This window comes from Eubalaena glacialis, chromosome 4 (assembly GCF_028564815.1).
Source record: "Eubalaena glacialis isolate mEubGla1 chromosome 4, mEubGla1.1.hap2.+ XY, whole genome shotgun sequence".
In the NCBI taxonomy this organism is placed as follows: Eukaryota; Metazoa; Chordata; class Mammalia; order Artiodactyla; family Balaenidae; genus Eubalaena; species Eubalaena glacialis.
Window position 1 is genome coordinate 182,122,139 of NC_083719.1, and position 272,784 is coordinate 182,394,922.

The window sequence follows — 272,784 nt, forward strand, 5'->3', positions numbered from 1 at the left end:
GCTAAAATAGAAGCGTTGGTCTAAAGTAAATTCCCAAAAGAGATATCAGCTGTGCTCCCCATCAGGGTGGAAACGCAGCCGTTTTGGGTTTTTTGGTTTTTTTTTTTTCCTCTAGACAGCGGAAATGGCAGCGTTTCTGGTGGGAGGAATGCAGCTGATGGTAGAAGAATCACGCCAAAAGCATGTGTTAAACAAATGTGTGAACTTGAATGCAGGATTTGAAACTTTCCCACCTTGACCCTCGCCCCCCACTCAGCAGCCAAGATCTGAAAGATGGGGATGGTGGGATCCTTTCTCTGAGGAATCTGACCAACCAGGAAGATAGATATAAAGATACTGAGGCCAAAAAGCCCTCCCCAGATACCATTGCTCTGTCAAGAAGCTCACAGGCCACAGGCCAATCTGTTTATTATTAAGCCCTACCCCACAGCAATGTCACAGACAAGGGTTGTCTGAGCTGACAAAAAGAGGAATTCAGAGGACTCCCAGTCAACATCTCGGACAACCCAAATGAAAAGTGTCTCTCTCTCGGGCCCTGGTTACATCACCCCGTGACATTACCTTACTAGCAGTTTCCACCACGTGAGATATTCTTGTTCATTTGTTTGCTCACTCATGGCTGTTTCCCCCATGAAACTGTTATCTCCCAAAGAGGAGCATCTTCACCTGCCTTGTTTCCAACCTAGAAAATTGCAGGCCTCGATCGTATTGACTGATTGATTTCATGAATAAATGAATGCAGTATAGCATAACAGTTACCAGCATGCGCTCTAGAAGGTGGACAAACTGCAGTCCGACACCGAATGTTTTGTTTGATTATTTTCATTTTGAAGCACCTGGGAAAAGTCAAAAGAAGACTCTTTCCTGACGTGCAAATCATGTGAAATTCAAATTTCAGTGTCCACAAATAAAATTGTATTGACACACAGCCACCCTCATTTGTTTCCATATTGTCTGTGGTGATTTTTGCAATATTATGGCAGAGTGGAGTAGTTACAACAGAGATTGTCTGGCCCACAAAGCCCCAAATATTTACTCTCTCTGGTCCCTTTCAGAGGAAAATTTGCTGCCCCTGTCTCGAGTCTTGAATTTTAGCCGTCAAATTTCTTGCTGTGTGATTTTGGGCAAGCTGCTTCACCTCTCTGAGCCTCACTTTTCACATCTGCTAAATGGGAATAAGAGTAGGTCTCAAAGCATAGCTGAGAGCTTGCTGTGAGCAGTGCCAGGCACATGGCAAATGCTCATTCCAGGTGAGCTGGGTCACTGACTCTTTTCTACAATTCCAATATGTGGATGTAAAAAAACTAAGACTCCAAAAGTTGAAGTCATCGAGCCAAGGACTGACAGTGACTGTTCTGAACTCTCTCGATGCCGAGGGGCTTAGCAGAGTTCTGTACACCCCCTCCAGAGCGGTGAAACAATGCCTGGCAGGGGAAGGCTCAGGCCGCAGCCTGGGGAAGGCTCAGGCCGCAGCCAGGGAGCCCCATGACGTATTGTTGTGGTCGGTACATCTGAGATAGGCAGCCCCGCCCACTATGGAGCTCTCAGCATCAGCTGCCTAGCACCCCACGGTTTAGTACAGTTGCACCTCTGTGCTCAGCTGTCTCCCTGAGGTGAGCGTGGGCCCTGGTTTTCCTCACCTCTAGGGGAAAGGCCTGAATTCTCACTGTCGCCATCATAGGGCTCAAGGGAGGGATTGGGCAGGAAGCAGTTGGAGGGGGGAGCACCCTTCTTCCCCCTTGGAGGCCCAGCGAACAGGCACCTCCTGCAGGAAGTATGCCTTGATTTTTCCTAGCAAACTCACCTCCTTCTCTCTGGGCTCCCGACTGCCCCCCATCCCGTATGTGGCCTCCCCCAGGGTCAACTTTCCACTGGCGTGGATCTTCCACGTCCCCCAGGGGAAAGGCAAAGCCTGAAAGAGACCCTTAGTGATTGCCGGGTAAGTGCACAGTGAGAGGGTACGGGACCCCATGGGGGGCTGTGAACCAAGAAGAGAAGAAAAAAGAGAAGGGAAGGGTTGAGTGAGGTTGGTCTCGAGCCGAGGGGGTATCCACATGTGTTGAAGGAGGAAATTGATGCAGAGAGGGGAACGGTGTTCTCCAAGTTAGTCAGGTCTCTGGAAAAGCTGGATCCAAGTCTCCTCAGCCCTGGATAGGCCAGGGAAACACAGACCTGGCACAAGAGTGCACCTGTGATATTGTGTAAACACGACAAGGCATGATGGCATAATTAGGCTTTGTGGATTTGGGGTGCCTATCCAGCTACTCTGGAATTGTGTGTTTCCAGTGTGATGTGTGTTCAGGGATCAGGAAAGGGGATGGGGGGGTCCCACGCGTGCACCAGTGTGCTTCTGGTTGAGGAACAACAATAGCACAAGATCCAAACCACTTAACTTCAAATCCCAGCTCTACCTCTTGCTAGTTGTATGATCTTGAGCAAATGCCTTCACCTCTCTGCCTTGAGGTTCCCATCTGACAAGTATAGCTAACACAGGGACCACCTCCTAGGATTACTGTCCAGAATCGGGAGCCAGAACAGCACCTGGCATACAGTAGGTGCTCTCCAGGACTAGTCATCATTGCTGCCAGTGGGGCTGACCGTCTGGTGCCTCTGTGCGACTGTAGGCAGGGGTTTGATCTTGTGGATGAAGCACCAGGGTCCAGAAACAAGTGTGGACATCTGAGCCAAAAACAGGCAGGAAATATTCTGAACGGAAATAGCTGAAAGAGTCATTGAAAGAGAAATGGTCAGATTATCACTCATAGAATCAGTTCAGTAATCAAGCTGTGGAGGAGGTTGAGTCATCTCTTTGGGGCTCATTAGAGATCTCTAAGGGCTAAGAAAACAAAGAATGCGGATTTGGTTTCAGAGCAAAGATACATTTGCATAGCACATATCTGGAAGGTATATTAAAAAGCTAGGGGGACTTAGGAGAATGATCTGAAAAAGAGATCATGGACCTTTCACTGTATAAGCTTCTGCCCACTTGCATTTTCCATGTTTGCTTTCTTTTGGTTTTTGTGTGTGTGTTACATACAGAATGGTGGTCAGGTGTGAGCACACAAAGAAAAAAACCAGTGGCCACATACACAAAAATTTTTTAAAGCGAAAAAAATAAGCAGAGAAAGAAAGAAACCGGTGGCCTTAGCTGTTTGGAGGAAGGGAAAATTTAACATCAGTGACATCAAAGGCAGGAAATGGTGTTTCCCTGCTAATGGCAGTGGAAGGACACAGGGATGGGGAAGACCCAGGCAAACCAGGGCGGGCCCTGGGTACCCCTCAGAGGGGCCCCGTCTGTGAAAAACCAGCTCATTCAGCTGGGAAACTAGCCAGCCTGCCCCAGGAAGGAAGCCCCAGCAGGGCTACCACCTGGAAGGGACTCTCCAACTGGCCCAGAGGGGCAGCCACCAGACAGACACCAGTATACAAAAGACACCCCCATTCAGGCGGTACACAATCACACAAACCGAGACAGACACACAAATACACCACACAGACATACACACACTCACACACACACACACACTGAGACACATAATCATAGATACGCAAGAGCAGCCACCAAAGCTGGCCACAGACACACACAGAGACACAAGAGATACATATTCAGAGCATATACACCAAGAATAGAAGGACACACAATCGCAGACCTACAATCACACACATACCAAAACAGTGGTGGAGATACACCACACAGGCACATGCTAAGACATGCCCAGAGGTGCAGTCATAGATACACAAGATCAGCTGCCCAAGCTAGCCACAAGCACACAAAAGGACACATCCGTGCCCATGATCACACATACCCACTAACACATAGCCTGAAAGAGTCTCAAAGGCTCTGGGGTATGCATTCAGAGACAGACAATATCAGATGCCCAGAGACCACCAAAGGCACTCAAGTCACACACTGACACAGGCTGACCTGGAGAGACTGGCAGAGACACGAAGTACAAGAAACCCCGGCCCCGCCCCCAGTGAAGATCCAGGTCCCACCCTTCGAGCCACCCAAGATCCACCCCCCACAGAGGGGACCCAGGCCCTCCTTCTGGGGGCCTAGCCCTCCCTCCCTTAAGGAACCTCTGGGTCCCTTTCCTTGGAAGCGACACCCAGTGTAGGCCGCGGGCGACCCCTGGTGGACCGGGCGCCTCAGTCCAGGGCTGCACTGAATGGGTCGGTGGGAGGGGGGCGTCTAGGCTGAAAGGAAGGAAAGGTGCTTCGGCATCGACTGCAAAGCCCGGAGGAAGGTGCGTGGCAACGGGGTAGCGGGGACACGGGCGGCCGGAGCGGGATCAGACGGCCTTGGACACGGGAACAGAGCGTGGGAAGCAGGAGTGGGATGGAAGACCCTCACCCGTCCCCACTCGGTGCGATCCCGGGTCCCCGCGGGGAGGGTGCTGCTCCGGGGACTGTGGAAGACGCAATAAGCCCGGCGGCGAATTCCCATTGGTCCGCGCCCGACCAATGAGGAACGGCGAGGACTCCCGGCGGGGCGGGGCAAGACAGGGCAACCGCTGATAGAGATGGAAGGGACCCGCCTACCCAGCCTGGCTCTCAGCCCGAAAATGACCACCAGGGAATCGCCCAAGGTCTGCAATGCCCAGCACGGAGACCGCTGGCCCAGGAGGACTCTCGTCAACTCCGATATGACTTTGACCCGCGGAACCCTGAAAAAGGTGGGCTTGCCCCTCCCAGAGTTGATCCCAATCTCCCAAGCCTTGCCCTCTCATCAGCCCCTCCCACTTCCATGTCATTCTCCCAGGCCCCGCCCACTTCTTAGCCATCATTGTCTCAAGCCTTGCCCACCCCCAGTCTCGCCCACTTCCCCATCATTCTCCCTAGGCTCCGCCCACTTCTCAGACAGCAACGTTCCAGGCCTTGCCCACTTTCCTACCCCACCCACTTTTCTACTTTTCTTCGTCCTGCACCATCCTCTCCCCCAGCTCTGCCCTTCTATTGTCTCCTATCTGAAATCCTCGGCCCTGCCCTGGGTTACACTTTTCCAGAACTCCCTGCCCCCTTCCCAGTCCAGACCTTCGAACCATCCCCATCCCTAGTCTGAACTTCCCTGGGGACACCACAGCCTGCGGGTCTCTAAGCATTTTGTCTGAGCATTTAGGCCCCGCCCATTTTGTTCCTCTCTCTACCTTCTTCCAGACCTCACCCACGCTTTCAAGACCTTACCCCACTTCAGACTATATTACAAAGCTACAGTAATCAAGACAGTTTGGTACTGGCACAAAAACAGAAACATAGATCAATAGAACAGGATAGAAAGCCCAGAGATAAACCCACGCACATATGGTCACCTTATCTTTGATAAAAGAGGCAAGCATATACAGTGGAGAAAAGACAGCCTCTTCAATAAGTGGTGCTGGGAAAACTGGACAGCTACATGTCAAAGTATGAAATTAGAACACTCCCTAACACCATACACAAAAATAAACTCAAAATGGATTAAAGACCTAAATGTAAGGCCAGACACTATCTAACTCTTAGAGGAAAACATAGGCAGAACACTCTATGATATAAATCACAGCAAGATCCTTTTTGACCCAACTCCTAGAGAAATGGAAATAAAAACACAAATAAACAAATGGGACCTAATGAAACTTAAAAGCTTTTGCACAGCAAAGGAAACCATAAACAAGACCAAAAGACAACCCTCAGAATGGGAGAAAATATTTGCAAATGAAGCAACTGACAAAGGATTAATCTCCAAGATTTACAAGCAGCTCATGCAGCTCAATAACAAAAAAACAAACACTAGGTGTCCATCATCGGATGAATGGATAAAGAAGATGTGGCACATATATACAATGGAATATTACTCAGCCATAAAAAGAAATGAAATGGAGGTGTTTGTAATGAGGTGGATGGAGTTAGAGTCTGTCATACAGAGTGAAGTAAGCCAGAAAGAGAAAAAGAAATACAGTATGCTAACACATATATATGGAATCTAAGGGAAAAAAAAAAAAAAGGTCATGAAGAACCTAGTGGCAAGATGGGAATAAAGACACAGACCTACTAGAGAATGGACTTGAGGATATGGGGAGGGGGAGGGGTGAGATGTGACAGGGTGAGAGAGTGTCATGGACATATATACACTACCAAATGTAAAATAGATAGCTAGTGGGAAGCAGCTGCATAGCACAGGGAGATCAGCTTGGTGCTTTGTGACCACCTAGAGGGGTGGGATAGGGAGGGTGGGAGGGAGGGAGATGCAAGAGGGAAGAGATATGGGAACATATGTATATGTATAACTGATTCACTTTGTTATAAAGCAGAAGCTAACACACCATTGTAAAGCAATTATACTTCAATAAAGATGTTTAAAAAAACAACAACAACAACGAAAAAAAAAACAAACAGCCCAATCCAAAAATGGGCAGAAGACCTAAATAGACATTTCTCCAAAGAAGATATACAGATTGCCAACAGACACATGAAAGGATGCTCAACATCATTAATCATTAGAGAAATGCAAATCAAAACTACAATGAGATATCATCTCACACCAGTCAGAATGGCCATCATCAAAAAATCTAGAAACAATAAATGCTGGAGAGGGTGTGGAGAAAAGGGAACACTCTTGCACTGTTGGTGGGAATGTAAATTGATACAGCCACTATGGAGAACAGTATGGAGGTTCCTTAAAAAACTAAAACTAGAACTACCGTACGACCCAGCAATCCCACTACTGGGCATATACCCTGAGAAAACCATAATTCAAAAAGAGTCATGTACCAAAATGTTCATTGCAGCTCTATTTACAATAGCCAGGACATGGAAGCAACCTAAGTGTTCATCATCGGATGAATGGATAAAGAAGATGTGGCACATATATACAATGGGGTATTACTCAGCCATAAAAAGGAACGAAATGGAGGTATTTGTAGTGAGGTGGATGGAGTTAGAGTCTGTCATACAGAGTGAAGTAAGTCAGAAAGAGAAAAACAAATACAGTATGCTAACACATATATATGGAATCTAAGAAGAAAAAAAAAGGTCATGAAGAACCTAGTGGCAAGACGGGAATAAAGACACAGACCTACTAGAGAATGGACTTGGGGATATGGGGAGGGGGAAGGGTAAGATGTGACAGGGTGAGAGAGTGGCATGGACATAGATGAACTACTAAATGTAAAATAGATAGCTAGTGGGAAGCAGTCGCATAGCACAGGGAGATCAGCTCGGTGCTTTGTGACCACCTAGAGGGGTGGGATAGGGAGGGTGGGAGGGAGGGAGACACAAGAGGGAAGAGATATGGGAACATATGTATATGTATAACTGATTCAGTTTGTTATAAAGCAGAAACTAACACACCATTGTAAAGCAATTATACTCCAATAAAGATGTTAAAAAAAAAAAGAGGGTACACAAACACCCCCTTCTCAGGTAGAACCATAAGAAGAAATGTACTAGTTCTTAGCGTTAAGCAAGGGACATGTTCTATTGACAAGAGGACAGAATGCCAAAAGATCAAATTAATTGGAGAGCTGGGTCTTATCCTCCTCAAGTTACTCCCCCTGCAGTTTTCATTCTGCGTGTTTATCTGCAAGAAAAACTATTTGTTTTGTATTTACTTTGTTCTTTAATAAACAACCTGTAGATTTTCTTAGGATTTAATTAAGGTAGTCAAGTCACTCACAAATTAAGACACAACAAATTTCATATAAAAAAGAAATAATTTTTTGTGAAGCAGTCTGATTTTAATTCAGCAATACAAAAAGCATTTATTTCTTTTGCCAAGCCATCATCAAAGTACAAATCAAATGTTTTGGATGAAATGTCACACCTTGGTTTAAGAAGTTCTTATTACAGTATCTGTAGGCTCGTTCTGTTTCCTTGACTTTGAGAAATATTTAATGATGACTTTTATTGCTAAGGCAACTCTAATGAAAAGGGTATTGACTTTAATTTGAACCAATATTAATATTGCCCTAAATCTATACTGCTGACAGAAAATGCTTCCTTTACTAATATCACCCCTCGAAAGTTGCAATAAAAGCCTTGATGTTAAAAAAAAAAAAAAAAAAAAAAAGACCTTACCCCATATCAGTCAAGTTCCTGTATGGGATGGGGGCTCCCAGCTAACGCAGTCAGAGAGGCATCAGTTTCCCCGGCCCCGGGGCCGTCCTCGGGAAGGCCACGCCCCCTTGGCCATCTAATTACTGCCCTTCAATGGGACCCCGCCCCTGCCCACCTAGGTCTTCACCATTCAGGCCAGCCTCTCCCCGCTGTGTCCCGCCCGACTCTCGAGCTCTAATCCCAGTCTGGGTGGGCGTGCCCACCCCTTCGCCCCCCACAGTCGATAAGCTTACCACATACTGTCTTGGCCTTGCCCGAGCTGGTGGTCCGGTACCAGTGCCTGTGGCCGGGGGACCCGCGGAGAACACCCCCGTCCCATCTGCTGCCACACTGCTGGACCGCCAAGCTGTTGGTGGCTTTGGACTTGTTTTGTCTGCTGCTAGGTGAGCCCCCTCCCCAGCGTCCTTGAGCGCCCCGCACCACCACCATGCGTACACCCAAGGGGCCGTGGAGGGGTCTGTCTTCCTGTCTTTATCTGAGGGTCGCTAGACTGGGGGCTGGCTGCCTGCCCTGGTGTGTGTACTTGGGCTGTGTGTCTTCACGTCGGTGTGTTCATCAACATATTTCTGGGATGTCTGGGTCAATGTGTGTCCGTGTGAATGGGGAAGATAGGGACTCTCCACAAGTGTGACTTTGTGTGTTTACCTGTCTTCCTGGGTCTGGGTGCTGGGTGAGCACCTGGCTGTGCATCTTTTTTTTTTTTTTCAGTCTTTCATATGATTTTATTTGCTGCATGTCTCTTTGAGTTGTGGATCTGAGTCTATGTGTCTGTAGTGGGGGAGGTATGTCTGTATTGTGTATCTCTGTGTATGTTTGACTGTGTGTATGTTGTGTGCAAGCCCCTGGGTCTATCCGTATGTCTGGGGCTGGTCTGTGTTGAACTTATATCCATGTGAATGAGTATGATTCTGTGTGTGTATGCTCATGCACACGTGTGTGTGCGTGTGTATGTGTGTGTCCCTTCGGGTCTCTGGGTTGCATGTTGTGTTGCTGTGTTGTGTGTTGTATTGGTTTTCGGGGGTGTGTGTTCATTGTGGGTGACTCCTATGCATGCACTTGATCTATGGGAGCCCGTGACTATGCATCTGGGCTGGGGGCGGATCCAATGGTATTTGTGTAGTCAGGTGTGTGTGTGGGTCTATATGGGCCTATGTGTATTGTGGGTATATTGTTGCATTATATGTCTGTGTGTGTACATCTGAATCTGGGTGTCTGCGTCAGACTGTGTGGTTGTATTGTATAATTGTGCATGTCAGACCCTGCGTGTTTGGGAATCTGCGTGGCCTGAGCTTGCTTGGGGTCTAGATGTGTGGCTGGCATATACCAGGGCCCCTCCCCCATTCCCCGGTGGGCAGAGCTAGTGACCAAAACCTCCTCACTGGGGAGGGGAGGCCAGGCTGGGATACTAGCTTTGCCCTCCCTGCCCAGTAAGGGAGCTGGGGACTGTGGGAGGCTGGGTTCCAGCTGCCTGGCTCCACTAAACTTCAGTGGGTGACAGAATGACAGGGTCAAGACAGGGGAGGGAGGCCTGGGTGTAGGCTTTGAGGATGAGTGGGCCAGACACAGAGCCTGGCACCTGTTGGAGACAGGCCCCTTGGTCTGTCTGACTTCAGGATGGCGGTGTCAGGTGAGGGGCCCTGGACACTGCTCACACACGACTTTGCCACCAGTATCTCCCCTCCCAGCTCAATCAGCCACAGAGCCATGGATATAGACATGAACACATACACAGATCCCAGATACAAGCACACACACACACACCAACACAACCCGCACATCCATGGACACAATGCATAATCGCTCTCTCTCTCTCTCTCTCTCTCTCACACACACACACACACACACACACACATCGCAGAGAGGAGCACACACACTCAGACATGTACCCATGTATACCACAAACACCTATTCACACCACATATGCATGTCATAGACATAGATACCCATCAGCACACACACACACATTCACACACAAAGACATGCAGAGCCATAATCATACACACATACCTCAGGACACACACACATACAGAAAGAGCGAGCCCTTCCACGCTTATCCCCTCCTTATTCTAACCCCTCACCCACCTCATTCACAGGACCCCACCTGTGAATGGGTCCCTGGGGCTCTGGCCTCCTCTGGCCTCCTGGCCATACTGTCCTCTCTGCCCATGTCCCCATGTCCAGGCTGTGGAGATGCCAGGAGGACAGACTGGCCGGAAGGCCTAAGGAGGGTAAACCTCAGTTGACCCATCCATGAATGGGGTCGTCTCCACCCCCTGCAGTCAGTCTCCCCATCGTGCTGAGTGAGACCAGTTTGCTGGTACCCCACATCCAGGGCTTCTTTTGCAATGACACCACCATCCAATACCCCCGAGTGGCCCATTACATCATCGAAGACTCGGCACTCATAAAGATGGGCTTCTTCATCTCCATCTTCACGGTAAGAGGGTGGCCACTTTCACCTCAGGCTGTGGTGACACACCATGGGGAAGTTCGCCTGTTTTTCTGGCAAAGTGGAAACCCCCACCCATTATAGATCTAAAGCAGGAGGAAGTACCACCTCTTTTCCTACTGAAATGCGAAATCTCACTGCTCAATGGCATAAAACTCCTTTCCTTGAGGAAAAGGTTAGCCCCCCACTTTTGACATAATATAGAGGAAACACCCACCTCTCTGCCTTAGGTATGGAACAAGAAGTTCAGCCCCTGCCCCCCAGTGGACAGGGAAGCCCCATCCCTTATATGCAGAAGGCAGGAAGCAGTCCTGCCCCTTTTCTGGGGATCTGGGAAATCTCCCCCTTTCAAACATAGAACATCCTGCCTCTTTCTCCCAGTGACAAGGGAAGTTCCATCATTTTCAGGGATTTGGGAGGAAGTCTATCCTTTTTTCCTGGTATAACAGGAAGTCCCGCCCCTTTCAGATATGGGACAGGAAATCCTACCTATGTCTGACATAAACTAGGGAGATGCCCCGCCTCTTTTCCTGGTATAACAGGAAGTCCCGCCCATTTCAGTTGTGGGACACCCCCCCCCCCTTTTCTTGATGATATGGGAAACCTTATCCCTTGGCTTAGGAAGTCCTGCCCATTTCAGGCACAAGGGTGGGAGAAGTCACCCATTTGTGTGTGTGTGGGATGGAATGAGAAGCCCCACCCTTTTGCCTGGTTTACTGGGAAAGAACAGCCTCCCTTCCATATGAACCTGAGACAAAGGGTTGGGGATTTTCCACTCTTGTTGCGCCCTCCGCCCTCAGCAGTGACCCCTCACCCCTCTGACACGGCCCCACAGGTCAGCCTGGGAGAGTTGATTCGTGTCAAGCGCCTGCAGCTGAGCTCGCCAGCCTTCATGAGCGGCACTTACACGGCCATGATCTACAAGCAGCTGGGCACCTTCATTTTTGGCGGCCTGGCCAGCTGCTCCCCGACCAGCATTGCCAAGATGACCACAGGTCACCTGCGGCCCCACTTCCTGGCCGCGTGCCTGCCTGACCCAGACTCCTTCGACTGCGAGAGCGGCTACGTCACCAACTACACCTGCACAGGGCACCCCGAAGACGTCCTTGATGCCAGACGAGTGGGCGGTCAGGGAGGGGAACCCAGGAAGCATCCCCACCCCACCCCAGCCCCAGCTGATGTCCACCCTGCCCCTGCCCGTCCCCCAGGAAATCCTTCTATTCTGTGGACGCCTCCATCGGGATGTACTCCATGGTGTATTTGGTGGTGAGTGTTGGCCGGAGGTGGGCTGCACACCCGGCAAGGCCAGAAAATACTCCATTGTCCCCCCGCCCGCCCCCCACCCCGTGCTTGGTGCCAGCAGTGCCAGGCACAGCTTCCATAGAGCTTGTGTGTTCCCCCAGAGTCAGGAGGGCAAGAACGGGGAGGGCCCATCTTCTCTTAAGACTCATTCAGCATCCCTGTCCCAGAACAGCAACTTCCAGAACCCTCTGTCTCCCCCTCCCTGCAGCTGGAGAGGGCCCATGCCAGGCTGGGTCCATGCCCAGGGCTGGGCTCCGCCAAGGGCAGGGGGAAGGGAAATCAGACCCAACTGAGGTGTAGCTCTAAGGTTTGGGTAATAAAGTGGCAGAAGGAGCAGGGCGGGGGGTGGGGGAACCCCTGGGAAGGAACCGATGACCCACGGGCATAGACTCGGCTGGCAGAAGCGGATCGCACACATTGGAGCCAGCCCAGAGCACCCGGGCACCGTGGTGGGCAGACACAACGACACAGAAGCCCTGGCTACAGTGCACGTGATGCTACATGGCTGCCTTCACACCAGCAACGGTTTCTTCCTGAAAGGCAGCCCATCCGACTGCCAGCCGGCCCCCCTTTTTTTTAAAGACAAAGTAACAAAGTAACTACAGCTTCCTGTAGTGATAGCAGGGCTTTGGAGCTGGAATGTACATGCTCTAGTCCCAGCCTCAACTGTGTGTGACATTGGGTGAGACACTCACTGTCCTTGGGCCTCCATTTCCTCATCTGTAAAATGGGTGTGGAAATAGCACTTGCCTCCTAGGGTTGTGGTTTCATGAGTTAACACATAAATGAGCTGACACGCTCAAAGTATTTAGAACAGGATCTGCCCTAAAGGTCACTATTATCATTAATAGCAGGCAAAACAGACTCCCTCCGTCCCGGGGGAGTGGGGGTGGTTTGGGGGCTGGGTGCATGCCAACAATGCCAGGAGGTGCACAGACCGATCACACACAGCTAGGAGTCAGGCCTTCCCCTGATTTTATGGACCGAATGGTCAATTTTGTGAACAGAATGTTCTGGGTCTCGGGGAATTCCCCCACCTCACGTGCCCATGTCTGATTTCTCCCTAAAGCACACAAAAGCCACTGTCCCGTTCTTCCTGCTCATCAATTTCACCTGATATTTAAAGAGGGGATTTTTTTTTTCTGTTTTCCATTTCAAAATCAAGAGCCCAAACTCTGCTTTTTGAGGGCCCCCTGATGAGGCCAACCTGCTTCGATTAGAGATCTGACACTGGCAGAAAGTGGCAGTGCCGGGTCACAGTATGAGCCTATCTGGAGGGTCTCACCTGACTCTTGGGAAATCATTCACCATCTAACAATTCTCCCAATATTAATAGCATGAAGTTCTCTTACAATGATGGTTTCGGGGGCCACAGCCCCTACCCTCTTTAGAGGCTGAAATCCATTTCCATATAAAACTGGCAGGCTCAGACAGGCCGGTGGGCACAAAAACGCAGCCGCAGGGTGGATTCCCTCCGGATACCTGCTCCCAGGGTTTCAAGGCGCTGCCCATCCGCCTTCCAGCTCTATGTACAGGCCAGGTCCTGGGGACAGAAAATCTGGCTCTTACGGCCCACCATCCAGCTCCTTTTCTTGTCCCTGGCTCTGTTCACTGGCTACATCCGGGTCTTGGACCATTGGCACCACCCCTATGATGCCATCTTCGGATTCTTGCAGGGAGCTTTGATGGCTTTCTGGGTGGTAAGTGATGCCGTGGGACACCTGGGTACCAGGGAGGCTCTGCTTGCCTGAGAGCCATTGGGTACACCTGGCACTCCACATCTTCCAGGAAGGGAGCCCAGGAGAGGCCAGACTAAAGAGGGAGCAGCCTTGGGGTGTAGGTGACGTCAGCCCACCCCAACCCCTCCCCACTTCATCCTTGCAGGCTTTCTACATCTTGGGCAATGCCGGGTCCCAGAAGCTCCAGGTGCTAGAAGACCACCCATCCCCTGCTCGCCACTTTCCTCCTCATTTCCCCTCCGTATTCCTCCCCTGAGGGCCCTCAGGGAACCCAAGGGATGCCCCGATGCAGAGGAAGATAGAGGGCACCCATTGCTCACCAGAGCCTGTGCTCTCCAGGGGGCTATCCCTTCCAAGGTGGGCTAATCCAGGAAGCCCCACCTCCCTGGAGCTCAGCCCTGACCCCAAATCAGCCCTGCCCTGGTGGGATGACACAGGAAGCCCCATTTTTCTGGGGCTGAACCCCAAATCAGCCCCTCCCAGCAGGGCCACTTGTACTTTTATGTTTTGATGATTCTTGATATATTAAATAATAAAATGCCAACACAGGGTTTATGAATTTTTGACAGATATTAACATGGGTTGATGGACTTCCTATTTCAATCCGGGAACCGGGTCTCAGGGATCAACTGTAACAACATTTGATAACCTCAGAAGTTTCAATCAGGTTTCTCGACCTTGGCTATTGCCATTGGCATTTGGAGCCAGATTATCCTTTGCTGCCGAGGCCGTCCGTGTACAGTGTAGGACACTGAGCAGCCTCCCTAGGCTCCACCCACTGGATGCCAATAACAGCCCCAAGTTGTAAAGATCAAAAATGACTCCAGACATTGTCAAGTTTCCCCTGTGTCTTGGGTGGCGGGGGCGGGGGGGGGGAGAATCACCCCCAGCTGAGAATTTCTGGCTTAGGGGATTCTGCTGACCCCCAGGAGACTGTGCTCCATAATCATCTAACCTACTGAAGTCCCAGGATGCTGTACACGTTTAAATCACAAACAGAGAGAGTAAGTAATTCACAGATGCTGGGGGGAGGGAGAGGGGGGTCACCCTCGTTTGTACTGTCTGATCCAGCAGGAGTTTATTCTGGTGTCTAGTGTGAGCCTAAAGATCTAATTCAGTTGTTTTTTGTTTGTTTGTTTGTTTTTCTCAAATAATTAACAGGGTTTCTCAACCTTGAGCACTATTGACATTTGGACCAGATAATTCTTTGGGGGGAGGGGGAGACTGTCCTGTGCACCCTAGAATGTTTAGCAGCATCCACTCACTAGATGCCAGTAACACACACACACACCCCCATACAGGCGTAACAACCAAAAACATCTCCAGACATTGCTAAGTGTCCCTGCGGGGCAGAATCTCTCCCTGTTGAGAACCACAAAATGGGAAGCCACTGGTGAGAGCGTGAGGTCCCAGCCCTTCAGCCGACCTGGCTAATCCCATCCCGCAGTAGCCAAAAGCCATGGAGGAGGAGGGAGAGGCTTCCAGGGATGGCAGAGCTGGAGGCTGCCAGCAGAAAGTGGCCCCAAGAAGTCTGGCCTTCGCTTGTGGGGCAGCACAGGAAGTCTTGCCCAGCATTACAATAATAATTGTAATACTAATAGCTACAATTTATCGTTTACTCTGCGAGGGGAAACCGGGGCCATCTTGTTAACTGGGCCATCTTTGGACCCTCCCAACCGCCTAGAGGGCAGGCATTCCTGCCAGCCCCATCTTGCAGGAAATTCAGCCAGAGGGAAGCCAAGTGGCCTGTGCAAGGTTATATACTAATAAATGCAAAGGCAGGGCGATGGATTGGAATAAATTATAACAATGGAGCAGAGAGGTGCCGATCTGGGGGGAGCAAGGCAGCCCGCCGGGAGCCCTCTATCCCCGCAGTATGTAATCCAGCTATAAGTCTTAATCTTTGATGTTCGACCCCAGGCAAGGCTGAGGGTGACCCCACCTGCGACAGACCCAAAGCCCAACCGAGGTGTCCAGGGGGAGCGCACAGTCCCCCCCAAACCTCCATCAGCTTCCAAAAGCATCCGCAGTCAAACATGGAAGGGAAATCGTGGTTCTACTTACTACGCAGCTTCAAGACAAGTCCTGCAGAAACCGACCGCCCCCTCCTCCCAAAACTGTCGGCTACTCCGGAGCGGCCAGCTCGGCCCCACTAGGAGCCCTCCCGGTTAATGCAAGGGTTCTGGCGAACGAGAACTAAACGGAATGGGGAGGGAGGCTTGGGACGGAGAAACTGAGGCAGGGTCGTTCGGGGCGAGAGCGGGGAGAGGCAGAATCTCCCGGCTGCTTGTTTACCGGGCGCTCTCCCTCCCCCCGCCCAATCCCTGCAAAACCCGGGTCGCCAGGCCTGGCTGGGGGCGGGAGGGGTGGGACGGAGGAAGATGGTACTGTTGGTGCCCGAGAGGCCTCACCCTCCACGGCCCGGGGTGGGGGGCGCACGGAGCCCCGGCTCGCCCCAGCCCCTGCCCCCAGAGGTCTCCAGGCGGCAGGGGAGGGGTATCCGTCCATCCACGCACCCTCCGTCCCGGGGCGGGACCGGGGGGCGGAGCGGGCCGGTGACCTGCAGTGACGCGAGCCCCGCCCGCTCATATAGAGGCGCCCCAGGAGCGCAGGGACCGTGCTTCGCCGCCGCCGCAGTTCCCAGCAACAGCACCAGCGCCGCCGCCATGCGGGAGATCGTGCACCTGCAGGCCGGCCAGTGCGGCAACCAGATCGGAGCCAAGGTACGCGAGAGACCGGGCCCGGGGAGGCGGTCGAGAGATGCGGAGTGCGGTCCACCGAGCTCCGCAGAGCTCCTCCACCATGGGCCTTTTGGGGGACGGGGCTCCCCAGGAGGCCAGCACCCCAGGGACGGTGGGGGAGGGCGCGGGGGGCAGGGCCAAGCTGGGAACAAAGAGACCCATGGGGGTGGGGCCCAGGCTTCTGTCCGCTTGCCACAGCTGGCCTCACAGCTGGCCCACTGTCCCCTCCACACGCACAAAGAGACCCCGCCCCTCCCCACGGCAGCAGCCAGGGAGCGCTGACCCCAGCCCGCTGGGCTGCGGTGGGGCGTCTGCTCCACCCCGCCCCCACCGCTCCCTTCTTGCTGCCTCATCCTCGCCCGCCCACTCTGCCTCTAGGTTCCACACTCACCTTGCCTGGGGGACAGGTGGCAGCTAGGGAGGTGAGTGGGGGTCCTGAGCCCAGAAGATGGAGGTGGGGCAGACCTGGCCACCGGCTCCACCTTCTTGGTCCTTACCACCGCCCTCCCCCCCCAGTTTTGGGAGGTGATCAGTGATGAGCACGGCATCGACCCCACTGGCACATACCATGGGGACAGTGACCTGCAGCTGGAGAGAATCAACGTGTACTACAATGAGGCCACAGGTAAGGGGCAGGGGACACCTGCCAGAGTGGGGGTGGGGAGGGCCTGGGAGGGGACAGGATGCTGGCTCCTGGCGCTGACCAAGCTGCTCTCCATCTGCTTCTCTGCAGGAGGAAATTACGTCCCCAGAGCTGTGCTGGTGGACCTCGAGCCGGGCACCATGGACTCTGTCCGCTCAGGCCCCTTCGGCCAGATCTTTCGTCCTGACAACTTTGTGTTTGGTGAGTCACCGTCATGAGACACAGGCAGGGAAGCCCCCCCCTCCCCAGATTCTTTCACTTCCACATGCTTGGTGAAAATTCTTTTTAAAATTCTTCACCGAGCATCTAAACTCAGGAACCCAGAGCCCAGCAAGGAAAGCGGATACACAGGCCACTGTGGGAATCCAGGGGAGGCATCTGATACAACCAGGGGAGGTGCAGGGTAGGGAAGGCTTCCCGGAGGAGGTGGCATTTTAATTTAACAGTATGGACCTGAGCCAGACTGCGGTGTTCAAATCCCAGTTCTGCCACTTCATGCAGTCGACAAATACTTATTAGCACCTACTGCATACCAGGCCCTACTGTACTCCCTGGGAATATAGCCAAGAATAAAACAAATAAAGCTCTCTGCCCCCACCCCCGAGCTGACATCCTGGTGGAGGGAGCTGGGAAGATAAATAAATGGGAAGAGAAGAGAAATAAGTCAAACTCAGCCACTGATGGAGTCATCTTGGTGATTTTGGACAGGCCCTTCAATCTCTCTGTGCCCGTCTCCTCATCTTTAAAACAGGGATTGTACAAAAACTTACTTTTCAGGATTGTGAGATTTAAAGCCACTAACATCTATAAAGAACTTAGAACAATGCCTAGCACAGAGAAAAAGATAACTAAGCATTTGATGTTTTGTTGTCATTTTTATTATCATTATCACTATTAATGTCTGCAGCCTAAAAGGTGAATAGGACTCGGGCTGACCAAAGGGCAATGAAGGGAGGAAAGGTGTGTAAGACAGAGGGAACAGCATGTGTGAAGACAGTGGGCACATTTGCAGCACTCAGACTGAAGGGGCCTGCACACTAACAACTGTGTAGGAAGCATTTCCTAGTACCTCTAGGTCAAGCTAAATGCACATCCCCACCTGACCTCAGGCCCCAGGCTCCCCCTCCCCCAGCGCCTCTCCTCCTAGTACACAGTAGTTTAGTCTGGAGTCTAGGGATTGACGGGACAAGCTATGTGACCTTGGACGAGTGACTTCCCCTCTCTGGTCTGTGCAAAGATTCAGGAAGATAATGATGATCATGTGTGGTTATGGTGCACAATAGGTCCTCAGGAAGTGGCTGCGGAAAGACTAAATGAGGTTGACCAAAAGATGTGAGGGATTCTAGGATGATTATGGGTGGCTCCAGTCGGGCCAAAAGATTCTGTGGCCTCTAGTAGGTGAGGCAGGGGAGGTGGTAGAAAAGTGTGGACTCAGGAGCCAGACCACCCAATTCAAATCCTATTTTCTCAGAGGAGGTGACATTGACCAGAGACCTGAAGAGTCAGTCAGGGGAGTACCTGGGGGTAGAGCATTCCAGGCAGAGGGCACAGCATGTGCAAAGGCCCTGGGGCAGGACCAGGCCTGGTGTGTTGGAGGAACAGTGAGGAGGCCCATGTGGCTGGAGCAGAGTGAGGGAAGGGGAGAGAGGGAGGAGTGGAGGGCAGGGAGGGAATGGGGGCAGGTTGTGCAGGGCCTTGTAGGCTGTAGGGAAGATTTGGGCTTTTATCCCGGGGAGGTAGGAGTCCTGGAGGGCTGTGGACGGAGAAGGGACAGGACCTGACTCAGGTGCTCACGAGGTGCCCTCTGGCTGCTGCAAGGAGAACAGACTGGGGGGAGGCTGTGGGAGGACCAAGGCAGAAGCGACTGTACTGATCCAGATGGGCAATGAGGGGGCCAGACCAGGATGGAAGCAGAGGAGGGGGCAAGAAGAAATGTTACTTGTTCACAAAAATACCAGCCAATATTCTAATCCTAATCCTTGTCCTCTGGAGCTTGCATTCCCCTGTGAAATTACAGACAATAAACATGATTAATTTAAAAAAACAGGTTTATCACTTCTGCGGAGGGTAACAAAGTCCTAAAGAAGGGGAAAGAGGGAACCATGTAGGTATCTGAGGGAACAGCATTCCAGGCAGAGGGAACAGCATATGCAAAGGCCCTGAGGCAGGACTGTGCCGGGTGTGTGGCAGGGACAGCAAGGAGGCCTGTGTGCTTGGGGCAGAGTGAGCGAGGGGGAGAGAGGGAGGAGGGGAGGGCAGGGAGGGGATGGGGCAGGCTGTTCAGGGCCTTGTGGGCCAAAGGGAGGACTTAGGCTTTTACTGAAAGATGGAAGAACTGGGGTGATTTTGAGCTAAGGCAGAACATGATTTAGGTTTTATCAGAATCCTTCTGGCTGCTGGGTGAAGGGAAGCAAGGATGGAACCCGAGAGAACAATTCATCATAATAGTAATAACAATAATAATAATATAATGATTTTGTTATTATTATTCAACTACTAGGATGGCTGGGAGTGGGGTGGAGAGTGGGCTTTCCCCATATCAGCCTGGGTGTCCCCTCCCCTTCCCTCTTCAGGCCAGTCTGGAGCCGGCAACAACTGGGCCAAGGGCCACTACACAGAGGGTGCCGAGCTGGTGGACGCGGTCCTGGACGTGGTCCGGAAGGAGGCGGAGAGCTGTGACTGCCTGCAAGGCTTCCAGCTGACCCACTCGCTGGGCGGGGGCACGGGGTCCGGGATGGGGACCCTCCTCATCAGCAAGATCCGCGAGGAGTTCCCGGACCGCATCATGAACACCTTCAGCGTGGTGCCGTCACCCAAGGTGTCGGACACGGTGGTGGAGCCCTACAACGCCACGCTGTCCGTGCACCAGCTCGTGGAGAACACGGACGAGACCTACTGCATCGACAACGAGGCGCTGTACGACATCTGCTTCCGCACCCTGAAACTGACCACGCCCACCTACGGGGACCTCAACCACCTGGTGTCGGCCACCATGAGCGGGGTCACCACGTGCCTGCGCTTCCCGGGCCAGCTCAACGCCGACCTGCGCAAGCTGGCCGTGAACATGGTGCCCTTCCCGCGCCTGCACTTCTTCATGCCCGGCTTCGCGCCGCTGACCAGCCGGGGCAGCCAGCAGTACCGGGCGCTGACGGTGCCCGAGCTCACCCAGCAGATGTTCGACGCCAAGAACATGATGGCGGCCTGTGACCCCCGCCACGGCCGCTACCTGACCGTGGCCGCTGTGTTCCGGGGCCGCATGTCTATGAAGGAGGTGGATGAGCAGATGCTGAGCGTTCAGAGCAAAAACAGCAGCTACTTCGTGGAGTGGATCCCCAACAACGTGAAGACGGCCGTGTGCGACATCCCGCCCCGCGGCCTGAAGATGGCCGCCACCTTCATCGGCAACAGCACAGCCATCCAGGAGCTGTTCAAGCGCATCTCGGAGCAGTTCACGGCCATGTTCCGGCGCAAGGCCTTCCTGCACTGGTACACGGGCGAGGGCATGGATGAGATGGAGTTCACCGAGGCCGAGAGCAACATGAACGACCTGGTGTCCGAGTACCAACAGTACCAGGACGCCACGGCCGAGGAGGGGGAGTTTGAGGAGGAGGCCGAGGAGGAGGTGGCCTAGGGCCGCCTCCATCCCTTCAAATCAGCGCCCTGCTAGGATGCTGACCTTTGACCCCCCAAGAACCCCCTGCTTCACCTCCCAGCCTGACTCCCCTCTGACCCTACAACCTTGCACCTCTTCCCCCGCCAACCTTTGACCCTTGAGCCCCACTTTCTCTCTGACCCTCCTTGAACTCTCCCACCTTGGACACCCCCATGAGCCCTGCTTCACTTCTGACCCTACAAGCCCCACCTTTAACTCCATGATCCCTCCTTCACCCCTGACCTCTCCACCCTTGACCTCCCTACGAGCCCCATTGCACCCCCCAGACCTATAAGCCCTGGTTTACTTCAACCCCCCCCTCTGAGTCTCTCCCTTCATCTCTGAACTTGCCTCACCTTTGACCCCACAAGTCCCACCCACCCTCCAAACTGACCACCTTTCTGGCTTCCGTGACCCCCCATTTCCTTCCTGAATTCACTCCCGTCAGCTCCCTCCGACCTTGGTTTTCCAGGGGTGCTGCTGGGGGAGAAAGAAGCCCTGGAGCATGTGGGCAAGAGAGGCTGCTCCCCGACCCTCCCCGCTGCCTCACCCTCAATAAATTAATTGTTGTCCTGCTGTGTTTCTGCCGAGTGTGCTTTTCATCGTCCTGTGGGACGGTCACGTGAGGGCTCCTCCCTATGGGATGGAGGTGGTTGCTGAAGGAACTTCTAATCGGGGGGTGGGGAGAGGGCAGGGATTTCAGAGTCAGACAGACCAGGCTACACCACTAACTCACCCTCCGGTGTTGAGCAAGATGCTGGCCCACTCTGAGCCTCGATTGGCTCACCTGTAAAATGGGCTCATATGTTTTCCCCCCATGTCCCACCTCAAGGATGTTTGTAAGGACTCAAGGGCACAGTACCTGGCACTGGGTGGGTTCTTAGTGATGGAGATGCTGCCACTCTCTGTGGGGCATCTTGCAAGAATGGAAAGCTGGAGGGGGGAGTCTCTAGGGAAGGAAGCTGGGGAGATGGCAGCCGGGGGTAGTGCCCAAGGGGCAGTCCTGCCAGAGTCACTGACATGTGTGAAGCACTTTGATGGCCTGGCACATGCCTTATCTCATAACCCTCACACCAACCCTGTAAGATCTGAACTTTTAGGGGATTCCCTGGCGGTCCAGTGGTTAGGACTCCTCGCTTTCACTGCAGAGGGCGCAGGTTCGATCCCCGGTTGGGGAACTAAGATCCCACAATCTGCACGGCGCGGCCAAAGAAAAAAAGATCTGAGCTTTTAGAGAGACAAAGTATATAAGTTAGCTCTTGCTGAGTAACAAACTACCCACCCCCCAAAAAATGTAGGGGCTTAAAACAACAGCAGTTATTTATTTTGCTCCCAACTCTGCAATTTGGGCAGGGCTTGGCAAGGCAGCTCATCGGTGCTCCCTGTGGCATCAGCTAGAGAATCCTGCTGGAGGCTGAGGGATCTCCTTTCAAGGTGGCTCACTCACATGACTGCCAAGTTGATGCCTCGGGGCTCAGCAGGGGCAGGTAGAAGGAGGGTGTCAGTACCTCTCCATAGTCTGCTTGGGCTTCCTCACAGCATGGTGGCTGGGTTCTCCAAGAGCAAACATCCTAGGAGAGCAAGGCAGAATTCATTGCATTTTTCTGACAACTTTAGAGGTTGCTTGGTGTCCTGAGGACTCCTAATTGAGGTGTTCACAAAGGTCTGTTTGGGTTCAAGGGGATGGACTACAGACCGCACCTCTTGAGGGTAGAGTGGTAAGATTCTAGAAGAGCATGTGGAATGGAAGATACAGCTATGGCCAGCTTTGGAAATTACGATTTGCCACACAAAGCATCTTGTTCATGGTCCCATGGCTATGAAGCGGCGACCTGGTATTCAAACGCTGACAGTTTAAGTCTAGAACTCTGATTGTATTTTATCAGCCAGGGTTCAGTGCAGGGACCATTCTACGCATATCAAGCAGAAAGGGATTGGATACAAGGATTTAGGAGCTTACAACATCGTTGGAGGGGCTGAGAGAGGGGGCTATATATAGGCCAGTGCTTAAACTTTAGTGTGCAAAAGAGTCACCAGGACAGCTTTGCAAGAACACAGCTTCCTGAGTTCCACCGTATAGTTTCTGATTCAATTTTGGGGTGGGGGGGGAGACTTTGCATTTTTAACAAGCTCCCAGGTGATGCTGATAATGCTGCCTATGAGACCACCTTTTGAGTAGCCCTGGAATAAGTTGGAACACCACCCTGGGAGCTGCTTCTCTGCACAGTGGAGAATCAGGAGGCTGCCACCAGAACTGCTGAGTTCAGAAACACTGCCCAACACCCACAAAGCCACAGAGATAGGTCCCCTAGAGTGCTGAACAAAAATTAATTAAAATGAATTTAAAATAATTTTAAATAATTAAACACACACACAGAGTTCTGCCTCACTTCTACCTTCCAAATCTCTCATGAGCGTTTCTCATTGGTCGAACCTAATCTGCATCCAGAACCAGAGCTGCAAAGAAGTCTGGGAAATGTAGTTCCCCCCTCCCCCAGCTTCCGGTACAGAGGCCAACAAGGAGCGAGAGAGGGAGAGAGAGAGAGAGAGAGGGAAGGAGGGATGCTGAGAGCCAATTAACTTTTTCCACCAGGCTCTTTGCTGGACCACCAGCCCTGGATGGGGCCCCAGCCCCCTCCCTGGGTCCCACTGCAGCCAGGAGGAAGGAGAAGCATGGGAAAGGCAACCTGCGAAATCCAGCCTGCAGCCACCGTCATCTCAGCAGGCCCAGCCCAGCACTGGGCGGTGGAGCAGAAAGACGACGAACTAGGCAGTGAGCTTGGCTGTCTTTATTATCCCAAACCTAATGTGGCCCCAGAAGAACTCCCTATTCTGCCCAACTAAATCCCCTTCGCCAAGAAATGGCACCACCTGTGTGCTCAAATCCTGCCTCTGGAAGTCAGCCTTGACTCATTGTTTTCTAGACCCAACACATTCTTCTTATCTTTTGCTGAATCTGATACCGACCAGGGTTCTTGGCCTTCCCCAATCAATAGAAATTGACTAGAGCCCAGACAAGAAATTCAGGCAAGGCTTTACTGGTGCCCCTGCTGCAGCAGGAGGGAGCGAGAACAAACATCAGTTTCCTTTGCTTGCTCACTTGCTGAGCAGGGGTGCGGGGGGGCGAGCTGGTTCTTTACATGGGGTGAGGGTAGCGGGGTGTGTCCAGGGGCTCGGGTTGGAGGGATGGCTTAGGTGGCTTGCCCACCCCTTTGGTGGTGTTGAGTGCAGGGGGCATGCCCAGTACCCTGCTTTTGCTCCCAACACCCTGTTTTTGCTCCAGGCTTTTCAAAAGTGGCAGTTGGGTTTTCTTGGTCTCTTTGTATCTTTTGGGTCCAGAATTTGCCCCAACTGCACATGCACTCAGTTATTTTTAGTCCCATATAGTTTCCTTGTATTTTGTTGCTCAAGGAGAGGTGTATCCAGGGGCAAGCACTGCAGCAAAGGGTCCCAGGTCCCAGCCTGTCTCAAGTCGAGTTGTCTCTGTCTCCAAAATGTATCCTGGGGACTTCCCTGGTGGTCCAGTGGTAAAGAATCCGCCCTCCAAGGCAGGGGATGCGGGTTCAATCCCTCGTTAGGGAACTAAGATCCCACATACCACAGGGCAACTAAGCCTGCAAGCCACAACAATTGAGCCCGCGTGCCTCAACTAGAGACCCTGCGTGCCGCAAACTGCAGAGCCCATGTGCCCTGGAGCCTGCGTGCCACAACTAGAGAGAAGCCCGTGTGCCACAAGGAAGAGCCTGCGCACCGCAACGAAAGATCCCGCGTGCCCGCAACTAAGACCCTATGCAGCCAAAAATAAATTAAATAAATAATAAAATAAATCTTAAAAAAAAAATCTATCCTGAATTTGACCCCCTCCTCTCCAGCCATCTATACTCTGGTCTATGCCACCATTGTTGCTCACCCAGGCAATTCCCCCTCATCACTTCCCTGGGCTCCCTGATGCCACCCCTGCCCTCTGCAGTGTGCAGCGTCCTCCTTCTACAGCAGCCAGAGAGGAACCTTTATATGCAAATCACAACCCTCCCTCCCGCAGCTCCCATGCTACTCAGACTGAAACCCAAACTTCTCACCTTGGTCTCCACTCGCTGATGACTGATGATGACAACCTCATCCCCCTCCCCCTCCCTCCCTAAGCTGAAACTACAGTGGCCTTTATGCGCTTGATCATATCAAGTTCAATCCAACCTCAGGGCCTTTGCACATGCCGTTCCTGCTCCTTCTTTCCCCCGAGGTGCACATGACCGGCCCCTTCTCATCCACAGGTTTCAGTTCAAAGGACACCGCCTCAGAGCAGCCTTCCCTGGCAACTCTAAATTGTACCCAGTCACTCTGCCTCTTTTATCTTGTTCTGTTTCCCTGAGAGCACCTACCAGTAACTCAAATTACCTCGTCCATTTGTAGACTTGTTTCTTTTATCTGTCCCCTGCCCTACCCACCGGAATGTAAGCTTCAAGGAAACTTATCTACCTTGCTCACCATGTGCGTAGAACAGTTTACACCACACAGATACTCAGTAATTCTTTGCTGAATGAACGAGCAAGTGAATCCATGCGTTGTGAGGTGTATTGTTTTCCTCCTTTTTTTATTTGATAAAGATGTATGACGTTTATTTATTTATTTATTTATTTATTTATTTATTGTCTGTGTGGCAAGGCTTGCGGGATCTTAGCTCCCTGACCAGGGATCGAACCCAGGCCCTTGGCAATGAAAGCCACTGGACCGCCAGGGAAGTCCCTGTTTTCCTCCTCTTAAAGTGAGAAAACATGGGAATTCCCTGGCGGTCCAGGGATTAGGACTCCTAGTTTTCACTGCTGAGGGCCTGGGTTCTATCCTTGGTTGGGGAACTAAGATCCCACAAGCCACGCAGTGTGGCCAAAAAATTTTAAAAATAAAAAAAATTTTTTTTAACTAAAGCAAGAAAACAAAGACACAGGGAGGTGGGAGGTGGTTTCTAAGACGGCCTTCAATGATGCCCGTCTTCCCCATTCATGTTGAATTCATGTTGTGCTTGTGTGATTCCCTCCCCTTGAGCGTGGGCTGGACCTGAAGATTGCTTCTGACCAACAGATGTAATATGGCACCAATATGGCAAAGGCGATGGGATACTACTTCCAAGCCTGGGTTACAAAAACCTGTGACTTCTGTCTTGGTGAACTCTCTATTGACTTCTCAGCTTGCTTGCTAGGGGGAAGCAAGAAGCAGGTTGGTAAGGTCCACATGGCAAAAAACTGAGGGTAGCCTCTGACCAACAGCAAGCAAGGAGCTGAGGTCCTCTGTCCACAATAAAATGAATCCTGCCAACGGCCACATCGTGAGTGTGGAAGTAGATCCTTTTTCAGTTGAGCCGTCAGATGAGACCACAGCCCAATGGACACCTTATTACAGCTGAGAGACCCTGCAGCACAGGACCCGACTAAGCTGTGTCCAGAATCTGAGCCCCCAGAGAAACTGTCAGATAATAAATGTGTGTTCTTTTAAGCCACTAACTTTAGGGTGATAGGTCACACAGCAATAGATAACTAATACAGAGAGGTCAAATGACTTGCCTAAGGTCACACAGACGTTAAAGAACTAAGTCAGGTCTTGAACCCAAGTCTCTCTGACTCCAAAATCATTCTCTAACCACTTCACTGACCCATCTCCCATAATCATGAGAGAACATATCAAAAGCTCGGTTCAGGCTTGACCACATACTAAATATTTCATGTGAATTCTCTCATTGAACCTTCACAGGATCTCTGAGGCAGGCACCATACTTACTTGTTACAGATGCAGAAACAGGGGGACTTCCCTGGTGGTCCAGTGGTTAAGACTCCACACTTCCACTGCAGGGGGCTCAGGTTCAATCCCTGGTTGGGGAACTAAGATCCCGCATGCTGCACAGCACAGCCAAAAAGAAAAAAAAAGATGCAGAGGGGGTCCCACTTTCACTCAGGGATGTGAACTCTTCCTTTATCCTCATCCCATGGGTTTGCCGTTGGATTGAATTGGAGTAAATTTCAGAAATGAAGAAGGCTTGGGGATATCTCCGCAAATGCTATGCCTGTCTTAGTCCGTTCAGGCTGCTAACAGAATACCATAGACTGGGTGGCTTATAAACAACAGACATTTATTTCTCACAGTTCTGGAAGCTGGAATTTCAAGATCAAGGCACCGGAAGATTTGGTACCTGGTGAGAGCCTGCTTCCTGGTTCATAGATGGCTGTCTTCTTGCTGTGTCCTCATATGGTGGAAAGATGAGGGAATCTCTCTGACGTCTCCTTTATGAGGACACTAATCCCATTCATGGCCTTCACCCTCATGATGTAATGATGTTCCAAAGACCCCCACCTCTTAATACCATGACCTTGGGGGTTAAGATTTAGCACCAGGAGTTCCCTGGTGGTCCGGTGGTTAGGACTCTGCACTTTGACTGCCGTAGTCCCGGGTTCAATCACTGGTTGGGGAGCTAAGAACCTGCAAGCTCCGCAGTGCAGCCCAAAAAATAAAAAAATTTAAAAAAAGACGTAGCATGTAAATTCGGGGGTGGGGGAGGAACACAAACATTCATTCTATAGCAAGGCCCGAGAGTGTGAGAAGGGTAGAAGGATGCCCTGGGTACTCTGCACCCCTGATCCCCAGCCCTGGCTGAGATCCAGCTCCCCTTGGAGAGAAAGGTGGCACTGAGCTGTGTTCAGCCTCATCCACCTATGTCTTGGCTGGAAGGTTTGGAGGTGTGTGTGTGTGTGTGTGTGTGTATGTTCACATGCTGGTGCATCTGTTCACCTCCTCCTCCTCAGCATGAAAATACCCTTGCACCCACAGTCATGTGGACATGCACAGAATGAGAATCCCCAGTCATCCACATCCTCACTCAGCCTGATGGACTAGACACAAATTCCTAGGCACACAGACAGCGCATTCACCCCCAGATAGCCCAGGACACGGCAGGCCACATGTGGACTCATGCAGATGCACGCCTATATCCACACAGATATTCTCAGTATCTTGCAGGAGACCAAGGAGTCTTGCAGACTCCTCTGCATTTTGACTCTCTGAGTCTGTCTGTGGGATTTTCCGTGAATGTACATGACCATGAGTACCTGTGTTGTGTCCTGCCTTTGTGCCTGTGAGTGTGTCTATGTATCTTTGTTTTTCAACATGACATCTGTCTGCCTGTGTGTCTGTCTGTTTCTGAGTCTGCAACATTGCTTGGGTTTGTCTGGCTGTGTATCTCTCTCTGTGTTGTGACTATGTCTGGATATGAATCTGACTTGTGGCTGTGCCCTGACTGCATCTGTCCCTTTGTTACTGCTCTACGTCTGTGCTCTATGCGTTTCTCTCTGTTGTCTGGGTCTGCTTCTCTGTTATTCCGTTTGCATTGACAGCCGTGGTCCCTGCAAGTGTATCTGCTGTCTCTGTCTGGAACTGTTTGCTGGCTGTGCCTGTGTGTTATCTCCCTGCACCTATCATCTGGATGGACAAGGACTTCTTTATGTGTGTGCTGTCCCGCTGTACTTGTTGGTTTGTGTCTGTGACTTTGTGCTGCCTGTATACCTTGGTATCTCTCCGTGTCTGTCTGCTGTCTGTGACTGTTCTGGCCTGTTTGTGTTGGTCACTCCCTGGCCATATGTGTGCTGTCTGTTTGTCTGTGCCTGTGTTCTGTCTGCTGTCTGTCTACCTTCCTTGTACCTCCGTGTCCACTCTCCAGCCTGGCTCCCTCTGGTGGTCCTGCGGGGAATGGCCAGCGCAGAGGGATCAAAGGAAAAAAGAGTTGAGGGAAGAGGAAGCATTTTAGGCAAACTGTGAGTCCTTGGCTGCCACGGAGAAGGGAAGGCTTGGGTGTGATGGCAGAAACCAGATGCAACCCTCCTGGCAGGATGGGGCTGGGGGTCTGGCCTCTGAGCTTGCACACCTCTTGCCCACCCATCCTGTAGAAGTCTAGAAGGCAGGACGCCTGGGTCTCTCACAGTGGGTGGGGGCAGGGGCCTTCCTCTGGGGACGTCACCCGTTAAACTTCCTCTCTCAGCCACACAGGAAGCTCAGCCGGCTCAGGGCCCAGCCCTGAGAAAGCACAGGCCCCCCCAGCACCCCTGAGGAAAGGGCCCCGCCGGGCCAGCCCTGCAGGGACCATGGGATCCACAGCTGAGTAAGAGCTGCCCCCTCTCCCATCTTCTGGACCAAGATTCCCAGACCGGGCCTGGGCTGGGGCCAAGGAGAACGAGGCTGGGGCAGGCCCGGGAGGGACCGGGAGCCACAGGGGCAGGTGGCTGGAATTAGGGCAGGACACTCAGCTGGCCTACAGTATGGACTCCGCTCTCAGGCACACTCGGGCCACTCTGGGACCTTCCAATCTCTCTCTCTCTCTCTCTTTCTCTCTCTCTGTCTCCCCTGCTCTCCGCCGGCTCTGTATGACTAAGTTTGTAACTCTGAGCCTGTGCCTTTTGATGTATCTCAGTGATGGGGGCCTGGCTTCCGGGGTCAGCGGGGGGGAGGGGAGGGCTCTGTGTGTCCATGTGCAGGAGTGATTGATTGTGTGGGACTTGTGTCAGCGTGAGGATGAAGCTCAGTGTGAGGGGGGTCCCAATCTCAGGGACAATGTGTCTGCACTCACTCCCCGTTCTCTTCCTCTGTCTCTCTCCCTGAGCCCAAGTCCCGACATCCTCTGCAAGGTGGATAGAGGGTTGGGGGCCAGGGGAGGTAGGCAGAGATTGCAGGGTTCCCAGAAGGACCAGGGCACGCTGCCCTCTTTCCTCTGATAAAAAATCATGAAGCCCCAGGGCCCCATGAAGTCACGTACACAGAGACACTTGGGCAGAGCCTCACACATATACCCAGGGACCCTCAGGGCCACCCAAGAAAACGGGGATGTTATTCACCCTCACACTGGCTCAGCCACACATACGCACAGTCCTACCTGACACATGCCCTGGACAGTCTGATCCATTCAGGCAGACACAGAATAGAATTGCAGACACACACACACACATACACACACACACACACACACAATCACACACAGGTGCAGACACACACACACAGAAGCAAAGCCCTGGACACACTAAACCCTTTCCTGCCCTGCAGAAGGGGTCTCCCTGCCCTGTTTGATTGGTTCTTCGAAGCGGCCTACCCACCCTCCCTGCAAGAGGGTGAGTCAGGGGCATCATTGGGGATGGGGGTTGAGATGGAGGGTGGGCCCGGGACCCTGAACTTAGGAGCCTGCTCTCTGTGCAGATCCCCCCATCCTGCGGCAGTTCCCCCCAGACTTCAGGGACCAGGTATGCAGGCTGGCTCCTTGCTCCCCAGGGGCCAGGGCCTGTCCCCCTGGGGGAGGGGACCCTGTGTCTCAGACCACTGGGAGCTTAGGGGTGGGGCCCAACCTGAGTGGCCAAGCAGTGTGTGCTTCTCTCCACCCCCAGGAGGCCATGCAGATGGTGCCTAAATTCTGCTTCCCTTTTGATGTGGAAAGGTATGGAAGGAAGCAGACACCCAAGGACCCAGGGACCCAGACCTCTCATGGACCCCCAGGATTCAAACACCCAGAGACTCAGACAACAGAGACCATATACCCAGGGCCCCTGAGATTCAGAGACCCAGGGACTCAGAAACCCGGGGACCCAGACAAATAGTGACCTATACACAAAGGGACTCACTTACCCAGGGTCTCAGGGACCCAGGGCCTCAGAGAACCAGAGACGCTGACAACTAGGGACCTATACACCCAGGGCCCCAGACTGGTGGACGCAGTACTAGCAGCGTTGTCAGGGGTGTGTAGGGGAGGGGGGTTCACGGGGGTGGGATGCCCAGGTCTCTCTGAGAGCTTTTCCTGCCCCCAGGGAGTCCCCCAGCACCGCCGTACAGCATTTCACCTTTGCCCTCACGGACCTGACCGGGACCCGCAGATTTGGTTTCTGCCGCCTCCGGGCTGGTGCCCACAGCTGTCTCTGCATTCTCAGGTGTGGGATATGGGGGTCTGGGCGGGGGGAACGGCCTCTGCCTACAGGCACTGCATGAAAACTGTGTCCGCTCTCCGCAGCCACCTGCCTTGGTTTGAAGTGTTCTACAAACTGCTGAACACAGTGGGGGACCTCCTGGCACAGGATCAGGTGAGACCAGCTCTCCCTGCCATTCCTGCAGGAGTCCTAGTCCCACCCCCGCCAAGGCCCCAGCCTGGCTCTGAATTCCCAGGCCTGACCGGGCCCCTTTGGCTCCTCCCAGACCACCCAGCCTGAGTCAAGACCCTCAAGAGTCCCCAGCCCGCATTCTGGCTCAGGCATCCCACCCCTACCCAGGTCTCAGAGGTCGACGAACTTCTTCTACATCTGCTGCAGCAGCCCCTTCCCGGGACCCAGGACTCAGTGGGGCTGGAGCTGGTGAGTACCCCCTCCCCCCTGGGCGTCGGACCTCAGGTGGCTGGAGAGGCTGCACCCCGGCCCTGAGGACCACACACCACATCTCCCCCAGGGCAGCGGAGTGATGATCTCCAGTGCGCAAGGCATCCCGCCCCCTGGCCCCGGGAAGAGCATGCCGGTGAGCAGAGCTGGAGACCCTGGAAGGTTGGGCACCCACGTGAGGCTAACCCCTTGACTGATCAGTCCCCCTATTAATCCCCCGCCAGCTTTCCTGCTTCGTGGCCCCCGACTCCGGCCGCCTGCCATCCATTCCTGAGAACGTGAGTGGAGACCTGAGAGGGGACTCTGGGAGGTGGGAAGAGGTCCGGAAACCCGGAGAGGGCTCTCAGATCCTGTGGTCCCTCGCGTCCAGCGTTCCTCTCTGTTCTTCAGAGGAACCTAACGGAGCTGGTGGTGGCGGTGACCGACGACAACATCGTGGGGCTATTCGCTGCGCTCCTGGCAGAGCGAAGGGTCCTGCTCACCTCCAGAAAGCTGAGCACGGTGAGGCGGGACCGCCGGGCCGGGGAGGGGCCGAGGCCTGGCTTGGCCCCTGGGGGCGGGACAATCGGGGCGGATTCCTAGCTCTAATCCCACTGGGCGAGACTCGAGGGCAAAGTCCTGGCTCAGCCCCTTTGAAGGTCAGGGTTGAGTTGAATCCTGGCTCCACCTTTATGGGGGAAATCAGAGGGGGCTGCGCTGTAACCCCTCCCCCCGCTTCAGGAGCGCTGAGTCCAGGCTCCACCCACTATGGGCCAGAACAAGACTGGCTCCGCCCTTCTGGAGGGTGAGATCAGAGAGGGCTAAATTCTAGCTCCGCCCCTAGGGGGGAAGGACGGGGTAGGGGTGGAGCTAGCATTCAGCCTCTACCCCTAGGGGCGAGACTTGGCGGGGGGACTGAATTCTAGCTCCGCCTCTCTAGGGGCGGGGTCAGTGGGCTGAGTCGCTGTCCTACCCCTAAGGAGAGAGATTCCGGAGGGTTGAATATTAGCTTCAACCCCAGAGAGAGGGACTAGCACGTGCTGAGTCCTGGCGCCACCAGTTCCAAGCGCTGTAATTTGCGGAATTCTTGGCCTTCACAAGAAAGGGATTTGAGTTGTCACCTCTTACCCAGTAGCGGGTGGGGAAGGGAGTTGGAGGGAGACAGGAGACTGGGGACACGGGATATGAAGCCGGGAGAGCCACCGTCCAGAGAGGGTCCTTGAAGCTGGGGTCCAGGCCCTGACTCCACGGTCCCCCCACCCGTCCCCAGCTGACGTCGTGCGTCCACGCGTCCTGCGCTCTCCTGTACCCCATGCGCTGGGAGCACGTGCTGATTCCCACGCTGCCGCCGCATCTGCTGGACTACTGCTGGTGAGGGGCAGGGGCTGGAGAGGGGCAGGGCTTGGGGAAGAGGCCTAGGGTCCTGGGGACCCGGGGGGAGGCGCCTGCATGACCGGCCCCCTCGGCCTTCCGCAGCGCGCCCATGCCCTACCTCATCGGAGTGCACGCCAGTCTCGCCGAGGTAAGTGGGAACGGACCTGGATGGCAGGGGTGGGTGGAGTGCCCCCCTGCATCCCCAGGTATCCTCCCCTGTCGGGGATCCTCGGGCTCTGAGCGGCCATCGCCCCTACGACTCCCTAACGCAGAGAGTGCGGGAGAAATCCCTGGAGGACGTCGTGATGATGAACGTAGACTCCAATACCTTGGAGACGCCCTTCGACGACGTGCAGGCACTGCCCCCAGATGTGGTCAGTGACACCCCCTTCCACCCTCCTGCCGCATCCGGGAGACGAGGCTCCGCACCCGCCTGCTCAGCGCTGCCCCCTTGTCCTCCAGGTGTCTCTGCTGAGGCTGCGGCTAAGGAAGGTCGCGCTGGCCCCCGGGGAAGGGGTGTCCCGTCTCTTCCTCAAAGCCCAGGCCCTGCTCTTCGGGGGGTACCGCGATGCGCTAGTCTGCGGCCCGGTGAGCTTCGGGGACGCAGAGGGAGAGACCCCGTGGGTCCCTGAAGGATTCAGAATAATAGTACCTAGCGTTTATGGACTGCTTACTCTGTGCCTCCGTTTGCTCATCTGTAAAATGGGATCCCAACAGTACCCACCCAAAAGGATCGCGTGAGTCTGTGAATGGACATAAGCAAAATGCTCGGTTAGTGCCTGGCACATCGCAATGGATAAATGATAGGTTTTACTGCTGCGATTATTATTTCACTTAATGCTCACAACAGTATTATGAGACGGATACTCTTATGGTCCCATTCTACATATGAGGAAACCAAGGCTTGGAGAAGGCCCACAGCGGGTGAGTGTTGAAGCCAGGACTCTGATCTGCTGACTTTCAACCCTGACATCCCCTCCTCCCCAGTTTTTCACAACTATTCTATAAAAACGTGGTCAGGGAGTTCTATTATTTGAGAATCTGACGTTGCTTTCGACTCTGCCCTGAACACAGCCAGAAGCTGTCCATTTCTCCCCCTCCTCTGTCTCCACCCCGGCTTGGTCCCCATCGTTGTTTGCCTGGATCAGCGCGCTCACCCGTCACCATGAGTCCCCTCTCGCGGGCTCCCACCCTCCGCGCTCCGTAGTCTGACCTCCCTGCAGCCGCCAGAGGTCACCTGGGAGCATCTGAGTCAGGTCCCGTCCGCCTCTGCCCACCGCCTTCCCAGGGCTCCTACCTCCCTCGGGGTAAAAGCCCAAGTCCTCCCTGCAGCCCACGAAGCCCTGCACGACATCAGGCACACAGAGGCGCTCCATCAATGTTTGCTACACAGATGTAAGGTAGAATATGGGAAGCAGAATAAGGGATCCTGGAGAGCCACGGAGAGCTTAGAATCCGAGTCCTTCTTCCAGGGCCAGCCTGTAACCTTCAGTGAAGAAGCCTTCCTGGCCCAGAAACCCGGGGCGCCGCTGCAGGCCTTCCACCGGCGGGCTGTGCACCTGCAGCTGTTCAAACAGGTGCGCCAGAGTCCGGAGGGCGGGGCTGGGGCCGGAGGGGCGAGGCTAGGGGCGCAGAAGCCTGGATCCCGGAGGCCGAAGCCGGGGCTGGAGGGGCGGACGCCTGGGCCCAATGGGCGGGGCGAGAGTTGGCCCGGCCGGATCCCCCACTCCAGGGTCTCCGGGGTGGGAGAGACAGGACTGAACTCTTGGGTCCCTAAAAATGGGATCCCCTGACCTGAGTTCCCAGGGATAAGATCTACCTCTAGGTCCCTGAGGAGGTTGGGATGGAACGAAATTATTGAGTCCCTAAGGCGGGAACCTCCTGGGTCGAGGGTGGAGGGAGAGGAGGCTGGACTCTTGGATTCTAGGGACGTAGTGGGGGAGGTGGAACCGGACTCCTGGGTTCTTGGAAGAACGTGGGATGAACTTCAGGGTCCTTCAGTGCGGGCTGGCTTCCAGGGTCCCTGGAGGTGGGGTCGACCTCTTCCAAGGTCACTGAGAGGAGGGGGGCCTCTCTGGAGTGGCAGAGTCCTACTCTTCCAACCCTGTGAGGAGCGGGGTCTGGTCCCTGAAGACAGATCCTGACTTGGGGTGGGGACGGGCGGGGAGAGGGTGGACCTCTGGCTTCCTGAGGTGGGCTCCAGACTCCTGGGACCTAAGGTTGGGTTTCTGGAGGGGCCAGGGATGGCTTCTGCGTCTTGAGGGCGAGTGGATCCCCAGTCCTCGCATTCAGATGTTTGGGGCAGCCCGATTCTCTGACCCTTTGCCCCACCCCCAGTTCATCGAAGGCCGACTGGAGAAGCTGAACATGGGAGAAGGCTTCTCAGACCTCTTTGAGCAGGAGATCACCTGTAGCGGGGCCTCCTCGGGTGAGCTCTGCACCTGGCCCCGGAGCGCCCCCCCCCCCACCTGTGGCCCAGTCTGAGCCTACCCACCTTGGCAATGCTCTCTCCTCTCTCCAGGGACCCTTCGCTCCTACCAGCTCTGGGCAGACAACCTAAAGGTAGTAACACCGAACACTTTAGTGTTTATTGTGGGATTAAATCAAACCTACAACCGTCCCCACTATGCTCATTTATAGATAGAGGTGAAGAAATCAAGACTCAGAGAGGGAGAGGGGATTCTCCAGTAACACACAGCCCGGGTGGGCAGGTGGGGTCTGGGATAACCCCACGTGCCCAAGCCTCTCTCCCTTGGCTTTCTCTCCCCAGAAAGGTGGTGGTGCCCTCCTGCATTCCGTCAAGGCCAAGACCCAACCAGCCGTCAGAAACATGTACCGCTCGGTGAGGCTGGGCTGGACAGGCCACTTACCAGGGTGACAAAGGCAGAGGACAGTTTAACCCCACGTTTAGAGCGCAAACAATTTATCAGAACTAAACCAGCAGTTAAACCATTTACAATGTTTCCTACTTTTATTTTCCATTGACTGTGTTCATTCATTTTTGTCACATCAGGTCTTTCCTATTTAAAAATGACAACCAAGGTTCTTTGGCAAACATCTTTTGTCCTTCTGAGACACCACAATCCCAGCTTCTGCCCTTGTGGTTTGTTTTTCTCCCAAGCCCAAAATTTTCCTGGGACCAACTTCCACAGCTCGCAGTTGTCTGCTGGATTTTATTCTTTGCTCGGCTTTTGAACACTGACTCATTTTTACGATGTTCTAGTTTTGCCATTTCCTGTTTCATTTGGTGGTTATCTCCTCCAGTAATATTCCTTCTGTGTTAGTCAAAGGGGCAAGTTTGTATTGACTTCTTAGGTGGTACCGGGGGAACTTGAATATATTTTGAGACATACATGAGCAGATGGGAAGACAAAACTGTCCTCGGGGATGGAGGGCCGAGTTCTCAAATGTCCAGGGTCAAATCGCTCTGGATTCTCAGTCTCTTTTGGCTCCTCCGTAGGCGAAGAGTGGCTTGAAGGGTGTGCAGAGCCTTCTGATGTACAAGGTAAAGCCAGTAGCCAACGCCGTGGGGCAGCGGGGGGAGGGGCTCCTGGCTCACCCACCCTCTTCCTAGGATGGGGACTCTGGCCTGCAGAGGGGGGGCTCCCTGAGGGCCCCTTCCCTCACCAGCCGCTCAGATTGTCTGCAGCAGCGCTTGCCTATCACCCAACACTTTGGACAGGTAAGAGCCCTGCCCCCGCGCCAACGCACGTACCTGGAATTATCACCAAGTCCTTCTCCCATCCCGTCTCCAGCCAGACATCTCGACTACCCCAAAAATGGGGTGCCCACTCCCCCTTCACAGAACCCCCTGATTCTGTAGCTCCTGAGGCCCCAGCCCCCAAATCTGTCCTTTGCAGAACCGGCCCCTTCGCCCCAGCAGGAGACTCCGGCGGGAAGAGAGACCTTCTGAGTCCCTGGGGGAGGGGTAAGACTCCAAGGCAGAGGGAGGGAGCAATGTTGGAAGTGGGGGGCCGGGACTCATGGGGAAGTGGGCCCCAAAACTCCAGACCCTTCAGAGCAGCCGGTCTGGGGCAGATATCTGAGGCTGCCCATCCTCACCCAGGACACCCTCTCTGAGCCCTGAGGATGCCCAGGAACCGTTGGCAGAGGAAGCTCTGGATGGCAGCTTCCTTGGGTCCGGAGAAGAACTGGATTTGCTGAGCGAGATTCTGGATAGTCTGAGCATGAGAGCCATCCGGAACAGCAGCCTGCGGCCAAGCCAGAGTTTGGACTGCTGCCACAGAGGGGACCTGGACAGCTGCCTCAGCCTGGTGAGAGCCCCCCAGCCCTTCCCCATTTGCTCATCCAACCTGCCAGCCCCTCCTTCATTTAAAGGCCAGCAACGTGCCCATCTCCCCATCCCCACCCAGCCCGACATACCAGGAAGATCAAGATGGCAAGCAGATGACGAGAAACCACCAGGGCCCCAGCCCCTGTCCCTTTCTGTCGGCCTGCCGCCTCTGCACACCCCCCAGCCTTCAGATGCCACGAGCTCCTCGAAGCACCCCACTTCCCAGCTGCCCTCAGAGGCCAGCCCAGAAATCATTTCCCCGTCCCAGTCTTCGACAGCTTCTGCAGACCCAAGCAGCAAAGGGGACCCCAGCTCCTCTCTCACAGAGCCCCAGCCTCTATGCCTCTCCCCTCCCCACGAGGCAACCGAGGATCCCACAGCCCAGGAGAGCCCCTGCTCCCAGCTCTCCACAGCACCCAGCCCTCGAGAAAGCCGCCAACTTCTGACCCCCACAAAGCCCAACTCGGATATTACCTGGGCATCCCAAGTCCTTGATTCTTTCTCGGATCCCGGTTCCCCAGAGAGCCCCAGAGCCCAGCCTTTGGAGGTCCTGCTCCCAGAGCGAACGCACCTCCAGCCCCAGGAGGAGCCGGGAGCCCCCAGGCCCCCTGATCCTCCTGCTAGCAACTGGGAGGAGCTCCAGGCCAGGAGCCGGCCCAGGGTTGCTGAGCTTAAAAAGTGTTTTGAAGGTTAACAATCAGGGGTCTGGAGGAGACTCTGGCCCCTCAATAAAGCTGCAAGAGCCCAAAGCTTGTTTTTCCTGGTGGGTTTACCTGGGAGCCCTGTTTCTGCTCAGAAACCCACCCCACTCCCCACCTTCCCTCCCGAGGAAGCCTCCGGCTGGCTCTTAGGTGCAGCTAAAAGCCTTTCCCTTCCAGGAAGCCCTCCCAGCCCCTAGGACCCTCGAGACCTTACAATTCATCTCTCAACAGCCTATGTGTCTCCTCCATCTAGGCTACCTCCTGCCCCCACCAGCCCACAGAAAGGTTTTATTACATCACACTACCCATTGTATAGATATATATAAAGTAAGCAGCCTCAGTCTCCCTTGCCCTCAAGGGCAGAGTCTTTGAAGCACCTTCTTCCCTTCTATTCTTAAGCGCTGGGTGTGTTTGATTGCCCAGAGAGGGCTCTGCCTTCCCCCAAGGTCACACAGCCAGGAAGGGTGATGGGTAGAGGAAGGGGACCTAGATGGGCAGGCAGCCCCGCACCGTCTCCTTGGAGTCCTGGGGAGCCTGGGCCTCGGCTGCATGGGAGAACTGAAAGGAAAGGAGAGGGGGGGGAGTGTCGGGCCTGTGTGGCAGGCAGACAGATGGCTGATGGTGCAGCAAGCGGGGAGGCAGGTCCCCAGCCCCGGCACCCCAACCGCAGGCAGAGTCAAGCAGAGGCGGCATGCTTCGCAGAGCCCGCCCGGCAGGTGCCCCGTGGCCCCCCCAAGTCCTCCGGAGCCATCAGAGGCTGGTGTCTCGGTGGCAGCTGCTGTGTGCAACTGAGCGCCGGGCAGTCCTGGGCAGTGGAGGCAGCTGTGGCCAGCCCCAGCATTCAGATGAGCCGCTCCTCAGGCGGCAGCTTGAGGTTGGGAGGCGGTGGAGCTCGGGCACCCACCTGCTCCTCACTGCTGGGCCGGTAGGTGCCCTCCGTCTGCCGCTTCTCCCGAAGCTTCTGCACCAGAAGTACCAGGCCCACGGCCAGGAGCACGGCGGCCAGAAGGGAGAAGACCACGATGATGGCAATGGTGGCCTCCTGCGACTGTTGGTGGAGGGGACAGGTGTGACCCACCTGAACTTGGGCATCCCGTCCACCCCCTCCTGAGAATTATCTGGGGATGCTAATCCCCTCCCCCCCCCGCACCCGCCACTTTTGGTGACTGGCTTCCTCCACTCAGGGTTCCTGATCCCCATCATATCACATCTGGGGTTCCCAGGCTCCCCCACCTGCCATGTCTGGGGTCCTTCTCCCAAGCGCCTGCCGCATCTAGGCTCCTAGATCCCTCCTCCCCCTGCCTGAGAGGCATAGGGGGCTCCTGGACCCCCTACACTTGCCAAGCATGGTATTCTTTTTTTGTGTGTGTGTGTGTGTCTTAGTTCCCCAACCAGGGATCCAACCTGTGCCCCCTACATTGGAAGCGCGGAGTCTTAACCACTGGACCGCCAGGGAAGTCCCACCAGGCATGGTATTCTTGCCCATCCCCTTCCTGGGGTTCTCGGTCTCCCCATTTGCCATGTTGCTATTCTGGTCTCTCCCACTTAGGGTTCTCCAATGCCTCCCCCACTGTCCAGCCTGCTGCCTCTGGGAATCTAGGTCCTCCCACCTGCTACACGGGGGACTCCCGAATAAAATCCCTGCCGCTCTTCTCCCACATATACCCCAACTCACCAGGGCCCCATTGGAGCCAGGGCTGGGGCCAGAGGGTGTAATGGTGCTGTTCCCACTTACAGTGGGGTCCGGTGCTGCAGGGCAGTGGTAGAGAAGATAAATGAATCCCCATCTATTCCTTCCCATCTGGAAGCATCTGCATCTTCCTTGGTCATTTCCCCTCGTTAGAACTCTGCCCTTTTGAGTCTTTCATTCTGTGAGCGGCCTCCACACAGGCGCTGGCCCCACTGATTTTGCTCCACAGGGCACCCCTTACCCAGGGGAGCCCAGCGCTGAGTAATCAGCCAACAGTGGTCTGCAGTTGGCGCAGAGTTGGGGGCTATTATAATGCATGGTGTGGGGAAGCTCAACCCTCCCCCCCAACCCCAGCCTCACCTCTCCGGCCCTCCCTCTGCCCTTAAGGATCTGGGCGGATCCTGCATTTCCCCGGAGTGTCTGACTCACACCTCCCCCCAGGCTCCCGAAACTGGAATAGAGGGGCTGAAAGGCTGCATCCCCACCTACGGTCAGCCGGCTCCACCCGGGCTTGGAGCCCCAGGCAGGCCTCCTCCTGGCTTCCATTTCCCCCACACTGCTCAACCCTACTGAGACTCCGGCCCGCAGGCCTCTTCTCCCAGCAGCTCACAATTCCGCCCAACTCAGGAATTCTCCCAGACCGACTCCAACCGTCCAAGGAAGGACACAGGAATTCTACGCCCCCAGCCCTACCCCAGACTCTGTAGACTCCTGCTCCCAAGGCATCGCATGCCCGCTCCTGGGTTCTTGCCCTCTCAGCGTCCCAGGCACCCAGCGCTTCTAAGCCCGGACCCCCAGTGCCCCCGACCGGTACCTACTTTGCCCCCAGACCCGGCCCCAGCGGGTCAGCAGCAGCGGCAGGCCGAGCGCCAAGAGCAGCCCCAGGCCGGGGCTCGCCATGGGCCGGGTGACGGGCTGGTGGCACCGGGGACGGGGCTTGTCGCGCGCGCCGCTCCTACCGCATCTCGGGCGGGGTGGGGGGGGGTACCTTCGACCCCACACCTGGGGGCTGGAAAGGAGAAAGGCCGGAGCGTGGGGGAGGGGGCCGGACCCGAGCGCAGGCCCCTGGGAGGGGCGACCCGCGCCGGCCACCCAGGAGTCCCGCCCCGCCCCCCGCCGCCAGAGGTCAGAGATTAAAGATTAACTCGGGGCGGCGCGTTCCTGGGCTGGGGAAAGGGGAAGGGAAGGGGGGAGGGGTGACAGGCCCAGCCGCGCGACCTGCCTCCCTACCTGGCCCGGGCGTCTTCGACCGCCGCTCAGGGTCTCGATCCCGGTTCCTCGCTCGAACCCTCGATCCGTCGGTCAGTAGCTCGGTCGGACTCTTCCAGCTCCGCCGGCTCACGTGACCCGGAAAGTTTAGTCACTCACCTTGGAGGTGAGCGCACTTCCGGCTTGTGCACCTGAGCCTAGGTGAAAGGGCGGGGCCAAGCGGGGGCGGGTCCGCGCCGCGGACGCACCTGTAACGGGAACGCAATCCCATAATCGGGAGGAGTGAAAAGGAGCGGAAGCGCGCAGGTGTAAAAGGGGCCTCTCACCTGCACTGCAGGTACATCTGTAGAATCGTCCAGGTGTGGAGACACACGGGGCATAGAGTCACCGATGTGTGAGGCACTCCTGTCTGGGGCAGACCGGGATGGGGAGCCTCTAATGAAAAAACACTGGTGTGGGACACACCTGCATGGGAACAAACGTGTAAAGAAATCTGCACGGATGTGTAAGAACACCCATGGGAGACATCTGCTTTGAATCACATCTCTTTGGAGTATAGCTGAATGGAAGCCTACCTGTGTGGAAAACAGCTGTATAGAACACACCTGCATGGTTACAAACACCTGGCTGAGGCACTTTGGCGCGGGGTGCATCTGTTTGGGGAATGCATCTGCATGGCCCACCTATGAAATGAACAAAACTTGCAGAAGGAATTCCTGTGTGTAAAGGTATTGGAAACACCTGTACGAGACATACCTGCATTTAAGTACACCTGTAGGGGACCCAGTTATATGGAAAGAGCCCTGTATGGGTGAATGATTAAATGGAACACACGTATGGCGGGGGAGGCTCTATAACGCATTCCTGGGTGGAGGAACACCTGTTGAGAAACATACCTGTGCGGTGAAGGAAACAGCTGCATTGAATTGAGCTCACACGAGAGGAAGACCTGAGCACGGCTGCATGGGGGCACACTCACACTGAAGCACATCGGGGGGAGGGGCTCATGTGTATTGAGGTCCACCTGTCAAGGATGCATCTGTGAGAAAACATTTGTTTGGGGCATCTCCGTGGGAAAATATCTGTACGGCACCTGCAAGGGCGACCTGTGAATGAAAACGTCTGTGAGGGGACCCTCTACAAGAGGCTCGTTTGAGCACACCTGTCTGGGCAGAAGCTGAGTGGGAACCATGTGTGCCCTCACGATCGTCCTTTGGATAAAGGGTGATGATAATAAGACGACCCCCTCCTGGGGACTCTAGAGAGAAGAGTAATGGTTAAGGGAAAATTCATCCCTTCTAGGGCATAGAGCGATGTTGGGTAAGAATCCCAGGTCTAGTTAAATCTCTGCTTTGCCCCTTCCTGGGCATGTGGACTGGGGTGAGCGGCTTAACCTCCTGTTTCGTCATCTGTGAAGTGGGAAAGCCAGTCCCACTTACCTTATAGGGTTTTAGCGAGGACGACGCGAGGGGTGAGTAAAAGGCCAACCAAGGCTTGTGCAAAGCAATGAATCAACGTTAGCTGTTATGATTATTCGCTGTCAAAAGATCTGGGCGCCCCTCCCCCTAATGGCGAATCGAGAAACTGCGCCCGAAACTAGTGGGAGGGGCATTCGGCAGGTGCCGCGAGCGCGACAGGCTGGGGCCCCGCCTCCAGCTACGCGGTCCTTATCCCCAGCCGCGCCTGGGACTCTGAGATCCCCCCACTAGGCCGGTCCGGAGAAAGCAGTCTGCTCGGCGTCTGGATCCGGCAGAGGCCCCTTTAAGACTGCGAGGCGAGCCGGGGGCCGCGGGGCCCAAGGCAGCGTGAGGTCAGTGGGGAGGCCCCGCCTAGGTGGGTGAGCAAGGCGGGACCGCAGGGCACAGCTCCTGCGGCTCTGACCAATAGGAAACCGACTATGCAGCCGCGCCGCGCGTTGATCTTCTGTTTCCCAGTCTGAGTGGGACCGAGAAAGGAGGCGCGCGGGCGGGAAGAAAACACGGAGGGAGAGCAAGGCGACTTGATTTTCTGCTTCTGTGGCCGCTTAGGCAATGTGAAATGAGCGGGCGGGCTGTTACAGGGCTGGATGGCACAGAGTTGGTTCTGAGTACGTCTAGGGAAACCGAGAACTTCAGTTTCTGAGGAGGATTAGTAGAGGAGGGAGGTCAAGTAGAAAGGGATTACGTAACCCAATCCCTGACATCTCCCTACCTCGTCCCCTTGGAGAGAGGGTAAACTGAGGCACGCAGAAACGGAACTCGGAAACCAGACCTGAGATCATTGATCTCTCGAACCCCCCTTCCCAGAATGAACGTGATGCTCCCTAGATTGTGCTAATACCAGAGCATCCCTGACACGCCCCCCCCAGCTCCGCCCCCATCCCCCTCCCCCCCAATGCGGAGGAGACGCAAGTTCTGGCGCGGGCGGCGACGGCTAGCAGTCACCGCCTCCTACAAGTGCCAGAGCCGGGCAGGCAGCGCGGAGGCTGCGGTGGCAGTGGCCGCGGAGCTGGCCCTGCGGGGCCCCTGGGGGGAGGGGGAGCCGTCAAGCCCCCGCTGAGGCCGCCGCTGCCGGGCCTCCCCTCCCCCCGGGGCGGGCGCCATGCGGGGGGGCCCGGGCGATGCGGAGCGGCGTCAGCGCTGGGGTCGCCTCTTCGAGGAGCTGGACAGTAACAAGGATGGTCGCGTGGACGTCCACGAGTTGCGCCAGGGACTGGCCCGGCTGGGCGGGGGCAAGCCGGACCGCGGAGCCCAACAGGTACCCTCGCCGGGACCCCCTCCTGGCTCGTGGCGCGGGAGCCCAGCCCGCGCAGGGTAACCCGAGCCGCTGAATGGAGTGCCGGGAGCAGCCCGGGACTGCCTGTGGCTGGACTCCTGGACCTGTTCCTAGCTTGGGCGTCCTTGTCCCCTTCCCCCTGCCCGCCCGTGTCCGGGCCTAACGGGCTCGCTCAAGACAGGACCACCGAGGCCCCAGGCCTGCAGGTTCGGCTGCCAAACCCGTCCCCCTCCTCCCTCGGGGTGAGGGATGTCTGCCTGGGAATGGGGCCGCGTGCGCTTTCCTGCCCACTGCCCGGGACACACCCTCCTCTGAACTCTTTGCACAACCCGAGACACAAGGCCTGCACCCACCTCCAGGAGACACACCCTCCCCAGCCTCTGTGTTTACATTCCCTTCCCTGTCCTTTCCTGGGCTTGGCTCTATGCCCCAGGCTGTCCCAGCCAAGGACCCAATCCTATCCGAGGCCACGCTCAGCTGGGGATGCACCTGTCAAAGCAGGAACTTGACCCCAAGCCCGTGCATGTGTCCCCCCACACCTGGAGGCCCAGATGCCACTGGACTGTCTCCATAGCACCCTGAGACCTCCAGTCAACCTCCCACTTCACAGATGGGAAAACAGAGGCCCTGCAGATGTTCAGTGTGGATGTGTCATTGCCCCACATTGCCCAGTGCTGTCTCCAAGGAGAGCTCTTGAAACTGCCACGTGGACAAGTTCATATAAGAGACAGCTGGAAGGACAGGCTTTCAGAGACAAGAGCCCAAGTCCACCTACCCACTTCCCAGCTCTGTAACCTTGAACAAGTGACTTGACCTTGGAGAGCCTCGTTTTGCTCACCAGGAAAACTGGAGTTGACCTTGGAGAGCCTCGTTTTGCTCACCAGGAAAACTGGACAACCGCTGTCCACCTCACAGACCTACCTTGGCCTTGGGTATCTTGTTGAGGAAAGAGATGATCAAGGGAGGGGGTGACTTCCCCGCCCTGGTCCTCTAGGTGCAGGACTGCGGGAAGGGGGGACCTGGGTTCCTGGGGCAGAAGCTTGTCTTGCCTCCTCCAGATTGGGGGAGCAGCTTCCCAGAACTCCTTCTGGCCCTTCCCCCCTGCCAGGGCGTCTCCCCTGAGGGTGATGCTGACTCAGATGGCGGCCTTGACCTGGAGGAGTTTATCCTCTACCTGCAGGAGCGGGAGCAGCGCCTGCTACTTCTGTTCCACAGTCTGGACCGGAATCAGGATGGTGAGGCCCAGGGATGGGGCTGTGGGGGCCCTGGAGATGCCAACGGGGTTAGAAATGGCAGCGCTAGGAGGAGGAGGGAGGGCCACTTCTCCCTGATGACTCACACGCTATTTTGGGAGCTCTCCTCACCCCCAGCTAGGTGGTTCGGGGCCCAGCCGGCCTATCCCACCTCCTTTTCCTTCTGGGGTGGGACACTATTATTTATTAGTCTTATTTTTCCGTGGGACATATTGCTCCTGGATTCCCTGTGAGACAGAGACACCCCCCATCGCTTTTTCTGGGTGTCCAATATTGCCTCTCAACCCCCTGTGGCATAGGGACCCCCATAATTATCCCTGGATTCAATCCTTCATTCATTCATCAAACAGAAGACCCCCCCCCAATATGGCCCAGTTCTACCCCTCTGATCCCAGTGGGTCAAGGACCCCCCCAACCCTGCCACAAAGCTCACCTTGGGTTCCTGGATCCGCTGGTCTTCTTCAATATGCCCATCCAAGCTGTCCTGGTCCTCCATCTCAGGGTCCCTACACACACACTTCCCCACCTCGGGCCCCCTCCCCAGGTCATATCGACATCTCTGAGATCCAGCAGAGTTTCCGAGCTCTGGGCATTTCCATCTCGCTGGAGCAGGCAGAGAAAATCCTGCACAGGTGAGTAGCGGGGTGTCCAGAATCCCAGGTAACTCAGGTCCCCAAGACCCCTCAGCCACCTTGAGCCTCTGAGCCTCAGACCCAATCCCAAGGCAGTGGAGCTAAGATCTTGGCCCAGTTGCTTCCCCTCTCTGAACCTCAGTTTCCCCCTCCGTAAAATGGGGAGCTCCCAGTGTCAAGGAGCTCAGTCTACCCCCCAAATCCACGAGAACCTCACTCAACTCACCCCTGGACCCAGGCACTGATTCTGTCCCACCTGTACCCCTCCCCCCGCAGCATGGACCGTGATGGCACCATGACCATTGACTGGCAGGAATGGCGTGACCACTTCCTGTTGCATTCGCTGGAGAATGTGGAAGACGTGCTGTATTTCTGGAAGCATTCCACGGTGAGGTGGGGGGGCGGCTGTCCCAGCCTGGTGGTCGGGCCCTCTTCCCCAGGGCATGGGGGGAGGGGCTGGCTCAGGACTCTAGAAGGAGGAGCCACTGGGAGCAGTCGAGGGATGAGGCTCTGCTCTCCTCTTCCTCCATCTGGGGCTCCCGGGACCCATCTGGTGAGGTCTCTGCCGGCTGATGGGGACCCTTCAGACTTACTGTGGGGCCTCTGGGGGTTCAGGGAAGAAAGGGCTCACCAGATGGGGCATCTGGTCTCCCACCCTCAACCACATGGCTCTCTTTCTGCTGGTTTCTGTTCCCCTCAGTCAAGGATTCTGCTGCTGAGAAGACAAGTTAGGAAGCCACTGTCTTCAGAGGGTCTCACGGGATCTACTGGAAGGTGGGAGGGAGGAAGTGCTCTGGATTGCCATTTGCAGGGTGGGAATCCCTGAGTGATGCATCTGGTAGGATCTGATGGCGTCTGGAGGGGTCCATCCATGGGATCTGCTGAGATCCTCTTGGGAGATCCAGAGATTCCCACCCTGGGGGACCCACGAGGGGCTTGGTTAAGAAGTCTGCAGGTGAAGGATGCTAGAGGGGGGATGATCTCTGTGGGGGAGACCCCTGGGGATCTGGTGAGACCCCCAGGAGGGATCTGCTGGGCTCCATGTATAGGAAGTCCCTGGTAGGATCTTGTGTGGCCCTGGAGGTATCTTCTGGAATTCTTACGTGGGAGACCCTTGGGTGGGATCCATCGGAGGGATCTGATTGGCTCTGGAGGGATCTTTATGGGGCAGGGGCTTGTTTGTTTTGTTGTTGTTGTTTGGGTTTTTTTGTTGTTTTGTTTTGTTTTTTTGGCCGTGCTGCACGGCATGCAGGATCTTAGTTCCCTGATCAGGGATCGAACCTGTGCCCCCTGCAGTGGAAGCGCAGAGCCCTCACCACTGGACCGCCAGGGAAGTCCCATAATATATATATATTCTTATATGTTCTCTTTTATTTATTTATTTTTGGCCACACCACGCGGCATGTGGGATCTTAGTTCCCCAACCGGGGATCGAACCCATGCCCCCTGCAGTGGAAGCGTGGAGTCTTAACCACTGGACCACCAGGGAAGTCCCCTGTGGGGTAGAGACTTGAATAGGATGCTTTGATGGGATTTGGTGGAGATCCCCAGGAAGGATGTTGTTATCTTTTGTGGAGACCGCGGGGCTGGATCTGGTAGGGATCCAAGAGGGATCTCTTGGGCTCTCCAAGTGAGATTCACTGGTGGAGTGGGATTCATTGGTGGGCACCCTGGGAGTCATGGGGGAGACGCCCCAGTTTAGGGCAGAGTTGCATCCCCCCAGCCCCACTGGGGCATGACACCCCCAGCCTCTGCATCCCCAGGTCCTGGACATTGGCGAGTGCCTGACTGTCCCGGATGAGTTCTCAGAGCAGGAGAAGCTGACTGGCATGTGGTGGAAACAGCTGGTGGCGGGTGCGATGGCGGGTGCCGTGTCCCGGACGGGCACAGCCCCCCTGGACCGCCTCAAGGTCTTCATGCAGGTGAGGGGCCCTGGAGATACCCACCCCCTTCCCTAGGCCTGGACCCCTGGAGGGGTCCCCAAAGCCACCCGGTCTTCCCACCCAGGTCCACGCCTCCAAGACCAACCGGCTGAACATCCTGGGAGGCCTACGGAGCATGATCCAAGAGGGGGGCGTGCGCTCCCTGTGGCGTGGCAACGGGATTAACGTGCTCAAGATTGCACCTGAGTCGGCAATCAAGTTCATGGCCTATGAGCAGGTGGGGGCAGGCATGGGGAGGCGTGGGCTACAGACATGAGGATTTGCAGGATTGGCCTGTGGGTGGGGGATGTCTGCAGGTCCCCAGGAGTGGGCATCTGCTCCCCTTCGGGATGCGCCCAGGAGGAGGACAGCAGAGGGAAGGTCCAAGTGCACTGAAGGCCCAACCCCTGAGGTCCCGCCACCTCTGTGTCTCCCTCTCAGATCAAGCGGGCCATCTGGGGGCAGCAGGAGACACTGCATGTGCAGGAGCGCTTTGTGGCTGGCTCCCTGGCTGGTGCCACAGCCCAAACCATCATTTACCCCATGGAGGTGAGAAGGAGGGGCCCTAGCAGAGGCTCCATTGCAGGGCTGGGGGCGGGCCTGCAATAACCATTTCACTCCAAGGTGGGATAAGCATTGGGATTATAACTTTGCTTCTTCTTGATTCAGACTGTAGCTCATTAGAACAATGCTCCTTCATGTGTAGCTGGTCTGGGTATCACGGTTTGAGATGTGACTTCTGGGGACAGTAGTGTTGGTTTAGCTGTTTAGATAACAGTTGTGGGGTCCAGCCATTTATGGATATGACTCGTCTAAGGATACTGGTTTCCAGGATGCTTGTCCCCAAGGGAATCATTTCTAGGTGAAACCATTTTTGGAGAAATCATTTCAAGTTTCAGATTGTGCCAGGCATCACTTAGGATTCTGAGTGACGGAAAACTCAAATCACATAAATGAAGTCCGGAGGTGAGCAGTTCAGGGATGGTCTGGTGGCTTCAGAGTGTTAGAGACCCAGGTTCTTTCCCTCTATCTTGTTCTACCACCTCAGCATGTGACACCCACCTCATGGCCTAAAATGACTGCTTGTGCTCCAGTCGCAGCATCCACGCTCCAGCCAAGAAGGAGGAACAGAGGAAGGAACACCTCCCTGCCTTTAAGGATGCTTTCTGACAGCCTTGCCTACCTCTTCACCTTCTGTTTCATCAGCTAGGACTCAGTCACATGGCCACACGCCTAGGGAAGCTGAGAAATGTAATCTTTATTTCTAGAGGCTGCGTTCTTGCTGAAAATAGCAGTTTCTATTGACAAGGGAGAAGGTAACAAGATATTGGGAGACAGCAGTGGGTGCCACGTGCAACTCTGATAGGCGTAACCAGTTTGTAGGTATAGAGTTTGGGGGTAGAAGAAGATTCTAGGACAAGTGTTTCTTTTATTTATTTATATTTTTATTTATTTATTTATTTTTTTGGCCACACCAAGCAGCATGCAGGATCTTAATTCCCCGACCAGTGATCGAACCCGTGCCCCCTGCAAGGGAAGTGCAGGGTCCTAGCTATTGGACCACCAGGGAAGTCCTACAAGTGGTTCTTTTAATTCAGTTATTCTCAGGGTATCTCCATCTAGGAGGTACAATTTCTAAGCGTCTTCATTCCTGGATGTAGTGATTCCGAAGGCAGCTTTTCCAGGGATAACCGGCTTCTCCCCAGGTACTGAAGACACGGCTGACCCTTCGCCGGACGGGCCAGTATAAGGGGCTGCTTGACTGTGCGTGGCAGATCCTGGAGCGAGAAGGGCCCCAAGCCTTCTACCGCGGCTACCTGCCCAACGTGCTGGGCATCATCCCCTACGCGGGCATCGACCTGGCCGTCTACGAGGTCTGTGGTCCTCCCTTCTCTGGGATCTGCCCTTCCTGTGGGGCTGGCTCAGTCGACCTCCCTAGCTAGGGGTGGAGAAGCAAAGCACCATGGGCCTTGGGATCCCGGGGAACTCCTTCAGGCATTGGACCTCCCCCGCTGCCCCACCACTCTTCCACTTCCCACCGCAAGAACCTTCCATCTGTACTTTGGCCTTCCCGGGTCTCAGGACATGTGAAAGTCGGGGACCACTCTAGCTCACAGAATTGTGGGAGCAGGCGAAGATGAGCTTCAAAGATGCCCATCCCCCCAAAAACGTGGGTCAGACGCACCTCCACCTCCAGGCCAATATCTTCTTCAAGGCCATTTCAGTAATTGCCGCCGCCATAAAATCCATACCCCATGACCAGCATCTCGGGGCCTTTATCAGGAGAAGCAGGAGCTGGGAGTTTTTGCTGTTTCTCTTCCAGGGACCTCATCCATTGCTTTTCCCTTCTCCTGGTGGGATCACCAGGTTCTCCCAATTAGCACAGCCTCAGAAGTTCCCAGGCATCCCCCCAATCTTTGTATCCAGCCCAGCTTCATGGGCAGGCAACCTGTAGAGTCACCAACTCAGAAGGGTTCCACACTTAGTTGAATGCTTTGCTGTCACCCTCTTGAAATTCTTAATAATCTTTGAACAAGGAACCTCCCATATTTTTATTTCGCACTGGGCCCCGCAAATGACATAGCTGGTCCTGATCTAAGATCCCCAGTACCTGCCATCCATACCTGCCCTACCAGCACCCAGCGTCTACGGAGCCAAGTGAGACAAGGCTTCATTCATTCGTTCGTTCATTTATTCATTCATTCACTCATTCACCCGTTCACTTAGCAACTATGTCCTAAGCATCCATGTGTTCTGGGTACTGTGCTGGCTGCTGCATTCAGGGAGTAAAACATAATTCTTGTCCTCCCGGGACACCCCTCCAATGAACAAAGAAGTCAGTCAACCAGCAAATAAGTAATTTCAGATCCTGAAATGTTCTCAGAAGATAATAAACAGGACGTGCAATCGAAAGTAGCCATGGGCAGGAGGGGTGTGTGTCTAGGAATGTCTCTGAGAAGTGGTGTTGGAGTGATGAGTTGAATATATATCAGGAGGGAGTGTGAACAAGGGCACAGCCAATGCCAAGGTCCAGAAGCAGGAATGAATATGGCCTATTGGAGGAGTGGAAGTCTTTTTTTTTTTTTCATTATGGTTAATTACAAGACGTTGAGTATAGTTCCTGTGCCATACAGTAGGACCTTGTTGTTTATCTATTTTATATATAGTGGTATATATCAGCTGATCCCAAACTCCCAATTTATCCCTCCCTACCCCAACCTTTCCCCTTTGGTAACCATAAGTCTGTTCTCTATGTCTGTGAGTCTGTTTCTGTTTTGTAGATAAGTTCATTTGTACCATCTTTTAGATTCCACATATAAGTGCTGTCTTATGGTATTTGTCTTCCTCTGACTTACTTCACTTAGTATGATAATTCTAGTTGCATCCGTGTTGCTGCAAGTGGCAATGTTTCATGCTTTTTTATGGCTGAGTAATATTCCATTGTATATATGTACCACATCTTCTTTATCCATTCATCTGGCAATGGACATTTAGGTTGTTTCTATGTCTTGGCTATTGTAAATAGTGCTGCTATGAACATAAGGGTGCATGTATCTTTTTGAATTATAGTTTTATCCAGATATATGCCCAGGAATGGGATTGCTGGATCATATGACAACTCTATTTTTAGTTTTTTAAGGAACCTCCATACTGTTTTCCATAGTGGCTGCACCAATTTACATTCCCTTCAACAGTGTAGGGGGGTTCCCTTTACTCCACACCCTCTCCAGCATTTATTATTTGTAGACTTTTTAATGATGGCCATTCTGACCAGTGTGAGGTGATACCTCATTGCAGTTTTGATTTACATTTCTCTAATAATTAGTGACACAGAGCATCTTTTTACATGCCTGTGGACCATCTTAAATGTCTTCTTTGGAGAAATGTCTATTTAGGTCTTCTGCCCATTTTTTGATGAGATTGTTTTGTTGTTGAGGAGTGGAAGTCTTGAGTGGCTGGAGGGAGCTGAAGAGTCAGCAAGGACTCAATTGATCATGAGTTTGGGTTTCTCCTAAATGTGATAGGAAGCCATTCAGAGTCATGAGCAGAAATAAGACCTTATTCTGCAACCTTATTTCATTCATTCTTCACCCCAAAAGGGAGTTCGGAGGTCTAAGAAGTTTGAAAAGCCCTGTGCCCTCTTGGCATTTCAAGATCTAAATTAGTCCCTTAAAGGCTCTGAGAAGTCCTGCAGAAAAGTGATTTACCTTTTTTTTTTTTAAGCCCAGTGTTAGCCATACTTTTCCAGTCATCAGAACCTCTTTTTAACAGAACTGCTCTTAAAAACACCTATTTGGCAAATGCAGCTCCAGTCCCATAAAGGCGGCTATTAAAATTGCAAAGGCAGTAATGGTAAACGATTCTCATTTGCCCCTTCCATGCCCAGGCCAGACATCACCAATCCATCACAGCACTGAGTCCCTCTCAACACAGTTCCAGGCAGCCATTACCAATGCACTGGAGTTGACTTAGGAAATGAAACCTATGAGCAATTCCAGTCCCAAGGCCAAAAAGAAGATCCTGGATTTACAGAGGCCTCACAGAAGGCTTCAGAAGGGATTGGCCAAGGGCACAGCTCTGGACTTGGGGGTGGCTCTGAATGTTGATTGTCACCTTTATCTTGTGGCTTTGGGCAAGTAACTTCTGTTGATCCTCAGTTTCTCATCAATAAAATGGGGATCGTAATGGTACTTGTCTTAGTTGGAGGTCTTCCAGAAACAGGGATGGGGGGGCAAGTTGTTTTGGGGGGAAGTAGTAAGACAGGGAAGGGAAGGCAACCGAAAAGTATCATGCTTTAGTATTAGTTTCCTAGGGCTGCCCTCACAAAGTGCCACAAGCTGGGTGACTTAAAACAAAAGAAATTTATTGTCACAGTTCTGGAGGCTAGAAGTCAAAAATCAAGGTGTCAACAGGGCCATGCTTCCTCTGAAATCTGTAGGGGGTATCCTTCCTTGCCTCTTCCCAGCTTCTGGCCTTTGCCAGCAGTCCTTGGCGTTCCTTGGCTTGTGGACGCATCACTCCAGTCTCTGCCTCTGTTGCCATGACTGTCTTCTCCCCTATGGGTCCTTTTTCTTCTTCTCCTCTTCTTATACGGACACCAATCATATTGGGGTAAGGGCCCACCCTACTCCAGTATGACCTCATCTTAATTCATTATGTCTGCAAAGACCCTATTTCCAAATAAGGTCATATTCTAAGGTTAAGACCCCAACACATCCTTTTTTTTTTTTTTTTTTTTGGTGGGGGATGCATTTAAACCCGTAACGGTGCATTATCAAGCAAGATACCACAGCAGACAGGTGGAGCTCAATCCTGGTGGGGACCTCCGGGAGAAAGCGTAGAACATGCCCCCATCAGAGAGGCAAGGGAGCTGGGGTATTGATACACCAAGTCAGTCATCATCTGAAGGTTGCTTCTGGGGGTGCTAATTTCCCAGCACTGCCCACCTGTTCCTATGTGCTCAGAGCAGCCTTGCCTGGGACCAGATAAAATCCTCAGGCTGAGCCATGGATGCTTGGCCATTGGAGTCGGCAGGTTTGAGCTGAAGTAGTAAGGGATAAGGGCGGGGTGGCCACCTTGGAGATTGTATGAGTTTCCAATGGCTGCTGTAACAAATGACCACAAACTGTGGTTTAAAACATCACAAACTTATTATCTCACAGTTATGAAGGTCAGAAGTCCAAAATGCGTCTTACTGGGCTAAAATCAAGGTGTCAGCAGGCTGCTTTCCTTTTGGAGGCTCTACGGGAGAATCTGTTTCCTTACATTTTCCAGTTTCTAGTGGTGCCCACGTTCCTTGGCTAATGGCCCCTTCTCCATCTTCAAGACCAACAGCATAGCATCTGCCCCCCCACCGCAAGATCTCTCTCTCTGTCTCTCTCTGATCTCTGTTTCTGTCATCACATCTCCTTCTCTGACTCTTACAAGGAGACTTGTGATGACATTGGACCCCCCTGGATATCCTGGGATAATCTCCCATCTCCAGATCCTTAACTTAATCCCATCTGCAAAGTCCCTTTTGCCACGGAAGGTACCATATTCACAGATTCCAGGGATTAAGGCAGGAACAGTAGGGGGGCTGTTATTCCATATACCAGAGAGGGTCTAGGTGAGGTTTGAGTGAGAGCATGCAAGTAAAATGCTTGGCTAACACCAGCCATCACGGGATACAGAAGCCAGCCAGCAGGACCTCTGAAGCCAGGGTCCTGGTGTCACCCACCTCCAACCCACCCTCCTCCCTTTTCCACCCCTGCCAGACCCTGAAGAACCGGTGGCTCCAGCAGTATAGCCACGACTCGGCCGACCCGGGCATCCTCGTGCTCCTGGCCTGCGGCACCATTTCCAGCACGTGTGGCCAGATAGCCAGTTACCCCCTGGCCCTGGTCCGGACCCGCATGCAGGCCCAAGGTGAGGCCTGGGTGGGAGGAGGAGGTAGGGAAGGTCTCACGACTTGGGTCCACCTTCCCATCCCCAGCTCCTCCCCGTGAGAAAGCAGAGTCCCGGGCTGGGATCCTCCTGGATTTTGATGGCCTTGACTAAAGTCCCTACTTTTCTCTGGGCCTCAGTTTACCCTTTTGTGACATTGGGATGGGAGCCCTTTACCCTAAGTAGGAGAACAGATACAGCCAGTGCCAGAAGATCATCCTAGCCATCTCAGCTGGGAGGCAGCTTTCCGGGCTGGTAACTTGAGTTCTAATTTGCAAGGCTGGGATATAGTGAGGTCAAGGAGGAGCAGGGCCAGGCTACAATTGTTTTACTGTATTTCTCTGTATTGCTCTTTTGAGGTTCTTTTTTCTTTTCTTTTCCCGCTACTATCCCTGAATCTTTTTTGAGAATTTCCTCGGGGATTTTAGCATTTGTGTTTTGTGATTTTTGCCGGGGGTCATCCGTGCATAAGACAGATGTGGTCCTCCACCCTCAAAGAGCTCCCAAGTTGGAGAGGAAGGAAGATGGTGAATAAATCATTCCACAATGAAGTGTGGATTTAGGGTTGAATAAAAGGGAGAAGGAAAAGCTGGACTTAGACAGGGGTGCCAAGGAGGGCTCCCCTGAAGAGCTGGTTTGGAATGGAGGTTGGAAGGTTGAGTAAGAGTTAGCTGGGAAAAGGGAGAAGGAATTGAGTTCCAGGAAGAGGAAATTTCTGTGCCCTCTCCCACCTCCCCCTCCGCACATAGCTGCTCTGTTTCTAGTCATCCCCAAACTTGGGGCCTCCAGATTGGGGTGAAGAGATGAGCAGCCAATTCCAAGGCCAGTAGAAGTCCCGACTCTGAGTGGTAGGTCCCACTGTTAGTCTAACCCTCCTCCCTCACGCTGCAGTGGCCACCTGGCCCAGCCCTGGGGGGGAGTGGGGGGGAGGGGGAAGTGAGAGGGGGACCTTTGGCCTTACCTGGCCTCCCCACCCCCTACCAGCCTCCATCGAGGGAGCCCCCCAGCTGTCCATGCTGGGTCTGCTCCGTCACATCCTGTCCCAGGAGGGCGTGCGGGGCCTCTACCGGGGCATTGCCCCCAACTTCATGAAGGTTATCCCAGCCGTGAGCATCTCCTACGTGGTCTACGAGAACATGAAGCAGGCCCTGGGGGTCACGTCCAGGTGAGGGACCCAGTGCCCACCCCTCCCCCAGATCCCTCACCTCCATCATGACATCCCCCACACCTCGGCCACTGGAGACTGAGGGCCCAGCCAGTGGATCCCAGGTCCCCCCCCCACGCATTCAAACCACAGGATCCCCACACTTCATCCACTGGGTCCTGCATCCCCACATCCCAGCCACTGGATCCCACGTTTCCCTCTCCCCCAACACGTACTGAGTCCTGGACCTCCACGTCGTAACCACTGGATCCCCCGCAACCCAGCTAATGGATCCTGATACCCCGACCACAGCAGCACATACCCTGTATCTAAACCCCTAGACCCCAGCTGCCTCAGGCACCAGATCCAGTGTCCTCAGGCAGTACTGGATCCTAGATCCACTGGCAGATCCTAGATCCCCATGCTTCAAGTCCTGGATCTCCAAGCTCAGCCACTGGATTCTGGATATCAAGAAACCTCAGCGCACCGGACCCTGACAGTGCAATGCCTAGGTCCCGGGGCCCCGACCCCCTCCCTCCAGCCACTGGATTCCTGAATCCCTTTACCTTGACACTGGGTCCTGGATCCCTCTGCTTCGACTCCCGGATCCCCACATTTCAACCATTATACCCTCAACCACCGGATCCCAGATTTCCAAGCCCCGACCCACCAGATCCTCACTCCTCAAACCACAGTCGCGAGAGCCCAGTGGCAGAGGAGAGGGTGCTGGTGACTGCAGCTGTTGGACCCCAGATCCCTTCACCGCAGGCACTGGGTACTAAAACTTCATCCATAAGAGGCAGACCCTACCACCTCCAGGCACTGGATGCCAACCCCTTAACCCCTGGTTTCTGACCCGAGTCCTCCCAAGCACTGGATCTTGAACGCTCAGACCCCCCAGTCTAGCTCCCAATAGGCCAATCGGTATCCTGGATCCCACGCGCCCCCGTCCCAGACACACACCAGAGCCCGGAGACCTCCCCCCATGGCACAAACCCCATAGTCTACGGAGCCTCCAGGAAACCCAGGTCCTGGCCTCCCAGCTTGAAAACCCACGGGACTTGTCCACTGTCCTGACACGTCTCATGCCGGCCGCAAGGGGAGGAGATGCCTCTCCCAGGCCCTGCACAGACACTGGACCCCCTACCTCCCCAGCAAAGCCTGGACTGCAGGGAAACTTCTCTCTCAAATACTCCCCCAGCAGGGCCATGTCTCACACCCCCTTCCCACTGTCTAGGCTGATAACAACCCCCAGAGCCTGGGTCCCTCTGGAGGATCCAGTCGCTCTTTCTTAGGGGCTGGCAAGGAGGCAATACAAGGCTGGGGACACATTAAGGGGACCGCGCACATCCCCCAGCACTGCCAGCCCCTCCCCAGACTTCAGAGTTGGAAGCCAGGAGCAGCTTCCCTAAACCCAAGCAACCAAGGATGCAAAACAAACCCCAAACTCCCCAGTCCCCCACATTCATTCCAGGTCTATTTTTCTACTGGAGAGGAGCAGACATCCCATCCGCCCTAATTCCCAGTACCCCCACCCTGTATATTCTGCACTTTATATTTGGATTCTGAGCTTAGGCTTATTGGGGGACCCCTCCATTCCTTCCAAGTCCTTGGGGAACCCCATTAAAGGACTGTAAAAGAAGAACTTGGATTTGGGGGGACGGGACGACCCCCCCTCAATGCTTCCACCTCCCCCACCTACACCACTCCCCACCTCCCTGCCTGTGTGTGTTATTTCAAAGGAAAAGAACAAAGGAATACATTTTTCTAAGCTCTTTCATTGTGGTTTTTACTGAAAGGGGGTGGGTGAATGTGGGACCACCTCATACCACCCACAGGGAAAGGACATGGGCCGACTTCCATTCTACATTGTTGCGGGAGACCAGGAAATGACTCTGTGAGCCTCAGTTTCCACATCTGTAAAGTGGGTGTGGGGGAAGGTCCACATTCAGGAGCACTCCTAATTTTTCCTGTATTTTTTGTAATTACACAAGTGTGTCCTTTTCCTTGGGCTGCTTAAAAAGTTACCACAAACAAGGGGCTTAAAACAAAATTTTTAAAAATATTTTTCTATTGTGGTAAAATACACGTTACGTAAGATTTACCATTTTAACCAATTTTAAGTGTACAGTTTTGTGGCATTAAGTCCATTCACATTGTCTTGCAACCATCCCCACCATCCACCTCCAGGACTTCCTCATCTCCCCAAACTGAAACTCTGCCCCATTAAACACTGACTACCCATCCCCTCCCCCAGCCCCTGGCCCCCACCATCTACCTGCTGTCGCTATGGATGTGACTCCTCAAGGGACCTCTTAGAACTGGAATCATGCAGTATTTGCCCTTTTGTGTCTGGCTTATTTCACTGAGCATGATGTCCCCAAGTTTCCTCCATGTTGTAGCAGGTGTCAGAATCTCCTTCATTTTTAAGGCTGAATAATATTCTATTTTATGTAGGGACCGTATTTTGTTTATCCATTCATCCGTTGATGGACACTGGGGTTGTTTCCACCTTTTGGCTATCATAAATAAAAGACAACAGAAATTTATTCTCTAACAGTTATGGGGGGTTGAAGTCAAAAACCAAGGTGTTGGCAGGGCCATTTTCCCTCTGAAGACTCCAGGCAAGGATCTGTCCGTGCCTGTTCCTAGCTTCTGGTGGCTGCCCACACCCCTTGGTGTTCTTGGATGTTAGACCCATCACTCCAATTTCTGCCTGTCTTCACATGATCAAACTTTTTCCTATGTGGACCGTGAGAGTCATTCTCTAAGATGTCCCCCTATGATCTTTGACTCTTGGTGTTCACATTCTTGTGTAATCTCCTCTGTCATTGTACCAAGGCAGGTCTGTATGACCAAGGGAATACAGCAGAAGCGATGGTATATTACCTCCAAAATTAGGTTATAAAAGACATTGAAGCTATCATCTTGTTCATGTTTTAAGCTGCTATGTTTGGGGAGGGGAGGTGATTTGTTATGCAGCAGTAGCTAACTGATACATATACACATATATAGATATGATTTTTCACACGCCCAGATAAGGGATCAAGCCTTGTTAACTATTTTGTATTTTTACTTCCTTTGAATTAATGATCAATGCCCAGAAGTGGGATTTCTGGGTCAAAGGATATGACTATCTCAGGGTCATGTCACTGGAAAAATTGTATGCAATATACACAGCTACCAGCAAGGAATTAGCATTACCAGTTTTAATGCAGCCATGTCAGCATTGAGTATTACCACTTCATTTTATTTAATTGTGCCTGTTAACATTCATTTTCTTGTCCACATTCTTTTTTTTTTCTTCCAGTTTTGTTGAGATATAATTGACATACAGCACTGTAAAAGTCTAAGGTGTACAACATAATGATTTGATTTACATGCATAATGAAGTGATTATCACAATAAGTTTAGTGAATATCCATTATCTCATATTAAAAATTATCTCATTAAAAATTAAAGAAATAGGGCTTCCCTGGTGGCGCAGTGGTTGAGAATCCGCCTGCCAATGCAGGGGACACGGGTTCGAACCCTTGTCTGGGAAGATCCCACAAGCTGCGGAGCGGCTGGGCCCGTGAGCCATAATACTGAGCCTGCGCGTCTGGAGCCTGTGCTCCGCAACAAGGGAGGCCGCGATAGTGAGAGGCACGCGCACCGCGATGAAGAGTGGCCCCCGCTTGCCACAACTAGAGAAAGCCCTCGCACAGAAACGAAGACCCAACACAGCCATAAATAAATAAATAAAAATTTAAAAAAAAAATTACAGAAATAGAAAAAAATTTTTCTTGAGAACTCAGGATTTACTCTCTTTCATATATAGCATACAGCTGTGTTAACTATATTTATCATGTGTACATTACATCCTTCATACTTATTTATCTTATAACTGGAAGTTTGTACCTTTTGACCACGTTCATCCAGTTCCCACTCTTCCCACTCCCTGCCTCTGGTAACCAGGAATCTGATCTCTTTTTCTATGCATTTGTTTGTTTTTGCAGTGTAATTGACCTAAACATTATGTTAGTTGCTGTTATACATTGTCCACATTCTTTTAAACCGTTACACTGTGTTTGGGATTTAGGAGGCTCTGCTGACATGCAGTGTGACATCAGACAGGCTGCTTTCTCCTTTCTAAGCCTCAGTTTCCCCACCCACACTTTAAAGATGTCCACTGACATCTTTAAAGGGAAAAGAACTTACATTTATTAAGCAAGTACTATGTACCCTCACTCTGTGCTAAGCCCCCCTTAATGTATACATGTGTTGAACACTTACTTTATGCCAGACCCAGTTCTGGACATAGGATACAGAAGTGAATGAAACAGACAAAGATCTCTGCTCTCATAGACCCTATATTCCAGTGGGGAGAGATGAACAAGAAGTAACACAAGTGAGTGAATATGTAGCAGCGTAGATAGTAAAAGTGTTATGGAGAAAAACAAAGGAGGGAAGGGGGATGAGAAATACTGCAGGGCTGAGTTTAAATTTTAAGTAGGGTGGTCAGAGAAGGCATCAGGGAGAAGGTGATGCTTGAATAAAGAAGTAAAGATGGTTTTAAAAAAAAAAGATTTGGGAATTCCCTGGTGGTCCAGTGGTTAGGAGTCGGTGCTTTCACTGCCGTGGCCCGGGTTGGGGAACTAAGATCCTGCAATCCACGCAGCATGGCCAAAAAAAAAAAAAAAAGGAGCCATGGGGATGTCTAGGGAAACAGCATGCAAGACAGAGTAAACAGCCAGTGTAAAGGTCCTGGGGTAGTACCATGCCTGGGTGTGTTGGAGGAACAACAAGGAGGCCCATGAGGCCAGCGTGAGTGATGGGGAGAGAGGGAGGAGGTGAGGGCAGAGAGAGAACAGGGCAGGTCCTGCAGGGCCTTGTGGGCCAAGGGGAGAACTGGGGCTTTTACCCACGGGAGGTGGAGCCTACAGGGCTGTGGGCAGAGGAGGGCGGGACCTGACTCAGGTGCTCACAGGCGCCCTCTGATGGCTGCTGAGGGGAGGACAGACTGTGAAGGGCGAGGGCAGGAGCTGGGGGAACTGGGGTGATGGCCACTGCACTGGTCCATGTGAGCGACGATGGGGCTGGACCAAGGTGGTGGCCACGTACATGGTAAGAAGCAGCCAAATTCTGGATATACTTTGAAGGTTAAGCCCACAGGATTTAGTGACAGACTGTGTGTAAGAGAGAAAGGGAGGAATCAAGGATGACATCGAGGGTTTTGATCAAACAACTTTGAGGATGGAGATGCTCCCAACAAAGACTCTCATTGGATCCTATGACAACGCTATTTGGTAGAGTTACTCATTACTTCCAATTTCCAGCTGGGGAAACTGAAGCTCAGAGAAGTAAAGCAGGTACCCCAAGGTCACACATCAAGAGGTGTCTGAGATGGGATTCAAACTCAGGTCCATCTGACTCCAAACCTATGCCTGTCTTACTTCGGGGACTAACTGTGTCTCTCTCTCCCAGAGCTCCAGAGCCTTCCCATTCTCCCCCACTTCCATCTCCTCTTGCCATGACAACGAAACATAGTGTGTTAGTTTCCTATGGCTGCTGTAACAAAGGACCACAAACTTGGTGGCTTAAAATATTATCGTGGAGGTCAGAAGCCTGACACAGATCTCACTGGGCTAAAATCTAGCTGTCAGCAGGGCTGGCTCCTTCTGGAAGCTCCAGGGGAGAATCTGATAACTGGCCTTTTCCAGCTTCTAAAGGCCACCTGCATTCCATGGCTCGTGGCCCCCTCCTCCATCCTCAAAGCCAGCAGTGGCCAGTGGAATCTTTCTCACAACCAGTCCCTCTAACACTTATGGTTCTGCCTCCCTCTTCCCTGTTGAAGGACTCGTGAGATTACATTGAGACCCTGTGGTTAATCCAGAACAATCTTTCCATCTCCCCATCAGCTGGTTAGGAACCTGAATTCTATCTGCAAATTTAATCCACCCCCTACCCCTTGCCGTGTAACGTAACACGTTCACATGTTTAGAGGGATTGGGATGTGGACCTTTGGTGGGCGGGGAGACACTCACTCTGTCTCATATGCAGTGAGCTCACAAGGGCCTCTGTGACCTCATCATCCCCTGGGACCCAAATTTACAAGATGCCCCTCCCACATGGTTGCTGGATGGGCAAACTTCTCACCAAGGATTTGAACCTAAGTGTCCTGACCCTCCAGCTGCCATGGGAGCCCAACCTGAGGAAGGTCAGAAGCCTTGCTCGAGGGTCCAGACCCTGTTTAAGAGGGTCAAGTCCTTACTCACCAAAACCCACCCCACTCCTTGAACCTGGGCTGTACCCATGTATATGGGTACATGTTTGGGCATGTGCCTGAAAGCAAACTGGAGCATCTCCCAACACAGCAGCTGAGTTTGGGCACCATGGGCCTCCCAGCACCTCCAGCCAGGACTGCAGGGGGAGAAGGCCACGCCGCCCACCCCCCTTGCATGGCCCGCTCCTCTCCCAGCAGACCTGGATGGAATGCCGCCTTGAAGCAGTGGGGACCGGGTAGGCCTTGGACTGGGAGGGGGTTCTGGAGATGTGTCTGGGGACGGAGCTCCAGCCTGGCTGAGTGGGGGCAGGAGCCGAGTCTGTCCTGCAGGTGCTGCACACTGGAGAGCAGCTGATGGTCCCCATGGCTGTCCTGGAGGTAGATAATGAGGGAGCCTTGTGGAAGTTTCTCCTCTCGGGAGCCATGGCTGGGGCGGTGTCTCACACGGGCACGGCCCTTCTGGACTGTGCCAAGGTATACATGCGGGTGCATGGGGAACATGGCGTTGGAGCTGTTGGGATGGGGATGGGCGGAAGTGGAGCTGATGGTGTTCAGGATGGGGGTGAGGGTGTAACCGGAAACAGGTACGAGGGTGGGGTGGGGACAGGGGTTGGAGTTGAGAGGATGGTACCAGGGACAAGGATGGGGTGGGGATCAGAGAACTGGGGATGGGGTCTTTGAAGACAAAATAGGACTGGAGAGGAGGAGAAGATGAGGGTTGAGATGGGAATGTGAGTAGGTGTTGGGTTTGGGTCTGGGTCGTTTTAGAGAATTCTATGACTAGTGAAGGAAGGCATTGAAGAAGGAATGGGGATGGGAGGGGGTAGGTTTGGAGTTGGGCAGCTGGAGACAGGAGAGGTTGAGCTCCAGGCTGGGATGGGGATGGAGATGGGGTGGAGGGCTCCTCAGAGGGCCAGGGGCCTCCGTATCCCCAGGTCTACTCCTCCAAGACAAATTTCATGAATTTGCTGGGAGGTATACGGAGCATGGTCCAGGAGGGGGGTGTCTGCTTGCTATGGAGGGGCAATGGTATCAACGTACTCAAGATCGCCCCAGAGTATGCCATCAAGTTCTCTGTCTTTGAACAGGTGGGGGGATGGTCTGCTTTTCCCAGCCCCACCCTCAAGCCCTCACCTCTCCTGTACCCACGACCCCCAAAGCCCAGATCCTTATCCAAGACATACGTTCATCCTCCAGGTCCCCGACCTCTTCCCCTGGATGAGTTTCAGGAAGGAAGGAAGGTTAGTTATTCTCACTTTTCTCTCTCCTGTCCCAGTGTAAGAATTACTTCTGCGAGTGCACGAGTCCCCACCCTTTCAGGAACAACTCCTTGCCAGCTCCCTGGCTGTGGCCACTTCCCAGATGCTCATCAACCCCATGGAGGTAAGAAAATATCTGTCCCATAGAAGATGAAACATGATTAGGTGGCAGCTGCTACTTCTTCCTCCTTCCCCTCCCCCTCCTCCTCCACCTCTTCCTCCTCTCCCTCTTCATGTAAGATATGTATCAAACTTGTATTCCGGATGGCTACCTGGTGACCTCAACACTATTTACTGAATGGGTCCTCTCCTTTCCCCCAGCAATGACCCAAGATGCCACCATTGTAATTTACTAAATTGGGTAAATTACCTATATTTGTATATATTTGGGTTTATTTCTGACCTTTCTCTTCTTGTCGCTCTGTGGTCTCTTCATGCACTATCTTTTAATTTTTTTTTTAATGAATAGACTTTATTTTGTAGCACAGTTTTAGGTTTACAGAAAAATTGAGAAAGTACAGAGTGTTTCCATATACCTCTCGCACATATACAAAGTTTCCGCTATCATTGACATCTTGCATTTTGGTGGTACTTTGGTTACAATTGATGAGCCAATATTGATACATTATTATTAACCAAAGCCCAGAGTTGACATCAGGGTTCGCCCTTTGTGTTGTACTTGCTATGGGTTTTGACGACAAGTAGCCACCATAATAGCATCATACAGAATAATTTCACTGCCGTAAAAAGTCTCTGTACTACACCTATTAACCCCTCCCTCCTTCCCCCAGCCCTTGGGGACCACTGATCATGTTACTGTCTATGTAGTTTTGCCCCACCAATTTTTCTTTTTTTGGCCGCACCACGTGGCATGTGGGATCTTAGTTCCCCGACCAGGGATTGAACCCGCAACCACTGCACTGGAAGCGTGGAGTCTTAACCACTGGACCATCAGGGAAGTCCCAGCCCCGTATTTAATTTTTGAGGCTTGATATTATGTCTTATTATTTTCCATCCCTTCTCTTCTTTATCAGTTTTCCAAGCTATTCTCTGTTGAGCTTCTCCATTCAAACTTCAGAAGCAATGCACCTCGTTCAGAACACAAAATCACCTACTGGTATTTGTTTTTTACTGGGATAATGTTCAATTCATAGTTGAGTTTCCAGATTATTGCCATCCATATGATATCGGTTCTGCATATCCGAGAACATTTCCATTTGTTCAAGTCTCCTTTTTTGCCCTTTAATGGTCTTTTAAAGTTTTCTCCACATAATTCTTGCCCTTGTCTGGTTGTTTCTTTTTTTTTTTTTTTTTTTTGGCTGCTTTGGGTCTTCATTGCTGAGCATGGGCTTTCTCTAGTTGTGGCGAGAGGGGGCTACTCTTCGTTGCGGTGCATGGGCTTCTCATTGCGGTGGCTTCTCTTGTTACAGAGCATGGGCTCTAGGCATGTGGGCTTCAGTAGTTGTGGTGTGTGGGCTCAGTAGTTGTGGCACACAGGCTTAGTTGCTCCGCAGCATGTGGGATCTTCCTGGACCAGGGATCGAACCCGTGTCCCCTGCATTGGCAGGCGGTTTCTTAACCACTGCGCCACCAGGGAAGTCCCCATTCTTTTTTATATATATATTCTTTTCCATTATGGTTTATCACAGGACATTGAATATAGTTCCCTGTGCTATATACAGCAGGACCTTACTGTTTATCCATTCTGTATACAATAGTTTGCATCTGTGAAGTGTTTTTGTTTTTGATTGTTGCATAACAAATTACTGCACTCAGTAGCTTAAAATGATACAGATTTATTATCTCATTGTTTCTGTGGGTCACGTCTGGGCACTGGCTAGTCAGGTCCTCTGCTCAGGGTTTGATCAGGTGGAAATCAAGGTGTCAGCTGGGCTACCAATGAACCCATCTGAGGCTTGCGGTCCTCTGCGAAACTCCCTGGTTGGTGGCAGGATTCATTTTCTTATGATTGTAGGACCGAGGTCCTCAGCTCCTGGAGGCCACCCACTGTTTCCTGCCATGTGATCCTCTCCATAACAGTTTGCTTGTTTGAGACCAACCCGAGGGAATTCCCTGATGGTCCAGTGGTTAGAACTCTGCACTTTCACTGCCAAGGGCCAGGTTCGATCCCTGGAACTAAGATCCTGCACGCCGAGGCACGGCATAAAAAAAAAACAAAAGAAAATAAACAACCCGAGAGTGTTTTTGATGCTTCCAATCTCTCTGACGCCTTCTGTCTCTGGCAACAGACTCTCTTTTAAAGGGCTCTCCTGATTGGGTCAGGCCCACCCAGGACGATTTCTCTTGATTAACTTAACTGGTTAGGGGCTTTACTACATCTGCAAAATCCCTTCACCTTTGTCATATCGTGTAACCTGACCGAGGGGAGTGACAGCCCATCACATTCACAGGTCTCTAGGCATGCGGGCTTCAGTAGCTCAAGGGCAGGAGGGAGGCCATTAAATAGATCATGCTATCAGGGGGATGGAAATCTTGGGGACCACCTTAGAATTTTGCCTACCGCACTTGGTGTGCTGTCTTTTGCACAATTGTAGAGCTGCCAATATTTTGATATTGGGGCATTTCATAAAAATTCCAGTAACTGGCTTCTTTCAGAAAATTGGCAGATCTGGCTACCTGGGGTCCACACTTGCACGGCACTACATTTGGCTGGCGTTAGGGCAGAGCTGCGGCAGACCCCACCCGGCTCACATCTCTTCCCTCACTCTTTTTTTTTTTTTTTAATTTTTTGGCCACGCCACGCGGCCTGCAGGATCTTAGTTCCCCGACCAGGGATCGAACCCGCGTCCCCTGCAGTGGAAGTGCGGAAGCTTAACCACTGGACCGCCAGGGAAGTCCCTCCCTCACCCTCTTGGGCTGAGAGCACATACAGGCTGAGGCATCTGAGTTTGAAACTCAGCTCTGTGCGCTCCTGAGCAGTTTCCTCCTGTGTAGATGAGGACAGTGGCCATGGTTGGGGGTCACTGAGAGGATTAGATCAAACAAGCCACCTCACTCCTCATCCTCCCCAGGTGCTGAAGACACGACTGACTCTGTGCCAGACTGGCCAGTACAAGGGGCTGCTGGACTGCACCAGGCATATCGTGGAGCAGGAGGGCACCCGCGTCCTTTACCGCGGCTACCTGCCCAACATGCTTGGCATCATTCCCTACGCCTGCACCGACCTGGCTGTCTACGAGGTGTGGGTCCCGCAGCGGGGGGTGTCAGGGGCGGCGTGAACCCAGGCCTGTAGAGAGCTTCCTCCTGGCCTTTCTTTTTTTTTGGCCACGTGGCATGTGGGACCTTAGTTCCCCGACCAGGGATCGAACCCGTGCCCCCTGCAGTGGAAGTATGGGGTCCTAACCACTGGCCCACCAGGGAAGTCCCTCTCCTGTCCTTTTTCTCTTGTAGATGCTCAGGTGTCTCTGGCTGAAGTCAGGCAGGGACATGGAGGACCCCAGTGGCCTGGTCTGTCGTCCGTGACACTGTCCACAACCTGTGGCCAGAGGGCCAGTTACCCACTGACTTCGGTGCGCACCAGGATGCAACCCCAAGGTCAGCCTGGCCCTAGAGGCGACCTCGCATGCCCCTCCCTACCTTGCCTCTGCTCTCTGAACTTTCTCATCCCCCCCAAACTGACTCCTAAACTCTCCATATCTGATCCTGGCCACCTCTGCTGACCCCTGAACCCACCAAAACTTACACTCACCCCCAAATCTGATCCCAGCCCTTCAATTAACCCTGCACATCACTAAAACGAACATCCAGCTCCCAAATGACTCCCACAAACCTCCTTGAATGTGACTCAGGCCCCCATACTGACCTCAAGACATATAGTCCCCAAATGACCTCCCAACTTCTCCACATCGGACCCAGCCCTCAGTTGACTCCAGAAGTCAAACCGTTTCTAAATTTGCCAAATCTGACTCTGAGACATCCCCAAACTCATAACCACCTGCTGCACTATCCTGGGAACTCCCCAAATGTGACCATCCCCCAAAGGGGCTCTCAAACCCCTAAACAAATCCTCAAACATCCAAACAGGTCCTTAGCCCACCACCCTGATCTTGAAAATGTCCCCAAACTACGCCTTAGCACAATCCCCAAATCTCTAGCAGATCTTAGAAGTTGGAATGTTTTCTAAGATGTTCCCTACAACAAATCCTGAAAATTCCTGCCCCTCACTCTCCCCAAACTGACCAATTTCCTCTAAAAGTCTTCCAAACTTCTTTCCAAATGACACCCAGACCCCTTGCTCCTGGCTTCACTGCCCCCCACAACTTTCCAGCCCACGCCCCCCTCCAGGATGCCCAGTCATCTCTGGCCCAGGCTCTGAGCTTGCCTCTATCCCCGCAGACACCGTGGAGGGTTCGAACCTCACCATGCGTGGAGTCTTCCGGCGGATCCTGGCCCAGCAGCGCTGCCCGGGGCTGTACCGAGGCATGACCTCCACGTTACTGAAGGTGTTGCCAGCAGGTGGCATCAGCTACGTGGTGTACGAAGCCATGAAGAAGACCCTGGGCGTATAAGCAGTGAACTAGGCATACCCTGGGCAGAAATGGACAGGAGGATCGTGTCCCCTGGCCCCAAAGAACCCTCCAGGCTTGGGACCCAGGGTGGTTTTTGTCCGAAGCAGGCTGGGGGCCTCGGTCAGAAGATTCCTGGAGGGACTTCCCTGGTGGCTCAGAGTTTAAGAATCCATCTGCCAGTGCAGGGGACATGGGTTCAATCCCTGGTCCAGGAAGATCCCACATGCCACGGAGCAACTAAGCCCATGTGCCACGACTACTGAGCCTGTGCTCTAGAACCCACGAGCCACAACTACAGAGCCCGTGTGCCACAACTACTGAAGCCCGCGTGCCTAGAGCCCGTGCTCTGCAACAAGAGAACCCACCGCAATGAGAAGCCCGTGCACCACAGCGAAGAGTAGGCCCCGCTCGCCGCAACTAGAGAAAACCTGTGTGCAGCAACGAAGACCCAACGCAGCCAATAAATTAAATAAGTAACTTTAAAAAAAAAAAAAAAAAAGAAGAAGATTCCTGGAGCCTCCTCCCCAGGGTGCAGCCTGGGACTACTTTGGACTCCAGTCTGACTCGCTGTGACTTGTCCTTGTTCCAGGGCAAAAGGGTGAATGTGGAGACAACCAGGAATAAAGCGATGGTTTCTGCTGGACGTGTCTGGGATACCTGGGTCCAGGAGGGCAACTGGGGATCTGTTATACCTGGGTCCAAGAGAGGAGCTGGTTATCTGGAATCTCTGGGTCTAGGACAGAACTAGGACTCCCTGGGTCCAGCAAGAAAGCTAGGGACCTGGAATCCTTGGTTCCAGGAAGTGAGCTAGGGACCTGGAATCCTGGGTCTAGGATGAGAGCTGGGGACCCGGTATACCTGGGTCCAGTGAGTAAGCTGGGAACCTGGAATACCCTGGGTCTAAGAAGGAGCTGGGTATCTGGATCCCTGAGTCCTGGAGCGGGGATGGGTACCTTGGGCCCCTCAGTCCTGAATGGGAATTGGAAGCTTGGAAGATGCCTAGGTCTAGGAGAGAAATTGAGGGCCTAGGATCAGAGCTTGGAGCTCGGATCCAAAGACCTTATGTGAAGCGGGTGTGGGGTGTGGAATTAAGAGTCTGGGATCCCTCGGTCCTGGGAGGAAACCAAAGGCCCTAGACCCTTGAGTTCGGGAGGAGAGCTGGTTCCGTGAGTGCTGGAAGAGAAGTGGGGGCTCTAGATCCCTGGGTGGAGAGAGGAGAGCGGGTACAGAGGATCCCTCGGTTTCCTCTTGCTTTGGGGCCACCCCACCCCCGGAAGCACCCGTCTCCAAGGCCTCAAGCAGGCCACGTGCATGGCCTACCCAGCCAGGTTCCTGGAGCGCTAACCCAGACGTCAGGCCTGAATTCCGGCAGCCGGTCGCCAATGCCCACGTCGGCTGCCATTCACTCCGGCTACGGCTAATCCCCTCCCGCCGTCTGGTGGCCGGCTCCGCCCCAATGCAGCTGCGCTTCCACTGGCTCCCACCAAAACGAAGCACCTTTATTTCCTTCATTGCCATTTGTCCGGAGAGGTGTCAGTCACCTTACACCCGCCCCCGCCACTCAACCATTGGCTTAGAAGACAGGACTAGAAAAGGATTCTGGTTAAGACCGAAAGTAATTCAGTCCAAACGCAAGCGCATCACACAGATCTCGTCAGAGACTGGATACGTTGATTGCCAATCTCTATAAAAACCTCCTTCCATGTGTACTCATTGGCTTGCGTAGACGACTATCTCGCCGGACGCCCGCCCAGCCGTTCAAAGAAGCCTTTCGCCAGATCCCTCCTTCCTGTCCACTTGACTCTTCGGAGCCATCAATCCGGTTCTGAAGCCGCCCACCGATTCTGGAACTCCCGCTTCATTGGGCCTCGGGTCTTCTCGGATCTCCTCGATTTGCCCTCCCAGCGCCGGCAGCCCGCAGCCCACTGCCTCCGAAAGCTGTCGATCTCGCGGCGCCTCCCGCCCACTGCCCCTCGCGGCACTCCGATTGGCCGCTCGCCTCCAGAGCCCGTGATTGGTGTCCCGGGAGCAGCAGCAGCCTTCCATTGGCCCGGCGGCGCCGTCCGTCAAGCCGGCGTCGGGAGGGGGCGTCCCTCTCCCCCCTCGTCGTCTTTCCAGCCGCTGGGTTCCCAGAGTGCTCCGCGGCCGTGTGGAGCGAGGCCTTGTTCCCGCGTTGAGCCGCTGCTGCCGCCGCCGCCTCCTCAGCTTCAGCCTCCGCGCCAGGCCCGGCCCCGCCGCGCCATGTCGGACTACAGCACGGGAGGACCCCCGCCCGGGCCGCCGCCACCCGCCGGAGGGGGCGGGGGGTCCGGAGGAGCCGGGGGTGCCGGGGGAGGCCCGCCGCCGGGCCCGCCGGGCGCGGGGGACCGGGGCGGCGGCGGTCCAGGCGGCGGCGGCCCGGGCGGAGGGTCAGCCGGGGGCCCCTCGCAGCCGCCCGGCGGGGGTGGCCCGGGAATCCGCAAGGACGCCTTCGCAGACGCAGTGCAGCGGGCCCGCCAGGTGAGGAGGCCGCGGGCCTGAGGGGCGCGCGCGCGCGGGCGGGGGAGGGGGCGGGGTCACGTGCGCGCGCGGGGTCGCCGGGGGGCGGGGCCGCCGCGGGGTCACGTGGGGGCGGTGGGTGGGGGCCTGGGCCTCCCCAGACACCTGGAGTGGGGCCCCCCCCGGGAGTGACCCCCTGCAGGGGGAAGGGTCGTCCGGGGTTCACCCAAGAGCGGCCCCTGCGTGTGCAGGGTACCTGGAGCGCGGGGACTTACTTTGGGGACTTCCCTCCCCCGTTAGGACATCCTCCACTCCTGGAAGCAGGGGGTCCGCCTTCCCAGGGAAGTCTTGCTGTGCCCCCACCTCCCCATCAGGGCAAAGAGCAATTTGCCCCCAACCCGGTCCCATTTCTGCCTGCTGCCTAGGAAGGAGGGACTAAGGGGGGGGGGGAAGAAAAGTCCTCTTGAGCCTGGAAAGTGGAAAGGGGACCCTTTGGCTGCCAGGCAGTGGCCAAGCACTTAGTTGAAATGGGGAGGGTGGGCCTAGGGACTGGCTCTTTTTGATGCTTCTGGTGACTTGAAAGCGTGGTCTGTCTCTTTTGGGGAGAGAAGGGAAGGGTCCCACCACTGTGTTTTGGGGCATGATGACTACGTGGAGGTGTCACATGCTGGTGTGTGACATCCCGGGCTCCATTCTCGGCCTCCCCACGGCCTGAGGGGAGGAGGCCCATAGAAAGCGAGAACTTTGTTGCTCTTTCAAAAGGAAGCTGACCCGGCTCAGGGCATTGAGTGCTTTCTCACTCAGGATTGTCCCAAAACCTCCAGGACACAGTGGGAGGTCCCGTTAGGGGAATGCCCTCTTCCCCTCCCAGCGTGGTCTGTGGCTTTCACCCCTGGGGTGGGACAGGGTTCTAAGCTGCACTTGATCTGGTTGCCCCCAAACTGTCTTGAGTGAGAAGCAACTCTAACAAGGGGAGTTGGTGTTGTCAGTTGGGGTGGGATAAGGCCCCATCTAGGCATCCCAAGAGCTTTGGCTCAAAGTGTTTTTAAAAAGAAAAAAGAAAAAGTTTTAGAGGTGAAAAGATAGATCCTCAGCTCATGGTTTGTGTTTCTTTGGAAAACTTGTAATGATTCTACCAGCAGACTCCGGTCTTAAATTTGTTGGGTTGGAGTTTATTTGACGTTGCTGTTCATGTGTCTAAAATGTAATATGTGTTCCGAGAAAGGTCTTCTGTTTTGGTCAAAATGAGAGTTTCAGATGCCTTGAAGCAAAAACTTTTCTAAGATTTGTTGAACAAATGCAAAGATTTTGAGGGTGAGGGAGATAAAGGAAAGTTGTGCTCTTCAGCATCCCAGAGGACCAGGAGCTTGGGCAAGGGAGTGTCTGAAAGTTCTCTCTGGAGGAGGGGCCCTGAGGACCTTCCCTGGCACCTGAACTTCTGTTCCTTTCGCCCCTAGAACAAGTCAGTGTGGATTACACTCTGGCCACAAACAATTTAGGCACAAATCTCAGAGAGAAAAGAGAGTTTTGAAATTCCTGAATAACTCTTGAACTCTGAGGCCTTGGGTAAAAACTTTTTCTAGAAGGTCTTAACCCACAGGCTCTTCCCCAAATCTGGGGGAAGCCACTCCCAAGCCAGACAGCAAGACCTGTTGGGTTTAATGAACCAGAGAAGTCGATCTGAGCACCATGGAGGGAGATTTTGGGTGGTAATTTTTCTCTGCTTACAACTTTATTTCTAGATCGCAGCCAAAATTGGAGGTGATGCCGCTACAACAGTGAATAACAGCACTCCTGATTTTGGTTTTGGAGGCCAAAAGAGGCAGTTAGAAGATGGAGGTAACTACCTGCTGGAGGGGTAGGGGGGAGAGAGTGAGGTGCCTTTGTTTGAATGTGGTTCAAAGTGGGGGGAGCCCGCTGCCATTTTGGTCTTTTAAAATCTTAGCAATCCCAGGTTTATTGTCTCTTTTTGTTCGGGCTGCCATCCTGAGGTATCAGGTGGCTGAGTGGAGGGGAGATTGATTGTGACCAGGTCCAAGTTGTAAGTTCTCAAGACTGTTCCTCCCCTCCTGCCAAGCTAGGGAAGTGTTGGCAGTTCTCTCGAGGCCCCACATCAGTGCAGTGTGGCTGGCCCGGGGGCATGCAGTGTGATCCAGAGCAGCCCAGAGTATCAACTCAGTGATCAGCCTGACTTCCCCAAGGCAGGTTTGGTCCTAAGCCGGAAGGACTCGGGTGCCACCGTAATTTTCCCCCTGTTACAAAGGGCTTCTTATCCCTGAGTGCCAGTGGGGGGGATTGATGAAGTCTGGCCCTCCTCAGGGGTTGATCTCTGCTACTCCCCTGTCCTGGCTCTGATGTGGGGGCTGGGGGACAGGACGACTGTCTGCCAGGACATGCGGCACCAGCATCAGATTTGCGGCAGCTGTGGGTGGGTGGGTGGGTGCTGCATCTGACATCCTCTTCTTTTCACAGACCAACCGGAGAGCAAGAAACTGGCTTCCCAGGGAGACTGTAAGTCCACTGGGTGACACAGGCAGAGGGCAGCTTCAGGATCTTAGGAGGTTTCTAGCAGTGGGGAGCTGGAAGTACTGAGCAGACAGCACCTCTCCTTCATGGAGGCTCTTGGTGTTCCTCTGGGGTCCATGAGCTTTGGAGAAGCCGGAGCCTGGGAATTGAGGCAGAAACCTCAGAGCGTGTGTGGTTGTGAGGCGGGCTCCATCGCGTTCACTCGGGAAGGCTCGGAAGCATGGTGATAAGTGCTAGGTGCCCCTCGTGCAGGCAGGAATGCCTGGGGCCGGCAGTGTTTGGGGTCCCAAAGAGGAGCCAGGCCAATCTTTCCTTTGGCTTTTCTCTCTGCAGCCATCAGTGCTCAGCTAGGACCCATCCATCCTCCCCCCAGGTAAGTTGTGATTTGGAGAACATGTCATTCTTTTTCTCGCTATCTCTGGCCTTTTGTACTGACTTGAGGGAGAGCTCTGTCTGAGGCCACATCGTTTAGGGCTTTGTCTCCCTTGCTGGTCGACCAGGGAAGGGAATGAAAAGCAGAAGGAGCTTCATTTGTCCCTTGTACTTACTGTCTGTGGGGCTGTAGAGAGCACAGGGCTGTGGCTGTTAGCTGTAATGAGGAAGGGGGAGCTCTGCACCCTCTTGCTTCCTTTGTTTGGAGTGGGGACAGTCAGAAGCACAGCTATCCCTCCTCCTAGAAAAAGCTGGGGACTGACCTTGGCCTTCTCATCTGTCTTCCGTAGATTCTTGTTCCCTGAGAGCTGGAGGAGCCAGGGGGTCGGGGTGGGGGGAGGGTCTTTCTTACTTTTTTGCCCCAGAATGACCTCAGTGAATCTGACGTAGAATCCTTTGTGAAGGACCCTGTTCTTTTTCTTTTTCTCAATTGGCTAAAGTTTTGTGAAATGCAGTAAAAACAACTTACTAGGAAAATGAAATGAAAAAGATACAAAGTGAGTTTTTTTTTTTTTTAATTAAAATCTGTAGACATCAGATGATACCATCAGATTTCTGTGAAAGTGTCCCAAGTTCTCTCAGCACTGGTCCAGGGGTTCACGCCACCCCAGACCAAGCCTCTCGTGGCCCAGAAAGGGAAACTGAGGCCCCGAGAGGTTGGGTGATCTGCTGTGGGCCGGGGGAGCCCCCGAGCCGTTATCAGACTCTGCTTGGGCCTGTGGGGGCTTGGTCCCTATGTCATAGAAGGCAGGGCCTGTGGCTTTGGGGGTCTTTCCCCAGGAGGCCCTCTGGCTCTTCCATCCCCCCTGCTTCGCTCCTACTTGAGGCTGACTCTCGTCGTCTCTCTTTGCAGGACTTCAATGACAGAAGAGTACAGGGTCCCAGACGGCATGGTGGGACTAAGTGAGTGTGGGTCAGCCATGATCAGGGATGCCCGTTATCCCCCCCGTCTCTGGGATAGTCTCCCAGGAGCCCCCGGCAGCCCAGGAACCTCTGGTCTGAAAGGGCCCATTTCATGCTCTCTCTGTTCCCATCCTCTTTGGCCGGTGGGGCGGCGGAGCTCTCAACTTGGCTGCTCCACCCCCACCCCCCGAACATCAGCGGGGCCGGGACCCCCTCCACACAGTTCTCAGCGCCCGGCTCCCCGCCTCAATCTCTGCTTTTGTTCTTTTGTTCCACCTAGTCATTGGCAGAGGAGGCGAACAGATTAACAAAATCCAGCAGGATTCGGGCTGCAAAGTGCAGATCTCTCCAGGTATGGGAAGCCAGATCTGGGCCAGGACAGGCGCTGGGCTGGGCTGAGCTGAGCGGGGCTGGGCAGGGTGTGAGGGGGGTGCTCTTGGGCTTTCTATCATAATCCTCTGACTGCCGTGATTGCATAGAGGTGAAACGGGCTGGTGTTCATTGAGCACGTTTTATGTGCTAGGCTCTAGCACGGCGCCTCGAGGTGTAGCTACAACTCTTTATTTTCTTCAGTTTTCTGGTGAGCGGGGAGGGCTGGAATCCAGTACAGGGAGCTGCAACCCAGACCCTGCTCTGACCATGTTGCCACCTGAGCTAAACACCTGGTGGAAAACAGGCGGGAATGTGTGAGGCAGGGGAGCTCATTAGGAAGAAGAGCTGAGGTCAGGCCTGGGTTCAAGTCCGGTTCTGCCTGCTCCTCGGCAAGTGCCTGCTTTGCAGGGCTTTCTGAGGGCTCGCCCTGCCTAACCCGTGCCCTTCATTGACTGGAAGCTGCTTGTCATCAGTGGTGATGGACAGGGCCCAGGTTTGGGACTTTCTGGAATCTGCCTTACTTTCCATCTCATCTTTTTTCCTAAAAGTTTTGCCTCCCTTACTGGATTGTAAGCTTCCTGACCTTGGTCTTGTGTAGAGCAGCCTCCCAAGTGTTTGGGGAGGTAAATTGATCTGTCAGGCTGCCACACGGTGGCAGAAGTAGCCACTGATTGTTCTGGAGGTCTCCTCATCTCCATGGAAAGTCCTCCTGGTGTCTGCAGACCCAAGAAGGCGTTGACCCTGTCTTCTCTTCTCTCCAGACAGCGGTGGCCTACCCGAGCGCAGTGTGTCCTTGACAGGAGCCCCGGAGTCTGTGCAGTAAGTCCCTGGCTGGGCCTGTCACTGTGACGAAGAGAGTGGGCAGAAGCTCTCTGGATCCCTTTGAAGTTGAGGGTGACTCCCACACCATGTCTCTCAAGCCTTGTCCTCTCCAGGGGGGCTGTCCTGACACTTACGATTCCCCTGAATCCTGAGATCTGGGGAACCTGGGCCTGAATAGCCCCAGCCCCGAGGACAGGACCATTTGTCATCTGTCAGGCCATGTGGGTTGGAATCGCCTTCCCTGGGACCTGGGTGGAGCTGCCAGGCCAGTCCTCTCTCAGGTGATGACACCCATTCTTCCCCTTCCCAGGAAAGCAAAGATGATGCTGGATGACATCGTGTCTCGGGGTCGTGGGGGCCCCCCAGGACAGTTCCACGACAACGCCAATGGGGGCCAGAATGGCACGGTGCAGGAGATCATGATCCCCGCAGGGAAGGCCGGCCTGGTCATCGGCAAAGGTGGAGAGACGATTAAGCAGCTGCAGGTAAGGGAGTAGACCCCTCCCCTCCCAAGAAAGTTTCCTCCCTGGGGCTGTGCGTCTGCACACCACTGCCCCCAGCCGCTTTGCCAGGGTCCTTCATCCTTTTTGATCACACCCGGCCCCCCACATGCCCCAGAAAGTCCTTTGAGAGCTCAGCACTGACTCTTAACCTTGGCTGTAAAGGAACGGGCTGGAGTGAAGATGATTTTAATCCAAGATGGATCCCAGAACACGAACGTGGACAAACCGCTCCGGATCATCGGAGACCCTTACAAAGTACAGGTGACCGCACCCCGGGGGCTAGCGAGGGGTTCTGGGGCAGAGAGAGGGCAGGCAGATGAGCTGGAGATTCATATGCAAGTGGAGAGGTTTTCAAGAGCGCTAGCTTTGAAGTCAGCCCAGGACTTGTTCTCTGCTGAACTCTGCCCCCCGGCCGTTTGTACATGAGCAGGTGGCCTAAACTCCAGAAAATGGGGGTGCTCACCACGTCTGCCTCTTAGGGCGGCGGATAAAGAGCTCGGCACACGTGCGTTGGTCCTTAGCTTAGGCCCGTGACCCCTGGGCACGCGGTGGGGCGGCGGTGCTTATGTGAGCACTGCTTCGTGTGTTTGTAGCAAGCCTGCGAGATGGTGATGGACATCCTTCGGGAGCGTGACCAGGGTGGCTTTGGGGACCGGAATGAGTATGGATCCCGGATCGGCGGGGGCATTGATGTGAGTGCAGGCTTCCCCAGGTGGATGGAGTGCCAGGATAGGCGGGGCGGGGGGGGGGGGCGGGGGGGCTGGCCAGCGGGCAGCAGAGGGCCGCAGGCTGGGGACAGAGCCCAGCTGACTCTCCTGCGTCCCGCCCGCCCTCAGGTGCCAGTGCCTAGGCATTCTGTGGGGGTGGTCATCGGCCGGAGCGGAGAGATGATTAAGAAGATCCAGAATGACGCGGGTGTTCGGATACAGTTTAAACAAGGTCAGGGGCCAGCCGGGGGTCCGCTGGGCACGTGGACATGTTGACCAGGTCTGTCCGCTGAGGAGCACTCTTGGGGTCCCCTGCGGGCAGCTTGGCACCAGGGTTAGCCTGTTGGGCCTCTGCGGTGCCTCATTACTCCTAGACCGGCAGGACATGCCTCATCACCTCCCCCCCGGTGGGACAGCCCTGTGAGAAAGTGGGTGACAGGCGGCTTTCCAAGTCCAAGGGGGGAGTGTGTTTTTCTCTCCTGTCAGATCCTCTTTTTTCCTCTCCCCGCCCAAGGGCTCTCCTGACCACGCCACCGGGGACCCTGGGCTGCATTAGTTTGCACGGCCCCAGCTCTGGGCTCCTGCCAACCACAGTGAGAGGGTCTGTGGGGAGGAGGGACTCCTCTGTGCTTTTGAGAGATTTGTTGTCAGTTCTTAGTTCTGTCAAGTGCATCCGTTAGTTCTGGGGGATACCCGATGCAGAAAGAAGCCTCATCCGCCACCCTGCCTTAGCTGGTTGGTTTCCTTCTCTGGCACCGTGGGCCCGCCGGCCTTTCTCGGCCCCTGAATACGTGGAGGGCGGCGAGCAGCACTTTGAGGCTGAGATATTTCAGACACCTAGCCTGGCCCAGCTTCTGCCCTGAAGAGGCGGTGTTAACGGGGGTTTGGAGTTGTGCTTCTCTTGTAATTGCGTTTTTGTTCTCTGGGTGTTGCCTCAGATGATGGGACGGGTCCCGAGAAGATAGCTCACATAATGGGGCCCCCAGACCGGTGTGAGCACGCCGCGAGGATCATCAATGATCTCCTCCAGAGCCTCAGGGTGGGTGGCGTCGGCTGTGCTGAGAAGGGCTGGTGGGGACAGAGGGGCCAGGCTGGGTTCCTTTGTTAACCCTCCGTCTCCTCCCTGCCCTGCAGAGTGGTCCCCCGGGCCCTCCAGGGGGTCCTGGCATGCCCCCAGGGGGCCGAGGTCGAGGAAGAGGCCAAGGCAACTGGGGCCCTCCCGGTGGGGAGATGACCTTCTCCATTCCCACTCACAAGTGCGGGCTGGTCATCGGCCGAGGTGAGTAGCCCTTCCACGGGCCCCCTCCCTCCCCCGCTCTCCTCCCACCCTCCCTTCACAGCCTGTGGCTCCCGCAGGTGGCGAGAACGTGAAAGCCATAAACCAGCAGACGGGCGCCTTTGTAGAGATCTCCCGGCAGCTGCCACCCAACGGGGACCCCAACTTCAAATTGTTCATCATCCGGGGCTCGCCCCAGCAGATTGACCACGCCAAGCAGCTCATCGAGGAGAAGATCGAGGTGGGCTGGGGAGGGGCTCTGGGAGCCTGGGCCCGGCTCCTTCTCCCACTCCACTGACTTGTCCGATTCTCTTTCCTCCAGGGTCCCCTCTGCCCAGTGGGACCAGGCCCTGGGGGCCCAGGCCCTGCCGGCCCCATGGGACCCTTCAACCCCGGGCCCTTCAATCAGGGGCCACCCGGGGCTCCCCCTCAGTGAGTATCCCTGCCGGCTCCCTGGGGTTTGGGGTGGGGTGGGGCTGTGCTGGCAGGGAGACTGGCGGACCCTGTGTCTGTCCCCTCCAATGAGATGGCCAGCCCCGCCTCGTGGAAGTGCTGAGCATTTGGTCCCAGACGTGATCCCGGCCAGCCCCCTGTTTTACAGACACATTCTTAAAAGATGCCACAGGTGTTGCCCTTGGTCTCCACCCATGTGTAGATCCGTGCATGGTGCGCTCGGGGACTTGCACTTACTTGAGTCAACACAGCCTGTGGCGTTTGCATCGGTCATCTCATGCCCTTCCCTGGGCCAGGAACCCGCAGCGCCACTCAAGGGGTGCTCTGGGTCCCCGTCCGAGCTGCGGCCATCCTCTGTGGGGACCCAGGAGCAGCCTGGCTCACGTGTTCCCCGTTCTCGTCCTGCAGTGCTGGAGGCCCCCCTCCTCACCAGTACCCACCCCAGGGCTGGGGCAATACCTACCCTCAGTGGCAGCCGCCTGCTCCTCACGACCCGAGTAAGTGTAAGGACCCGACCAGGGCAGGCGGAGAGGGGGCCGGCTTTCTGGGCCACCGCTCAGCCCACACGTCCTCCTCCCGCAGATAAAGCCGCGGCTGCCGCCGCAGACCCCAACGCCGCCTGGGCCGCCTACTACTCACACTACTACCAGCAGCCCCCAGGCCCCGTGCCAGGCCCAGCACCGGCCCCCGCGGCCCCGCCCACCCAGGGCGAGCCCCCTCAGCCTCCACCTGCCGGCCAGTCGGACTACACTAAGGCCTGGGAGGAGTACTACAAGAAGATCGGTGAGTGCCTGGGCCACGGGGCTCGGGTCAGCCAGCGAGCAGTGGGCGGGTGGGTGGCCGTGTCCCCAGCCTGGGCTCTGACCTCGGAGCCTGTGTCCACAGGCCAGCAGCCCCAGCAGCCCGGCGCACCCCCGCAGCAGGACTACACGAAGGCCTGGGAGGAGTACTATAAGAAGCAGGGTGAGCCGGCGGGGCCGCGGGGGGCAGGACCGGGCTCGCCCTCGTGCCGGCCACACTCACCCGCCCTCTGCTCCCCCACAGCTCAAGTGGCCACGGGAGGGGGTCCGGGAGCACCCCCAGGCTCCCAGCCGGACTACAGTGCCGCCTGGGCCGAATATTACAGACAGCAAGCCGCTTACTACGGACAGACTCCAGGTCCTGGCGGCCCCCAGCCTCCACCCACACAGCAGGGACAGCAGCAGGCAAGTGGGAATTGCCACCCTCCTCCTCCTCCTTTCTCCTTCCAACCCCCAGCTACCGTCCATCCTGCCTTAGTGGGTAGCGCCGGAAATCCCTTCCCCTGCGGGGTGTGTCCTTGATGCCTGCAGCGGGGGCCGCGTGGCCAGAGGTCTCCGGGAGTCCCCACGCGCCGGGGGAAGTGTGTGCTGGGTCCAGAGGTTAAACGAAGAGGCCTCCCTCCGCCGGCCCGCTTGTTCCTGTGTAACGCTGTCATGATGCTGGGGGAGAGCGCGCGAAACAAATAAAAGGAGGAACTGTTGAACTGGTGGGTAGTCCTGGGGGTGGGGGGCAGGCCGTCCGCTCAGATGCTGGTCGCCATCCTGGCTGCTAACTCACTCACTCAAAATCTGGCCACTTGGGAAGAAAACGGATATTTTTTCCCCTCTCTGCATTACTTTCATGGTTTTTGTTCTTTTGATTCTTTTATTTTTGAAACCACGATCTCTCCCCGCGTGTCCAAGTGACTGTGTGTGCTGCAAGCGGCCCCGTGTGGCCCGGCCGTGGCTCCTCCCGTGGCTCCTCCCGTGGGCTGTGGGGAGGTGCCGAAGGGCCTGGGCCCTCCCGCTCCGCCCAGGCTCGGCCTCTCTGCTCCCGCGCCCGCCTTGTGTCCTGGTCTTGTCTGTGAAGTGGGCATGACGATCGCTGCCACCTTCCAACCTACCTCACAGGGGTGTTGTGGGGACACCGTGATCTCTGACTGTCATGTTGTGATGCGCCGGGGCAGCCCGCCCTCCTTCCTAAAGACAGGGCCCCCTCTTCCCTCCCCTCCCCTCCCCCGCTCCCAGCCCTGAGCGCTTCTCGCCCTCCCTCCTTCCCTCCCTCCCTCTCTCTCTCTCTCTCTCTCTCTCTCTCTCTCTCTCTCTCTCTTTCTCTCTCTCTCTCTCCCTCCCTCCCTCCCTCCCTCCCTCCCTCCCTCCCTCTCTCCCTGCTTTTTCTCCTTCCTTTGTGTCACTCTCTCCTCCATCAGGGAGCCAGTCTGACTTCAGCCAAGCCCCGGAGCACTGACTAGACAGCTACAGACACATCCTTCGGCCTGCGCTCGCCACAGGCTCGGGAGAGGGGCTTCCTGGCCCCCTCCTCGCCCCCGTCCCCCAGTCTCCCGCCTCCCCTCCCGTAGTGACCAATTCCTATCTCTTCCCTCTCCGCAGGCTCAATGAATCGAATGAATGTGAACTTCTTCATCTGTGAAAATCTTTTATTATTTTTTTTCCATTTTGTTCTGTTTGGGGGCTTTTTGTTTGTTTTTCTTCCGTTTGTTTGTCGAGAGAGCGATGGCTGCCAAGTGGGGGGTGCCTGGGGAGCCCTCGCTGCGAGTGGCTTGGAGGTCGCAGCACAGGCGGTGCCGGGCTCTCGCTCTCTCGCTCTCTTGCTCATTCTGTGTGTCTCACATGCTTTTTTTCTTTCAAAATTGGGATCTTTCATGTTGAGCCAGCCATAGAAGATAGCGAGAACTAAATCTCTGCAAAAAAAAAAAAAAAAAAAAGATTAAAAATTAAAAAGCAAAACAAAACCTATAAAATTATATATATATATATTAAAAAATCTCTATCATCCCCCCGCCCCACCCCAGCGTTCCTGACACTGCCTCTTTCAGGAGAAAGCAATTCATTGACTCCTTACTACCACCCTTGGCCCTCTTCATGTTTTTAAAATAAACTTTTAAAAAGGAAAAAAAGTCACTCTTGCTATTTGTTTTTTTTAGTTAGAGTTGGAACATTCCTTGGACCAGGTATTGGTATTGCAGGAAAGCCCGCCCCCCCCCCCCACGTCAGGCAACCCCTCGCTCAGCCTCTCTGCTCCTCCTCTCGCTCCTCCCCCCGCCCCAGCTCAGCTCCCCCGCCGCCCACCCCTCCCGCCCCCCGCCCCCCGCCCCCAGGACTGCTCTGTCGTGTTTCATCGGTTCAAGAGGACATTGAAACGGAAAACAGTTGAGAACAAAACAAAAAAAAAATTGTATGGCAGTTTTTACTTTTTATCGCTCGTTTTTAACTTCACAAATAAATGATAACAAAACCTCCCCGTGTCTGCCGGGTGCCGTCTCTCTCTTTCTCTCCCCGTAGAGTTTTGAAGCAGATGTTTGTTCTTTATAGATGTTGTAAAAGCCTGATAACGGTGATTGGAAATTACAAGCTTTGTGTTGTGTTGGTTTTTTTTTTTTTTTTTAACCGGAATTATAAGAAAAGATAGTTTTCTGCAGGCGCATTGTGCTTTCCTAACTCTGCCCCCCACCCCTTTTTTGGTTAAATAAAGTGCTTTTTGTCTAAAACGGCGTGCTGGCCGCAGTGGTGTTTGCAGAGGAAACAAGCTGAAGAGGAACTTGGCCCATGAGAGTGGGGTGTGGGCCCCCCAAAGACTGGCCGCTTGGTCTTGTAGGAAGGGAGAAGCAGGCAGAGCCCCAGCAGTGCAGTCCTCCCCCAGCGTTCCTGCCTCTGGGAATGTGGGGAGCAAGGCCCCCAGGAGGGTCCCCAGGGACAGGTGTTCCCATGGATACAGCCTGCCACCACAGCAAACCCATGGCCGGCCATGCCTTGCGGGACTCCAGTGGCATGCCTAGCTGTGGCCTGTTTTGCTAGCGAGCCCTGAGGTGGAAACCTGGCCTGTTGAAAGGAAGGGCGTCCGTTCCAGTGGTTTGTGGCAGTCTAAGGACGAGGGCAGGAGATGGGAGGGTGGTCTGAGAGGCCACTTGAGCTGTCGGGCCCAGGGGTGATCATGTGGAGGCATGCTGTTTGCCTGGGGTGTTCCTCTGGAATTTGGGGTTGAAATACCAGCACTGAAAAACTCAGAGGAGTCCCACTCAGAATCTGGATGTCTGGGCCCACAGGCAACAGCTGCCGCCTCTAGGTGGGGCTGTTCACGGCCCCCATGACCTTTCAGGTTTATTAGGGACCTGCCCCAGTGGGAGTGGCCCCCAGTCAGCCCACTTGTGGGGCAGCGGGCCCAGGAAAGGGGGAGGCTGTCGATCTGGGGTCATGTGGGGAGTCAGATTGGAACCCCAGGCTCCCCTCACCAGGCGTCTCACCTCAGGCCAGTGCACCCGCTCTGAGCTCTGGGGCGAGGGGAAAGCGGAGCCCCCGGCCCTCTCCTGACTCACTGCAGACTTCGATGACAGAGCAGCACTTGGCAAAAATGTTTTCTGGAGCTGCTTCTGCCAAGATCTAGAGAAGGGGAGCAAAGGGGGGGTCAGTTCTGAGTATCGCAGGGTCACTGCCCTCCACCCCCTGACGGAGGGGGTGACAGGTTCGCAGGCCCCTTTTAGTTGCTGGTAAAGAATCGAGAGGTGCAGCCCCAGGGCCGTGTGGACGAGGGGAGACGGAAATGGGTCAGGAGGGCTGCCCTGCAAGGCTACGCGTTACTAACAGCTGGGCACAAACTGTGCGGGGATGCTGTCCCTGGGAACAGGCCATAGGACCAGGGTTGTGCCAGGCTAGCTCACCCCCTTCCCATCCCATCCTTGGTGGTTGAGGCTAGTTTCTCTCACTCTTGCTCTTATCTTTGGTTGCGGGAGGGGAACAGGAATGACACCAAAGTTCTCTGTCTTCACAGCAGTGAAAGTACAGGAGTTGCATGGGTCACTTTAAGATTAAGATATCCCTGCTTTCTACCTTGAGAACACATGGCTGGCTTTGAGTTGAGCTGTGGTTGACCAGTTGTCCTAATCTTAACGTGTGTGTGTGTGTGTGTGTGTGTGTGTGTGTGTGTGTGTGTGTGTGTGTGTGTGTGTGTGTGTGTTGTAGATACGTTCTAAAATGTATTTAATTTTGCAGTTTTGGAGCCAGTCATTCTGTTTAGACCTTCAGTGTCATACCTGGGAGGCCACAGCCTGCACCCATTCTGCCTAATGGAAGAAATGGGACTCAGCATGTATACTGGGGAAACTGAGGCCCGGAGTTCTGCTGGTAGAAGGCCAGGATGGGCTGACACAGGGTGTAGTGCACCTCCAGGCACTGGCGGATGGCCAGCTTGCAGTCATCGGCCCGGCACTCCACCTGGCCCCGGCGCAGCTCTCTCTGGACCATTGCTTCCACGGAGCAGTCAAACACAATGACGAGGTTGGGGGCCCGGCCCACCTAGGCACACGTGAAGGGGGCTGGGTGAGGAAGAGGCTGGGCGCACTGGCCCCCTGTGCACCCCCGCCCCAGAGATCAGGAATCTAGGGTGGTGCGGCCCAGTAAAGAATAACCAGGCCCCTGGGTCCGTTTTACTTTTGGAGTTCCAAGTTTTTGTTTTATGTGTTTATTTTTTTGGACAGGTAGGACATTGGTGGAGCTCATAAACCAAACAACACCACTGGGAAAGGGCGAAGAGTCTCCTTGCTGTCCCCAGGCACCCAGTTTCACCCTCCCTGGAGGCAACCAAGTTCTCTATTTCTTGCGTCTCCTTCCAGAACTGTTTTAGGCACGTGCCAGGCAGATCTGGTTCTGATGTTCTTTTTCCTCCTTTTTCATACAGATGGTAAAGACATTGATTTTCCCTTGATTTTATTCACTTAGTAAGCTGGAGATGGTTGCACATTGGCACACGAGGAAGTTCCCAATCCTTTTTAATCACTATATAGTATGCTGTTGTGTGGATGTGTTATGATTTACTTAACTGGTTCCTCGATGGGTATTTAGATTGAAATATCCCTTTTAAGATGGATTTAAGCAGTTTCTCCTTGCCTTCCTCTTGCCTAGACACTTTCACTGGGGAAAGTACGAGAGTTGCCAGCTCACCACTGTGCTGCCTCCCACTGCAGGGAGACCTCCCCGGGTCTCCGAGGCCGCCCACTGTGAGCCCCACCTCCTCCTACTTCCTCCAGAATTTCCTTGCAAAATAGAATCTGTCAGCACTTTAAAACAACAACAAAAACACAACCAAGTGGGATTCACTCCAGGAAAGCAAGGATGGTTCGATACAGTTGTGTTAATATCTTAAGTAAAGAAAAAGTCATGTGAGAATTCTCAGAAACACAGAAAGAACAATTAGACAAAATTTACGCATTCCTGATTTAAAAAAAAAAAAAAAAAACACTCGAAATTGGTAAATATATCCTCAGCCAGCATCTTATTTAATGGGAACTTGCTCTCCCGCTGAAGTTGGGAATAAGATAAAATTGCCCACTCTTATTTCCCTGGTGGCACAGTGGTTAAGAATCCACCTGCCAATGCAGAGGATATGGGTTTGAGCCCTGGTCTGGGAAGATCCCACATGCCGTGGAGCAACTAAGCCCGCGCACCACAACTACTGAGCCTGTGCTCTAGAGCCCGTGAGCCACAACTACTGAAGCCCACGTAACTAGAGCCCTGCTCCGCAACAAGAGAAGCCACCGCAAAAAGAAGCCCGTACACCACAACGAAGAGTAGCCCCTGCTCGCCGCAACTAGAGAAAGCCTGCACGCAGCAATGAAGACCCAATGCAGCCAAAAATTAATTAATTAATTAATTTTTTAAAAATTGCCCACTCGACGTCACGACTTAGTAAGATATGAGAGGATTAGCTAAAGCAATGAGATAAAAGAAAACAATGGGAGAAACCCGAATTGGAAAGGAGGAGATAAAATCATGCCTGTTTGCAGATGGTGTGATTCTATTTCTGGAAAACTCATGAAAATCAACAAACTAGTACAGACTTGAGAGAATTTGATAAAGTAACCGGATGTAGTATTAACATACAGAAGCTTACACGTATATGAAAATCACCAGTTAGAAATAAGAAAGAAAGCCCCGTTTACAATAACGTTACAAGCAACAACAAAAAATATATATATGAAACAGTCAGGCAAAACTTTTCCCAAAACTGTGCACTGTCTTTAAAGGAAGATCTTTAAGGAAAACTTAGGTAAAATATTCCTAAGTGACTCGAAAGGAGACTGGAACAAAAGGAAGAGATACATGTTCTTGGGTAGGAAGACTCAACGTTACAAAGCAGTCAGGCTGTTTCTAAATGAGTCTATAATCTTAATGTGATCCAAATGTGATGATATTTTTTAAGTGGAGATGGGTTGATTCTAACATTCGTCTACAAAAATAAGCAGGACTATCCAGGAAAAACAAGGCAAAGAAAAGCAATGGGCGGTGGAGGTGGGGAAGGGGGCATCCAACCTACCAGATATCAAAACATGGTAAAGCCGCCATCCTGGAACAGAATAGCAAGTCCAGAAATGGACTCGGGTGAATATGGAAAGTTGGTATATGGCTGGGGTGCCACCTCAAGTCAATGGAGAAAGGACAGACTTTTAAATAAATGGTGTGGGGACAACTGGATTCACCATTTGGAATCCTTACCAAATTTCCCCAACTAGGATATGTTCCAAATGGATCAGAGACATAAATGTAAGAAATAAAACTATACAAGTACTAAAGAAACCATGGATGAATTAATTACCTTATAACCTGGGATTGAGAAAAAGAACGTCTCAAAATTCAGGAGAAATAACAGAAAATATTGATAAGTTTGACGAAAGTTTTTAAAATAACTTCTGCATGTCAAAGAGGCACAATAGGGAGTTCCCTGGCAGTCCAGTGGTTAGGACTCAGAGCTTTCACTGCCATAGCCCTGGGTTAAATCCCTGGTCAGAGAACTAAGATCTCACAAGCTGTGCCATGTGGCAAAAAAAAAAAAAAAAAAAACGCAATAAATCAAAAGTCAAAAAATAATTGACAAACTGGACTGGGGGGAAAATTTGCAAACCATATCACAAACAGCTAATATACAAAGAGTTCCTAAAAATCAAGAAGAAAAAGACCAACAATCCACTGGGGGGGGGGGATGTGAGCAAAAGATGTAAAGAGCGCACCGAAGAAGAAGTGAAAATGGCCCTAGAACTTTGGAAAAGATGCCCAGCCTCATTCATTATAAGAGAAATGCCCATTTAAAACCACCGAAATAACCATTTCACACCTAAGCAGGTTGACAAATGGCTGGTGGCAATGCGGAACAAAAAGGAGAGTGATGCCATCAATCAAAATCATCGACACATTTCTCTTTAACCCCGCAATTCCACTCCTGAGAACCCATCATAAAGACGCTAGCAAAAATACGAAACGCCACACAAAGGTGATTGAGTGGGGCATCGTTGGTAGTGGGAAAAGATCGCAAATGGCTTGCTGTCTGTGGGCTGTCAGAGGAATAAACAGTGGTGCTGCCACACAGCGGAATTCTGGTTGTAAAATGGGGCAAGGAAGAGGAGGACTTCTTGACACTGATATGACATCTTCAGGGTATATCTGAACATTAAAAAAAGGAAGACTGCTACATGTGGAATGCTACTTTCTGTGTGCAGAGGGACACACACAAGCGCACACACGGTTTATATTTGCAAAAAGAAGGACAATCCAAAAATTAATGAAAACGGTTGCCTACAGGGAAAGGAGGGCACAGTTTGGGGTGGGGGTGGATCTACCTTTTTATGTGACTTTGACTTTGGAATCGTTACGTGTGGTACAAATTCAAATTTTTAATTTAAAAAAGCAATCCCTGGGACTTCCCTGGTGGCGCATTGTTTAAGAATTCACCTGCCAATGCAGGGTACATGGGTTCGATCCCTGCTCCAGGAAGATCCCACATGTCGCAGAGCAACTAAGCCTGTGCGCCACAACTACTGAGCCTGCGTGCTACAACTCCTGAAGCCCGCGCACGTAGAGCCTGTGCTCTGCAACAAGAGAAGCCACCGCAATGAGAAGCACGTGCACCGCAACGAAGAGTAGCCCCCTGCTCGCCACTACTAGAGAAAGGCCACGTGCAGCAACGAAGACCCAACATAGCCAAAATAAATTAATTAATTAAAAAAAAAACAATCCCTAAACATCGAAAGCCAAGGTGAAATGAACGAACCCATGTGTCAATGTCACGCCGCAACTACACACAGAAAATAATTATCTCAAGGGACCCAGTGTTTTTGTGGTATGTCCACAGTGAGACCTATTGTAAAGGAAAACCAGAGCTGCAAACAAATCTTAAACTTCCTTTGGTAGTTTTATTCTCAGTAGTTAAAATCGGTATGTTATTTGGAAACTGTTTTGCATCTAATGGAATAATGCAAATGACAATGTCAGTGGTTTTAGGAACCAGATTTTTTAGGGAAAAGAGAAAAGAGAAGTAAAACACTGTGACATTAAGTGTGAGCTGGAAATAACAGTAGAACTTGTGATTTTTTTTTCCTTTCAAAAGTCTCTGTTTCCTAGCTCTGTCCACTGGAAAGGCCTGGAAACGATGACCACCCGGTAGCAATGAGTACCCCTGGCACCCAGATGGGACACCACTGAAAAAAGGCCTTCATGGAGAAATGGCCAATTCCAGAGCTGGACCGGAAATGTGAAGGGGAGGGCGGGTGTGAAGTCTTGTGCAGAAAGAAAGCAAGAGGATGAGTGTGAAATGGGGCTGTGTCCAGAGGACGCTATGCAATGTGAGAGGGCTGCTTTTGGCCAAAGATGGGACAGCTTGAGCAACAACAAAAAAGAAGACTGGGGCTTCCCGGATGGGACAGTGGTTAAGAATCTGCCTGCCAATGCAGAGGACACGGGTTTGAGCCCTGGTCCGGGAAGATCCCACATGCCGCGGGGCAACTAAACCCATGCAGCCACAACTACTGAGCGCAGGCTCTAGAGCCCATGAGCCACAACTATTGAGCCCGCGTGCCACAACTACTGAAGCCCACGTGCCTAGAGCCCGTGCTCCACAACAAGAGAAGCCACCGAAATGAGAAGCCCATGTACCGCAACGAAGTTTCCCCCGCTCACCGCAACTAGAGAAAGCCCTGGTGCAGCAACGAAAACCCAACACAGCAAGCAAGCAATCAATCAATCAATAAATAAATAAATAAATAAAATCGATTACAAAAAAGGAAGACTGATTATGGCCATCATCAAAAAGACTACAAACAATAAATGCTAGAGAAGGTATGGAGAAAAATGAACCCTCCTACACCATTGGTGGGAATGTAAATTGGTGCAGCCGGTATGGAAAACAGTATGGAGGTTCCTTAAAAAACTAAAAATAGAGTTACCATATGATCTAGCAATCCCACTCCTGGGCATATATCTGGAGAAAACCATAATTTGAAAAGATACATGCACCCCAATGTTCATAGCAGGACTATTACGTAGCAACCAAGACATGGAAGCAACCTAAGTGTCCATCAACAGAGGAGTAGATGAAGAAAATGTGGTACATATATATACAATAGACTATGACTCAGCCATAAAAAAGAACAAAATAATGCCATTTGCAGCAACATGGATGGACCTAGAGATTGTCATACTAAGTGAAGTAAGTCAGACAGAGAAAGACAAATATCATATGATACCACTCATGTGGAATCTAATTTTTTTTAAATGACAGAAATGAACTTACTTACAAAACAGAAACAGACTTACAGATATCGAAAACAAACTTATGGTTACCAAAGGGGAAACATGGCAGGGAGGGATAAATCAGGAGCTTGGGATGAACATACACTACTATATATAAGATGGATAACAAACAAGGGCCTACCGTGTAGCACAGGGAGCTCTACTCAATATTCTGTAACAACCTATATGAGAAAAAAATCTGAAAAAAAAAATGAATATATGTATGGGTATAACTGAATCACTTTGCTGTACACCTGAAACTAACACAACATTGTAAATCAGCTATACTTCAATAAAATTTTTTTTAAAAAGACTAATTGAAGCACTTTAAATACACAAAGATGCTTGAGTTGGTAAGGATGAGAGAGAGAGAACAAAACGAAAGAAGACCAAATAACGAACCTCACGGTCACCATCGGAGGCGAGTAGTACACCCAACCTCAGTCTGAAAATGGGCCCTGGTAGGGGAGAAGATAAGCATGTATCCCAGCTGTCTGGTAGGAACTATATTTCAGGATAACCAAACAGCCCTGGTTGAGGAAGGACATTTCTTCTTTAGGGAAGAATTCCAACTAATTGATGTGGGGGGAAAATGACTAAAAGAGAAACGTACAGCTTTGGAATTGATTCAGAATACTCAGAATATGAAGTAATTGATGCCAACAACGAATGAAACTGTAAGATAAGAGGCCGACGGGGCATGTTACAGCAGCCCCTAGCTGACCCTGTATCAGTTTGCGAGGGCTGCCACACCAAGTACCAGAGACCGGGTGACTCCAACCACAGAAATTCCATGTCCTCACAGTCCTGGAGGCTGGACATCTGAGATGGAGGTGCTGGCAGGATGGATTCCTCCGGCGGCCTCTCCTTGGCTTGTAGATGGCCGTTTTCTCCCTGTGTCCTCACACAGTCACTCCTTTGTCAGTGTCCGAATCTCCTCTTCTTATAGGGACACCAGTCGTATTGGGTTAGGACTGATCTTGAGGACTTTTTAATGTAATCACCTCTTTAAAGACCCATCTCCAAATCCAATCTGAGGTCCTGGGAGTTAGGGCCTCAACATATGGATTTGGGGGGGGACACAGTTCAGCCCATAAGAGATGACTTACTAAGAGCAGGGCAACCGGGCATGAAGGAGCCTCCTGAAAGACGCAGTACAGAAAAGGTATTGAACCACAGTGCTCTACACCAAATTCACACCAAATTGGACAGAAAAAGAACAAGCACAACACGAATTCTGTTTTCCCCACTTTCCCAAGTTCACTGCCTGGGCTCTGGTGAACATTCAAAGACCTGGGTCCTCTTAAATAACACATTGAAACACATGGGGAAAAAACAACAACGACTATGGCAAAGAGACAGCTAAACGTTGTGTGCTATCCGATAGGAGTTCCCATCACCACCTATGAAGTGCACTTGAAAAAATGGAATCTAAGTCCCGAGCCAGACTCTAGACACACTACCAATTCACAGGACACATAGAGGAGAGGGGAGCATGATAAAAAAACAAAACACTCTGCAATCAGCAAAATCCTTGCTGTGCGAAATAAAGAGAACCGAAGACTAGGTTTCTTCAATAAATAAAAACAGACAGGGGACTTCCCTGGTGGTCCAGCGGTTAAGACTCCACACTCCCATTGCAGGGGACCCGGGTTCCATCCCTGGTCAGGGAACTAGATCCTGCACGCATGCCACAACTAAAGAAAAAGATCCCGCATGCTGCAGCTAAGACCTGGCACAGCCAAACAAACAAACAAATAAAATTTATTTTTGAAAATAGGTTTTAAAAATAAATGAAAAGAGACAGAGATGGAAGGAGCATAAAGCACGTTTACTCTACACTGTAGTCTATTAATAAATAATTTTTTTAAACTAATTTATTTATTTATTTATTGCTGTGTTGGGTCTTCGTTTCTCTGCGAGGGCTTTCTCTAGTTGCGGCAAGCGGGGGCCACTCTTTATCGCGGTGCTCGGGCCTCTCACTATCGCGGCCTCTCTTGTTGCGGAGCACAGGCTCCAGACGCGCAGGCTCAGTAATTGTGGCTCACGGGCCCAGCTGCTCCGCGGCATGTGGGATCTTCCCAGACCAGGGCTCGAACCCGTGTCCCCTGCATTGGCAGGCAGATTCTCAACCACTGCGCCACCAGGGAAGCCCTAAATAAATATTTTTGAAAATAAGTTTCAAAAAATAAAAAGAGAGATGGAAGGAGTATAAAGCACGTTTACGCTACGCTGTAGTCTGTTAGGTGTGCCATAGCATTATGTCTTTTAAACATGTACATACCTTCATTTAAAAATACATTCTTGCTAAAAAAATGCTAATCATCTTCTGCGCCTTCAGCGAGCCGTAATCTTTTTGCTCGTGGAGGGTTTGGCCTCTATGGCTGCTGACTGATCAGGGTGATGGTTGCTGAAGGCTGGGGTGGCTGCCGTGATTTCTTTTTTTTTTTTTTTTAATTTTATTTATTTATTTATTTATTTATGGCTGTGTTAGGTCTTCATTTCTGTGCGAGGGCTTTCTCTAGTTGTGGCAAGTGGGGGCCACGCTTCATCGCGGTGCGCGGGCCTCTCACTATTGCGGCCTCTCTTGTTGCGGAGCACAGGCTCCAGATGCGCAGGCTCAGTAATTGTGGCTCACGGGCCTAGTTGCTCCGCGGCATGTGGGATCTTCCCAGACCAGGGCCCGAACCCGTGTCCCCTGCATTGGCAGGCAGATTCTCAACCACTGCGCCACCAGGGAAGCCCGTGATTTCTTAAAATAAGACAACAGTGAACTTTGCTGCATCAATTGACTCTTCCTTTTATGAACGATTTCTCCGTAGTGTGCTGTGCTATTTGACAGCATTTTACCCGCAGCAGAACTTCTTTCAAAACTGAAGTCAGTCCTCTCAAACCCTGCCGCTGCTTTATCAACTAAGTTTCTGTCATATCCTAAATCCTTTGTTGTCATTTCAACAGTCATCACAGTGTCTACACCAGGGTTAGCTTCCATCTCCAGAAACCACTCTCTTTGCTCATCCATGAGAAGCAACTCCCCATCTGTGAAAGTTTTATCCTGAGATTTCAGCAGTTGTCCCATCTTCAGGCTCCACTTCCAATTCTAGTTCTCTTGCTATTTCCACAGCATCTGCAGTGACTTCCTCCACTGAAGTTTTGAACCCCTCAAAGTCATCCATAAGGGTTGGAATCAACTTCTCCCAAATTCCTGTTAGTGTTGATATTTGACCTCTTCCCACAAATCATGAATTTTCTTTTTTTTTTTTTTGGCTGTGTCTTGAGGTATGTGGAACTTCCCCAACCGGGGATCGAACCCATGCCCCCTGCAGTGGAAGTGCGGAGTCTTAACCACTGGGCCACCAGGGAAGTCCTCATGAATGTTCTTAATGGCATCTAGAATGGTGAATCCTTTCCAGAAGGTTTCCAATTGACTTTGCCCAAATCCATCAGAGGAATCACTATCTATGGCAGCTATAGCCTTACAAAATGTATTTCTTAAAGAATGAGACTTGAAAGTTGAAATGATTCCTTGATCCATGGGCTGCAAAATGGATGTTGTGTTAGCAGGCATGGAAACAACAGGAATCTCCTTGTCCTTCGCCATCAGAGCTCTTGGTTGACCAGGTGTATTGTCAATGAGCAGTAATATTTTGAAAGGAACCTTTTTTTCCAAGCAGTAGGTCTCAACAGTGGGCTTAAAATACCCAGTAAATCGTGTTTTCAACAGATGTGCTGTCATCCAGGCTTTGTTGTTCCATTTATAGAGCACAGGTAGAGTAGATTGAGCATAATTCCGAAGGGCCCTAGGATTTGGGGAATGGTAAATGAGCATTGGCTTCAACTGAAAGTCACCTGCTGCATCTTGTTAGCTGACATCCCTAACAAGAGAGTCAGCCTGACCTTTGAAGCTTGGAAGCCAGGCATTGACTTCTCCTCTCTAGCTATGAAAGTCCTAGATGTCATCTTCTTCCAGTCGTAGAAGGCTGATGGGAATTCCCTGGCAGTACAGTGGTTAGGACTCCGTGCTTCCACTGCAGTGGGCACGGGTTCCATCCCTGGTCAGGGAACTAAGATTCCGCATGCCGTGCAGCATGGCCAAAAAAAAAATAGAAGGCTGTTTCATCTACATTGACAATCTGTTTAGTGTAGCCACCTTCCTGAATGATCTTAACTAGATCTTCTGGAGAACTTGATGCAGCTTCTACATCAGCACTTGCTGCTTCGCCTTGTACCTTCCTGTTATAGAGATGGCTTCTTTCCTTCATCCTCATGAACCCACCTCGACTGGCCTCACACTTTTCTTCTGCAGCTTCCTCACCTCTCTCAGCTTTCATAGAACTGAAGAGAGCTAGGGCCTTGCGCTGGATGAGGCTTTGACTTAACGGAATGTTCTGGCTGGTTTGATCTTCTATCCAGACCACGAAAACTTCCTCCATATTAGCCATGAGGCTGTTTCACCTTCGTATCATTCACGTATTCACTGGAGTCGCATTCTTAATCTCCTTCAAGGACTTGTCCTTTGCATTCACAACTTGGCTAACTGTTTGGCACGAGAGGCCCAGCTTTCAGCTTATCTCAGCCTTTGACATGCCTTCCTCACTACGCTTCATCATTTCTAGCTTTTGATTTAAAGTAAAGGACATACAACTCTTCCCTTCACTTGAACACTTGGAGGCCATTGTAAGGTTACTAACCAATCTGATTTCAATACTGTTGTGTCTCAGGGAATAGGGAGGGCAGAGGAGAGGGAGAGAGATGGGGGGATGGCCAGTCGGTGGAGGAGTCAGAACACACACAACATTCATTGATTAAGTTCGCCGTCTTATATGGGTGCAGTTCACGGCTCCCCAAAGCAATTACAATAGTAACATCAAAGATCACTGACCACAGCTCATCATAACAAATATAATTATAATGAAAAAGTTTGAAATATTGTGAGAATTACCAAAACGTGACACAGAGATACGAGGTGAGCAAAAGTTGTTGTGAAAATGGTGCCGATAGACTTGCCCAACGCAGGGTTGCCACAGACCTTCGATCTGTGAAAAATGTAATAAAGCAAAGTGCATCAAACTGAGGTCTGCCTGTAGATGAAAAGGACAGAGACAAGGCAACCAATCGCAGTGGGCCAACCTTACTTAAATCCCGATGAAAACAAGATGTGAAAAGAAAAAGATTTTGAGGTGTTCACGGGAATTTGCATAATGATTGGTTATTTGATGACACGAAGGATATTAAGGTGTAATAACAGAAGCGTGATACAATTTTACAAAAGTCTTTATCTTTTAGGAAATATATACTAGAATATTCATGGATTAAAACGAAAAGCACATGGGATTGACATATATACACTAATATGTATAAAATAGATAACTAATAAGAACCTGCTGTATAAAAAATAAATAAAAATTTTTTAAAAAAAGCACAAAACGGATGGAACCTGAATCTATTGTAAGAACTCCTGTAGTTAACTTTCAGTGTACAGGGCCAATGAGGAATGGAAGGAGACAAATAATGCACATGGAACAATCCCAAGGATGAGATTTTGTACAAGACAAATGACCCAGAGTCTTCAACGAGTCAAGGGCAGGAGGGAAGCAGGGAGGGAGGACTGTCCACCTTGGATTAGGAGACGCCTGGTGAGGACCTCGTTTACTCATAAATCTGACCAGCTGGGAATCAAAGAGACATTTTTCAGCTGTGGGGGAGATGCAGATGTGGATGCGGCATCGAATAGTCTCAAGGGATTCACATTAATCATCTGAGATGCTGTTGAGTGAGGAAACGCTCATAATGGGATTCGGGATGGGCTTCAGAACACATACGCGGCAATCTTGACAAGACGTTTTGGCACCGATAAAGTAAGTGTGGCCAAACCATGATCATGTGGGACTTCCCTGGAGGTCCAGTGGTTAAGACTGCGCTTTCACTGCTGGGGGCCCGGGTTCGATCCCTGGTTGGGGAACTAAGATCCCATAAGCTGCACAGCGTGGCCAAAAAAACCCAAAAAACACTCTTTTAAGCCAGAGCCCCATTTATCTTCATTTTCTCACTTCTGAGAGCCACACAGGTACCAAAGAAAAGCATGTCTCCTGTTCCTCTTAGTGTGAAGCCACCACTCAAGCAGGATCCTAAATGGGCCTCTGTGAAGGAGAGGGAGCGGGTGGGTGTAGGGGGGATGGCGGGGGGCACAGAGAGCACATCCCATCCACGTGGTGAAAATCGTGGCCTCTGTCCTGCCTTGGCCACCTAAATGGTGTGACCCGGGCAAGCTCCCCGATCCCTCAGTGAAAAAAAGCAGGGTGCTGACTGTGCGGGCGCCTGGAACGTTCCAGAAGATCAGGGTTCATCTGTGCAGAGGGTCGAGACCAGCTCTGGGCTGGTAAAAAGCTCTGGAGGAGTTCACACTGCTGTTGCCATGGGGATGTGCAGGCCCCTGTGTTGCCAAGTCAGATGTTTTTCAACAGAAGCTGGGAGTTTTGATGTGGCATCTCTGGATTTTTGAAGGTTGGCCACTAATTTAAAACAAAAAAAGTGTCAAACGCTGAAGAGTCCAAACTGAACATATCGGTGGATCCCGTGGGGCCCGAGGGCCGGGAGTTTGTAGCCTCTGCCCTGATGCTTTGCGGCCACTTGTGGAGCCCATCCAGCTGGCATGGGTGACCGGGTGCCTACTTTAGGCCAGGCGCTGGCCTGGCGCTGAGCCATTCATTAGCCTGGCCTTTGCCCTCCGGGCTCCCAGACCAGGAGAGGGAGCCCAATAATTGCCCTTTACCTTCATCCCAGGGAGCCGGACAGAATTGCTTTAGTTGAGGTGCGCACAGAGGGCGGGGCCCCACTGAGGGCCTCTCCCAGCCCCTGTCGGCACCCCACTACGCCACGACCTTTGTCTGATTCCCTCCCCGTGCCTGAATGTGTTTCTACTGGCGTCCAGCAAGTCCCAGGAAAGCCCGGAGGCCCCCAGCCTGCCGCAGTTTCTCTCTTCCTACTCAGGTGTCCGGATGGATGACTTTTCATGATGTCGGCGTTGCGCGTCTGGCTGGCTCCTCCTCCACCGCTGAGCTCTGCACAGGGGTTCCCCCTGGACCCCTCAAACTGAAGTAGCCCACTCGCACCTCTCCAGATGCCATTCTGTGTTCTGTTCTTCGCTACACTTAACCGCTACCAGAAATGTGTTTTGTTTTGCACGGAACGTGTTGCTGGTCCCTGTCTGCTGCATCCTAAGAGCAGGGACCCCATGTGTCTGGTGAAGTCCAGAGGACTTAGCTTGTCCTCAAGAACTATTTAGGGCACAGGAGGTTAAATAAATAGATGAGCGGAGAGTTACATTTCATCTTTACGGCCCAGAAATGATGCTAAATCCACCCGCCACTCAGTGGGCAAATAGTTTGTTTACCGGGTGCCAGGGACTGTGCGGGGAGATGTTAAAATGACTTTGTCCACGACTTCCCTGGCTGTCCAGTGGTTAGGACTCTGCACTTCCACTGCAGGGGGCACAGGTTCGATCCCTGGTTGGGGAACTAAGATCCCGCATGCTGCGCGGTGCAGCCAAAAAAACCAAACCCAAACCAAACAAAATGACTTTGTCCCCACCCTCGGAGAGCTCACCAGCCCTTCACCCGGGTTCTAGATGCTTCCAACAATCTCCTCACTGTCCCCTAGATAACGCAAAACTCCATTTCCCTGTCAACAACTCCTCTCCCCCGGGGTCTTGCCCCTTCAGATCTCCATCCAAGGTGGGGAGGGGACCCGGCTTCGCACCCTCGCAGGCGTTGGGGTCACTCACAATGTGCTCAAACTCCTTGGCTTGCCTCAGCTCCTGGGGGAAGCCGTCAATGAGGAAGCCCTGGCTGTCCGGGCAGGACAGCATGTGGCCGCTGATCATATCAAGGATGACACCCTGGGGAGGGAAGGGGAGGCTGCATTTGGTGCCCAGGGGCCCCTCACCTGCGAGGTCACCTTGGCAAGTTCTGGTGTATTTGGGGGAACACCCGCTGCTGAGGTCTCTGGAAGCACTTCTTTTTTTTTTAATTTTATTTATTTATTTATTTATTTTTGGCTGTGCTGGGTCTTCGTTGCGGTGCGCGGGCTTCTCATTGCAGTGGCTTCTCTTGTTGCAGAGCACGGGTCCTAGGTGCACGGGCTTCAGTAGTTGTGGCTCGCGGGCCCTTGAGCACAGGCTCAGTAGTTGTGGCGCACAGGCTTAGCTGCTCTGCAGCATGTGGGATCTTCCCGGATCAGGGCTCGAACCCGTGTCCCCTGCATTGGCAGGTGGATTCTTAACCACTGCGCCACCAGGGAAGCCCTGGAAGCACTTCTGAGAACGGGGCTCGGCCACGGTCCTCTGAGCGGGTGTCTGCCACGCGCCAGGCTTGCTGGGCTCGTTTGCTCATCACTATCCGGAGGAACCGGGGTGACCTCCATCTTACAGTGAGGAATCGGGGGCAGAAGGGGCCACTGACATACAGCCCCAGGGTCACAAAGGGAATAAATACTAGCTAAGTGTACTGAGCATTTCTCAAGGGTCAGGAACTCTGCCAAGCGCTTTATAGGAATGACATCACCTGACCCGCACCCCAGCCTTCTGCTGGGGGTCCAGCTGCTCTCCCATTTTACAGTTGAGGACACAGAGGCTCAGGGCAGCAAAGCAGCAGCCAGTGGCCCCAGACTTTGAGGCCCCTTGGCTCCCACAGGGCCTTCCCGGGAAGCTCCTCCCGATGTATGCCCTTCATCCCTCTGCCCCTGCGCCCGGGACCTCTCACTGTGGGCACCAGGAGCCCCTGCAGCATGATGTCATGGATCTTCTGGCCCCGCTGGGTGCCTTGTTGGGCCTCCTGCCACAGCAGCTGGCCCAGCCCCACGTGGCAGAAGCCGTATTTGGTCGCCATGTTCTTGCACTGTGTCTCTTTGCCACAGCCTGGGCCGCCCATCACGAAGATGATCGGGGGGACTTGAGGATGTCTGCAGTGCCCAGGCAAGAAGGAGGGAGAGGGGTTGGTGCCTGTAGGGGCCAGCGAGCGGGCACCAAGGTGACTGTGTCCACGGCTTAGTGCGTGTACTTGGTGACACCGGACACAGGTCTGCTGGCAGAACTACTTCTGCCCTAGGGTGGCATCTGGGGGTGCGGGTCCACGCCCAGTGGTATATCCAGGCACGGCACACATTAGTGCTGCTGCAGGTTGTGTGGATGAGGCTGTGAACCCAAGCAGGCCAGGCCCTTTGCACACAGCATGTCCTTGAAGCGTCACAACGGCCCCATCATCCCATTTTACAGTTGAGGAAACTGAGGCTCTGAGAGGGGCAGGGACTTGTCCATCCCTCCCGTCTCACCCCATACCACCCTCCCCTTCTTTTACTGCATTCCAGCCCAGTGGTCTCCATTCTGTCCCTTGAACTCATCACCCGCCTGCTGTCGTCCCCCCCCCCCACACTGCTCCCCGCCCCTGGAATTCCCTACCTTAGTTCCCTTCAGGACACAGCTCACCCATCAGGTCTTCTCTAAGCTCTGCCCAAAGAGCCTCCCACTCCATCATTCCCAGTCTCAGAATCCCATTCCCTCCAGCAATGGCCACGATCAGTAATGACTCTGCCTGTTTACTTGTTCTTGTTTGTCTCCCCAGCCAGACTCTGTACTCCATGAGGACAGGGTCTATCTGTCTTTCTCTTCCCTATAGTTCTAGTAGTTGGCATGGTTTCTGACACATCATAGTGGATGAGGAATAGATGAATGTCCGTAACTATCAGACACATCTATGGAGTGCTGTAGTTTATGGTGCAGTTTTGGTGTCTTGCTTCCCTCCCCTTTTTCTTAGCCAACTCCTAGTTTAAACCTTCCCTCTTCCCTGAGCCCTCAGGGCCACCTGCTCTTTCCCTGTGGCAGCCCTGTTCCTCCTGGGCTGTAGATACCATTTTCGGAGACTGTCTCCAACACACTGTAATCTCCAAGAGGACAGGGAGCTGGACTGCCCAGAACCCTGCACAGCAATCGCTGAAGTGGATCGTTGAATGACTGCCCCTGAGCATGCGCAGTTGTGTCACTACCACGGTGGGGGAGGAGGGGCGTGGGGGGTGGACGTGGGGGGGTGGGGTACCTGTACTCTCCTGCCCTGCACAGTCTCCTTCCATTCCCCCCAGTAAGCCAGCCACCCCCGCGATATTACCCTTCTCCTGGGGCCTGCCCATCTGGGGCAGCTTGGACTTGCACAGACCCATCCTGCCAGCAGCCCATGGGGTGATCGCGCCCCATCCCCACCTAAGCCCTGACCCCTCCTGGCTCGGTTCAACGTCCCAAGGGCCCCTGGCCCGACCATTTGGCGAGACGATAGGGTTACCCCCGGGGTTGGGGTAAGAAATGAACCCCAAAGAGGCTCAGGTAGTGCCGCAGCAGTTGGGTGTGAAGGAGAAGGCCTCGGTTGCTGTGGTAACGCGGCCACCTCTGACTCACTTCCGGAGCGGAGTAGCGCATGCGCAAGGCGTCCAAGAGCCCAAGAGCTGGGCGAGTTTCTCCCTCCCCTCCCAAGATGCCCGCGGTCGTAAGTGGGACGTCACGTGGGGGGGCGTTCCCACGCGGCGTGATGGGGTTATCGGCGCTATATATTGCGGTCAGCCAGCGCGCCAGGTGCAGAAGGAGTTGTCTTTCGCTCGGAGTCGGCTTCCGCGACGGGGCCTGCTGGAGAGTTTCGCTTCCGGTATAGGCGGCCGCGCAGGCGCAGGTGTGGCACGAGAGACCGAGGCTGACCGCTGACCTAGCGCCGCCTTCGGATTGATTTTCCCAGGATCTGCTGTACCCCGAGCTTGGGGTCCTTGATCGGAGCCAGAGGCCCGACCTTGAGGGTGGCTTCCGCGGGACCGAGGGACGCGGACCCCGGGGGAGGCGAAAAGCACGAGGTTCGGACCGGACCCCGACCATCGCCCATCGCCCATGGCGGCCCTCGTAAGTGTGCGGCAAGGCGGTTCGGGGGGTCCAGGTGGTGGGCTCTGTAGCCCCTCACTCACCGTCCTGCTTTCTCTCCCCTCAGGGCCCCAGCAGCCAGAATGTCACTGAGTATGTCGTCCGAGTTCCCAAGTAAGTCCCTGACCCTCACCTCCCCCTCTTCCCTCAAAAAGGGATTAAAATCTTCACGAGCCTCCAGGCGTGCCTGGCACCTCCTGATTCTCCTTCCAGGGCTGGGGTTGAGCTGAGGCCTCTGGGGCATCACTTTTTTGAATGGAGTGAATGAATGAATGAGTACATTAATATACAGTTAAGACGCAGCCCCCTGCCTAGCATTCCCTCTGGCAGGAATGCCAACTGTGACTCTGCTGGGTGGATTCTTGTTGATCCTGCAAAATTCAGTTCCGGGATTTTCCTCCTTCAGGAGGCATTCCCTGCCTGCCCCCCCGCCCCCCCCCCTCCCGCCCAGGGCTGAGCTCCCAATTATCCCCACATCTTGGGTTCCCAGAATACTTTGTCCCTTTTTTCTGAATGGGGTTGGGAGTATGGATCCTACTTCCCTGACAGACTGGGAACCTCTGGGTTCTTTAATGGGTCCCCCTTGGTTCTTTTATGGGTCCCCAGCATGACCGCGGGCACAAAGGGCTGAGCCAGGGAGGGTTTACTGAATGAATGAATGATTGAGCACTGCCTCTTCTTGTCCATTCCAGAAATACCACCAAAAAATATAATATCATGGCTTTCAATGCGGCCGATAAAGTCAACCTCGCTACTTGGAATCAGGTTAGTCCGGGTTCTGAGGGCGTGAGAGAACCCGATCCTGGCCTTGGTGGTTGTAATAGTTGCTTAGTTGTTATAGTAACTAAGGGTTAGTATCCTTAGCTGTCCCCAAGTGGAGACAAGTGATGACTAAGGCCCAGGCTGAGCTGCTGGGCATCCCTGGGGGTGAGATATGTCTGGCCCTGCAGGAGGCTTTCTCCTGAAAGGAGAAGTTGTGCCCACTGATGGGCAATTTGGACCGAGATTTATCTGGACAAGGGAGGGGGCTGCCTCCTACAGATGATCTCAGAGCCCCCATTGCTGGAGGCTTTCGAAAGGTCTTTGGAAGCTGTCTTAGTTCGTAGAGGCTGCTATAGCAGCATACCAGAGACTGGGTGGTTTGTAAACAAGACACTTCTTTATCACAGTTCCGGAGGTTGGAAGTCCAAGATCAAGGTGCCAACAAGATTTGGTGTCTGGTGAGGGTGTGCGTCCTGTTTCGTAGCTGGGTCCTCACCTGGCAGAAGGGGGACGGAGCTCTCTGGAATCCTTTATAAGGGCGCACATCCCACTCATAAGCCTCCACCCTCATAACCTAATCATCTGCCAAAGGCCCCACCCCAGATACCATCACACTGGAGATTAGGTTTCAACAAATGCATTTTGGGGGAATTCCCTGGTGGTCCAGTGGTTAGGACTCCACGCTTTCACTGCCGAGGACCGGGGTTCAATCGCTGGTCGGGAAACTAAGATCCCACAAGCTGCGCAGCAAAAAAAAGCAAAGGCGTTTTGGTGGGACACAAACATCCATCCATAGCAGAAGCCGTTAAAGGGTTAGAAACAGAATTGTAAAGTGATTTTGCCACTGTGGGGTCGAGGGCAGGTGAAGAGAGGACAGGGCGGAGGTGAAGACTCTGGTCCAGGTGAGCCATGATGGGGTTTGGAGCAAACAGGTTATGAAGTGGTTGGATTCTGGGGTTTCTTTCTTTTTCTTTTCTTTCTTTTTTTTTTTTTTTTTTTTAAATTTTGGAATTTTATTATTTATTTTTTATACAGCAGGTTCTTATTAGTTATCTGTTTTATACATATTAGTGTATATATGTCAGTGCCAATCTTTTTCTTTCTTTCTTCCTTCCTTCCTTTCTTTCTAACTTTTCATTGGGAAATAATTTCAAACTTTCACAAAGCTGCAAAAATTGACATAGTACAGGGCTTGCCCAGATCCCTTCACCCACATTCACCGAGTACCTTTTCGCCAAGCAGGTGGCTTTGAGTGCCCGCCGCTCAGCTTCGGGGGAGGAAAGGGTGTTGGTGGTGGGATCAGACCCCCGGATGAGAGGTGTTGCTTCCTGCCCTCCCAGGCCCGGCTGGAACGCGACCTGAGCAACAAGAAGATTTACCAAGAGGAGGAGATGCCCGAGTCGGGCGCCGGCAGCGAGTTCAACCGCAGGCTCCGGGAGGAGGCGCGGAGGAAGAAGTACGGCATCGTCCTCAAGGAGTTCCGGCCCGAGGACCAGCCTTGGCTGCTCCGCGTCAATGGCAAATCAGGACGGAAGTAAGTGCCGCTTCCGACCGCACTCCGCGGGTGCCCTCGGCTGGACTTTCATGTGCCTGCTGTACAGCGGGGGCAACAGCCCAGGAGTGACAGCTCAGCCTCCCGCGAAGGGTTTTACTTGGGTAGATGAGCCGAGGGGATGCCCGGGCAGGAGCTCTGAGGGCCGGGATGCCGGAAGCCCGGGCTCTGGTACTGCGGCACCCAGCGAGGGGCCACCTGGGGTTCGGGGGGTGGGGAGGACAGAGGTTAGGGGGATGAAGGGCACTCCGGCAGAACAGCGAGCACGAAGGCACGAAGCGCCGAGCCCTAGGGACTGTCACAGCGCATGACAGTGACAGGGTGGGCAGATGGATAGGGCGGTGGGTGCCAGGCTGCAGCTGGACTGTGGGTGGGCTGGGGCCCAGGGGAGCCTGGAGGCTGTCGGCAGGGAAGGGGCACGCTGTAAGACTGCCTCCACTTGTGGGTGACGCCAGAGGACAGGAGGGGGCTGGCAGTGGTTCAGCCCCCAGGAAGATTCTGGAGGCAAATCCGGAGGGGTCTGACTGTAGGGCCCTGTGCTCTTCATGGCCAATCTAACAGGGTCCTTCGAGAAAGGACCATGACATGTATAATGCAAAGGAACCCTAAGCCCTCTCTTCAGGGTGGGGAGCCGTGCTTTCCAGATGTGGAAATCCAGGCTCAGACAGTCGAAGGGCCAGCCCAAGGCCTTCCAGCCTCAGATTCTGCTGGGAGGACCCAGGTGGCTCTGGAGAGGGGGCAGGCCTGGGGTTGCCGGGGGCGGGGGGGGGGGGTGTATGAGGTTGGGGCTGGTTCCTCTTCCTCTGGCCGACCGTAACCTTGAACTCCATGCAGGTTCAAGGGCATAAAGAAGGGAGGTGTGACAGAGAACACATCCTACTACATCTTTACCCAGTGCCCTGATGGGGCTTTTGAGGCCTTCCCCGTGCACAACTGGTACAACTTCACGCCGCTGGCCAAACACCGCACGCTCACGGCCGAGGAGGCCGAGGAGGAGTGGGAGAGGTGGGTGAGGGGGCACGATTGGAAATGAGGTGCATCCCCCGAACTTTGTCCCGGGTTGGGAGCTGGGGACTCAGGGTTGACCAAGCCAGATCTCACCAGCCCCTCAGGGAGCTCCCAGTCCAGTGGGGAGATGGACCTGGGACCATCAGGGATGCACAGGGCGTGCAAGAGCCAGGGATTGGGGAGTGGCTGAGCTGAGCCCTGGAGCAGGAATTGGTGAGCAGGGTGGGGTCTCCCTGGCCTACATGGCTTCCCCCAGGCAGGTCTCACAGCTGGATCAACTGCTGGTAGAATACACATAAAATAACATTTACCATTTTTAAATGCACAGCTCAGTGGCATTAAGTACGTTCACATTGTTGCGCAGCCATCCGCCCCCTCCACCTCCAGAACTTTCTCATCTCCCCAAACTGAAACTCTGTCCCCATGAAACACTGACTCCCCATCCCCTCCCCCAGCCCGTGGCCCCCACCATCTACTTCCTGTCTCTGTGGATTTGAGTCCTCTAGGGAGTGGAATCAGACAGTGTTTGTCCTTTTATGTCTGGCTTATATCACTGAGCATCATGTCCTCAAGGTTCATCCACGCTGTAGTGTGTATCAGTGCTTCATTTTTTAAAAATTTTAATTGTAGTAAAAAATACGCAAAATTTATCATCTTAACCATTTTTAAGTGTACCATTCAGTGGTGTTAAGTACATTTACATTCTTGTGTAACGGAGCTACATTCCTGTTTTTCTTTTTTCTTCCAGTTTTATGGAGGTGTAATTGACATCCAGCACTAAGTTTCAGGTGTACAGCATAATGATTTGACTTACATACACCATGAAATGTTTACCACAATAACTTTTAGTGAACACCCATCATCTCATATAGGTATAAAAGAGAAAGAAAAAAATATTTTTTCCTTGTGATGAGATCTCTTAGGGTTTACTCTCAGTAACTTTCATATATAACATACAGCAGTGGTAATTAATCATAATCATGTCATACACTATACATCGCTAGTACTTATTTATCTTATAACTGGAAGTTTGTACCTTTTAACCACCTTCATCCAATTCCCCCTCTTGCCACTTCTGGTAACCACAAATCTGATTCCTTTTTCTGTGAGTTTGTTTGTTGAAGTATCATTGACCTACATCACTATGTTAGTTCCTAGTGTACAACCCAGTGATTCGATATTTCTATACATTTCAAAATGACCACCACGATGAGTCGAGTTGCATCATCACCATATAAAGATACTGTGTCATCGTTGACTCTATTCCTATCCTGTACGTTTTATCCCCGTGACATTTATTTTGCAACTGAAAGTTTGTACCTCTTAATCTCCCTCACCTATTTCACTCATCCCCTCACTCCTCTTCCCTCTGGCAACCACCTGTTTGTTCCCTGTATCTATGACTCTGTTTCTGTATTGTTATGTTTGTTCTTTTTTTTTTAATTCCACATATAAGTACAGTATTTATCTTCCGTATCTTGGCTATTGTAAATAGTGCTGTAATGAACATAGGGGTGCATATATCTTTTTGAGTTAGTGTTTTTCTTTTCTTCGGAAAGACACCCAGAAGTGGAATTTTGGATTGTACGGTAGTTTTAATTTAATTTCCATACTGTTTTCCACAGTGGCTGCACCAATTTACATTCCAACCAACAGTGCACGAGGGTTCCCTTTTCTCCACACACTCACCAACCCTTGTTATTTGTTGTCTTTTGATAATAACCATTCTGACTGGTGTGAGGTGATATCTCATTACAGTTTTGATTTGCATTTCCCTGATCATTTGCGATGTTGAGCATCTCTTCATGTGTTTGTTGGCATCTGTATGTCTTTTTTGGAAAAATGTCTATTCAGGTCTTCTGAATTTTTAATCAGGTTGTTTGCTTTTTTGATGTTGAGTTGTATGAGTTCTTTGTATTTTGGATATTAACCCCTTATCAGATATATCATTTGCAAATATCTGCTCCCATTCAGTAGGTAACCTTTTTGGTTTGTTGATGGTTTCCTTCACTGTGCAAAAGCTTTTTAGTTTGGTGTTGCCCTATTTGTTTATTTTTGCTCTTGTTTCCCTTGTCTGGGGAGACATATCCAAAAAAATATTGCTAAGACCAATGTCAAAGAGTATACTGCTTATGTTTTCTTCTAGAATTTTTATGCTTTCAGGTCTTACATTTAAGTCTTTAATCCATTTTGAGTTTATTTTTGTGTGTGGTGTGAGAGAATAGTCCCATTTTCTCAACACCGTTTATTGAAGAGACTGTCTTCTCTTCATTGTATATTCTTGCCTCCTTTGTCATAGATTTATTGACTACATAATATGCGTTCATTTCTAGACTGTCTATTCTGTTCCATTGGTCTATGTGTTTTTGTGCCAGTAACATACTGTTTTGATGACTGTAGGTTTGTAGTATAGTTTGAAAGCAGGGAGCATGATACCTCCAGCTTTGTTGTTCTTTCTCAAAGTTGTTTTGGCTACTTGGGGTCTTTTGTGCTTTCATAGAAATTTCAGAATTAGTTTTTTGGTTCTGTGAAAAATGCCATTGGTGTTTTAATAGGGATTGCATTGACTCTCTAGATTGCCTTGGGTAGTATGGTCGCTTTAACAATATTCATTCTCCCAATCCATGAGCATGGTGTATCTTTCCATTTGTTCGTGTCATCTTCAATTTCTTTCTTATAGTTTTCTGAGTACAAGTCTTTCACCTCCTTGGTTAGATTTTTTTTTTTTTTTTTTTAATAAATTTATTTATTTATTTATTTATTTTTGGCTGTGTTGGGTCTTCGTTTCTGTGCATGGGCTTTCTCCAGTTGCGGCGAGCGGGGGCCACTCTTCTTCGCGGTGCGCGGGCCTCTCACTGTCACGGCCTCTCCCATTGCGGAGCACAGGCTCCAGACGCGCAGGCTCAGTAGTTGTGGCTCACGGGCCTAGCCGCTCCGTGGCATGTGGGATCTTCCCGGACCGGGGTACGAACCCGTGTTCCCTGCATTGGCAGGCGGATTCCTAACCACTGCACCACCAGGGAAGCCTCCTTGGTTAGATTTATACCTAGGTATTTTATTCTTTTGGATGAGATTGTAAATGGGATTGTTTTCTTAATTTCTCTTTCTGATAGTTTGTTGTTAGCGTGTAGAAACACAACAGATTTGTATATATTAGTTTTATATCCTGCAGTATCATTTATTAGTTCTAATTGTTTTTTTGGTGGTGTGTTTAGGATTTTCTGTATATAGTATCATGTCATCTGCAGACAGTTTTACTTTTTCCATTCCAATTCGGATTCCTTGTATTTATTTAGTTTTTCTTATCTGATGGCTGTGGCTAGGACTTCCAGTACCATGTTGAATACAGCTTCATTCTTTCTTATATACTACCCATGAATTCTGCTCCTGTTGTTAGGTACAATCCTAAGACTCTCTTTATTTTTGTTATTTTAAAAATTTTTTATAAATTTATTTATTTATTTTTGGCTGCGTTGGGTCTTCATTGCTGCACACAGGTTTCTCTAGTTGTGGCAAGTGGGGGCTGCTCTTTGTTGTGGTGCACGGGCTTCTCACTGCAGTGGCTTCTTCTGTTGCAGAGCACGGGCTCTAGGCACACGGCTTCAGTAGTTATGGCACACGGGCTCAGTAGTTGTGGCTTGTGGGCTGTAGAGCACAGGCTCAGTAGTTGTGGCGCATGGGCTTAGCTGCTCCGTGGCATGTGGGATCTTCCCCAACCAGGGCTCGAACCCATGTCCCCAGCATTGGCAGGCAGATCCTTAACCACTGCACCACCAGGGAAGTCCCCTAAGACTGTCTTTAAATGCAATCACATTTTTAAAAACTTTCATCACCACTGTAAATGGAAACACCAGTACCCCCTGTCATTAAAAAGAAGGCACCCATGAACTACAACAAAAGCGACGGACGTGACTCTATCATATGGCCTGATTCTGTTGCCCGAGAGAGGCCCTGAGCCCAAGCAAGGTGCTGGGGCATCAGCATCACATGAGGCCTTCTCCTGAGGGACTCCGGGCAGAGCGGGAACTGAAGGAGGGCCAGCCCTCCCTGTGTGATCTCAGGCTGTTGCTGTCATACATGTGCGTCCCCATGTGTGGGGTCAGATCGTCCCTCTGATCACCTACATGTGTCTGTGGTTCCCCTCTGGGGAATGCCCGGTGGAAGTGCAGGGTGGCACCCGGGACAAGGCCCAGCTCCTGGAGGCGGGCTTTGGAGCCAGGCCCCTTGTCAGCCCCTGCTGTACCCCCCGCCCACAGGAGAAACAAAGTCCTGAACCACTTCAGCATCATGCAGCAGCGGCGGCTCAAGGACCAGGACCAGGACGAGGAGGATGAGGAGAAGGAGAAGCGTGGGCGCAAAAAGGCCAGTGAGCTGCGCATCCACGACCTGGAGGATGACCTGGAGATGTCCTCTGATGACAGCGAGGCCAGTGGCGAGGAGGGTGAGGCTGGCGGAGCCCCCATGGCTGGGGTGATCGGCACAGCTGCCTGATTAGTGCCCGGTCATCATTTATCAAGGTGGCTGTGTGACGACTCAGAGAGGTTAATGCCCCTGAAAGGAAAACTTGGTTACTCATGGCCCCCTGGGCCCGGGAGCTCGGCCGCTTGGGGAAGCGCCAGGGTTGGTAGGGGGCAGCAGGGAGCCACAGGAAGGCCTCGGCCACGGCCTCAACTGGGGTTTCCAAGGAAACGGCTTAGGACTGGCCAGTTTGAGTCATGCCAGTGGGCTCTGGGCCAAGGCATGGTCTCTGGCTGCCCAGGTGATACAGGGCAGGGATGGCGGCCCTGCGTGTGAGAGAGAAGGGGGTGGTGGGGGTGTGGAGTCGGGTTGGCCTGTGGGTGAGAGGTGCGCCCCTGGGCCAGCTCTTTGCCTCTTGGAGGAATTGGGGCCGGTCCTGGTGTCTCTCCCCAGGGGGCAAAGGCCCCAGAGACATCAGGTGTCATCGAATATGCAAAGCGTGAAGCGTGGCCATCCGAGCCCCTCCCCTTGTCTCCCCTTCCCCAGGCGGCCGAGCCCTCAAAGCCAAGAAGAAGGCGCCGCCCAGCAAGGGGGGCAGGAAGAAGAAGAAGAAGAAGGGGTCAGATGACGAGGCCTTTGAGGACAGTGACGACGGGGACTTTGAGGGCCAGGAGGTGGACTACATGTCCGACGGCTCCAGGTGAGGCAGGCGGGAGGCGGGTGCGAGACCCTGGGCCGGCCCGCAGACGCACTCCCTCACCCTCTGCCCGCTCGCTCTCTGTCTTACAGCAGCTCCCAGGACGAGCTGGAGGGCAAGCCCAAGGTCACCCAGCAGGAGGAGGGCCCCAAGGGCGTGGACGAGCAGAGCGAGAGCAGCGAGGAGAGCGAGGAGGAGAAGCCGCCCGAGGAGGACAAGGAGGAGGAGGAGGAGAAGAAGGCGCCCACGCCGCAGGAGAAGAAGCGGAAGAAAGGTGGGTTCGCCGCCCCCGACCGCGCCCCAGGTCCCTGATCTGGGATGGGGCTGAGCGGGAGGGCGGGGCTTCCGCTCCTGACGCCCCGCCTCTGGCCCCACGCAGACAGCAGCGAGGAGTCGGACAGCTCGGAGGAGAGCGACATCGACAGCGAGGCCTCCTCGGCGCTCTTCATGGCGGTAAGGCCCAGCCCGGGGCGGGGGGGACGGGGTGGCCCCTCCAGACTCACATCCCCAGCCCCGGTCTCCGCAGAAGAAGAAGACGCCCCCCAAGAGGGAGCGGAAGCAGTCGGGCGGCAGCTCCCGGGGCAACAGCCGGCCCGGCACGCCCAGCACGGAGACGGGCAGCACATCCTCCACCCTGCGGGCAGCCGCCAACAAGCTGGAGCAGGGTGAGTCGCCCCACCCCACCCTGCCCGCCTCACCCTCTTGACCACGTCCTTGCCCTCCCTTTCAGCATCCTGTCTGCCTGCCCCTGAGCCCCTTCCACATGTAATCCCGGCACCGCTGGCCCGGGGTCCCCCCAGGGGTCCAGCCTCCCCGCCGCAAGGTTCAGCCCCGCCTCTGCTCCCACAGGGAAGCGGACCAGCGAGACGCCGGCGGCCAAGCGGCTGCGGCTGGACACCGGGCCCCAGAGCCTGTCGGGGAAGTCCACCCCTCAGCCCCAGTCCGGGAAGTCTACCCCCAGCAGCGGGTAAGTTGGCGAGGATGGCAGGACCAGGGAGGGGGCTTGGGGGCCCCGGGGGGGGCCCCGGAGGGGGCCCTGGGGACGGAGGGCCGCCTGCTGACACCCACCTGCCCACCTCCAGCGACGTGCAGGTGACCGAGGATGCCGTGCGCCGCTACCTGACACGGAAGCCCATGACCACCAAGGACCTGCTGAAAAAGTTCCAGACCAAGAAGACGGGGCTGAGCAGCGAGCAGACGGTGAACGTGCTGGCCCAGATCCTCAAGCGCCTGAACCCCGAGCGCAAGATGATCAATGACAAGATGCACTTCTCCCTCAAGGAGTGAGGCTCCCCCCTCAATAAACATGCTCTGTTTTCTAGAATCCTCGGGCTCTTGATTCCCACACTCACCACTTCCTGTCCCACTGCCCATCTGTCACCCCACCCTCTGAGTCTGAGGACCCCAGTGTTTTCTCCACAGTTTACTTCTCTCAGTCTCCAGTCCCCTGCTTCTGAAACCTCTAGAACTTAATCCTCTCCTTACCCCTCAACCTCCTCCACTGAGCTTCTGCTGCGTGATTTCTTTCAGGTCTTCCATTTGACCAGTTCTCTCTTTAGCTGTGGCTTATCCACCACCTAAACCCATTCAGTACTTAGTTTCACTGTCTGTTTTCCAATTCTCCAAGTTATCTTTGTTTCTTTTTCAGATCAGCAGGTCTGTTTTGAGTGTCTGGCCCCTTCTGTTTTTGATCCCTTCTTTCGCATTTTTAGTTTTAAGCATCCTTGACTTACAGTCTCCATCACACTCATCTAGGAGCTGAAGCTCACGGGCATCCTGTTGTATCCTGACTCCTTTTCATGATCTGTTCTCGTGTTTTGGGATCTGGGATGGCGGACTCGTGGCCAGCTCGGGGCTCTATCTGTGAGACTCCTGCATGGTCTGCTTTGCAGGCAAGTCCTTCCAGATGGTTTTTGCATATGCTCCCAGCAGGTGCCCCAGAAGTCCCGTCCTGAGCCCGTTTTAGGTGTGGTTCTCAGCTTGCGGCTCTGTCCCTACACGGCCACAAAATCCCAAACCCCCTTCTTGCTGATCTTGGCATCTGGCCCCTATTTTTCAACTTCCCAGTGATGTTTCTGGGGCCTCAGATTCTTACAAGTTGGTTAGGCACTTATTTTATCTAGCATTGCTAGGAGTGCTGTAGCAGGAGGGCTTTTTGTGTTCGTGGACAGTCACGTTGCTGGAAACGGAATTTGGCAGCAGGAGTACTTTTGAACCCCCGTTGGAGTGATCCAGCTGGGGGCAGGATGCCGGCCTTCCGTCTTGCCCAAGCTGGAGACGGCGGGTGGAAAACTTTCCCACCCAGTTCCACAGGCCTTTGGCTGCCGAGCGGGAATGCCTGAGACGCCAGGTTAATTCCTAGGAATGTCCCAGGTCATTCCACCCTCCCTCCCCATCCTTCCGCCAGGCCTTTTGGGAGAGAAGCGATGGCCCCTTGCCCTGGCAATTTCACCCCTGCTCTGCCTGCCACGTGGACCGAGGTCTAAGGCCTCCCCACCAGGCCTGGCCATGTGCCCCGGTGGTTCAGAGCAGGGGTCTTGCATTCCGCTTGACTTGGGTCCAAATCCCACCGGTGTTTCTTAATTCTGGGTGACTTTGGATAAGTGACATTCCCCCCCCCCGCCGCCCCGCCATCTGAAAGTAGTCTCAGTAAACAGTGCAAGAAGAACAACCTCGCCAAAATCTTTGAGGCGGTCCCCTGTGGGTGGAGTTGTCCTCTCCAGTCTCTTGCTGATACAAAAGGCAGCAAATACCCCTGAGCTTGCATCTTGGCTCACCTGAGGAGGAAGAGTTCCTGAGCAGGTGTCCTGGATCAGAGGGATGTGATTTGCGGTTTCTGTAGCAAATGCTCAGCTGCTACCGATTTACAGTGCTACCAACAGGCGTGCCCGTGTCACACACACACACACCCCCAGCCGAGTGTAAGCAGACTTTGACGTCTGCCAATCTTGGGTGCACAGTCTCATTCGAGTTTTAACCCAGTCTCACCTGCGTGAGATTGAGCACCTCGTTAAACCTCCACAAGCTGTTTGTATTTCCCTTGCCTCAGAAGCTCTCGCAACTGCACGGTGCCAGGCACCACGTTACACACTAAATGCCTCTTCTGTCTGTCCTCCCCATGTGGGAGGGACTCTGGTTTAGCCCCCTTTCACGGCTGGGGATGGAGGCTTACTTCCCTGGGGTGATGGGAAGGGCAGGGAGGTCACCGGGACCAGGGCAGGGCTTAACCGCCCCTCCTGCTCTGATGCCCTCTGACCCTAGGGCAGGACTGAGGTCCCAGGGGGCTCAGGTTGGCCTTCTAGAGACAGGAGTCCCTGCGGGGTGAGCTTCCTGCCCCTGGTGTCCCAGCTCTTGGCTGTCCCCGGGCCTCTCCCCTTTCCTGTTTTGATGCTGGCTCGGCCAGGCCCGGAGACAGGGGCATGATGTCTTAATCCTCCAGGCAGGAGCCATGATGGATTCCCCGTCAGCTCACCCACCTGCCAACCCACCTCTTCCCCCTACCCACATCTGCTCTACCTGGTGCACGACACAGGGGCTACTGAGCCCCAGCACCCTGCCCAAGTGGGGAGAGCCCCCAGTGGGGGACCCACGGGGCCCCCCACCTCTCCCTCCAGACGGCAGGTCGGGTGGGGACCCTGGTTGCCCGCCCTGGGCTCGGCCCTGGCTGCCGCCACGACACTCGTAAATCAGGGGGCGGAGGGGGTGTCGGAAATAGGTCTGTGGAATGTCTGGATGGGGTGTGCGGGGTTGTGCGCCCTTAACTCTTAGAAGGATGTGGGGTGTGGGGCAGGAGGAGCGGGACTGCCTGGGCCCCAGGTGTGGGACACGGAGGCCTTTGTGACAGGGCAGCGGCCGGCAGTGAAGAGGTTATCTCCCCAGCTCAGGCGGGGGGATAAATTGAGGGCGCAGGGCATCTCCACCCTCAGGACCTGCCCATCACCATGGCCACAGGACGAGTCCTGCTAGGCTCTCTGCTGCTCCTGATCCTGCACTTGGACCTCCGCGGGGGCCCTGGGGCCTGGGGGGCTTCGGTGGCAGAGGAGGAGCTCTTGTCTGAGCCAGTGGTGGACAGAGGGATCCGGAGGCCACAGCTGGGTAAGGACCCCCAGAACCCCGTGCGCTCCCCGACTCCTGCCCGCCCAGACCCTGCCCGCTCTCAGCTGCCCCTTGTCCCCGCAGGCGCCCGCCCGCGCCGAGCCCTGGCCGGCCCGTGCCAGCTGTGGAGCCTACCCTTGCCCGTGGCCGAGCTGGGCTTGGGCTACACGTCGGAGGAGACGGTCATCTTCCGCTACTGTGCCGGCAGCTGCCCCCGCGGCGCCCGCACCCAGCACGGCCTGACGCTGGCCCGGCTGCGGGGCCAGGGCCGAGCCCACGGTGGGCCCTGCTGCCGCCCCACCCGCTACGCCGATGTGGCCTTCCTCGACGACCGCCACCGCTGGCAGCGGCTGCCCCAGCTCTCGGCGGCAGCCTGCGGCTGCGGCGGCTGACAATGCCCGGCCTGGGGCCCTGCAGCCGCTGGAGGAGCTCAGCTGACTTATTTATTGGAGGCTTGGATGCTGAGGCGAAGAGAAGGGGAGGTGGTTTGGGCCGCCAGCAAGGGGCGCAATAAAGGAAACTGCTCCTCCAGCTTCGTGGGTGTGTGTCCTGCCGGGGATGCTCCCGATGGGTGGGCAGGTGGGGTCCCGGGCTTCCCCTGCAGATTCCAGCCCCCGAAAACAGCCGGTGCCAGGAAGACCAGCTTGTTCACTCTCCAACTTTATTCACAAACACGGTGTCTTGAGCAGCTGAGGGGGAGGGCCCCGGGGTCAGCAGGGTGGGGGCAGCTACCCGGGCTCCCCAGGCCCTATCCCCTCAGGGAGGGAGCGGCAGATCACGGAGATGCGTCGGCCCCGGGGAACCCGACGCTCCCCAAAAAAGGACTCTTCATCCCGAAGGATCTCGTGGGAGAAGTCATAACGGGCCGAACCCCTGCAAGAGAAAATAGAGGCTGTGGCCGGGTGGGGTGAGGGCAGCCCCTGTTCCAGGCAGAGCACCTGCAGTGGGGGGGTAGAGTCTGCCGTCAGGGCTGAATGAGAGAAGGTGCTCAAAGTGCTGGGTGGGCATCTCAGGAGTTACTGGTGGGGTGGGGGCTCCCTGGCTGCCAGTACCTAAGGATGTAGAGGGAGCCCGGCTCCAGCAAGAGTTCCAGCCACTCCCCTGGCTCCTGGGTGTGCACCAGCCGCATGACGCTGGGAGACAGCAGGGACAGGCCAGCAATCGTGGATCCACAGAACTGGAAGAGAGGACACACTGGCAGGTGGGCTTTGGCCTGGCTGGCTCACCCCCAGCCGGGAACTCCAAGGCACTGGCCTCTGCCCACCTTGATGCTGTCCACGTGTGGCTTGATGTAGCCCCGAGGTTCCAGGTCCAGCACGTGCACCGAGGAGAGCAGGGTCTGGCCGGGGCCAAAGGCAGCTGCCTGCACACGCTGCAGGATGGACCGGCTTGCCTCTGACCAGCGTGACTTCTCTGTCTCTCGGAAGCCGTGGATGGCCTGCCCAGAGAGCTCAGGTCAAGCCTGGAAGCTCCCAGGGGGGAAAAGGGAAACTGAGGCACATTGTGGGGCTGGGGTGGGTTGGGGGAGAGGGTGGTGGAAGTGCAAAGCAAAGGCCTGGTTTTTCCAGCATGACCCTTGACCTCACCCTCAACTCACAACCTTGGTCCTATCTACCCCATGATGCTGGGTCTCAAACCCCAACCCCTGACCCATCTGGGTCTGGCCTTAGTCCTTTTTTTAAAAATTTTATTTATTTTTGGCTGTGTTGGGTCTCCGTTGCTGCGCGCGGGCTTTCTCTAGTTGCGGCAAGCGGGGCCTACTCTTTGTTGCGGTGTGCGGGCTTCTCATTGCGGTGGCTTCTCGTTGCGGAGCACGGGCTTCAGTAGCTGTGGCGTCTGGGCTCAGGAGTTGTGGCACACGGGCTTAGTTGCTCCGTGGCGTGTGAGATCTTCCCGGACCAGGGATCGAACCCCTGGCCTCAGTCCTTTCTTCCCACCCTCAGGCTGCAATTCAGTCCCAGATGCCGTCCCTAATGCTGGCCCGGCTTCAATATTCACAACGTGATCCCACCCAACACCAGGTCCACCCCAAACCCGTGACCCTCCCTCACTCCCTCCACACCGTTTCCGCCCCTAACTTTGGTCCTGTTCCCCAAACACCCCTCAGTTCCATGTTCTGCCTCCAGTTATGACCCTGCCCTCCTGTCCAAAGCGCTCTCCCTGCCCTCAAGGCCCCTCAGCTTCAAGACACTGCCCCCATTCTCAGGTCCCGCCCCCAGATGTAGCCCCGCCCACCCCAGGGCTCCAATCCCTGTCCCGCCCCTAACGTCCCAGGCCCCGCCCCGCTGTGGCTCCGCCCCCAGCGCCAGCAGCCTCACCGCGTCCCAGTGATCGTATTCGTATCGACGGCGGCGCAGCTCGGGTTCCAGCTCGCCGCTCAGTGTTTCCTCCTCGGCCGCGCTCAGGAAGCCGGGCCGTACCACGGCCGCGTCCCGTAGGCGGCTTAGCACGGCCGGCCCCGAGCCCCGCACCCAGCCATGCCCGGGAACGGTCCACAGCGCCAGCCGCCCACTCCCAGCCATAGCCCCAGAGCCGGGTCGTGGAAGCTGCCGGGGTCAGGAGCACGCCCCCGCCCCAGAGCCATTGGCTGTGGTTACGCCGAGTCCCTCCAGCGATTGACGTTTCTCAGCGTCCCGCCTCTCGCTCAAGGCTACTGGTTGTTACTCGGTTCGCCCTCTCGAGCTATTGGCTCTCCCCAGAACCCGCCTCCTCTCCCGCGCTATTGGGCGCTATCGACCGCAGTGACTCAGACTACTGGCTGTGCCTAAAGTCCGTCTTCCAGAGGGCGGGGCGGGGGGGGGGCGAAGGCTTGATCGGGCCGGGGGTCAGAGGTCAGGGGTCACAGACGGATTGGGCCAAGGCTAGAGGTTAAGGGCAGAGTACAGCTAGGCCGAGATCTAGGGGTCAGGGGAGTGACGTCAAGGCTGTGATTATGGGCTGGGGCCAGGTTTGTGGAGTTATGGGATTCAGTCAAAGGTCAAAGCGAGGCGCCTCCCGTTCCCCCTCTCTTTACTGGGTCATTCCCACCCCCATACAAACAGGCTGGCTCCCAGCTTAAAAACAGGACATAAACAAAAAATCCTCTTCCTTTAATGGTAGAATTGTCATGTCACCATTTTGCAGCCCTTATTGGAATATTGGTGGTTCTAGACAAGGACTCTCATTCCCTCCTAACGTCATGAGAGGGACAGCTGGATTTAATGTGCCTCCTGCTAGAAGGCACCCTCAACTGAGAGGTCACTTGCCAAAAAGCGGAACCTGAATCCAATCAGACTTGTCTAAATTCATACACCGGGTTACCGGAAATGCCAAGGGCAGAATCGCATCATCAAAATTCAGACAGAGGGAGAGTCCACAAGACAAACAACCATGTTTCTCCAACAAGTGAATTTCAAGGAAAGAGAAGAAAAAGAGGGAGAGACTGAGAGATTAAGGGGAAACCTGCAGTAATAAGACACTTAGAGATTTATCAACCAGCGGCAATGCCTGCACCTTATTGGGATCCTGATTGGAACAAACTAAAAAAAAGGAAATAGCGACAACCAGAGAAATTTTGACATGGGTTGAATATTCGACCATGGTAAGTGTTGTTATTTTTTTAAAGTTTGAAAATTATATTGTGGTTGTCTTTTTAAAGATTCTTTATCCTTTTGTCTATTTATTTATTTGTTTAATTTTTACGGTTTTTTTTTTTTTTTTTTTTTTTTTTTTTGTGGCACTGCTTGGCATGTAGGATCTTAGTTCCCTGACCAGGGATTGAACCTGTACCCCCTGCAGTGGAAGCGTGGATTCTTAACCACGGGACCACCAGGGCAGTCCCTATTTACTTACTTATTTATTTATTTATTTTTAGCTGCGTTGGGTCTTCGTTGCTGGGGCCGGCTTTCTCCAGTTTTGGCGAGCGGGAGCTACCCTTCATTGCGGTGCACAGGCTTCTCTTTGTGGTGGCTTCTCTTGTTGTGGACCACTGGCTCTAGGCACTTGGGCTTCAGTAGTTGTGGCATGTGGGCTCAGTAGTTGTGGCTCACGGGCTCTAGAGCGCAGGCTCAGTAGTTGTGGCGCACGGGCTCAGTTGCTCTGTGGCATGTGGGATCTTCCCAGACCAGGGCTCGGAAACCCGTGTCCCCGGCATTGGCAGGCAGATTCTTAACCACTGTGCCACCAGGGAAGTCCCCCTATTTATTTATTTATTTATTTATAAATTTATTTATTTATCTCTTTATTTTTGGCTGCGTTGGGTCTTCGTTGCTGCACGCGGGCTTTCTCTAGTTTCAGCGAGTGGGGGTTACTCTTGGTTGCGGTGCACTGGCTTCTCATTGCAGTGGCTTCTCTTGTTGCGGAGCATGGGCTCTAGGCGCGCGGGCTTCAGTAGCTGTGGCACATGGGCTCAGTAGTTGTGGCTTGCGGGCTCTAGAGCGCAGGCTCAGTAGTTGTGGCACACGGGCTTAGTTGCTCCGCGGCATGTGGGATCTTCCCGTACCAGGGCTCGAACCCGTGTCCCCTGCATTGGCAGGCGGATTCTTAACCACTGAGCCACCAGGGAAGCCCCCCGTATTTATTTTTATTTTTATTTTTATTTTTATTTTTTTAATTTTTAAAATTTGTTTTTGGCTGCTTTAGGTCTTCGTTGCTGCGCATGGGCTTTCTCTAGCTGCGGCAAGCAGGGGCTACTCTTCGTGTGGTGCGCAGGCTTCTCATTGCGGTGGCTTCTCGTTGCAGAGCACAGGCTCTAGGGGCGCAGGCTTCAGTAGTTGTGGTTCACAGGCTCTAGAGCGCAGGCTCAGTAGTTGTGGCGCACGGGCTTCGTTGCTCTGCGGCATGTGGGATCTTCCCGGACCAGGGCTTGAACCCGTGTCCCCTGCATTGGCAGGCGGATTCTTAACTACTGTGCCACCAAGGAAGTCCCCCCCTATTTATTTTTCATTAACTTTTTTTTTTGAATGAAAGATTCTTTAAATTCTGTAGTGCTTTATAATTTTCAAAAGTTTCACACACACGATTTCGTATAAACCCGTAATAACCCTTTTTTTAATCCCCTACGCCTATATTGCCCCTCTCCCTTTCCCTCTTCCCACTGGTAACCACTAGCTTGTTCTCTGTATCCGGGGTCCTCAACCCCTGGGCCGCGGACTGGCCTTTTAGGAACCGGGCTGCACAGCAGGAGGTGAGTGGCAGGCGAGCAAGCGAAGCTTCATCTGCTGCTCCCCATTGCTCCCCATTGCTCGCGTTACCGCCTGAACCATCCCCCCACCCCCAATGTCCTTGGAAAAATTGTCTTCCACAATTGACTAGTTTGTTGTACTTCTTTAGATTCCACATATTAGTGATACCATACAGAATTTGTCTTTCTGTCTGACTTAATTCACTTAGCTCAATACCCTCCAAGTTCATCCATGGTGCTGCAAATGGCAAAACCTCATTCTTTTTCATGGCTGCGTAGTATTCCACCACATATATATACACCACATCTTCTTTATCCATTCCTCTGTTGATGGACACTGTGGTTGCTTCCATATCTTGGCTATTGTAAATAACGCTATGAACATTGGGGTGCGTGTACCTTTTCTAATTAGTGTTTTTGTTTTTTTTCGGATATATACCCAGGAGTGGAATTGCTGGGTCATGTGGTAGTTCTATTTTTAGTTTTTTGAGACATAAAGATTCCTTATCCTTTTAGAAATACATACCAAAATATTTACAGATGAAATGAAAAGCTGGGATTTTCTTCAAAGTAATACAGTGCCGTGGGGGGTGGGGGGGAGGGACGAATCACAATTGGCCGTGAATTGGTAATTCTTGAGTTGGTGTGATGGGTACATGAGACCTCATTATCCTAGTTTCTCTACTTTTGTATACATTTTAAGTTATGCACAATGAAAAGTTCAGCTTAATGTAACCGATGAATGAAGCCAAATTAAAAAGTCCTCTGGGGCTTCACTGGTGGCGCAGTGGTTAAGAATCTGCCTGCCAATGCAGGGGACACGGGTTCGAGCCCTGGTCCTGGAAGATCCCACATGTTGCGGAGCAACTAAGCCCGTGAGCCACAGCTACTGAGCCTGTGTGCCTAGAGCCCGTGAGCCACAACTACTGAGCCCGTGTGCCACAACTACTAAAGCCCGCACGCCTAGAGCCCGTGCTCCACAACAAGAGAAGCCACCGCAGTGAGAAGCCCGTGCACCACAACGAAGAGTAGCCCCCGCTCACCACAACTAGAGAAAAGCCCACGCATAGCAACGAAGACCCAACGCAGCCAAAAATAAATAAAATTTTTTTAAAAAGCCCTCTGAATTAAAAAAAAGAAATTGACCTCAACACACCCTCCAGCGACAGCCTCAGGTTCTCTGCTCTCCTTGACAGCAAATTCCTTAAAAGACTTGTTTAGCTCCAATATTTTCCGGCCCCTTCTCTCTGGGTCCACTCCAATCTGGTTTTTGGCCCCCAAAGCGCCGAAAGTGTTATTTATCTAAGGCCACTCGTGATTTCCGAGGTCCAAATGCCATAGCCAGTTCTCTGCCTGACCACTAACTCATAGACATGCTGAAGTCTCCTACATTTTTATTTCCAACCCTGACCCCAGACTTACCCATCCCCTGGGATGTCTGGGGCACTTGGACATCAAACGTCCAAAATCAGCTCCTGATCCTGGCCCCTAATCCTGCTCCTCCCTAACTTTCCCAGGAACATCTTATCTTTCCTTCCATCTTTCTAGCTGCTTTGGGCCAATGCCTTGGAGTTTTGGGAGATGACTTTCTCTCTCAAATTTCACATCCCAGCTGACAGCCATGCCTTTATTATTTATTTATTTATTTAAAAAATTTATTATTATTATTATTTTTGACTGCGTTGGGTCTTCGTTGCTGTGTGCGGGCTTTGCAGTGCGGTGGCTTCTCTCGTTACAGAGCACAGGCTCTAGGCGCGTGGGCTCAGTAGTTGTGGCACACAGGCTTAGTTGCTCCTCGGCATGTGGGATCTTCCCAGACCAGTGATGGAACCTGTGTCCCCTGCATTGGCAGAAGGATTCTAAACCGCTGCGCCACCAGGGAAGTCCCAGCCCTGCCTTTAAAACCTGGCTAGAACCTGACCTCTCTCACCACGTGTCCGGAGCTGTCAGCCTTCCTCTGGGTGATTACGTTTCCTCACTGGTCTCCTGGTTTCTGTGCTTGCCAGTCTCCACCCACCACTCTGTGGTTCCTTTTTGTTCTTCTTCTTGAAACCCTCTGTGGGGCATCTCCCTCCTTGCTCAGACCTACCAGGCCTTTTATGACCTGTATTCCTCCCCTTCCTGCTCTCATCTTCTCCTCTCTCCCCCTCACTCTCTCCAGCCACCCCAGCCTCCTCGTGCTTCCGCCCATGTGCCAGCCACAGTCCTGCCACAGGGCCTTTGCACTTGCCATGCCCTCTGCCTAGACTGCTGTCTCCCAAGATAGCAAGCTTGCTCCCCCCACCCTCACCTCCTTCAGGTCTTTGCTCAAATGTCACCCTCTCAGCAAGGCCTTTGCAGGCCACGCCATCTAAAACTGTCACACACACACCCCCACACCCCCCACCCCCACCCCGCACGTTGCATACCTCTTGCCCTGATTTTTTAAAAAACTGTCTACTCCCACAAGAATGTAAGTTTCTTCCAGACAGGGATTTCTGTGTTTTCTTCACAGTAAGTTGTGGCCTCTGGAGCAGTGCCTGGAATGTAGGCTCAGTAGCTTTGCTGAAGTTAGGAAGCTGAAGGTCAGGGTGAAGGCACACGTGTGCCATGGTGGAGGACGGAGGGAAGGCACCACAGCCAGGAGCAAAGTCTACAAAGATTTAATTTAAAATCACAGTGTCTCAGCTGGGATACCCACCCGGAGGGGCACCCCCAAATCCAGAGTTCCTCAAGGGTCCCCTCTAGGCTCAGTGTCGAGGGGTGGGCAGGCCTGGCGCCTCCACTTTCCTCCGGAGGGCGAGGGCGGGGGTGAGGGGCAGCTCTCAGGCATTCGCTGGGGCAGGTTCTGCCACTGCTGCCGCCGCTGCCACCGGCTCCTTCTGCACCAGCTCAGGCTCGTCCTCACCGTCCTGGGGAGGGTGGACCAGAACCTTGTCCAAGATGCCAAACTCCTGGGCCTCCATGGGGCTCATGTAGCGGTCCCTCTCCATGGCTGACTCTGCGGGGGAAGCGGAGGTGGGACGAGGGTGGTTAAGAGTGGAGACCCGGGGCCACGTTCGGGTCCCCGATCCGCCCAAGTCCTCCCTGTGTGACCTTGGCCTCCCTGTCTCTGTGCCTCAGTTTCCCCATCGGTAAAATACCTGTTTCAGTTTTTTTTTGTGTGTGTGTGTGTTTTTTAACTTACTGATGTGTAAATGCACATCCAGGAAAGGGTGTGGATCGTGGAAGTGGACAGTGTGGTGATTTCAGACTGAACCCACCCATGTGGCCGGCACCTAGATCAGAGCCCCCCGAAACCCCGTCGGGGCCATGTCTAGTCACTAACTCTCCCCACCCACTACCCTAACAGTGGCCTAATGGCATAGATCCGTTATGCCAGTTTTTGCCCACATAACCACAGGGACTTCCCTGGCGGTCCAGTGGTTAAGACTCTGTGCTTCTACTGCAGGGGGTGCAGGTTCGATCCCTGGTCGGGGAACTAAGATCCCCGCATGCTGCGGCCAAAACAATTAATTAATTAAAAAAGTAAATAAATAAACACATAACCAAGGAGCATTTACTCCTTTTTCCACTCAGCACCGTGTTTCTGAGATTCATCCAGGCTGTGGACCAGTCCTCACGGCTGTACAGCATCCCACCTCGTGAATAAACACCACCACTGACCACTCATTCCCCTGCTGTCAGGCATTTCGGTATTTTCCTGTTTGGGGGTGTAGGAATGGGACTGCATTCTTGACTACACCTTTGGACAGAAGCACTCAATTCCCTCGGTTATACGCCAAGCAGAAGAACCACGCATCTTTCTGTGTGTTCAGCCTCAGTGCCTGACAGCTTTCGGAAGTGGCCGTATGGTTTTCACTGCCGCCTGCAGTGGATAAACGTTCCACTGGCTCCACGCTCCCCTCAGCACTTGGGGGTGTCAGTATTTTCTATCTGAGCCGTTCCAGTGGATTGAAATGGTATCTCATCGCGGCCTTGATTTGCCTTTCCTGATGACGTCATTATTAAACATCATCACTAGAAGTCATGAGCCTCTTGACTTCTGTTTCTTGACCATTTGGAATATTCTTTGTGGGCGACCCTGTTCACAACCTTTGGACCTATTTCTTTTTTTTTGTTTTGGCCGCGCCGCATGGCTTGCGGAATCTTAGTTTCCCGACCAGGGATTGAACCCGAGCCCTCGGCCATGAAAGCACGGAGTCCCAACCGCTGGATAGCCAGGGAATCCCCCTGGACCTAGTTCAATGAAGTTTTTGGGAGGCTCCTGTAAATGGGTCTTTTTAAAGTGCTCAGAACAGGGGTTCTCAACGGGGGTGGGTTCTGATCCCCAGGGGATGCTGGGCGATGTCTGGAGACAGTTTTGGCCGTCACAACTGGAGATGCTGCTGGCATCTAGTGGGCAGCGCCCGGGGATGTGCCACACCTCCTACAGTGCCCAGGAAGGCCTCCATCACAGAATGATCCAGCCCTCGTGTCAGCAGCACAGAGGTCCAGAGGCCTGACCCGCACATATGTGTTGGTTACAATAAAAGGGAGCAGCTGGGGGCCTGTGTGGGGCAGGAGGGTGCTCACCGATCACCTGCAGGCTCTGTTTGGTGTGCTTGGCGTAGATGCTGTAGAGCTGCTTCTTGAGTTTAATGATTTCCTCCGCCTGGATGGCGATGTCTGTGGCTTGGCCCTGGGGGGATGTCCCAAGAGGGAGAAGGTTGGGATCAGCATCTGCCACTCACGGGGAGACTGGAGATGGGACTCGGGAGCCTGCCCTGGGCGTTGGCTGCCAGTTTTCAAGCAGGTGGGACAGGGCTTTGTGAGTCCCTCCACAGCCTGCTTCATCCTCACCGCCTCCAGGAAGGCTTCCGGTATTAACTCTATGTTCTTATTTTCTGCAGCTGGGGCCTCCCTGACCAGGAGGAACGGCCCCTCCCAGGGCAGCTAATTCCTAGATTTTGAACCGCTGCCCAGAGTACACTTTTCACGTGCAAAGCAGCCAATCCAAGCCCACATCCCCAACACCTCCTCTATTCTCACACCCTGGGTCACCATCCCCCTGCCCCATCGCCCCAGGGTGCCAGACAACTAGGGACAGTCCCTACACCCCAGAGCCCACTGCAACTATTCACACTAGCCAGCCTTAAGCCTCGCTGATTCCTGCCCGCAGAAACCACAATGAAGGCTGTTGCCTGCATTCTCCTCCCGACGAACCCTGGTGCCTCTCTCTCTGCCTGGCCCCCGTGGCCTGGCACGCTCCCTCCTCTTGGGATCTGTGAGTAACAAACTGTCTTTTCAATGGCAGCCCTCTCCTGACCTCTTGGCCTCACTATACCTGCATATTAATAAAACCTACTTTTTTTGTTGTTGTTGGCCAAGCCACGTGGCTTGCGGCATCTTAGTTCCCCGACCAGGGATTGAACCCGCGCCCTCGGCAGTGAAAGCGTGGAGTCCTAACCACTGGACCGCCAGGGAAGTCCCCAAAACCTACATTTTAAAACATTCACACCCCCACGTGACTTCCGTCTGTCCGGCTGGTCCTTCTGTCTAGACCCCCACCCCCATGCCCAAAGCAGCTCACGGGGCCCGGCACTCACCCGGGCGCCCCCGGAGGGCTGATGGATCATGATGCGGGAGTTGGGGAGCGAGTGGCGCATGCCCGGGGTGCCAGCGGCCAGAAGCAGGGAGCCCATGCTGGCCGCCTGGCCCACGCACCACGTGCAGATGGGGTTCAGGATGTACTGCATCGTGTCGTAGATGGCCAGGCCCGAGGTCACCACGCCACCTGTGGGTGGAGGGGGGCAAGTGAGGGGCTGTTCCCTCCTTTCCCTAGGGCAGCCTCTGGCCCTGGGGAGGGCCGGTGAAGCCCTTTAAAGCCAGGGTCCCAAACACAAGTACTACCAGGGATGGGAAGGTGACACAGGCCAGGTGGGAGCAAAAAATGAGGACTTGCTCCAGAGTGAGCTGACAGTTGCCACATGTGCATGTGGGCCCAGGGCGGGGGCCAGATCTGCCAAATTTCCAAGAGAAACTAGAAATTGGGAGCGTAGTGGCTAAGAGCGAAGGCTCTGGAGCCAGCCTGCCTGGGTATGACCCCCCTCGCTGGGCAGTTTCTCATGTGTGACCTTGGGCAAGTTACTCAGCCTTTCGGAGCTACAGTGCCTCCTTGTAGATTGGAAATAACTAAATAGTACCGATCACGTGAGGTTGTGTGAAGATCAAATGAGTTAAATGCCTATAAAGTGCTTAGAAAAGTGCCTGGCACAGTAAACGATCAATCAGGATTGGCTATTCAGGGAATTCCCTGGCGGTCCAGTGGTTAGGATTCGGCACTTTCACTGCCATGGGCCTGGGTTTGATCCCTGGTCAGGGAACTAAGATCCCACAAGTTGCAGGGCACGGCCAAACAAAACAAAACAAAACAAAAAGATTGGCTATTCTCCCTTTTCTTGTCGGGGCAGGGTGGAATCTACCAATTTAAAAATCTCGACAACCAAGTCAGGTCGGTAAAAACGTTATTTGTGGACTGCCCTGGTGGCACAGTGGTTAAGAATCTGCCTGCCAATGCAGGGGACACGGGTTCGAGCCCTGGTCCGGGAAGATCCCACAGGCCACGGAGCAACTAAGCCCATGGGCCACAACTATTGAGCCTGCGCTCTAGAGCCCGCGAGCCACAACTAGTGAAGCCCGCGCACCTAGAGCCTGTGCTCCACAACAGAGAGAAGCTACCGCAATGAGAAGCCCGCGCACCGCAACGAAGAGTAGCCCCGGCTCGCCGCAGCTAGAGAACATCCGCGCGCAGCAACGAAGACCCAACGCAGCCAAAAATAAATAAATAAATTTATTAAAAACAAAACAAAACAAAAAAAACACGTTACTTGTGATATCAAACAGGCAGTTTCAGGTGCCTGTTTAAAAGCAAGGGAAGAGGCAGCTTTTGGAGGTTTCAAGGCATTTTGGGGGGATTCTGAAGGAAGCTCTGCACCCTTTCTTGCTCCAGAGAGAGAACATCCCTGATTGGGGTCTCAGTCCCCAGGAGAGCCCTGGCACCGGGGGAAGGCCCTGCTCACCGGGGCTGTTGATATACATGTGGATGGGCTTCTTGTTGCTCTCCGACTGTAGGAACAGCAGCTGCGCGATGACCAGACTGGCGACACTGTCGTCGATCTGCAAGTGGGGTGGGCAGGGGCAGGGAGGGGTGTCCCCAGATAAGGGTGAAGGCTTAAGGGAGGCAGTTATGGGTCGTCTGAGGATGAGTCAGGGCACCAGAATGGGGGTCAGAGCCCAAGGAAGATGGATAAGGAAGAGTTCAGGACCCAGGAGGTGATGTGGTGCGGGGGCGGGGGGGATCCGGACCCAGGTGGTTTGGCTTACAGGAAGGGTGGGGTCAGTACACACTGGGCCCAGGAAGGGAAGGGGTAAGGAGGCTGGGGAGAGTGACTGGAGCCCAGGATTGGGCAGGAGGTGTCATTGGTGAGGGAGCGAGTCAGAGATTAGAAAGGGAGAAGCAGAGGATTTAAGGAAGGCGTAGAAGGGGTACTAAGGGCCAGGAAGGAGGATCAGAGAGTTTATGTGCCCAGGAACGGGGGGGAGTGTCAGGTTGGGACAAGAGCGGAGCCTAGGGAGGAACGTCAAGGGGGGGAAGTCCGGGGATCAAGGACGTGTGAGGGGGAGGGGAGCAGGGGGTCTGGGCAGGCGCAGGGGAGGATCCGCGCGCGGGGCACTCACCGGGCCCATGACGCACACGATGCGCTCCCGCAGCAGCCGAGAGTAGATGTCATAGGCGCGCTCGCCGCGACCCTGGAGGAGAAAGATGGGGGTGAGGGTCAGGGGCCCTCCGTGCCCCAGCCCTCCCACCCCCGGGCCGTGTCCCCGCCTGGCCACTGTACCGTCTGCTCCACCACGATGGGAACGAGCGGGAGAGCCCGGGCCGCCGTCGCGTGCAGGCTCCGCTGCAGGGCCAGGCTGTTCTCGGGTGGCCGCTGCGGGGGAAGGCGGGCGGCGAGGCGAGACCCCAGCGCGGGGCACAGACCTGCTGCAACCCGGACCGCCCCCACCAACATTTGGGGCAACATCGCAGCGCAAGTTCCTCTACAAGACGCCGGAACTACAACTCTCGGCGTGCTCTGCGCCCACGGCGCTTGCTCAGGAGGCCGCCCACTTCCGGGAAGCGTGGGGGCACGTTTAGGGGTGGGGCGAGGGCGGGGCGGAACCTGAAAGGGTGTGGCCAGAGAAGGGGAGCTGGAGCGGAGTCGGGAGCTACTTTAAAGCCGCCAGTTTGAGTCTATTTCCCAAAGAATCGTCATAGTTTTCTGCTCTTCCTTGCTTATTTCAAAAATCAATTCCGGCGCTTCCCTGGTGGCGCAGTGGTTAAGAATCCGCCTGACAGTGCAGGGGACACAGGTTGGAGCCCTGGTCCGGGAAGACCCCACATGACGCGGAGCAACTAATCCAGTGCGCCACACCTACTGAGCGAGCGCTCTAGAGCCCGTGAGCCACAACTACTGAAGCCCACGCGCCAAGAGCCCGTGCTCCACAGTAAGAGAAGCCACTGCAGTGAGAAGCCCGTGCACCGCAACGAAGAGTAGCCCCTGCTCGCCGCAACTAGAGAAAGCCCGCACGCTGCAACAAAGACCCAATGCAGCCAAAAAAAAAAAAAAAAAAAAAAAAAAAAATCAACTCTGTGCGCTCACTGGGCCTGGGCCTCAGCAATGATCTTCTAGCCTGGTGGGGCTGACTCCTGAGACCTTCCCATCCGTCTCTGGTTACGCGTGGGATAGAGGGAGGGACCCCAGGATGCGGAAGCCCAAGGGAGGGAGTTGCGAAATTGGCCTGGAAGGTCGGTCTGGGAAGGCTTCCTAGGAGGAGCAGGCATTGGAGCTGGGCTTTGAAGGATGTATAGGAGTTCGTTAGGTAGGGAAAGGCATTCCTGGCAGAAAGAAGACAATGGACAAAGGTGTGGGGGAGAAAGAAGGCTCCTGGTAACGTTTGGGACCTCTCTTTGCCTCCACATCTTCTCAAGGTGGATTCTTTTTCATCTTTCAGTTCAAATGTTGCCTCAGAATTGTCCCTTATTTTGTCCCCAGAGCCTAGAACCTTGCCTGGCACACAGTACGTGCTCATAAACTACACTTTGAACCCAGAGATGAAGCAGTGATAAAGGAGGAAGGTTAGGAGCTGAGGGCTTTGAATTCAACTATACTTCAATAAAAAATAAATAAAAAAAAAATTTATTCCATTTAAGGTAACTTTTGGGGGTAAATTAAATATTTCAAAACTTAAAAAAAAAAGCTTAGTGCTTTGGAGGCAGCTGCCCCACATGGCAAGCCTGGCTCAACCACTGACTTGCTGTGTGATCTTAGGTGCATTGCTTAACCCCTCTGAGCCTGAAGTTTCTCATTTGGAAGATGGTGATGGTCAAACCAATCTCACAAGGAAGGATTTAAGGATACGTGCTGCTGAGGCAGCATACTGACATGCCCTGAGTTTAAATCTTGGCTCCACTACTTACTAGTTGTGTGTCCCTGAGCCTTAGTTTCCCCTCTATGAAGTGGACATAATGATAATAACCTACATCCTAGGGTCGTTGAGCGTAAGGTCCTCAGAATGGGACCTGGAATGTAGCAAGTGCTCGATTTGTATTAGCTACTGATGTGTATTACTGTGTTAGATCAGCAACCATGGGCATCCAAGAAGTCCTCCCAAATGAAGGTCCATTTGAGGTGGGTTTTGATGCATATGTAGGAGTTCACAGGCAGACCATTCCTGATTGCTGGACTCCAAACTTGATGCTGGGTGCACTAAATAAGGGTAGTTTTGTGCCCTCCGTGCCCACAGCGGATCCCATCCTGATGGGGGGATAGAGCAGGACAAAGACACTCCCTGCCTTGTGGAATCAGGGGCAGGATAGAGGGAAGGATATGGAAGTGGAAAAGTTTGAAGGAGGCCTTGGAGGCACCCCTGGTGCTGGGAGTGGTGTTTCCTCAGCAGTGACTGAAGAGTTGGGTGGGCAGCATGGGCCGTCCCAGTTTCTGCTGTTGAGTCAGGTGGGGGCCCTGCCCAGCCAGTTCCCCTGAGGCCCGAGCTCCCGCCGTGCCTCCGGGGAGAAGGGCTGTGCCGTCAGTTGCTGCAGCCCCAACAGTCACACTGCCCTGACACTGCTCCACACCCCCACCCTCACTGCCGTGGTTTCACCTGCTCTATCTAGGCACAGTTCAACTATTATACATTTCGTATCCGCCATCCCTGTCCTCGTAACTACCCTCAATAAGGCCTTCGTAAGTGTCGCAGCTTCACCCCTGCCCCGGCCTTGCTGTTGTTTCATTCAGCAGCCTGAGTGATCCTCGCCACACAGCTTGCAGGATCTCAGTTCCCTGACCAGGGATTGAACCCAGGCCCTCAGCAGTGAAAGCGCCGAGTCCTAACCACTAGACCACCAGGGAACTCCCCAGAAGCTAATTAAACCATATCCTTCCCTTACCTAAAACCCTCCCCTCGGCTCCCCATCACCCCTGCTGACCTCTACCCGCCTTTCCTTCCACCCTCCCTTCCCCGCTTGGCTCCAGGGACCACGCTGGCCAGCTTTCTGCCGTCCAGCCACCTGACCTCTGCTCGTGTCCTCTGCCTGGATCTTGCTCGTTCCCAGGAGTCTCCACTCAAACGCCACCTCCTTGGAGAAGGCTTATGAGATGATACTTATCCCTACTTTGGGCAACGCCTTCTGATGTATTCTATTTTATCCTCTACTATTCCATTTCTTTTAAACTGGGGTTTCTCAACCTCGGGACTATTGACATTCTGGGTTGCATGGCTCTTTGTTGGAGGGGGGCTGTCCTGGGCGCTGTAGGATGTGGAGCAGCGTCCCTGGCCTCCACCCATTAGATGCCAGTGACACCGTCCCCATCATAACAACCGAAACCGTCTCCGACATTGCCATGTCACTGCCCCCCCCCGCCCCCGGGGCAAAATTGCTTCCAGTTGAAAATCACTGATGTAAATTAAAGTGGGTGGGGACTTCCCTGGTGGCACAGTGGGTAAGACTCCGTGCTCCCAATGCAGGGGGCCCGGGTTTGATCCCTGGTCAGGGAACTAAGTCCCACATGCATGCCGCAACTAAGAGTTCACATGCCACAACTAAGGAGCCTGCCTGCCACAACTAAGACCTGGCACAACCAATTAATTAATTAATTAATTAATTAATTAAAGTAGGTGGTGACCTGAAATGAAGAAAAAGCAACTTTTGAACAGTACCTGGCACATTATAGGCACCCAAATTTTTTTTTAATTAATTAATTAATTAATTAATTTATTTTTGGCTGTGTTGGGTCTTCGTTTCTGTGCGAGGGCTTTCTCTAGTTGCGGCGAGCGGGGGGCCACTCTTCATCACGGTGCGCGGGCCTCTCACTGTCGCGTAGGCACCCAAATATTTAATGAGTGCCTTATTTCTCCAAACTTTGTTTGCTCTGAATATGCCCAGTGAATGAATGAATGGGGGCGGGGGAAGGAAGGATTGATTCTGACTCTTGGCTGCAAATCAGCCAATCCGGATTTGGTTATCACTCCGTGATCAGAGAGAAACTCCGATCACTGCTACCTTTTCTGGGGTGAACGCAAAACAGGCCTGTTGAATTGATAGGAATTGAGAATTTAAAAAAGAAACAGAAACCCTGAGGGCTGAAGAGGCTGTGGGTAAATGGATTCTCCCATTCAAAGGCTCACTGAGACATTGCTACAACTTCTCTGGAAACAAAGTTGACACCAAATTTCAAATTCTCATAATCTACTTCTAATGACTCATTTTTAGGAAATGATCAAAGGTAAGATTTAGCCACAGGGCTATTTACGGCAGAACAGATCTTCCTTGACTAATGATGGCGTTACATCTGATAAACCCATTGTAGGTTGAAAACATGGTAAGTCGAAGGTGCATTATGGGGAACTCCCTGGCAGTCCAGTGGTTAGGCGCTTTCACTGCCGGGGCCCGGGTTCCATCCTTGGTCGGGGAACTGAGATCCCACAAGCCTCGCAGCCCACCCCCCTGCCCAATGCATTACAAACATCATAGCTTAGCCCAGCCTACCTTAAATGTGCTCAGAGCACCTGTATTAGCCTGTAGTTGGGCAAAATCATCTAACACAGACTATTTCATAATAAAGTGTTGAATATCTCAAGTAATTTATTGAATACAGATGGTGCCTGATTTATGATAGTTCAACTTACAAGTTTTTGACTTTACAATGGTACCAAAGTGACATGCATTCAGCACTTCAAATTTTGAATTTTGATCTTTTCCCAGGCTAGAGGTAGGTCTGATACTATCTCTCTCTCTTTTTTTTTTTTTTTTTTGGCTGTGCCCCACACGGCTTATGGGATCTTAGTTCCCCGACCAGGGATTGAACCTGGGCCACCACAGTGAAAGCGCCGAGAACTAACCACTGGACCACCAGGGCATTCCCCCGATACTGTCTCTTGATGCTGAGCGGCAGCAGGGAGCCACAGCTTCCAGCCAGCCGCATGATCGTGAGGCTAGACAACCACACACTTACAACCATTCTGTACCCAGACAACCATCCAGTCTCCCTCACAGTCTGGAGGTTGGCATGCAGGGTGGGTAGCGGGGTTGTGGACCAGGAAGTCTCCAGAGACCTCCTCCTTCCAGCTCACACCTCAGCTATCCCTGGGCTGGGGCCCTCCTGTCTTCAAGATCCAAAGTACAGCTTCAGCTGGCACTGAATTCCCATTCCAAGAAGCTGGATGGAGCAAGGGAGGAAAGAACAGGCAAGGATGCATGCCAGCCAGTCTTGAAAGAAGGCTGCCCCTCACCCCTCCACTTTTTGGGGGTTGCATAGCATTCCATTCTATAGAAGACCCTTAATTAATTAATTTATTTATTTTTAAAAATTAATTTTTATTGGAGCATAGTTGCTTTATAATGTTGTGTTAGTTTCTACTGCACAGTAAAATGAATCAGCTATACATATACATATATATATATATATATCCCCTCTTTTTTGGATTTCCTTCCCAGTTAGGTCACCACAGAGACTGAGTAGAGATCCCTGGGCTATACAGTATGTTCTCATTAGTTATCTATTTTTTACATAGTATCAACAGTGTATATGTGTCAATTCCAATCTCCCAGTTCCTCCCACCCTCCCCCTTCCACCCTTGGTATCCATACATTTGTCCTCTATGTCTGTGTCTCTATTTCTGCTTTGCAAATAAGATCATCTATACCATTTTTCTAGATTCCACATATATGCGTTAATATACGGTATTTGTTTTTCTCTGTCTGCCTTCACTCTGTATGGCAGTCTCTAGGTCCATCGACGTCTCTACAAATGACCCAATTTCGTTCCTTTTTATGGCTGAGTAATATTCCATTGTATATATGTACCACATCTTCTTTATCCATTCCTCTGCTGATGGACATTTAGGTTGATTCCATGTCCTGGCTATTGTAAATAGTGCTGCTATGAACATTGGGGGGTGTGTGTCTTTTTGAATTATGGTTTTCTCTGGATATATGCCCAGTAGTGGGATTGCTGGGATATATGATAGTTCTATTTTTAGTTTTTTAAGGAACCTCCACACTGTTCTTCATAGTGGCTGTATCAATTTACATTCCTACCAACAGTGTATGAGGGTTCCCTTTTCTCCACACCCTCTCCAGCATTTATTGTTTGTAAATTTTTTGATGATGGCCATTCTGATCAGTGTGAGGTGATACCTCATTGCAGTTTTGATTAGCATTTCTCTAATAATTAGTGATGTTGAGCAGCTTTTCATGTGTTTGTTAGCCATCTGTATGAAGAAGACCTGTAATTTATTGAATCAGTCCTTTGTTCATGGGTATCTTCTTGTGATGATTTTTTTTAATCTTACCAATCATCAGATTTGTCTTATTTCTTTGGCCATGTTGCGCGGCTTGTGGGATCTTAGTTCCTTGATAAGGGATCGAGCCCGGGCCCCGACAGTGAAAGCACTGAATCCTAACCACCGGACCGCCAGGGAACTCCTAGATTTGTCTTTTTTTTTTTTTTGAGATTTTAAAATATTGAAGTATAGTTGATTTACAATGTTGTGTTACTTTCAGGTGTACAGCACAGTGATTCAGTTATACATATTTTCTATGTATATATGTGTGTCTGTGTGTGTGTATATATATATATATTCTTTTTCAGATTCTTTTCCCTTATCAGATTTGTCTTTTGAAGAGAGCCCCTGGACTTGATCTTCTTTATCTCCATCCGATCCGCTCTGTAATCTCATCTAGTCTCCTGGCTTTAAATACCTGTGTACCAGATGCGTCCTGTGTTTCTCTCTCCTGCCCAGATAACTCTCTCTCCCAGACCTTCCTCCTTGCATCTACTGGGGAGGTCTAATCAGGCCCCTCAAAATGTTTGAGATGGGTTACTAATCTTACTCCCTGCCCCTGTGCATTGCTCCTTCAGCCTTACACTCATACTAAAAAACCCAGAGTCATCCTTGATTTCTCTCCCCAAATCTGTTGGCTAATCCAGTTGGTTCAACGTCCCAAGTTTACCCAGAACCCAGCCCCCTCTCACCAGTCCATGCTGCTTCCCTGATCCAAGCTACCATCATCTCCTACCTGGACAATTGCAGTCACCGCCTCCTCCCATTTTTCTCAGCTTCCGTTCCTGTTCCCCTGCAACCTGTTCTCCCCCCAGGGACCAGAGGGATCCTTTTAAAACTTAAATGAGCTCATGTCATTCTTAGAACCCTCCTATGGCTCAACTCCTGGTCCGAAGAATAGTCTGCAACTCTACACAGTCATAGATGCCCCCTCCTGCCCCATGACTCCCCTCCTCCCTCTGTCCCCCTCACTCACTCCACCGTGGCCACACTGGCCTCCTTGCTAGTCCTCTAACCAGTCAGGCACACATCAGCCTCAGGGCCTTTGCACTGGCTGTTCCTGCTGGCTGGAATGCCCTTCCCTCAGACATCCCCATGGCAACCCCCTCACCTCCATCGAGTCCCCTTCTGACACCCTGATTTGTGACCACAAGCCCCACCATCATCTCCCAGCACACTGCACCCCCTTTCCCTGCTTTACTTTTCTTTACGGAACTTGTGAGCCTCATCCTTCCCTACTCAAAGTGTGCTTCGCCGACCAGCAGCATCAGTACCACCTGGGCTCTTGTTAATAACACAGACTGTTAGGCTCCACCCAGACCTACTGACTCAGAGCCTGCATTTGACCAAGATCCCCTGTCCATCCACAGGCACACTGAACTTTGAGAAGCACTCCCATTTGATACATTGACTGCTTATTTTGTTTGCTATCTGTCTCTCCTGATAAGACATAAGCTCACCAGAGCAAGTGTGACCGAAAGTGGGGTCCGGCTTCTCAGCACTCGAAAGCCAAGGTTGGTGGAAAGGAAAGTTTTGGAGGCTGGCATCCCAGGGGAGAGGGCAGACTCGTGTCCAAAGGCCAACTCCCCACTGACAATCAATGGGCAAGAGCTTTTTAAGGGGAGTTTCGGGGGGGGGCGGTATAGGCAGAAGGAGAAGGCTACATGCAGAAACAGCACAGGCAGCTCTGGCAGTCATCTTGAAATTGGTCCTGCGGTGGTCTGATCAGTGTCATCTTGATTGTTTTAAGTACAGTTCGTCTTCAGTTCCACGGTGGGTTTGTTCCCATTTCCTTGAGGCCAGTTCTCAGAATCGTGGCGGCTTATGTCATGGCTACAGTCTGGTCATCACGTAGTTCACTTCTTTCACCTGGTGGTTTCAGTATCTGCAAAACAGCTCAAAGGACATGGCTCAGAATATTATCTATAGCCCTTGAGAAGGAACTAAAGGTTCCTCCTTTAGGAAGGACTAAAGTATTATTTGACTTTAATGACTAAACTATTATTATTTGGTCTTGTTGGACTGTTTTCCTTTGCTTCTGCATTTTTCTCACTTCTCTGATTAGGCTTATTCTTTGGCTAAAGTTTTTCCACAGACAAAAGGCAGGCGGAGGACATGGGGTGGGGGGAAGGTCCTGCTCCATTTCACAAGGGTTTTTCTCTACTTTTTTTCACAGCTATACTTCAGCTTCTAGAACAGTGTTCGGCACATAGTAGGCACTCAGTAAACATTTATTAAGTCAGTGAAGGAATGGCTAGTGGGGGGACAGTGGGTTATGTGAGGCAATGGCGGAGGCAGATGTACCAGCCAGGGTTGTTGGTTGAAAGCAACAGAAACTGTCTTAAGCAAAAAGGGAATCTTGTTCAGAGAAGAGGCAAATGTGCCCCAGAAAGAAGGCAGCTGACAAAGGGGAGCTAACCGCTAAGGAAGTGGACGTGAGGAGTACAGACAGCATCACCGGGTAATACAACACGCAGGATAGCAAATGATGATGAGAAACACCATCATAATCTAATGTCGATTACAAGGGAAAGGGGGAAGTCCTTCCAAGGGCCCTTTCAATCCTACCAAAGACGTATCTACTAAAACATTGCAAGTTAATGCTCTGAAGCAGAGGCATCTTTTTTTCTGTCCTAAACTACACAGATATCAAGGCAGTAACACTTGGAGCCGTGTAAATTTAAAGCGGTGGGAAAATAGGAGATATTTAAAGCAGGACCAGAGAAGCATGGCTGACTTGTAGAAATGGACCTGTATTTGGAGAGTTCTCACAGCAAAACTGGGATAATCATGCCCTTCCCAGAGTTGCTGTGAGAATTATAGGTGAAAACCCTTTTAAATTGTTAAGGGCTAGCTGTTGTTATTATTACGACCTAGTTGCTACAAAGGCTTCTGTGGGTGTTCATGTACTTCTCTAGCTTACACCCCTCACTTTTGAGCCCCGCTTTCTCTTACCTTCTCTGCTTGGGTTGGTTTTTTTTATTAAAAGATATCATATGTGCAAAGTGTCTGACAAAAAAAAAAAAAAAAAGGGGGAATCTTGTAGACACCAGAGGTTTCCCAGCATCTGTGTCAGTCTGGAATCTCCACCTTGGAAAAGAATAAGCAGAAGTTTCCAGAGGGTGAGCATTAGGGGCAATTTGGCTAGGAGGTCACAGCCACCATGGTGGACACTGCTACAAGGAATGAAGTCTCCCCTCCCAAAAGAAATAATTGGATGTTGGAAAGCCAAAAAAGAAAAAAAAACCCACAAAAAATAAAAAGACATGACAGACATCTTCTACAAAGGGAGATCAGTGACAGGGCAGGTGTAGCCATTCAAAAGAAAAATATGGTGGAGGTACAATCTATAGGGGAGGGGGGATGGATTTGTGAAATGTTTAGGAAGAACAGACAGGGCTTGCAGATTGTGGGATCAATTATTCTCCAAAAGTCATACTTCTCCTTTAGCAGTTATCTATTGCTGTGTAACATATTACCCCATAATTTAGTGGCTTAAAATAATAACAATACATTAAACATTATCATTAAAAATAAACATTATCTCACATAATTTCTGTCGGTCAGGAACCTACAGGCAGCTTAGCTAGGTGTTCTGACTTGGGGTCTTTCCTAAAGTTGGGGTCAAACTATCAGCCAGGGCTGTAATCATATCTAAAGGCTCAACTCGGGAATTCCCTGGCGGTCCAGTGGTTAAGACTTGGCACTATCACCGCGGTGGTCCACGTTCAATCCCTGGTCAGGGAACTAAGATCCCGCATGCCTCGAGGCACGACCAAAAATAAATAAATAAATAAAGTGTCAACTAGTTGAAGGATTTACTTCCAAGATGGCTCACTCACATGGCTAGCAAGTTGGATGCCAGACAAGTTGGATGGCTAGCTACTGTCAGGAGGCTTCAGTTCTTCCCCATGTAGACCTCTTGGTTAATTGAGTGTCCTCACAACATGGTGGCCAGCTTCCCCCTAGAGCAATCGATCCAAAAGAGCACAGTGGAAGCTGTAATATCTTATACAACCTAGCTTTGGGAGTCAGACATTGTTACTTCCACAGTATTCTAGTGGTCACACAGGCTAGCCACAATTCAGTGTGAGGCCGGGGACTGTGCCAGGGGCGAATACCAAGAGGTGGGCATCATTGGAGATCATCTCAAAGGGTGGTTGCCACACCTTTCCATCCTGGGACTGCATTTCTCAGCATTCCTTGCATCTGAAGAGTCATGTGATGAGTTCACCAGTGGACCCTGCAAGGAGATGATGTATGACCCTTCCAAGCCAAGGAGCTTTAGAAGCAGGTATGACTTCTCCCTTCTCTTCCCCTTCCACCAGCTCTTGCAGCTGAATGCAGTGGCCTGATAAAGATGGCAGAACTGCAGAAGGAGCCTGGGGAGGGAGCCACCTGCCAATCAGGAACATACATTTTGTATTTTAGATGACCGAGCAACAAACTTCCATCATATCTGAGTCATTAAACATTTTGGGATTTGTTCGTTGTAGCAGCTACTATTACCTAATTAATTCAGGAGTGGATTGAATATGGTGGGGGAGGGGAGGGAAGGTTCAGATCTTTCTGGCTGGGGCCATTGGGTGCATGGAGGTGCATTTTACTGAGATGGGGATGTAGGTTTGGGGGAAGATGATGAGTTAGTTTAGGGCAGGGTCTGTCAACCTTGGCACCACTGACATTTGGGGTTGAATAGTTCTTTGCTGTCGGGGCCGGTCATCCCATGCACCTGGCCTCCTTCCACTAGGTGTCAGTAGCATCCCCCCAATCATGTCGACCATAAAGGTCTCTAGACATTGCCCAATATCCCCGGTTGAGAACCACTGGGTTAGGATCTGGTGAGTTAGGGCAGCCTGTGAATATCCGAGTGGAGGTTTCCAGGAAGCCGATGGTTCTGTAATTCTGGCACTCAGGGAGCATGGGAACAGGTGAGATCTCCCCTCCTACACCCTGCCCCAGGAACAGGTTGGAGTTAGAACAGGGAGCCAGGACTGGGGGTGGGGGCAGTCACAGGTCCAAGGAAGAGAATGGATCAAGCAGAAGAACGAATCTGGCAGGCGCACAAGATGTTGAGATCAGCCATCAGCTCCTTTTTTTTTTTTGGCTGGCTTTCGGGATCTTAGTTCCCCGACCAGGGATCGAACCTGGGCCCTCGGCAGTGAGAGCGAAGAGTCCTAACCACTGGACCGCCAGGGAATTCCCAGCCATCAGTTTTAGAAGCATCAGCTGCTTTGGGAAGCCATTGTGAGGGGGAGGGGCATTTAAATGGGGTGTCAGCAATGAAAATGATGTTGTGCATTCATTTTTATTGACATGCAAAGAGTCCCATGGTGTACTTTTTAAAATTATTGGAGTGAAACATACACTCAGTAAAGTGCAAACATCTTAACTGTACAGCCCAGTGAATTTTGTTTTAGATGGGTGTACACCCGAGTAACCATCACCCCGTCCAAGATCTAGAAAGTTCCTCCGTGCCCCTTCTCAGTCAATACATCCTGGACATCCCAAGATAGCACCATTTGATTCCCTTGATGTAATTGGTAAGGGGGAAAACAAGCAGGTAATAAGACAATGCTGACACCACAATCTCATTGTTGCAAATGTATGTGGGTGGGACCACACACCCCTAGACTAGATGCTAAGAGTCTGTGAGTGGAGGGGTTCAGGTAATTTTTATTTTCTTCTTTTTATTCATTTGTGGGTCATATCATGAGCATGTTGCGCTTTTTTTAAAATTGAGGTGAAGGACTTCCCTGGTGGCGCAGTGGTTAAGAATCCTCCTGCCAATGCAGGGGACTCGGGTTCGAGTCCTGGTCTGGGAAGATCCCACATGCCGTGGAGCAACTAAGCCCGTGCACCACAACTACTGAGCCTGTGCTCCAGAGCCCGTGAGCCACAACTACTGAAGCCCGCACGCCTAGAGCCCGTGCTCCCCAACAAAGACAAGCCACCGCAGTGAGAAGCCCACGCACCGCAAGGAAGAGTAACCCCCGCTCGCCGCAACTAGAGAAAGCCTGCGCACAGCAATGAAGACCCAACGCAGCCAAAAATAAAATTAATTAATTAATTAATTAATAAAAATTAGTTAAGGGGTGGTGGAGTAAGGGGAGAGAGTCCTGGGTTCAATCTCTACCCCACGACTTATTTCCTGGGGCCTTGGGTGAGGATCTGAATGTTTCATAACTGCATTCTCCTCACCCGACAAATGGGGAGAATCCTCTTCTGGTCAAGTGATTAGGTACATCATAAAAGTCTCCCTCTGTTACTTTACCCCCTACACACACACACACACACGCACGCACACACACACACACACAGGCTCAAAAAATGCAGTCCATCTGGTAGACCAAGCCTTTAAAATTCGGTATTCATGACAGGAACACAATAAAAAATGGTGGGAAACCATGAGGGTTTCTAAACTTAAGTCATTCAAATGTGTGCCAGCTATACAATCATGAATAATTTTATTCTAAATCCCCTCATTTAAAACATTTACATACATTTATTTTAAAATAGAAAATTTAAATGACTGCCATACATGGAAAAATGGAATGACATACCAGAAATTGAATAAAAAAGTACAGTGAAAGCAAAACACTGTTTTTAAGTGGGGGGAGAGGAGCCCCACTTCTCCATATGCTCCTGGTAAGCTGCCCTAGATATTCACAGCTGACTGCCTCAAAATGCCAGTAGAACCATCAGCTAAGCCCATCGGACCCCTGACCCATTTCTGCCAGTTTCTCAATGAGGCCACGACTCCATCACCCAAAGACCACAACTCTGTACATCCCTATTTTTTACGTTCTCCCTTCCCTGTCCAAGTTGGTTTAAAGTCAACTCTATTGAAGTATAATGTCCATTCAATAAAATGTATCCATTTTAAGTGTGCAGTTTGATGGGTTTTGACAAATCCATGGTGTCACCATTACCCCAATCAATACAGAGAATATTTCCATCACCCCAGAAAGAATCCCCTGCGTTCTTTTGCAGTCAACCCCCATCCCATCCTCATCCCCAAACAACCATTGATCCGATTTTCTGTCACTCTAGATTAGATTTCTCTTTACTAGAATTTCATATAAATGGAACCATATAGTATGTAGTCTTTTGTGGCTGGCTTCTTTCATTCAGCATGATGTTTTTGAGATTCACTCGCGCCTTTGTGTATATTCATTGATTCATTCATTCCTCTTCGTGGCTGAATAATATTCCATTGTATGGATGTACCAGAGTTGATCTGTTCTGGACATCTGGGTTGTTTCTAGTTTGGGGCTATTACAAATAAAGCTGCCCTGAACATTGGTGTATAAGACTGTGTGGGGAAAAAAAAGAAAAGAGGGAATTCCCTGGCAGTCCAGTGGTTAGGACTCTGCACTCTCACTGCCAAGGGCCCAGGTTCAATCCCTGGTCGGGGAACTAAGATCCCACAAGCCATGGCGTGGCCAAAAAAGAAAAAGAAAAGAGAACTGAACTTTACCAAAAAAAAAAAAGATTTTGTACAAGCATACATTTTTGCTTCTCATGGGTAAATACCAAATGTGGAATGGCTAGATCATATGGAAAGTGTGTATTTAACTTGGGAAGAAACCGCCACATTATTTTCCAAAGCAGCTGCACCATTTTACATGCCTAGCAGCAACGTCTGAGAATTCCAGTTGCTCCACGTCCTCAATATCGTTTTGTATGGACGAGTTACTGTTTTAAAATCTTAGTTCTTCCAGTAGGTGGTGTAGTGATATCTCATGGTGGTTTTCCTGTTCATTTCCCCAGTGACTAATGCTTTTGAGTATCTTTTCATGTGCCTTGTGGCCATCTCTATGTCTTCTTTTGCAAAGTATCTGTTCCAAACCCTTTGTCATTTTGTTTGTCTTTTTTTTTTTTGGCCGCGCCAGGTGGCTTGTGGGATCTTAGTTCCCTGACCAGGGATCAAACTCGTGCCCGCTGCAGTGGAAGCGTGGAGTCCTAACCACTGGACCGCCAGGGAATTCCCTTGTCTTCTTCTTATTGAGTTGTAAGGGTTCTTTCTGTGTTCTGGCAATAAGCCCTTTGTCAGATATATGTATTCCAAATACCTTCTTCCAGTTAATGGCGTGCCTTTTCATTTCTTAAATGGTCCTCCTCAAATCTTGAGATGCTTCAGTTGTGCCAGAAGTCATGGTCCTTCATAAGCAAAATTCCCTGTATTCTGAACGTCTTCAGAGATCATTCTCTTTACCTTCTCGCCCTAACAGATGCCTGGCTCTTTCCCAAGGACCGGAAGCTCTTAAGTCGTGGCTATTTTTTCTCCGACTCTTTGCACTTTTGTGCCTCTTTTGATGAAGTGGGTGTCTTTGCCCCATCATTGCTCCTAACTCTCCCCTCAAACTCTGCAGCTTTGAATCTCAGGCCATCAAACAATTCTCTCTACTACCTGTCCTTGCTACTTTGTCCATCAACCCTCAGGTCACCCCCTCCTTTACTATTTTACCTCCCGGTTCTTTTCTTGAAAACTCCTCTGGGCGTAATTCTTAGTGACTTCAGGATCCACGTGGGCCAGGGTTTCCCAACATTGGCACTGTTGACATTTGGAGCCACGTCATTCTTGCTTGTGGGGTCTGCCCTGTGCATTGTGGGATGTTGAACAACGTCCCTGACCCCTACCCACCCAATGCCAGTAGAAAACCCACCACCCCTAAGTGTGACAACCAAAAGTGTCTCTAGACGTGATCAAGTGTCCCTGGGGGGGGGGGGCAGACTTGCCCTTGATGGAGAACCACGGAGCTTGATGATCCTTCCAGGTGTGTGACTTTCAAATCCTTTAACTCTTCTCTCCCAATGACCTCATCCTCCCCTCTACCTCAGCCTCCAGCTCTCATGGTCTTATTTTAGACCTTGACGTGTACAGAAATTGCATCCCTTTCCATATTCTCAAACACTCCACTCATTGACCCACACTTCTTTTCTTTCCATCTCACTCCTTTTGGTGTTCCTGTTCAAGCAATCCTTTAGCTCTGCTAGAACCTGTCATCCATGGATCATTGCCCCCTTCTCCTGTGCCCTCACCCACTTTAGAGCCATGGTCTGTCATTACAATCCCTCCTTGACATATAACCTCAACCCCCTCCTCTATCTCTTCCTTCATCCCATTGACCTGACCGGACTTAGTTAAAGCCAAGCCTCCATCCACTTCTCACCTGTACCTGGGCAGTCTGGCACACATAGCCATGCCGACTGGTCTCACTTGAGACTCTAGACCTCTAATCCGCTGCTCAGCACTACCACATCCCCCAGTCCCTTCACTCACCAACTCTCTCATAGGTTAATGTCCTACCCTTCCATCTCCCCTCAAGCCTCCCCCTTCCTCCTGACTCTCAGCTCTGGACCTCACCTCCTACCTTCTGCGAAAACAAAGCCACAGAAGAGAACTTCCACGGCATCCCAGAACACCTACCCATGTCCCTTCATCTGGGCTGTCAGCGTTGCCTTCTTCTTTGTTATTGTGACGGAGCTGTCCGTGCTCCCAGCCAAGGTCAACTTTCCACCTACGCCCTGGATTCCATTCCACTCGAGGCCGTCGGTCTAACAAGTCTCTGCTTTCTCTCATAACAGCAGATGTCCCCTCTCTTCTCCATTATTGCCATTAGCTTATAGACATGTGATAATTTCTGTGAGATATATATATATATATATATATATCTCACGTCTTCTCTATCCACTCCTCTGTTGATGGACACTTAGGTTGCTTCCACATCTTGGCTATTGTGAATAGTGCTGCTGTGAACACTGGGGTGCATGGATCTTTTTGAATTAGAGTTTTGTCTGGATATATGCCCAGGAGTGGGATCGCTGGATCATACGGTAGCTCTATTTTTAGTTTTCTGAGGAACCTCCATACTGTTCTCCATAGTGGCTGAACCAACTTACATTCTGGGGGGAGGGGCACAATTTAAGTCGTAACCCAGCCTTTGAGAGGGGGCTGGGAAGGGACAGGCAGAGTCTCTCCCTGTGGACCACAGTGATCTCAGTTTTGATGCTGAAGAGAAACGTTGGCCTTTGGGGCTAGATTTACAAGTCTGAATCTTTTGAACCTTAAAATCTGGCAGAAATCCCAGCTGGCAATATGTCTCCCCAGTTTTGTCACCATTCCCCTGCAGATGAATAACAGAAGGTGTACGAAAAAGGTTAATCTCGGAATAACCATTGGGGGTTAATGGATTTCGGAAGAGAAGGCACTGAAAGATACATTTCACAGAACTTTCTCATTTGAGGGAGGAACGGGACAGAGGTTTGGTTAAGGAGATACTTCCAAGTTAGTTGTAAGATTGAGCAAAGAAAAATGCAGAATGCCCATTTCGATGTGAATTTCAGATACACAAGGAATCATATTTTAGTGTAAGTCCATCCCATTCAATATAGAGGACACACTCATGCTAAAAATTATTCACTGTTTATCTGAAATTCAAATTTAATTGGGCATCCTGCATTTTATCTGGCAACCCTTTTCCAAACGAATAATGGAGTTAAGCCACGTTAGAAAGCTATTGTGATGGAGTTTTTGAAACTTTGAGGCCACTTCAGGGTGTGGGTGAAGCAGAAATGGTTCACAACACACACTGACCCCAATGAAAACCCAGTGCAACTCTTACAAGGTGCAACCCCCCCTTCCCCCCTCTGAGGTGACCACTTCTCTGGATTTGGTGTTCACCATTCCTTTGCTTTTTTTTTTTTTTTTTTAAGCATTTTATCACATATGCATGTCCCCCTAAACCTAAGGCAATATTAAAAATATTGGCCAGATCTTAACCCTTTAGCTGCTGGGTCGTGAAGAAGTCCGTAGGGTCACAGGGGCAAAGCCAGGGTGCTCAGGACCGTGCTGGAGTGAGGGAGGCTGGGAGCAGCGGCTACCTACCAACCAGTTTTGCCATATTTTATCAACTGGTACATTCATACAAGGGTGTGACTGCTGGGTAGCAGCCCTGCCCTAAATACTATTTGTTGAATGTAGCCTTTTTTTTTTTAAATCATTCTATAAACAGATATACTGTTTTATGACATGGTTTAATTTCTTTCTTTTGTTTTTGTTTTGGCCCAGCACGATCTTGTTGGGAGTCATTCTCATTAATGCATGTCCTTGCTGTTCATTATTTTATGTGTCATCCATTGAATGACTACCCTACCATTTATTCATCTAGTCTACAGTTCAGGAATATTCCAGGGTTTTGCTATGGCTAGCAGGGCTGCTCTGAATAATCTTGTACATGAAATCTGGATCCACGTGTCAGAGTTTCTCAGGGGGACGTAAATCTGGGAAGGGAGTTCCCAATCGTAGGATCCATTCATTTTCAGCTTTACTGGACGTGTCACAAAGATTCAAGCTCCCTTTCCACCGGGCAAGGTTGTTCCTGGGGAGCAGCTGCTGTGCCAGAGACTACGTTTCCCAGCTTCCCTTGCAGCTAGTTGAGGTCATATGACTTGTTTTGACCAATAGAAAGTACGCCAAAGTGAGGTGTGTTCTGGACTGAGATGCTTAAGGATGCAGTGTGTCTTCCTTATGCTGTCCTTTCCTGCTAGGGCTGCTCTGAAAGCTTCATGCCGGGCGGGTGGAAGCCACATGTTGGGAATGGAGGCATCACAGACGGAAGGAGCCTGGACCACTTGACAGACTGCCTTCCAGGGTAGAAGCACACACTCAGTGGACTTAGTTTATGTAAGAAATAAGCTTTCACTCTTAAGATACCGAGATCTGCTGTATTTTCTTATTCCAGCAATTGACTGACCCTGCCCAGTAATATATTAGATCATGTTAAATTGTTTTCTGAAATGGTTGCCCACCTCACATTTCTCTCAGTGAGGGATGAGAGTTTCCTTGCTTCTCATTCTCACCAATGCTTTTAATTTGCCAACTTTATTTTTAATTTTTTTTTCTTTTCTGGCCGCGCCACACAGTTTGCGGGATCTTAGTTCCCCGACCAGGGATTGAACCCAGGCCCTCGGCAGTGAGACCATGGAGTCCTAACCACTGAACCACCAGGGAATTCCCTTAATTTGCCAACTTAAAAAATAGAACTTTTTATCTTGAAACATTTCTGTTGCAACAGAAAAGTTGCAAGAAGAGTTCAATGAACTGCAGAGTACCTTTCACCCAAATTTACCAATCACTAGCATTTTGCCATTTTCCCCTCCCCCCTCTCTATTTTTGAAGAACTATTTCAAAGCAGCTTGTGAGCATCATGTCCCTTCACCCCTAAATATTTAAGCATGTATCTCCTAAGAACTAGGCCACTCTCTTATGTAACCACGATTCATTTATCAAATTCAGAAAATTTCCACAGATATAATAGCATTATCTAATAAACAGTCCATATTCAAAGTTCACCAGTTGCCCAGTCATGTCCTTCATGGCCTTGGGCATTTTCAGACTTTAAATTTTTGCCCCTCTGCACCTGTAACCACGATTTATTTAAACATCATCTTTAAATGAACTCACTTTTCAAAAACGTAATTACATACATTTATTTCAGGAGGCAATTTTACATTGCTCCCCTAAATGGAAAGCTAGAAAAGTAAGCAAGTAGAAAGCAACTCTAAAAGCTTATACTAGTGTATATGCACACACACACACACACACACACACACATCTCAAGAAAGGGAAGTTAAAGGCCAAAATGCTAATAATACTGAGGATATATCTGGGTAGTTAGGGTCCTCATATTTTCTTGTATTTTTAAATTTTTGATAGTAAGTTGCTTTTCTTTTTTAAAAAACTGTACTGTTAAAATATGTCTTAGAAATGTAAATTGCACTGATTTCAATTTTCATGATTGTGAGCTCTTGGTCAAGCTTTGTATGTGCCATATTTTTTTTTTTTAAAAAACCTAATTATTAAATGAAGAACCCCAAAACAAAACAAAACAAAAATAAATGCTTGGGACTTCCCTGGTGGCGCAGTGATTAAGAATCCGCCTGCCAATGCAGGGGACACAGGTTCGAGCCCTGGCCCGGGAAGATCCCAGGTGCCGCGGAGCAACTGAGCCAGTGCGCCACAACTACTGAGCCTGCACTCTAGAGCCCGCGAGCCACAACTACTGAGCCCGTGTGCCACAACTGCTGAAGCCTGAGTGCCTAGAGCCCGTGCTCCGCAACAAGAGAAGCCACCACAATGAGAAGCCCACGCACCGCAACGAAGAGTAGCCCCCTCTAGCTGCAACTAGAGAAAGCCCGCGCGCAGCAACGAAGACCCAACGCAGCCAAAAATAAATAAATAAATAAATTTATTTTAAAAAATAAAAAATAACAAATAAAATAAAATAAAATGTGTTAGTTTCAGATGTACAGCACAGTGATTCAGATATATGTATATATATGTATATTCTTTTCCCTTATAGGTTATTACAAAATATTGAGTATAGTTCCCTGTGCTATACAGTAGGTCTTGTTGTTTAACTATTTTATATATAGTAGTGTGTATCTGTTAATCCTAAACTCCTAGTTTATCCCTCTCCCCTTTCCCCTTTGGTAACCATAAGTATGTTTTCTAGAGTCCACATATAAGCAATATCATATAGTATTTGTCTTTGTCTGGCTTACTTTCACTTGTGATAATCTCTAGGTCCATCCCTGTTGCTGTAAATGGCATTATTTCATACTTTTAAAAAATATTTTATTTATTTATTTATTTATTTATTTTGGTTGTGTCTGGTCTTAGTTGCAAGCACATGGGATCTTCATTGAGGCACGTGGGATCTTTTCATTGTGGCACACGGGCTCTTTGTTGTGGCATTCGGGCTTCTCTCTAGTTGTGGCCTGCAGGTTTTCTCTTCTCTAGCTGTGGCGCATGGGCTCCAGAGTGCATGGGCTCTATAGTTTGCGGCACTAGGGCTCTCTAGTTGAGACACGCAAGCTCAGTAGTTGTGGCACGTGGGCTTAGTTGCCCCGTGGCACGTGGGATCTTAGTTCCCCGACCAGGGATTGAATCCACATCCCCTGCATTGGAAGGTAGATTCTTTACCACTGGATCACCAGGGAAGTCCCTCATTCTTTTTTATGGCTGAGTAATATTCCATTGTATATCTATATACCACATCTTCTTTATCCATTCCTCTGTTGATGGACATTTAGGTTGATTCCATATCCTGGCTATTGTAAATAGTGCTGCAATGAACATTGGGGTGCATGCATCTTTTTGAATTGGAGTTCCCTCCAGATATATGCCCAGGAGTGGATTGCAGGATCATATGGTAGTTCTATTTTAAGTTTTTAAGGAACCTCCATACTGTTCTCCATAGTGGCTGTCAATCACGCTGTTTTAAAAAATCAATATGGAGAAGCCAAAAGGTGATATTAAATTTCTAGCCCAGAAGGGGAGACCAAGAATTGTTAGAGAGGCTCTGAAGATACACTAGCATCCAACCAAGCTTTTCTCATTGGCTGAATCAGCCAGAAAGAGACATCAAAAGATACTAACTGTCTTGGGACTTCCCTAGTGGTCCAGTGGTTAAGACTGCACGCTTCCATTTCAGGGGGCATGGGTTTGATCCCTTGTCAGGGAACTAAGATCCCACATGCCACATGGTGAGGCCCCCCCCAAAAAATACTAACTTTCTCATAATGGGATCCAATGTTCTTTAAGGCCTTAAAGGGGTGCATGTCCCACACTTTGGGGAACATTTTCTCCTCCTTGTGTGTGACTCTGGGGCAGGTCACTTGAACCTTTGGGAGCCTCCGTTCTACGTGAAGTGGGAAGGCACATCACCCAATTGAGGGGCAGGGACCGTGGTGATTAAGAACAGTTACTTTGTTTTGTTTTGTTTTTTCGCCACGCCATGAAGCTTGCTGGATCTTAGTTCCCTGACCAGGGATCAAACCTGGATCCTGGCAGTGGAAACACCAAGTCCTAACCACTGGACCGCCAGGGAATTCCCTAAGAACAGTTACTTTTTTTTGTTTTTTGTTTTTCCTTTTTTTTTTTTTTTATTTGGTTACGCCGGGTCTTAGTTGTGGCTCGCGGGCTCCTTAGTTGTGTCATGCGAACTCTTAGTTGTGGCATGCGAACTCTTAGTTGTGGCATGCGTGTGGGATCTAGTTCCTTGGCCAGGGATCGAACCTGGGCCCCCTGCGTTGGGAGCTCGGAGTCTTAACCACTGTGCCACCAGGGAAGTCCCAGAACAGTTACTTTGGAGACCCAGGTTTAGTGCTGCACCCTGGAGCTCCTGGGGTATCTGAGACAATGAAATGAGATAATGCTTAGCACAGTGCTTAGAACTGCTAATAAACATTAGCCCAGCACTGTCCGGTAGAAATCTTATGTGACCTACATGTGCAACTTAAAATTTTCTAGTAGCCACATCTTGGAAAGTAAAGAGGAACAGCTAACATGAATTCTAATGACAACATGATGCTCAGTGAAATAAGCCAGACACCAAAAAAAGACAAGTACTAAATGATTCCACTTATATGAGGTCCTAGAGGAGTCCAATTCATGCAGACAGGAAGTAGATGGTGGGGGCCAGGGGCTGGGGGAGGGGGACAGAGTTTCATTTTTACAAGATGGAGAGTCCTGGAGATGGATGGTGGGGATGGTTGTCCAACAACGTGAATGTACTTAATGCCACTGAACTGTACACTTAAAAACGGTTAAGATGGCAAGTGTTATGTTCTGTGTATTTTCCCATAGTTAAAAGTAGGAATAAAACTTAAAAGAATTATGGTGAAGAAGGCTTCAAAATATGGAAGGCTGTTAATGGCATTTTACGTGAAAAAATTAGGAACGACATACAACGACACCCAAATCTTTGTAAAAAAATAATAATAATAATACGAATGATTGTTTAAGCCAAAAACTCTAACCCTAACCCAATATTAACAGCAGTTACCTCTGGACTGTAAGATTATCAGCGAGTTTCATTTTCTCTTGTCAGCTCTTTGTCAGCCTCCTCACCGCCCCACTGGCATCTACCTCCCACCCTTTCAAGCCCCATGGGAGCTGATCTGGGGTGAGATGCCCATGTCCATCATGGACAAAGTCCCATCCGCTGCTTCACTTCCGATGAGGTGAGGTCCCCATTCCCATCCCCCACCGTGCTGTCAAGTCCATCCTCATCCCCAAACCCATCCCAACGTTGTTCTCCAACTCACCCCCAACGATGTCCCCGTCCCCGTCCCCACTTCCATCCCCAGCGCCTTCCATTTCCAGTGCTGCCTTTAGCCTCATCTCCAATCCCAACCCAGCCTCCACCCTCCACCCCAACCTGATCCCCAGGCTGGTTCCCAACCCTGTATCCATTCTTATCCCCAATTCCATCCTCGTGTCTATCTCAACCTCAATTTAGTTCAGCCCCAGCCCCCATCCCGCTAACCCTCTTCCGTGAGTAGATGATTGGTTCCCTCCAAATGTCCACATCCTTGTTACCAAAACCTGGGAATATGTCACCTTCCATGGCAAAGGTGTCATTGAATTGAGGCTCTTGAGAGGAGGAGATTGTCTTGCATTGTCCTCGTGGACCCAGTGTCATCACAAGAGTCTTTTCTAAAATTTTAATATGTATTTATTTATTTATCTGGCTGCACCAGGTCTTAATTGCGGCATGCAGGATCTAGTTCCCTAACCAGGGATCGAAGCCAGCCCCCCTGCATTGGGAGCACGGAGTCTTAGCCACTGGACCACCAGGGAAGTCCCCATCACAAGGGTCTTTATAAGAAGGTCCAGATCAGAGAAAAGGGGTAAGATTATGGCATCAAAAGAAGGGATGATGCATTTTGGTTTTCTTTTCTTTTTTTTTTTTTTGTCTGCGATGGGTCTTCGTTGCTGCACGTGGGCTTCTCATTGCGGTAGCTTCTCTTGTTGCGGAGCACGGGCTCTAGGCGCACAGCCTTCAGTAGTTGTGGCACGCGGGCTCAGTAGTTGTGGCTTGCAGGCTCTAGAGCGCAGGCTCAGTAGTTGTGGTGCACAGGCTTAGTTACTCCGGGGCATGTGGCATCTTCCCGGACCAGGGCTCGAACCCTTGTCCCCTGCATTGGCAGGTGGGTTCTTAACCACTGCGCCACCGGGGAAGTCCCGGATGATGCACTTTGAAGATGGAGGAAGGGGCCATGAGCCAAGGAATGCAGGCAGCCCCTAGAAGCTAGAGAAAGTCAGGATGTGGATTCTTCCCTGGAGCCTCCAGAAGGAGCCAGCCCTGCCCACACCTGGGTTTTTGCCCCATAGGACGCCTTCCGAACTCCTGATCTCCAGAACCGTACGATAGTAACCGTACCTGCTCGCTGGTAGAGGGCGAGCACCACCCCCTCAGCACCCACACGCCTGTCTCACCGTCCTGTTGCCCCTGTGCGGGTGTGCAGTACAGGGTGATTTCCCAAACTCCAGGCTGGGCTGGGCGTGGGCACCTGTTACCACCTTGCTTCCGGCTGCTAAACCCTTAAGCAAGATCCAGGAGAGCCATATCCTGATGGCTGTGTCCTCGCCCAGATTTGACTAGGGAGGGACACAGGAGGCCGTCTGCTTCCAGCTGGGCTGGGAGAGGCTGGGGTGGCAGCGGTGGCGGTGTGTGTGTGTGTTTTAATATGTATTTTTTTATTTGGCTGTTCCAGGTCTTAGTTGCAGCACATGGGATCTTTAGCTGCCTTGCGGCGTGTGAGATCTAGTTCCCTGACCAGGAATCGAACCTGGGCCCCCTGCATTGGGAGCCCGGAGTCTTAGCCACTGGACCACCAGGGAAGTCCCAGTGGTGTGTGTTTGCTCTCCTGGTCCACCTGGGGGAGGAATTTGGGGCCAGAGCTATGGCTACAGGTGGGTTTTTTGCTGATCTAGGGGAGTAGAGAGCCAGATCGAGCTTTTAATTCAGGCTCTGGAAACTTCTGTCACCTCTAAACGTGATGTCTTTCTCATCCCTCCAGAGGATCTTGAAGGCGGCTCTCTGCATATTTGGAAGAGTGTGAACATGGAAGCATTTTACACCTTGTAGATCAGGGATCCCCAACCCCCAGGCCGTGGTCCATGGCCTGTTAGGAACTGGTCCACGAAACTGGTTCCTGGTGCCAAAAAGGTTGGGGACCGCTGTCGTAGATGATGATGGCGATGATGATGATCATGATGATGATGGTTTAATAGCCTCTTTTCATTCAGTGCCAGCTCTGGGCTGAGGCCTCAGCCTACACAACCTCAATAGTTCCCAAGTTTCGAATTTACAGACGACCCTCGGGGTTTTCCTATATCCACCCCCCGCCGAAACTCTTATTTACTTAAGATATTTTGTCAAATAACACCCCCTTTAAAAACCTAAATCAATTACTTTAAAAAAATGTGGTAAAATATACATAACTTGAAATGTACCATCTTAACCATTTTTAATTCTTAAAGCCCGTGCACAGCAACGAAGACCCAACACAGCCAAAAATAAATAAATAAATTTATTTAAAAAAATGAAATAAATAAATACCATGTAAATAATATCAAGACAGTCTAGCTGGATACTGTTGCCTGCTGAAGGGCTTTTTAACAAACAAAGGGTTTAAATGCTGAGGCATAAACATGTATTAGCACCAACTGAGCCCCTCTCCTGGAACTATTGAGCACTGAAAAGGGAGTAAGTAGATTTCTCGCCACACAGTTCAGTGATTCTAAATGCAAGGCCACCATCACCAAAAATTTTCTTCCTAGGGAAATGCTCTATCAGCTCATTAAATCTCCACAGTAGCCCTAAGAGGGAGGTACTATTATTATTCCCATCTTACAGGTGAGAAAGCGGAGGCTCAGAGAGGTGCATTCACTTGCCCAAGCCCACACAGCTTAGGAACAGGAGGAACTCAGAATTCAAACTCAGGCCTGTCTGACTCTCAAACCAGAGCTTTCCACAGCCCTGGGAAGCCAGGACTGGGGACCCCAGACCCAGAACTCCACAGATTCCTCCCCTCAGGGATGCTTTGGTGGAAGCTGGGACACTCTAGGTGTATGAGGTCTTGTCCATCCAAGAGAAATGGCTTCAATCCAGCCTAGCCTTCCATAGCACAGACAGGAAGACTGAGGCCCCCAAAGGAGGTTCTATCACCAAGGATTCCAAGGGAGCTGAGCAGAGTCCGTTGGGGCAGGTGTGCAGCTGTTGGCCCTAATCTGGGAAGCAGCAGCGTGGAGCTTTGGTGATGTCGAGGTAGTAAAACCTAATGGTTAGAAGCTTGGAGTCTGGGGAATTCCCTGGCAGTCCAGTGGTTAGGACTTGGCACTTTCACTACGGTGGCCCGGGTTCAATCCCTGGTCAGGGAACTAAGATCCTGCAAGCCACACAGTGCGGCCAAAAAAAAAGAAAAAGAAAAAGAAAAGAAAAAATAAATTAAAAAAAAAAAAAAGAAGCTCGGAGTCTGGAGCCTGCCTGTTTTCACATCTTGGTGTCATCACCTTGCATGCTCTGTGCAAATGACTTTGCTCTCTGCCTCAGTTTGCCCATCTGCAAAGTGGGGATGGCAAAGTACTCATCCCAGTGGGATCATCATCATCATTACTTTATTTTTTTTTAAATATTTATTTATTTATTTGGCTGCTCTGGGTCTTAGTTGCAGCATGCGGGATCTAGTTCCCTGACCAGGGATGGAACCCGGGCCCCCTGCATTGGGAGAGCGGAGTCTTAACCACTGGACCACCAGGGAGGTCCCCATCACCATTATTTTAAATTACTGTTCCAAAAAACAGTCCCCCTAACTCCCACTCCTAGGGGGAGCAGGGAAGGGAGGCCCCCTCCCCACTCACCCCTGCCCCGCCTGGACAGTGCCACCCCCTCTGCTTATGCCCAGGGCAGCGGCCGGCTGCCACCACAATGGGCAGGCTGTCCTGGTGCCACCAGGGAGCCGTCCAGCAGGTTTTTCCTCTCTGCCTGCTGCGGGGCACCCCACCGTCTCTCCCCCGCCTTGGCTGGGCCCGGCCCTCTCTAGGCTCTCGTGCGCCTCTCTGCCAGACGCAGCCAGGGGATGGCAGGCACTGCGTCAGGATGCCCAGCATCTTCGCCTACCAGAGCTCGGAGGTGGACTGGTGTGAGAGCAACTTCCAGCACTTGGAGCTGGTGGCCGAGTTCTACAACACAGTGAGGGCCGGCAGGAGGACTGGTGGGACAGAGTCTCAGCAAACACGGGTTCAAACCCCAGCTCCTCCACCTCCCCGCTGGGAAATCCTGCTCGAGCAGCCCGCCTCTCTGAGCCTCAGTTTGCTCATCTGTTAGGCAAGGCCTGCTGCCTTCTGGCTTTCATTCATTAGACTGTCTTTATTAGGCGTGAGGCTCTGTGGTAGGTTTTGGAAATGCAGCAGTAACCTGGAAAAGAGCTGCCTCTGCCCTCCCAGAGCAGAGGATACAGGTGCGACTCCAGGTGTTCACAACCCAGGATGATGGTGCTGTAATGGGAGGCGCACAGGCAGCTTCTGGGAAGCCTAGAGGCAGCTCCTGAGCCATTGGTGGAGGGGTGGATCAGGGAGGGCTTCCTGGAGGAGATGGCTGTGTCTGCCTTGTTCGCAGCTGTATCCCCAGCCCAGGGTGACCAACTCATCCCAGTATGCTGGGACTGTCCTGGTTTTAGCACCATAAGTCCTGTGTCCCAGGAGACCCTTCAGTTCCAGGCAAAACAGGATGGCTGGTCATCCTTCACCCAGCCCCTGCTACCAGGACCACATTGGAAGGGCTCAAAACTCTTGGATGCCTCAATGGCAATGGCATTTAAACGAAGCTTGAAAGATGCAAGCGACCAAAGACACGTACAGTTATCCTGTGTGGGGTGCTGGGGACACTGTGGTGAATAAGGCAGTGGGCTTCCCTTCCTGGAGCTCCCGGATTGGTGGATAATGAGGCAATGTCCTTTGCTCTGTGTCCTGCACATAGTACATGCTCAATAAATGGTGAGCATGAATTCACGCAAATAATGGCCTTTATTGAGCACTTACTGTGTGCCAGGCATTGCCCAAAACATTTTGCCTGAAAAAACCTCATTTAATCTTCACCATGACATTGGGAATTAGGCAGCATGTATAGTATATAGAGTTAGTTAATCCCATTTTCCAGATTAAGAGACAGGCATTCAGGGAGATTGAAGGATATGCCCAGGGTAACCGTGGTACTTAGAGGTGGGATTTGAACTTGGCATATCTGGGAGAGGTGTTTTTTGGGGGGAGGGGAGCTCAGTGCCAGGTTGCCCAGGTTGCTCTGACTCTGTTACCTTTGACCTCACCACTTCCCAGATCTGGGAGGCAAGAGTTTGAGATTCAAGGGGTCCCTGAGGTCGCCCCAGCTTTTGCTTCTCCTGAGCCAGAGATACCGACCCTTTCTGGTCCTCGGTGGCCTTCCCTATAACATGGGAGAGGGCTGAATGTGCTGGTGCCTGGAGGCTGAGAAGAGGGTGTGGGGTTCTGGACTCCTCCTCTCTGCGTTCCCTAGCAGTCCCTGCAGTCCAGAAAGTTCCCTGTCCAGCCCACCCCACAGAAGGCACGGAGAGAGGGCTGGCTCACATGTGGGCTGCTTCCGCATCCATGCGCCCTCATGCAAAATTCCCCTCCATGACATCCTCCTTCAACCTTTTTTTTTTTTTTCCTGTGCCTCAGGGACGGTGGGATCTTAGTTTCCCCACCAGGAATCGAACCCGGGCCCTCGCAGTGAAAGCACCGAGTCCTAACCACTGGACCACCAGGGAAGTCCCTTTTAAAATTGGAAACATCATCCTTAGCACATGGACCACACAAAAGCCATAACATTTTCACTAATCTTTGTAGGGCTTGAAGAGATGTCAAACTACTAGGCAGCTTTTAATTTTTTAGTTTTGATTTTTTATATTTATTTTATTTATTTATTTTTGGCTGCATTGGGTCTTTGTTGCTGTGCGCGGGCTTTCTCTAGTTGCGGCGAGCGGGGGCACCTCTTCATTGCGGTGCTTGGGCTTCTCATTGCGGTGGCTTCTCTTGTTGCGGAGCACGGGCTCTAGAGCGCAGGCTCAGTAGTTGTAGCGCACGGGCTTAGTTGCTCCGTGGCATGTGGGATCTTCCCGGACCAGGGCTCGAACCTGTGTCCCCTGCATTGGCAGGCGGATTCTTAACGACTGCGCCACCAGGGAAGCCCTAGGCAGGTTTTTAAAAGCATGCTTTTGATCTAGGTATGTCAATGAAAGACCACATATATAGCAGAAAAATTTTTTAAATCTGTTCACATGGATTTTGTCACGATCCCCTTAGGAATCACAGCTCATAATTGGAAAACAGTGTTCTCTGAAGAATCTTTTGCTTTCTTGTTGATCTACATGCAAGGAGCTCAGAGCCTGGGGTTGGAGGAAGCAGAGCCCAGCCCAACACACGGTCAGGGTATAGACGAAGGACGCACTGGAGGACTCGGCTTAGGTGTTTGGAGGCTTCTTGGAGGAGGGCACCTAGGCGTTGGCTTTTGAAGGATGAATAGGACCTCGCCAAGTAGGGCAGGAGTCTGGGAAAGAGAGCAGAAGAGAAGAAAAGGATGTGCTAAGTCCTGGAAGTAAAAGAGGGACACCCAGTCTGGGAAAGTGTGTCTCTGTGGCTAAAATATGGGGAGAGATAAAGATGAAGTTTTCAATGCTGAGATGGAGGGTTTGAAATTTCTCCTGTATTCATTGACGGACTCATTCATTCAACAAAAGTGCTGTAAACCAACCTATACTGGGTGATGCCGGGGTCCCAGAGAGGCTCAGTGCCCCCAGGTTGTTGGACTGGTGGTTCAGAATTAGAAACGGACACCCCCATAGTCAGCTCGTGGCAAAGGGAGAAAAACAGGGGGCAGATGCGGGATGGTGAGGCACCACGGAGTGGAGCGTCAGGCCTCTGTTTGTTGAATGGGGAGGGAACCTTGATGCTTAAGGAATGAGTAAATGTTCTCTAACCTCTATGGGGCAAAGGAAACAGCCTATGCAAAGGTCTTGAGGTGAGAGAAGAGAACTGGTAGCTTCAAGCCAGCGCCCAGGCTGCCTGCCTGAGGGGGAGGGAACGAAGGAGAGAAAAAGGGCTGATAAGGTTTCCGGGGGCTAAATCAAGAAAGCAGGGCAAAAGAGTGCGTGCTGCTTCGTGAGGGCATGCGGGAGCCATGGCTGACTTCGGAGCGTGGGGGAGTTGATGATCTGGGGGCGGCTGGAACACCTGGCTGCATTTCACAGTCTAACCAAGAGCCAGGAAGGGCAATCCAACAGGAATAGAGGTCGGGGGTGTGGGAGGGGCTGGGGCAGGTGGGGCAGGGGCAGAAGTCAAGGTGTGGGCCGCTCTAGTTGGCACCTGTTTGCTTTGGCCTGGTGGCCTCCAGGTGTGGCCTCCTTCTGGGCTGCTGACAACTTAGGAGAGTTTCAAGTGGTGTGGGGAGATGTTTCAAGGCCCCCCCAGCTCCCAGAGGCAGCTGTGCTGCTGAATTTCTTCCCTGGGATCCTGCCAAAGCTTCAGAAGCTCCGCATCTCATCCTCTCTAGAAAACTCCCTCTCAGATGCTCAGATTCAGAACAAAGGGATGGTGTGCCTGGCGTGGGGAACTGCATAGGAAAGGCACAGAGGTGGGGATGAGTAGGGGGAGTCTGGGGGTGGGTGGGCATCAAAGAGATAGGGAGATAAGAGCGGGGACGGTGTGTAGGGGGGCGTAGGCTGCAGTGCACACCTCCGACAGCGTCCCCACCTTCTTTTCCGACAGCCTTGGCCTCTGCAGTGTGCTAGTAACTCCAGTCTCTCTCTTCCCTGGATGCTGTGTGACCCAGGCGGGAGGCCTGCCCCTCTCTGACCGCCTGGCTGTGACCAGCAGGTCCCATGAGCTCTAAACCACACCTCCCTCTTCTGCCTTTCTCCTCCTCAAAACTCACAGCAACAGCAATTAATTACAGGGCACCTCTTGTATGCCAGGTCCCGCAGAACCGAGGAGGGCATGGTTCCCACCCTCAGGGAGGAGAGATGTGATTAATTGAATAATTGCACGCATGAAACCGGTGATCATGCTCATGATACATCCCAGACCCAGACTCGATAGGTCCCTCTGGGCCTCTCTTCTTCGGAAAAACAGGCATCGCTGATCCGCAACCTGCTGTCCTCCCGGGGCTGACGCAGGGGTCAGATTGAAATGACCCCTTTATTTCACTCTTCATTCATTGGGAATTGGTGCAGCCGGTCACCGTTTCAGCTCTGGGGACGCAGTGGTGATCAAAGCAGACAAAAATGCCCGCTCTCGTGGGGCTGGTGTCCTGGGGGATGGAGGAGACAGGCAATAAACAGGAGTCAAGAGTATAGGATGCCAGTGGGTGGTACACGCTAGGGAAGAAAAACTCATTCATTCATTCCTTTTCTTTTTTAAAAAAAATTTATTAATTTATTTTTGGCTGCGTTGGGTCTTCGTTGCTGCACTCAGGCTTTCTCTGGTTGTGGGTGAGCAGGGGCTACTCTTCGTTGCGGTGCATGGGCTTCTCATTGTGGTGGCTTCTCTTGTTGCAGAGCACGGGCTCTAGGCGCGCGGGCTTCAGTAGATGTGGCTCACGGGCTCTAGAGCGCAGGCTCAGTAGTTGTGACACGCGGGCTTAGTTGCTCCGCGACATGTGGGATCTTCCCAGACTAGGGCTCGAACCCGTGTCCCCTGCACTGGCAGGCAGATTCTTAACCACTGCACCACCAGGGAAGTCCCCCTTCATTCCTTTTATTCAGCAAATATTTACTGAGTACCTATGCAAAAAGGGGATTTCTGTGAGGTGCTAGTAATTTTTGACTCATAGGACAATGGAGAGGATGATACAGCTACTGGACATCCCTAATGTCCATCAGTGGATGAATGGATAAACACAATGTCCTCCATCCACACAATGGAATATGATTCAGCCTTAAAAAGGAGTGAAGCACTGACACATGCTACAACATGGATGAACTTTGAAAACATGATGCTCAGTGAGAGAAACCGGACCCAAAAGACCACACAGTATGCGATTCTGTTGATATGAAACATCCAGAACAGGCAAATCCACAGAGACCGAGAGTGGATTCGTGGTTTCCAAGGGCTGGGGGAAGGGAAGGGAGAGTGATTGCTAATGGGTACAGAGTTTCCTTTTGGGGTGATGAAAATGTTCTGGAATTAGCAATGACGGTTGCACAACATTTGAATAGATTATGTACACTTGAAAAGAATGAATTTGATAGTCTGTGAATTATATTGTAATTTTAAAAATAGAGGTATTTAAAAAAACTCACAGCTCCTGGCACATCCTAAGCATTGAATAAGTTGAAGCTATTATTATTGTTGTTGTTAGAAGTAAATATAGCACAGAGAAATGAGAAAGTTTTAATACATTACTTTTATTTGACATTAATTTTGTTTAACAAATAGCACTTACTGTAATCCTCATAAAATTCTTATTCTCCGCATTTTACAGATGGGGGAAATAAAGGCTCAGAGAGGGTACATTTCCTTCCCAGGGTTGCACAGCATGTGAATTGCAAGCGTGTGAATGCTTGGAGTGCCAGAGTTAAACCCCGGCCACCTAGTCTCAGAGTCTCTCACTTATCCACAGTGCTGTGAGGCCACTCAGTTACTGAGTGATTAACAATGTCGTGTGCATCTTAATTCATGCAAGTAAGTCCCATGTGGAGAGGGAGAGTGGCTGGTGCTCCACGCCCCCAGCCCAGCACTGACACTCACGTGCATGAGTGGAATGGATGCATACGGGGGTCCTCGGCAGGTGACAGGGCCAGGGATGGGTGGTGGGAGTTTGAGCTTTGGCAGTGGGGAGAAAGAAAAAGGGGAGGTTTGGCCATGGGTTGTTTTTTTTTTAATTTTTTGCTGTAGTTGATTTACAATGTTGTGTTAGTTTTGGGTGTACAGCAAAGTGATTCAGATATATATATACTTAGATATATACATATATATAAAAAGAATATATACTCTTTTTCTTTTCTTTTCTTTTCTTTTTTTTTGGCCGCTCCACGCAGCTTGCGGGATCTTAGTTCCCCGACCAAGGATTGAACCCGGGGCCCCGGCAGTGAGAGTGCAGAGTCCTAACTACTGGACCACCAGGGAATTCCCTTTTTCATGTTCTTTTCCATTATGGTTTATTATAGGATATTGAGTATAATTCCCTGTGCTGTACAGTAGGACCTTGTTGTTTATCTATTTTATATTCAGTAGTGTGTATCTGTTCATCTCAAACTGTAATTTATCCCTCCCGCCCCCGGCCACGTTTCTTGATTTGACTGAGTCAACAAATTTTTCCTGAGTGCATGCCAGCCAACTGGGTGCCCAGCGTGATAGGCGTTGGGGACACAGCTGGGGATAAAACAGGTGTTTCCTGTCCTTATGGAAGTCACAGTACGGTGGGGAGGACAGAGATGATGAAGCAGTAAACAATGAAATCAGTGGAATCCTTAAGTGAAGCGGTGTCTCAGGAGAGAAGCTGTGTGTGGAGTGGGTGGTGCGAGCTGTGGGGGTTTTTTTTGTTTTTTTTTTAAATTTATTTATTTATTTTTGGCTGTGTTGGGTCTTCGTTTCTGTGCGAGGGCTTTCTCTAGTTGCGGCAAGCGGGGGCCACTCTTCATCGCGATGCGCGGGCCTCTCACTATCGCGGCCTCTCCTGTTGCGGAGCACAGGCTCCAGACGTGCAGGCTCAGTAGTTGTGGCTCACGGGCCCAGTTGCTCCGCGGCATGTGGGATCTTCCCAGACCAGGGCTCGAACCCGTGTCCTCAGCACTGGCAGGCAGACTCTCAACCACTGCGCCACCAGGCAAGCCCCGGGCTGTGGTTTTAGCCCAGGGTGTTTGGGGTAAATGAGAAAAAGGCTGAGGTGCGGAGTCTACTCAGGTCAGTCCCCTTCCTTCTTCCTCCCTTCCTCCCTTCCTTCCTTCCTCCTTCTCCCCACCTTCCCTCCATCTCGCCCCCTTTTCCTCCTTCCAGTCCTAAGGAATCCAGCCACATCCACTTACCAGACGTCCTGCTGGGTACGGGTGATCAAAACATCAAAGCATTCTAGAGTAATAGTCACCCCATGGCACACAGCACATGCACACATATGTGCATTATTGACACGTATTCTTTGCGTGCATTATTCGCTACGAAAATTCACTGAGCACCTACTGTGTGCCAGGCACTGTCCTAGACACCTGGGGTTTGCAGCAGTGAACAAAACTGCCAACCCCCCTGGTCCCGTGGCACTCAGTTCTAGAATCCTCACCGTGGCGCTCGGAGATAGGGCCTCCGTCTTATAGAGGAGGAATATGAAGCACAGAGCATCCCCCAAACTCTGGATACACCGTAAAGGCGGTGACTTTGTTTTCAGGCACTGGTAAGGTCCTTGAGCACATAGTAGGTACTGAAGGAATGATTGTTGAGCAAATGAATGAATGAATGAATGAATGAAAGTGAAGGCACCTGCTGGGGCTGGGACCCAAGGAATCCAGCTCACCTGTGTCCAGAGCTTAGGACTGGCCATGATCTCGGGCGGGTACCTTGCCTGCCTCTCTGAGTCTGGGTGGGGCCGGTGGTTGGGAAGTGCGGGGGCCCAGCCCCAGAGGGCAGAGAGGGAGACCCTGGTGTCAGGGTGGTCTCTGATTCTATCAGAAACCCCGGCGCCATTCGGAGCCCATTAGACATAGGCGTCGCCCGTTGCTCTGTCCTCATTCTACACACTGAGGGACGTTATTGAGAACGCCTGTCTTCATTCTGCAGGCCACTTAGCATGGAGCATTGATACCAACCACAAGCCTGTTATTATTATCTCCTTCAACAGTAACAAGAGAAGCAGCAGCCTTTGGTATTTCTTGAGCCAAAACTATGTCCCTCGCGAAGTAGCTTTTCAATGCCTGGCCTCGTGCATCCCCTGCCCCCAACAACCTTCATGGTAGCATTGATGATCCTCTCCTATTTCACTGGTGCAGGAAAGGGGGACCCAGAGACACCAGATCACACAGCCAGGAAGCAGGGGAGCACCCTCTTCATCTTCACCACCCATCTAGTCCTCCAATCTTTCAAAGCAGGGGGTCAAAGCAAACTTCAGAGTCCCCCAGAGCTGTGCAACCTCAGAGAAATCACTCCACCTCTCTGAGACTCAAGCTCCCCATTGCCAAACAAGAACTAGAAAGTCGGACTTTGAGGGGGTGTGCGAGGATTAAGAACAATCTGTAAAGTCAGGCTGTCAAGAGATTGGAAAGTGACAGTTGTAGTGCCTTCTATTCAGAACTTTCTAGATGCAAGACCCTCTGCCAAGTGTTTTCATGTGTGTGACAGGTGATCCACCTGAATTATTTTGAGATCCAGCTGACAGGATTTATTGAGCACCTACTATATTCTGGTTCCTGAGGTTATAATGGAGAAGCGGGAAGCCACAGTCCCCATTCTCAAAGCCAGGTTTAGCGGGAGAGCCAGACAGTTCCAGAACAGCCAGACAAGTGTCAGGAAAGTGGGATGGCACAGGGGCACAAAGGAAGGCCACCTGACCCTGCCTTGGGGGACTAGGAAGGCTTTAGGGAGAAAGTGATGCCCAGGTTAAAGGCAGAGTAGTTGGCCTGGCGAAGAGGGGTAAATGGGAATGAGAGTGTTCCAGGCAGTGGGAACAGTATGTGTGAACTCCTGGAGGTTAGAGTAAGTATGGCTCATTCAGAACTGAGTTATTCCTTCCACCCAGATTATAAAGTTGAAGGTGGAGAAAGGTGAGTTATGGAGGGAGTTTATAAGCCAAGCTTAAGAATCTGGATTTTATAGATGAGAGTCACGGACGTGTTTTAAGTGGAGGCTTAACAGTTTGGGAGGCTGGATGGCTTGGCATCTTCAGGCATGCCTGATTTGCCCAAGGGCTGCCGTTTGGTTGAAGGCAGAGGGAACATCAGATTTGTTTGGGGTTTTGCCCGTTCAGTATCCATGGCCCCATTTTCCCTTCATCAACCACCTGGTTATGGTCTCGGTGGGATGGTCAATCAAGGTGGTCCCCCTCCTCTGGCCAAGGATGGGATGTGGCCCAGGCTACACTCTCCAGAATTTGAAGATTGGGCTTGGACAGAAGGACTGGACACAGTTGTTTTCATTCATACCCAAAATTGCCCCCTGAAGAGATTGTCCATTAGAGGGTCAAAGCTGTTCTGGTTTCTGGTTTTCCTTGTCCTCGGCAATTCCTTTGATTAATGAGCTCCCCGTAATAAATGAATGAATGAATGAATGAACGAACAAATGAATGAATGATTTGGTTAATTAAATAAGTAACCACACACACGCACACACACACATTTATATTTATAGTGCAAGTTCACCAGAATCATTTTCTGTTGCTTGCTACCAAAGAATCCTAGCTAATATTACCAATGCTGATGGGTTTGTTGGATTCAGGCAATAGAAAGGTAGCTTAAGCAAAAACCAAAACAAAGAAACAAACCAAAGGGGGGGGGGGAGAGAAAGAAAGCATTGGAAAGATTGTGGGATATCTTAGAAAATGGAAAGGTGAGTTGTTTTGGAAAGGCTGGGACCCAGGGTAGGTGTGCAGGATTCAGCAGAAGGGCAAATACTACCCTCGAGTATTTGCTTTTTTTTTCTCACCCTTGTCTTCTCGTGGGTGCCAAGATGGTTGCCATATTTTAAACATCATGACAATATCCCAGGGCCTCTTTAGAGAGTTACCAATGGTGCAACACAATTATGGTGACTCCCAGGCTTTGTGTCTGCTCCAAGTTTCAAATTCCCCAAAGAAAAGTCTGATATCCTGCTTTGGGATAGGTGTCTATTCCAGTGGGGTAGGGTCTCATGATACAGACAGGGCAGGTTGGGGGTGTTCTGTGTTCTGGGGTAGCCACTGTGAACTGGGTGACCCTCCTGGAGATGTGTTTGACCCTGTCCATTGACAAACACCAGAGAACTTGGCATGGAAAACAAGGACATAGGTGGGACCATGGGCTGGGAAACCAGTTTGCCAAGGCTGGGTTCTCAAACTGTGACCTTTGAGCTGGTTCTACCATTGCCCCAGGAGAGCTGTGGACTTTCCAGGAATCAGGAGGCCTCCTGTCTTGGGAACCTGTACAGGTGCCCAGGACCTAGGCTAGTAGATGCTGACCTTGTATCAGGTGAATGATTTTCCCCTCACCCACCACTGTGCCCTGTGTTTTTGAGTCAACATCGTTAATACTGGGGTTCTGAAAAATAACAGAGCATCCTAGTGAAGAGGGTGCTATTTCTTCACTTTCTAAGATGGAATGCAGACAATTTAGGAGACCTTTACAAGGGGAAGATTTTTGGGGGGAGGGAAGGGTGTCATTGAGTGAGCAAGCTGGTTGACCTCAAATTGGCAGGTGGATTGAGGCCATGAGAACACCTGTTTCTGAGCCCATGTGAGATACTCACTGTGACCCCAACATATCTGGGGGAGACTTTGAGGGGCATCGAAGTCCTGCATCAGCAGTTGGGGACTTTGAGCCATTGAAATTCTGGTGCAAATGTTCTTGTGACCTTGATTGTATTTATGAGTCCAGTGAGGTTTGGGGACCTTTGGGTCAACAGCATGAAGAGGCAGGTGGCGTTATGCATATGTCAGAAATGCAGAGATGGCAGGTTAAGGGATTGAAGTTACCTTCTCAAGCCTCCACAGTTAATGAGCAAGGGAACATGTATCCAATCCCACACCACTTGGATCCCAAAGCTCGTTCATTGGAATGCTTTGGTTTCAAATAAAACACCCAACTAAAGCAGCTTAAATAGAAAGGACAATATCTTTTTTTTTTTTTTAAATGGAAGTTGGAGGTAGATGGTTCCAGAATAGGTTAACTCAGAGCCCAACATCATCAAGCTACTTGATTCTTCCCATCTTTCTTCTCTGCTATCCCTGGAGAAGTGGTCCTCAAAATATTGTCCAAGCACCACCCTGCTTGGTGTCCTTGAGACCCTTTCAGGGGCTCCTCAAGGTCAAAATTATTTTCATAATAATATGAAGGTATTATTTGCCTTTTCCCACTCTGATTCTCTCACGAGGGTACAATGGAATCTTCCAGAGGCTGCATGACGTGTGATGACATCATCTATCTGATGGCCAAACGAATGTGGGCTTGTGTAGTCACGTGTCTTGAAAGTTTTGGGGTTTTAGTTTCTAATAAGGTAAATCTTGATAGATGTAACTCACACAAGCAAAAGCTCTTCAGGGTCCTCAATAATATTGAAGAATATAAGAAGTTCTTGAAACCAAAAAGTTTGAGACCACTGTCCTCAAGTATTTGTTTTTGCTGTCAACCTTGTTTCCTCATGGTTGCAAAGTGGCTGCCGCATCTGAAACATCACAACAATCTCCAAAGGTCTTTTCACTCAGTCTGATTTCAGTAAAGAGAACTTTCCCAGAAGCCCCTCATCAGATCTTCCATCATGTTTCATTGGCCAGAATTATATCACACATTCATTCCTTAACCAATCCTTAGCAACAGGGATGACCCATGCCCTGGGGCTAAATCCTGCCTCCCTAAAAGCCATGTGTTCCTGATGCCTGAACAAAATTCTGGTTTATTTAACAAGGAAGAAAGGGGGTATCTGTAAGTTAAGACATAAGTCCAGCTGCTGTAGCAGAGACCCAAAATAATAATGGTTTAATGAAGATAGAAATTTGTTTCTCTCTTACATAACATCCAATCATAAGCTCCCCAGGGCTGGTGTGAGAGCTTTGGGGTACCAGAGGTCCAGGCTCCTTCTATATGGTTGTTTTCCCATCTCTAGGCCATTGCTGTCATCTGTGTGGCTCAAGAAGCTATCCCACCACATCTGCATCCCAGTAGAAAGGGATTAAGGGGAAGGCACACCCCTTCCCTTTAAGAAGACAACCTAGAAGCTGTACTTATGTCTTGTGCCCATGTCTTACTGGCCAGAACTCAGTCACACGGCTGTATGTAGCTGCAAGGAAATCTGGGAAATGTAGTCTTTAGCTCGGTGGCCTTGTTACATAGAAGAAGGAGAGAATCAGATTAGCTTGTGCCCCTTGTTATTCTCCTTTGCCTCCCAAGAAGGATGTGTCTTCCTAATACTGAACCAAATCAGTTTGGTTAAGGAGGAAGAAGGGAGGATGGTTGTTGAGTGCTCAATTCCCACTGTCTGCCATAACTGCCATATTCTTAGTGGTCATTGTTAGTTATTTGAATCACGTGTTATTATTAAACATCGATTGAGGTCTATGAAGCAATTTCTGCTTCTGTGATAAACAGCACTCTGATTCTTCTCTCAAGAAACTCACGTGGGATCTTGCTTCAAATCCTGGATTCTCCACTTACTGGCTGGGTGACCTGGGCTGGACCATTTGACCACTCTGAGAATCAGTATCTTCTTCTATGGTGTGGTGATGCACAACCTACCTGGCAGGATTGTTTTGAGGATGAGAAAAGATTCTGGGAATAATAAACCTTGCCTGGGCCCCAGAACATTGTGAATGTCTAATTATAAGGACGCAAATCACTAATCCACAGACAACATAGCTGTGCAGTCATGGGGTTCTGGACAAGGCATAGCTGTACCAGCTGGCCTCCATGCACCTTTCTCCTCTCCTACCCCAGCCCACAGTAATATTTCCTCTTTGTCTCAGCTAGCTAATGCTGCATAACAGATCACCCTAAAGTTTAGTGGCTTGAAACAATGACCACTTATTTATTTATTTATTTTTGCTCATGAATCAGTAATCTGGATAGGGTTTGGCAGGGATAGCTCATGTATGTTCCACTTGGCAACTGTTGGTGTGACTTGAAGGGGGGAAGGGGACCGGAATCATCTGAAGGTTCATTCACTTCTGTGTGTGGTAGCTGGGCTGGGAAGAGTCAAACTTCTGGGGACTGGAATAGCTGGGGCTCTTCCAGCATCTCTCTCGATCTCTCTGTGGTCTCTCCACTTGGTCTCTCCAGCATGGCAGCTTTAAGGGTACCCTGTCTTCTTGCATGGTGGCTAGAGCTCCAATGTCTCGTGCTCTGAGATAGCGACCATCAGGTGGAAGCCACAGTACTTTTTTTGACCCAACCTCAGAAGTCATGCCCCATCACTTCTGCTTCATGCTGTTTTTTAGAAGCGAGTCACTAGGGTATTTCATTGTCTTTCCTCGTCTACAAGGCCAAGGCCAACTCATGACCACCAAGTTTGCATTTCAGTCCACAAGACGTAGAGTGCAAGCCTTAAGCTGCTTCTTAAGGACGGACCTGGAAGCAATAGATTCGTTTACATTCCTATCCCATTGGCTAGACTAGGTCCCAAGGCCACAGTGAGCTGCAAGGAAGGCTGGGATATGTAGTCTTTTCGTTGAGTAGTTGGACGCCCAGCTCAAACTTGGGGAACACTATTGCCGAAAGGAAAATGTGGAAAGTTAGTAGATAGACTTTGCCACATGCATTGAATGAATGAATGAACCCATAGAATAATGGATGGAGTTATGGATCTACTGATGACTGGTTGGCTGTTAAGGTCAGCTGAAAGATGGATAGACCCTGGGTTGATTAACTGCCTGAAAGGTGGTAGGTGACCGACTGGGTAATGACTAAGGGCAGCCCCCCCCCCTCCTCTGTCTGACAACCCCCTCCCCATATTTCCCCCTTCCTTCTCCAGTTCAGCAATGTCACCTTCTTCATCTTTGGGCCTCTCATGATGTTTCTGACGCACCCATATGTCCAGAAACGTTCCCGCTACATTTATGTCATCTTCATCCTCTTCACAGTCGTAGGTAGGTGGGGGGCTGGGACATTGGGGTAGTGGGGGCAGGAAGGGACAATTCCCTTGACCACCTGCCTTTGTCTTTTGCTCCAGGTCTGTTCTCTATGTACCTTCACATGACACTCAGCTTCCTGGGCCAGATGCTGGATGAGATCGCTATTCTGTGGCTGCTGGCCAGTGGCTACAGCATATGGATGCCCCGCTGCTACTTTCCTGCCTTCCTAGGGGAGAACAGGTGGGGCGAGGGCCGGTCCTCTGTCGATCTTGCTGGAGCCCACCTATCCTCTGGGTCCCCTGCCCAGGCCCTCTTGGGGTGTTTGGAATCCTTCCCCTCAACACCCCAGGACTTTTTCCTGACCCTGCGTGATCTAACTGGACTTCCAGGGACCCCTCTTCTGAGTGCACTTGCGACCCCTGGAAGTCCTCCCCTTATCCTACTGCTTATTTGGAATTCTTCCTCTGATCCCACCTGGATAGCTGGGACCTTCTCCAGACCCTGTCTGAACCCACTATGGGGTCCCAGAACCCCATGCCTAAGCTTACCTGGGGCCCAGAGACCTCTTCCCTGAGCCTGTCACCTGGGTTCCCTGGAATCTTTCATTGGATCCTCCTGGGCCCCTTTTTTTGACTTCAAGACCCATCTGAATCTCTCTCCTGACCCTGTGTGACCCACTTGAGCCTTCCAGGACCCCTCTCCTAATAGCCACTGGGACCCCTGTAGTTCCTTTCTTAATCCCACCTGGCTCACCTGAATCCCTCGCCTGAACTCACCTGGGGTCTGGAACCCTCTTCTAACCTGACTAAGCCCCCTTGAGCTTCCCTGAGACCCCCTTGTCATCCTACCCATCCCCTACCCCGGGACCCCCTTCCGACCCTGCCGGTGCCCACCTGGGTTCCCTGGGAAATTTCATGTGATCCTCCTGGGACCCCTGAGACCTTTTACTGAGCCCACCTGGGAGTCTTAAGTCCATTTTCTGAGCTTCCCTTTTCTCATCCATCTTTGCCACAAGAGCGCCCTATGGCTCTGCCTAAACCCCACAGGAACACCCCCCAACCACCCCCCACGGCTGAGCCCTTCTCTCCCCAGGCCCCAGTACATCTGCCTGGTCATCACCGCCACCGTGGTCAGTACCTTCCTGTCCTTCCTGAGGCCCACGATCAACGCGTACGCCCTCAACAGCATTGCCCTGCACATCGTCTACATCGTGGCCCAGGAATATAAAAAGTGGGTGGTGGCTGCAGGTGCCCGGGGAGGGGGCTCCCCTTTCCCTTCCAAGAACTGCACCCCCCCACACCAAAAAAAAAAAACACCTCACCGTGTTAAAGAGGCGATGTCCCTTCCCCAAGATCATTCACCAAATAGGGGCAGGACCGGGATTTGAACCTAAGGCTGTCTCTGACTGCAGAGTTTGTCCTCTTTATTCTGAAAACCCCCAAACACACATACAAGTGGAGAGCATTGTATCACAAACCTCCATGTGCCCACTAACCAGCCCCAACAAACATTAGCATTTTGCCGACCTGCGTTCTATGTTCCCCCCAGATTTCATATAATGTCACCCATTCATTGTTCAGGGTTTCACTCACCTGATAAAGAATTATTATTTTTAACCCATACTAGGTCTTAGCAGGCTAGAGAGGACACTCTCAAATGGGGCCATTTGAGGAGAGTTGAATAAAACGTTTCTTTACAAAGGAGAGGGCAGACTGTAGGAAAATCACTAGGGATCATTTAGAAGCTCTGTGTTAATAACGGTGGGATTCTATGATCATCGGGAGACCTGGGATGGGGAGTGATGGGAGGGAGTGATTGCAAGAATCTGGAAGGGGAGAGCTAGCAGAGGGGGGTCTCCTTGGCAAGAGCTGTGGCCTCCAGTTGTTGGTTGTAGCCAGCCTGAGCCAATCCCACAGGGAGGTTGTGTGGACCAAATCCAGGGGCTCCCTTGTCCTTGGGCTTCCAGTTGGGTTGGCCAATGGGGAGCCCCAGTAGGGAACCAAAGGGTGGATGGAGGATACTGTTGGAATATTTATTTCGAGGTCCACATAGCTTAGCTCCCCTGCCCCTGCTGCCCCCTGAAGCACGGGGCAGAGCGGAGAAAGGTAGGGAAGGATCTAGAGGGACGAATAGAAGATCCTTCCTTAAAATAGCATCTAATACCCATTTTGCACTGAACTTTCCTCAGTTTCCCAAAGACATCTTCTTACACCTGGTCTTGTTTAAATCAGAAGGCAAACACAGTCTCTCAGACCTTCTTTATTCCATAGCAGTCCCCCCCTCCCTCCCCCTTTCTTCACGCCTCTGATTTGATAACAGAAACTCGATCGTTTGTCCTGTAGAACATCCTGCATTATGGATTTGGCCGACTGATTCCTGTGGTTTCTTCCTTTCTTTTCTTTCTTTCTTCTTTCTTTTTTTTATTTTTGTATTTCCTGAAAATTAATAGATCTAGATTTAAGTTTAAATTTTTTTTTTTTCATTTCATGTGTGGCACTGGGTGCTGCTTGTTCCAGCCAATTAAGGCCCCATGATGAATGGTTGTCCCACATTTAGTGCCATTAAGATTGATCAGTAGATTCGGATGTTGTCATCCAGACCCTTCATTATAAAGTTTTCCACTGACCTTTCCCCTAATGATTCCAGCAGCTGTTTCATGCCGTCTCCATCCGTGGTCTCATTAGAGGGTGCAAAAGGGTGATTTTCAGATTCTATTATTCCTTCTGCATTGATTATCTGGAGTTCATCCATCCAGATGGAAGGACTTTTGCTCATCAACCTTGAAATACAGTTTGGATAGGAAAGACAGGATAGGGCACTGATTCTTTCCCTTTTAAAAATCAATTTCCAGAGCAATGAGTTGGTGCCTTAGCCATCTCTAGTAAGGACCAATGAAGTGGTTTTTTTCTTTAAGTATTATTATGAACTCATGGGTGTTTATATCTCTGAAGTGTTTCAATCCATTGCAGTCACTATCCTATATTTTTAAATTTTTGTTTTGAAATAATTACAGGCTCAGAGCAAGTTGCAAAAAATAGTACAGAGTCCTGTGTACCCTTTACCCAGATTCCCCCCCAGCTCCCCCAATGGCAGCATCGTATGTAACCACAGTCTAGCCTCAGAAAGGAGGAAATTGACAATGGGACAATACTGTTAACTAGACCACAGACTTTATTCAGAGTTCACTAATTTTAATTTTTTTAATTTTTTTTTCTTTTGTTTTTTTTTGGCCACACTGCCCAGCATGCAGAATCTTAGTTCCCTGACCAGGGATCGAACCTGTGCCCCCTGCAGTGGAAGCGCAGAGTCCTAACCACTGGGCCGCCGGGGAATTCCTTAGATTTCACCAATTCTTATGATTTTTTTTTTTTTTTGGTGTTCAAACTGTCCCATTTTAGGCTAGTGGGCAGGGCTTGTGCTTTTACCCATAAAGGAGTTACTGCCTCATTGATCCCTGATAAGCTGTTTCCTAAGGGACAATGGGTTAGCTCTGCTGTTTGGGAAACACAGATTCTAATCTTGAGTTGTCTGAGACATGGCCTCAGAGAATACACCCTCCCACACACAGACACATATTCTCATAGCCACATAGACATAAATTCTCATGCACCAACCCACAGGGGCACACACACTTACACCCCAAAACACAAACACGGAAAGCCTTGTTGGTTACGGGTTCCGCATTCTGATAAACCTGAATCAGACCCCACTTACTAGCTGTGTAACCTTGGGGTGGGGCTGGGACATACTTAATTTCGCGTGCCTCAGTTTTCTCATCTACAAAATGGGAATAATAGCATTGTTGTGAGGACCCGGCATCTTGTAAGTGCTCAGCAAGTGTTAGCACAGATCTGGCCCTCTCCCCCCTTGCCCCCTTGATCCTTCCCTCCTCCCAGCCTCATCTCCTTGGATAGAGGAGTTTCCCATCAGCTCCTTTGGGCCCTACTAGCCGAGTCACGCTCTGATCTCCCTCCTTCCCTCCCTAGGACCAGTAATAAGGAGCTTCGGCATCTAATTGAGGTCACCATGGTTTTATGGGCTTTTGCGTTTACTAGCTGGATCAGTGACCGCTTGCTTTGCAGTTTCTGGCAGTGGATTAATTTCTCCTACCTGCACAGCATCTGGTAAGCATTTGCCCTGTGGTCTTGGGCCCTAGAAGCAGAAAATCTCAGATGCCAGAGCTTGGAGCAGGAGCCTGGGGGCAGAGTGGGGAGGCACAGATACTGGGATGTGTGTGTGTATGTGTGTCTGTGTGTGTTGGGGGACGGTGTAGTCAGGAGGTCAGGTCCAGGAGGTCCTTTGGGATGGTCAGGATCCATGAGAGGCAGGGAGAGGTGCGGATGGGAGCATAAAGCTTGTCCCCTCATCACCCTGTCACATAGGCATGTACTCATCAGCATCACCTTCCCCTACGGCATTGTCACCATGGCCATGGTGGATGCCACATATGAGATGCCGGACAAAACTCTCAAAGTCTGCTACTGGCCTCGGGACACTTGGCCCATGGGGCTGCCCTACGTGGAGATCAGTGATGACAACAAGAGCTGCTGAGGTCCGCCAGCCTCTTGACCCCCCAGCCACCTGCGTCTTGAAGACAGAAACCTGAATGGGGAAACTGAGAGACGCACGCAGCTCCACCCCCCAGCTCCATTTCCCCATCCTCCTGGCCCTCCGTGGCCCCATCCCGAGGCAGGGGATGGACTTCACAACCTCTGTGTGCTGTAGTCTGATGACCCTGGGCGGCTGCCTGGCAGAGCTCCCCTCCACAACCTGCCCCTGTTCTCTTTCACTTCCTCTTCCGGGTTCACTGTTGTCACATGACCAGGCTGGATGACCTGGTGCTGTGATTCTGTGGCAGCCACTGGGAATGACCTCAGGCTGGGGCTTGGTCCCCGGGCACCTTATAAAGAGTGGCGGTCACTATGAGACTCTTTGGACCTGTCTTTGGCTGTGCAATGTCACTGGTACTTGAGGGGCATCCCCAAAGAACGGACACGTTTTCCAGTCACCTCATTCTACACTCACACATGCGTGCAGAGACCTCACAGATCCTCACACAGGCTCACACGGGCTCCCGTGGACTTGTGGGGTTGACAGCAGAGCAACCTGGAGGCCGGCACTGGGTGATTTGGGTGCTGTTGGGGCACGGGCATCAGTACGGGAGCTGCAGTGGCTGGTACAGGCCCTCAAAGTGAGGGGAGAAGGGGAGGGTGATTTCCACGGTGGTTAAGAGCCCAGGGCTTGGAGTCAGGCAGATGTAAGTCTGAATCCTGCTCCACTATCTCCTACTTGTATTATCCGGGGTAAGCGATTTTTTCCTGCCTCTGAAGTTCAAGGACTTTGTCTGTAAAACATTCCTTCCTTCCTGGGATTTCTGTGTAGATAAAACAAGATAACATATAAAGTGCTTAGCATGGAGTCTGGCAAACATCCATCCATCTACTCATTCTTTAATTTAGCCATCCATTTATCCATCCATCCATCTTTTGAACTGTCCATTGAACTATCCATCTAGCTATCCTTTAATTTACTCATCCACTAATTTATTCCTTCATTTGTCCATCCTTTTATCTGTTATCTATCTTTTTTATCTACCACTTATTCATTAATGTATCATCCATTCATTGAACCATCCATGCATCCATGTACTCATCCACTTATCCATCCATCCATCCATCCATATATTTATTATTCATCCTTCCATCATCCATTACTCATTATCCTTCCACCCATCCATGTATCCAACTGTTAACCATCCATCCATCCATCTATATTTAGCCATCCATTTATATTCATTTATCCTTCTGTCTAACCATTTGTTTAATTATTTATCCATCCATTCATCCATCCATCCATATTTAGCCATCTATTTATTCATTTATCCATCCAAATCATTCAATCATCCCTCCATTCATCTATTTTCCCACCTGTTCATTCATTCATTCATTCAGTCAGTCAGTCAGTCATTCATCTCTTCAACAAATATATACTGAGTTCCTACTATATGTTTGACACTAGTCCTTGGGGATATATGACAACAAAGACATGCAAAGTCCCTCCCCTAATGAGGAGACATACATTAGATAAATAAAAAGACACATAACCAAGGCACTGATGGGTGCTGCAAAAAAGATAAAGCATGGTGATGTTCTCAAGACCATGGGGTGGGGGAGTAGCCATTTCAAATGGATGATCAGCGGGGAGTGCACTTTCCAGCTGAGCCCTCAATAACAAGGAAACCAGCCATTCCAAGAGCCGGGCAAGACCACTCTGGGCAGAGGGAATGGCAGGTGTGAAACTCTTGGGGTGGGAATGAAGTGGAACAACAGAAAGGAGGCTGTTGTTGGAGCTTAATAAATGAGAGAGAGTTCAGAGTAAGAGGTTCTTAACCTGGGGGGCCGGGATGGATTTCGTATTCATGAACCACTTGACGTTCTCTGCAGAAGATGGGTTTCTGGGCATGTTATCTAAGCCCCTGGATTGCATCACTCCAAAAGGAGAAGAAGCAAGACCATCTGGCCTGCTGGAGAGATGGGGACATTGGAAGGAGAGGGGCCCCTCATATTTACATGTCCATGACACACAGCATTGAACCTAATAACCCTCGACCCCCCTCCAGATAGACAAGAATAGTCTCATTTTATAGATGTGGCCCAGAGAGGGCAAGCAACTTGCCCAGGCCCCCACAGCCTGGACTTGAACCAGGACTGTCCTTCCCCCAAATTCCTTGCTCCACAGTGAGTCAGAAGAAAGACTGTATTTGGATCTCAGGTCTCCTGCTTCTGGGTCTTTCTGACTTTCTTGTTCTAGAAACCAGAAGTTCTTCACCTATGGCCTCAAGATGGATTGTGGTGGGAGGAGGGGGTGGAGACGGTGGGAATTTCTACAGACTTGTGAATTGTCTGCAAAATGTTGTGTCCTGGTGTTTCTGGTGGGGAGAGCAGCTGTGCTTCCATGATATCCTCTAAAGGGCATCTGACACTCTGATAGTTAAGAATCTCAATTCAGAATCTTCTGGGGGCAGGCAGATAGAAAAGCATCTGCTTCCTACTCCTCTTGCCTCTATCCCTAAATGCCTGGCCATGATTTGTCCCCAGCTTCTGTCTCCTGGCCCCTGCTGACCCCTCCTTACAGCCTCCTCTTGGGGCATGGAGGCAGTGGGTAGGTAGGAAGGAGGTCTAGGTACTCATCCAGTGTGTAATTCTAACTAACCATGGGACCTTGGCAAGTCCCAGTCTCCATCATGGAGGACTCTGGGTGGCAAAGGACAAAATGTTCAACTCTAGCTGGCTGGAATGACAAAAGGATAATCAGCATATATACCTTTGAAGTTAGCCTGCTGCAGGTATGGCTGGATCTAGGCTTCAAATGATGTCACCAGGGCCAGGTTCCCTCCATCCCTCTGGTCTGCCTCATGGGTAGGAGGTGACTGCCAGTAGCACTAGGCTTCTAGCCTTCCAAGTAGAAAAGTATACACTAAAGCTCCAAGAGCACATGAAAAGATGCTCAACATCATTAATCATTAAGGAAATGCAAATCAAAACCACGAATATCATTTCACACCCACTAAGTTGGCCATAATATTTTTTAAAGGCAGTAGATAAGTGCTGATGAGAACATGGAGAAATTGGAACCCTTGTGATTTGCTGGTAGGAACGTAAAATGGTACTGCTGTGGTGGAAGAGAGTTTACTGGTTCCTTAACAAGTTAAACATGGAATCACCATGTGATCCATCAGTTCCACTCCTAGACATATACCCCAAAGAATTGAAAACAGGTATTCAAACAAATATGCGTACAGAAATGTTCATAGCAGCACTATTGATAAGAACCAAAAGGTGGAAACAACCTAAATGTCCATCGATGGATAAACAAAAGTGGTGCATCCATACAATGGAATATTATTCCTCCTTAAAAAGGAATGACGCTCTGACACATGATACAATATGGATGAAGCTTGAAAATATTACACTCAGTGAAAATCCAGACACTAAAGGCACATATTCTATGATTTCACTTATATGAAATGTCTAGAACAGGCAAATCCATAAGGGCAAAAGCAGATTAGTGGTTGCTAGGGGCTGAGAGGAGGGAATGGGGAGTGACTACTAATGGGTATAGGGTTTCCTTTTGGGGTGAAGAATATATCTTGGAAAACTAGATACAAGTGATGGTTACACAACACTGGGAAGGTTCTAGATGCCCCTGAATCATACGCTTTAATATGGTTCATGGTTAGTTTTACATTCTGTGAATTTTACCTCAATTAAAATTTAAGAAAGCTCCCAGAGTCACTCTTGGCTGGTGTTAGGTCATGCCCTCTCGCACCCACCTCCACCGATCCCAGTAGCGAGAAGGATGCAGCCCTTTGAGTGGCCAGACTTGGGCATGTGCTTCCTCTGTGGAGGGTGGGGAGCCTCACTCTATGAGTCTGATTGGGGGGAAGAGGGAGCAAGTGGGGGTCGAAGTCCTCTCTTAAGCTTGTCATGAGTTGGCATCCTCCCAGAAGGGCTGCCATTTTAAAATTCACACAAAGGTGACTTGCAGGCTCATACTGGAGGGAGCCCTCAGATCAGGGACTGTTGCCAGAAAATAAAAAAGGGAGAATGATGCTAGGAGGGAGAATGCAAATGTCCAGTGTAATGCCCTTTTCTGGGGAAATGCCTTGTTGCACATAGTTTTGGTCTGCTCCAAAACCATGCATGGCTCCCCACTGCCTATGGGATAAGAGACAAGTGCCTCAGTGTGACATTCAAGCTCTGCTCTGAGTTGAAGTTAATCTGGGGTAGGTCTCCAACACCCCACTAGGCTCTGCTCCAGCTTGGTCCTATTCGATACTGCTATGAGTGGCTGTGTGTACATTTGTGGCTGGCAGGAAACCGGAAGGTACAGGAAATGTGCTGAAGGCCAGAAAGAGGGTTCCAAAAAAAGTCTCCGAGGGCTGAACCAACTACAAGGTGAAAGGTAGGGGAATTAATACCAAGTCCTCCCTTCGGGTGCAAATAAACTGGACCACTAGAGGGCGATAGAAACCTAATATAGCAGTTTAGTTACAGACCGGAAGCTAGACTCCCCAGGTCCAAAATGTTACTTTCTAGCTGTGGGACTTGTGCCTGGATTTCACTGTTCGTAACATCGGGATAACAAGTATCAATCATGCATTCTGCCAAATGCTCAAATTACTATTTGCTTTTTGTTTCTTAAGCTCTACTCCCTTTGCTCACACTGATGTACTTAAACAGGAAACATAGGGTCACTTCCAGAAGTCATTTGTCATAGATCAAAAATAACCATAAAACTAGATACAGTAACAACAAAAAGTGTTATTAACTGCAGCTCAGTGATTGTTTTTTTTTTTTTTTTTTTTGGCTGCGTTGGGTCTTCCTTGCTGCGCGTGGGCTTTTTCTCTAGTTGCGGCCAGCGGGGGCTACTCTTCCTTGCGGTGCCCGGGCTTCTCATTGCGGTGGCTTCTCTTGTTGCCGAGCACAGGCTCTAGGCACGCGGGCTTCAGTAGGTGCAGCACGTGGGCTCAGTAGTTGTGGCACTTGGGCCCTAGAGTGCGTGGGCTTCAGTAGTTGTGGCACATGGGCTTAGTTGCTCCACGGCATGTGGGATCTTCCTGGACCAGGGATCAAACCTGTGTCCCCTGCATTGGCAGGTGGATTCTTAACCACTGCACCACCAGGGAAGTCCCATTAACTGCAGCTCAGTGATTCTTAACCCAGTCTGCACATGAGAATCCCCAGCTGATTTTTTAAAAATTTTTATCGAATTATAGTTGATTTGCAATGTTGTGTTAATTTCTGCTGTACAGCAAAGGGATTCAGTTATACATATATATACATTCTTTTAGAAGTTCTTTTCCACAATGGTTTATAACAGGATATTGAATATAGTCCCCTGTGCCATATAGTAGGACCATGTTGTTTGCCCAGCTGATTTTAAAGAAATGTCAGGGGCAGGGTGGAGATACAAATAACAAACTAGTGGTTACCAGAGGGAAGAGGGGTGGTGGGAGGGCCAAAACAGGTGAAGGGGATAAAGAAGTACCAACTACTAGGTATAAAAAAAAAGTTACAAGGATGTAACGTATAGCACAGAGAATATAGCCAATATTTTGTCATAACCTTATACGAAGTATAATCTATAAAAATATTGAATCACTATGTTGTACATCTGAAACTAATATAATATTGTAAGTCAACTATACCCCAATTTAAAGTCTATACTCCAGACTGATGAAACCAGAATCTCTGAAGGTGGGCCTCGGGCACTGGTATTTTTTGAAGCTCCTTGAGAGACATCAATGAACAGGCAGGGCCCTGTACCAGGTAAGTCACCTGTCCCAGGGTCTGAACTCTTGGTCTGTTCTCTTGTCATTAGGAAGATAAGAGGGTGGCAGAGAGGAATTTAAGAGATGTGAACACCAAGCCAAGACTTTCTTCTTGAAGGAATTAGAAAGACGAGAAGAGAAATCATCAGGAACTAACCTTCTCACGATGTGATTCGCTATTATTTCATGTCATGCAACAGACATATTTTTTGAGCAGCTACTATGTACCAGGCAGTGTGTTCAGAGTAGGGAGCAGAGTGAACAACGGGGAGATAGGGGAGGTCTGTGCCTCCCTGTCCCCCTCATCTGTGACCTTGTAGATATTTATACAGACTTTGGGCTTTCCTTTATTTAACAGCAAATTAAATAAAGTTTATCACTATCATCTATAATTACCCAGGACCTGGTCTTCAGACATTGGAGTTAATAACTGTGGAGGATGGTATATTTTCCGGAATGACTGCAACCACATCTCCCGTTCCACATGTTCTTCTTACAATGTGACCTTTATGCTCCTCTGTGAAGGAGCCCTTGAATGTGGGTGGGCTTAGTCTATGGTGGAAGTGACTCCATGTGACTTCTGAAACTAGTTCATCCAAGGCAGTGAAGCTATCTCCTGATTTCCTTGGGACACTGACGCTTGGAACCCAGCCACCATGCTGTGAGGAAGCCCAAGCCACCCTGTGGAGGAGCCCACATGGAGAAGAACCAATAGCTGTCACCAACTTGCTGGTGTGGTGAGTGAGCTGTGTGGGAGAGATTCTTCGGCCTCAGTAAGTCCACATCATGAGGGGCACAGAGAAGCCGTTTCTGCCAAGTCCTGCCTGAATTGCAGATGCTTGTAACATCGGGATAACTGTGTATCAATCATGCATTCTGCCAAATGCTCAAACTACCATTTGCTTTATGTTCTTCTTTAAATCTACTCCCTTTGCTCATACTACAGTAAATAGGAAACAATGTGTCACTTCCAGAAGTCATTTGCCATGGATCAAAAATAACCACAAAACTAGATACAGTAACAACAAAAAGCATTATTAACTTCAGCTCAGTGCTTCTCAACCCAGTCTGCATATGAGAATCCCCAGCTGAACTTAAAAAAAGGGGGGTGGGGGAGGTGGCCCTGTCTTACTCCAGACTAATGAAACCAGAATCTCTGAAGGTCCAACAACTGGGTCCCAACAATAAATGATTAGTGTTGTTCTAAGTCACTCAGTTTAGGGTGATTTGTTATATAGCAAATGACAACCAGAGCAATATTGTGCACAATGCCACCTTCTAACTTACTATCTAAACATTCTTCATTCCTCCGAAAGAAATCAGAATTCACCTTCCATGCACTTCAAGTCTCAGTTTCGATCTCCTCCCCCCACCCCCCCACCACCACCAGGAAGTCTTCCCTGATATCCTTATTCAGCAAACGTGTACAGATGCTCTTGTGGGGGAGGCTGCTAGTAGGCACTAAGTTAAGACACAGGGTGGCAGATATGTAGCTCTGGACTCTCGGTGGGTCCCTGGCTCTGCCATATACTCAGCATGGGACTTTGGGTAACTCACCTCCTCTGAGCCTCAGTTTCCTCACCTGTGAAATGGGGGCAACGACACTTACCTCTTACAATTGTCAGGATGAAATGAGTTTAAAATTCATCCTCTGGAGCTTGTGTACAGCAGGTGTTGGCTAGGACATGGCCATACTAATGACAAAATGAAGCAGCCTTCTGTTTACCTCCAGAGGAAGGAAAAGAGTGGTTCAATTTTAGGCAAAGGATGCATTTTTAACATTTTTACTTTTTATTATAGAAATGTCCCACATGCAGAAAAGTATAGAAACCAGTTTAATGAAATCCCATATGCCCATCACTTAGATTGAACAATTCTTAACATTTGCCATATTTGCATTGTCTAGTTTTTAAATTAATGTATTTTAAAGGCGATTAGCCTGGTGGCATTTCACCCCTATGCAGCTTTAAAAAATAAGGCCATTTTCCTACACAACCATAATTCCATGATCACACCTAACAAAATACAAGTTTAAACATAATCCAATATAATTCAAGTTCAAATGTCCCCAGTTGACACAGCTGGTTTGTTCAAAGCCAAGATCCAATGAAGTACCCAACATTGCATTTGGTTGTGACACCATCTCTTTGAACTCTGGGCGGTCCTCATTTCTTTCCTCCCATCCTGTTGACTCCAGAAAGCCAGGCTGTTGAGAGTTCCGCCTTCTGGATTTGTCTGATTGCTTCTCATAGTGTCATCTGCCATGTGCCTCTATCCTTTGTGTTTCTTCTGTAAACTGGAACTAGAGGTGTGATTCAAGTTAAACTTTTGGGGCATGAACACTGTTTTGGTGCTGTGTATTTCCCATTGCACCTAGTAGGAACTTGTCATCTGCTTGTCCCACTGCCCTGCTGCTAAAAGTCACTGAACAAAGGTGGCAACGGTATGATGCTTCCATTGGAAAGTTATTTTTTCCCTCTTTGCATCTAGCAGGCAATCTATAAGGAGATCATTGGTGGACATGATACTATCCAGTCTCCCATGAACCTTTCAGTTAATCGTTTTAGAATCCATTGACGACTCGTCTGCGATGATTAGTTCATTAGGGGTTTCAAAACAGTGATTTTTCTGTCATCCCTTTAACATTATTTGTTGGCATTTTTCTGCAAAAAGGGCTTTCTTCCCTCATCAACTGGAGCTGATTTCATGCTGTAAAGGCTTGGTAAGTGAGGAGTTCATACAATTGTCACCTTTGAAGGTGACAAATGTGCTTTGTTGTTTTAATATCACTATGGACTCATGTATATTTGTATGTTCACAGAGTTAAATGGTCCTTTTTTTATTGTGGTAAAAACATATACAACATAACATTTGCCATTTTAACCGTTTTTAAATGCACAGTTTTGTGGTATTAAGTACATTCACACTGTTTGGCAACCATCCCCACCATCATCTCCAGAACTTTCTCATCTTCGCAAACTGAAACTCTCTCCCCATGAAACACTGACTCCCCATCCCCCTCCCCCAGCCCCTGGCCCCCACCATCTACTTTCTGTCTCTATGAATTTGACTCCTCTAGGGGCCTCATGTGAGTGGAATCAGACAGTATTCGTCCTTTTGTGTCTGGCTTATTTCACTGATGATCTCAAGGATCATCCATGTTGTAGCACATGTCAGAATTTCCTTACTTTTTGAGGCTGAATAATATTCCATCGTATGGATAGACCACATTTTGTTTGTCTGTTCATTCATTGATGGGCACTTGGGTTGTTTCCCCATTATCCTTTCTAATGCTCAAAAAGTTAACACCTGATCTAGTCAGAACTCCAGGGAGGTAGTTTTGAAAACCCCCAACAATTCAGAATCTAATCTAAGGATAATTTCCAGATAGATGAGTAAGAGGGAGGCGGCTGAGTTCCTGAAGCTTTTCTTTGCGACAACTGTAGCTTAAAGGTTCTTCACTGCATGCTTCCTTCAGAGACAAATTGCTGCACCACCCCACCCCCAGCTGGCCACACACCCAGTTTCTGATTCCATAAATCAAGAGAAACCAGAAATTGCATTTCTAACAAAGTTCCCGGAGATGCTGAACCTCCTGGTTCAAGGACCACTTAGAACCACTGATCCATTTACATCCAGTTACAGGATTAAAAAAATAAAAAAAAAATTAAAGTTGTACTCACATTAAAGTTGCTGCTGGGACTTCCCTGGCAGAGCAGTGGTTAAGACTCCGCGCTTCCACTGCCGGCAGCACGGGCTAGGAGAACTAAGATCCCACATGCCACGGCGCGGCCACAGAAAAATAAAACAAAAACAAATAAATAAACAAAATATAGATGGTGATTGGGTATTTATGAAGAGTATCTAAAAAAAAAGTTGTTATTTTCTCAGCATGACCTCCACCCTCCCCTCTCCCCCCACGAACCAGCTTGCCCTGCCCTAGATTAAAAAGTACGGTGTTACTATGTATTATGACAGTGATCTGGCCCGCTTCAGAGTTTTTGTCTGGACTTACTTCTATCCCAAAATAACTGATTTTCTGGCGCTGTTCTTCAGCGCAAAGCACGGGCCACACCACCTAATGAATACTTACTTGCCTGACACTTAAATGAGAAGTGGAGGGGGGAAAAAAGCCAAACAAACAAAAAACCCTGATTTCTATTTATAAGAAGGGATTTAAAATAACTGCACAAGGGACCCCAAATCGTAGGTAGAAGTCCTAAGGTCCAAGAGACAAGTGGCTTACAGGATCCTGAAAAAGATGGGGCGATATGTTTACGTTCGATATAAACAGTTTACAAGTCGCGGTATATTATCATGGGTAAATTAAAAAACGGTTTTTGAAGGGATTAGCATGATAAATCTCGTGGATAAAATGAGAACTTCTCGGTTATGTCAATGCAGCAGATTTTAGATTTGTATCGTTCAGATTACCACGTACTAGCATCACACCGTGATGGTCCCCATTCTACAGACGCAAACTGAGATTCAGGGTAAGAAGGGAGTTGACCATGATACAGATCCAGGATTGGAAAATTAATCTGCAGTTCCAGAGCCCAGGTCTCATTCCATCACACAGCAGCAACACGTGGCCAGGAAACAAAAGTGTCCCTGGGGATTCCTCCCTACCGAGGAGGTTCGGGCCCGGGGGAGGCTCAGCCCCGGGAGGCTCCGGTCACTGGGCAGCGCCCCATGCGGGCCACAGTGCGCAGGCGCGGCGCTCCCGTCCCGCCTCCGCCCCCGCCCCCCTCCACGTGCGGCGCACACCTCGCGCTCCCCTCTGCAGGGCTCGCCTCGCGCCTCCCTCCCTCCCTCCTCCCGCCCCTCCGGTCCGGGCCTCCCATTGGCTGCGGTCTTCGTCCCTCCGACCGCAGCCCGGCAGGCCCCCGCCAGGCCGGAAGTCCCGCCCCACAAGTCGCCGTCCGCGTCGTCGACTGGCCTAGGCAGCTGTCAGTCCGGGCAGCGGGCCCGAGTCGGCGGCGGGGGCCCGCAGTCGGTGCGCGACCCGGGTTGGCGGTGGTTTCCGGTTCCGCGGGGCTGGCGGGCGGGCGGGCGGCCGGGAGCGGCGGCGGCGGCGGCGGCGGCGGCGGCGCCTGACAGACAATGAGGGCGGCGCGGCGGCGCTGAGCGGCGGCGGCGGCGGCGAGCGACGCGGGGCCCGGGGGCGGGGCGGGGAGCCAGCCATGGACAATCAGGTGAGGAACGGCCGCGCCGCCCCAGCGCAGCCCGCGCCGTCCGCCCGGCCCCCTCCCTCCTTCCCTCCCTCCCTCCCTTACCCGCCCGCCCGGCCGGGCCCGACCCTCCTCGGTCCCGGCCTCCCCGCCCCCGCTCGGCGCCCGCCCGCCCAGCTTTGTGCGCGCCCGCAGCTCCCCGGGCCTTTATGTGGGGCGGGGGCGCCCCTCCCCCATCCGCCACCCCCGCCGGGTCAGAGCGCCTCGGACCCCCTTGGGAACCCCGGTCCCCCGCTGCCCAGAGTCCCCTGGGAAGCCCCTCGGAACCCCGGTCTGGCCCAGATCCCCGTGAGACACCCCCGTGATCTCCACTTCAGCCCAGAACGCTCTGGGACGCTCCTCGGGACCCCGGCCTGGCCCACATCCCCCTGGGACGCCCCTTGTGACCCCAGTCCGACCCAGAGCCCCCTGGGACATCCCTCGGGATCCCGGCACAGTCCTGAGTCCCCGCAGCCCCCTTGGGGGCCCCTTAGATTCCTCTGATCCGGCCTGTACCTCCTTTCCTGTCTGAATCCAGGGCCAGTCGGTGTCTCCTGCCTCCTCTGGCCCCTTGGCCCTGAATCCTCTCAAACTCCCGGCATTAAACCTTTGCTGGGGTTGGAGTTCCCCACAACTCCTGGGGCCTTGGTCTGCAGCCTTCTCCTTCCTTGAACCCAGGCCCACGCTGACCTCTCTCCCCTCTGGTCCTGCCCTTGCCTCAGTCTGAGCATCTGTTCTTCCTCAAACCCTGGCAGGGTCCCGGGTCTTTTCCCACCAGGACCCAGGCCTGCATTGAGCGGCCCCCTTTTTTGGACCTGGGCTTGCTTCTTCAGATGCCTTTGACCCACCTTGCTGCTCAGCCCCCTCTGCTTTCAGGCCCTGATCACTCTCCCTTGGACCGCAGGGCCCCAAGGGTCTGTCTCTTCACCTCAGACCCTCTTTGACCAGGTCCAGGGACCATTTCTGCTCGGACCTGGAGCCTCCACGCCCTTCAGACACCAGATGCCTCACTCCCCTCAGTTCGGGCCCTCTTTGCCCCTGTGACTCTGATTTACGCTTCCCCACGTTGTCCCCCAGTCCACGTCTCGTCTCTCTGGTTCCTCTAACCGTAGTCGTCCTCCCTGCAGAGACCTGCAGTCTCTCCTGAACCCATGTGTCTCTCTCCTTACGTTCAGGGTCGCCCACTTCCTCCTAGCATCCCCTAGTCTGATGCCGTGACTTTGACCCACTACCCTCTCCCCCTAGCACACCCCATTTTCCCTGCCTTCCCCAGCATCTTGGAGCCTCCACCGAGAGCCTTGCTGCAAACCTAGGGTGTTCCCCAGCCTCCCTAAACTCTCCCCACGGCCCCTTTCCCTTCTATCTGGAAACCCTGAGCCAGTCCTGGCGAACCCAAGGCTGTTCTCCTCTTCAGTACCCAAGCCCCTTCCCCCTCCCCAAGCCCAGGATCATTGCGACCCCCGACATAGGATCATTTATTTCTTCACCCTCCCCTGCTGCCCCTGCCTTCCAGGGGCTCGAAGCCAGGAGAGGCAGTGTGGGGCAGTGGGGCTGGCAGCTGAAATCCCCGCCGTTAGTGAGGGCAGGTTGGGGCGTCCCTGGCTGCCGGCGCCACTCAGGCAGCTCTGGCTCGTAAGGTGCTGTGTGGCCGTCGGGTTTCAGGGGTGGGGGGCGGGAGACCTCCCCCCCTGCCCATCCCAGCCGCCTGGTGCCCCAGGATCACTGAGGCCTGTGCTTGGGGGCACCCTCTCACCGCGATTTCCTTTCAGTCTTGGTGGTGTACCTCTTTCTTGAGAAGTACGGAATAGTTCATGACAGCTGTATGGGGGATTTCTGCAGAGCGGTGTGAGTTCATTTCCCTTGAAGGGACAGAGCTCGTTGCCTCTGATCTGTATTGAGTTAAGAAACAAAACAAAATAAACCTTCAGTGTCCACTTTCAAGGAAGCCGGCCTCTGGGGAAGTCTTGCTGGGCACCCTGTGGGCGTAGAGCATGGCTCCTGCCCCTCACCCCCCCCCCCCCGGGCCCCCCGGGGAGACGTCTCGGGCCCAGGTGTGTCCATTCCCCTTGTGATATGTGGCGCCCTGGCTGGTTGGGTGGCTGTCATCTGTGTGAGCGGAGTGGTGAGAAGGGGCGGCGTTCTGGGTCGGTGACAGAGGGAGACAGCGGTCCTGCTGGGGGTGCGGGGAGCAGGCGAGCACCCTGGGCCAAGAGAGGGACCTCGCCACTGCCCAGCGCGGCAGCAGCTAGCACTTGGTGGCTATTTAAACTTAAAAGTACGAGAACGAAAAAGTCAGTTCCTCAGTTGCACCACCCACATTTTAAGTGCCCAGGAACCACCACTCCTGAGGTTCCAGCCACCTCATTGGGCAGCACGGAGAGGCGACCTTTCCATCAGGGTAGAAGGTTCCACTCGACAGCGCTGGTCTGGATCCTTGCACACGTATTGACAAGTGAAACCGGTCCCAGAGGGAAGCTTGAGCCACCCCGGAGTCTGACTCTCCATCCCAGGCTGTGTTCTCATGCAAATTTGGGAGAGGCCCAGGAGCTCTGTCCCTTCCTTAGGGGGCAGCAGCCCCTGGGGAGGCAGCAGAGAAGAGGCCTGGGAAACGCTGTGAATCCAGCAGAGTCGGCTTTCTCTGTCTCCCCCATGATGCCCCAAAACTGTGAATGCCTCAGTGTGATGGGAAACAATGGGGCTCCCCGCCCCCAGGCCCGCTTGCTCTGGGAGACTTTGGTTCTCTTGACCTTCCTGTTGTATTCTCTAGAACTTTCAGGCCCAGCTGAGAAGGGGGATTCTGCATTTGGCTCTGGGCTCCCAGGAAAATGTCATTCTGGTACCCTTTGCCTTGACCACACCCCCACCTGTTTGATCCCTTGACCTGTAGCCTGTACTTACACGTCTGTCGTCTGCGGGATTTGTATATTTTTAGGGGGGACGTGGTGATGTATTTCGGGGGGGCAGGTCTTCGCTTACGCAGGGGTCATGGCTGGGAGGCATGTGATTTATCTCCAAGGATGGTGGGGAAGGAATGGGCGTGGTTACAGACTGAGCAGATGCTGAAAAGATGGAAAGCAGGCTGGGAAGGGAGCCTCGGGGGGCGGGAGGTTGCCTAGGGAGCTAGAAGTGGTATCAGCGTCTGGGGAGTCCTGTTCCCCAAAGGACCAGGGAGTCCTCCCTTCACAAAAGCATTGGGCCTGGCTGCAAGGTGGGCGGCCGACCCGCTGAGCCACATGGTTGAACTGACGCTGACTCTTCATCTCCTAAGTTTGGATTTGGGAACAGCTGCCTGTGACCATACTCTGCTGTTGCAGAAGGGAGATTTGTTTCTCACGGGGAAGGCCCATTTCACGGATGTGCAAACGCAGGCCCAGGACAGCCCTGCAAGGAGTCGAGGCCTGGTGGGATGCTTAGGGAGCGCTCGCTCTTCCCCCAGACCTTGCACAGAGAACCTCAGGACTATGCAGAGTGCTAATGAGAAGGTGATGGGGTCCTCCCCCACCTGGCTCTGAAGCTGTCACCCAGCAGGTCGATGCCAGGTTTTAAAGTTGTGAAGCATGTTGTAAAGTGCTTGAGAGCGGGGACCAGGGTCCTGCTCCTCTTTGTGTCCCTCGTAGTTTGTAATGCGAAGATTTGCACTTAGCTTCGCCAACTGTTGGTTAAATAAAAGTGACTAGGAATCACTGCCTTTGTCACCAGGCCCACCTGGCCTGGTGACAGATGCCTTTATTGGGCTTGTTCGTGTTCAAAATCTCCCAAGACTGCTCCCTGGAGAACTCTGGGGATGGCCGACGCATCATCTACATGTCTGTGTGCGTTTCCTACATATTTAATGCATATCCTGTCCCAGGCCTCCCTGGTGGGCTGATAGGGGTGAGGCTTCCCAGCAGCCTGACAGCCCTAAAGATTGTGGGTGTATCTGCACATCCTCACGGTCTGCACACTTACCTTAGAGAGTTTCCAGACACACATTCATTGAGCCCCTTCTTGTCCCTTTGTCATTAACCTGGTGCCCTGGGTCAGAGAAATGAGGCCGGACGGAGCCCTAAGAGAGTGCAGGGGCAGCCACCAGCCCCCGTGGGCCAGCCGTTAGAGGACCAGGGCCTCCTGCGGCTGTCGTGAGAGGTCCCAGCCTCCGGGCAGGCAGTCCCCACTTGAGAGGATTGTCTCAGAGGGACGGCCGTCCTCTCCCTGTCTTGTGCTCTGATTCAGTGGCTGCTCCCGGGAGCCCCCCGCTGGGTCTAGAGGGAGAAAGTTCTGTGAAGAGCGCTTTCTTTGGGCTTGTGTGGCCGCTGCTCTGTGGGCCCAGCCCCTGTCCCCCTTTGTGGGTGTGTGGACCACGTTGCCAGTGACCCTGCTGGGTGTCATCAGACTTGGCAAAATCATCCCAGGCTGATGAGGGAAAAGACCCCTGGGTGCTTCCTCCTCCTGGGAGGGGAGGGGAGGGGATTGTGCATCTGAGGGAATTAGCTGCGGTAGTCAGACTCCAGGTGTAATTAGGCCACTTGGTAAAGTGGGAATTCCCAGGGCGGGGGGACTGGGGTGGGGGGCATCTGGTAAAGAGAATTCCCACCAGAAGATCTGGGGAAATCTTACAGCTACACTTGTTGAAGACCTGTCTCCTGGGGCCGGCCTGAGGGCAGGGTTCGAGGGATGCGGGAAGGATCCGGGGAAGCGAGGGCTGTGAGGCCGGCGGGGCTGTTGACACCAGGCTGGCTCTCTCTCTGCTGGGTGGGGCCTCCCCTTCCACACCTGGAGGGATCTGTGCTGGCTGATCCGTCTGCCTGGCTCGCAGGACTTAGGATTCTGGCCCTTGGGTTCCAACTGCCCGCCGCCAGTTGGCCTGGAGCGAGGGCAGTGCCCAGCGGAGGCCCTCAGCCCAAGCTTAACTGTCCCCAGATGGCCCTGGGAGCCCTCGTGCCACTCCATCTCATCTCAGGTCTTAGGGATGATTTCCCAGAGGTAGAATAGTTAACCCTTTCTGGGGCAGGCCTGGAAAGTGCCCCTTTGTTCTGGGCTTTTGTGGGGGCAGTGGGTGGCGAAGTGGCCCCCAAGATGCTGGGATGTGGCAGTGACCAAGGCCGGGCCCTCCCTCTGAAGGCTCTGCGAGGGGCCTCCCAGCAGCCGCGGGGCAGGTGAGGGGCATCACTCCAGGCAGCGCGGGCTTTTTTTTTTAATTTATTAGTTTTCCTTTTCTCTCTCTTTTTTTTTTTAATTTATTAGTTTTCCTTTTTTCTTTTTTCTTTTTTTTTTTTGGCTGCATCGGGTCTTCGTTGTTGCACACGGGCTTTCTCTAGTTGCGGTGAGCAGGGGGGCTACTCTTCGTTGCGGTGCGTGGACTTCTCATTGCGGTGGCTTCTCTCGTTGCAGAGCACGGGCTGTAGGTGCATGGGCTTCAACAGTTGTGGCACATGGGCTCGGTAGTTGTGGCTCTTGGGCTCTAGAGCCCAGGCTCAGTAGTTGTGGCGCACGGGCTTAGTTGCTCCGTGGCATGTGGGATCCTCCTGGACCAGGGCTTGAACCCGTGTCCCCTGCATTGGCAGGCGGATTCTTAACCACTGCGCCACCAGGGAAGTCCAGCTCGGGCTTATTAATCCAGCCAGCAGCGAGCCTCTCCAGCAGGCGCCCTTCCTGGAGAAGCAGCTGACTGATCTGCTTCAGTTCTCCAGTTCTGCTGGATGGGGAAGGAGTCCAGGTGGAGTAAGGAAGGAGGGGGCAGAGCCCGCAGAGGTGGAATTGTCGGAGGTGGAATTACCGTGACTCGCTGAGTCGGAGTAGTTGGCTGGGGCTCAGCTTTGCTTGCCTCCGCTTCAGTGTAGCTTGAGTGTCCTACGGAATCAATGATTTCTTTTCTAATATAGTGTCCCCAAATCTGTGATATTCCACCATCTTTACTTTTTAGAAGATTCCAGCATTCAGGGGAGACTCCTCCTGGGTGCACCGGCGTATGCAGTCATTGGCACCTTGGGTCTGGGGGTGTTGGGGCTGAGCTGGCGCCGGCCCCTGAGGCAGAGATGCCGCCTGGGCGGAGCTTTGGGCACGGCCTGCCGGCTGCAAAGATTACCCATCGCGCTTCAGAACCTTCCTGTTTACTTTGGCCTCTGGAGCGTCTTTTTGGCGCTTCCATTTTCCCCCTCGGATGGAACTGTGGTCTTCCCTTCTTTCACAATCACTGCTCTGCCGGGCTTGCTCATGTGCCCTGGGTAGGAACCCCACGTGATGAGAAATGCCGGGAAGGCAGCTGGGGTTGGAGCAGGGTGGTTAATCTCCGGATTGGTGAACAGCAGAATCTGAGGGGGCATCTCATCACCTAGGAGTTAACTCGAAAGTATTGATACCAGAAGCTATTCACCAGTGTCCTGTTGTCATTGTGATTTTGTGGATCTGGTTTCCCATAGTCCAGGGATTGTTTCCCGACTCCTCAGTGTGAAAACAGGTCAGAGAGAAAGGCAGAGTTTGTTACACACCCACAAGTGTATGGGGCGATTATGGCCTATTTGGGATCATGTAAATATTGTTGGGGTTTGTTTATCTTGAACGTTGTCCATAAGCAGCGTTCTGCGGATAGAAGCTTGTGGTTGATTCGAGCGTGACTTGTTTATCCAGACGTCCAGGCCTTTTCTCCAGCTGTCAGGGGGGTATTTCCCCCCAAATGTCCCCATCCTCCCACCCCCACTCCACCCAGCCGGCCTCCATGGGCATCATCACAGCCACCCAGCTGCCCCGGTCACCTATCTCTCCTTCTGCATCCGCCCTTGGGTCCTCCCAGTTCTCCTGTTTCAGGCTCCTTTTCCAGCCACTCCCTCTGGTTGCCTCCCAGCAGGCTTGTTGTTGTTGGTCTGTCTGTCCTTTTTTGCCTTCAGCCCAGACTGTACACAGTTGCTGGGGGTGCTTTATCACTTAGATGCTGTTTCCTCCAATCCGTCATCTGCGTACGTCATCTACGTACGGTTGGCTGTCATTTCTCTAGTGTGGAATCTCAATGCTCCATCCTGATCCCCACCCCTCCCCCCAGTGGACCGGTCCCGGGTGTCTCTGCTCTTTTCCCAAGCAGCCCCACGGGGACTGTTGTCCTGTGCCGGCGGGGGTGGCGGGCTCCTGCCCTGTTCTTACACCACCGGGACTGTCGTCCTGGGCCGGCAGGGGAGGGGCTTCTGCCCTGTTTTTACAGTTGTCCCCCGCCAGTCCCTGCGTCAGGACCACCCCGTCCTTATCTGTCACCGTGGCCCTTCCCTCTTGGAACCACCACTTAGAGCTCACTGATCTAGGAAGCCTCTCTGGTTTAATCCAGTGTTGATGCCTCGTGCAGCATGATGCCAGGATAGAGGTTAAAAGGACGGATGGGTTGTGGCCCTGGGGGAGACAGCCGTGAACAGTCAGGAACAGGGTCGGGATGAAGCGGCACAGCGGAGTTGGTTGTACACAGACTGCTGTGGAGACCAGGGTCTGGTTGGTTTCCGGTGTGGATCTATCAGAAGGGGCTCTGGAGAGAGTAGCACTTGAGCCAGGGCTTAAGGGACAAGTGGAATTTCAATCAGAGAGAGGTGAGTTAGGGCCCCCCCGCTGCGGGCTGGAAGGAGCAGAGGTGGATGGGAGTGGACGTTCCCGGTATGTTTGGGGATGGCTGGTGTCTGACTGAGCTGGGATGCAGGGTGTGTGCGTTTTCCTGTGCTTCCTCGGTTCTCAGCCTCTAAGGCCTGCCCGGAACTTAGCAGCAGCTTCTTTGTGCGCGAGCACGTGTGTGTGTGCACGGGGGACTGCAGCGCGGGAAACTTGCACGGCTCTGCGACATACTCTCTGATCTTGGGTGAAAGCGTGGTAAACGAGGAGTACCCCAGACTTGAGGAAGCACAGGTGGGAGATGGGAGGTATGCTGAGCCCTGCGGACTCGATTCTGACCGAGAGCGGCGGGCCCTGCTTTCCCGGCAGTGACCGAGCGGCAAGGGGTGGAAGAGTGGGGAGTACGCCCGTGGTGGGTCTGAACGGGGTTTTGGAACCCAGAGAAGAGGCAGGTCCTGGAGGGACTGTGGCCCCAGGGGTGCCTGGGGTCCGGTGGTGAGAAAGAGAGTGCAGAGGGAGGTTTCTGGTCTGGGCCTGGGCTGGTGAGCCAGACGAGAGTTTCGTTCTGGATGCGTGGGATCCAGGCCACTGGTCTGCTTGTCCCTGGTTATCTCAATACTTAGGAGCAAGTGTCCACTTGGCCTCTGCTTTCTTTGTAACGTTCTTGATTTTGATACTAGGTGTCAGGCTGTATCTCTGTGAAGTCCAGAGAGGGTTTTAACAGGCCAGAGCGGATGTGTACAGTGGGTCCCTGTCGGCAGTTTCAGCTGGCCTCGCTGGTGCAAGTTCTGCGAAGGGTCTGGGCTGCCTGCTTAGTGTGTGTGTATGGCGGGGGGCTGGCACGAGCTGCTTCCTGTGTCAGGCGAGTGGCCAACATGTGTGTGAGGAGGGCAGCCTGGCTGCCGAGGCTGCAGGTCCACCTGCACCTGTCCCCAGCTGGCTTCACACTTGCCCCCCATTCTCACTGTGAACCACTGTTCTGCTTTGAAAACAAAGCCAGCGTTTGTGCAGGTGACTCGGGTGACCCCAGGGGTCTCTGTTTTCCAGGAGGCACTCTGTGGGATGATAGAGAATGAAAATGCTTTAATCAAGGACGGCAGAATGGCACACTGGCCAAGGGAGTGGCCTTTGGGTGACACACACACCTGGGCCTGAATCTCCCTACAACTCAGCCACCTCGTGTGTGCCACTCAACAGCTCACTCTTGGAGCCTTGGTTGCCTCATTCGTAGAACGAAGTACAGTCTGCCCTCCGGATCCGTGGGTTCTGCATCCGCACATTCAATCAGTTGTGGATCGAAAATATTGGGGAGAACGATTCCCGAAAGTGCCAGTAAGCAACCCTTGAATTTGCTGTGCCCCAGCCAGTATTTACATAGTACTTACATGTAGTTACAACTATTTACCTAGCATTTACGTTGTACGAGGTATTATAGGTAACCTAGAGATGATTTGAAGTATGCAGGAGGATATCTGTAGGTTACATGTAAGTGCTAAGCCTTTTTACCTAAGGAACTTGAGCGTCCGTGGATTTTGGTATCCTCGGGTCCTGGAAGCAATCCCACGTGGGTACTGAGGGGCGACTGCAGTGGCACCACGGGTCACGCTGTTGTTTTCCAGGAGATCTTGGTGAGGGTTGCTACTCCGGGCAGGGAGCCACTTGCAGTGAGCCAGTGCAAGAGGAGAGCAGGCAAACTGCTAGCAAGATGATGTCTGATCGTGGAGACTGCTGAGAAGACAGTGTCATAAAGAGCCATGGGGTGGTGGTGGGTGCTTTCAGGTTGGGTGGTCAGGGAGGGCTTCTCTGAGGAGGCGACAGTCAAGCCGAGACCTCGGTGACAGGATGGAGCCAGCCGTGGGGAGGCCTGGGGGAGAGCATCCAAGGCAGAGGGAACCACAGGTGCCAAGGCCCTGGGGCAGGGTGGGGAGGAGACGCCGGGGCCCCAGTGGGCTCTCTGGGGAGAGAAGGCATGTACAGCCGTTCCAGGCCCGGTCCACGTGAGCACGTGCAAGCTCTTCCTGCTCCTGTAACCGGCGCTGCCCCTGCCCGGAGTCCCTTCATTTACGAGCTCTGTAGGCCACGGGGGGCAGGGGGGAGGGGACGGCCTGCAGTACCCTGCCCTGGGCTCTGCGTTGACCCTGTGCCTGCCTCTCTCTCCCTCCAGTGCACTGTCCAGGTCAAGTTAGAGCTGGGACATCGTGCCCAACTACGCAAGAAGCCCACCACGGAGGGGTTCACGCATGACTGGATGGTGTTTGTCCGCGGCCCTGAGCAGTGTGAGATCCAGCACTTCGTGGAGAAGGTGGTCTTCCGGCTGCACGACAGCTTCCCCAAGCCCAAGCGTGGTGAGTGTCCCCACCCTGGCCGCCTGCCCTCTCCCTGGGGAGCAGGTGGCCTGTACCCCGCAGCCCGAGGCGAGAGCTCCTCCTCCACACAGGGCCTCCACCGTCCCTTCTGCTTCTCCCTCGGCCGCGGACTTGGCTGTAGGGAAAACCCAGCGGAGGTGGTGACAGCATCTTGTGTCATCACTTAGACTCAGGCTCTGAGAAGCTTCCAGAGAATGTAGCCCTGTGGTTGAGGGTGGGAAGAGCGACTTACACCCCCCGGTGAGTAAGCAGGAAGCTGCTTACTGGGCCCACGTTGGAGGAGAGATGCCCTTTAGAGAGCCCGTGGTATGTGGGGCAAAAGCAGAAAAGGCTTGCGTTTCGCCGCTGCCTCCTCCCTGGCTTCACCCCTCAGAGCGCCCGGCCGTCTGCGAAGTACAGGGTGACATGCGGTCCGGCTGTCTGACGGGGCGGAGAGCCGGGAACTCACCCAGGGCGCCAGATCAGAGACCACTTCCTGGGGAATTTGGAGCGAAGTTGGAGGCAATCTTGGGAGCTCTGTGGGGGCCGGGCCCTGTCTCCTGTTTTTACCATTCGGTCCCCATGTGAAGCCCGGCCCGTCACAGGGGTCTTGTAAATAGTTCTCGAAAGGATGCGTTGATAAAGGAACAAAGGACTCTGTGCTCGGAAAGGGCTTCAGGTCTGGGAGAGCCGTTGCTGGGCTGCTGCCCCCTCTACCCGCAGTAGGTGGGCCAGGGGGCCGGGGTTCACACTGTGACAGCATGGAGCCTTAGGTGGAAGCAGGAGCCCGTCCCGGGACCCGCTGGGGGCCTGGGCCTGGGCCGGCAAGTGTCTTACTGTCCAGTGGGGAAGTGACGTGTGTTACAGGAGTAGAAACTCCTGGTTCAGAAGGGAAAGCAGCTGGAGATTCTTTTTCTTCTGGAATCTTCCACAAGCTTTCCGCTGTTCCTTTTCCTTCGTTTCTCCTTTCCTGAGTCTTCAGCTTCTCTCCCTTTTTCCTTTTTCCGTCTCTGAGCCTCTTGGAGAGAGCCCATCTGGTTCCTGACAACAGCAGGTATCTGTAAAGCACCTGCTAATAATAATAATAATACATGCCACTTATCAGGCACGTCCTGCTCACAAGCTCTTTTCGTTCACCCCGCGACCCTCTTTTACAGATGGGGAAGCAAGCTCAGGGGGCCAGGTGAGCTGCCTGTGCTTTAAAGCAGGGGTCTATGCGCTGTGGGCTGGATATGCCTGTTTTTATTGGCGCTTGGTCACACCTGTTCATTCTGGGGGAGCCCGTGGTCGCTGTGCCCGGACGCAGAGCAGAAGCCGGGCTGCCCCCTCCTGGCCCAGGTGCCTGCTTTCCCAGACAGCTGCCACTGCAGTTCCTTCACCACCGCCCTCTCCCGTCTCTCCCTTTCTCTCCAGGAGGGGCCCCAGATGGTGACTCCCATCTACCTTTCAGCTGCTTGTTTCATCGTCCTCCCCTCCGGTCCTTAACCAAGCAGCCGCTAGAAGTAACACTCAGAGCGGCCTACGTTTGTCTTGCCCTCGCTCTGTGCTGTGCGACGCGGGGAGCCCCCCAGGATCCCCTCGCATATCTAGATGCGGAAACTGAGGTCCCGAGAGGCCCAGTCACCTGTTTGTGGTCATGAGGAAGCGGCACATTCTCCGAGCTCCCGCTGTCTGAAAAATGGGTTTTGAGTGAAGCGCACTCTTTTGAAGTGTCATTTTGCAGGCAGAGTTTCAGTAGCTGAATCGTGCATGTTTGCAAAGTCTGTGCAGCCTGTACACAGAGGGCAGCTGCGTCACGTGTATCGAATGGTAAATGCTCACTCGCCATTTGCTTAGTGGTCAGTGAAAAACGGATCAGGTGAAGCAGCCAGTGAATTTCTTATAGGTCTCCAGCCTCTGAAATTATACTTTATGTGCTTAAAAAGTATCTTTTACACCAAAATATACACCCGTAACAGACCCAGCAGAGATGTGCCAGGTGGGATGTTCCCACCTCCCAACTCATCAGCGGTGGTATCACCCCAGGGGTAACATTTCTAGGCCTTTCTGGGTCGTGTCCTTCCTTAACACCTTAAAGCAGTAGAAGCAAATTTGCTTCTTATCTCTAGATTTTTCACATTAAAATTTGTTTATTAACTTACTAGTGTGAAGGGTTAAACTTTCTCCTAAGTGTCTCCCCCTTTCATCCCCGACAAGTGAGGGCTTTGTGTCTGGCCATATAGTTTGCTGCTGTATCCTAAGTAATACTTAGGTGCTTACTAAGTATTCGTTGAGAGAACGAATGGATTCTTCAATGCTGTCAACTTTGGCCAAGGTCTCTTGACTTTCCATTTAGGAAGAGAAGGGCAGGAGCACCCCGTCTTCCTTGAACCTTATACCCCTCCTTCTAGGAGCTACACTTGACTTTGTTAAGGTTGCTCCGCTCCAGGATTAGAGATTAAGTCTAGAAGTTGGTAGCTGGCAAAGGGCACTGACCGTAGTGACTCTCTCCATTGTCGGGCTGGTCGGGATCCTCTCTGAACTCTGGGCCACTCCAAGGAGAACGCTCAAGGTCATGTCAAGGTCAGATGGGCTCTTTTTATCATCCTTGGTTAAAATTTGGCCCCGTTTACTTCACTTCATATTTGGCCCTTTGCTTCTCTTCCCATCCTTGCATTGTGTCTTTTTCATCAAAGGTGCTTTGCCTTTTTTCCATCCTCCCCATCATTTCATTTATTCAGTGGAGTTTTTTCCCCTTCGAGATATTTCATTCTGGTCTCTTCCTCCTCTAATCAGAGCTGGCTCCTCTTTAGCCATCACGCTGGGACTTTCCTTTACTTTTCTCCTGGGGGGATTTACCTAATACCCTTATGTTTTGGTTTATTTTCCTGTTTTACTGGAGTAATTTCTCAAGAAGTTTCCCAGGAGATTAATTACTGAAGCAATTTCCAAAGAAAGGTGTGTGGGGAATAAACTCCTTGACTCCTAGTGTATTTGAAGTGCCCTTGTTCTGTTCCCACACTTGAATGGTAGTCTAGTTGGGTGTAACGTTCTAGTTGGAGAATTACTATCACTTAGAGCTTTGGAAGTGTCGCTTCGTTTTCTTCTGAGAAGTCTGATGCTATTGGGTTCTTGTTCTGTTGCAGATGACCTGTTTTTTAGTTTCTTGTTTTGTCTTTAGAAGGACTTAAGATGGTTTTTATGACATTGTTTCTGGGGTCTTTTTTGGTTGTGTGTTTGTTCATCATGTTGGACATTTGGTGTCCTTCATTTTATTTTATTTTTTATTATTTTTAAAAATATTTATTTATTTGGCTGTGCTGGGTCTTAGTTGCGGCATGCTGGATCTTCGTTGCTGTGTGAGGGATCTTTGTTGCCACATGTGGGCTCTTTTACCTCTGGCATGCGGGATCTAGTTCCCTGACCAGGGATTGAACTTGGCCCCCTGCATTGGGAGCGTGGAGTCTTAACCACTGGGCCACCATGGAAGTCCCGGTGTCCTTCGTTTTAGCTTCTATTTCTTTGACAATTTCTTTCCACCTATTTAATTTCTTTTTTCGCATTCTAGGATGCTTATTACATAACTTCTCTATGTTTAAGTCTTTTCATCTGTAAAATGGGAACAGTTGCATCTGCCTCACAGTGTTGTTGGGAGGATTAAATGAGTTAAATGTATAAAGTGCTAAGAATACTGCCTGGCGTACATTAGGTGCTTTATGAATATGAGCTGCTGTTGACATTTGTTTAATCTGCTGAGTTGTTTTTGCACCTTTCACCCTTTAAAAAAAAAAGTCTTTTTGGTCTACATTCTGGGAGATTCCATCGACTTTATTTTCTGGTCTTCCTGTTGAATTAAAAAATTGTAAGTACTATATTTGTACTAAGGTCTAAGAGCCCTTTCTTACTCTCTAATTTTCCTTTTTAAAAGTATTTTGTTTTCATTTGTTGAGCAAGTCTTGCATATGAGGGCATTGACTCTAGGTTTTTGTTTTTGTTTTCCTTTTCCCAAGTTCTCTTGTGGTCCCCAAAGTATTCCTGTTTCTTTGGCCTCTTTCCTCCAAGTGGGAACTCTTACCGAGTGCTCTGTTTAGGGCAGGATGGGTTGGCTTTACCGGCGGCTTCTGGTTAGGGACGTGGGTCCCCCCTGACTCGGGGGGTGGGGTGGGGGAAGGTTGCAGGAGGGATCCCCAGGGCTGTTGTTCCAGTCACAGCCCCTCTGTTTGGCTTTTTTTTTTTTAGTAACTGCTTTACTGAGGTATGAGTCACACATGATAAAATTCACCCTTAATGTGTACGACCCACGTGTCTAGTGTGTTCATACAGTGGCTCAACCATCACCTCTCTCATTCCAGAACGTTTTCATCACCCCAAGAAAAACCCCTAGCCACCCGCTCCCCACCCCCGCCCTCCACTGCGCCTGCGGATGCCCCAGCCCAGGCCTCCCGGGGCTTGGGCCCCCCCCCCGCAGCACCCGTGCCATGTCCCCGGCTGCAGCATCCTCTTCCTGTTTCCTTGCCCGGCATGCTCTCACCCACTTTCTGCCTTCCAGAAAGTTCTTGACTGCTCACATCGCCTCCCTCCCCGTTACTCTCCCGGCATTATTTGGTTTCCTACTGGCCTCACTTTGCTTGCCTTGGGCCCTCAGGTGGGACGGCAGGCAGGCCGGTGGTGTCTGCTCGGTCTCCCACGTCTGGAAGCCTGTACTCTGGCCCCTGTGCCCCGTCTCTGAACGGATAAGGTGGTTTTCAGCCTGGGAGTGCCCGTCCTCCTAGAGGCCTTTGGAGAGAGATTGAGAAATGCACAGCAGGGTCCCTTCCCTGAAGGGGTTTGTCGTCTGGTAGAGAGATGAAGATCAGAGGTGACACATGTATGTGCAAAGATAACCGCCCTCAGTGGAAGTAAGTGACCTGGGGGTCAGAGGCCGAGGGAAGCCAGGGCTGTCCCTGCGGGAGGGGGCCCTGACTCGGGCCTTCATGGCTGAGGGGATTCAGACTGGGGGTGGGCGGGGGGAGATGGACATTGGGGTGGAGGGTGCAGGCAGGTCCCCGGTCCCTCCCTCCTCTGCTGGGGGATCGTGCAGCGAGAACAGGCCACCCTTCCTCTCTGCTTCCTCTTTCCTTCCTGGATGCAGGTTAATTCAGCAAGCAAACAGGTGCCCGGCCCTGTGCGAGGCCGGGGCACATGAGGCAGACTGCAGGACGCTCACAGTGTGGGGGCTTGGGCACTAGGCGGGCAGGGTTCATGCAGTTGGAGAAACCCCCCCTCAGTCTGCTCAAACAGGATCGAGAGAGTCGGGGAGAGGCGGGCCGTGACCTGGCCTCCCTGCCCAGATTTCTTCCTGTCCCTGGACAGGCCTGTCACTTCAGTAGACGACCTGACAGAGGTGTGGCATGTGGCCCGCTCAGCAGTATTTGACAGATACGTAGTGAGTGTTTCCAAAAGGTCTGACCGTGGTGCTGGCCCTGGGGATGTCACACTGAGTGCACAGGAGCTCGTGTAGGATTGAGGAAGGTGGAGACAGGAAGCACAAGGAGTCCTGAGACCAAGTGATACCGGACGCTCGGGGCCGGAGGAGGGAGCCGCAGCCTGGAGCTTGGTGGGGGACGGGGGTTGCTGCTCAGTGAAGGGGTCCCGGAAGAAGTGGTCTGTGATCTGAGAGGGGCAGCGTGGCAGGGCTGGTGAGAGATGAGCCTGGAGGGGATGGAGCACCGTGCAGGCCCCCTGGAGCGGCTGGAAGTTGGTCCTGAGGACAGTGGGGAGCCATCAGGGGACACAGATCTGTGATTCAGAGGGGTCCTTCCAGCGGCCCCTGCAGAAGATGCCCGGGAGCAAGCCCGAGGCAGGCCGGCTGGTGAGGGGCTGGAGCGGAGGCTCAGGGCGCCAGGCAGCGGGGTGCAGCCCACAGATGTTTGGAGGTGGCCTTCACAGCACTTGGTGACAGGCGAGCCGTAGGAGCAGGAGGAGCTGAGGCGTCCTCGGGGCCTCTGGGGAGCGGTGGACAGCTGGGGTCCTGACCTGCAGGACGCCGGGAGCTGCGGATTTCAGAGGGAGTGAGGAGGTGGCTTGGGGCGGGCTGCCTCTGGCATGCCCAGCCAGCACCGCCAGGAGGCCATCCGAGGAGCAGGAGAATAGGAGCTGGCTAGGATAGGGATTTGGGGCCGAGGTCAACCCCACAGTGTCCCCAGGCTACCTGGGCCACCGCCCGTTGACGCAGCCTGCAGGCAGGGGCACTCCTTACTTCCAGGTGGGCTGACGGTCAGACTGAAGGTGACTGAGCTTACTCCTGGGGACCAGAGATGTCCCCTTGGCCTCTGGCGTCAGCCGGGCACCTGACACCGTCAGATGCGGATAGTGGTGGAGTGAATGCACGAATGAGCGAGTGCAGCGTTTGGTAGCAGTAATGACTCCGTGCGGGCCCCAAGGTCAGATGACAGTGCTCAGGGCGCTCAGCCGAGGCAGCCGGGCTACTGCTGCCCCCCGGGAGGCTGTGCTGCGGGGGTGGTGGGTCCCACGGCCGGGTCGGGACGGCCCCCTCGCCCCTGGCAGGGAAGTCCGTCCAGCTGAGCAAGCCTCGAGCCCCGGGCTGTGGGGACTGGAGCCTGAAGCGCAGGCTGAGCCCTCCTGGGGGGTGTGGGGGGAGTGGGAGCTGGGCTTGGAGGGCAGGTGGCTGGCGCAGGGGCAGGGGGAGCCCTGGGGGCTGGCTTACCCGTCAGTCTGCGCAGCTCCCTGGAGCCCCGCCCCTGTGGTTTGCAGAGCGGGGTCCTGTGCAAGGGTGTCCAGCCAGCCCTGGCCTTGAGGGTCCCCAGTTACTCTAAACCCACCCCCTCACCAGTTTTGTTTGCGCAGATAGATGAGACACGTGAGATGTTTGAGGTATATGATATTTTAAATGATTTTTTTTTTTTAAGAAAAATCTTACAAGGTTTTAATTTTTAAAAAGTCATGTTTCATTATGTTCCAATGCACTGTTTTCCGGCAATTTCTGGCCCCCTTAAGAATTACACTACAGACATACGTGTGTAAAGGTTTTAACCGTTGGCAGGATTTTTTCCTATCTCCTGGTCGTGGTTGCCTCGGGAGAGGGAGGGGCGGAGGACAAGGGGGATTTGATCTGTACTGTTCTGATTTTTTTTTCTTACATGCGGGAGAACAATATTGTCACGTTACTTGCATAATGACAGCATACCTGTCAAAACATTGACAGTTCATCCTGGAGGGTGAGACTGCGGGAGATTGTTTTACCTCTGTTTTACTGTTCTTCTTAGTTTCTTTCTCCCCCTCCCTCCCTTCCTCCCTCTCTCATCACTCGTCACCTGGGAATGCTTTGGTTAGGTGCTGAGGTAGAACCCAGACGAGCCCCCGCTGGGACCGGGCCATCTCCGTCTCCATCTCCATCTCCATCTCCTGGCGTCCGTGTCCCTGGCCCCAAGCGGGGCCTCAGTGTCCATGTCTGAGTGAGCGATGGCAGGAGGAGGGCACCGCAGAGTGCCTGCCCTGCTGGGAGACCAGGGGCCCCCTGGCCCGGCGCCTCGCTGAGCCGCACTGCCGTGCTGCCCTGAGTTGGTTGAACCTGTGTGGCCCGCGGCCGGTACTGGCTGCGCTGCCCCTTCCCCAGCGCTCTCCCACCCTGGCGCCACGGGGTCACCTTTCTCCTGCTCCGCTCCTTCTCTCCCTCTTGACCTCTTTGACATGGAACGGGGCCTGGGGTTTCCCACGCTGGGGGAGCTGGCCTCCTAGAGCTGACAGCGGTTTTCCCTTTCTTTTCAGTGTGCAAGGAGCCCCCCTACAAAGTGGAGGAGTCGGGTTACGCAGGCTTCATCATGCCCATCGAGGTGTACTTCAAGAACAAGGTAGGAGCCCGGGTGGCGGTAAGGAGGACGCACAGCTCACACAAGGGCCAGTGGGACCGGCAGCGCCGGGTGACAGGGTGGATGTTGGCACGTGTGGCAGAGACTGCATGTTGGGCGCCCGCGGGCGGAGCGTCGCGCGCATCCCTCCCGTGGTGGCGGGGCTGGGGAGCCGGGCACGTTGTGGCGGCAGGTGGGGGAGCACCGGGGCATGTCGCCATAAGTCGTCCTGAAAGTGGCGGCGTCCCCGGCTCAGCCGCCACGTGCTGGGGCGGGGCCGGAGTCTGTGGCCTGTCCTAGAGGGGTTGTCACCTCGCGGGAGGAGGGGCGAAGATCTGGACGTTATTAGACGTCTGACAGTGGGCTGTTGGTTGGATGCACTTACGCATCTTCTGAACAGAATCTTTGACGACCTTGGGGGAAAGAGCTTTTAATGTTGAATGAGGAAAGCAAGTTATATGTGTGTCATTTATAGAAAAAAGGAATTATATACATGAAAGATGTTAACAAAGGTAATCTGGGTGGCAGGATCACAGCAGGGTTTTGTATTATTTCTCTCCATATGTATTTTCTAAACATTTACAATGAAAAAAATAGAAATAGTCATAGACCGTTCAGGCTGCTGTAACAAAATACTACAGACTGGGCGGCTCATAAACAACAGAAATGGTTTGCTCAGCGTCCTGATGGCTGGAAGTCTGGGATCCGGTGCTGGCGTGGTCGGGTGAGGGCCGTCCTCCGTCCTCTGGGTCACAGGCTTCTTGCTGTGCCCTCACAGGGTGGAAGTGGCGAGGGGGCTAGGGGCTCTTTCTGGAAGTGTTAATCCCATTCCCGAGGGCTCCATTCTCGTGACTTAAGCCCCTCCCAGCACCATCACGTGGGGGGTGGGAGTCAGCATAGGAATTGGCGGGGGACACATTCAGACCATGGCTTTTTTTTTTTTTTTTTTTTAAAGCCCAGTAACCAACATTTAACAGTTGCCTCCCTGGCAGCGTGCCTCTGCTGATCCTCACAGGTGCCACCAAGCGGCCAGTGGTGACCTTCGCTGGCTCCAAGGTGGCTGGCTGGCTGGTGCTCCTCCACAAGTCCAGCTAGACTGGCTGTGGGCGGCTCTGCCATCTTTCAGGAAGGACATCCCCCTGGGGGGCCCGAGAGTGCCACCACTCACTTAACGAGCCCCTTGTTCTGAGAGCCCGTGGCGTCAGAGGCCTCTGGGGTGGAGCTCAGGTGGGCACCGCGGTCCCCTGGTCACCAAGGGACATCTCAGCGGGTGCAGCTCAGCGGGATTTGGCGGCGGGGCCTGCGGGTCATCCCGAGGCTCTCTGGGCGTCGAGGCCTGAGAGTCCCGGTGACCGGCCACTGTTGAGAGGAGAGCCCAGCCTGTCCGCACGGGTTGGGGATGGGTACTGCACCCCGAGGGGGCTGGCGCCCTGCAGCTTAGGGACCATGCTCAGGGAGGCCTCCTGCTGCTCCGGGAGCGTGGAGAGGGGGGCATCCACGTGGGGCGGGGGGCCAGTGCTGGGGTGAGTCCTGGGGCCCCCCGTGGGGAGGCTGTGCAAACGGGATGCTGATTGTAGCCCCTCTGGGTGGTTGGGGAGACAGAGTGAGTCCACTGGGAGGGAGCGCTGAGCCGCGGGTGCCTTGGTATCTGCAGGGTTGGGCGCTGGGTCCGGCGTGGCCCTGTGAGCCCTTTCTCAGGATAAGTGCTGGGTGCTCTCCTGTGCCCTGCATCCCGTTACTAGACTCCTCTGTTCCTGGTGGGGGCGTTGCCCTCAGCGCTGTAGCGGGCAGCCCTGCGCTGCAAGGCCCATCGCGGGAAGGGGTGCGGATCCCGTCACAGGTCCCGTGGGGTGCGTGTGCTGTGCCAGGCGCTCTGCTGAGCGGTGCTTATTACTTAGTACCCGGACAGGCCCCGGAGGATGGTCATCTCCGCAGTCTGGATGAAGGGGCGCCTGGATGCCCAGTCGTGTGGGCAGTGCTGCACCATGATTGGCGGAGCTGGGGTTTGGACCAGCAGAGCGTGTGTTCACGCATGCGCACCCGTTGCTTCAATACCCGAGACAGGCGTGACCCAGGATGACAGCTCCTCATGAATTCTGTTGTTTACTTGCTTCTGGGTGACAGGGACAGTATTGTTTTATGTATCGTGTCATACAGATGTTGTCTAAATGTGGGTCCCTGTTGAGGGACGTGTGTGGAAAAGTGAGTGCCGGTTCATGGCAAAAGCAGCTTCTGCAGGCGTGGGATGCGTGTGAACCAGGGACACGGTGAGAGCGTCTGCTGGTGACTTTCCCCCCTACCATAGGCAAGGGCTGCCGTTGGGTGTCAGCCCTGCCTTACTGTTCAGCTGTCAGTAAGGTGAGCTGATCTTTGTCCTGCTGAGAAGAGGTGGAGCAACTGTGGACAGCCCACTTCTCTTGGCCCCAGTTTCTCTGTCCACGAGATGGGTTCCTAATTGTGTCTGCTTCTCAGGCTGTTGGGAAGATTCGGAGTGATGGAAGGTAGAGCGTGTGGCCCGGTACCCAGCACGGAGTAAGGGCTTCATCCACGTGTGTCGTTGATGTCACTGCTGGGTCCGCCTGGGTGAGCGGGGTGAGTGGAGCAGGCAGCCTCTGAGGCCTTCAGGCCCCAGGATGACGTGTGGCCTCTCCGGACAGTGGGGTGGATCTGCACCCAGAGCAGAAAGGACGCTTTCTCAGACGCGGGATGTTTTCTCGTGTGAGCGTGAGGCGTTCTAGCCTCAGTGGCACTGGCTGTGAAATGGAGAAATTCTGTGTTATGTGGTGTTTGGCGCTAAAACTTATCTGAGGCCACGTTCCGTTTGACCTGTTGGCAGGATGTTCTTTTACAGATAAAGCCCTCCTTTCCCCCAAGCGAAAAAAAGAAGTGGTGTCGGGGGTGGGTCTGTCTGACTTAATAAAAATAATCTCCGTGTGTCTTCTTTTTTTTAATACTTTTAAAATTTTTATTTGTTTATTTATGTGGCTGCGCTGGGTCTTAGTTGTGGCATGTGGGATCTTTAGTTGCCGCACGCGGGCTCTTAGTTGCGGCATGTGAGACCTAGTTCCCTGACCAGGGGTGGAACCCGGGCCCCCTGCCTTGGGAGCGCGGAGTCTTAGCCACTGCACCACCGGGGACATCCGTTGAGCAGTTTTTACTCACATGCTTCTGACTCCAAATGCACGGTGTCCTTCCCAGCACCTCTCCTCCGGCTCTGATTCTCCAGGCACCATTGGAGTGTCCAGCAGTTCAGTTCGCTTCTGACACTAGCCACTCGAATTAGCGCAGACCTGCAGGTCAGGGGTCAGCCCCACAGGGCTGTCCCCAGTTCAGACGACAGCCACAGGTCTGCGCTGCGCCTCCTGTACTTCTGACGGATCAGCTATCCATTGGGGATTCCCACAACCCCCTCAGGTTCCGGAATTTGCTAGAACAGCTCACAAAACTCCGATCAGCATTTTACTCCCTGTTTCCGGTTTAGTATATGGGATGTAATTCAGGAACAGCCAGGTGGGAGAGAGGCAGGGGGCCCGATGTGGGCAGGGGCGGGCTTCTGGGGCCTCTCCTTCCACGCACCGCCCTCCTGGCACTTCCACGCTCACCTGTCCTCCCTGAGGTCTCCGAACCCCGTGTTTAGGGGTTTTATGGAAGCTTCGTTGTGTAGGCATGAGTCAGTCATTGGCCACTGCTGACTGACTCAATCTCCAGCCCTCCCCCTCCCTGGAGCTTGGAGGTCGGGAGAGGGGGATGAGCTTCTAATCAAGACTTGGTCTTTCTGGGGACCAGCCGCATCCTGAAACCATCTAGAGACCCACCAAGAGCCGCCTCGTTAGAACAAAAGACGCTCCTGTCACCCCGTCACTCAGGAAATTCCAAGACCGGGAACTGAGTACAAACGCCAAATATCTTTCTATGATGCCACAATTGTAAAATAAAATTTTTATTGAGGTGAAATTCACGTAACGTGCAGTTAAGCGTTTTACAGTGTACAGTTCAGTGGCATTTAATGCATTCATAATGTTATGCAGCCACTGCCTCTCTAGTTTCAAATTTTTCATCTCCCCGTCCCCCCGACCCTCATCTTCTGGGAGCCTCTAATCTGCTTTCCGTCTGTGGATTTGCCTATTCTGGATATTTCATACAAAACGAATCATACAACATGTGTCTTTTTGTGTGTGGCTTCTTTCACTTAGCATAGTGTTTTCAAGGTTCATTCAAGTTGTAGCATGTGCCAGTACTTCATTCCTTTTTATGGCTGAATGAAATATTCCACTGTATGGAGATACACACGTATATACAGTCGATTCTCGTTACTCGAAATAGTTATGCTCTGTAAGGTCACCAGGAACATTGAGTGAGTGGAAACTGAACGGTTGCTAGAGGGGGCCTAAAGGGTTAAGTTCCTGTGAGCCTCTGGTCACAGTTTTGTCAACTGATGGATACGTAACCTTGTTTCCTGAGTGCTTCTGTTTGAAGTTTCCTTATTTACTGTACACTGTTGATTCATTAACATTGAACTCACAGCCCAAGCACCATCATTCATGCCTGAACCAAGCTTGTCCAGCAGACATATTTTCTCTGTAAGGCACATCACAGCCCTCCTGGGCTTGGGAACCCTAGACAGCACTTCAGCACTGTGCTTGGGGCCATTTCAGATGGCAGAAGCACAAAAATTTGGTAAAAATGGCACTACATACATGGTGAGAAGGCCACTCGTTCAGTGTGAGAACTGCACAAGAAGGCCGAGTGCAGCTTGTTTCACAGCAGCCGGGGGCGAGCCTGCAGCCAGCTCCTTTCTCACCACTTGGTGCCTGTCTGCAAGTGGACATGAAAGCCACGAGGACTGATTTTGGGTTTATAGGTAATTTTAGTGAGTAGCTGAATACAGAAACAGGGAACGCACGAATATTGAAGATCCACTGTGCCACAGTTTGTTTATCCACTCATCTGTTTGTAGACGTCTGGGCTGTTTCCGCCTACTCGCTGCTGTGACTCATGCTGCTGTGGACGTGCGTGGACGTGTACATGTTTGCGTTCCAGTCTCCAGTTCTGTGGAGCGTATGCCTAGGAGTGGAAATGCTGGGTCATGTGGTAATTCTGTGTTTAACTTTTTTGAGGACCTGTCAAACTCCTCTACGTATTCCCACCAGCAATGTAGGAGCGTTCCTATTTCTCCCCATCCTCAACAGTGCCTGTTATTTCCTGGTTTTGTTTTGTGGTAGCCATCGTAGCGGGTGTGAAGTGGTAGCACGTTGAGGTTTTGATTTGAATTTCCTTAATGACAGTGGTGTTGAACATTTCACCTGCTTTTGGCCATTTATGTATCTTCTTTGGAGAAATGGCTGTATACATCTTTCGCCCATTTTTTTAATATTTATTTTTTTAATTGTTAAGTTGTAAGAGTTTTTAGTATATTCTGGGTATTAAACTCTTACCGGATGTGTGATCTGCAAATGTTTTCTGCCATTCTTTGGGTTTTTATCACATTCTGATAGTGTTCTTTGATATACAGAAGTTTTTAATTTTTATGAAGCTCAAGTTATCTACTTTTCTTCTTCCGTTACACTTTTGGTGTCAAATCTCAGACTCCATTGCCAAATCTGAGGTCATGAAGATTTACCCCTATGTTTCCCTGTACCAGTTTTATAGTTTTAGTTCTTATATTTAGATAGTTGACCCATTTTGAGTTAATTTTTGTGTGTGGGATGAGGTAGGGTCTAACTTCATTCTTCTGCATGTGATCGTTCCGTTATCCCCGCACCATTTGTTGAAGAGATTGTTTTCCCCCGTGGAGTGGCTTTAGCATCCTTGTTGAGTATCAGTTGGCCGTGTATGGTTGGTTTTATTTCTGGACTCTCAATTCTATTCCATTGGTCTTTATGTCTGTCCTTATACTAGTACCATACTGTTTTGATTACTGTAGTTTTGTAGAAAGTTTTGAAATCAGGATATGTGGGTCCTCCAACTTTGTGTGGGGGTTTTTGTTTGTTTTTTTAATATGGTTTTGGTTTTCGTGGGCCTCTTGGGATTACATATGAATTTGACACTTGGCTTTTCCATTTTTGCAGAAAAGACCACTGAAATTTTGATACAGATTGCATTGAATCTGTAAATACTTTGGAGACATTACCATCGTAACAATATTGAAATCTTCCAATCCAAGAACATGGGATGTCTTTCCGTTTGATTAGGTCTTCTTTAATTTCTTTCAGAAACATTTTGTACTTTGCAGTGTACAAGTATTTTACTTTCTTGGTTAAATTTATTCCTAGATATTTTACTCTGTTGCATGCTATTGTAAATGGAATTGTTTCCTTAATTTCCTTTTGGAATGTTCATTGCTGGTATATAGAAACATAACTGATTTTTGTGTGTGTTGATCTTGTACCCTGCAACTTTACTGAATCTGTTTATTATCTTTAGTAATTTTTTGTGGCTTCTTTGGGATTTTCTACATAAAAGATACGTGCAAATGGAGATAGTTTTACTTTTTTCTTCTCAGTTTGGATGCCTTTTTTCTTTTTCTTGCCTCATTGATCTGGCTAGGACTTCAGTACAGTCTTGAATAGTAATGATGAAAGTGGTCTTTCTTACTTTGTTCCTGATCTTTGAGGGAAAATGTTCAGTCTTCTACCACCAAGTATGATGTTAGCAGTGGTTTTTTTCATAAATGCCCTCTATCAGGTTAAGGAAGTCCCCTTTTATTCCTATTTTACTGAGTGTTTTCATGAAAGGGCATAACATTTTTTCAAACACTTTTTCTGCCTCTGTTGAGATAATCATGTGGGTTTTTTTCCTTTATTTTATTAATGTGGTATATTACAATGATTGAACCATTCCTGCATTCCTGGGATAAATTTCCACTTGGTTATGTGTATAATCTTTTTTAATGTGCTGTTGGATTTGGTTTGCTAGTACTTTTTTGAGAATTTTATATTCACAAGGAATATTGATCAGTAGTTTTCTTGTGGTATTTTTGTCTGGCTGTAGTATCAGGGTAATAATACTGACTTCATAGAATGTGTTAGGCAGTGTTCCTTCCTCTTCTATTTTTGGAAGAGTTTGAGTAGAATTGTTGTTAATTCTTAGAATGTTTGGTAACGTTTACCAGTGGAACCATCTGGTTCTGGACTTATGGCATTGAGCGTATTTTCATAGCTTATTTGCCTTTAACTTCTTTGACGATGTGTCTGTTCAGAGTGTCTGACCATTTTTTAAAATTGGGATGTCTATTTTCTTACTATTGAGTGTATAATAGTGATAGAGTGTGTAATATACTGAGTGTATAATAGTGATATTCCGGATATCAGTCTTTTATCAAACCTTCCTTTTGCAGGTAGTTTCTTCATCTATGGCTTGTCTTTTCAGTCTCTCAGTCTCTTAGTGTCCTGCAAAGAGCAGAAGTTCTTGATTTTGATGTAGTTCAGCTTGATTTTGTCATGTGTGGTTTGTGGTGTATCTGTGTCTGTAACATAGTATTTATCATTTTAGCCATTTTTAGATGTATAATTCAGTGGCATTAAGAATACACACGATGTGAAATAAGCCAGACGCAAAAGGCCAAATATTATGTTCTTCCACTTGTATAAAGTATCTAGAATAGGCAAATTCACAGAGACAGAAAGTAGAATAGTGGTTACCAGGGACTGGGGGAATTATTGTTTAATGGGTACAGAGTTTTCGTTTCGGACGATGAGAAATTTCTGGAAATGGATAGTGACAGTGGTTGCACAACATCATGAATATACTTAATGCCACTGAATTGTACACTTGAAAATGGTTAAAATGTTAAGTATTATGTTATGTATATTTTATCACAATAAAAAATTCACCAAAAAAGTAAAAAAAAAAAAAAAAAAAAATAGGCACAGTGTTGTGCAGCCATCACTGCTATCTGTTTCCAGAACTTTTTGATCATCCCAAATAAAACTGTACCAATTAAATAATAACCTCTCCTACCCTCAGTCCTCTATTCTACTTTCTGTCTCTGTGAATTTGCCTATTATGGGTACTTCATGTGAGTGAAATCATACAATATTTGTCCTTTGTATTCGCAACGTTTTCAAGGTTCATCCACACTGTAGTGTGTGTCATTGTTTCATTCCTTTTTAAGGCTGAACAATACTCCATTGTATGGATATACCACATTTTGCTTATCCATTCATCTATCTTGGACACTTGGGTTGCTTCTGTGTTTTAGCTACTGGGAATAATGCTGCTGTGAACATGAGTATACAGATACCTCTTTGAGACCATGCTTTCAATTCTTTTAATTTTTTTATTGAAGTGTAGTTGATTGACAGTGTTGTGGGCTTTCAGTTTTGGATACACACCCAGAAGTAGAATTGCTGGATTATATATATAGTAAATCTATTTTAATATTTTGAGGAACTACCATGCTGTTTTCCACAGCAGCTGTACCATTTTACATTCTCACCAACAGTACACAAGGTTTCCAGTTTCTCCACATCCTTGTCAACCCTTGTTGCTTTCTCTCTCTCTCTTTTTTTTTTTTTTTTTTTTGATAGCATCAGTAGTAATGTGTGAGGTGGTATCTCCTTGTGGTGGTGGTTGTTGTTGTTATTGTTGTCGTTGGCCACGCTGCACGGCTCGTGGGATCTTAGTTCCCCGACCAGGGATTGAACCCAGGCCCTCGGCCATGAATGCACCGCGTCCTAACCACTGGACCGCCCGGGAATTCCTTCATTGCGGTTTTGATTTGCTGCTTCTAATGATTAGTGATGTTGAGCATCTTTTCATGTGCTTATTGGGCATTTGTATATCTTCTTTGGAAAAATATCTATTTGAGTCCTTTGCCTATTTTTGAATTGGGTTGTTTGGTTTTGTTTTGTTGTTGAGTTTTAGGAGTTCTCTATATATTTTGGGTAATAATCCATTATCACATATATGATTTGTAAGTATTTTCTTCCTTTCTGTAGGTTGCCTTTTCACTCTGTTGGTCATGTACTTTGATGAATAAACGTTTTTAATTTTCATGAAGTCCAATTTGTCTATTTCTCCTTTTCTTGCCTGTACCTTTGGTGTCATATCCAAGGAATCATTATCAAATCCACTATTGTGAAGCTTTTGCCCTGTGTTTTCTTCTAAGAATTTTATAGCTTTGGCTCTTACATTTAGGTGTTTGGTCCATATTGAATGAATTTTTGGATACGGTGTTAGGTAAGGGTTGAACTTCGTTCTTTTGGACGTAGATATCCAGTTTTCCTAACACCATTTGTTGAGAAGACTGTCATTTTCCTGTTGAATGGTCTTGATGCCCTGTTGAAAATCATTTGACCACATATATGAGGGTTTATTTCTGGGCTTTCTAGTCTACTTCATTGGTCCGTATATCTGTCTTTATGACCAGTACCACACTGTTTCAATTACCATAGCTTTGTAGTGTTTAAAAAAAAATTTTTTTTTAATTGAAGTATAGTTGATGTACAATATTAAATAAGTTACAAGTGTACAACATAATGATTCACAACTTTTAAAGGTTACACTCCATTTATAATTATTATAAAGTATTGGCTATTTTTCCTGTGCTGTATAATGTATCTTCATAGCTTGTTTTGTACCTCTTAACCCCCACCCCTATCTTGCCCCTCCCCTCTTCACTCTCCTTACTGGTAACCACTAGTTTGTTCTCTATATCTGTGAGTCTGTTTCCTTTTTGTTATATTCACTAGTTTGTTTTATTTTTCAGATTCCACATATGAGTAATATCATACAGTGTTTGTCTTATTTCGTTTAGCATAATATCCTCCAAGTCCATCCATGTTGTTGCAAATGGCAAAATTTTATTATTTTTTATGGTTAAGTAGTATTCTGTGGGGTGTGTGTGTGTGTGTGTGCGTGTACCACATCTTCTTTATCCATTCATCTGTTGATGGACACTTAGGTTGCTTCCGTATCTTGGCAGTTGTAAATACTGCTGCCGTATCTTTTCAAATTAGTGTTTTTATTTTTTTTCAGATATATACCCAGGAGTGGAATTGCTGAGTCATATGGAAGTTCTATTTTTAGTTTTTTAGGAAACCTCCATTCTGTTTTCCACAGCGGCTGTACCAAGTACATTCCCACCAACAGTGCACAAGTGTTCCCTTTTCTCCACATTGTTGCCGACATTTGTTATTTGCATTCTTTTTGATGATAGCCATTCTGACGGGTGAGGTGCTATCTCATTGTGGTTTTAATTTGCGTTTCTCTGATGATTAATGTTGTTGAGCATCCTTTCCTGTGCCTGTTGGCCATCTGCATGTCCCCTTTGGAAAAATGTCCACTCAGGTCTTCTGCCCATTTTTTAATTGAGTTGTTTGTTTTTCTGATGTTGAGTGGTATGAGCTATTTATGTATTTTGGCTATTAACCCCTTATCAGTCATATCATGTGCAAATATCTTCTCCCATTCAGTAGATTGTCTTTTTGTTTTGTCGATGGCTTCCTTTGTTGTGCAATAGCTTTTAAGTTTAATTAGGTCCCATTTGTTTAGTTTTGCTATTATTTCCTTTGCTTCAGGAGACATCAAAAAAATATTGCTACAATTTATGTTAAAGAGTGTTCAGCCTATGTTTTCCTCCAGGAGTTTTATGGTTTACAGTCTTACATTTAGGTCTTTAATCCATTTTGAGTTTATTTTTGTATGTGGTGTTAGAGAACGTTCTAATTTCATTCTTTCACATGTAGCTGTCCAGTTTTCCCAGCATCACTTAATTGAAGAGACTGTCTTCTCTCCGTTGTATATGCTTGCCTCCTCTGTCATAGATTAATTGACCATAAATGTGTGGGTTTATTTCTGGGCTCCCTATTTTGTAGTAAATTTTGAAGTCAGGAAGTGTGAGTTTTCCAAGTTTATTCTTATTTTTAAAGATTTTTTTGGCTATTTGAGGTCCCTTGAGGTTCCATATGAATTTTAGGGTAGATTTTTATATTTCTGCAAAAAAAAAAAAAAATGTCAATGGTATTTTGATCGGGATTGCATTGAATCCCTAGATTACTTTAGGTAGTTTGACATTTTAACAATACGAAGTCTTCTGAATTCATGAGCATGGAATATTTTTTCATTTATGTCTAATTTCTTTCGGCAATGTTTTATAGTTTTCATTGTACAAATCTTTACTTCCTTGGTTAATCTCTAAGTATTTTATTCTTTTTGATGCTGTTGTAGGTGGAATTGTTTTCTTAATTTCCTTTTCACATTGTTCGTTGTTAGTGTATAGAACTGCAGCTGATTTTTTTGTGTGTGTTGATTTTGTATCTTGTAACTTTGCTAATTTATTAGTTCTAACAGTTTTGTGTCTGTGTGTAATCCGGGATTTTCTACGTGTAAAATTATGTCATCTTCAATAAGAGGTAATTTTACTTCCTCCTTCCCAATTTGTATGCCTCTCTTTTCTTTTCTTCCTTTTTTTTTTCTTTTTCTTGCGTAATGCTCTGGCTATTACTTCCTAGGTGTTGTATAAAAGTGGTGAAAGCGGGCATCCTTGCCTTGTTCCTGATCTTAGAGGAAAGCTTTCAGTCTTTCACTGTTGAGTGTGATGTTTGCTGTGGGCTTTTCATCTGTGGCTTCTATTTCTAGTTCGTTGAGCGTTTTTATCACAAACGAGTGTTGAATTTTGTCATATGCTTCTTCTACACTTATGGAGATGTAATAAATATTGAGCAGTATTACTTATAATATTGTTACACCTCAGATAATTTTATACTTGGGAGAAAAGTATTGAATGATAATAGGGCAGGGGCTGTGTTAGGCATTTTACCTAATAGCTCCTATAACCTTCACACAGTCTCTAGTGGGTGTGAAGTGCATCTCATTGTGGTTTTGGTTTGCATTTCCCTAGTGCCTAACGATGCCGAGCATCTTTTCATGTGCTTTTTGGCCATTTGTATATCGTCTTTGAAGATATGTCTGTTCATGTCCTTTGCCCATTTTTGAATTGGGTAGTATATTTGGTTGTTGAGTTGTAAGAGTTCTTTGGGAATCCTGGATAGGTGCCCGTTTTTAGATGCTGACAGAATTTGCTGGGCAGAATGAATGTGTGATGTGAACTTCTCTGGGTTGGGAGCTTGAGCTCATCCAGGGGGATCCAGATGGTCACCCTCTGATCACATGTGACCCAGAAAACCCTACGAGCTGTGGCTAAGTTGTTCCTTTGGAAAGTGATCTGGGGTGTTGGTTGTGGCCTGAGAGAGCATGCCTGGACAAGGCAGCGTGTCCAGGATGAGTAAAGTATCCTAGGACCAATTAAATGAACAGAGTCTTGCTGAAATGCTCCCTTGATATCTGTTCGTTGTCCCAGAAGTGTCCCGAGGTCCTTGAAGCCCTTCTTGTTCCAACAAGTGAATTATATCTTGTGCCCTGGCTGTCCAGTAGAAATATGTAAGCCACGTATGTAACTCGAAACTTTTTAGTGGACACATTAAAAAAGGTTACAAGAAACAGGTGAAATTAATTTTAGTACTGTAACTTATTTAACCCAATATATCCATTAGCATTACACATGTTAGCATTTCAACATGTGTAGTCAGTATTTTAATATTAGCAAGCTATTATACATTCCTTTTTAAAAATACTAAGTCTTTAAAATTTGGCTTTACACTTTCTGCACATCTCAGTTTGGACACTAGATTTTATTGGAAGGACTTGATATGTCTTTAGGTTCCATAACGTTCACAGTCAAAGAAAGAGGTAGCTTTGCAAACCCAAGTTGCTCCAAATGTGCATAAAGGTGTCTTGAGCAACCCAACCAGGATGGACTGGCTCATCGTCACGAATTTTTTTTTAACTTTTAAGTCTGAAATAACTTTAGAAACACAGAAGAGTTGCAAAGATCATACAGAGAGTTCCTATATACCCCACATCCAGCTGCCCCTAATGTTAACATCTTACATGAGCACCGTACGTGATCAAAATAAAGACATTAACATTGGTACAGTACTTCCTGTTAATAGGCTTCATTTGGATTTCCCCATTTCTGTTCTGGAATCCATCCAGGACCCTACCTTGCATTTAGTGGTTGTGTCTCTTTTTTTGCCTCCTTCCATCTGTGACAATTTCTTAGTCTTATCTTTCATGACCTTGATGTTTTTGAAATATACTAGCTAGGCGTTTTGAAGAATGCTCCCCAACTTGGGTTTGTTTTTTCATGATTAGACTGGGGTTGTAGGTTTTGGTAAGAAGACCACAGAGGTGAGGAGCCCACCCTACCACCCCCCCCCCGTGCCCCACCCCCATCATTACATCATAGTAGGGTGGACCTGATACCAACTCGACTTATTATTAGGGTTGTTACCTTGATCTGGTTAAGGGGCATCTGCCAGTCTCTCCTGTGAAATTACTATCTGTCCCTTTCCATACTGTTAGAAACCAGTCGCTTGTGGCCAGCCCTCACTCAAGGGCAGAAAAATTAAGCTCCACATCCTGGTGGGCAGAGTTAAAACCACCACAGTAACTAATAATCTATTTGGGGGAGATACTTTGAAACTATGCAGATCACTTGTTTCTTTTTCAAGCTTCATTCACTAGTTTTGGCATCCATTAGTGTGTTCTATGGTGATTTCCATTTCACTCATTCCTTCTACATTTATTAGCTGGAATTGTTCTGTAAGGTAGTTGTCCCTTCTGCATTTATTTATTTATTCAGCCCTTTATTTATATCAGAATGGATTCATGAATGTTAGTGGGGTTTTGGGGGGTTGTAATCCAGGCCTATTGTCATTTGTTTGGTAGTTCAAATTGTTCTCACTCTGGTGGGTGGGCACTCCCTCAGGTTGGCCCCTGGGCCTTTTCATCATGTTCCTGTGCTTTTTGGGGGTGCTTCCTCACTTTCTGGCACCACAAGGTGCTCCAAGCTCATCTTGGTTTTTTCCCCTGCACCAGCCCTAGAATCAGCCGTTTATCCAAGGAGGTCCCTTTTATTAGAGAAGGGTATTTAAAAACCAAGATCTGGGAGCAAAGCGTGTTCGTTGCTCCTGGGGCATCACTGCTTTTAGGCCCCTCAGAGGGCAGATCTGAGAAGTGTGTGCATGTATACTAACCGCCCCGCCTGTGCTCATCCCTCCGCCTGTCTGTATACGTAAACACAAAAGTAAACAGAAGTTCATGCCTCTGCCTCCACCTCCGGTCCAGCACCACTGAGTTCCCTCGAACACCCCTCACCCCCACCCTTGCTGATTTTAACTTATTTCTCTGAAGGGAGACACCTGGCTCTCCTTACCTGCAATGTAGTTGCTTATTTGTTTAACCTTAGTGTATCTGGAAAGTAGTTTCAGAATCTCTAAGCCATATTCTTGCGAGAAGTAAAGTAACGGTGTCTGCATGCAGTTTTTGTCTTCAGCCTTCTGGGATCCAGTTAAAAGTTCTTTGTGACAGCTCCTTTCCTGCATCGTTGCTGGTATGGTTGTGTCATTTGTGTGTATACAGTTAGATTCATTAGTCATTGTCTGTGCTCTGTCTGGGGTTCCCTTTCCCCACCCATCTGGTTATTATTATTATCACCATTTTAGTTTGTCTTCAGTGAAGTTCATTCTGGGTTTTGACATGATAGAGTCATGCATCCACCACAGCGTCACCACACAGAACCCTTCACTCCTCCCCAGACCCCCTCCCGCTGTCCCTTTGAAGTCAGCTCCTCCCCCCACCCTCAGTCCCTCAAAAACACTCATCTGTTTTCCATCCTTAGAGTTTTGCCTTTTCCAGAATGTCACATAAATAGACTCCTTCAATATGTAGCCCTTTGTGTCTGGTTTCTTTCACTTAGTGAGATGCACTTAAGATTCATCCGTGTTGTCACATGAATGAATAGTTCATTCCTCTTTATTGTGTGGATAATGCTGCATTTGTTTATCCATTTGCTGGTTGAAGGACATCTGGGTTGTTTCCAGTTCTTGGTGATTATGAAGAAAGTTGCCCTAAACGTTTGCAGACAGGTTTTTGTGTGGATGTAAGTTTTCAGTCCCCTTGGGTAAATACCCAGGAGGGGGGTTGCCGGGTGACACAGTACAGGTAGGTGGAACTTTATGAGAAACTGCCCACCGCCATCTGAAGTGGCTGCCACTTGACACCCTCGCCAGCAGTGGAGGAGGGTCTTGCTGCCCTGTGTTCTCGCCAGCGCTTGATAAGCTCTGTTGTCTTCTTTTTGCCTTTTTTTTTTTTTTTAAGTCTTTATTGAATTTGTTACAATATTGCTTCTTTTTTATGTTTTGGTTTTTTGGCGGGGAGGCATGTGGGATCTTAGCTCCCTGACCAGGATCAAACCCACACCCCCTGCATTAGAAGGCAAAGTCCTAACCACTGGACCGCCACGGAAGTCCCCCATTTTGCCTTTCTAATGGGCAGATAGTGGTAGCTCTCTTCAATAGCTTTATTGAGATATAATTTATATACAACATAATTCATCCATTTAACGTGTACATTTCATTGGTTTTTAGCATATTCAGAGCTAAAAACATACAGTGCAACCATCACCACTAATTCCAGAACATTTCCATCACCCCAAAAGAAACCCCGTCCCCATTAGCAGTCACTCCCCATTCCTGCCTCTGCCAGCCCCTGGCAACCACTAATCCACTCTGTCTCTGTGCATTTGCCTGTTCTGGATGTTTCACATAAATGAAATCACATACTCTATGGCCTTTTGTGACTGGCTTCTTCTATTTAGTGTAATGTTTTCAAGGTTCATCCACGTTGTAGCATGTGTCATGCTTCATTCCTTCTTATGGCTGAATATATTCCATTCAGAGTGGATCACCTTTTGTGTATCCATTCATCAGCTGATGGGCGTTTGGGGTGTTTCCACCTATTAGCTGTTTTGTGAACAAGTTTTTCTGAGCCTATATGTTTTCATTTCTCTTGGGCATATACCTAAGAATGGCATCGCTGGGTCTTTCGGCAACGCTGTGTTTAACTTTCTGAGTGGCTGCCAGACTGTGTGGCACAGCAGCTGCCCCATTTTACCTTCCCACCAACAACGTCCGAGGTTCCAATGTCCCCACATCCCGGCCCACACTCTCTGTCTCTGATTACAGCCATCCTGGTGGGCGTGAAGTAATGTCTCATTAGATTCTGATTTGCATTTCCCTGATGGCTGATGACACTTGAGCATCTTTTCATGTATTTATTTGCAGCTCATATATTTTCTTTGGAGAAGTGAAGTGACTGTTCAGAATTTTTGTCTTTTTTTTTTTTTTTTAATTAGGTTAGTTTTTTTCTTATTGTTGAGTTTGAATAGTTCTTTATATACTCTGGGTACAAGTTCTTTATCCGGTACATGATTTATAAATATTTTCTCCAAGACTGTGGTTTGTCTTTTCATTCTCTTTAACAGTATCTTTTGCCCAGCAAAAGTTTTACGTTTTGATAGTCCAGTTTACCATTGTTTTTTCTTTAATGGCTTGTGCTTTGGGTCTGGCAAAGGGAATCTAAAAACCCATGAGTTTGTTTTTGCAGCCCACCCACTGGCAGCGTGTTCGGAAACAGCTGTTTAAAGAGGCAGAAGGAAATTGCCTGTAGGAAGATGGTATCTAGAAGGCAATGCCATTGTCATTTATTCTTTGCAGTTGAGGGTTTTTAGAAAAGTTTATTTATTTACAGTGAGGAGGGGGAATTGCTTTTCTCCTGTTTTTGGGGTGTTTTTGTTCTGTTTTGTTTTTGCTGCAGTTTCATTGATTTATTCAAGCAGCAGATATTTACCGAGTCTAGGACACAATGAGGACCAAAGCGGATCCGGTCCCACGTCTGGTGGAGCGCCCAGACCGACAGGGCGCTGGACATCCCTGGACAAGCAGGGATGAGGGCAGCGAGGTCAGCACCAGTCCTCAGTGCTCTGAAGCCGTGACGTGGGTGCTGCCAGCGCGTCACAGGGACCCGCTTAGAAGTGAGGGGGGAGGGGTGCCGAGAAAGGTTTCCCTTAGGAAGCCAGGCTTACTCAGAGCCTTGCGGGTGGGTGGGAGCCCGCGGGACACAGCGGATGGGAAGACACCCTTCCTGGTGAGGGTTGGGAACACGTGGGTTCAAAGGCAGGCCGGGGTGGGAGGGGTGAGCGCGTTGGGGAGCATTGGAGAGATCAGCCCGGTTGTGTGTGATGCGGTCACGCTCGCTGTGTAAAAGGCCCCTCAGGCCCGTGCGTGGCAGGTGGGTGTGCTCTAGACCCTCAGCGAGGGGTCAATCCCTCTGACCCCTCTGGGTCCATCTGCCTCTTCGGTTGTGAGATCTTGTGGCCTTGGCCTCAGACTCTGCGGTGAGGCACCTCTCCCGGGCCTGTCCCAGGTTGTCTGGTGGCAGCACGGTCACATGACTGGGCAGACCTGGCCCAGGCCTTCCTGGGAGTAACTCAGTGGCTGACAAGCGAGAAGTACTTGTCCGTGTCCTGGGGAAGCAGGGTCGGTGTCTAGGGCTCAGGGGCCCTGAAGTATCCACGTGAAGGGGGGCTTGGGGGCTTGGTCTTGGGTGAGAGCAGGTGCGGACGAGCTGATCTCATTTTTTTCTTTTTCAAATTAAAGCTGGTTGCCCCTTAGTCCTGAGTTTCTGGCTTGGAGCGATTGGTGAGACCAAGAGGAGAGAAGAGGGTCAGTGGCAGGGTGGGGATGAGAGGTCGTCTGAGTTCAGAGACACCTGCTCTGTCATATCCCACATCGGGCCAGCGGCCCTCGCCTGTGCCCTGCGGACGTCTGTTAGGGAGTGAACACTGGCCTGGGCACACATGGGTGTGGAGCCCTCAGCTGGGCTGTTTGGGCTGCGAAAACTTCCCCGAAGCTGACCTTGGCCCCGTTTCCTCTGGTCTCTGCCCCTCTTCATTGTGAGATGTACCGTCCACTTAATGACACACTTCGGGAGGAGAAAGAGAACACATCATGGGTGCCTGCTGACTTCAGGACACAGCCCGATTTTCAGAAACGTAAAACGTGAAGAAGTTTACTCTGGTGGTTTTCTGCTAATATTAGACATCCTCCCTGCCCTGCACTCCCGCCCCACAGCAAGCTATTACTGGACACTGAGTGCTCACCATCACTGACTTTCCGTGACTTTTCTCAGATGCCATTAGCTGAAGTCACAGAAAGGGTGTCTTGGTACGTTTTACTAGGAAGTTTGCGTGGCTTTATTCAGAAAGGATTTTTTGTTTGTTTGTTTTAAAGTAAGTTGAAACAGCGAGGCCGGCTTCTGAGCCGGAAACCCTCAGAGGCCTTGTCTTTGACATTCCCGCTGACTTGTGCTGGGGGGACGACAGCGTGGGCAGCGTGGCAGAACCGGCGACATGTTGTGGGCGGTGCTCTGGCCCCCACGTCCTCAGCCCCCCCGCCCCCCGGGCAGAAGCGGCTCTGGGTGCCTGGCTTGCTGGTGGCGGCCAGTCAGGCTTTCCCCACTTGCCCTCAGTGTGGGTTGAGACGGCGGGTGAGAGTGGGTCTTGAGTGATTAGGCCCTCACCCCTGGTGGGACCACCCTCCCGGCACACCCCCTCGGCTCCCAGGCTCTCAGGGGCCTTGCTGGGTTCAGGGGGCGGGCAGCCCTCTGCGGCGCGGCTGCTGGCGGCTGCTCTGCGCCGGGGACAATTGCTGGTCGAAGCAACGGGGGGGGGGGTTGGCCTCGCTGGTGGATCCCCGAGGAGCCAGGACAGAGGGGACATGGTGGGAGGAGACCAAGGAAAAGGTCAGGGGCTGCCAAGTTGTGGCAGGCCGCGTGGATGCCGGCCAGCTGCGCCTCGGTTCGTCTTTCCCCGCAGCATCATCCCTCCGCTCCTCCGTGTGGGACCCCAGAAGCATCTGTATTTCCTAGAGGGTGGGGGTGGAGCCCCGGAGAGGCATGCCTTGAAAGAGCGAATGAGTGAGAGAAGAGGTGCGGCCTGACCCACTTGTGTAGCCGAGCGTTTGCACTGTCGCCCCCCAAAGTGAGGGGGGCGCAGGCAGTGGGAGGGGGCTTGTCCACATCAGCCCTGGTGCTCTCTTGGAGGGAGCTTCGCCTCAGGCAGCCTCAGTCCCAGGTTGAGAGGTGATCCGCGTTTTTGCATACCTGGCTCTTGTGTCTCTTTGTCTTGACAGCACTGGGGATGGGGGGGCGGGTCTTAGATAGGGGGCAGTGAGGTCCAGGGAGGAGACCAGCGAAGCCTGGGTCCCCCTGGGCTCCAAGCACTCATGGGCTCGTCCCAGGACGCCTCGTCCTTTCTTCTTTTTTGTCTGTTTTGGTCCAGGTTTCCTTGTCAGATTGCCATTTTACGTGTGTGTTCGTATTGCTGGCTCCTTTCTCACCCTTTTTGGTGTTCGCTTGGGGCCTAACTATTGTTAGGGCTCCAGATAATAGAAGCTAACTTTAGGCATAAAAGTATTTGTTTCCATACAAAGCTCTTTGAATTGTAGTCTTTGCCTTTCTGCTGCCTTGTTTTAATTTCTAATTGCTTATCAATACACTGATATATTCAGGATATAGGTTACCAAAAATTCAGACAACACTGAAGCATGCAGAGCAAAAAAAAAAAAAAGCGAAACTCTTCCCTTTCCATGCCTCCGTCCCCCAGCGTCTTTGCTCCTAAGGGGTGAGTGGTGGTGTGTGTGTCTCCAGCCGTTCCCCCGTGGGTTTTACATTCGTGTGTGAGTGAGGCTTTGCTCTAGAGCAGTGGGCTTTCCTCCTGTCCTGGATTTGTGGGTTTGCTCTTGCTTTCCTCCACGGGCAGCGGGGCTTGGAGCTTGTCCACGTCCTTGTGGAATGGCGACCAGCGTTTCTGGGGTCTGTTACTTCATTTCACAGGTGAGGAAGCCGGGGCAGGAACTGGTGGTGTCACCTGCATGATGTCACCTGCTCGATGTCCCCAGCAAGAGCAGGAGCCAGTGGGCTCCAGAGTCTGCCCCCTGGGTCACTGTGTTTTGTCTGAGCTTCCCTCAGTGGGCGTGCACCATTATGTTCAGATGTCAGAGGTACATTTTCAAGGAAAGAGAATGTCCCTGGCACCCCTGACCTCCAGCTGGGCCGTCCTGACTGGTGTCTTGGTGGTTTGCCTCTCTGACTGTCTCCTGCAGCACTGCAGTGACCGTGCCCCCTGCACCCGGCCCTGGCAGGCCCTGGGGTCACCCGCGGGGCGGCCTCCTGGCCTCCTGGGCCACCTGACAGCTGCTGTCGGCCAGTCACAGCCGCTCCTCCTGCCTTCCCTTGTGCACCCAGAACCCTGGGGGTTTATTTCCTCCTCTCACCGAGGCTCAGAGAGGTGGAGTGGCAGGTCCGGTGTCACACAGCAAGGCAGCAGTGTGACACCTGGGAGGTCTCAGACCCCAAAGCCCACGGTTTTCAGCCCACATTGCACTGCTTTCCTGAACGCTTTTTTAAAGTTCTTCTCTTACTTCTAACTGCAAAGGTGATATATGGAGGCTGCGAGGAATCCGGGTCTCCTCTCCAGCCTGTTTCCTTGAAGTGGCCACTGTCACCACTGTAAGTCACCTTCCAGAAACAACATCATCTTCTGTGTGTATGTGTGTGAGTGAGTTGGGGGGAGGGGGAGGGAGAAAGAGAGATGCAATTCCAAACTAAATATCTGTGGACCCTGCTGTGTCAGTACCCGCAGCTCTGCCGAGTTCTTCGTGCTGTCTGCTTAGCGAGCCCCTCAGCTTAGACCAGCCATCATGGACCTTCCCTCCCCAGCTGAGGGCCACCGTCACTCCTGCAGGCTGCCTCAGTGGCCCTCCCCGAACACATGTTTACTAGGCGGGTAGGCTTGATCCTGGCAGTGGGATTTCAGGCGTTGCTTCCCTCGCTGTCTCTCCCGGGCCGTCCGCAGTTCTCTCCTGCCGCCTGGAAGCCCCGTTCTGGTCGGCCTGGACCGGGGACCCGCGGGCCAGGCCGGAGGAGCTGAGTGCACAGAAGCGCGGGGTCTGCACACGCCCGAGGCTGTGGTGTGCCGACCCGGTGTCCGGCCTTTATTGGTTCTGTGTGGCGTTGGCAGATGATTAAATGCCACGAAACCTCAGTTTCCTTGCCCGAGGGGCGGTGAGAGCAGTGACTAACTCTCAGAGCTTTTGGAGGATGAAATAAGGCGCTGAGTAAAACCTGCCGCCTGGCGCCTGACCGCAGGGAGGGCTGGCAGCAGGGCGGCACGTGGGGCCGGGGGGCGGGGGGAGACGTAAACCTGCGGCCACGGAGGATCTTGGGGACGGTGGGAGGGTGGCCCCGGGCCTGCCTGCACCCTTGTCCCCAGTACCAGGATACAGGCAGCCCATGTAGGTAGTCAGTAGATGCTCGAATGCGGAGCTGTGGGGAAGGCTGGGGGGGGGCCAGGCGTGCATATTTAAACTTTTAAAGATAGAAAACCAAGAAATAGATGCAGAAGTAGAGAGGGCAGCAGAGCAAACCACCACATAGCGCCCACCGCCCGGCTTCAGCACTTACTCGCCTGCACGCGGGCCTGTTCTCGTCTCTGCTCCCAGCATGTCTTTTTTTTTTCTTTTTTCTTTCTTTTTAACATCTTTATTGGAGTATCATTGTGTGTTAGTTTCTGCTATATAACCCAGCATGTCTTGAATCAGGTGCTAGGCATCCTATTTTTTTTACTCTGTAAATGTTTCAGCCCATGTCTATAAAAGATAAGACTCTTTAAAAACAGAACGAAACCTAAAACAGTATTATCAAATCTAGAAATTAATAAATCAATAATTCTTTAATACTGTCAAATATCCAATAATATCAGAGTTTCCCTGTCTCACGTATATATATTTTAAATAATTTGTTCACATCAGGATTCAAATAAAGTCAGTACGTTGCTACTAATTGCTGTGTCTCTTAAGCTTCTTTAAATCTTTTTTCTCTCCATCTCTCTCCCTTTCTCTCCCTTGCAAAGCATTTTCAGGTGTATTGTGGTCCCATAGGGATGTTGCTGACTACAGCCCTGTAAACTGCCAGTTAGGTCTAGAGCCATGGTCAGATTCAGGTTTACCTGGTTGTCCTTTAAGCTCAGCATATGCGAACCCCGGGGCCTCTCACAGGAAACGTCGAACAGGCCCGAGGGACCAGCGAGGGCAGAGGAAACAGCCCCAGGGTCCTCAGGAACCAGGGGTCCTCCTCGGCTAGTGAGGCTGCGGGAGTCTTCCATTTGACCTGGGGGTCCTCCTCGGCTAGTGAGGCTGCGGGAGTCTTCCATTTGACCTGGGGGTCCTCCGGGCCAGCCCTGCCAGCTGCAGCAGAGGGGGGCCCTGGAGATGGCCCCGGGGGTGGTTTCTGAGGTGGTGGACGGGGCCCAATGCAGAGCTTCAGTCAGCTGGCCCAGGGCTGGGGGCTGTTGGCCTGGACGGGCCCCATGACCTCCACTCCCCGCGCTGTGGACAGGTGTGTGTGCTGCTGGCTTTGGGCGCTGACACCAGTTTGGCCAGTTCCTCCGCATCTTAGTTTGCTGAGGCTGGAGAGAGATGCTGGCCTGTGGCCAGTGGCCCAGGGCCTGGCCTGAGAACCCCTGAGGCCGGCCTCGGGATCCCGAGGGTCCAGGGGTCCCACTGGAATGACTAAGGATGTTAGTTACTCTTGGGATTGCTGCCCTGCACACCTTGAACTTGGCCACCCCTCACCTAGTGTGCTGCTGGCTCTTGGGGTGCCATGGTGCTGCTTGCCTCTTGGCTTTCTCAGGAGGCTGATTTCCTGGGGGCTGGGCAGGAAGTGGTCCGCCACCCTCTTGGAAGTTCCTAAGCCTCTCAGGCCCCAGGTCTTGTCCCGAGGGAGCTCTGATCATCAGTGTGCGCTGGGGCACATGCTGGGTGCTGGGGGAGGCCCCTGCCCAGCCCACATGCCGCCCCCTGGCTCTGCTCCTCACCACTCACCTGGGCATCCCAGAGAACTCCTCCTGGGTGCTGTCTCGGGCCAACGCGTTGCCCTGTTTGGTTTGTGTGGGTGTGAGAACCGCTCCAAGAGCCAGGGGTTCCAGAGGATACCGCCTGCCTGGAGGGCGTCCTGGCTCCCTGCTGACCGGCCTCTTGGCACCGGGCATGTGCTCTGCCTCTGGTTCAGTTTATTCATCTGTGAAATGGGGACAGTAAGAGCACCTGTGCTTGGAAGAGTGCCTGGCCTCAGGGACGCTCCATGGAGTTACATTACAGAGCAGTCGACATCACGTCAGCATCGCTGCTGCCCTGAGGGCTTCAGGACGCTGGAGACCCTCCTCAGCCCTGGTCGTGCTGTGGGCACATGGCGGGCACCCGTGAAGTTTCTGTAGGACAGACGAGTACGTGGGCACATTCAGCAGACATGGGTGCTTGCTCAGCGCTGCCCCATAGGAACAGAAGGGGTCCCTTTGTCCAGAGGGTGGGTGGACAGAAAACAGACATGCGTCCTGTGGACCGTGACGAAGGCTGTGATTGGGGATAATGGTCAGAGGAGGCCCTCGGAGGGAAGCCATTGGCGGGCTTTAAAGGAGTGGGTTGGGGATAAGCCAGGAGCCGGTTCAAACGCCATGGGGTTGAGAGGAGGCCGCAGCAGAAGCAGCTGGGTGGTGGGGGCAGCGAGTGGTCCAGAGGAGACGAGGAGGGGCTGGCTGAGGGGCCAGGGACTGGGGGAGTGGCTAGACCAGCCTTGCAGCTGCACCACCAGGCTGGGGGGGGGGGGCGGGGGGGTGTCACCCAGAGAGGGCAGAGGCAAGAGGAAGGCCTGGTTCTGAGCCGCGGGGGTCCCGTGTATGGGCTGCATCTCCACGTGCCCTCGTCAAGCCTCCGCTTCTTCCTGGTGAAAACAGTGGTTTCCGTTTCTTGATGGCGCAAAGCTGAGCCCTGTGGCTGTAGCTCATCCTCCCACCTTACAGGTGAGGAAGCCGAGGCTCAGGAGGGCAGGCCTTGTGCAGGAGAGACGAGCCCCAGACCCAGCCTGACCCTGTGCCCTGCAAGGGGGACAGCCAGCTGTCTGCTGACCTCCCCTTGCTGACACACAGGTGCCCTCAGCCGAGTTCCTCCTCCTAGCCTGTAGCCTCACTGCCCTGTGTCCACTCGGAAGGCGACTGGGGAAAGTTGGAAGCACCTGCAGGAGTAGACGGGGTGATGGGACGGGCACCTGGGAGCTGTCTGTGGCCTGCCACCCCCTGCCTGCGTCATCTTGGAGCAAATCCCAGGCATCATCATTTCATGTGTCAGTGTTTCAGACTGTGTCTCTAAAAGATAAGGGCTGCTTTTTATTTTTTTCTTTCTTTTTTTAAAAAAATCAATTAATTTACTTTTGGCTACGTTGGGTCTTCGTTGCTGCGCGCGGGCTTTCTCTAGTTGCTGTGAGTGGGGGCTACTCTTCGTTGTGGTGCGCAGGTTTCTCATCGCGGTGGCTTCTCTTGTTGCAGAGCACGGGCTCTAGGCAGACGGGCTTCAGTAGTTGCGGCTCACGGGCCCAGTAGTTGTGGCGCACGGGCTCTAGAGCGCAGGCTCAGTAGTTGCGGCACACGGGCTTAGCTGCTCAGCGGCATGTGGGATCTTCCCAGACCAGAGCTCGAACCCGTGTCCCCTGCATTGGCAGGTGGATTCTTAACCACCGCACCACCAAGGAAGTCCCAGGGCTGCTTTTTAATAGTATAACAATACCAGTGTCACGCCTGCAAATTATCAATTTTTTAATCCCCAGCCTAAAGCTCTTTCCTGTCTGAATCAGGATCTTGGCCGGACCCGCACGTTGTGATTCAGGGGGTTGTCTCCTAAGTCTCTTTGAATCTATAGATTCTCCTTCTACCTTGTTTTTCTTTTTCTTTTTTTTTGTTTCTTTGCACTTTATTTGTTGGAGAAGCCGCGTCATTTGTCCCGTAGAGTTTGGTACCGTCTGCCTTGTTGCTGCTTTCGTCCCCGTGGTGTCTGCATTTAGCACAGTCCCCTGATCTGTGTCTTCCCTGACAATGTGCACTTGAATCTGGAGGTAAAGTCTTCCCGGGAAGGTGGTCCGTGCTGGTGATATTGGCAGGGTTGACAGACAGCGCCTGGGTGACCGACCTGTCAGGAGTCACAGATCGGTGGTAATCTTGTTCCTTCTTCATGTAGTAGCCGGGATACGTTTGTGCCATTTACCCCTCTCATCGTCTGTGTGTTTACCTAGTGGGAAAGCGGGACAAATGCTTGCTTCCTCCCGCCTCCTTTGTTCGCCAGTTTCAGGCCCTGCTCCCAGTCTCGACAGACGTTCTGCCAGCCAGAGGCTGTTTGTTCCCCAGCACATGAATCTGGGCTCTCTCTTCCCCAGCCTCAACCCCCGTAGAGCCCTCTGCCCCCAGGATGAGGCTCACCCTCTCAGTGGCGGCCAAGGCCCTTCTCTCTGGGTCCCCTGCTGCCACTGCTGTCCACCCTCCCCTCCAGCTGCAGCCACGTGGACTCTCGGGGTCCCAGAGAGGACGCTGTGGCCTGTGGCGCTTCTCTGCACCCTCTAGCTGTTCTCCAAGCCTGTCACAGCCTCCACGGGCCCTTCCTGGCCCCTCCCCACCCCCACTGTTGGGTCAGGCCCCTCTCCTATCAGTGGTCACATTTCATTCTTTTGGCGAATATGGAGCGCCTCCCCAGGGCTAGCACCCGGGGAGGGGGGTGCAGGGCAGGAGTCCCCACAGCCGCTGCCTCCAGGGGTTCCCAGCTTGATGGGGACACACACCCAGTGTGACAAATGCCTCCATATGGGTGGACACAGAGGAGGGGCACTGGCCGCATGTAGGGGCGTAACAGTGGTTACCGGGGGCTGCTTTCTCTTCCTTAACAAGAAGTGGGAGGCAGCAGCTCTGTGGTGCTAGGGCTGCCCGCCTGGGGTGCTCTCGGCTTCCCTCCATGCTTGTGCCGTGGCTGATGCTGGCCTGCAGGTGTACCGTGTACCGTCTCACCGTTCGGCAGGAAGAAGGGAAATGCTGAGACTTTCTTGCACTTCTTTGGTTTGGAAAGGAAAGCCCTCCCTCGGCTGACCTCCCTCATCTCATCACCTCAGACTAGGTCACTGTGCACCTTGCACAAGTCTGGTGCAGGTGGGCGGGTAGAAACCCACTCTTCCTGGGGCCAGGGGCTGCCAGGGGAGGGGCCGGGTCGCTGTCGGTGGCGTCGGGTCGGCTCGAGAAGGCCTGTTTACTTGTCTTCTCTGCCCCAGACTGGCAGCTCCTGGAGGGCAGGGTCTGCGGCTCCGTCGCGTGACAGATGCACCTTCTACCTTTGTGGCCTGGATGGGGGGACAGAGTCGTCCAAGTGCAACTGCAGGACCTCACTCCTGTCCCCTTTGTTCAGAAGCGGGCGTGTGGCCAGCCAGGCTCCCACTCCCCGCATCACCAGCTCACCGCACTCACCACGCGCCATCTGCCCAGGGATGGCGGGGTGGCCGGGGCCCTGGTGCACCACCACAGGAGGAAGGGGCAAAGAGAAGCCAGCCCGGGAAGTGCCAGCGAGAGGGCTCAGCTGCCCTGCCCCTCCTTCCTCAGCCTGACCGACCTGCCCTCCTTCCTCACCTGTGCACTGCTGAGAGACCTCCACTGGCTCCCCATACTCCTAGTTTTCTCTCTCCCACGGATAGCACTTTAAAAAATTGGGGTGTAATTCACATACCAGAAAATTCACCCTTTTAAAGCACACCAATTTGGTGGGTTTTAGCGTATTCACAGGGTCGTGCAGTCATCACAGTTTTCTAGTTCCAGGACGGTCTCATCATTCCAGAAGGAAACTTCATCCCTATTTGCAGTTAGTTTCCACGTTCCCCTCCCCCAGCCCCTGGCAACCATGAAGCCACTCTCTGTCTCTGGATTTGCCTGTTCTGACACTTCATGTAAATGGAATCCCATACTGCGTGGCCTTTTGTGTCTGGCTTCTCTCACTGAGCATCGTGTTTTTGAGGTTCATCCATGTGGTAACATGTGTCAGTGCTTCATTCCTTTTTGTGGCTGGATACCATTCTATTATATGGCTGGACCACAATATGTTTATCCGTTCACCTGTTGATGGACACTTGGGTTGTTTCCGCTTTTTGACTATTGTGAGTGATGCTGCTGTGGATATAGGCGTACAAGTTTTTATGTGAATGTGTATTTTCATTTCTTTTGGGTATACATCTAGGGGAGATATATGGGTCATGCAGTTACTCTGTATTCAACATTTTGAGGAACTTTCATACACTTTTCCAAAGGGACCACCATTTTACCTTCCTGCCAGCAGTGCACCAGGATTCTGGTTTCTCCACATCCTTGCCAAGACTTGTTATTTTCCTTTTTTAAAATAATTGCCATCCTAGTGGGTGTGAGGCAGTATTTTGTGGTTTTGATTTGCATTTCCCTAGTGGTTAATGGTGTTGAGCATCTTTTCGTGGGCTTATTGGCCGCCTGTATGTCTTTGGAGAAATTTCCCTTCCAGGAAAGGGGCCGGGGGTTGAGGCTGCAGGATCTGGTCCTAGAGCCTGGGGTCCGGTCTCAGCATTGTCGCTGAGCAGCTGTGTGTCTTGGAGCGTCGTCTTCCCCGTCCGTGGGCCGAGCGCTGAGGGTTGAGGGGCATGTGTGTGCGGGGCTCCGCACACCATCGGCAGGACTGCTCCATTAACCAGCTGAGAACATCCTCCTGATGATCTTTATTTCTGTCGTGGGGCCTGCTTTGCCGCTCTGCAAATAGTAAGTTGATTTATTCTGCATAAGTGGAGCGATGGGGAGACACACACACACACACACACAGAGAAGCAGATGAGGGTCCGAGGGGAGAGGGGGGCAGGCCCGGCGGCAAGGAGTGCCTCCGCCTGGCCCGTGGCTGCCCTGCAGCCTCCTGCCCACCCCGCTGAGTGGACTTCCTTGTTTTCTCTGTTTAAGGAGGAGCCAAGGAAGGTTTGCTTCACCTACGACCTGTTCCTGAACCTGGAGGGCAACCCGCCCGTCAACCACCTGCGCTGTGAGAAGCTCACCTTCAACAACCCCACCGTGGAGTTCCGGTACAAGCTGCTGATGGCCGGCGGGGTGAGTGTGCCGCTCCACGTGCCCCGACATGGCCCCCAGCGCTGGGCGGCCCTGGTGCTGGGGGCGCCCGGGGCTCTCCAGCGTGTGGTCGGGCACCCAAGACCCAGAGGGGCAGGTTGCACGGGTGGCGCCCAGCAGCTTTGGATGGGACCCAGGCGTCCCGAGTCTGCGCTAGGGTGTTGTCCGCTGCGAGTGACTAACTAGTCTCTAGTTACCCTGTAGCTTCTTGTTGGCTGTGGGTAATTAGCATCCTCCTCCATGGAGGTGGGGCGGGGCGGGGGGGAGGGGGCAGGAATGGGCGCGAGGCTGGTCTGTCAGCTTGGCACAGTGCCGGAGCCAGTCTTAACCAGATCAGCAAGGCCTCGCGGGGGCTGTGTCATCGAGGGGAGCAGCCGCGGCTCTGTAGGGGCTCCTTGCTGATGCGCGCTCCTGGCTCCTGGCGGTTTTGTCCTGGTGACACAGGCTCTCAGAACTTAGGTCTCCGTAGCGAGTTGTGTGGCCAGCGATCCCCGTGCACGTGGCAGGGCCCTTGGAGAGCGGGGTGGGGTGCTCGGGCGTGGAGGAGGACTGGCCTGCGCCGAGGGCGGTGGGCTGAGCATGCGGACATCCCGAGCCTGGGACGGAGGAGTCGGGCCGGGGGCACGAGAGCCTCTGTGTGCGCGCGTGTATGTCGTGGAGGCAGGCCCACAGCCCCAGTGCGTGCAGGGTGTTTGGCTTGGGTTTCTTTGGCTCTAGGGAGCAGTCCTTTCCTGTTCACTTAATTCAGTTGGGTCTTTCTATAAACTTTTTTAAAAATATGAAAGCAATCACGTATTCATCGCAGAATACGTGATTAAGTTATGCTGTGTTCCTAGTCAAAGATTAGTGTGCGATTCTAATCTAGCACATGATGGCTGACGGAGTCCAGTCACAGAGCCGGGAGGTGCAGAGTCAGCTTACACAGATGTTGGCCCTGAGTTTGCCGGGTTCAGCGGTCCTCCCCCAGCTCTGCTTCTCTACCTCATTTTCGCTGCCACATATTTTCCAAAGTATTTCCTGAGGTGTTCCCGGGTGTTCCCCAAAAGCTTTCATGGTCACCTCTCTTTGGGAGACAGACACACAGAGCGCCCACGGGCCTCTCAGAGCCCCAGGACCCAGGCACCGAGACCTTGGCTCCCCACGTAAAGTTTTTTTTTTTTTTTTAACCTTTAGCGTCACATGGGAAAACTGGTTGTATCATTTATAGTCATTTATTTTATTTTTTAAAAACTAAAACGTTTTGAAATTAAAAAAAAAAGATGTTTTCTTTGCTATGAGGAGATGAAGGTTCAGTGAGCATCATCTAAACACATAAAACTGGAGGGCGGGGAGGAGGAGGAGGTGTGCAGAGGCGGGGGAGGGAGGTGGGGAGGGCAGGCGCGGCCTGCAGTTTGGGAGGGAGGGAGGGAGGCCCGCGAGCTGCCGCCCTGTGGTCTCTGCTGGGGGCTGTTCTGGCCCTTTGGGGCTGCCTGGAGAGCCGGTTGGCTGGTCAGGAACTTTCTCGCCCTTTGGGGCTGCGGGCTTCAGGCCCCAGGCTGATGGCAGAGCAGTGCTTTCTGGTCTTAGGAGCTGCCCGAGACCTTTATGGGACGGTGGCTCCCGAGCCCTGAGTCCTGGTCCCTGTTTGCCATTCTGGGGCTCTGGGTCCCAGTGGCGCCGCCTTTGCCATCCGGTGGCGGATAGGCCCGGAGCCTGCCTGCGTTGACGTCGATGTCGGCGCTGGAAGCGCGGGAGGAGTGGGCCGTCGGTGAGCCCGCGAGGACTGCTTTCTGTGCGGCCCCTTCCCCTGGGGTTGCCTGAGCCCAGTCGCTCCTCGCATGAGGCTCAGACACCCTCAGCGGTGACCTGAGCTGCTTCCCGCTGTGCCAGGCGGTTGCCCGGCCCCTCAGCTTGTGTCTCATCCTTTGCCCCGTCGGCAGTTGAGCTGTGCAGAGGTAGAGGCTCCTTCAGAGGCCAGGGGTGAGACGGGCCCCCGTGGAGCCATGTGCCCCAAAGGGCTGTCACAGAGAGGCAGCAACACGGGAGGCCTCCACGTGCTGTCCTGGGATAGGGTTGCTCTGGGACCTTCATTTGAAGGGAGAGAAGTTGCAGCGAAAGTAGAAGGAAAAGGTCTGCGGGTGGACGCACTGAGGCGTCCCGTGGCCCCGCCGTTCTCCTGGGCTGCGCTCTCCGTTGCTTTCCTGTGGCCTGGAGTGTGCGGGTCGCCAACAGTGTGATCCCGGGCCTGGTGGGGCAGACGGCTTCTGGGAGCCTGGTTCAGAGCGTGGTGGTCGGACAGGCTCCTGTGAGCAGCACTGCCTCGGGCCCCGCTGCAGGGCTTGGGGGGCGAGGGGCTCCACCGCCCTCCTTTCGACCCGGCGTCCCCGCAGCCAGGCGTGACCTTGGCCCCCTGAGATGAAACGCTGGCTCGTCGGGGAATCCCAGGTTCTCAGGGTTATTCATGGTGCCTGTTCTACCAAGCTAAATGCTTTCTTCTTTTTTGTATGTGCGCTTTATTCTTTTATTCTGTCTCATCAGCGCCTGGAAGGCTCCCTCTGAGCGCTGACTGCTACTAGGGTCAATTTGCAGTGTCAGTATTTCGAGCACTTGCCCACCGCCTTCTCCCTCTTCAGCCGGGGCCTCAGGAGCCTGGCTGGAGTGGGCAGGTGTTTCCCCGGGCACCTCCTAGCAGGACCCCGGACCCTCCCTCCTCTGGGCCCTCCCCCCGCGCCCACCCCACGCAGCTCTCCTCTGGCCTGGCCGCACTCTCCCTGTCTGTCCACCTCACCCGCCTCACGGTGGAGGAGGGCTCGGCCCCGGGGCCCGGGGCCCAGGGCATCGGGCACACACGTTCTGCAGAGGTTGCCCCCTCCGCTGCTGCTGCCTGCTTTGGGTGTCCGGCCGGCTTCCCGCCCGTGCCAACCGCGCTTCTGGTCTGTCTGCACCGCCGCGTGCGGGGCAGCTTTGGCCACGGCTCCGCGTCTTCTCGGCCGGCCTGGCCCACCGCGCCCAGCCATCCTGGGACCCGGCTTCTCTTCGCTCTCTGCCCGGCCCCGCTTGGCTCCAGCGCTCGGCACTCGGCCCCTCCCGGAGGGAAGCTCCGCAGGCTGGCTTCCTCTTGCCCATCGGATTTCCAGCCTGCCTCCTTGCTCGTTGATAACATCTGTCTCTTCTTTATCACTAGGTGATGGTAATGCCCGAAGGAGCAGAAACGGTGTCCAGGCCCAGCCCCGACTACCCCATGTTACCCACAATTCCACTCTCTGCCTTCTCTGACCCCAAGAAGACCAAACCGTCCCACGGCTCCAAGGTTAGTGAGGCGGAAGGCCCAGTCACGTGGGAGCGCTGGGGCCCAGTGGCGGGGCCCGGGCTCAGGGCGCCCCTCCGCAGAGCTGGACCTTCCGTCCCCGGACTCGCTCCCTTGGCATCCTCTCTCGGAGCACATCTCTGCGCTCCGCCCGGCTGCTCTGCCCCTTCGTCAGGAGGCTTGCCCTCCTGAACCGCTCAGACAGCCAAGTGATCGCAGGCTCTTCCCCCGTTCCTCTTGAGGCCAGGGAGCCTGCCCCGTTCTCCCGTCCACCGAGTCCGAGGGGCTAGGGCCACTCGGACAGAACCCCGAGAGGCTGGCGTGGCTGGGGGCCGTGGACAGAGTGTGTCCACCGCTGCCTCCTGAGCGTAACTGGGACGCCCCATCCGTCGGGGCTGGCGCTCCCTCCCGTGGCTGCTCCAGGCTCCGCTTCCTTCTTTGGCAGCAGCTCTGGGCAGAGAGAGCTCACCTGGGGGAAGGGCCGGGTGGAACCATGTGGCAGAGCCAGCTGTTTCGCCCCAAGAAGAAACGTTTCATCGTCTTCTCTCGGCCAGTCGGGCAGGTGGCACTCTGCCCTCCCGATACCTCTCTCTCTGAACTGTCCCGGAGTGGACTCTGGAGCCCTCAGGCTGGTACTGCAGTGGACCTGGAAGCTTGTGAGCATGCATCCCGTGCTGCAGCCACCTATACAGCTGTGTCCCCGAGGCCAAGCTCCGCCTGGCTCTCGGGGCAGCTGCTGGTCGTCCGCCACCAACCCTGCAAGTTTATCCATTTCTCATCTTGGCAGTTTTCTTGCTTCACTCCTTGTCGGGTGTCGGGGGCCTGGTTGAGGCGGGGCAGGTTGAGCTCTTGAGCCGTCTTACAGCCTTATGCTCATCAGCAACCTTGGAGGAGAGCCACGTCACCCAGGCAAGGTCTTTCTGGCACTTTCCACAAGGCCACTAGGTCTCTGAAATCCTCAGATCTGTCTGACTTAAGCCCTCTGGACGCGTGAGGCCAGGGTCTTCAAGTACAGAGTGCGGCTCCAGGGTCTTCCCCTCACCGGCCTCCTAGGTCTTTCCCTGGACCTCGTGGGACTTGAAGAAAAATTCTTGCTAGCGATCTTGGCAGCTTCTCCGAGCCACCCACGGTTTTTCGGAAGTCGGTGCAAAATAGGAAGAGTGGGAACTGCCATCTCTTCTGTACCTGTTGCTTGCAAGTCACCTAAGAAGTGCCCTCCCAGGTGGTGAGGACACTCCAGTGGCCGACAGAGCCACGTCTGCTGGGGTTGCTGGTGGCATCTCTTGCTGAGGTCTTTGAGACCCCTGGGACCGCCCCCCCCCCCAAGCCAGTGGGTGTATCTGCGAGGCTTGGGAGGCCTGCAGGCAGGGTCCTCCGTCTTCACCCCTCCCGGTCCAGCATCTTTCTGCAGCCCCTGAGCGCTGTGACATAGGGGGTCCCTGCGAAGGTTTCTGCTGATGGCTCTCCGACAGACCCCCTCTGCCCGCTGTCACAGTCCTGCCTCTGAGTCATCGGCCTCTTCTTCCAGCTGAGGAAGCACCGGCTCTTTCTCCCGACGGATTCTCCACTGCCTGGACCTGCAGAGTCTGACTGGCCGGACCGCATGCTCCAGGCAGAAGGGCCAGGAGGGAGGGGGGTGGTCCTTGTAGGGCCAGGGGCCGCTGGAGAGTCTGGTTGTTGCAGCCCCAGCTGGATTGGTCCCTGTGGTTCTGTTTCTGCCCACAGCCCCCCGGGGGGTAGCTTGGCAGGCAGGAAGTGGAGCCTCCCAGGCGAGGACCGGGACCCCCTGAAGGCTCACTGTGCAGGTGGCTGTTCCCTTTGGTCCCGCCGCCCCCTGGACTCGTGCACCTATAGCTTCAGGGCGCCCTGCCTCTCCTTGTCTGATGTCAGCCAGTCGGCCTGGTGGGCCTTTCTCTAACACTTGGTTCTTAATCATTCTGGGTCCTCGACAGCTTTGAGACATGACTGCAGTGGGGCTTTGCCCCAGGAACGTCTACATTATGCTCCAGACTCAGTGTGTGACTTCAGAGGGCCTGTGCTCTTGGGCGCCCGTACAGAGCTCCGGGTGAAGAGCCGCCGCTCCGAGGCGCCTGCTAGTTGGGCAGGCCCTGGACAGAGGGGAGGCTCTGCCGACCCGGGCGGGGGGCCGTCGGCGGTCGTGCCCATCAGGGGTGCTCCGCTCCACCTCTCGGGGCTGGGACTGTGCGGCCCAGGCGGGCTCGTGGACGCTGCAGGAAGAGGCCAGGATGGCATGCTTCTTGCCTCCCTCCTTGGGGGAACAGCTTGCTGGAGAGTGGAGCCCCCAGAGACTGGCCCCATTCCACACACCAGCCCCCCCAGGGGTGCCCCTTTACACAGGCTTCTAAAGGGGTGCTCGTGGTGTGAGCACCCCTTCCCGCTGCCGTGGTGACGTGACGGCCGGGGCCAGGGCACAGGGCCGACTTCTCTCCAGGGAGGCGGCAGGAGCCCATGGCCACGTGGGGCTGGCCCTGAACCTTTGGCACTGGTGTGGGTAGTGGATCCGCAAGAAGACGGGGACTCCAGTAGGTCAGAGGTGGTTCTAGGCTGTGCCGTCTTTCCCTGTGGCTCTTTGCTGGGAGGCTTCTGTTGCTGGACCCTTGGGGGCTGTGAGCGCAGGAAGCAGAGGCCCAGCTGCTGGGTGTTCACCTGGCTCGCCCGTCCCCTCAGCACTTGGGGTGAGCTGGTAGAGGGAGGCTGCTTTGGGGGGCCCCGCCCAGGTGGGCCCCTGTGGTCTAGCTGCTGGTGGTGCCCAGCCGTGCACCTGTCCCACAGAGTCGGGGGCAGAATCCTGGCAGCTGACGGCAGCGGGCACCTGTCCCGCAGCCCTGGCTGTGCGGCGAGGTGATGACGCGGTGTACGCGGTGTTGATGAGGAGCAGGCCCGGCAAGGTGTCAGACGGGGCTCCTACCCAAGGGCGCGCTGGCTGCCTGGGGGCGGGGTGACTGTGCACTCGCTGTCTGCCCTGCCCGCCCTGCACCGTCGCCCGGTGAGGTAGGTGGTCTTGCTCCTGCCCAGAGGGAGCACAGGCGTGCAGGCTTGGAGTCCACCAGCCCGGCCTTCGCGGCGGCCCGGTGCAGGGCTGCTCGCTGCCTCTGCCCCCAGTGGGAGCCCCCCTGACCTGGCTCATCAACGCCAGAGTCCAGGCTCCACCCTCAACCCTCTGAATTTCCGAGGCGGAGGTTCAGGCATTGCACATGGTTTAGAAAAGCTGCCCAGGCGGCTTGGGTTCCGGGATGTCTAGGAGCCGTTAGTCATGCGCAGTGCCTGGGAACCCGGCAGGCGCTCCGTAAATGCTGACTGTGGAGATTAAAGGGCGATCAAAGAGCTGCGGTGCCGGCGTGTGTTGGGGCCCGGCTGGGCCGGAAACGGGCCTTCCAGGCAGGGTGGGGGCGACCTGGGGAGGCACCTGGCTCTGGTGGGGACAGAGGAGAGGCCCCGCCTGCTGGCGCCCCCAGCCCCCGCGCCGCAGCAGCCCCGCGGGAAGCTGCGTGGCGCTGGAGCGGGAGTGGGTCGGTGTGGCTTGCCTGTCTGTATCTGACTCACCGTGTACTCTTCTTGAATCCCTCAGGGGAGTCTTAGCCTGCAGCCGCCTGGGACCTGCTGACACTTCCTAGTAGTTTAAAGGGACAGCTCCATTTAAAACTCTCACCTGCTGCCTTACTTTTTCGCTTTATGGAAGATTTTCTCTAGCTGAGTCTGAATCAGGTGGATTATACTTTGTAGGGGTCGTGGGAGGCGGAGCAGGGCGGCCCCGAGATGCCGTTTGACCGTGTCCCCCTCCTGCCCGGCATTGCAGGACGCCAGCAGGGAGAGCGGCAAGGCCTGCAAGGCCCACAAGACGACCAAGGAGCACCGGGAGCGGCCGCGCAAGGACTCGGAGAGCAGGGGCGCCTCCAAGGAGCCGGAGCGCGAGCAGGCCAGGAGCGCCAAGGACGCTGCGCGGAAGCTGGGCGAGGGCCGGCCGCCCAAGGAGGAGAAGGCCCCGCCGCCCAAGGCCGCATTCAAGGAGCCCAAGATGGCCCTGAAGGAGACCAAACTGGAGAGCATGTCCCCCAAAGGCGGGCCCCCGCCGCCGCCCCCGCCCAAGTCTTCCAGCAAGCGGCCGGCCGCCGCCGACTCGCCCAAGCCCAGCGCCAAAAAGCAGAAGAAGAGCAGCTCCAAGGGGTCCAGGAGCGCCCCGAGCACCTCACCCCGCACCTCGTCTTCCTCCTTCTCGGACAAAAAGCCGGCCAAGGACAAGGGCAGTGCCAAAGGGGAGAAAGTCAAGGCTGAGAACGAGCCCAGGGAGATCAAAAAGCCCCCGGAGGTGGAGGAGTCCAACTCGGAGGACGAGGCCTCCTTCAAGACCGAGGTGAGGTGGCTCCTTCCCCCGCCCTTCTCCCCTTCACGCGCCCCATCCTCATCCTCTCTCTGCTGGCTCTGAGCCGCCCAGAGGTTACAAGGAGGCTGGGATGTGGAGCCCTGGGCGCCCACTTGCTCCATGTAGCTTTGGGCAGCCTCCGTGCCTTGCCAGGCCTCAGTTTCCCCTTACGTTGGGGGTGACGAAGCCGCCTCGTGAGATCTGTGTGGACGGTGCTTGGGATGAAGGGTCCCAGTTGAGCATGATACTGGTACCTGGGTTCACAGCTCTTCTCGGGCTGCCCCCTGTGTGAGCCAGGGTCTCACTGGCCGCTTTGGGGTCAGGGTGGGCGATTGTGTCTCACCATGGAGTCCTTCCCCGGCTGCCGCAGGCTCGGTCGGTCAGGGCACCCCCTCCCTCCACTCGTGGTGTCCCTGTGTGTTTTCATCCCACTCTCTGGGTCTGGGAGCCAGAGGTTCTGGGTTTTTCCTGCAGCAGCATTTCCATGCGGCTCTGAATGTCGCCATCAGAGACGGCTTGAGTCACAAAAGAGCTAGGAGCCAGATTGTTGACTGGGTAGCCAGACCTCTCTGGGCCTTGGAGGGCCATGTCATTTCTGCATGCTGTTTGGCCTCTGGTGGTCAGCGAACAGGGACTTGGAGGGATGGATGGATGGATGCATAGTTGGATGGACGGATGGATGAGTGAGCGATTGACCCCCTCACCTGTATCATCAGCCCCGGCCCTCAGTGGCCTTTTTTTTAAAATTAATTAATCTATTTACGGCTGCATTGGGTCTTCGTTGCTGTGCGCGGGCTTCTCATTGCGGCGGCTTCTCTTGTTGCGGAGCACGGGCTCCAGGCACGCGGGCTTCAGTAGCTGTGGCTCGAAGGCTCTAGAGCTCAGGCTCACTAGTTGTGGCGCACAGGCTTAGTTGCTCCACGGCATGTGGGATCTTCCCGGACCAGGGCTCGAACCCGTGTCCCCTGCATTGGCAGGCGGATTCTTAACCACTGCGCCACCAGGGAAGCCCTCAGTGGCCTTTTATAGTTCCCAGACTCTTATTCACTCTCAAAGGCAGAAGCTTTGTCTCCAGCATTGCTGCTCAGAGAGCCACTGGGACTTTGAAAGTGGTTCCCAGAGGTGAAGCCAGAGGTGGTTTGTGTCAGTAGCACCGATGTCGTGAGCGTGCGGCTTCCAGGGGCACCTCGTTGGAGGTGGCTGGGGGTGACAGTTTGGCTCATGAGTAACAGTGCATCCCCACAATTAGGGGCACCCAGGGCTGGTGATGTCATATGCCCAGCGCTTCTTGCGCCCGGGAGACTGTCTGCCAGTGAACCTGAGGATGGCAGAACCCCAGAACGTCTCTCTTACTTGGAGACTCCTGGGAGTCTAGGGCCCTCCCAGCCGCCTCTCGGTTGCCAGAGGCTCTTTGGGTGCTTCCTAGCGCCCCGTCTAGCATCTTTCTCTTCTGTCTGCTCAGACCCGGAGCTCTGGGCTGGTGCCCTTCCCTCCTGTCCGCCTCAGCTGCTTCCAGAGAGACTTTCCTGTGCCCCAGGCTGGCGCACCTGTGTAGGGAAGAGGTGGAGGCCTCCCTGAGCCCTGCCTCCCCAGCTGAATGTTGGTGCCCTGGCCCCGGGTGTCCACCCTGGCGTCCTGCTGTGATTGTTGTGAGCACCCGTGCCACTGTGGGCAGCTACCTCCGCCTGCTCGGGGCGGGGGCTGGCTGGGTGTCCAGTGTCTGTGGCCTTGGCCACCGCGGCCCTGAGGCTGGAATTGCTCAAGGAAGCCCAGGGCTTTCTCCTGGCTGAAGAGGCGCATCCCGCGCGCTGAGAGGCTTCTGAACGGCAGGTCTGGGCCGTCAGCGCGCCCGGGGATCTCTAGGGCTGCTGGACAGTGGCTCACCTGTCCTGACCCCGGGACCTGGCGAGGCACAGATGGCCGCGGTGAAGGGGGCGAGACGGCCTTCCAGGCCCGGGCCTCCGCAGCTGCCCTTGCCTGTCTCCGGCCGTCCCACGCTGGAGGCCGAGTGGCCGCCACTGCCGGAAAGCTCTGACCGCTGCGTGGAGCCCGAGTCTCCTCCTCCCCCTCGGCCCTCAGAGGGGCCGGGCAGCTCCTCGTCTGAGTCCCAGGCCGAGCCCCCCAGCTCCTCTGGCTGCTCCTCTGGGGTCTCCTTGGCTGTGGGGTTCCTGACAGTCGGTCCCTTTCAGTCACGGGCCCCGGAGCATTGGGAGCACAGCGGGCCCTCCACCCTCCTTCTGGACACCCCGTGTGGCCTGAGCCACAGGACACGTCGGCAGCCCCTCGAGGGCTTTTCTGACCCCCAGGAACCATTAGGCTCTTGGGGCTGAAACCACTTCCAGATTCCCCCCCCCTCCCCTCCACACCCGCCCCTTGGATTCATGTGGAAGGAAAGGGGACGAGTGTGGCTGAGAAGCCCGCCTGGCCTGCGCCGTCAGGACAGAGCAGGTGCTGCCCTACCCTGGACCTTCCTGAGCCTGCTGGCCCGAGCCTGCATGCTGGTGGCCTCCCAGCCAGGTCTTCCCTGCCCCGGAGCTCTGTCCAAATTCCCTGCCCCAGAGGTCGGAAGCGCAATTGGCATCGACCTCCATGTGCTTAGCAGAGGCCAGCAGGGCAGCTCTTTTACAGATGGGGAAACTGAGGCTTAAAACCAGGGGCTGCCTTGGCCAGTTGGTGAGAAAGCCAAGGTCAGAAGCCAGGACCTCCGAGCCAGAATAAGAACTCAGGGGTGTGCGTGCAGGGGGGACCGTGTGGCTCCAGGCCCGTTTTTGGGGGTGGGGAGGGTCACACACTGGTCTGAGTGGTACCCACCCAGTGGACAGTGGTTGATGGCAGTCTAGGCTGGTTTCCCGGGGAGGGTTCCTCAGGGCACACCACTGGCCCGTGTGAAGGTAGCAAGTTGGGGACGTTTGGCAGGGGCGTGCTGGGAGGGCCCGGAGCGGGTCGGGCTGGGCGGTGGCAGACCCCAGAGGAGGGAGCCCTCAGCTCTTCAGCTGGGAAACATTCTGTGCCCAGGCGGTGGGATCCTTCTCTGGGTCTGCTGAGGAGAGACCTGAGCCTTCCCGGGTCTCCTTCTGGGAGCTGGGGCTGCCCACGGGCCAGCGGGAGGGGCTCCTCTCCTGGGGTCTCCTCTCCTGCGGCACGTGCCAGGATTGAGGAGACACTGCTGCGTGCCTCCGCCTGTCTCCTGGCCCCTTCCAGTTGCCCAGGCTGCTCAGCTCCCCCAGACAGTCCCCGAGGACAGAAGGCTGGACGGCGTCTGGGCACCCGGGGCTGGCAGGCTTTCTGAGCCATGGACTCTGCCCATTGGAGCCCAGTCTGGCCCAGCCCCTGGCCCCGGGCTTATCACTGTGCTGCGTACCTGTGCAGGAGCCTGTTGTTTCTCCTGAGGGCCCGGAGCATGCGCCACCCAGTTCTGGCTCAGCCCCTTCCCCACGCAGGCCTCTCAAGTGGGAGGTGCCGCCCCACGCTACTTACGCCCTGGTGTCCTAGGGCCTGGGGTCCTAGTTTGGGCTTTTACTGCCCCCTGGTGGCCGAATCAGGGCTAAAGGAAGAGGAGAAGGGGGATGTGACCGGCTCTGGGTGCAGTGGGGCGGCTGTGAATCCACTGTGTCCTCAAGTGCTTGTCACTTGCCCACACACTCATCGTCACCTCAGGGGCACCCAGTGACAGGGAGACAGCTTGTTGTCGCTACTCAGCCTCAGGACAGACTGAGGAAATGGGGGACCGGATGAGAACGCACCCACCTTTCCTGTTTGGACCTTCCAGCTGTTGGCCGCAGCGCCGCAGCGCACAGCAGCCAGCTTGCTCTCGCCGGAGGAGGGCAGGGCCCACAAGTGAGGGCAGCCACAGTCGCCTGCCCCCCGCCCACCCCCAGTCCCCGTGCGGCGAGAGCTTGCCTCAGCCCCGTCCTCCTGCCTGGGCAGGTGGGAGCACCAGGCGTGGCTGGAGATTTAAAGTCCCTCAGTGGGAAAAGAAAGATCATTGGTTGCATTTTGAATGCACACCGGCGGCATCCTGGGGCTGAGGGAGGAGGTGGGATGGGGTCAGGGTCTCGGGTGCCGGGGCCTGGCGCCTTGGCGGCGTTTTGAGTGCGTATCTGGGGCGTCCTGCCCGGCTGTCCCCGCCACCGGAGGGCTCCTTTTCTGTGGACTGAAGGATGACTGTTGTCCTCTCTCCCTGCTGCCCCGCCTGCCCTGCCGTGCGTGGGGTGAAGTCCGCCCAGTCGAGCCCATCCAACTCCAGCTCCAGCTCCGACTCCAGTTCGGATTCGGATTTTGAGCCGTCTCAGAACCACAGTCAAGGTGCGTGCTGGGAAAGGAGAGAGCCGGGGTGGGGACGCATGGGGCTGGTTTCTGGTGGAAAGGCTCACTGCTCTGGGAGCAGCCCCCTGACCTTCCCGGAGGCCAGTGGGGCACTGGGTCTGCTATGGAGTCCAGGGGTTCACAAGGAATTTCCCGACGTGGGCTTGCTCGTGCCCGAGTTTCAGCACACCCTGAGTCTGAACGCTGCCGCCACGGCCGGAAAAACCCGAGGGCAGGGGGCGAGGGAGGGTAGGGAGGCTCGAGCCTGGGCTGAGCTTGCCCAGGGTTTCACTTCAGGATACGCTGTTTGCCTGGACCGGGCCCCAGAGATCCGTGTCCATAGGCGTGTGGACGCTCAGGGGGCCGGTGTTAAAAGCAAAACCGGCACAGGTCACCTGACCGCCAGCTGTCTGTCGCCTGGTCCCTCAGCTTTGCCCCATCTGTGCGACAGGGCTTTGAGCTGTGCTTTGTGGGTCTGCGGCGAAGGGGCCTGTTGTGACTTGCGCCCTGCCCTTGCCAGAAGCCTCCTCTCCAGCTCCTCCCAGATGGAGGCTCACTTGGCCAGTGCAGGGTCCCTTCCTCTGCCTCAGCCACCCAGCCAAGCGCTCCGCTCCTGCCGCGTGCCTGGCCAGCACTCGGCCCAGGCCCCCGCAGCCTGCAGTGCTGCCTTTTCCCTGCAGGCCGCCTGGGGTACTTGTGGGGAGGTGGCACCAGACCCGTTTCCTGGCCCAGCCGACCTCTGCCCACTCTCGCACTGGAAGCACCTCTTCTGGTGGATCGGATTGAGAATTTCCTCCACGGCCTGCAATCCTTTTTGGAGGGCGGGGGAGAGCTGGGGGAGGCGAGCGTAGTCCGGGGGGCCTGACATAAAGACACGCAGTCCTGAGGGGGCTGGGGGATGGGGTGCTCCAAGCCCACACTCTCTCCAACGGTTCTTATCTACGGGGAAGGGAGGGGGGAACCTGCCGTGCGCGGGATCACATGACCAAGGTAATTGAGGGCTTTGTGTTCCTCTGTTGCCTTGGTAACAGGAATATAAACCAAGATGCCGTCTGTAGGGGACTGGAACCGAGTGTCTCTGGAGAACGGGGAGGACGGTGGGCTGGGAGCAGTGGAGGGGCCTGCCACGGGGCTGGGCAGGCCCGAGGAGGGCCGCGGGCTGGGGGGCTGGTGTTCTGTGGCCCACGCTCCGGGCCGCCTCGCCCTCCTCAGCCAGGGCTGGTTCGTCCTGCCTGCAGGCAGAGCTCTGATCCCAGCGCCCGGAGCAGAGGAGGGCTGCTCCTTCCCTTTGCAATGGAGGGGCCCTGCGGTCCTGTCTCGGGCCAGGGGCCAGAGGCCTGTGAGCGGGGCCAGGAAGGTAGGGGTGGGGGGAGCCAGGGGTCTCTTAAGGAGGGGGTGGCCACGGGGGCAGTGCTTGGAGACGGGCGGCAGGCCCCACCAGGCCAGAGGAACCTCCGAGGTGGGTTTGCCTGGGTGCGTTTTGGGGGTCGTGGCGTCAAGGAGCTCCACGTGGCCCTGGGGGTGGAGGGGACTCTGGGGTGCAGGTGGAGCCCTGAACCCCCTTCTCTCCCCCTCCCTCCCTCCTTCCCTCCTTCGCGGCCCTCACCAGGACCCCTGCGCTCCATGGTGGAGGACCTGCAGTCCGAGGAGTCTGACGAGGACGACTCTTCATCAGGCGAGGAGGCCGCTGGCAAGACGAATGCAGGGAGGGACTCCAGGTGCCTGGGCCGGCGGGGAGGAGTGGGCCTGGGCGCACCGGGGCAGCTCTGCCTGGCCCTGCTGTGATCATGGGGCCTCCAGGAGGTGGGCCAGGACGGGGGCTCCCCGGGGTGAGGCAAAGGGAGCCTCTGAGCCCACCAGGCGGCACCCTGCCTAGGCGTTGAGGTGGGCCTGGGGGCCCCGGGGGGCATCCTTCCTCCCATTGCCGGAGGGTGTGGCTGCCTGGCAGGGAGGGGCAGGACGCTCAGGGAGAGGAGTCCATCACCACCTGAGAACGGGGGCGAGGCGGTGCCCAGCAGCCCGAGGACCAGCCTTGGTCCCAGGCGTATGGGGCAGTGGGGGCTGGTTCCCCTGCTCTCGGGCCAGGGGTCCCTTCCCCCTTCCCCAGGTGCGCTGGCCCAGGGAAGATGATGTGTGGCCTTCCCCCAGAGTGGGGTAAGCCGAGGCCCATCCTTTGGACACCCCCAGGCCTTGGGAGCGAGCCCACCTCAGGGATGGCTGTGCGTTCTCAGCCTCCAGCCCAGCGCAAGTGCCGGCCTTGGCCCCAGGACTGTGGGGTGGGCTCAGCAGGCTCGGGGTCTGGGCCCCGCCCAGCAAGGGGCGGGCGTCTGATGTCACCACGCTGGCACCTGTGTCCCTCCCTCCCAGGGCGTTGGGCTCAGGCTGCCGCTGGCAGTGACTCTCCTGCAGGGTGCCGCACCCGGCATTCTGAGCCTGCAGCGAGCAGCGAGCCCCGCCGGGATCCCAGAGTCTCTCAGAGCCAGCGTGCTCATCTCTGGGTTCTTTGCTCTTTGAAGGCAGCTCAGATGCATTCTTTTCTTTCCTTTTCTTTTAAGCTGGCAGTGGCCGCCTAGAGCTGGCTGAGGGAGTCTCCTGAGCTGTAGGGGGAGCGCTGGGCGCTGGTCTGGCCCCAGGGAGGGGCCGAGTCCGTCCCAGAGCCCCAGAGCATTGTTTGCAGGGGGGGCCCCCTCCCCTGAGCACAGGGCGGCCTGACAGGGTGTCGTGTCTGCGTTCAGGTTGAGCTTCAGTGACAGCGAGAGCGACAACAGCGCCGACTCCTGCCTACCCAGCCGGGAGCCCCCTCCACCCAAGAAGCCGCCCCCACCCAACAGCAAGGTAACGTCCTAGAGGCCGGCTGAGGGTTGGGCCTGGGGTTCTCCAAGCGTCCGAGGCTCAGGGTGGTGGGCGCAGAGGAAGGTCATTTCACCCCCAGGCCCCAGAGATCGTCTGCTCCCCAGGAGGGGTTGCCCTTAGAGTTGGCTCCAGGGCCAGAGGAGGGAGGACAAGCAGGCCTGGGGCGTGGGAAGGCAGTGGCCCTGGGGGCTGGGGAAGGGGGTGTGGGCCAGCGCTCACGCAGACCTGGGGTCACCCTGCAGACGTCAGGCCGCCGGAGCCCAGAGCCCTGCAGCAAGCCCGAGAAGATCCTCAAGAGGGGTGCCTACGACAAGGTGGGGGCTGGGGCGGGGTGGGGGGGGGCTATGACAGGGTGGGCCTGGGGGGTGGGTGGGGGGCTACGACAAGGCAGGGGCTGGAGTGGGGGGGCTGGAGTGGGGAAGGCCTACGACAAGGCGGGGCTGGGGGTGGGGCCTACGACAAGGTGGGGCTGAGGCGGGGGGCTGGGGGAGTGGGGAGGGGCCTATGACGGGGCGGGGCAGGGGAGCACCAACCTGGAGCTGACGTGGGTGTGGTCACAGGGCGGCGCTGGGCCGCCCGCTGAGCGCTTCTCTGTCCGCCAGGCCTACACTGACGAGTTGGTGGAGCTGCACCGGAGGCTGATGGCACTGCGGGAGCGCAACGTGCTGCAGCAGGTACTGGAGGCAGCCACCCACCCCGCGGCCCCCTGAGGGCAAAGCATCTCAGACGAGTCCCGGGCAGGGTGCCCCTGAGGCCCATGGGCTGCTGACCCCCTTAGGCAGCCCCAGGGAGTCACCCCCCACTTCTCCTCGAGGGCCTGGTGGGGGCGGGGTCCACCCCAGCCTAGCGCCTGTCCCCTGAAGCCACCTGCCACCACCCTCCAGATCGTGAACCTGATCGAGGAGACCGGCCACTTCAACGTCACCAACACCACCTTCGACTTCGACCTCTTCTCCCTGGATGAGACCACCGTGCGCAAGCTGCAGAGCTACCTGGAAGCGGTGGCCACATGACCCTGGGCCGGGTGCCGGGCCGCGTCCCCGGGGTCCTGGGAGGCCACGTCTGGGCCCCGCCTTCCCTCCTCTCTCGACTTGCCCGCCCGCAGCACTGCCTTAGTGACCGCCCTGTCCTCGGCCCACACGGCCAGCTGCACTTTCCTCGTCGGGAGCCCTGGGGCCAAGGGGGCCAGGCCGGCGCTGCTGCTCCCCGACACCCTGGGGCCGTCACCTGGGCCCCCCTTGGAAAGTGGCTTGTGTACTCCCGAAGGGGAAGAAACGTGCCCTGCGGTGGGGGCCTCGCTCCTCGGTGGGGCGTGGGGCGCAGCTTCACTGCCCGGGCCCCTCTGAGAGGCTGGGGCACTGCCTCCGGCCTCCCCCAACGGTTCGGAACACCCCGCCGCGCCCCAGGACCTCAGAGGGCTCCTGCCGCACCAGGACGGGCCCGGCTCGTCCTCCGCGTCAGCCAGACACGGTCCCGTGTCGGCTCTCACTGTGCTGGGACTCCGTGCTGTATAGTTCTCTCTCTATTATATATATATGTCTGCACTGTAGGTACCGAGCGGTTCCCGGGTGTGCATTTCCAGGGCAGCAGTGCACGTGGGGGTGGGGGGGGTAAGGCGGGACTTGTAGGTTACGATGTCTCCACTGGCCTTGGCGTCGGGCTGAAGGCCGAGCTGGAGCGCCAGCTCACCCTCTCCAGGTGCAGGGAGGACGCCTCCTGCTCCTCCCGGGGCCGGTGAACACTGCGCGCCGCCGTCTCCAGGAGCAGCCCTCCCGGCCCCCAGCCAGCCGCGGGCTGAGACTGGGTTGGCGTCCTGGGGCTCGTCCTCTTCCTCCTTCCATAGGATCCTCTTCCTTCTGTTGACCGAGTCTTCGAACTTTGGAAAAAATGAGCTTTTGCCAAATAAGACGGGATAGTTTGTGGAGTTTTTTGAGGAGCGTCAGGACTCAGAACCAGCCCCTCGTGCCTGGGCCCCGGCCGGCGGCAGGCCCTCCCACCCCAGCGATTCACGCCGGTCCGGGGCTGGAGACCCAACTCCTCGCACGCCTGAAACTCTCCAAGGGCCAAGCCAGCTCCTCTCTCCCGACCAGAACGCCCTCACAGAGTCAGCCCACCTTGTGGGGGACTCCTGGGGGCCGGGGACCTCGATTCAAGGCTCCTCCGGTCCCCACCGGCTCCAGGAGAGGAGGCCGGGGCTGGAGCCAGGCTCACTTCTCTCCCACCCACTGTCAGACGGCCCCTCCTCTCCCCAGTTTGTGAATTCCCGTGTGGGGCGTGCCACGCTCCTCTTCCCTGTGGTCCCTGACCATTGTCACTGCTCCGATTCCGTCTGTCTGTCAGGCAGACCCCAAACACTCCCTCGGGAGCCCCGCCTCCAAGGCTTCCCCAAGCCAGCCTTCCTGGTGAGATCCCAGGACTCGGGGAAGGCCCGAGAACTTTCAGAGGATACCGCCGTGACTCCTCGCCACCTGCTCTGATTCTCTCCCAACCCCACTGCCTTGAGGTATTAGGAAGAGGGCAGGCCTGTGTGGCAGGCTCCGTGCTGCCACCGTCCCCTTCTCCAGGCAGGCCAACAATACTCCGAAGTGGGGCACTTCTCTTCTCTGGAAACTCTAAGACATTGGACAGAAAGGACTGGCCCGAGCAGCAGCTGCCTGGCCGTCTGTGCACAGAGGCCGCTGGGGGTCGCGGGTGGGAGCCTCAGCCCAAGGGCGCTAGTCTTCCTCTTTCCGGAGGATCTCCTGGGAGGGGCAGTAGGCCTCCCGGCTCTGCGGCTCGGGCAGCCCTCTGCTCAGGAGCCAGGCTCTGCCCCGGAGCAGCTAGAGGAAGGCCGGGCTCTCGGGCCTGCCCTTTGCAGCAGCAGCAGCAGCATCTGGCCCTGCCTGCTGTTTCCAGGGCCTTTGGAAGCACCAACCCATTTCTGTTACCTCCTCTGGCCAGAAGGCCCCAGCGCTGTCCTCCGGAGCTACTCTGGGCCCAGTGCTGGCCCTGTGACCACCCGATGGACGTGCCAGGCAGCCAGGGCCCTGACCACGGCATTCCCAGCTGCTCCCCCCACCCCACCCCCAGCTGCCCGGCAGCTGGGCCCACCGGGGCTCTGGGGACGCTTCCATAGGAAGGGGCCGGCACTTTGTGATTGCCGTGTGTTTAGTGTTAAGCCCCCTGACCCCAGTGCAAATCCCGGTGTTTTGCTATCTCCTGAAGAAAATGTAAACCGACGCCTGAAAGCAAAAGGTATCGAATACCTTTCTTACCCACAAGGGTTTTTACAAAGAATGTGTCTAACTAGGAACTAGGACACTCATCGGCCCGAGACCAACTCCTGGATAAGAGGAATAAAGGAGAATTGTGTTTGTAATAAGTTACAGGATTGTTTCTGTCCTGGATTTTAAACTTTTTGTTAAATTGTGAAATTATGGAGGAGTTTTATAGAAAAAAAGTGAAATAAAGTCAGATGGGAAAGCAGAGTTATGTGTAGAGCTTCATGCATCTGCTTGGTTCCCCCCATTGTGGAGTTGGTGGGTGGAGCCACAAAGCACCATGGGGTTCCTTGTCTCCTCTCCCCATCCCAGTGCTTCCAGATCAATGAGCAGGAAGAGGAGAGAGGGTTGGAACCAAGCCTGTTGGGCATCAGGAGTGGGGACGGAATGTGAGCAAGGCTGGCATCCCGGAGGAATAGAGACGGCACCGCCAGAAACCCAAGAGGCGCGAGATGGTGGAGAACTAAGTGTCTGGTCCTGCTTTTGATGGTGTGTTCTTTCCTTGCAAGCAGGCAGCAAGTTTTGGGTTGAAAAGCCTGACTTCACAATGTGGACGAATGGGTGGGTGGATGATGGGGGTGGGGTGGGGTGGATGGAAGGGTGGATGGGCAGGTAGATGGATGGATGGATAGGTGGGTAGGTGGATGATAGCCAGATAGAAAATGTGAGACATCCTTTGCCAGGGGCCAGGGTGCTTGTCTGCCAGTTTGTCTATGGTGGGTTTTGCTCTGGACTTGGTGTGGCAAAGCTGAGGGAACCCCAAGGAGGTGGCTCTCCCAGGCCCTATCTAAGCAGCCCTGTCCACTCTGTGGGCTCCAGTCCCACCAGCGGAGCAGAAGTTCCATTCCTGTGTCGTCAGCATTGCAGGCCAATACCCTCTGCCCACAGCAGCTAACTAAAATCACTTTTGTCAGTTGGCAGCCACTTGGGGAGACAGCTGGCCACACCAGGGTACCCAGGAGCATTTTTTCTTTGTACTGGTCAGTAGCCAGAATTTCCATTTCCAACATCAAGGCTGTGGCCACCCTTCCCTGTCTTTCCTACCAGAGATTCTGCAGGCCTTTTGGGACAGTTTCTCATCTGAGCTCCTAAATTAGGGACACAGAGTGAAAGAGGGTCTAGAGTGGTTCCCATGGTTCCCAGACCCCCGTAACATGGTAAAGGACAACTTACGTGTAAAAATACAATAGGGCTTGCTAGAAGCCAGGCGCTGGGCTGAGAGTTATCTCACAGATTCCACAAACACTCGATGAGGGTAGGCACTGCTGTCAGAATCCCCACCAACAGATGAAGAAACAGCCTGCAAGCATTGACCTGCCTACAACAATACAGCTAGTAGGCGCATTCCTGAGACTCAAGACCAGGTATGTGTTAATTTTGTTGCTTACAGTCAGTCTTTCTTTGTATTTACCCATATACTGACTCCTTAGGGTCCCCTTCTTTCTTTCTGTGTTTCTATCTGGAATCATTTTCCTTAAGCCTGAAAAAAATCTCACTAGCATTGCATTTAGTGCAACAATGAATTCCCTCAGCTTTTGTTCATCTATAAACATCTTCATTTCATCTTTATTCTGTAAGGATATTTGCATGAGGTATAGAATTGTAGATTGACAGGTATGGTCTGTCCCCACTTTCCACTTGCTGCTCCATTGTCTTTTGGCTTCCATTGATTCTGTGGAGAAGTCAGCCATTCAGTCTCATTGTTGCCCCTGTGGGTATCGTGTGACTTTCATCTCTGGTGTCTTTAAGATTTTGTCTTTTAGTTGGAAACAGTTTCGTACCTTTTAGTGATTTTCTTCTATCGATATGACATCTCTGCCCTTTTCAATGTTTTGCCTTGAATTTTTTCAAATCTTTTTTTTTTCAAATTTTAAATGTATATTTTGGTGATGCAAGCACACGTTCAAAGTTTTCAAGGGCACATGTGCAGTAAGCAATGAACCTCATTCCTACTTCTTTTCCTTCTCCACTTTCTTATACAGCTCTTGAGAGCCATCTGTGCATGAAGAAGACATAGTTCCTTTACAAGTGGTAGCATACATACATCCTTTTCTCTTAATATATCTTAGAGTGCATTCCAAATTAGCATGTTGTGTAAACGCACAGTAATTTACATAACTAGTGCTGCTGGTGGGCATTTAGACCATTTTCCCTCATTTAATTCCGTGACCACACATAACTATACACATGCAGGTGTGTGACAGCATCTATGATTAACAGCTTTGGCAGTGGACTTGCCTATTTTCTACCAAGTTTCTTGGTATTTATGTCTGTGTGCTTGTGTGTCTATGTGTATTTTTAGGAGCTCCTTATGGAATATGAAGTGTAGGACTTTGCAATGTATTCTGTTCCCCCCAGTTTGCCTGCAGGTTTTGTTTATGGCATTTCCCACTGTGCTGAAGTCTTTCCTTTCAATGGCTTTAGAGGTTGTTACTTCTTGTCTAGGATGATTTTTCTGTTTTTTTAAGTTCTCTCATGATTTATTCCCTCTCTCCTTTTTTCTTTCTCACCTTCCAGTTTGCCGTGAGCTAGGGCCCCACTGATGCGTTACTCAATTCCTGCGTATATTTCTGTCTGTCCCTGACTTCTCTCTTCTGCATATCTATTTATGTCCCATCACTGAGCTTTTAGTTACTGCTGCTTTGTAATTTATATAATATCTGGTAGGTCTTCATCAATATTCTTTGTAAAGAAATTTCCCAGATATTCTTGCATGTTTGTTTTCCATATAACCTAATCAGCTTATGTTGTAAAATATTTTTCTTTATCGTGTTCTGAAGTTTCACGTTAACATTGTTTTTTTGTTTTTTTAAAAATATATATGTTTACCTACTTTTCTTTTTTTTATTATTATTATTAATTAATTAATTTATTTATTTTTGGCTGTGTTGGGTCTTCGTTTCTGTGCGTTTCTAGTTGCGGCGAGCGGGGGCCACTCTTCATCGCGGTGCGCAGGCCTCTCACTATCGCGGCCTCTCTTGTTGCGAAACACAGGCTCCAGACACACAGGCTCAGTAGTTGTGGCTCACGGGCCTAGTTGCTCCGCGGCACGTGGGATCTTCCCAGACCAGGGCTCGAACCCGTGTCCCCTGCATTGGCAGGCAGATTCTCAACCACTGCGCCACCAGGGAAGCCCTAACATTGTTTTTAATTCTAATTTTTTTTAAAAAAACATAATGCTGGGTAGCATCTGGTGGGCTCCCAGAGAACTCTCAACCATTGTGTCTTCAGATGTTGCTCCTCCCCTTTTCTCTTCTCCCTCTGGACCTCCAATGACATAGATTGGAACCTCCAGGATGATTCGCCTTTCAGATCTCTAACCAACTCCCATTATGCATATGTTACACATTTTGCAGTTGTGCTACAGCTCTTGGATATTCTTTTCCTTCCTTCCTTCCTTCCTTCCTTCCGTCCTCCCTCCCTCCCTTCCTTCCTTCTTTCCTTTCTTTCCTTCTTTTTTCCTTTTTTTTCTTCCTCTTCACTTTCCAGTTTGGGAAGTTTCTATTAACATATCTTCAAGGTCCCTGATTATTTCCTCAGCTGGTCCAGTCTACTAATGAGACCCTCAAAGGCATTCTTCATTTCTATTATAGTTCTTGATTTCTTTTTTTTAATTTTCTGGGGTATTTTTTAAATTAATTAACTTATTTATTTTTAGGGGCTGCACTGGGTCTTTGTGGCTGCGTGTGGCTTTCTCTAGTTGCGGTGAGCAGGGGCTACTCTTCGTTGTGGTGCGTGGGCTTCTCATTGCGGTGGCTTCTCTTGTGGAGCTCGGGCTCTAGGCACGTGAGCTTCAGTAGTTGTGGCACGTGAGCTCAGTAGTTGTGGCTAGGGGGCTCTAGAGTGCAGGCTCAGTAGTTGTGGTGCACGGGCTTAGTTGCTCTGCGGCATGTGGGGTCTTCCCGGACCAGGGCTCAAACCCGTGTCCCCTGCATTGGCAGGCGGATTCTTAACCACTGTGCCACCAAGGAAGCCCTAGTTCTTGATTTCTAGCCTTTCCTTTTGATTTTCTCTTAGAGTTTCCATCTCCCTGTTCACATGACTCATCTGTTCTTGCATGGTGTCCAGTAGGGCTTGTAGCACGTTAATCATATTAATCATAGTTGTTTTAGGTTCACAGTCCGATAAATTCAAAATCTCCGCTGCCTTGGACTGTGGTTCTGACCCTCGCCCTGTCTCTCCAGACTGTGTTTTTTGCCTTTTAGAATGTTCTGTAATTTTTTTGTTGAAAGCTAGACACAGTATACTGGATAAAAGGAACTGAGCTGAACAGGCCTTTAGGGTGAGGGTTTATGTTCCCCTGGCCAGGAGTTAGGCTGCATTCACTGTTTGCTGTAGCTGGAGGTGTCCTTGTTTTGTCTATCCTGAAACCGTGGGTTTCCCTAGTGACTCTTTGTATTTAAAATGGGGTCTGAGCCTTGCAGTCTTTTTTATCTGTAAAACCCTGTTATACAGGAGGCCTATTGGTGTGGTGGTAAAATGTGAGACAGGGGAAGCATTCTGTGGTCTCCACCTGTTAGGGAGCTTGTGCCCTTGGACCGTGACGTTCACAAGTGCTTCTCAGCTTTTTGTTTTGTTTCATTTGGTATCCTTAGGTGAGAGGAAGCCTAGAGAGGGCTGGAGATGGGTGTTTCCCTTCCCCCAGGTCAGTTAAGCGCTGGTAAAACCCACTTTGGTCCGGCCCTGCTCAGATAGTTTCCCTTGATGGCAGGCCTTTGTTAAGGAGAACTGAGTGCTCTGAGACGTGTTTCAAAACGGTTACTTTCCCCCTCCTTCTGCAGGAAGCACCAGAGTTGTTTTTACTTTTTCTCTCAGATCTTCACTGTGAGAATCTGGAGGGCTCTTGAATGTGTGCCCCCCACCCAAGCCTGGGTGTCCAGGCGTTCTTACCCCTCAAGCTCATCCACGCTCACTCTCCAGCAGTGAGTCAGCTCCACACCCCACCGGACACTGGCTTCGGCAGTGGTTTCTGCTCCAGGTAAGCGGAGTGTCTCTGTATCCACCCCTCTCCTGTTTTTAGGGTAGGGGTTTGCTCTGCGACCTCAGCTCCCTGACGGACCGAAGAAGTGTCATCAATTCTCAGTTTTTCAGCATTCTTCTTGTTGTGAGTACAGAAGTGACGGCCTCCAAGTCCTTTACCCGTCAGACTGCAAACTGCTCTAACCAACTCCCCTAGCTTATCTCTTGGATGTGATTTCCTAGTCCCCCTCCAAGGAAATAACTCTGTTTCCCTGGGTGTCAGTTCTTCTGTGTCAGCCTCTTGTCTCCTGATGTTGGCCTCTCTGGACACTTCACGTTCCTTGTTTGTAAACACGACTCTTTTTTGTTTGTTTTTTTCATATTTATTTATTTATTTTTGGCTGCGTTGGGTCTTCATTGTGGTGCGCGGGCTTCTCATTGCGGTGGCTTCTCTTGTTGCAGAGCACGGGCTCTAGGCGCATGGGCTTCAGTAGTTGTGGCATGCAGGCTCAGTAGTTGTGGCTTGTGGGCTCTAGAATGTAGATCAGTAGTTGTGGCGCACAGGCTTAGTTGCTCCGTGGCATGTGGGATATTCCCGGACCAGGGCTCGAACCCGTGTCCCCTGCATTGGCAGGAGGACTCCCAACCACTGCACCACCAGGGAAGTCTGTAAACACGACTCTTGAAGGAGGGTTCCCTTGAGTGTGTCCTGGGCTGTGACGGCCTCATCAGCCTCCCTCTGAGCCTTGCTTTCAGCCGTGCCCACCCCTTCCCCCCCATTCCCCTATCTGAGCCAGAGGCCCTGCTGTGCAGTATGATCACACCTACCGGTTAATTCTTACCTCTTTTCTATGGGTCGGGTGCAGGGTGGCATTTAGTATGTACCCTTTGAACCACAAGTCCAGTGTGTGAACCCCTGAACCCAGCCAGGCCCCCTCGCTGTATAAACGGGAGCTGGTCGATCCCTTCCTCAGATGCACCTCAGGGTGACTGAACACTAGGAGGTGTCCCGCACTATCTCTCAAAAGGGGTGCAGCAACCCCTCAACCTCTCACTGAAAGAGTAACTATTTTTCAAAGTAAAGACACCCATGAGCTTTATCACATCCGTTTTTGTCTCTTTTGGAGCCCTCAACGTGAAACTCCTCACCCACCCCAGCACTGTGGACATTTCCGGGCCGGGCAATCCTTCCTGGGGAGGGGCCATCCTGGGCACTGTGGGGTGTTGAGCATCATCCCTGGCGCCCCATCCACCAGATGCCAGGAGCACCTGCCTGCCTAGCTGTGACAACCACAGATGTCCCCAGATGTTGTTGCCAAGTGTCTCCTGGGGTGGGGATAGGAGGGGCAGAATCACCCAGGTAAGAACCACTGCTCTAGTGAAACCAAGGTTATTATTCTTCTACATTTAAAACGCTTCCCCAGAGAGGGGCATCTTAGTTCAAACCAGGTCCCTCGCTGGGAGCAGTTTCCTTCCCTCTAGAAGGTGGCTTCTCTATCATCAAACAGGAGAGACGGGTGGGCAGGGGATGGGGGGGTGTTGGCAGTCACTTCCGTGAGGAAAGGAGCCCACAGTGCTTTCCCGGCCCCTAGTCTTTGTCATAGTCCCTGTAAAATCTTTCAGTTTCAGCCAGGCTTCCTTGGGCACCACAGCCCTCTTCAGTTTCATGGTCACCCCGGTAAAGGCATCAAGTTCCAGGTGGGGCCTTCCCTCCACCCCTAACAGGAGCCCCCATCACCACAGGACGAGGTGTCAGCAGCCGAGTCTGCTCTAAGGATACAGAGGGCCAAGTGGCATCGGAATGGCGGGAGGCCTTGATTGCGGAGCCCCGAGAAGAGGGGTGCAATAGGCCCATCCCAAGGTGCCAGGAGAACTTCCATCCTGTCATGGACGCAGCCTCCCCTGCGTGTCAGACTCCCCGGAGGCACCGGTTTAAAACACAGATGCCGGGGGTCCCCACCAGGGAGATGGCGTCTTAAGAAGCACCCCAGGGCCTCGGGCACAGCGACCCTGCCTGGACCCGCTCACCCAGCTCGAGGATGGTCCACTTGAGGATCTTGGCACTGAGGTGACCTTCACGTTCACGGTGTCAAGGCCCTGCCTGCCCAATGAACTCCATGACCACAGGGTCTCCGTCGTAAACGACGTCCGACAGCCCGCTGGACAGGCTCTTGACCTGCCGGCAGAAGGCGATGGCCTCGCTGGTCAGCGCATCCTGAGGCACTCCCGTGTGCACGTTGATCGGGCACTGTTGTTTGGGGCTGAGGGGTCAGGGAGCTCCCAAGCCGCCCCTGCATCCACCAGCAGCCCCCAAACCCAGCTCCCCAGGCCGGGGGCTCCCCTTCTCAGGTCACGTGTCACTCTCGCCTCGACCCTGGGGGGCTGGGTCCCCACCCCCATTGCCTCCTAGGGGCCAGGTGGGCCACACGCAGATCCACCTGCCATCTCTCTGGACTCCCTTCCCGGCCCAGGCGGGCACCTCGGTGGGCACCTGCGCCCCAGCCTCCCCTAGACAGCCGCCTCTTGTTGACCCTGAGCCCCAGCCCCATGGCACACTGGTCAGTCTTCCTCCGGAACGGGGTCAAGGCCAGCTGGCTGGTCTTCAGGTCATCCAGCAATCTGTCCCAAACCCAGGAGATGCCGTAGAACATGGTGGGCTTCACCTGCCGCAGCATGTCCATCAGGGAGCCCTGTGCCACCCGATCATCATTCAATGATAACCCTTATTGTTTGACACTTAGGTGGGTTGTTTTTTTCCCTCCGCTTTTATTAGATAAAATGTCAGGGTGAACATCCTCGTAGCTTCAGCTATGCCTACACACATGATTACTTGTGCTGTTGTCTGGATTAACTTGAAAATTCAAGATGGCGCACCATTCATTCATCTTGGCAAAACCAGGTGATGCCCTCTGAGCCAGGTGGGGCCTCTCCCCTCCACTCCAGACTCTCGGCTACGACTGCCCACTCCTTGTGTCCCCGTCTAACAGGCATCTCAAACTCAACACGGCCCAAACAGAATCCCTGATGTCATCCCCTACCCCAGCCTTCCACAATCTCAGTTAACGGCAGCTCCATCCTGCAAGTTGCACAGGCCAGAAATCTCGGCCATCCTCTGCGCCTTTCATTCTCTCAGACGCCCAATCCGTCAAGGCTCTGCCTCCAGAATCTGACCGCTTCTCATCCCCTCCCCCACTACCATCCAGGTCCAAAGCATCTTCATCTCAACCTCAACTGATGTTTCCACCCGGTCTGTTTTCCCTGAAGCCACCGAAGGGCACCTGTGAGCACCTGAGTCAGGTTCGGTTCTGGGCTGCCCACAGCCCTCCAGGGCTCCCTCGGGGTAAAAGCCCCAGGTCCTCCCCTCACCTGCCCCCGCAGCCCACGAGGCCGTGTCCCCTTCCTGCCCTCACCTTCTCCCACTCCCCCCACCCCCTCACTTTGCTCCAGCCAGAGCGGTCTCCTCTCTGTTCCTCCAACTTGCCAGCCACATTCCTGCCCCAGGGCCCTAACACTGCCCCATTACCTCTGCCTAGAGCACCTTCCACCAGATACGTAGCTCCCTCCCCCACCTCATTGAAATCTTTCTTGAAATTTCTCTCTCATAGAGGCTCTCCTTGGCCACCATATGTTAACATTTCAAACCCCAGCCCTGACTAGTCCACCCCCTTCATGCTTCAGTTTTCTCCAGATCACTGTGTACTCACTGGATACTTTATTATGTTGACTGCACAAGCCCCCGGAAGTCTCTTATCCCCTGTCCGAATCTGGAAAATGGGCATTTATTCATTGAACACACACCTGAGGGGCCAGTGCTATCCTAGATCCTGGGGGCCCACGTGGAACAAGGCAGTCCAGCCCCTCGCCCTCATGGAATTGACCAACTAAACAAATAAATGATACAACCATGGTAGCAGGCGGCCAATAGGGCTGGGCAGAAAATTTTAAAAGGGTGTGTGATAGAGAGTGAGTCTGGGTGGTGAGTTTGGGGAGTCAGGGTGATCAAGAACGACCTGGCCATGGATGAGACTCGCTGGAGAAGAGACATAGTTAATAACAGCAACTGTAAGAAGAATAATTAATGCTGATGCAATGCTTAGTGTGCCAGGAGCTACTTTTTAAAATTAATTAATTTATTTATATTTTAAGAAAGACTTCCTGAGTCTTTTGTCTTTTTTGTTTTTAATTTTTGGCTGCGTTGGGTCTTTGTTGCTGTGTGCGGGCTTTCTCTGGTTGTGGCGAGCGAGGGCTACACTTCGTTGCGGTGCGCAGGCTTCTCATTGTGGTGGCTTCTCTTGTTGCGGAGCACGGGCTCTAGGCGTGCGGGCTTCAGTAGTTGCGGCACGTGGGCCCAGTAGTTGCGGCACATGGGCTTAGTTGCTCCACAGCATGTGGGATCCTCCCGGACCAGGGATCGAACCCGCGTCCCCTGCATTGGCAGGCGGATTCTTAACCACTGAGCCACCAGGGAAGTCCAGGATCTATTTGCTATGCATAAACTCACGGAATCCTTGTAGCAAATCTTTGTGCTAGGTGCTATTATACATTTTAATACATTTATGTAAAAATGCCAGTATAAGAAATACATTTTAAATTTAAACTATAAAATGGATCTGTTCACATATAAATTTTAAAATTTTAATATTATTTATATCTATCTATAATACCCCATTTTACAGACGGGGAAACTGAGGCACAGTGATGCTAAGTAGTTTTTTTTTTCACAAAAAAATCGCACGAATTTAATGTACACATGTTGATGAGTGAAGCTAAGTGACTGGAGCAAGAACACGCGGGTAGTGGTGGAGCTGAGATTCAAACCCATGACTTTGGGCAGCGTTAAAGAAACCGGCCAAAGACGCATAGGGGAAAAGGGCCCTGGGCGGGAGGGAAGAAATGGTGCGCAGGCGCAGGAAGGAAGGAGCAGTGCGCAGGCGCAGCAGGGAAGGCGCGGCGCCAAGGAGTGGCGCGCAGGCGCAGGAGGGGGAGGGGGGGCGGTGCGCAGGCGCAGGAGGGCAGCTTGAGGAAGGCCTGGTCAGCGCGCTCGCGTTCCTCGTGGTACCTGATGTGGCGTGGCAGGTGCCAGAGTGTGCCTGTGCTTGGAGCCAAGCGCTATGTAGTTGGCGTACTTGATGGCCGTGCCAGAGACCATCTCGTGCACAGTGATGGGCGCCTCTCTGACGAAGGAGGCCTCGTGCCAGCAGGTACACCTCGCCATCCCGCTTTGTGGTCCAACGGCGGTGGTGTGAGGGCAGGCCCAGACCCCAGGTAGGTGAGAAAGACGGGGGAGGACGGGCACGGGGGCGGGTGTGTGGCCCTGATGGTGTTACCAACCAGGGATCTTGGCTTCCTTAGTCAACAGAAATTGATAGGAGGCATGAGGGAAATTCAGGCAAGGCTTTATTGCGGCCCCCGCTGCAGCAGGAAGGAGCAAAAAACAAGTCACAAGTTCCCTTGCTTGCTCCCAGAGGGGGTGGCGAGCTGGTTCCTTATATGGTGTGGGTCCAGGGGTCGGGCGCGAGGGGTGTCTCAGGTGGTCGGCCCACCCCCTTGGTGGTACTGTGAGGGGTTTTGGTCTTTTTGTATCTTCTTGTTCATAATTTGCCCCACCTGCTTATGCACGCAGTTTTTAGTCCCATATAGTTTCCTTGTATTTTGTTGCTCAAGGAGAGGTGTGTCCAGGTGCAAGCACTGCAGCAAAGGGTCCCAGGTCCCAGCCTGTCTCAATGCAGGCAGAGGAAGTCGAGGGAGAGTGGGGTGAGGGGAGAGGCGTGAGGGATACGGTGAGAAAGACAGGGGCTCGCTGCTGGCGAAAGGACACAGGGACAGGTGGACAGACGGATGCACTGACCCAGAGAGCAGAGGACAGCAGCAGACCCACCAGCAAGCAGGCAACTCAGTCCAAGTGTTGGTCCTCTAGACCCCTGCCCTCCGGGACCAGGCGCCTCTGACAGCGAGTGACCACCTGCACACACACATACTCCCAGCCTAGCGTCCAGGCAGAGAGACAGTGTCCCCCTCTCCAAAAAAAAAATCTTGACTGGACCTCAAGGATCCCAAAGCTGGCTCAGAGCCCCTGGCTCGTCTCTGAGGGGCCCAACCCTCAAACTAGTCTGTCGGGGAGCCTCACCAAACCACAGCCAGGGCCCAAGGAGCCCGCCACCACTGGCTTTCAGTACTGGTGGGTGAGGTCTCTCCTTCGTTGCACTCAGTATCTTGGGCGAGGACATGGTGTCCAGGTTACTTTCACGTCTGTTCGCGCTTGTCTGCGGGGCACCTGGCCTCGTGGGACTGGGCAGACAGATATTCATACAAGCACAGTTGCAGCCAAGTGGAGGGCGGGGAGTGACCAGCGATGGGAAGGCACTGGGCTCCCCCGAATCACGGGGTGGTTGGGGAAGGCTTCTCTGAACGGTGGGTAGGAGTTGACCAGGCAAAGAGAGTGAGAAGCGTCTGAGAAGAGAGTGATGTGACGTAGCTGGTTGGGGCTGGAGGATAAGGAAAAGCGGGCGGTGTGGAAGGAAATGAGACAAGACAGGTGGTGCGGGCCAGATCACGTGGGGTCCTGTTGGCCGTGTTAGTAAAGAATTGTTTTCTGGTATTTTCGGCGCCCACCCCCAACCCACGTGCAGAGATTCATCCCTGGTGGAAGCTGAAATAGCTGGGCTCCCAGCCCCTGCCTTCCACCCACAACACATTTTCACCCCTCTCTGTCGTTAAGAAGGCGGTGCCTACTCCTGTCTCCAGTTTCTTTTCATCCGTTGTGGTCACCGCCCCAGCCTAGCCACAGGAGGAACAGTAGTCTCCAGCCTAGACATCCAAAACATTCCTGCCTGAGGCTGGCTCTTATGACATCACTGTGGATTCCGCAGCCTGCATCCATCATGGCAACACAGCCTGCTGCGCCTTTGCAGAGGCCAGTCTTAGAGGGCAGGGGTCCACCCAAGAAGCCCCTTTACCCTGTGCCCCTACAGCCCATGGTTCCCAAGGTGACAGTCTCCAGGGCGGCAGAGTCTTGGGTTCAAGTCTGACAGCTAGAGGGATTCCAGAGTCACTGCTCGGCATTCATTGTTGGCTTTCAGAGAAGGAGTTCACAAGGGAGCCTGAAAAAGAGTAGTGAGATGGAGGAGGCACACTCGGAAGGTGTGACATCATGGAGGCCAAGGAAGCAGAGGGTTTCCAAAAGCAAGGCAGGGTCAGCAGGACCCAGGGCTCCCAAAAGGTCAAGGACTTTGAGTCGCTGTGCCTGGGGGTTCATGAATTCATTTGTCCACCAGGCATGATCTATAGATAGTCTCCTGTGTGTGTACAGCTGCATTTTCAAATATTGTTGGATGCTGTTGAGATTGATAAACTGAGAAATCATTTAAAAGCCTCTCTGGTTCCTCAGAAAATTAAATAGAATTACCATATGACCCAGTAATCTTATTTCTGGGTATATATCCAAGAGAATTGAAAGCAGGGACTGGAAGAGAGATTTCACACCCATGTTCACAGCAGCACTATTCACAGTAGCCAAAAGGAAGCAACCCATTGTCCGTTGACAGATGAATGGAGAAACAAAATGTGGTCCCATGGAATGTTATTCAGCCTTCAAAAGGAGGGAAATTCTGACACATGCTATGATGTGGATGAACCTTGAGGATATTATGCTCAGTGAAATAAGCCAATTACAAAAAGATAAATATTCCACTCTTATTATGTACTTAAATTAGTGGGATTCATGGAGACAGGAAGTAGAATGGTGGTTGCCAGGGGAGAGGGGGTGTGGGGAGTTGTTTAATGTGAGTAGTGTTTCAGTTTTGCAACATGCACAACAATCTAATGTACTTAATCCCACTGAACTATGTATTTTTAAATGGTAAATTAACATGAAATGGTAAGTTTTGTGTTTACCACAAATTAAAAAATAAGTTAAAAAAAAAGCCTTTCTGGGCTTCCCTGGTGGCACAGTGGTTAAGAATCCGCCTGCCAATGCAGGGGACACGGGTTTGATCCCTGGCCCGGGAAGATCCCACATGCCGCAGAGCAACTAAGCCCGTGCGCCACAACTACTTAGCCTGCGCTCTAGAGCCCATGTTCTGCAACAAGTGAAGCCACGACAATGAGAAGCCCATGCACCGCAGCGAAGAGTAGCCCCCGCTCACCGCAACTAGAGAAAGCCCGTGCACAGCAACAAAGACCCAACACAGCCAAAAATAAAAGCAAATAAATAAATTTATATATATTAAAAAAAGCCTTTCTGAAATTAGTAGCTTTTCATTTCTTAAAGAACAGCTGTTAAGAGAACAGTGAGGCCAGGATGAGAACCGTTGAGAAAATACTTGTATTTCTCTACTGAGTTTGAGCATTGTTTGTACAATATAATCAGCTATATGTATTTCCTTGATGAGGGATAAATATTGAAAAGGAAGTAAAAAAATACTGCTGAAGATATTGCTCATCTCTGTAAAAAAAAAAAAAAAAAAGCCGATATGTTTTGAGAAATACGTTGACAGTGAAGTGTCTAGTTATAATATTAACACAAAAAAACCCCAGCTTTCCCATATATCAACATTAACCACCTAGAAAATGGGAGAAATCACATCTACGATGGAAACACAAACTATGAACTAGAATTAAGTTGACCAGAAATTATATGAGATAGGTAAAAATAAAATTATTCATGTTTAGGGAATTCCCTGGCAGTCTAGTGGTTAAGACTCCGTGCTTTCTCTGCAGGGGGCACGGGTTCAATCCCTGGTCAGGGAACTAAGATCCCACAAGCCTCGGGATGCGGCCAAGAAACAAAATTATTAAGGTTTACTAAAGAAAAGACATGAATAAATTGAAAGAGACATCATATTAATGAATGAGAAGGCTGGATCAACATTGTAGAAGTTATTCTTCCACAGATTAATCAATATAAATGCCATTTCAATAAAAATCCCAATAGGAATTTTTATGGAACTTAGGTTGGTTTTAAAGTTTACATAGAGGGACTTCCCTGGTGGTCCAGTGGTAAAGAATCCGCCTTTCAGTGCAGAGGATGCGGTTTTGATCCCTGGTTGGGGAACTAAGTTCCCACATGCAGCGGGGCAACTAAACCCACGCACCACAACTACTGAGCTCACATGTCCTGGAACCCACACACCACAACTAGAGAGAGAAAACCCGCACGCCACAACTAGGGAGGAGCCCGCACGGCACAACGAAAGATCCTGCACACCTCAATGAAGGCCCCGTGTGCTTCAACTAAGACCCGACGCAGCCCCCCCCAAAAAATAAAGAAAATAAATAAGTAAAATAAATAAATATTAAAAAAATAGTTTACATAGATAGTCAATTGCAAGAAAAAAATAACAAAGGAGGTCTTGTCCTGCCAAAATCAAAACACCTTATAAAGCTATAATCATTAAAACAGCATGAAGGACTTGTAACCAGAATATACAAAGAACTCTTGTAAGCCAACAATAAAAAGACAAAGAACTCAGTTCAGAAATGGGCAAAGAATTTGAATGGACGTTTCTCCAAAGAAGATATGCATATGGATGTATGTGGTACATCCAGGTAACGGAATACTACTCAGCCATAAAAGCAAACTATTGATATGCACAAATGAACTTATGCTACCTGAGAGAAACCACTAGGACAACCGCTACTGCCTGGAGGATGATGGATCCCAACCCCATTCTAACAGTCAGAAGCTAGAAAGCTAAAAACTGTATTCCCCAGAATCCCATGCAGGGAAGTTTCTGGACATAACTTGGGTTCTGCTAATCATGACTGATTTGGAAGTGCCACATGTGACAGGGAGAGCCAGGTTGGTTGCTGAGGTGCTTCTGGGGCCAGCAGCAGTGGCATCAGCTTTCTGCCTTGGCCGGCAGTGTCCTGACTCAGCGGCCTCTTGAGTATAAGCAGTTTTCCTGGTCACAGCAGATACAGCGTGATTCCACTGTCAGCTGCTGTAGAGATGATGGGGTCTTCTGGACTGGTGAACTAGGGCTTGTTTTTGGAACATACTCTTCCAGCCCCACCGATGATTTTTTTCCCTCAGATTTTTAAAAAAAATTTTATTCATTTATTTATTTATTGGCTGCATTGGGTCTTCGTTGCTGCGTGCGGGCATTCTCTGGTTGCAGCGAGCGGGGGCTACTCTTCGTTGTGATGCACGGGCTTCTCATTGCAGTGGCTTCTCTTGTGGTGCATGGGCTCTAGGCACGCGGGCTTCAGTAGTTGTGGCGCGTGGGCTCAGTAGTTGTGGCTTGCAGGCTCTAGAGTGTAGGCTCAGTAGTTGTGGCACACCGGCTTAGTTGCTTCATGGCATGTGGGATCTTCCCGGACCAGGGATCGAACCCATGTCCCCTGCATTGGCAGGCAGATTCTTAACCACTGCACCACTGGGAAAGTCCATCTCCCAGATTTTTTAAATAAATTTATTTATTTATTTACTTATTTTTAGCTGTGTTGGGTCTTCGTTTCTGTGCGTGGGCTTTCTCTAGATGCGGCGAGCGGGGGCCACTCTTCATCGCGGTGCGCGGGCCTCTCACTGTCACGGCCTCTCTTGTTGCGGAGCACAGGCTCCAGACACGCAAGCTCAGTAGTTGTGGGCCTAGTTGCTCCGCGGCATGTGGGATCTTCCCAGACCAGGGCTCGAACCCGTGTCCCCTGCATTGGCAGGCAGAGTCTCAACCACTGCGCCACCAGGGAAGCCCTCCCAGATTTTTTGAGCTATGATTTACAAACTATAAAATTCACCTCTTGTAACAGTACAACAACTTTTAATAAATTTATACAGCATGAAACCATCACCACAATTTAGTTTGGGGACACTTCCATCACCCCAAAAACTTCCCTTGTGCCTGTTGAGATCAGTCCTGCTCCTAATCCCAGCCTCAGGAAACCACTGATCTGTGATCTGTCAAGGTAGTTTTGCCTTTGGTAGAAATTTCACACAAATGAGATAATACAACATTGTAGTCTTTTGTGTCTGGCTTTTTCTACTTAGCACAAGTTCATTTGCATGTATCAATAGTCCATTCATTTTTATGGTTGATCAGTACTTCATTATTTGGGTGTATCATGTTTATCAAGTCATCAGTTGATGGGCATTTGGACTTTTCCCCAGCATTTGGTGATTATGAATAATGCTGCTACGGACATTCATGTACAACTTTTTGTGTATGAATATGCTTTCATTTCTCTTGGGCATATATATGCCTAGGAGCTGAATTGCTGGGTCATATAGTAACTCCATATTTAACATTTTAAGAAATTTCTAAACTGTTTTCCAAAGTAGTTGTGCCATTTTACATTCTCACCAGTGATGTGTGAGGGTCCAGTCCCTCCACATCCTCAGCCACACTTGGTATTATCAGATTTTTTATGTTAGCTGTCGTAGTAGGTGTGAAGTGGTACCTCGTTGTGGTTTTGATTTGCGTTTCCCTGATGGCTCATGATGTTGATCATCTCTTCATGTGTTTATTGGCCATTTGTATGTTTTTAGAGAAATGTTCATGCAAATCCTTTGTTCATTTCTAAGTTGAATCATTTGTCTTTTTACTATTGAATTGTAAGAGTTCTTTATATATTCTGGCTACAAGTCCTTTAGCAGATACATGATTCTTAAATACGTTTGTCTTCATTTTCAAAGCTGACATTTGTTTGACAGTGTGGTTTGAAGGGCAAGAATTTTAAATTTTGATGAAGTACAGTTTTGTCATTTCTTTCATTTATGGTTTGTGTTTTGGTGTCATGTCTAAGAAATCATTACCTAAGCTGGAACATAGAGAGTGGCATTGACATATATACACTACCAAATGTAAAATAGATAGCTAGTGGGAAGCAGCCGCATAGCACAGGGAGATCAGCTCGGTGCTTTGTGACTACCTAGATGGGTGGGATAGGGAGGGTGGGAGGGAGATGCAAGAGGGATGGGATATGGGGATATATGTATATGTATAGCTGATTCACTTTGTTATACAGCAGAAAGTAAAATACATTGTAAAGCAATTATACTCCAATAAAGATGTTAAAAAAATAAAATAAAATGTGGTTTATTCAAAATGTATAAAATTTGAAGATACTGTCATAAAAATTATATACTAAATGTGAAAAATCAAAAATTAAAATTATTTTCACATTTGTTTTCAAATATTATCTTTTTTCCAAACTGTTGAAAATTATTTATAAAATTAAAAGAGTATATAAGTTGTAATTAACAAATACCAAATTTTAAGTAAAATTATAATAATAGTAAAAAAGAAATCGTTACCTAATCCGAGGGCACAAAGATTTTCCCTTATGTTTTTTTCTCCCCCAACACTTTTATAGTTTTGGCTTTTACATTTTAGGTGTATGATACATTTTGAGTTAATTTTTGTATATGGTATGAAGTAAAGGTCTAAGTTTTCTAAGTTATTTATTTATTTGCATATTATCCAGTATTGTTTGTTGAAAAAGCTATCTTTTTTGCATTGAACTGCCTTGACAACTTTTTTTTTAAATCGAAGTATAGTTGATTTACAATGCTGTGTTAGTTTCAGGTGTACAGCACAGTGATTCAGTTATACATATATTTTTCTTTTTCATATTTTTTCATTATAGGTTATTAAAAGGTATTGAATGTAGTTCTGTGTGCTCTACAGTAAATCCTTGTTGCTTATGTATTTTATGTATAGTAGTTTGTATCTATTAATCCCATACTCCTAATTTATCTCTCTCCCTCTCCTTTTCACCTTTGGTAACCTGTGCATCTGTTTCTGTTTTGTATATAGATTCATTTGTATTATTTTTTAGATTCTACATATAAGTGATATAATATTTGTGTTTCTCTGTCTGACTTGCTTCACTAAATATAATATTCTCTAGGTCCAACCATGTTGCTGCAAATGGCAATATTTCATTATTTTTTCTGGCTCAGTAATATTTCATTATATGTGAGGTGTGTGTGTGTGTGTGTATACACACATGTATATATATATAGTCACATCTTATTAAGCCAATCATCTGTTGATGGGCACTTGTGTTGTTTCCATTTCTTGGCTGTTACAATTAGTAGTGCTATGAACATTGAGGTGCATGTGTCTTTTTGACTTAAAGTTTTTGTCTTTTCCAAATATATACCCAGGAAAGGAATTGCTGGATCATATGGTAGCACTATTTTTAGTTTTCTAGGGACTCTCCATACTGTTTTCCACAGTGGCTGCACCAATTTACTTTACCACCAACAGTGTAGGAGGGTTCCCTTTTCTCCATAACCTCTCTAGCATTTGTTTTTTTTTAATTTTTTTTAAAGTTTATTTCATTTATTTATTTATTTATTTATGGCTGTGTTGGGTCTTCGTTTCTGTGCGAGGGCTTTCTCTAGTTGTGGCAAGCGGGGGCCACTCTTCATCGCGGTGCGCGGGCCTCTCACTATCACAGCCTCTCTTGTTGCGGAGCACAGGCTCCAGACGCGCAGGCTCAGTAATTGTGGCTCACGGGCCCAGTTGCTCTGCGGCATGTGGGATCTTCCCAGACCAGGGCTCGAACCCGTGTCCCCTGCATTGGCAGGCAGATTCTCAACCACTGCGCCACCAGGGAAGCCCTCTAGCATTTGTTATTTGCAGACTTTTTGATGATACCCGTTCTGACCCGTGTGAGGTGGTACCTCATTGTGATTTTGATTTTTATTTCTCTAATAATTAGCGATGTTGGGCATCTTTTCATGTGCCTGTTGGCCATCTATATGTCTTCTTTGGTGAAATGTCTGTTTGAATCTTCTGCCCATTTTTTGATTGGGTTGTTTGGGTTTTTTTGACATTGAGTTGTATGAGCTGTTTGTATATTTTGGATATTAACTCTTTGTTGATTGCATTGTTCGCAAATATTTTCTCCTATTCCATAGGTTGTCTTTTCATTTTGTTGATGGCTTCCTTTGCTATACAACAGCTTTTAAGTTTGATTAGGTTCCATTTGTTAATTTTTGCTTTTGTTTCTTTTGCCTTGGGAAACTGATATAAGAAAATTTATGTCCAAGAATGTTTTGCCTCTGTTCTTTCTAGGAGTTTTATGATGCCACGTCTTATATTTAGGTCTTTAAACCATTTTGAGTTTATTTTTGTATATTGTGTGAGGGAGTGTTCTGATTTCATTGATTTACATGTAGCTGTCCGGCTTTTCCAACACCACTTGTTGAAGAGACTGTTGTTTCTCCATTGTATATTCTTGCCTCCTTTGTCATAGATTAATTGACCGTAGGTGTGTGGGTTTATTTCTGGGCTCTCTATTCTGTTCCATTTATCTATATGTCTGTTTTTGTGCCAGTACCACACTGTTTTGATTACTGTAGCTTTGTAGTATGTCTTAAGTCTGGAAGGGTTATGCCTCCAGCTTTGTTCTTTTTCCTCAGGATTGCTTTGGCATTTCTGAGTCTTTTGTGTTTCCATATAAATTTTAGTATTATTTCTTCTAGTTCTGTGAAAAATGTCATGGGTAGTTTGATAGAGATTGCATTAAATCTGTTGGTTGCTTTGGGTAGTATGCCCATTTTAACAATATTAATTCTTCCCATCTAAGAGCATGGGATATCTTTTCATTTATTCAAATCATTTTCACTTTCCTTTATCAGTGTTTTATAGTTTTCAGTGTATAGGTTTTTCTTCTCCTTTATTATTATTATTGGTTAACTTTATTCCTAGGTTTTTTTTGTTTTTTTCTTTTTTGACACGATTTTAAATGGCATTGTTTTTTTTAAATTTTCTCTTTCTGATATTGCATTGTTAGTGTAAAGAAATGCAACCCATTTCTGTATATTAATTTTATATCCTGTTATCTTGCTCAATTCATTTATTCTAATAGTTTTTGTGTGGAGACTTTGGTGTTCTCTATATATAGTATCATGTCATGTGTAAATAGTGAGCTTTATCTCCTTCCTTCCAATTTGGATACCTTTTATTTCTTCTTCTTTTCTGATGGCTGTGGCTGGGACTTCGAATTCTATGTTGAATAGAAGTGGTGACAGTGGGCATCCTTGTCTTGTTCCTGAATTTAGCAGGAAAGCTTTCAGCTTTTCACCATTGAGTATTATGTTGGTTGTGGGTTTGTCGTAAGTGGCTTTTATTATGTTGAGATATGTTCCCTCTGTACCCACTTTGGTGAGAGTTTTTAATCATGAATGGATGTTGAATTTTGTCAAATGCTTTTTCTGTGTCTATTGAGATGATCATGTGATTTTTGTTTTTACTTTTTGTTAATGTGATGTATCACATTGATTGGTTTGCATATGTTGAACCATCCTCGCAACACTGGAATGAATCCAGCTTGATCATAGTGTATGATCCTTTTTACGTATTGTTGGATTTGGTTTGCTAATATTTTGTTGAGGATTTTTGCATCTGTGTTCATCAAAGATAACATCCCAGGGGCTTTCCTGGTGGCACAGTGGTTAAGAATCTGCCTGCCAATGCAGGGGATATGGGTTCAAGCCCTGGTCCAGGAGGATCCCATATGCTGCGGAGCAACTAAGCCCGTGTGCCACAACTACTGAATCCCGTGTGTCTAGAGTCCATGCTCTGCAACAAAAGAAGACACCGCAATGAGAAGCCTGGGCACCGCAACGAAGAGTAGCCCTGCTCGCTGCAACTAGAGAAAGCCCGCACCCGGCAACAAAGACCCAATGTGGCCAAAAATAAATAAATAAAAATAAATTAAAAAAAAAGATAATGGCCTGTAATTTTCTTTTTTTGCAGTGTCTTTGTCTGGTTTTGGTATCAGGGTGATGGTGGCTTCATGGAATGAATTTGGGAGTCTTCCCTTCTCTTTAATCTTTTGGAATAGTTTGAGAAGGATGGGTATAAGTTCTTCTTTGTATGTTTGGTAGAATTCCCCAGTGAAGCCATCTTGTCCTGGGCTTTTGTTTGCAGGGAGTTTTTTAAACTACAGATCCTGTTTCACTTCTAATGATCAGTCTGTTCAAATTATCTGTTTCTTCTTTACTCAGTTTTGGCAGGCTGTATGTTTCTAGAAATTTGTCCATTTCTTCTAGGTTGTCCAGTTTGTTGGCATAAAACTGTTCATAGTATTCTCTTGTGTGTTTTTTGTTGTTGTTGTTGTATTTCTGTGGTATCAGATGTTATTTCTCCTCTTTCATTTCTTAATTTATTTGGGTCCTCTCTTTTTCTTCTTGGTGAGCCTGGCTAGAGGTTTGTCAATTTTGTTTATCTTTTCAAAAAAACCACCTCTTGGTTTTTTTTAATCTTTTCTGGGTTTTTTTGATCCCTATTTTATTTATTTCCTTTCTGATCTTCATTATTTCCTTCCTTCTGGTGACATTAGGTTTTGCTTGTTCTTTTTCTAATTCTTCTAGGGGGAAGTTTACATTGTTTATTTTGATTTTTTTCTTGTTTCTTGAGGAAGACCTGTATTGCTATGAACATCCCTCTTAGAATTGCTTTTGCTGCGTCCCATAGATTTTGTAAGGTTGTGTTTTCATTTTCACTTGTCTTTAGATATTTTCTGATTTCTTCTTTGATTTCATTGTTGACCCATTGGTTTTTTAGCAGCATGTTGTTTAGTTTCCATGTGTTCGTTCTTTTCCGGTTTTTCTTTCTGTGGTTGATTTCTAGTTTCATACCATTGTAGTCAGAAGATGCTTGAAATAATTTCTATCCTCTTAAATTTGCCGAGGCTTGTTTTGTAACCTACTATGTGGTCTCCTAGAGAACGTTCAATGATCACTTGAAAAGAATGTATATTCTGGGGTTTTTTTTCTTTTTGGATGTAGTATCCTGTAGACATCATTTAAGTCTAACTGGTCTATTGTATCATTTAGGACCTCTGTTGCCTTATTGATTTTCTGTCTGGAAGATCTGTCCATTGATGTCAGTGGGGTGTTAAAGTCTCGTACTATTATTGCATTCCTGTCACTTTCTCCTTTTATGTCTATTAGTATTTGTTTTATATATGTAAGTGCTCCTACAGTGGGTGTTAACGAACGTCATATCCTCTCTTGTTTTGGTCCTTTTGTCATCATATAACATTCTTCATTGTTATTCTTTGTGGACTTTGTTTTAAAGTCTATTTTGTAGCCAGGTCATGGAAGCAATCTAAATGCCCATTGACAGACGAATGGATAAAGAAGATGTGGTACATATATACAATGGAATATTACTCAGCCATAAAAAGGAACGAAATTGGGTCATTTGTAGAGACATGGATGCATCTAGAGACTGTCATACAGAGTGAAGTAAGTCAAAAAGAGAAAAGCAAATATCGTATATTAACGCGTATATGTGGAACCTAGAAAATGGTACAGATGAACCGGTTTGCAGGGCAGAAACTGAGACACAGAAGTAGAGAAAAAAACGTATGGACACCAAGGGGGGAAAGCGGCAGGGGTTGGAGGTGGTGGTGTGATGAATTGGGAGATTGGGATTGACATGTATACACTGATGTGTATAAAATGGATGACTAATAAGAACCTGCTGTATAAAAAAAAATTAAATTAAATTTAAAAAAATAATAAAGTCTATTTTGTCTGATATGTGTATTCTACACCCACTTTCTTGTCATTTCCATTTGCATGAAATGTCTTTTTCCATCCCTTCACTTTCTTTTTTTTTTTTTTTTTTTTTTGGCTGCATTGGGTCTTTATGTTGCTGCCTGCGGGCTTTTCTCTGGTTGCAGCGAGCGGGGGCTACTCTTTGTTGCGGTGCATGGGCTTCTCATTGTGGTGGCTTCTCTTGTTGCAGAGCATGGGCTCTAGGCACGCGGGCTTCAGTAGTTGTGGCACGGGGGCTCAGTAGCTGTGGCTCGCGGGCTGTAGAGCACAGGCTCAGTAGTTGTGGTGCACGGGCTTAGTTGCTCTGTGGCATGTGGGATCCTCCCAGACCAGGGATCGAATCCGTGTCCCGTGCATTGGCAGGCAGACTCCCAACCACTGCGCCACGAGGGAAGCCCCCTATCCCTTCACTTTCAATCTGTGTGTGTCTTTTGCCCTTAAGTGGGTCTCTTGTAGGCAGCATATTGTAGGTTCTTGTTTTATTACCCAGTCTGCCACTCTGTGTCTTTTGATCATAGCATTTAGTCCATTGACATTTAAAGTAATTATTAGACACAGACGTAGAGAACAAATATATGGATACCAAGGGGGAGAGGGGTGGGGTAGGAGGAATTGGGAAACTGGGATTGACACATATACATTATTGATACTATGTATAAAATAGACAACTGACGGGAACATACTGTATAGCACGGCGGAACTCTACCGAAATGCACTGTGGTAACCTAAATGGGAGGGAAGCCCAAAAGAGAGCAGATATCTGTATGCGTGTGGCTGATTCATTTTGTTGTGCAGTGGAGGCTAACACAACATTGTAAAGCAACCATACTCCAATAAAAATTAATTTTAAAAAATTAAGTAATTATTAATAGGTATGTACTTAACTGCCATTTTAATTCTTGTTTTCCGGTTGTTTTTGTAGTTTTTTGTTCATTTTGTCTTCTTTTTGTTTTTCCTTTTTTGGTTTGATGGGGATTTTATGTATGGGGGGGGAACGCTTGAGTTCCTTTCTTTTTGTGTTTTGTGAATCTATGTTTTTGATTTGTGGTTACCCTGGATTTCAAGTATGTTGACCCATAACTGTATCTACTTGCTTTAAACTGATAGTCATACAAGTTCAAACACATTCTACAGTATCTACATTTTTATAGTCCCCTCCCCCACATTTTGTGATTTTGATGTCCCATGTTACGTCTTCATGCTTTTTCTTTTGCTGTTAATTGTAGTTAGAATCACTTCTACAAAATTTTTTGATTTTTTAAAAATCTGTATACTGGCTTAAGTGATTTTCAATTCCTTTCTATATCTGCCTTTCCTATTGTGATTTTCCCTTTCTTATAGAGTCTTGTTTCCTTTCTATTTAAAGAAGCTCTTTCAATATTTCTTTTAGGGTATGTTTAGTATTGCTGAATTCTTTTAGCTTTTGCTTGTCTGAGAAATCCTTTATCTCTCCTATTTTTTTTTCCTTTATTTTTGGCCACACCGTGCAGCATGTGGGATCTTAGTTCCCCAACCAGGGATCAAACCCATGTCCCCTGCAGTGGAAGCGTGGAGTCTTAAACACTGGACCGCCAGGGAGGTCCCTCTCCCTCTATTTTATTTTGTTATTTTTAAAAAATAAATTTATTTATTTTTTATCTTTGGCTGTGTTGGGTCTTTGTTGCTGCGTGCAGGCTTTCTCTAGTTGCAGCGAGCCGGGGCTACTCTTCGTTGCGGTGCGCCGGCTTCTCACTGCGGTAGCTTCTCTTGTTGTGGAGCACGGGCTCTAGGCGCGTGGGCTTCAGTAGTTGTGGCTCGTGGGCTCTAGAGCGCAGGCTCAGTAGTTGTGGCGCACGGGCTTAGCTGCTCCACAGCATGTGGGATCTTCCCGGGCCAGGGATCGAACCCGTGTCCCCTCCATTGGCAGGCGGATTCTTAACCACTGCGCCACCAGGGAAGTTCCTCCTTCTATTTTAAATGATAACCTTGCTGGGTAGAGTATCCTAAGTTGCAGGTTTTTCCCTTTCAGGACTTTGAGTGCATCATGCCACTCCCTTCTGGCCTGCAAAGTTTCTGCGAGAATTCATCTGATAGTCTTATGGGGGTTCCCTTATAACTGACTCTGTTTTTTTCTTGCTGTCTTTCGAATCTTCTCTTTATCTTTAACTTTGGCCATTTTAATTATGATATGTCTTTGTGTGTGCCTATTTGGGTTCAGCTTGTTTGGACCCTCTGTGCTTCCTATACCTGGATATCTGTTTCCTTCTTTAGGCTTGGGAAGTTTTCTGCCATAATTTCTTCAAATACATTTCTGATCCCTTTCTCTTCTCCTTCTGAAACCCCTAATATGCATAGGTTGGCATGCTTTATATTACCCCTTAGAGCTCTTATGTCACCTTCATTTTTTTAATTTGTTTTTCAGTCTGTTGTTCTGATTGGGTGATTTCCATTATTCTGTCTTCTAGATCACTTATATGTTCTTCTGTGTCATTTTGTCTGCTATTCATTGCTTCTAGATTGCTTTTTATCTCACCAGTTGAATTGTCTAATTTTGACTGGGTCATCTTTATAGTTTCTACTTCCTTGTTACAGGGATCTGCATTTCTGTTAATAATATTTCTTAATTCCTTTAACATTTTTATTACCTTTTTCTTGAACTTGGGGTCTAGTAGACTGGTGACATCTTTTTCATTATTTGTTCTTTCAGGGGATTTCTCTCATTCTTTCAATTGGGAGTAGTTCCTCTGCTTTTTCATTTTATTTAAGTTTCTCTGTCTCCATGAATTTAGGAGAAACAATTATCTACTGTGGTCTTGAAGGGGAGTTTTTCTGTGGGAGCATCCCTGTGTAGACTGTGTTGAGTCCAGTACTTTTGGCCCAAGGGCTGGTTTTGGTGTGGACGCCAAACACATCTTACCTTGGGGTGTGCTGGCAGCTACCCCCTTGATAGGGGGTTTGGTTGGTGTTGTGGTATCCAGAGCCTGTGCTGGGTGTTGGGCAGGGCTTCCTCTTGGCTCCATGGCTGTCACCACCCTGCCGGGGTGGGGTCTGCTCCCCAGTTGTTGGGGTAGAAGTCCTGAGGGTTGGGTTTGATGAGGCTCCCTTGCCCTTGAGTGCCTGCCCTCAAGGAGGTGACCGCTGAAGCACGCGAGGCCCGTGTGGTTACAGCGATGCCCAGAGCAGCCCAAGGTCACATCCCTTTCTCCATCGTGTTCATCCCAGACCTAGTGCCAGGCTATGTCATGGAGTAGACCTGGGCTGCCTCGTGGCAGGCCTCTCCCAAGACCTGTCCGCCCCAGATCTGACTCCAAGCTGCTGTGTAGAGTGGGTGGAGCTGGGGCGCTCCCGCTGGAAACGAATCACCACCTACTCCTGCCCAGGGCCTTTCTGCCTGAGACTCAGCGCCGAGCCGCTCTGTGTTTCCGTGGCGCCATTCGGTGTGCACGCCGACAATGCCAGACCCCCCTTGCCGTGTGCGTGCTGACAGTGGGCTCCATGATTACCCCCCGGATGAGACCCCAGGCCTTCTGGGCTGTCCTCTGCAGCTAGATCAAGTCCTCTTCCAGGGCCTGTCTGCCCGAGATTCAGTGCTTCATGGCTGTGAATATTTGTGGCCCCGCCCGGTGTGCACGCTGACAGTGTCCGCCCAGTTCCATCCGCCGCTCCTGTGCGTGTGCGGACAGTGGTCTCTGTGGTTTGGCCCGGATCACCCCACAGGCGCCCCGGTCTGTCTCTGCACAGCTAGACTGAATCTCTGCCCTGATCTCACACCAGGCTCTATGGTGGAGTGTGTGAGGCCAGGACACTGGGTCCTTCGGATTGGGGAAGTGCAGTGAGGCGGCAGCCACCAGCCCTCTGATTGTCTCTCCCCACCCTGACTGTTAGCAAGCCGGCATGCATGCACTCCTCGTGAGCAGAGTCTGGGCTTCTACAGCCCCTCTGTCTGTCCCAGCGAGTTTCCCAGCAGGCAGCGGGGCTCCCCAGGGCGAGGGTCTGCCCTTGTGGATCTTCTCTTCCTTACAGATCCTTCCCAGGGTTGCCAGTCCTGTTCTGATGCTTTTTTTTCTTTCTTGTCCAACCCAGTTATATAGAGATCTTTCTTGCAGCTTTGGTTGTATAGGGGTTCTTCTGTCAGTTTCCAGCCGGTTTGCTGTGAGAATCGTCCCACATGTAGATGTATTTTTGATGAGTTTGTGGGGGGAGGTGAGCTCGGCATCCTCCTACTCCACCACCTGGATCCCCCTCCCCGGTCACAACATTTTTATCCGCTGATCAGTACATACCTTGTGTAATGTGTATTTTTGTTTGGGGACCCCTTAAGATATATTGATGATTCACTAGCATTGAACTCATGGCCAACAGCACTATAATTCATGCCTGAATGGAGCTTATTTAACACGTGTATAATTTTTCCATAAGGCACCTCACAGCCTTCTTGTACTCAAGACCACTAGTCAGTACTTCAGCACTGTACTTGGGGGCCATTTTCAACAGTGAAATCACCAACAAAAATGCAAAAAAACATAGCACTAAATAGACCCCCAAAAGACACGCGTTCACAGTCTGAGCCGAAGCAAGGAGGCACCTTGTTTGACCTTCAGCCGTGAACATGCACTTTGGGTCATTAAAATTTGCCAGTGCTCTGCGCATTTCCAGAGGTGACTACAAAAGCACCACAGGCGTTAATTTGGGGGGGTTACAAATAATGTTAGTGAACAGGCAAGCTTGTAAATATGGAACCTGCAAATAAAGAGGGTCGACTATACTTACATATTAAGAAACATAAAAACTTACCAAATTGAGGAGGAGGGCTTTAGCCTTATCTGCATCAAATGCTTTTTGTGAGGAGAATGTCTTCATACATTTCTGATCAATTTATAATTTGATGTTTGAAACTAAAAGAAAAGGGGTGTGCCTCTGGATATCTAGAACCTTAAGGGACACTGAAAGTTTTCTTCCTCCTGTCCTGATGGGCTGTCCCTCCCTGCTCCTCCCACCGATACTCTTTCAGGGCCAGATGCTGTGGATGTGCAGTATCAGCTTTGGTCTGTCCATACACGGACTGTTGGATGAGAGAGGAAGAAAGCTCTGCCTTCTTTCAAACTGCTGCTGTCTTGGACCTTAAGACAACAGCAAACTCATTTTTCCCAAAAGATGGAATTCATCAAGAATCACAGCTGCTGGACTTCCCTGGTGGCCCAGTGGTTAAGAATCCGCCTGCCAATGCAGGGGACACGGGTTCGAGCCCTGGTTCGGGAAGATCCCACGTGCCGCGGAACAACTAAGCCCGTGGGCCACAACTACTGAGCCTGCACTCTAGAGCCCGCAAGCCACAACTACTGAGCCCACGAGCCACAACTACTGAAGTCCTCTCGCCTAGAGCCCATACTCTGCAACAAGAGAAGCCACCGCAGTGAGAAGCCTGCGCACCGCAAGAGTAGCCCCCGCTGGCCGCAACTAGAGAAAAGCCCACACACAGCAACAAAGACCCAATGCAGCCAAAAATAAAATATAAATAAATAAATAAATTTATATTAAAAAAAAAGAATCCCAGCTGTTAACTGGGACCAACGGGGTGCTGTGATGATCACTGTTAACACATGTGAGGGGCTTTGGGGCATCAGGCACTGCCCCCTTTTGGTCGTCTTGATGCACCTCCACGGCCACCCTGTGAGATGGGGGTCTGTTTTTACAGATAAACGTCCCCTCCCAAGACTCAGAAGGTTGAACTCACACAGCCAGTTAGAATTTGAACCCAGAACTGATTTCACAGTCTGAGCTTCTCAACAAAGGACAAGATGTTCGCATCTGGCCAAAAATCAGAACACGGGGTGCTGAAGTGCTTTATTGTCAGAACTTAGTGGAAGGGTTTTCAAGTTGCTCCCAGGAAGGCAAGTAAGTTCAGGGGCCCAGTTCTTCTTCAAACGTGTGAAAGCTTTTCTTTTCTGATGTCTCAAGTCAATCCTCTGAAGAGGAAAAAAAGCCAGTTGGAGCCCACAAGGTCAAATCTTTCTTTTAAACAGGCAGTTCTTCAGAGACCTCCCCATCAGCTTTCCCAGGATCACGCCCTGAAGGTTCTTGGGAATTCAAAGATCTGTGATGGCCCTGTTGCTTCAAGAGGCATGGCAGGTCTGAGAGGGGGTACCTCTTCAACAGGTGGATGACGAAGAGACTGACCCATAGGGAATCTGACTTCTTAAAAACACGAGAGACTCAAGTCCCTGCCCAGAGCAGCAAATCACGTCGCGATGGGGTCTTCCTCTTGGAGGCTAGAGAAAAGAGAAAGACAAGTTATCACATGGGGATCCTTGGTACATGTATTATATGTTCATTCCCTGAGACCCCACAAGGTACTGTAAGATGGAAATATTCCAGAATGAACGGATCCACTTAGAAATGAGAAAAAAAAAAAAAAAAATGGAATCCCTCTCCAATGAACTTTAGAGTGGCACTCTCCAGGAGAAGTATCACATGAGCCACCGAGGTAATTTAAAAATTTCTAATAGCCACACAAAAAAGGAACTGGTGAAATTGACTTAGGTGCTATATTTAATGTAACCCGGTATGTCCCAAAGAGCATCATTCCAACATTCAGTCAATACTTTAAAATATGAATAAGGTGTTGTATGTTCTGTATTTCGTACCCCGAAATATTTCGTTCCTCGCACAGGAACGAAGACCCAACACAGCCAAAAATAAATTAATTAATTTTTAAAAAAATTAATTAATTTATTTTTACAGCCAAAAATAAATTAATTTTTTAAAAAATTAATTTTTACAGCCAAAAATAAATTAATTTTTAAAAAATTAATTAATTAATTTATTTTTATTATTTATGGCTGTGTTGGGTCTTCGTTCCTGTGCGAGGGCTTTCTCCAGTTGCGGCAAGCGGGGGCCACTCTTCATCGCGGTGCGCGGGCCTCTCACTATCGCGGCCTCTCTTGTTGCGGAGCACAGGCTCCAGACGCGCAGGCTCAGTAGTTGTGGCTCACGGGCCCAGTTGCTCCGCGGCATGTGGGATCTTCCCGGACCAGGGCTCGAACCCGTGTCCCCTGCATTAGCAGGCAGATTCTCAAACCACTGCGCCACCAGGGAAGCCCCTGGTTTTTTTTTTTTAATAAATTTATTTATTTATTTTTGGCTGCGTTGGGTCTTTGTTGCTGCGCACAGGCTTTCTCTAGTTGCAGTGAACGGGGGCTACTCTTCGTTGAGGTGCACGGGCTTCTCGTCGCAGTGGCTTCTCTTGTTGCGGAGCACGGGCTCTAGGCGTGCAGGCTTCAGTAGCTGTGGCACGCGGGCTCAGTAGTTGTGGCTCGCGGGCTCAGTAGTTGTGGCTCACGGGCTTAGTTGCTCTGTGGCATGTGGGATCTTCCTGGACCAGTGCTCGAACCCGTGTCCCCTGCATTGGCAGGCGGATTCTTAACCACTGCGCCACCAGGGAAGTCCTCCACCCACAGTTTTTGACAAAAGGGCTTC

The 272,784-nt window shown here is 51.8% G+C and overlaps 13 protein-coding genes across 20 annotated transcripts; 9 read left to right on the plus strand and 4 right to left on the minus strand.

Moving 5' to 3' along the window:
* The first annotated feature begins 16,191 nt into the window (after positions 1 to 16,191).
* TUBB4A (tubulin beta 4A class IVa) lies at positions 16,192 to 21,189 on the plus strand. Of its 2 annotated transcripts, XM_061190629.1 has the most exons (5): positions 16,192 to 16,304; positions 16,701 to 16,744; positions 16,839 to 16,947; positions 17,056 to 17,166; positions 19,539 to 21,189. In XM_061190629.1, exons 4-5 carry the CDS (start codon positions 17,106 to 17,108, stop codon positions 20,594 to 20,596), a joined length of 1,119 nt encoding a protein of 372 aa, XP_061046612.1. In that variant the 5' UTR covers positions 16,192 to 16,304; positions 16,701 to 16,744; positions 16,839 to 16,947; positions 17,056 to 17,105; the 3' UTR covers positions 20,597 to 21,189. The 2 variants fall into 2 exon arrangements, with proteins under 2 accessions (XP_061046612.1, XP_061046611.1); XM_061190628.1 differs by lacking the exon at positions 16,701 to 16,744.
* A 7,523-nt stretch (positions 21,190 to 28,712) lies between these two features.
* Positions 28,713 to 37,387, plus strand: DENND1C (DENN domain containing 1C). Its single transcript, XM_061190640.1, has 20 exons — positions 28,713 to 28,754; positions 30,442 to 30,561; positions 30,642 to 30,711; positions 30,898 to 30,978; positions 31,070 to 31,135; positions 31,224 to 31,277; positions 31,390 to 31,500; positions 32,249 to 32,349; positions 32,455 to 32,500; positions 32,625 to 32,726; positions 32,815 to 32,940; positions 33,825 to 33,929; positions 34,690 to 34,780; positions 34,874 to 34,914; positions 35,123 to 35,194; positions 35,813 to 35,857; positions 35,927 to 36,034; positions 36,213 to 36,280; positions 36,419 to 36,626; positions 36,726 to 37,387. Exons 1-20 carry the CDS (start codon positions 28,738 to 28,740, stop codon positions 37,338 to 37,340), a joined length of 2,247 nt encoding a protein of 748 aa, XP_061046623.1. The 5' UTR covers positions 28,713 to 28,737; the 3' UTR covers positions 37,341 to 37,387.
* Positions 35,297 to 40,442, minus strand: CRB3 (crumbs cell polarity complex component 3). Its single transcript, XM_061190639.1, has 5 exons — positions 40,268 to 40,442; positions 39,856 to 40,046; positions 39,023 to 39,096; positions 38,252 to 38,395; positions 35,297 to 37,905 (listed from the first exon to the last, which is right to left on the minus strand). Exons 2-5 carry the CDS (start codon positions 39,935 to 39,937, stop codon positions 37,834 to 37,836), a joined length of 372 nt encoding a protein of 123 aa, XP_061046622.1. The 5' UTR covers positions 39,938 to 40,046; positions 40,268 to 40,442; the 3' UTR covers positions 35,297 to 37,833.
* Positions 40,443 to 42,680: 2,238 nt separating this feature from the next.
* Positions 42,681 to 56,148, plus strand: SLC25A23 (solute carrier family 25 member 23). Of its 3 annotated transcripts, XM_061190638.1 has the most exons (12): positions 42,681 to 42,982; positions 44,109 to 44,235; positions 44,798 to 44,885; positions 45,162 to 45,273; positions 46,649 to 46,807; positions 46,893 to 47,045; positions 47,249 to 47,356; positions 48,514 to 48,681; positions 48,918 to 49,004; positions 53,065 to 53,215; positions 54,218 to 54,398; positions 54,719 to 56,148. In XM_061190638.1, the coding sequence occupies exons 1-12, from the start codon at positions 42,827 to 42,829 to the stop codon at positions 54,771 to 54,773; spliced, it is 1,545 nt and encodes a 514-aa protein (XP_061046621.1). In that variant the 5' UTR covers positions 42,681 to 42,826; the 3' UTR covers positions 54,774 to 56,148. The 3 variants fall into 3 exon arrangements, with proteins under 3 accessions (XP_061046621.1, XP_061046619.1, XP_061046620.1); XM_061190636.1 differs by lacking the exon at positions 48,918 to 49,004; XM_061190637.1 differs by lacking the exons at positions 48,918 to 49,004; positions 54,719 to 56,148 and adding an exon at positions 53,998 to 54,081 and having other exon boundaries at positions 54,218 to 54,303.
* A 4,406-nt stretch (positions 56,149 to 60,554) lies between these two features.
* SLC25A41 (solute carrier family 25 member 41) lies at positions 60,555 to 66,430 on the plus strand. Its single transcript, XM_061188845.1, is given in 10 exon segments — positions 60,555 to 60,636; positions 60,639 to 60,740; positions 60,956 to 61,128; positions 61,578 to 61,730; positions 61,919 to 61,934; positions 61,937 to 62,025; positions 64,934 to 65,101; positions 65,313 to 65,367; positions 65,370 to 65,456; positions 66,258 to 66,430. Coding segments are annotated over 10 exon segments (1,098 nt in total).
* Positions 66,431 to 68,555: 2,125 nt separating this feature from the next.
* On the plus strand, positions 68,556 to 80,161 carry KHSRP (KH-type splicing regulatory protein). 3 transcript variants are annotated; one of them, XM_061190631.1, is made up of 20 exons: positions 68,556 to 68,929; positions 70,651 to 70,747; positions 71,381 to 71,419; positions 71,768 to 71,807; positions 72,720 to 72,769; positions 73,050 to 73,121; positions 73,903 to 73,960; positions 74,274 to 74,448; positions 74,629 to 74,727; positions 75,060 to 75,158; positions 75,303 to 75,405; positions 76,112 to 76,212; positions 76,308 to 76,452; positions 76,530 to 76,690; positions 76,772 to 76,881; positions 77,311 to 77,399; positions 77,485 to 77,685; positions 77,788 to 77,865; positions 77,947 to 78,107; positions 79,293 to 80,161. In XM_061190631.1, the coding sequence occupies exons 1-20, from the start codon at positions 68,672 to 68,674 to the stop codon at positions 79,299 to 79,301; spliced, it is 2,145 nt and encodes a 714-aa protein (XP_061046614.1). In that variant the 5' UTR covers positions 68,556 to 68,671; the 3' UTR covers positions 79,302 to 80,161. The 3 variants fall into 3 exon arrangements, with proteins under 3 accessions (XP_061046614.1, XP_061046613.1, XP_061046615.1); XM_061190632.1 differs by having other exon boundaries at positions 68,558 to 68,689; positions 68,834 to 68,929; positions 77,947 to 80,161; XM_061190630.1 differs by having other exon boundaries at positions 68,557 to 68,929; positions 77,947 to 80,161.
* Positions 80,162 to 81,998: 1,837 nt separating this feature from the next.
* Positions 81,999 to 97,682, minus strand: LOC133090703 (adenylate kinase isoenzyme 1-like). The gene is made up of 5 exons (XM_061189064.1): positions 97,562 to 97,682; positions 96,233 to 96,471; positions 95,232 to 95,370; positions 84,508 to 84,515; positions 81,999 to 82,211 (listed from the first exon to the last, which is right to left on the minus strand). Exons 1-5 carry the CDS (start codon positions 97,680 to 97,682, stop codon positions 81,999 to 82,001), a joined length of 720 nt encoding a protein of 239 aa, XP_061045047.1.
* A 270-nt stretch (positions 97,683 to 97,952) lies between these two features.
* On the plus strand, positions 97,953 to 108,222 carry GTF2F1 (general transcription factor IIF subunit 1). The gene is made up of 12 exons (XM_061188846.1): positions 97,953 to 98,403; positions 98,489 to 98,535; positions 99,114 to 99,186; positions 100,524 to 100,717; positions 101,570 to 101,740; positions 106,000 to 106,184; positions 106,748 to 106,901; positions 106,991 to 107,172; positions 107,278 to 107,351; positions 107,425 to 107,563; positions 107,748 to 107,865; positions 107,981 to 108,222. The coding sequence occupies exons 1-12, from the start codon at positions 98,392 to 98,394 to the stop codon at positions 108,183 to 108,185; spliced, it is 1,554 nt and encodes a 517-aa protein (XP_061044829.1). The 5' UTR covers positions 97,953 to 98,391; the 3' UTR covers positions 108,186 to 108,222.
* A 475-nt stretch (positions 108,223 to 108,697) lies between these two features.
* Positions 108,698 to 111,450, plus strand: PSPN (persephin). Its single transcript, XM_061188850.1, has 2 exons — positions 108,698 to 108,790; positions 110,825 to 111,450. The coding sequence occupies exons 1-2, from the start codon at positions 108,698 to 108,700 to the stop codon at positions 111,383 to 111,385; spliced, it is 654 nt and encodes a 217-aa protein (XP_061044833.1). The 3' UTR covers positions 111,386 to 111,450.
* Positions 111,451 to 111,637: 187 nt separating this feature from the next.
* Positions 111,638 to 113,618, minus strand: ALKBH7 (alkB homolog 7). Of its 2 annotated transcripts, none has more exons than XM_061188849.1 (4): positions 113,312 to 113,618; positions 112,258 to 112,431; positions 112,046 to 112,187; positions 111,638 to 111,866 (listed from the first exon to the last, which is right to left on the minus strand). In XM_061188849.1, exons 1-4 carry the CDS (start codon positions 113,513 to 113,515, stop codon positions 111,769 to 111,771), a joined length of 618 nt encoding a protein of 205 aa, XP_061044832.1. In that variant the 5' UTR covers positions 113,516 to 113,618; the 3' UTR covers positions 111,638 to 111,768. The 2 variants fall into 2 exon arrangements, with proteins under 2 accessions (XP_061044832.1, XP_061044831.1); XM_061188848.1 differs by having other exon boundaries at positions 112,046 to 112,170; positions 113,312 to 113,616.
* Positions 113,619 to 118,780: 5,162 nt separating this feature from the next.
* Positions 118,781 to 124,268, minus strand: CLPP (caseinolytic mitochondrial matrix peptidase proteolytic subunit). The gene is made up of 6 exons (XM_061188851.1): positions 124,014 to 124,268; positions 123,853 to 123,924; positions 123,195 to 123,291; positions 121,722 to 121,909; positions 120,709 to 120,814; positions 118,781 to 119,134 (listed from the first exon to the last, which is right to left on the minus strand). Exons 1-6 carry the CDS (start codon positions 124,197 to 124,199, stop codon positions 118,959 to 118,961), a joined length of 825 nt encoding a protein of 274 aa, XP_061044834.1. The 5' UTR covers positions 124,200 to 124,268; the 3' UTR covers positions 118,781 to 118,958.
* A 25,686-nt stretch (positions 124,269 to 149,954) lies between these two features.
* Positions 149,955 to 168,152, plus strand: ACER1 (alkaline ceramidase 1). Its single transcript, XM_061188852.1, has 6 exons — positions 149,955 to 150,047; positions 163,502 to 163,616; positions 163,700 to 163,841; positions 164,694 to 164,831; positions 167,588 to 167,725; positions 167,984 to 168,152. The coding sequence occupies exons 1-6, from the start codon at positions 149,955 to 149,957 to the stop codon at positions 168,150 to 168,152; spliced, it is 795 nt and encodes a 264-aa protein (XP_061044835.1).
* A 10,907-nt stretch (positions 168,153 to 179,059) lies between these two features.
* On the plus strand, positions 179,060 to 243,059 carry MLLT1 (MLLT1 super elongation complex subunit). Of its 2 annotated transcripts, XM_061190633.1 has the most exons (12): positions 179,060 to 179,129; positions 188,869 to 189,049; positions 196,796 to 196,878; positions 224,606 to 224,749; positions 227,931 to 228,056; positions 231,871 to 232,425; positions 236,652 to 236,739; positions 238,349 to 238,457; positions 239,475 to 239,574; positions 239,835 to 239,906; positions 240,195 to 240,266; positions 240,477 to 243,059. In XM_061190633.1, exons 1-12 carry the CDS (start codon positions 179,118 to 179,120, stop codon positions 240,603 to 240,605), a joined length of 1,671 nt encoding a protein of 556 aa, XP_061046616.1. In that variant the 5' UTR covers positions 179,060 to 179,117; the 3' UTR covers positions 240,606 to 243,059. The 2 variants fall into 2 exon arrangements, with proteins under 2 accessions (XP_061046616.1, XP_061046617.1); XM_061190634.1 differs by lacking the exon at positions 227,931 to 228,056.
* Positions 243,060 to 272,784: the final 29,725 nt, after the last annotated feature.

What these genes read in the sequence shown, in the direction of transcription:
- TUBB4A (XM_061190628.1), top strand. Translation starts at nt 16,248, where the DNA reads ATGCGGGAGATCGTGCACCTGCAGGCCGGCCAGTGCGGCAACCAGATC. An exon ending in GCAACCAGATCGGAGCCAAG is followed by an intron (nt 16,305 to 16,838) that starts GTACGCGAGAGA and finishes CTCCCCCCCCAG; the next exon opens with TTTTGGGAGGTGATCAGTGA. An exon ending in TCCTGACAACTTTGTGTTTG is followed by an intron (nt 17,167 to 19,538) that starts GTGAGTCACCGT and finishes TTCCCTCTTCAG; the next exon opens with GCCAGTCTGGAGCCGGCAAC.
- DENND1C (XM_061190640.1), top strand. An exon ending in TGCCATCCATTCCTGAGAAC is followed by an intron (nt 31,278 to 31,389) that starts GTGAGTGGAGAC and finishes TCTGTTCTTCAG; the next exon opens with AGGAACCTAACGGAGCTGGT. An exon ending in CTGTAGCGGGGCCTCCTCGG is followed by an intron (nt 34,781 to 34,873) that starts GTGAGCTCTGCA and finishes TCCTCTCTCCAG; the next exon opens with GGACCCTTCGCTCCTACCAG.
- CRB3 (XM_061190639.1), bottom strand. Translation starts at nt 39,937, where the DNA reads ATGGCGAGCCCCGGCCTGGGGCTGCTCTTGGCGCTCGGCCTGCCGCTG. An exon ending in GGGCCGGGTCTGGGGGCAAA is followed by an intron (nt 39,097 to 39,855) that starts GTAGGTACCGGT and finishes ACTGCCCTGCAG; the next exon opens with CACCGGACCCCACTGTAAGT. An exon ending in GGCCCAGCAGTGAGGAGCAG is followed by an intron (nt 37,906 to 38,251) that starts GTGGGTGCCCGA and finishes CTTTCCTTTCAG; the next exon opens with TTCTCCCATGCAGCCGAGGC.
- SLC25A23 (XM_061190638.1), top strand. Translation starts at nt 42,827, where the DNA reads ATGCGGGGGGGCCCGGGCGATGCGGAGCGGCGTCAGCGCTGGGGTCGC. An exon ending in TCTGGACCGGAATCAGGATG is followed by an intron (nt 44,236 to 44,797) that starts GTGAGGCCCAGG and finishes CCCCCTCCCCAG; the next exon opens with GTCATATCGACATCTCTGAG. An exon ending in CCATCATTTACCCCATGGAG is followed by an intron (nt 47,357 to 48,513) that starts GTGAGAAGGAGG and finishes GCTTCTCCCCAG; the next exon opens with GTACTGAAGACACGGCTGAC.
- KHSRP (XM_061190630.1), top strand. Translation starts at nt 68,672, where the DNA reads ATGTCGGACTACAGCACGGGAGGACCCCCGCCCGGGCCGCCGCCACCC. An exon ending in CAAAGTGCAGATCTCTCCAG is followed by an intron (nt 73,122 to 73,902) that starts GTATGGGAAGCC and finishes TCTTCTCTCCAG; the next exon opens with ACAGCGGTGGCCTACCCGAG. An exon ending in GAGACCCTTACAAAGTACAG is followed by an intron (nt 74,728 to 75,059) that starts GTGACCGCACCC and finishes GTGTGTTTGTAG; the next exon opens with CAAGCCTGCGAGATGGTGAT.
- LOC133090703 (XM_061189064.1), bottom strand. Translation starts at nt 97,682, where the DNA reads ATGGGTCTGTGCAAGTCCAAGCTGCCCCAGATGGGCAGGCCCCAGGAG. An exon ending in TGCAGGGCAGGAGAGTACAG is followed by an intron (nt 96,472 to 97,561) that starts GTACCCCACCCC and finishes TGGCCCCTACAG; the next exon opens with GCACCAACCCCTCTCCCTCC. An exon ending in AGGGGCTCCTGGTGCCCACA is followed by an intron (nt 95,371 to 96,232) that starts GTGAGAGGTCCC and finishes TTCCCTCCCCAG; the next exon opens with GGTGTCATCCTTGATATGAT.
- GTF2F1 (XM_061188846.1), top strand. An exon ending in TATGTCGTCCGAGTTCCCAA is followed by an intron (nt 98,536 to 99,113) that starts GTAAGTCCCTGA and finishes TGTCCATTCCAG; the next exon opens with AAATACCACCAAAAAATATA. An exon ending in CCTCGGCGCTCTTCATGGCG is followed by an intron (nt 107,352 to 107,424) that starts GTAAGGCCCAGC and finishes CGGTCTCCGCAG; the next exon opens with AAGAAGAAGACGCCCCCCAA.
- PSPN (XM_061188850.1), top strand. Translation starts at nt 108,698, where the DNA reads ATGATCTGTTCTCGTGTTTTGGGATCTGGGATGGCGGACTCGTGGCCA. An exon ending in CTGCATGGTCTGCTTTGCAG is followed by an intron (nt 108,791 to 110,824) that starts GCAAGTCCTTCC and finishes CTCCACCCTCAG; the next exon opens with GACCTGCCCATCACCATGGC.
- ALKBH7 (XM_061188848.1), bottom strand. Translation starts at nt 113,515, where the DNA reads ATGGCTGGGAGTGGGCGGCTGGCGCTGTGGACCGTTCCCGGGCATGGC. An exon ending in AATACGATCACTGGGACGCG is followed by an intron (nt 112,432 to 113,311) that starts GTGAGGCTGCTG and finishes CTCTCTGGGCAG; the next exon opens with GCCATCCACGGCTTCCGAGA. An exon ending in GGCTCCCTCTACATCCTTAG is followed by an intron (nt 111,867 to 112,045) that starts GTACTGGCAGCC and finishes TTTCTCTTGCAG; the next exon opens with GGGTTCGGCCCGTTATGACT.
- CLPP (XM_061188851.1), bottom strand. Translation starts at nt 124,199, where the DNA reads ATGTTGCCCCAAATGTTGGTGGGGGCGGTCCGGGTTGCAGCAGGTCTG. An exon ending in CCATCGTGGTGGAGCAGACG is followed by an intron (nt 123,925 to 124,013) that starts GTACAGTGGCCA and finishes TTTCTCCTCCAG; the next exon opens with GGTCGCGGCGAGCGCGCCTA. An exon ending in ACAGAGCCTGCAGGTGATCG is followed by an intron (nt 119,135 to 120,708) that starts GTGAGCACCCTC and finishes CTTCCCCCGCAG; the next exon opens with AGTCAGCCATGGAGAGGGAC.
- ACER1 (XM_061188852.1), top strand. Translation starts at nt 149,955, where the DNA reads ATGCCCAGCATCTTCGCCTACCAGAGCTCGGAGGTGGACTGGTGTGAG. An exon ending in GTGGCCCAGGAATATAAAAA is followed by an intron (nt 164,832 to 167,587) that starts GTGGGTGGTGGC and finishes TTCCCTCCCTAG; the next exon opens with GACCAGTAATAAGGAGCTTC. An exon ending in TCCTACCTGCACAGCATCTG is followed by an intron (nt 167,726 to 167,983) that starts GTAAGCATTTGC and finishes CCTGTCACATAG; the next exon opens with GCATGTACTCATCAGCATCA.
- MLLT1 (XM_061190633.1), top strand. An exon ending in AACCGTCCCACGGCTCCAAG is followed by an intron (nt 228,057 to 231,870) that starts GTTAGTGAGGCG and finishes CCGGCATTGCAG; the next exon opens with GACGCCAGCAGGGAGAGCGG. An exon ending in AGGCCTCCTTCAAGACCGAG is followed by an intron (nt 232,426 to 236,651) that starts GTGAGGTGGCTC and finishes CGTGGGGTGAAG; the next exon opens with TCCGCCCAGTCGAGCCCATC.